The sequence below is a fragment of the Clarias gariepinus genome, chromosome 17 (assembly GCF_024256425.1).
Source record: "Clarias gariepinus isolate MV-2021 ecotype Netherlands chromosome 17, CGAR_prim_01v2, whole genome shotgun sequence".
Lineage (NCBI taxonomy): Eukaryota > Metazoa > Chordata > Actinopteri > Siluriformes > Clariidae > Clarias > Clarias gariepinus.
In genome coordinates, this window is record NC_071116.1 from 7,650,122 (window position 1) to 7,925,330 (window position 275,209).

At 39.0% G+C, this 275,209-nt stretch overlaps 10 protein-coding genes across 24 annotated transcripts; 6 read left to right on the forward strand and 4 right to left on the reverse strand.

Moving 5' to 3' along the window:
• Positions 1 to 3,146: 3,146 nt before the first annotated feature.
• LOC128505490 (uncharacterized) lies at positions 3,147 to 6,726 on the reverse strand. Its single transcript, XM_053475933.1, has 4 exons — positions 5,462 to 6,726; positions 4,883 to 5,041; positions 4,687 to 4,779; positions 3,147 to 3,975 (listed from the first exon to the last, which is right to left on the reverse strand). Exons 1-4 carry the CDS (start codon positions 6,404 to 6,406, stop codon positions 3,646 to 3,648), a joined length of 1,527 nt encoding a protein of 508 aa, XP_053331908.1. The 5' UTR covers positions 6,407 to 6,726; the 3' UTR covers positions 3,147 to 3,645.
• Position 6,727: 1 nt separating this feature from the next.
• LOC128505571 (uncharacterized) lies at positions 6,728 to 10,146 on the reverse strand. The gene is made up of 2 exons (XM_053476074.1): positions 10,062 to 10,146; positions 6,728 to 8,231 (listed from the first exon to the last, which is right to left on the reverse strand). The coding sequence occupies exons 1-2, from the start codon at positions 10,144 to 10,146 to the stop codon at positions 6,949 to 6,951; spliced, it is 1,368 nt and encodes a 455-aa protein (XP_053332049.1). The 3' UTR covers positions 6,728 to 6,948.
• Positions 10,147 to 24,225: 14,079 nt separating this feature from the next.
• On the forward strand, positions 24,226 to 37,665 carry gnsb (glucosamine (N-acetyl)-6-sulfatase (Sanfilippo disease IIID), b). Its single transcript, XM_053516448.1, has 13 exons — positions 24,226 to 24,571; positions 24,948 to 25,007; positions 27,345 to 27,548; positions 27,648 to 27,713; positions 27,887 to 27,985; positions 30,634 to 30,801; positions 30,891 to 30,973; positions 31,070 to 31,188; positions 31,274 to 31,377; positions 31,458 to 31,559; positions 33,907 to 34,017; positions 34,117 to 34,224; positions 36,536 to 37,665. Exons 1-13 carry the CDS (start codon positions 24,395 to 24,397, stop codon positions 36,680 to 36,682), a joined length of 1,548 nt encoding a protein of 515 aa, XP_053372423.1. The 5' UTR covers positions 24,226 to 24,394; the 3' UTR covers positions 36,683 to 37,665.
• Positions 37,666 to 37,830: 165 nt separating this feature from the next.
• Positions 37,831 to 41,906, reverse strand: mrps24 (mitochondrial ribosomal protein S24). The gene is made up of 4 exons (XM_053516449.1): positions 41,825 to 41,906; positions 41,400 to 41,480; positions 39,826 to 39,937; positions 37,831 to 38,900 (listed from the first exon to the last, which is right to left on the reverse strand). Exons 1-4 carry the CDS (start codon positions 41,861 to 41,863, stop codon positions 38,617 to 38,619), a joined length of 516 nt encoding a protein of 171 aa, XP_053372424.1. The 5' UTR covers positions 41,864 to 41,906; the 3' UTR covers positions 37,831 to 38,616.
• A 676-nt stretch (positions 41,907 to 42,582) lies between these two features.
• On the forward strand, positions 42,583 to 50,745 carry nudcd3 (NudC domain containing 3). Its single transcript, XM_053475808.1, has 6 exons — positions 42,583 to 42,920; positions 43,909 to 44,234; positions 46,457 to 46,589; positions 47,244 to 47,387; positions 49,556 to 49,744; positions 49,830 to 50,745. Exons 1-6 carry the CDS (start codon positions 42,717 to 42,719, stop codon positions 49,938 to 49,940), a joined length of 1,107 nt encoding a protein of 368 aa, XP_053331783.1. The 5' UTR covers positions 42,583 to 42,716; the 3' UTR covers positions 49,941 to 50,745.
• A 704-nt stretch (positions 50,746 to 51,449) lies between these two features.
• LOC128505501 (calcium/calmodulin-dependent protein kinase type II subunit beta) lies at positions 51,450 to 138,500 on the forward strand. Of its 11 annotated transcripts, none has more exons than XM_053475947.1 (21): positions 51,450 to 51,734; positions 55,324 to 55,418; positions 83,525 to 83,584; positions 83,873 to 83,927; positions 84,463 to 84,528; positions 87,419 to 87,491; positions 102,161 to 102,263; positions 102,356 to 102,439; positions 102,931 to 103,025; positions 103,140 to 103,262; positions 104,901 to 104,984; positions 106,345 to 106,387; positions 109,528 to 109,614; positions 115,958 to 115,995; positions 124,846 to 124,914; positions 127,240 to 127,284; positions 129,330 to 129,378; positions 133,999 to 134,074; positions 134,268 to 134,362; positions 135,734 to 135,968; positions 136,599 to 138,500. In XM_053475947.1, exons 1-20 carry the CDS (start codon positions 51,673 to 51,675, stop codon positions 135,964 to 135,966), a joined length of 1,635 nt encoding a protein of 544 aa, XP_053331922.1. In that variant the 5' UTR covers positions 51,450 to 51,672; the 3' UTR covers positions 135,967 to 135,968; positions 136,599 to 138,500. The 11 variants fall into 11 exon arrangements, with proteins under 11 accessions (XP_053331922.1, XP_053331921.1, XP_053331924.1 ...); XM_053475946.1 differs by lacking the exon at positions 87,419 to 87,491 and adding an exon at positions 95,128 to 95,200; XM_053475949.1 differs by lacking the exon at positions 87,419 to 87,491 and adding an exon at positions 95,128 to 95,200 and having other exon boundaries at positions 136,627 to 138,500.
• Positions 138,501 to 148,651: 10,151 nt separating this feature from the next.
• ogdhb (oxoglutarate dehydrogenase b) lies at positions 148,652 to 175,417 on the forward strand. Of its 4 annotated transcripts, none has more exons than XM_053476326.1 (23): positions 148,652 to 148,805; positions 152,831 to 153,212; positions 155,763 to 155,945; positions 157,872 to 157,965; positions 161,508 to 161,623; positions 162,264 to 162,418; positions 162,510 to 162,656; positions 162,766 to 162,856; positions 164,244 to 164,423; positions 165,859 to 165,987; positions 168,485 to 168,664; positions 168,788 to 168,940; positions 169,379 to 169,481; positions 169,672 to 169,800; positions 169,882 to 170,032; positions 170,148 to 170,275; positions 171,096 to 171,274; positions 171,356 to 171,427; positions 171,541 to 171,666; positions 172,483 to 172,555; positions 173,033 to 173,196; positions 174,637 to 174,791; positions 174,891 to 175,417. In XM_053476326.1, exons 2-23 carry the CDS (start codon positions 152,985 to 152,987, stop codon positions 175,009 to 175,011), a joined length of 3,057 nt encoding a protein of 1,018 aa, XP_053332301.1. In that variant the 5' UTR covers positions 148,652 to 148,805; positions 152,831 to 152,984; the 3' UTR covers positions 175,012 to 175,417. The 4 variants fall into 4 exon arrangements, with proteins under 4 accessions (XP_053332301.1, XP_053332300.1, XP_053332303.1 ...); XM_053476325.1 differs by lacking the exon at positions 157,872 to 157,965 and adding an exon at positions 158,187 to 158,289; XM_053476327.1 differs by lacking the exons at positions 148,652 to 148,805; positions 152,831 to 153,212; positions 155,763 to 155,945 and adding an exon at positions 158,187 to 158,289 and having other exon boundaries at positions 157,886 to 157,965.
• Positions 175,418 to 175,607: 190 nt separating this feature from the next.
• On the reverse strand, positions 175,608 to 187,765 carry pargl (poly (ADP-ribose) glycohydrolase, like). Of its 2 annotated transcripts, XM_053476330.1 has the most exons (18): positions 187,587 to 187,765; positions 187,352 to 187,444; positions 183,763 to 183,826; positions 181,704 to 181,988; positions 181,268 to 181,360; positions 181,077 to 181,166; positions 180,919 to 180,990; positions 179,283 to 179,366; positions 179,008 to 179,168; positions 178,732 to 178,811; positions 178,444 to 178,516; positions 178,290 to 178,365; positions 178,033 to 178,180; positions 177,629 to 177,707; positions 176,664 to 176,772; positions 176,479 to 176,587; positions 176,252 to 176,380; positions 175,608 to 176,159 (listed from the first exon to the last, which is right to left on the reverse strand). In XM_053476330.1, exons 1-18 carry the CDS (start codon positions 187,604 to 187,606, stop codon positions 176,044 to 176,046), a joined length of 1,881 nt encoding a protein of 626 aa, XP_053332305.1. In that variant the 5' UTR covers positions 187,607 to 187,765; the 3' UTR covers positions 175,608 to 176,043. The 2 variants fall into 2 exon arrangements, with proteins under 2 accessions (XP_053332305.1, XP_053332306.1); XM_053476331.1 differs by lacking the exons at positions 183,763 to 183,826; positions 187,587 to 187,765 and having other exon boundaries at positions 187,352 to 187,547.
• A 9,457-nt stretch (positions 187,766 to 197,222) lies between these two features.
• Positions 197,223 to 232,871, forward strand: zmiz2 (zinc finger, MIZ-type containing 2). Its single transcript, XM_053516259.1, has 19 exons — positions 197,223 to 197,788; positions 219,082 to 219,187; positions 220,937 to 221,051; positions 221,430 to 221,623; positions 222,116 to 222,299; positions 222,964 to 223,188; positions 223,389 to 223,574; positions 224,056 to 224,157; positions 224,508 to 224,679; positions 225,149 to 225,290; positions 226,609 to 226,819; positions 227,366 to 227,471; positions 227,596 to 227,753; positions 228,000 to 228,067; positions 228,619 to 228,687; positions 228,821 to 229,065; positions 229,572 to 229,741; positions 230,155 to 230,379; positions 230,503 to 232,871. The coding sequence occupies exons 2-19, from the start codon at positions 219,138 to 219,140 to the stop codon at positions 230,608 to 230,610; spliced, it is 2,730 nt and encodes a 909-aa protein (XP_053372234.1). The 5' UTR covers positions 197,223 to 197,788; positions 219,082 to 219,137; the 3' UTR covers positions 230,611 to 232,871.
• Positions 232,872 to 237,220: 4,349 nt separating this feature from the next.
• Positions 237,221 to 241,624, forward strand: ppiab (peptidylprolyl isomerase Ab (cyclophilin A)). The gene is made up of 5 exons (XM_053516248.1): positions 237,221 to 237,380; positions 239,611 to 239,641; positions 239,724 to 239,812; positions 239,916 to 240,088; positions 240,943 to 241,624. Exons 1-5 carry the CDS (start codon positions 237,312 to 237,314, stop codon positions 241,073 to 241,075), a joined length of 495 nt encoding a protein of 164 aa, XP_053372223.1. The 5' UTR covers positions 237,221 to 237,311; the 3' UTR covers positions 241,076 to 241,624.
• Positions 241,625 to 275,209: the final 33,585 nt, after the last annotated feature.

A 275,209-nucleotide genomic window follows, 5' to 3' on the forward strand; every position in this document is an offset into this window, starting at 1 on the left:
GAATATATTCAGATTTTGTAAAATAACGACAACCGTTTCATTCCTAGAGCTTTTGTCCACATCACAATGAACTTTGTGTGTTTGTGCATTCATATGAAATGCAATGTGACACTCATATGAAATAAAATGTCTATGTTGATAAGTTAATAAATGTATGTTATCAAAGTATTCGTGGACATATAATTAGAAAAAGGATGTAATTTAAGGATGTCTTAAAACATAATGCAATAACTCTATTCATTTGAACATGGTGAAGGTGTTATTGTTTTGTACATTCTGTTATAGGTCCTTTCTGTTTGTGTTAAGGTTTTTCTTTTTCCATATACATAAAATGTATGGACAACAATGTTCTGGAAGCGTTCTAACATATTAAATAAGGAAAATACACAATTTTGTTTTAACACAGTTTTATTAAATATAGAATATAGCAGACAGTATATGGCAAATGATCACTCAAATTAAGACTAATATACCTTATTTTTAAAAGAGGAAAACTCTATCTTTTCTTTTTATGATGTTCCTTAATTCTTTCTCTTATTTGTTTTTTTGCGTGCTGTGGGTGGAATTTCTTATAACAGCATCGAAAATTGCTTGACGCAGATTGGAGGGCAGTGCGTTTTTACTTGGAGTGATTCTGTTTGATTTTGCTCATTTTGAATCCTTTTCAAATGCAGAGTGACCTGTATATCAACTTGATAACTAGCGAATGCTTTAGTAAAGGGCTCTAAAACAACGGCAATATGAATGACAATGGAATATTACAGAACGTGCGAGGTGACGCCCAAGCACCGATGTAGTACTGCAGATTAGAATAACATTATAATGAATAGGGGAATTTAGATTATCCACAACCCATTCTCACTTTCCACGTCACCATGACATACATAGCCTGGATAAATACAGTCCATCCACACAGACAGGAGAGGCATTTCAAAATGACCAAGATCAGTAAGGTTCATTCTCAAGACATCAGGACAATGAAGTCTGCTGGAAGTTCCAGTCGCGAAATACACCGCCATCTGAAATCTGTTGGTGTAGACGTAACATTGAGCACCATCAGAAGACATTATAAAGAACGGACATTACGCAAACGCAATCCTCGCAAAATTAATCGGTAAGTAGCTCTCTCTTATACTGTACTATCACAAATTATACACTGCCATGTGTTGTTAGGCTTTAAATGTCAAATATTTAATTTAATGTTATGCACTTATTTTACAGAGCCGTTGTCGCAGCCATAGAAACCATCACTAGGCAAAACGACGAAATGGCTGCAAGCTCTGTTAAAAAACAACTGTGGCGTGACAATGGGGTGGACATCAGTGAGAGATCAGTTCGGAGAATCAGGCAAAAACTTGGTTGGAGATATAGGAAAACTTTGCATTGTCCCATGATCCGCGGCAAAAATACAGAGATACGTCTCCAACAAGCTCAAGCATGGATCAATGAAGAGGAAAAGTTTCACGACTTCATTTTCACTGATGAAACTACGGTGGCTCTGAATCAATTCGCCACAATGTCATTTCGTAAAACAGGAAGACAAGCGTTCAAATCCAAGCCGAAACATCCTGTGAACATTCATGTTTGGGGAGCCATTTCTAGACTTGGACCAGGACCTATTGCCATCTTTGAAGGAACAATGGACAGGTCTTTCTTCGAAGAGGCGATTATAAAAGGAACCGCTGCCCCATACATTAAGGAAATCTTCGGTATTCATCACCGTTTTTTCCAGGACAATGACTCGAGGCACACTGCTGCAAGAAAAGTGATTGCTGAAGAGGGAATTAACTGGGTGAAGACACCCGCCGAATCTCCTGACATAAATCCCATAACAATGGTGTGGCGTGCTCTGAAAGACTATATTCAAAAAGAAGCAAAACCGAGTACAAAATCAGATTTAATCGCTGCCATTAATACGTTCTGGTTTGAGATACTTACAGCAGAAACATGTAACAAATACATAAATAGGTTGTTTGAAGTTCTTCCAGTCGTGGTTAAAAAACAGGGTGGACCAACTGGAATGTAACTAAACATTGCATTTATGACCCAAAAAATAAAAGCTTTGAGATGATATATTTGTCGTATGTTGTGTCTATTTGATTAAACTTTTTTAAACCATTTTAAGTTATTTAATAATAAAGACAAATATATATATATATATATATATATATATATATATATATATATATACAGTATTAGTAAAAAGCTTACAGTGAAAAATGCTTAGTAAAATTACTCTAGCATGAGTAAATATATACATATATATGCTAGAGTAATTTTACTAAGCTGGAGCTATTTATTCATTTATCTGTTACTTAGAGAGATTCTGTTTGATGTTGCTAATTTTTTTATTCTTTTCAAATGCAAATTGATCTATATATAAGTTAATTACAAGTTACAATTAATTAAACTGTGCGTCGATCGCACGGGCGCCGCCGACAAAAAACAGACCCCACCTTTCTCTAAGCAAATTAATAATAATTTCGAAAAGTAGATGTTTATGTTAATGCTTCAAATGATCAGATTACGTCATCGGGAAAGTTGTTTCTTTGTTTTACTAATATGATCCAATATATGTTCAGTGAACTTCAAATAATATTGAAAGAAAGTCCAGGGCCACTTTTTGGTCCCAGTCCGCCCCTGTATATATAACTTGATAACTAATTTAATACAGAGGCCATTTTTTCTTTATAAAACTGTTGGATATAAAGGAATTCGTTTTAAAACGATGGGAGATGTTACATGACCTTACACTGTAAAAAGTAATAAGTTGACTTTACTTAGAAAAGCCATGGAAACTGATTGCCTCAAAATTCTCAAGCAAATTAGGTCATACTTTTTGAGTTGATACTACTTACCTCATCTTTGTAGAGTTAACTTACATATTTGTAGAGGTTACCATAAAACTTCAGTACCGGTAACTAAATTTCAAAAGTTAAGCTAACTTGCAATTTTAAGTTGAGCTTTATAAGCAGAACTCAAACAAAACAGTTATTTTAACATGATTGCTTGTTCATTTTACTAGAAGAATCTGTGGAAACTGATTGCCTTAAATTTCTCAAGCAAGGTGTACTCAAAGTTCTAAGTACACATCTAAGAATGTACTGGTGATCTAAGAATACAAAGACACAGATTTGGCACGACACTGGAATGTTTATTTGCTCTATAAAACACGATTAATTTCAGACATTACTAAAGGCATGCCTGGCAACATGGGCTGCCAAAAACATTTTAGACCAAAATAAATTAATAAAATAAAAAATAAATAAAAACACATACTGCACTTAAAATAAGGGACAATAAAATTCTTCTCCCTCTCTTTTTTTTTTAACATCCAACAAAGTGGTCAAAAGCAGAGCTTGAACACTGAACAGTCTAAATTTAGTAAAGTTTTCCTACTGCAGTTCTCTTCAAAATTGTTTTTTTTAATAAAACTTTTAAAACTAACATTAAGTAAACTTGACTTTTTTTTAAAACATCCTTTTAAATTGGATATTTTTCCTTTTCAACAACTGGAAAACTATCAGTGTAGTATTGAACAATTTTCTTAAGAGTTCTCTTAAAGACAATTTTATTCACTCAAACTCTTAGTATTGAACCCGTAATTAACCATAGAAATTTTTTTTACATCATGGCAATGACCTATTACTGCATCAAGCGATTTTTTAGTGATTGGATTTTAGGTTTGAGTGACTTATGGCCAAGAGACAAAATCACTCTCTGAATGAAATCAAATGTGCTCTTCAGAGCTGCAGGATACTCTAAGTTTAGAGCATAAATCAGTCCAAAGAGCAGACACATTGCTTGTGGAAGATTTTCCACGTTATCCACAACCATGGTACCTTCCAAAATGATAGCTGTTGTTATGGCATCAAGATGCAGGGAGTAGGGTAGTGTTGCGGTTGCAGAGTGCTCGGGAATCACCGTCAGAATTCCAATTGTAATGTCGGACAGGTCTTCATTGTCCTCACAATCCTAAAAACAGGGCAAATAGCAATAATGAGGTCAAAGTAAGCCACGATACATCTTTAAGAGCAGATTAAAATGTGCAACTAAATTAATAATACCATAATATGTTTAAATATACAGCCCTTTTCAATCAGTACACAGCAGTGGATGCAGGAAAGAATACAGACATTCAAACCACTGAACGAAAAGACAATAAATCAAACTGAAGGTCAGCTATATAAATTAAGACCTATTCTAAAACCAATAATTTGATATTCAAAAAATTATCAAAATACATAACTATGGAGAAGAATTGATGAAAAAAAAAAATCACCTATAAATGTCAAATAAATATAAATATCTATTTCTTCCTTCTTTCAATCTAATCTCCTTTCTGTATTTTATATTTATTTTACTGTACTTTATTACCTTTTTTACTTACTATCCCTTGCATCTGTTCTTTATTCTTCCTACCCGTCTAAATTTCCAACCTCCTGTCTGTTGTCCTTCTTAGTCTTGTTTTTCACTTCCTTTCTTTATGTAATATAAAATGTGTCTTCTTACTGTCTGTGTTTCTTAATTTATCTTAACTTTCTTTTCTCTACCCCAAATCCTCTTTTTTTTTTTTGGTCCTTGCCTACCCCTTTCTTTGTTTCAGTTTCCTGAATGTTCAGATCTCAAAACTGTTCAAAGAACAGTTAAATGTTAAATAAGAATCGCATAACAGACAAAACTTACAAAACAGGTCTTGTAAAAATCTGTGGGGTCCTCCCCGAGAAGGAATGGTAGTCCATGAAGAACAGCGGTTCGTCTTGCGTTGATGTTGGATTTCTGCAAAGTTATGATTAAAAATTACTACTTAATAGAGCTCATGACACTAACACAAAACAGAGCAAAGGACAACAGCAAAAGAAACTGTGTCTGAGAAGCTTACATCATTTTCAATCTGGTGCAGAATCTTTTTAAGTTTTCCGCCAATGTCTCCACCTTTAGTCCTGAAGATATCGATGAAACGTTGAGTAAATTTGTCCAGTTCTTGAAAGAATTCTGATTCCAAGTTTTTGCCAGATATGCGACTAAACTCTGTAAGAATCTAAAAAAAAAAAAAATGTTTGTGACAAACTGACATTAAGCAATCACTTTTTACCGATATGTGCAAGTATAAATTAAATATAAATTTAAAAAAGTGGTTAAAGAGATAATTTATCCAAAAATTATAATTTACTTGCCCTCAGGTGGTTCCAAAAGTGTATAAATGTCTTAGCTCTGCTGAACACAAAAGATGATGTTTGCCAGTAACAAAACAGATCTCATCCTCCATTTACTACCATAGTAGGAAGTAAATAGGGGATGAGATCTGTTTGGTTACTGACATTCTTACAAATATCTTCTTTTGTGTTCGGCAGAACAAAGACATTTATACAGGAACTAACTGAGTAAATGAATTAAAATTTTTGGGTGAACTATTTCTTTAATTATCATAAAACCAATGCAGACAAGAATATCAACTCACCTGATTCTGTGTGAAAAGGGCTGGCCACCTTTCCACTGTATTCTTCACTGCAGGCTCCTTTTCTATCAGTTCTTTTCTACGCAAGGCAAATGTAGAATTCATGTTCTGGGCTATCAGTGCAGAATTAACATGACGTTTCTTCATGTCTTCCACCATCTCCTTCCTTTTGGACTCCATGCTGGCTTCATCTTCACCACTGGGGAAGTTTGGTAGAAAATTGATTTCAAACCTCTTGGGTCTTTTGATGTTTCTCTGAGGCTGCTGTCCTCTTCTTTTCCCACCATTTATGGATACCTCCAAACATCCAGCTCGACGCAGTTTAGAGCGGTAGTTACCCATTTTCCATCTGAGGCTATCATACCACCCATTCCACCCCTTAGATGAGCCAGGCTGGGTAAGGCAGGGATGTTTTTTTATCAAAGCAGCAGCAACAGCCTCAAAATCTTCCTTATCTGGGTAAGCTTTGTAACTGTATATCGTCTCTGAGAGTTTTTCAAGAATCTCATGCTTAAGCTCTCCTGACACTTGTAGATATGTTTGATCTCGCATGTACTGTAGATTTCCCTGACGTAATCTGTATTCAACGTCAACAGGAAAAGTAGGGATCTCAAAAGTTTCTGGCCATGCGGTCCGTAGACAATGAGGTGAATGATCATCAGAAGCCACAGACAAGACTTCAGTGTCAGCTGTGCTAGAGGTTGGTGTTGTCACAAGGGAGACAATCTTCAGTGTGGGCTTATCTGGCAAGTCAGCAATGTCGGTAAGATTTACAAGAGAATTGTTGAAGTCTGGATCTTCATACTGAAGTGTGAACTTATACTGAAGTCCCAGCTTTTCTTCAAGTTGCTCCATCAGGGAGTCAACTGTCTGTGGTTTCACAGGAAGGACTATTTTTCTGATGTTTTTTTCACAAACTATAACTCTGAGTACAGTCCTTGTCTCCATATTTGTTCTTTCTACAAAGGTTAAAGAATCGAGTTAGTTTTCGTAAATTAAAGTGATAGCTTTAACAGAACAAAAATTTTTTATAAATTACATCACTCTAAATTAATCCTTGTTTAAATGTACTTTAAAAAGTACACAGATTCATTAATAATTTCATGTGACTTGTCGAACCATACAGTTCGAGTATTTAAGGCAAATAAATGGGTTTGTTGAGAAATCAACTTCAATATATAATCCATTTCACTGAAACAACCCTTCACACAATAGAATTTTAATGCTGTTCCATTTGAAGCATGCAGGATGTGACAATAAAAAAAAAGAATTACATTTCAGTTTGTTTCTCAAGAAACCCATTGATAAACTATTCAAACAATTGTAGTTGAATGAAATTATATAATGCTTTTGTGTTCTCCTGAAGCTTGAGAAGCAATGTCTGTTTTCCACGACTTTTCTCCCTAATGTAGTATTTAGTCATTACCAATCCTGAATGAAAGTAAATAACTAGGTTTGTAAATTCCCTTTAAACCTAAACTATCATTTATTCAGCATATGATATAATGTTTGAGTGTAGCATAGGTCCTGCCCCGAAGTTTATAGGCTGGCAAAGGAAATGGGTCATTCAGATCTGAAAGTTTGGTGATTGACAGTGATAGCACATGACTGCAAAGTTCAAAAGAACGGAGGTGCTCAATGTACCAACATGTCAGATCTTTACACACAAACAGAACATCACTGGTGATGACAAGAATTTTGAAAATCTGCCTGAAATCAGGCAGACCTGAACAAGTACCAACAGATAAAACCATATCTGGATTATACTTGATACCATCAATGCTCACAGATGATGCTGTGAGGACAGTGTTCTGAACTGCATATGTTTTTCTCAGGAATTCCTGAATGTTCTCAGGGAAAGTTGAAATCAAAGTACCAGTCACCTTTTCTGTCTCAATGGATGGCTTGAGAAAGGAGGGGGAGTCAATGTAGTAAGCCAGCAGCCTTTGATGGCGAACTGCTAAAGTTTGTGGAACATTTTTGAAGTTTTTGGTGTCATGGATTACCTGCTTGAAAAATTTGTGTTTTCCCTCAAACCGCATTGTCCACATATCTCTTAGTGGTCCATACATTCTTATGAGTTGTGGATAGTGCTCAATGTAGTGGTGTTTGGGGCGCAATGTGAAATGAGGAAAGACTGTTAAAAGTAAATGTCTGTGTTCTGCAATCTTTGCATCAAGAAAATCAAGAGAATCCTCAGTGAACTTGAATGCCAATGTCATTTCCAAAATATCTTTCAAAAGCAAAACAATTTCCCATGTTTTATCATTTTCAGGGATATTAAGGCCCACCATGAGGGGCAGAAGTCTAACAAGTGCCCAATTCTCATGGGCATTACCCCCAATAGTACCTTTGGAGGCAAATGTGCCTGGGATGATCTGAGGCTGATCAACTTTGTCTGAGAATTTGTAAGGAAACTGCTTGATAGCTTGATTCAGGGATTCAAGAGAGATTAATTTCCTTGAGACCAAATCATTAATGCACAAGGACATTTCAATAGGGATGACACCCTCCATAAGGTCATGCATTATGTCAGGTGGAAAACCACCAACTGTGTGAAAATGTTCTAACCTTTCACTTAATACACAGCCCCCTTTCACACCATACTTCTTTACCAAATTCTCATTGTGTAACACTTCAGCCACTTGCCTGTCATGCTCCTGCTTGGTTCTCAGTTCAAATGCTCCAGAACAGACCTCCTTCTCCTGGATTTCACTCTTCTTTGCTAAGCAGAACCGACATGGGTGCTCAACATTGAAACTCTCCTGTAGTCCTGCGAAAGAATGTGCACCAAGATTATCAGATGAAACAAAAAGCACACTTCCTTTTACACAGTCTCCTAACTGTTCAATGTATACACCATGCTTTTCAAGAGTTTCAAGGTCCCGAACAAGTGGGCGCAATATTTCTGTGTAACCATGCTGTTTAACCGCACTAGCTCTGCATAAAATTGCTAGCTGAATTGACTGAAGTGATGAACGATCTTTTGCGGGAAGATTGGCTAGAACCCAATAGAGAGCAAACATTTTGTGTTTTTTTCGAGAAGTGCCAAGGGGATTGGCCAGCTCAAATTCATTAACATAAAGACCCAGGACAATTCTGAAGGTCTCAGTGTTGAAAAAGTTATTTTCTTGATAGTGAGTGCCATCTCTGTAAGTCTTAAATTCATTAACTGATCGATCATTGCAAAGAACCCTATTTAGAATGTCAGCCCGGTTTAGCATTTTCTGCAACATTTGTAAAACTGGCACATAAGAGACTGACTGTGAATCAAGCTTGTATTCAACTGGCATGACGATCAGAAATTCACTCTGAAAATATGATGCTCTTCTGCTAATTGTGGAAAGAGGCTTACCATCTCTGGTCATCGTCAAAATTGGGTTACTGTCTTTTACTGCATTCACTATTTTTCTCACTAATGAATCACAGTCATTCAGTCCATGTTCAAGGAGAATTTGCTGAACAGAATGGTAGACAAGGGGCTCTGAAAGAAGTAAAATTTGATTTATATGTTGAATTATTTCCTGCGCAGCCAAATCTGAAACATGCAAAATCGCCTGCATTTTGAGAAAAAGTGAGGCTAAATTATGCTCCAACTGATGATACAATTCAAAGTTTTCATTCTCTATATCATTTTCCTCCATATGTTCATCTACAGGATCAGTGGTCAGAGGCTGTTGTTCTTGCACATTATCTACACTTTGTGTAGTAACATACAAAAGAATGTCAGACTTCAACTGCCTCTGATCAAATGCTCCATGCTCTCTACATTTATGGGAATTAAATGTAGAGTAGACATTGCTCTCAAAATTGCAGTTGTTGTATGGACACTGCACAGTTTCATGATTTTTGAGGTGCTGCCGCAAATGAGAAAAAAAAATAGACTCTGTGCAGGGCTCCTCAAAACTGCAAAGTGGGCAGTGAAATATCAAAAGGATGTTATCACATGGACTGGATTGGCTGCCATGTGCCTGATAGGAATGATTTTTTGTTAAATGCACTCTTAGTGCATTAAATGATTTAAATGAGCACAGACAATCTGTGTAGAGACATGGAATTGGAGTACTTCTAGTGTAGCTTCCATGTTTTAATCTGTAGTGTTTCAACAGCCGAGCCCTCTTTTCACACGAAAACAAACAGAATTTACACTTCCACTGCATGACTTGCATGAATTTAAGCCCCCAAAATAAGCATATACTAAATTTAAAAAACCACACAAAATAGGTTACCTGCTTGTTAATTAAGATATTTTCATTCAGGCATCGTGTCGTTCATTTCCATGTGAACGACACGTGCGGATCGAACGTTCTAGAAAGAATGTTCATGAAGGCCGCACGGGGTTTTACACATCATTAATGAGAAACTTAAAACAGATTAAAATATCTTATAAGCTGTAAATAAAACGAGTGTTCAGTAAAATCGATTTTTTTTTTCAACGTAGCTAGTAAGCCATTGATCACATTCCACATAAAAATACTTCAATGTGCCTTTTTATGTATTTTCCTCTTTCCTCACAACTAGCAAATGAAAATTGTATTTAAGTTTTTAATGAGCAATACAATGACACTGGGGTTTATGAACAGGTCATTATAAGAGTACTTACTTCTTGTGCCACCACATGCAGAAAACGCGCTGCTCAGTCTGGTCAACGTCCTCTCCGAACACCTGTGTTCCGTCGTATTACGCATGCGCGAGACGAAAGCGCGATTAAGAAATTAGAAGATTAGAAGAGTTGTTTCGCGCCATCCTGATATTTAACCAAAGGCCAGTAAATCAAGCTCTGTTCATACAAATACTGTGTTAGATAGAGAAGCAGCAGCAGCTGATTGGCAATACGTTTAAATCTTACTGCTTTCCCAGTTATTTTACAGTATAGCGCAAATGGGGAAAAGACCCAGAACCTATGAACAAATGAATACATTAATAAATAAATACACGCGCACACGTGTGTGCGTGTGTGTGTGCGCGCGCGCACGCGGTAAAGGGAACATAAATTTGTGTGTCTCTACTCCTTTTACCATGCGCGTACACACACGCAGACACACGCGCATGATAAAAAAAGAGCATAAAATTTGTGTCTTTATGCAAATAGAGACTTGGCTGAAATAAATGTACATTTTAAAACATAGGCTGGAACATATTCCGTATATAATATTATGCACATATAAAATACATGATAGATAGATAGATAGATAGATAGATAGATAATTGTATAATTACATATTTATATATGAAATTATTTTTAACTTAACTTAGGGTATTTACTATTTACTAACATACATTTGCAACAGTGTAAACATGTCTTCCGTACAACACACTCAACACTCTTAAGTACTATATACTAAATTTGTTTAGTTTAACCACTGCATCCACCAAAAAGTTCACACTACTAAATCTAATCAAGTTAAATCAACAAATTTTTTACAGTTAGTTAGATTTACAAGCTTTTCTTAAGTAGATTCAGCAATTACTTTTTACAGTGTACTATTGCTGTATTCGTATTTTCCATTTAACCACAACCACTTCACTTTGGTCAGATATAAATCATCATAATTTCTTCTTTTTCTTAATCTTCAAAGCAAAACAGCAGATTAAATTACATGAACTGAAGAAAAACTTGTTGCAATAAAGATTTTTACATTTTTCTGCATTGCAATTTGATCTGAATTGAAAAAAAAATCCTTAGAGGATTTACAATGCTTGGAATATGTGGCACTGCAATTTATTGTGGTTGTATATTTCAAATGAAAGGGTAATTCAAGCATTTAAAATTCAATGCTAAAATATTTAAGTTATTAAATTGCTGTTCAAAAATATTTTAAAATGATTTTTAAGTAATCATTCAAGTCGACAAAATTCAGGTAATAAAATTCAGGTGCAGGTCCAATCCAGGTCTTCACAGCCGCGATACCACAAGAAGAGCAACGGATTGCCGATTCCTGCGGTCCGTGCCGCAGTGTACTTTAAAGTGTGCTTCCTGCTCCCTGTGCAGTCTACTTCTCAGAAACTACTTACCGATCGGAACGCAGCACTCTTAACACGATGGGTTGCCATTTTTTTTAAACGTGGAACGCGTTAAACGATATACAGTACATTCAAAGCAAAACAGGTATTCCGGGAAATTCAGTGTCCCTATGTTTCCCCTGTCGCAATCAAACGTCAAATTATGACGTCACTCGTTACCTAACGCTGAGAAGGCGAACGAGGATTTAGTTTTGCTCTCGTTTTAAAGTGTTTTATACGAACTTTGTAAATTAAACAAATAACCTATGCAAAATAATCCAGTGTCTTTTCGTTTTTTTTGTATATTTGAAGATAATTCAGGCGTTTTAGGCTGGTTTGCTGGGCAAGTACTGACATCGCGACTACTTTTATTTCGCGTACATTAGCTGTGTGATGATAGATGTGATACTCAGGGGCGTAGCAAGCTTTTCAAAAGTGTGGGGGATGAATGTGGGCATTAGCAAAAACAAACAAACAGAAAAAGGGGAAATACAAAGGAAATCGCTCCTTCCACCTTGCGTCGGACACATACTGTAGGGCTGACACTCTCTCAGCCTCGACTTTGACCTCGGTGGAGGTCTTCAAAAACACAACCGGCCCGCGCCTGCAAACACTGTTCACTGTTCATAAGACACACAAACATACGAGATTTAGACGGACAAACATAAAGGTGCACATCAGTGAACGGAAAAAGGGCTACGGGCTCGACTGGAATAAATTGGGAGACACACGGGGTAGACCCAGGTGAACTTGATTTGGTGCTAAAGACATATAGTGAAACAAGTAGACACGCAGACACACTAGGGGGAGACAAAGCAGCGGCTCAGTAATCCGGTGAGCCAGATCTTATTCCCCAATAAGGCTGAGCTGGGCCAGGTGTGACACTGTGGAAGTATCAGAGATGTCTGAAATTGCCTCAGAGACATGTGTGCTTAGGTAATACAGTGAGATGATGTTTTTTTAAAAACACTATTTTAAACAAGAGACTCCTGGAAATCAATTCACCTAGTTATTTGTAATAAACTTCAAGTTTCCATACTTTGTGAAATTAAAGAAAAAGAACCAATTCAGATACATCATTTAATGTAAAAATGCTATTATAATATGTGCTGTGCCAATTATGTATGTCTGTTTTATCATTAATATCCATACAGTATATCATGGATTTCAGGATATCATGTTTCCCCATCATATGTGGGTGCTAAGAGATAAGAAATCAGTAAACTATAGCCAGTTAACAAATGAGCAAAACTTAGTTTGTTTTTGTTCCTCCTTCCTAGAGTTCATGCCTTCTAAAAAGACAAGGGACGCTCTTTGCTTTATAAGTCTCCATGTGTCTGTGATTACTCTAGCATATTAAAACTGAGGTAGGTCTTCAAGTTTCACATTCTAGTCTGGTGGTTTGTTAATCTTTCAGTTCCTATACCATGGTATACGTCTATACTATTATGCTCTATACCATGATGCTCATCTATCTAGGACCCTGTCTTCTTCTCCCAAAGACGAAATGTTCAGGAGGGAGACATTTAGTCAATTTTATGGCTGTTTTGTGACAATGTGTATTGTGAAATTGGTATATGAATAATATTGTATTAAACATGAGTGATGAGGGAGTTAGAAGACACCTGCCTACCCAGCCAGATCATCTTAGAAGTAAGAAACACTTTTTAACACAGAACATGTCGAATTCCATACAGTTTCCCATATTCCACACCCCTATTGTCCATGTCACTTTGTTTTGTCCGAAGAGCAGGGGTGATGGTGGCTCTTGCCAGTGTTGGCCAGAAGGGTGGTATTAAAATTATTGTTTAAAAATCTAATTTAGAAAGTATAAAAACTGCCAGACAAATTAAAATTGATCTGACATTGAGTGTTGAGGGAGGAAGAAGACAGCAGCCTAACCACCCATATCACCTTGCAGAGAAGCAAGACTTTCACCACAGGACATGTCTTATCCTACAGGTTTGTTTTAGGAACAGTATTAATGCTTTATCTCAGTTCCTTTTGACAAGGAATTCGAAGTGCTTCATTACTGTTATGTTGTATTAAACTTGGAATTTTTTTACTGGGAATCTTCAACTTTCTCATTGTTTTCTTACAGTAGTATAACAGTCAGAAGTTTTTTAATGTGTCTACTGTGGTAATACAAAATAACACCACAAGGTAGAAATTCGTTTTTGTTGTTGAACCTGTCCTCTTCCACTGAGCAATGAGCTTCAGGATGCACATGGAATGGTGAAAAAGAAAGTGGACGACTGCTTGGCCAGCCAATTCACCCTGCCATGGGATGAAGACATAAGACATTTACATATGCATATGGAAGATATGTTTGCATATGCAATTTCAAGCCTCAATTCTACCTATAAGTAGTGTTTGATTATTATTTTATCAAATTTCTCTTCTTCTGTAAAAAAAAAAAAAAAAAGAATTCAATACAAAGTAAGTTTAATTAGTAAACTTGGTTTGTATTGAAAAACATCTCTATTGCCATGGCTGGACTGGCCATAGGGCATACCGGGCATTTGCCCGGTGGGCCGATGGTAATTTTCGTCTTTTTGTGGGCCGGCCGCCGATGATTTTTTTTTTTGTAACGTTATAAACTATTAAAGGTGGCGGATTGGCCAATTGGTCATGATCGACTCTGGGCTGGACCAATTACAGCCGAGGAGGTAAGATGCACCCTCCCGCTTGCAACGGCTCAGCAATCACATATCATTGCTGAACAAAAATGGAGAACAAAAAACGCAAAGCAGCAGGGGGAGCCGAAAAAATTAGCGCCAAAAAGAAACTAGCGCTTCAGGCAGATGCTGCCAAATGTGCTAAAATATCACAGTTGTTTGGTGGCTATAGTGGAGCTTCCACTTCAGTAAAATTAGCAAGTGATGGAGGCCAGCAGCCGCAGGTTGAAGGGGGAAAGGGGAGGCAGGAGGAGGAGAGACCCGAGGCGGCCGCCGGTCCAAGTGGCAGAACTGAACTTGAGGTAGCCTAAGTAAAACCAAGTAAAACTATAAAAAAACTTATAAACCAAGTAGGTGTAGCTTATTTTCGTTGTGCTTGCTAACTTTTTACAGTCAGTTACAATAACTCCTACTGTATACTAGTTAGCATGATGACAGAGTTTCTATGCTGGTGCTATGATGTTACTGAGAGTGAATTATTGATAAGGTTAGTTAGTATGGGTTGCCAATAAAAAAATAAAATAAAAAAAAACAAAGCTGGAGTTATCCTGTGTCTTTACGCTGCGCAGCTGTCTCGGCTTCTCTCATTCTCTCCCCCTCCTTCTCCTGTTGATCAGCTGATCGGTTTATCAGCTGTTTGCTGAAGCCACAGCCATGAAAGCTGCTAGTCATGATCGGTTGAAGGGAAGTTATGAACTGTTTCTGAGAGACAAATAACACCAGGATCCTTTTCTACATAGCTGACAGCTGGTAACTGTGCAGGGGCGGGTCTAGCAAAGTTTTGCCAGGGGGCCAGGTAGGGCATTAACAAGGAAAGGGGGGCACAAAGAAATACTTTTCTTTCTTATTCTCATTTTAAATGTCTAGCTTTTAAATAATTATCCGAATCTTACAACCAAAGTGGTCGTTTGATGTTAAATGTATAGAAATCCATTATTGTTTATAGTAAATATTAAGTCTAAAAATATTAAGTCTCTGTAAGCCCAGTAAGCTTACCATCTGTGCAGTCTGAAATTATGTCGAAGAAAGATGTTGAATCTATTTAATTATTGTAGGAAAATAATTGATTTCTGTGCATTTGTGTTACAATCTAGCTGGTTGTTGCAGCCCAGGTCTCTGAATGACACTCCAGTGATCGTGATCTCTGTGTTTTGTTGTGTTGTCAGTTCTTGTGCCATGTACTGTGTGTAAAATGGCATCAAAAATTCAATTAAGTGTTATTCTTTCTCAACTTTCTTTCTCTGTCTCCTTTCACTTTTTAAAGGTTGCCATGTTTAAAAAAATATTTTGTGCTGCCATGCTGTTTGTTGATGTGGTAAATAAATAGTTTATGAAAATATCACTAAGTCTGTAATTTATTAATTTTAATACTCATTAATGATCATGTCTCACCTCTAGTCTTCTCTGTCTTAATTTCAGGTTTCCACCATGTGTTGTAGATAGTTCAGGAGGTTAACTCAAGCAAGCAGTCTTTTGTTTTCCGCTAAGTACTGTTTAGAATACCAGAGGATGGTGTAGGTTTAAGTTTATTAAATTGATAAATATATACCAACAGGACAGTGTACATCGCTGTCAGAACAGCGTTTGTTTTCATTCAAAGGCTTTATGGCTTTGCCAATAATACCTAGTGGGCCGGTCTCTAGTCAAAATGCCCGGGCCGATTTTTTGTCCCAGTCCAGCCCTGCCTATTGCCAGTGGTTAATTTGACCAATAGACATAGGCATCTCACTTGGATGTGTCAAAAAATGGACTTCCCAACATTTCTCCTTCAAATGGTCTCTAAAGTCCTTTGAAGAATCTAGCAAGAACCACATTGCCTTCCATGTCCCATTTATACACTACTGTATATCCCTATTGAGCATGCAAGTATTTTGCATTCTTTTTTCACTTATTAAATTATATTTGTTTGAAAAAGAGAGAAAGAGAGAGGCAGACAGACATTCAGGCACAGATTAGCAAACAGTATACAGTATATGTGATCATGTCTCCTTCATATTTGGATAGGCTGCATATCCAGAATTGTATTGCATTTTGCATTCATAGTAAGAAACTGGGTGCCACTCCTTTTGCTATTTCTGCTGAAATAGTTGAATGGTAGGGTCAGAATTTGGCATAAACATCATGAAATCATGGACCTACCCTGGCTTGTATCAATGTTCAGGTTAGTGCTGGTGGGAAGGTGTGAGAAGTTTTTTTGTAATTGTAATGGTTTTTGAAGAATATTTTCTTGGACACTTAGTACCAACTGAGCAACGTTTAAAAGCCACAGCCTACCTGAGTATTGTTGCTCACCATGTTGATTCCTTTTTGACCACAGTAAAATCTGCCAGTTCAACAGTACAGTGTTCAAGACTGAACTACTCTGAAATGGCCTCCGCAGTCACCAGGGCTCAATCTGATAAAGCACCTTAGGGATGTGGTGGAACAGGAAATTCACATCATGGATATGCAGCTGATAAACATCATAAACCTGAGTTCATCATGTCGATATAGACTGAAACGTTTCAATCCCCTTTGCAACTGCAAAAAAACATGGTGGCTGCAAGATTTCTTTGTAAAACTCTTGCAGATTCAGAGATCACATGGTTCTATGAGAGATTACGTAAAGTGTCCACACTGTGGACTGTAAAAACTGTAGGTTTCTTGCTTAGATAACAATAACTACACTGTCAGACCATAAATGGGAAAAAAATTAATGATTGCCCCAACATCATTTTGAGCTGCTACTGCAAGAAATAAAGTATAAAAGTTATTTTTGCAGTTGTTGTTGCTTATCTGTTGATACTGAATATTATAGTGCATCTGGAAAGCATTCACAGTGCTATGTTACAATCTTATTCCAAAATGGATTAAATTCATTATTTTCCTTAAAATTATACAAACAATACCCCAAAATGATAATGTGAAAGAAGTTTACCAATGACTCTCAAAATTTGGCTCAAGTGCATCATGTTTCCACTGATATGTCCAAAGTCGAAGTCCAAGGATTGTCTGTAGACCTCTGTGACAGGATTGCATCGGGGCACAGATCTGGGACAGGGTACAGAAAAATTTCTGCGTCTACTTTCTGCAGGTAACTTTTAGTGTGGAGAAGTGTCCAGTGTGGAGAGGAAGTACACTTAAAGCCAACGAAGTTATCTTACCATATAAAAAAAAAAAATAGATACTTCTGTGTAAGGTCTATGCAAAACATTCTAAAGAGCTATAACTTCCTATATGACATGCAGGCTCTGATCTTGTAGAGGCAACATCAAGAATGATTTAGAGTTTCAGATTGTGTGATTTTCTGCAAAAACATAGATTTATATATCTTTTATATTCTTATTAACCATCCAGTTGTATCCACACACACCAAGACACATATGAATAGTTCAATTTTGCTGTCAGGGCTGTTGCTATTTCAAAAATAAGGTCGCTAATGTTATTACCCTATATCATAAACCTATTATAAATTTAATCATAATATTGAATTATTCTACTATAATAATAATGGTTATATGTACATATAAAATACTACAGTTGAGCTGTAGAGCAACTATGTAAGAGTCAAAGTAGTTCGCCATCTTTCAGAAACACAATTCCTCTCCACCTCACAGTTTTCAGGAATACATGAACACTTTTTTTTTTCCTCTCAGGATTAATATCCTTGAAACAGTAAAATTTTACAAAGCTCCTCTTTCAAGCAACTACTTTAAAGTTGCAGTATGTAATGTTTGGCAATGTGGAACTTGAAATGACAGCAACAGACAAATGAAGTATCATTAGGCCCAAAGTCCTTCCTTCTGACTGCTAAGGCCCAAGCTTTCCTTATTCCAGGATCTTTAGAGAAATACAATGCATTCTCATAATTACTTCTGGCACATAGCTAACTGAATAGTGCAGTCAGTGCAATAAACTAACAGCAAAGATATAGACATTGGATATAAGTTAGCTGGTTTAGTCTAGCTAGTGCGTATAATCTCAAGAGCATGAAGACATTTCAACACATAATTTTCTAGAATTGAGCAATATCATATGAGAGGAAGTGCTGTTGTGCTAGTTATAACTGAGTGTACTTAAGGTTGGGCACCAGTTATTATCAATAGATTATGATTTGTTGACTTTTTAAATCAGTTATTTTGCTTCACCAACACATATCCTTCCGTGCAAAAATAATTAACCACAACTGATGAAGCTGGCAACCGACAATTAGCAACTGACACTCAATCACTTATCTATATCAGTTTATCCTGTATTCAGGGTCGCGGAGGGGCCTTGAGCCTATCCCAAAAAGCTTAGGGCACATGGCGGGGTACACCCTGCACAGGGTGCCAATCCATCGCAGGGCACACACATAAACACACTATTTTGAAAAGGCCAACTAGCCTGATCTGCAAGTCTTTGGACTGTGGGAGAAAACCCACCAAGCACGGGAATAACATGCAAACTCCATGCATACAGAAACGGGAATCGAACCAGAACCCTTTAGATGCAAGGTGATAGTGCTAACCACTACATCACCGTGCCGCCTAGCAACTGACAGTTAATGTAATTAAAAGAAGTAAAAGTACTGTAGTTTTAAATTCATACCAGTACTACGTAGCCAAAAGATTATAAAACATGGAGATGGTGGACAGAATAAAATAAAAAAGGAGAGTAATACATGGAGATGGTGGACAGTTCTGTAAATTGCATTTTAGGCGTTTCACTTTATATTTCCACTCATTCTGCTTTAGAATATCAGCTACATTAACTTGCAGGTTTCAGGGTTAAATCACAAATGGAAAGGTAGTGCATTAGGGGGTGCAATCACTTGCCTTTGATTTAGCCTTGTGTTAGAAGCTAGTTACCTCTGTAGCTTACCTTAGGCAAAAATAAAACCACACAGAGGCAATTCGGACTGACTTAGTAGCAATTATTAAATAAACAATGTGTTGTTTAAGATGACATAATGTTATCAGAGGTGTTTTCTTGCTAAATGTGCATCCATGACTAATTTTGAATGTGGGTTTTGGCAGGCAGCTGCTCTCCCCTCAGTACTGCGTACCAACCAACATACTTTCACCCATGCTGTGACTGTCAGTTAGTGTAATTAATGGTTGTAGAACACCTATGGAAATGAATAAATATGGAAATAAATAAATAAATAAATAAATAAATAAATGAGTAAATCATTAAATAGAGGAATGAATGAATAAATAGGGAAATAAATAAATAGGATGAAATTAAAACCAGACAAAAAATGTGAACAGAAAAGAAAAAGAAAAAGAAAAAGAGGAATTTGTCGAATTATTATTTTTTTAATTATTATTTGGGTTTCAATTTCTGTGCATATTTTTTCTATTTATTTATTTATTTATTTTTATTAAATTGCACTTTAATTTGGTAATCACTTTGTCACTTTGTATTATTATTATCTCACTGCCTTCTTCTTCTTCTTCTTTTTTCTTATTATTTTTCTTCCATACCATACCGTTTCAAATTGTGTGGCTTATTCAGGAATGGGGTAATTTCCCAAAGACTTTAAAGGCAATTTACCACCCCCAAAAGTCCCATAAACTTAACATTGCGACCAGCTTTGACAGATTCAAGCACAGAGCAAGAATTTCGTAGAATTTTAAATTCACCACATTTGAAGAGGCTTGCAAGTTGTGTCAATTTCGTGGAAATCTTAAATTTACCACATTTGAAGAGGCTTGCAAGCTGTCAGAACATACTCTGCAAGATGTTAAGATAAGAGGTGCCCGAATTTGCCCCATTGACATACAATGACAAATGTAATCCCTATTGAAACAGGAAGTGCTCACATTTGCATCCTTGGTAACTTCCATAGGAACTTTTGGAACTGAATCCAACTGTGGATCCCGTTGTCATAGAAACATGGGGGTGGGCTGATTTTACTCAGACAACCCAGAGGGCACAGCTTTACCATGGCAAGCACCACTTACATTTTCTTTAGAATATTTACCTCTCTAGTAATTATTATTTTAATTCTAGCACTTTTGGTCCCAAATACAATAGCAATGTGTTTGGCTCCATGAGCTGCCAGGACAGCTTGAGAGGTTTCTGAAAGTGTCCAGGAAGTTTGCAGCACCTTGCTTCCTCATTCACTTTCACTTCTGGTCAGGGTTGCAGTGGGAACACCGGGAGTCTATTCTGGGGACATTGGTTAGGTAGGAACTTCACCTTTGATGGGACGCCAGTCCATAATAGGGCACCATACAGTACATGACTATAGCCCACCAATATGTTTTAGGAAGTAGGAAGAAAACCTTAAGGTAAGCCCTGCAGTCATTTAAAGCTGTGAGGCAGCAACACTACGATCTCCTCCACCACTGTGCTGTTCAGTACATTTTGCATAAACAAATTACAGTAAGGGCAAAAACAACATATAGTCTTTTAGAAAGGTGTTCCATGAACCTCAACAATAGTTTCAGAAACTATGTGGAAGGGATGAATTCTTCTAAACGTTATTCCTCAACTGGTATTTTGACAATGGTGCTGCCTGAAGCCGCACCAGTTTGCTTGAGATAATAAAGCAGTGATTCTGCTATATTTTGCTGCTCCAGCTAATATAATTAAACATTAGTTAATTAGATCCTCATCCTCACTTTATGCACAGGGGCATTTTTCATGCTGGCACAATTTTGTTCTTATGGCAAAATATAGAAAGCCCCACATATGGATGTGATGGCCTGGTGTCTAAATACTTTTGGTTATATGTTGTGCAACGGTGTAAAATCTAATTAATAGATGCTCTCAGAATGGAAATGCTTTATCATAGGATTGAAGTGATAAGTCAATGGGCTCTCATAAATGTGTATTGTTTATTGATTCTGTGCTATTCTTTTTGTTGTCAAAGTTGTTGTTTTTTAGCCCCTTGAGAAAGTTGTTGTTGTGTCAGAAGAGGATGTTTCAATATTGTTACAGTAGAAGCAGACTTCTATAATGGTGTCAAACAATTGGGATGATGGTTAGGTTTTTCTGTTAGTTCCAAAAATAAAAAAAAGCAAGAAAATCTTTTAGGATTAGGGTTAGGGTTAGCAATTATTAACCCTAACCCTAACCCTACATAATTTACAAACTGAAATAACTGAATGTTAATCAATATGTCAAAGTCATAAAGACAACAAATGCTTGACTTGAATTTCCAGAATACAATTAAGCACCTGTATATAAAGTGTGTACAGTACACAGCAGTGACCTGGCTCAACAAAATAAACATATGTAAGATGATAAGCAGTTATGGTGTCAATGGTGGTGGTGGCGGCATTGCGGCTTAGTGTTCTAGGGTTAGGGATTCAAATTTTCCCTGTGGTCTGTGGATTTTACATGTACTCCCTGTGATTGGTGGGTTTCGACTGGGTGCTCTGGCTTACCACTGTCCATAATATATGTCCATAGTATATGAGTGTGTGTGTCTGCAGGTTGAAAAAGGATTGTTTATGATGACAGCTGCATCACTCATTTCAAGCATTACGGAAGTGAGAACTCCCACTTAACCACTATCAGTTGATAGTTGAAAAAGATTTTGGTTAATTCAAGACATTTTAATCAAACCAATACATACAGTATATGAAAAATGCTAAGGATTGTTCTTTCAAGTTTAAGATGAGATGTCTCATCAAAAGGGCTGTTTGGGTCAGACCAGGACTGGTGATATAATTTCTTTTATATGAAGGTGTAAAACCGATTGACAATTACAGTACAGACGTCTTCAAGCACAGTACTGTGATGAGACTCTTGGCTGCAGTAAAAAAATTTGAATATTGCAAACATTTTAAAGGAGGCCATACATATGTGAATGACAATCCAGCTGAGGTGACTCAGATACCAGTGGAGTCACTCCCATGAACATCCAGCAAGTAAAACGCCCAATTCTTGAAAATCCTTGGATAATTTGTCACCGACTTCAAGTTCAAATAGACTTGTATTGTCATTTCAACCAGTTCAACAGTTCAGGAGATGGTGAAATAAAACAGCGGTCCTCCAGGACCAAGGTGGTACATACAACATAAATTAACAAAACTAGCTAGGACAAGAAATTAACATGATAAATTAACAAAACTAGCTAAGAACTTTACAAAAAGAAAAAAAATAAAATAAAAACACAGTGGTCTGCACTGAATACCTTTGGGATGAACTCAAATGCTGTCTGTATACCAGGACTTTTCATGTGTCACACTACAAAATCTAGTGGAAAACATTCCCAGAAAAATGGAGGTTACTAACATGCATAAGTGGGAGTAAACCTTGCACAAGCACACAGAAGGTGATGGAAAACTCATCTTTAAATCTATTAACTGCAGCAGCAAAAGTTGCAGAAGAAAATTATCTGTCTGTGGGAACTGAACACACAATCATTCACGAACACCACTTGCACATCACAGGAACATAGCTGGAAGTTATTACCACATCCTCTATACAGTCCTGACCTCGCTCCATGTGATTTCCAATCGTATGGGACATTAAAGGAGTTCCTGTGAGGCCAGCGTTTTAGGCATGAAGCAGGGAGAAACCATCAACCATCATGGTATCCATGCTGTAGTAAAACACTGGGATAAGTGCATTAGTGTCTCAGGGGATTATAGAGAATTATATAGAAAAATAACTAGTTTTTACTCTCATAACTGTGTTCTGTTTTTGTGCACAATCAAAAGTCAAAAGTTTTGACCTGAACGCAAATCGCATTTTCTGGTTCCTGCTTGTACTGCATTTATCGCAACTAAACACAACTACTATGTTGTTGTATTTAGGACCTAACACGTTCACATACAAGGGAAGCACCCGTGTCTAGAGACCCGTGTCTAACTGTTATCTCTCCTCTTCTGTTATCTCTCCTCTTCTGCTCTCTCTCTCTCTTTCTGTTTCCTCTCTCCCCTCTCTCCCTTTCCCTCTCTCTGTCGAGCTACACATGACGTTCCTGAGCTGCCAGTGATCCAGACTCCCTCTCCACTCTGGACCTGTCTGACCCATCCTGGTGCCCCGCTTCTGCTTGGAGATATTGTCACATGTATTGTCACATTTCTGAGTGATGCGTCTGGTGTCTGGGGACGGTTTCACTCTACCTAAAAAACGGTTCTGGCCTGGGCTGGTGTTGACAGCTGTTTCTCTGAGGACTTGACAGTTCGATAGTTCAGGACTGGAACTTCCTACAAGTCTACCTGAGCCTCCAATAACTAACTGGACTCCATATTAACATCAACTAACATCAACTGTTATACTGAACTGCCTGCCACCTAACACACAGTTTGAATGCAGATCAATTCCTGCTCTTTGTTACATCCAAATAAGGATGGGTTCCCTGTTGAGTCTGGTTCCTCTCAAGGTTTCTTCCTATTATCATCTCAGGGAGTTTTTTCTTGCCACTGTCGCCCTCGGCTTACTCACCAGGGACTATCTGATCATTTTGATTCATACACATTCACATTCCATACAAACTTTAATAATTCTTTTGATTGTGTAAAGTTGCTTTGCGACAATGACAATTGTTAAAAGCGCTATACAAATAAAATTGAATTGAATTGAGCTGAATTGAATAGAGAGTGACTGAAGGTGTGTTTATCGCAACTATCTGGCAACCCAGACTCCCACGGAAGTACCGCGACATTAGCGTTAGAGTTTATTCAGCGAATTCGGTGGCTTTAAATTCACCGGTTGAAAGAAATATACGTTTTTGTTTTTTTTTACAGTTAAGTCTGACACTTAATGCTTTGCAAAGTATTAAAATGCTTCTGTGTGAATACTATCTGAATAAATCCAAATTCTAACAGCGACAGAACCGTTTTTCCCCTCTACACATCAAGTCAATAATTCACTATAAACTCATTTTAAAGTCAGATTATGATTTTATTATGATTTCTGCACAAACTTGGTTTATTTTCGCCCAAACCTTTTTGTTAAAATCCTGTCACACATACTGGATATTTTCTTGACACCATTAGTTAGAGGAAGTGAGGTGTCGTCACAAGAGGAAGAAACTGAGCATGTAAAATACTTTGTTTTTCTTTCACTTTAAATGAATTGTTTGTTTGTTTCTTTGTTTGCTTGTGTTTCATTTACATGTTTCATTCCTGTCGATTTCCTTTTAGCCCAACCCACACGTCAGGTTAAAGTCCGTCTAGAAACGACATGAGAGTCATATGACCACCGAGTTGCACTTCCTCAAACTTGCGTCCCCACAGCGTCCCGGGGTTACAGCACTACAGCGTGAGTGCGGCTCTACTGCGGCACTGCTCTAAAGCTCTACTGAACCCAGGAGCTGTATACACGACTCATGGCAAGTTCACATACAAGGGAAGCACTCATGTCTAGGAGAGTGACTGTAGGAGCTCCTGGTCTGCTGCTTCTCCTCTCCCTGTTCACCTGCCTGCTGAGGTGTGCACTCTGTGCCAAAGCCAGCAATGTGATCCTCATCCTTACAGATGATCTGGATGTGGAGCTTGGTGGAATGGTGAGTTTTTGTATTTATTTCCATGACATAAGTTTTTCATTTTTTTAAAAACATGCACTTTCAAAAATTTCATTTGTTCTGACACCTTTCTAAGGTTTTGATCTACGCTAGGACGTCTATTGTATCAGGCTACACGGGCCAGTCTTGGGATGCCTTGTGATGGCTCACTGATGCACATGGAGAGCGAAGACTGGCCCGTGTAATCCGATCCAATAAAAGCTGTAGTGTAATGTAGATTAAATTGATGAAAAGGTTAACGCTGGTTGCGATGCATCACTGTTATGGTGGCAAAAGAGGGGACCTACTCAATAACAGGCAGGTGGTCATAATGTTCTGTATAATTCTATTTATACATATAAATGAAATTTCCTTACAGACGCCTTTAAAGAAGACTCAAGCCCTGATTGGTGATGCTGGTGCCACCTTCTCCCATGCAGTGAGTAAATGTAAAATATTTACATCCACCCCATTCATAAAAAGCACTAGTCTGTACATTTAACGGTCACACGGAGCTGACACTCTTACATTTGTTACACCTTTACTATGTACATCTTAAACTAAAAATACAGGCATACAGACGTGCACTTTTAAAAATGATAGGTGAATAAGGGTAAATACATGGCCTGTAAACTGTAAGCTAAACTACATACTTAAGTTGTTTTCTAGTCACATACATACTTCAGTGACTAGAAAGGAATGATGCATATTAGTTAAATAATAAGGGACACTTACAGTAGTTGTGATAATGCATATGATAATCTGTATCATATGCATTATCATAATCTGTATAGTCATGTGTGGTTTTATTATTATTATTTTTTCTTCCTTAAACATTTAAAAGGAGCTCTCAAACAAGTGACAGCAAAACTGTGTGATGAAAACATATGCCACTTTAACACTGTTCACTCTACCAGTGTTCCTGATATCATTTCCTGATGTTGCCTTGCGCTAAATACCCGTCTCAGCCCATGGAGCACCTCATAACGTTTATCATTTTTCTAACCATATGCTTCAGAATCTTGAAGGTTGCAGTCTAACTAATATTGTTTAATAAAGTTCACAGAATCTCATTGCCTGGTTTTGTCAAAAAGATTTTTGGCAAGTTACCAAGAACGAATTGTTGCAGCTTTCTTGAGCTGTTTACACCAGGGGGTGTTTAATTTTATCTGCGAAGGGCGGGATCTCATTCCAATCACACAGGAGTCACACCTAATTCCACCGGTTTAATCAGCCGATTTTTGGCTTTCACTAGACCTGATTACGGTTTACGCTTGGCTGAAATGAACATCTCCATCCACCCAGACTTTTCGGGAAAAGATCAGACAAACACTTATTACCCATCTTTTAAATTTTATACACTGTAACACATCCTAGTGTCGCTCACACAAACATTCACAACACAGATATTGATTTTGTAGCTTTACATCAGGGGGTGTTTAAATTTATCTTTGAAGAGCAGGATTTCATTCCAATCACACAAGGGTCACACCTAATTCCACAAGTTTAATCAACCGATTTTGGCTCTCATTAGTCTCAGGTGTGGCTTATGTTTGGCTGAAATGAAAACCTGCCAGACTTCATCCCAGACTTTTCGGGAAAAGATTCGACCAACACTGGTATACAGTACATTTACTAAATTGGAAGTTCTGTAACACATCCTAGTATTGCTTACACAAACGTTCACAACACAGATATTGATTTGGTAACAGAGTACGAATACCTGGACACTGTAATTGATAACAAACTTTGTTTTGAGTCAAACCCATATCTAATTTGTAAGAAGCTCCAGCAATGTTTGTAGTTCTTGTATCGTGGTTTGGTTTTGCTGTCCCAGCTAAGAGGGTCAAGGTGGCCATTAAAGTGATTGGAGTAAAGCAGGCCTAGCTTCAGAAGATATATTTTTGGTAATGTTCAGTGCATTCTTAATCACTCTATCAGTTGTCCATCACCCGCTACAAAAAGTCTTTAACCTTTGCCCTTCAGGCCGTCACTACAGGAGGTTTTAGAGTTCCTTCTGTTCATGTAGATGCAGTAGGATTTGCACTCTCATATAAATTTTTTTTTTTGTGGTTTTTATTTGATTATTATTATTATTATAATAATTATTATATATCATTAATTGGATGTCAGTTTTTGTCAATGGTGAATTTAATAAAATCTCCTTTGGCATGAATGGAGCAATGGAGGTCTAGTGAACTGTCTGTTCAAACTAAAATATTTTCTATTACAAGGGATGTTCACATCAAACTGGGACTAAATTATACAGAAAAACAGAATTGTTATGAGAGTAAAAACAACTTTTATTTCTCTAAATAATCCCCTGTTACACTAATGCACTTTTTCCAGGCGTTTCACTAGTGCTTGGATACCATCAAGGTCAAAAGTTTTCTCAGTATGGCAGAACCATGTCTCTTCCGCAAGTTTGGTGATAAGTTATCCGTTGATTTTCAAGGATAATGCCTTCCACTTGCTGAATGGGTTTGACTTACTGTAATCACTCTTGTAGATGAATACATTTGTGTTATTTATTGGGGGGGTTTCTTGGGCTGTTTTTTAATTGATCAGGGATCACTAATGCAGATTCTGGTAGTCAGAGAACGTTTTCTCTCATTGGAATTGAACTTAGCTCATAATTAAGCTTCATATACGGTTAGAAAATGCGTCCTTCCAAAAGGAAGAACTGAAAGCAGATAAACTCAGGCATGCTTGGTGAGCAGAAACATTTTCATTTTGTCTGAAATATTTCCCGTTATCTTTTTCTGGTGGTGTCCAGTACACAGCGACGCCCCTGTGCTGTCCCAGTAGGAGCAGCATCCTCTCTGGGAAATATCCCCACAATCACATGGTGCACAACAATTCCTTGTCAGGCAACTGCAGCAGCAAAGCCTGGCAAGCTGGTCCTGAGATGCAAGCCTTTCCTGTGTACCTCAGCAAGAAGTTTTATCAAACCTTTTATGGAGGGAAGTACCTTAATCAGGTCTGTGGATCTTTGTGTCTGCTTTGCTTAATTGTGTTTACGTCTACTTCAAAATAAGTATGTTCTATTGTGGTGGTGGTGTTTTTTTTTTTTTTTTAGTATGGGACGAATGAGACAGGAGGTGTGGGTCATGTTCCTCCTGGCTGGGACCAGTGGCATGTACTGGTAGGTCACATGCTTCATCATCTGGCTTTCCCCATTATTTCCTGTCAGCAGCTAAAGTCTTCAGCAGATGACATGAATGACCCACTTCCTCTTTTATTCAATCAGGGTTAAAGGGAATCTATTTATGCTTCAGCATAAGCTTTATCACACATTTTTCACTTTCTTTTCTGCAGGTGGGGAACTCTAAATACTACAATTACACACTCTCTGTCAATGGGAAAGCAGAGGAACATGGAGACAACTATGAAAAGGACTACCTCACAGACCTTATTGTAAGCTCCTGATTTTGATCCTTTACTGTGCTACTGGCATGTACATTTTTGGTTGTCCATACTCAGTAATACATGCGTCAATATTACTATAACGTGTAGGCTTCAGCATTTTTTATAAATTTACTGCTAGCAGACAGTGTACAAAATATGTCCATCCTGTCATGTACAAATTTGAAGTAGATTATATACATTTTATCACTTAGTGATTTTTAGAAAAAATAGTCTCCTTTTCGGTATCTTTTAGGTAATGGAAAACATCTGTTAATAATAATAATAAGCAATACAAAATATGGCAAAAACTGTGCACATGTCCACCCTGTCATGGAGGTATTGGTGATAGAGTGGACCAGAACAGGGTTATTTTTTGATAAAGTTAGCATTTTATTTTATTTATAATAATTTTTTTGGATTTTTCCAATTTTCTCCCCTAATTTTAGTCGTAGCCAATTCCTCCCTGTCACTAGGGGGCTCCCACATTAAGGCTACTACAACCACTCAGCCGGGAGGGCCGAAGACTATCACGTGTTTCCTCCGAACCGCGTGACGTCAGCCAATCGCATCATTAGGGGCGGAGTAACACACTCGGAGGAAAGTGCTAGCAGCTCCTTCCGCGTGCGCGAGCTCACAGACGCCCCTGATTGGTTGTAGAGTCGTGATTAATGTGGGAGCACGAGTACCTCCCATCCCTCCCCCCTGAGAGAGCTCGGCCAATCAGCTCTCTAGACCTCCGGCTGTGAGAGAAAAACAGCATCACCCAGGGTTCAAACCAGCAATCTCCGGATGATAGGGCGAGCACTTTTACCACTGCGCCACTCGGAGGCCCCATAAAGTTAGCATTTATTGAGCACACCGTGGCCCTTCAGTTGTAGGTGACTTTGTACTGTTTAGCACACATTTACATTTTTTAAAGGTTTTTTATTTATTAATATTTCGCTATGACAGTGGACATGTTAAGCTAGACAGCACTTAACTACAAACACAACATAAATTGGTAAATATAAATGTAAATATCTAATATACTTACAGCAGTTGTTTCAACCTCCACTGATGGGAGGCAAATTGATGGTTATGATGTCACTGATGACATTTAGGGGTAGTTACCCAAAAATGACCGAGTGGACAGCAATTTCAGGGACACAAACAAAATGTTTATTATTATTATTATTATTATTATTATTATTATTATTATTATCATTATTATAAAAAATAATATTAAAAATAAAATTATGATTTGTTGAGAGCATATAAAAAGTTTTTTCATTTTGTGTCATCAACCACTTATGGCAGTCGTCGAAGTTAGTAAAGCAGCATGTGGAACATAACAAAATCTGTTATGTTCATGTCTGAATGTTCGCTTATTTATAATCAAACTTTTTTATAATAATTTTCATAATTTTGCAATATGTTCATGATACCTGGGTGATTCAGTAGTCTTGTGAAAGTGAGTGGTGCTGTAAAGTTGTTTTTCATTAAGTGAACCTGAAACCACATTACACATGTTTGAGCAGTTATTTCCTTTGCATGGTCAAAGTGTTGTAGCTACTTGCTTAACTGCTAAGCTTTGTTTCCATGGCTAGTCTCTCTTTAAACCTCTGTATATGAAAGATACTGTGTTCTTTGAAAATTTCTGTGGCCCTGATCAATTGCAGAGCACAAGAAAGAGAACATCCAGAACCACATTACATTAAGTCATAGACTGGCCACACCTTATTGCAAAAAAGTTATAGATTCATTCCTTTATTTATCTTCTGTAACATCTTTGAAAAGGAAATCGTACAACCCTGAGAGAACTCATGTGCACACAGACAACACAGACAGAAGCCTAAGCTGTAGGTGTGAGTCAGTCTATTATCAGTAGATCTATGGAAGATGTTAAAATATGTTCAAACTATCAAGCTAGCAAGCAACAGCTGACTTCAATTTTGTACACATGCACATTATGACACCGGTTTCTGGCATGTTCAAGCAGCATCTCTAGTAAGATTTAATAATTTTTTTCTAGTACGGTGCTGTTTTTTTCTAATCTGCTAGTATGAAGCCTAGCACTTAACATGTAAATCAAACTTAAGTAAAGAGTGTAAATGAAATGCATGTTATGAATTAGTAGTTATTCTATAATATACGAGAGGAGTTCAAGTCAAACCGGGAGTTGGGATGAAATTTCTCATGAGTGGAGGTTTGAAGAGCATAGTATAATGTTGAAATTTTTAGATACAGTAAAACATTTCAAGGTTGTAGGTATGTGAATGACGATCCTGGCCGGGATAGCTCGAAGCCCACTGCAGTCCGTTCCTGCAGTGCCTGGAGGAATGGTGGCGTAGGGGTTAGTGGCGTATCCCGCCTTGTGACCCTGTACAGGAAAATCAGTATAGAAGATGAATGAATGAATGAATAAATGAGCCTGTCACCAACTTGCGGAAGAGACGCTCCTGTCTGTGGGAATTGTACACACACACTCATTCACAACACCACTTGTACATTACCCAACCCATTAGTGTATCAGAGGATTATATAGAGAAATAAAGGTAGTTTTTGCAAAAAAAATTCTAGTTTGACTTATACACCCCTCATAGATACGAAGCTCAAGCATGTTTCCCTTTTTTATTTATTTAGTTTTTTTTTAGTAACATTTGTCAATTTATTCTTAGTTGAACAGATCACTGAATTTCCTGGATTCGCGAAGCCCCCAGCATCCATTCTTTGTGATGCTGTGCCCTCCAGCCCCTCACTCTCCCTGGACTGCAGCTCCGGCATACCAGAACAGCTTTGTTAATGTCAAAGCTCCACGCGACGGCAGTTTTAACAAACCTGGAAAAGTATCTGAACTTATGAACTAGTCCATATTTCCTTTTATCTATAATGTGGCCTTTGTGAACATTCTGTGCATTTGGCTTTCTTTTTTCAGGACAAGCACTGGTTGCTGCGTCAGCCTGTTAACCCAATGCTGAACAGCTCCATTGATTATCTCGACAACGCTTTCCATAAAAGGTATATAATGGATAAAAATGTTTCAATAGACAGTAAATGTTAGGTATTCTCCTCCCATGCTTAGTGTATGTACCATGGTGTCTGATTTCCATCAAGGTGGCAGACCCTTCTGTCTGTCGACGACATGGTGGAGAAGCTGGTAAAGAAATTGCAAGACATCAAGGAGCTGGACAACACTTATATTTTCTTCACTTCCGACAACGGTTACCACACAGGTACACGCTCATTCGTTATTCCTCCTAGACACAATCGTGTTTGACTTTTATACCCTACGTTATGTTAATTTTGTTACGATTTCAGGTCAGTTTTCCCTTCCCATTGACAAAAGACAGCTGTATGAATTTGACATCCGTGTGCCACTTTTGGTTCGCGGGCCCGGGATCAAGCCCAACCAAACTCTGCAGGTTAGTTTTTAAAGCTTTGACACCTTCTCGTCGATATGTGAATGCATTGCTTGATAGTGTTTGGTTTTAATGTGTTTCAGGACCCGGTATTGAATATCGATCTCCCTATGACCATCCTCGACATTGCCGGAGTTAATATCTCTCTCGTGGATATGGACGGGCAGTCTTTTCTACCCCAGCTTGTGAGCGGTGATATTTTTACAACATTATACAGTAAAACCTCTTTAATCAATTTAGTAGTCTTTTGTTTTGTCGCAGCATTAAACAAATTATTGACAGAATTGGGCCATAAAACTGAATATGGAATACAGAATACATATACGAGTGGTGTTCAAGTCAAACCAGGACTTGTGCTAAACTCTCTTGTTCATAAAGATGTAAAACTAATTGACATTTACAGAAGACTCGGATACTGTAAATACTCAGTTTACTGACTATTAGATATATATATATATACTCAGTAAATTCGATTCAATTTAATTAAATACCATTTTTAACATTGGTCATTGTTGCAAAGCATCATTACAGAATTAAAGAAAATTATAGAAACGTGTATGAAATGTGAGAAATGTATATGAATCAAAATGATCAGCTTATCAAGGGCAACGGTAGGAAGAAAAATGTTCGTGTACTATAGACTGTCAGCTTAAATTAGTACACTGTGTGCAGTCATCCTTCAGTATTAAAACCAATATTTAGTCAGGTAAACATTGTGTATAATATGGAAACATAATAGTTAGGTGCCTGTCTTTTAAACGTACAGTAACCACTTTTTTAAGCCTGTAATGCACATGTTCCAACAGACATTTTCCCTACTAATCTCCTGGAGCTGTTTTTAGTGCCTCCTAATTTAAGCTTATTCCAGGTTCCTTTGTCATCTTGAGCGTGTGAGATGCAAATTTTTTTTTACTAGAACTAGTAAAACAACTGTGAGTTCTGTGAATTTGTTACAAGATTAGTCCTGGTTTCTATCCAGAGTTTCCAGTGGGTAAAAACACTCAGTGCCCTCAGCAGGACATTAAAGAAAGAAACACAAATCTGGTCATAATTAATAATTATGTTTAATAATGATAAAAATCTTTAATAATTACTAATGTAATTAAATTGTTCGTGTAAATGATTTACATTCATGCCTGAGGTAGATGAGGTAGTTGCTTACACCCAATCCAATCACAAAGCTAATGGTTAAGTACGTTAGCTTTTTTCACTTCTTTTGACAGTATTGGGATTCCAACTCATTAGCTTGTGATTACTCAGAACAGTACAGTGGTGGCCAAAAGTATTGAAACAAAAGTGAAAGTCAGTGTTTTTTAAAAAAAAAAGTCATTATTCTCAACTTTTTAACACGATGACAATCATAATAATAATAATAATAAGTTTAACATATATTATTGTATGCAATTATTAGTATAACTAATTAACTAATTATAAGTATAACACTCAATATATAGTATGAAGCCCTTTATTCTTCAAAACCTGCTGGATCTGGCTGGACATAGAGTCAAAAAGACGTCTGCAGTACTCTGGTGTCACTTGCTCAGTCCATGCCTGTTTGATGGCTTCCTGAAGATCATGTGCAGAAGACGGTTGCCTGCTACTACCATCATTATCCAACAGTGTTTTAATTGGGTTTGGGTCTGGAGATGACCCAAGCCATGACTCCACCCAGAAGCTGAATACCATGACGCATAGCTATTTTTTAAAAGTTAATTAGCATAACTCTTCAGCTAGATAGGTGTGAAATCACTTGTTTTGTACAACAGAGATGACTAATACATTGAATGTTGTTTTAATATCTTAAAACAACACCATTACAAATGAGTAGGAACTTGCTGTGCTTTTGCTCAGCGATGCGATGCACACTTTGTCAAGGTTTGAGTGTTTTGTTGTATGAGAGGAAACCCTTCAAGATTTCAGAACTGACGCTCCATTTTTATAGTAGAAAGCTTCGTCTGTTCAAATGATACTATCCTTTTTATAAAAAGTAAACTGTGCTAGAGCATCAAATGGATCATTAGACTACATGTTCTACAACTATTTTCAAGTTGAATGTACACATTTTATTTATACTGTATATGTTTTGGTGTGTTCTACTGGTTCATTTGTCACCTCAGTGGTTCGTGTTTGTGGTGTTGTGCGAGTGCAACTTAACCACATTTCTTCCTTAACGGGGTGCATGTGGCTTTGTCTTGCAATTCATATGACTCTTGAACTCATTTTTCTTTTCTCTTTCAGTGCAGTTCCCTTTGATAAGTTTTCTTTTTTAATCTATTTGATCAGAGGCAAGTTGATTAAATTTCTATTACACCAAGGGAGAGGAAGTTGTCTGGCCTCAAAGCAAAGCACACATCTTTATGAATGTGTACGTGTACTTGATGATACAATAGTAAAAAAAAAAAAATGTGATGGTAGCAAATGTTTGGAAAAACAATATTTAAAACATGTACAATTATTCATCTGGTTATCCTCTTGTTCTTCTATATAGCAGCAGGAAGGATTGCTGTAACTGTGTTATCATTGTGTATGCAGGCACCGTCCTTGCGCAACGGCACTTCACGTCCCTACTTTTTAGTGGAGTACACTGGTGAGGGCCACACCGCTAAAGATCCTCAGTGCCCCAAACTCGGCCCTGGAGTGGCTGTAAGTGTCTGTAATTAATAGTAAACAAAACTTAATAGTTTAAGTTCTTGCTTCCAGACTTATTTTTGGACTTCCTACAGAGTTATTTTGGTTCCACAGGAGTGCTTTCCAGACTGTGTTTGTGAGGATGCCTTCAACAACACATATGCCTGCGTTAGGACTTTCAAGGACAATGACTTGCAGTACTGTGAATTTGCTGATGATGAGGTAAGTACGTGATTGCTGTGATCTGAACGGAGGTGTAAAGATCTGCGCACCGGACTTAATAATTCTGGATGCACTGATTCAGAGTTGTGGGCTGGATACATTGCCTGGCCAAAACGGTGTCTCTCGAACACATTAATATCACCTTTAGTTTTGTTTACAGCAACAGTCAGTGAAGTAAAACTCCATAAATGTGATAACTTGGTTACATTCAGGTCGTCAGCTGACTACATTTTATTGCCACATAACATGTAGGTCCAGACCTGACCGACTGAGGCAACCCCAGATCATAACTTGTGCTTCTCTTCTTTCCCTGATGCACCATCATTCTGGAATAGAATCTCATGGACTCATTAGACCACATGACCTTTTCCATTGCTCCAAAGTCTATTTTTAATGCCCTCTAGCAACTGACAATAGCGTATATATATGCATGTGTGAAAATGCTCTCACTGGCACAGTTACTACTGTACTGTAAATGCAGGCCAATAATTGTAAAAACTGTAACTTTTTTTTTTCTTTTGGCCAAGCAAAGTATGGATGACTTTATTGGGCCTCTATGCTTGTCATGTTTAGTAAAGAAGTAAAGAAGGCTTCTGTCCCAGACCAGGGGCCTGATGTATAAACGTTGCGTACGCCCAAAATGGGCATAGAAATATGCGTACACATTTTTCCACGCACATATCGGGATTTATAAAAAATAAACTTGGCGTAAATAAGTGCGCACCGTAAGGATGCTCTTGACCGTGCGTACGCACTCTTTTAAAAGAGTATGTGTTTTGGCGACACCAACTGGCCCAAATAGCAATAACTATTTAAAATAGTCATCACCCAATTAATCAAATTGCATCAACCTGAATTATCATTATCAGCATTCTTAACCAAGTGCAAATACTTTGAATTTACTTTTTTTTAATGAATAGGCTATAAAAAGGTATGTGCGTATATAACATATCATCATAATGGATGCTCTAGCGCTGTTAGAAGACCTTGCTAATGACGCTCTACGGAGGGAGCGTGTTTTCAGAGACCGTGAAGATTTTCTTGCTCATGATGATGATTGGCTCATGAGCCGATTTCGATTTCCAAGAGCCATCCTTTTGGAATTGTGTTCTGAATTACGGCCAGTATTGGAAAGACCCTCGCGGAGAAACCACGCGCTGTGTGTTCAAGTACAAGTGGTGGTGTCTTTTTAAGTTATTTTTTATTTGCATATGAATAAACAGGAAAATCGACTGTTTTAATAAACGTATCTTAAGGACAGCTGCATCTATTGCTAGATTTGTCACTTGGATATTTTAGGACTTTCCACTTCCGCGGAATTTGAATTGGTTGATTTAAATTATCCACAATAAAAAAGCAGAATTTTAAACAGACAAAAACTTATATAATGTTTAGATAAATCAATTACTTACCATCGTCACCGCAAATCACATCCGTATCACTTTGGAATTCTGGAAGAACTCCACTTACTCCTGTTTCCCCTATAATCGCGCCCACCCTTACATCAAAGGCTGAGAGGTCAGTGATTCCTTGACCACCACCAGTTGTTACGACACTGCGCCTGTGTGTACATATTCTTTTTTTAACGACTACTTTTAAGTCTGACCATTTTTTTTTTTTTTTTTTTGGTCTCTTGGACTGTGCGAGGCACCGATGTAACAGCATTGACTGCTTCTGTTATAGTTGCTCCCATTCTACCATCTTTCTTTTATTTGAAATGCCCGCAGAGAGCCCACCAAATAAAACTTTTTTTCGGCCCTCCACCTCAGACAGCAGTACCTCCATCTCGCAGTCGGTGAAGTTTCTTTTTTTTTTGCTTTTCGTTTCTGTTTTTTTTTTCATTTTTAGCCAACAGATCAATGACAATTATCGGTCGTATTAATATGCAGGGAGATCATACATATTCAAAATAGGCGGTCTTAACCTCCAAATATGGTTATTTCAGGAGGAGATTGGGGTAAGCTATAAGCACGTGCACCTACGCACAATATTCAGAAAATTGTGATTTATAAAGCGAACCTTGCGCAGGTTCTGGCGTACGTACGGTTTTATAAATCTGAAAACTTTTGTGCGTACGCAAATTCTGACTTATGTGTGTACGCACATTTTAAGGATGAAATCTACGCAAAGTTTTATACATGAGGCCCCAGGCCTTTTGGTCCATCAGTCTTGTGGAAGGGGATGTTGGGGTGTTTTTTTTCAATTTTTCAACTTTTGTTGTCCAACAACAATTATCTTTATTCCTATGGAAAGTGATGTGGACGAGACCTGCAGGTGCAAACCATGCTTTCCTTTTCTTTATTTTTTTCAGGCATTTGTGGAGGTGTACAACATGACGGCGGATCCTCATCAGCTGGAGAACGTTGTGAAGAAGGTGGACCCCGCGCTCCTGCAGGTCATGAACCAAAGGCTCATCAAGCTTCAGTCTTGCAAGGGAGACAGCTGTCGAAATCTTTAATAGCTACGGCACAGTAGTTCTGCTCAGGCCAAAGAAGTAACCAAAGAGTGTCTGATTTTAAAGTGATTTAAGCAGTTTAGGGCCTCGTTTTATGGGCCAGGATTTATTATTAATGACATTGTTTACATTCAGCCTTGCTGCTATATTCCTTTTCAATAAGCAGTAAAGAAACAGACTGGTATTTTATACATTTTTACACATTAACACAGATGCACTGCTAATAAGAATAATGCACAGCGCTGCACATTGTGATTCATTAGGATGAAGAGAAAAAAACAAAAGATTATTTAATCACCGAATTATACTAATGAAATACCTCGGGTCCGTTCCAAGACCTGTAGTCGATACCATTCTGTAATACTACTGCTTGTATTACAGAAAATATATAATAAAAAAAAACCACAACATAACACAGGCTTCACTTGATTGTTTCTTTATACAACTACTGCCTTAAACTCTTTAACACAGCTCTAGAAAGGGCATATCCAAAAATCCCTCTCTTAAATGTGAATGTGTTCATACCGCAAGCCTGGAGACGTGGATCGTGTAGATTGATGTGTGTGTGTGTGTGCGCGTGCGTGCGTTTGTCTGACTTTGTTGCACTTCTTTATTTACATTTGCTGTTATGTATTCACCCTGGTTTTGTATTGTTTTCTTTCTGAGTTTAAAGTTTGAACAGGGTTCATATGTGTGCTTTCTGGTGAATGAAATCTGGAGTTCTTGTTTTTTGTCTGTGGTCTGATTAAAGGAGTGTAGATAAGGGCTGATATCTGAGGCTGCGTCCCAGAGCCGTGACACAGTTTTAATAGGAATGTTGAATTTGCTTGTTAAAGCAACCTGTCATTTTTAATAATAATTAATAAGCCACACTTTTCACATTAAAATAATGTACCTGCCTTTTGGAAAACAGCTTTTGTTGGCAGGTTATTGTTTTTTTTTTTCTAATCAATCTAAATATTTCACAAATAAATTCTAAATAAAATGTGTAATGTCTACTTTTTTGCTACCTCTATGATTATCAATAACATCATAAATTGCTGATGAATTGCTAATATTCTACATTGCATAATAAATGGCTGTGATAGGAATGCTTGAGATGCCTTAACTAAATGTTCTGCTTTTTTTTTTTACTCAGCCCAAATGTAGTCACTTAGCCAATATAGAATCGGGTTTTATGGTAATATATTAACAAATTTTTTTATTTTTATTTTACTTTAGCGTAGATTAAATTGTTTACATTAACGAGAACAGAGTATATGACGATTGTTTTAAACCAGTGTTTTTTTTTGTTACTTATACCATTACATTATTGCAATGCTTTAACAGATATAAATCTATAAAGTTGAACGAGATATTTATGTAATAAAAAGGTCAGCTGTTAAAAAAAGATCAAATTATTGTCATGCATCAAGCAATAAAAAAATTTAAAAAGCAATAAAAAATTTGAAAGTCCTGGACCGTTAAGAACTGGTCAACACATTAAAACCTAGGATTGTGCTAAACAATCATCTTGCTAAAATAAAGTGATAAAGTGACATATTTTCAGTCAGACAGATGTCTGGGTTTTGACAGGGCGATTTCAACACGTCAACTCCATTCAAATTATCTAACTTCTGATAAGCCTAGAGGTTTCACAGCAATCAAAGTAAATACTTTTTATTTGTTAAAGATTTTCTACTGACCCCCTCTTATTTTGTATCAAGTGAATTACTCATAAGATACAATCCTCATGAGATAAAGTCCAGTTTCAGTTCCAGACTAAAACATTACAAAATGTAGAAGCTCAGCATAACAGATCTGCAGTACGTGACACAATAGTGAGGCATGTATTAGCATGGGTTTGTTTTTTTATTACATACATTATATTCACATGATATTTAACTAAGAAACCAAAGAGGATAAATTGCTGTTGCTCCATTTCTCCCTCCTGGGCCTTAGAGATATTTGTAGACAGATTTATCTTCCAGGGTCTGGATCTCCATCTTTACAGGACACTTGTAGAAGTGTGAGAGCAGCTCCTCGGTGTAGCCGATAAGAAAATAATATTTATTAGGTTGGAGTTTCTGCAGCATCAAAGCACAGATAATCAGCATGTTGCCCCTGCGCTTGATCACCAGTTCATTAGCGAGACATCCGTGAAACGTGCCAAAGATGAAACGCCGGATGAACATGTCTTCTACAATGCGCTCTGCGGCACCTCCTTCACCCTGCAGGTTACCTATAGGGGGAACAAAAGAGATGACTTGGTTTGCTATTTTGTAAGGGTTTTGTTTCATACTGTATGTGATTAAACAAAACAAAAACTGTGGCATATGGTGGTCTAAAGGCGTTCTTGTAAAAACTCTTATTTGGATGATAATACGAGCGGCGTTCAAGTCAAACTGCGACTTCTGATGAAATTTCTTGTGAATGGAAGCATAAAATCAATTGATATTTACAGAAGACTTCAAGCAGAGAACTATTATGAGATCCTTAGATAAAGTAGAACATTTTAATTGTGCGAACATTTTAAAGAAGACCGCATGTCTTAAAGGAAGTTTGGAGTTATTACCACATCCCCCGTACAGTCCTATGTCCCAAGTTCAAAAAGTAATCTATAGTCCCGGTTTGATCTGAACACCCTGTGCATGTTTTCCGCAATGTCCTGTGTCGCTTTTTGGTTAATATTATTCCATAACAGGTTCAGTTTTATGTTTTAACACTATGTAAAACAATGCATGCTGAAAAGGTCTATCTATTTTCAGTTGATCAAACGTAGATTTTAAAGTTTGATGACATCCATCTCATGTGATGTGACATACAGTATCTCTATACCTTTTGATAGAATAGACTAGAGTCTTGTGTGTAATGTGTTTATTCTTGTGCTTATTGTGCCATCAGTACGTTCTTCTTCCTGTTTCTAGACAGTTTTTGTCTAGTCTATCTTCTGATATAGTACTTTTTTTTTCAATATAATTTTTTTCCCTAACAAGTTACTAAACAGTAATAGCATGCATACAGTTAAGAAATTTATTTTAACATTATTCCTTTTTTGCAGCTAAGAGCATTTGGCTATTAATAAATCTTGCTTTTTTTTCATACTTGTACTGCAGAAATGCAAATTCAGAAGTGAAACCAGGCTAGATGAAAGACCCATGACTCACTTGTGTGTTGAGACAGCCATCCCTTCCTATGAGCTATGTGGTGCGGATGTAGGGCCTGTTCATAGGTCACAGGCCTGTCGCCTTTCCCCACTCTAATGCGGGCTGCACGGTTCTGCAATTCGGAAAAAACACAATCATTTACTACTGAAATGAGACATAACTGTTATATTTGGTCTTCTGGTTAAGACAAAATCACAATAAACAGCCCAAAACTGTTTTCAGCTTGTAAACAAACGGAGTGTATTAATACAAATTATTTAAACTTTTAACCAAGCAAATGATTACTCATGCTTCCAGAATCACACTTTCACAAGTTGAGTCCTGAAATATGCCTGTGCCATCAGGGAACAACAAATCCATAGATGCGATCCTCTGGTAATTCAGTACATTAAGGTCATCAGCTGACTTCATTTTATTGCTACATAACCTTGCTGAGACTAGACCTGACCAACTGATACAACCACAGATCATAACACTGTCTCTAGAGGCTTGTACAGTGGACACTATGCATGATGGATGCATCATTTCATGTGCTTCCCTTCTTACCAAGACGTGCCCATCACTCTGGAATAGGGTCAATCTGGACTCATCAGACCACATGACATTTTTAATTGCATTGATCTTTATGCTCCAAGCCTTTTTTCTGATTAGTCTCACCAACAAGTGGTTTTCTTATGGCCACACAGCTGTTTGGTCAAAATCCTAGAAATGTTCAATGTATTTTATATGTGACAATGTTATTACTTTTATTATTAAACATATCTGTAATTTCTACTAATTTCTTTTTTTAAGATGCAACTTTACCAAACATTTAAGTACTAATCTCTGATCACACTCATTCATGATTTTTTCACTGTTCAGCACTATTCGTCCAGGTTTTAATAATGTGCTGAACCATCAACGTCACAAAAAATAAAATAAAAAAAATTCATGAATGACCATGATCAGATTTACTTAAATGCTTGGTAATGTTGATGCTTCAGCATTATCCTTCAAGGTTTTAATAATGTGCTGAACAGTTCTTGTAACTGTCATAATTCCAGACAGTGTAAATGCAAAAACAATTACACCAGTGCTCAGGATGTAAATAGAATCAAAGTGCCCTAACCCTTCCTAACACATGAAGTTGAAGGAACTGAATTCATGCACATACTACCTGAGAGTGATATTCGTGTGAATTCGGTTAAATTCCAAAACATTACACAAAACCAAGTTGCCTCTGCCAAGAGGATACAATTTGACTATAAAAACATAAACCCATGCTCTGAACAAAATAGAACGTGTACATGTGCAAACCTAAGAATGTAAAGGATCTGCGCTACATAAAGAAGATGAAATTTTACAGAATGATTTGCAAGTAATTCTCTCCAGAGAATGCTTCACAAAATGTAGAAGTTTAAATAATTTGGAAAACTGAATCCAGTGTCACCTTTTATTTAGGAAAAAAAAACATTGTGTTAATAAAACTTCAGGAACCACACATGGTTTTGTTTAACTCTGAAATAGTAAACAATATTTTCATAATGGGTGCCAATAATAATGGCTATAGACCACAATGGGACAAGCTTACCCACCTTACAGCAAACTGCACTGGTGTTTATATTTCTTGATCCAGCGCTGAGACAAGGTGCAGAATTCAGTTGACTACAAGCCATCTAAAATAAACATGTACAAAAGCTATTTAATAATATTAATATTGCAAAATAAGTACTGTATGAGCTTGAATAAACAAGCCGGCTGAATCCCAAAAGAAGCTGAAGTGCACTACATAGGGTGTTTAATCCTCCTTCTTCCATTTAATATGTATTGCACTTTTGTAGGGAACAGAGAGTGATTTAGGAAACAACCCCTGTCACAAGGCTACACGTTATCATTTCGTTAATAAAAAAAACAATTTCTATCACAAGATGTCATACATTAATAGTAAACAGATACTGTTTTTATTGTTATGTGAAATAAATATGATAATAATCAAAAGGGAAAACAAAACCATACGTACAAATAATATTCTTCCCTGTCTGCTCAAGGACGCCGCCATTTTGGTTTAGTTTCCGTTTCCGTACTGACACGTGATCTTTCTGAGCGCGGCTCGTCAAATTATTGCTCATTATTGCCACCTACTGGATTGTTCAGGAATGCTGAAAAATTCCCCTTTTTCAAAAAAAAAAAATGTCATAATGGTATTGTTATGTCACATTCAAATGCATGTGCCCGGTGTGCCAATTGTCTTTCTGGTGAACCTGGGTAGCAATGCCACAGAGTGCTTGGGTCTGCTTGTCGTTGCTTGCAACTCTATTTTTTCCTGAGTTAGCTAACAGAATTTCATAGACAAAATCCTTGTGGCTTTTGGCTGACATAAAAACTGACGATTGTAAAAGTTGATGATGATGCCTACTTTCTACCGTTTCAAACAAAGAGAATTGCCATTTATGCACTTTTGGTTATTGGTGATGGTGGCACAGTGGTACAATACAATGGTAGTCACTACTGGCCTCCACGGTCCCTAGTGGGACTACTGATGTTCATAGATGGCTGGATGGATGGATGGTTATATGCTAAATACATCTATTTGGCTTTGGACAAGTATTATGCACAAGAGCAATAACGTTTAATTGATCTAATCTAATCTAATCTAATCTAATCTGCATGTAATAAAAAAAAACACAACTGGGTTTACATTAAAATTAGTAGGTTTATTTGCCAGACTTTTATTTTGTTTTTGGTAAAACCGGAAGTAGTTTGTTACGTCATGTCCTCCTGTTGGTCTCGTATTTTCCATGAGCTTCTCACTGTGTTATTGTTTGTCTCAGTAGATAGACTTATCTCAGTGTTTATATAGGATTTGTTGTTTTTTATATTTATATATAATTGTTTTTCGTGGTTAAACATTTATGACCATGTCCTCGCCGTTTGAAATGACAGAGTTGTACGATAACGCGTTGCTGGGGATCCTGCAGCATGTCGGAAACATAGAGAATTTTCTGCAGATCTATTTCGGGTTTTTGTACAGAAAGACAGATTTCTATCGCCTCCTCACCAGCCCGAGCGATAAAATGGGCTTCCCACCTGGAGTGGCGGAGAAAATGGTCTTAAAGGTAATAACCCTGGATGTGATAAGCTGATTTGACTCTGCTGAGAGTAACTCTTCTGCTTTGTGAATTATCACCTGTCAGTGTCCGTGAGATCAGATCACTGTACAGTGTTCACAATGATTACAGTCAAATAAAATATGACGCCACAGCAATATGACAAACATTAAACTGTTAATCTAGTTTATTTAACAAGCAAGTTTCTTTATCTGACATGATAACTGTGATTGGGGACATATGACATAGCAAATGTGATTGGGGACATATGACATAGCAACTGTGATTGGGGACATATGACATAGCAACTGTGATTGGGGACATATGACATAGCAACTGTGATTGGGGACATATGACATAGCAACTGTGATTGGGGACATATGACATAGCAACTGTGATTGGGGACATATTACAGCAACTGTGATTGGGGACATATGACATAGCAACTGTGATTGGGGACATATTACAGCAACTGTGATTGGGGACACATGACATAGCAACTGTGATTGGGGACACATGACATAGCAACTGTGATTGGGGACACATGACATAGCAACTGTGATTGGGGACATATGACATAGCAACTGTAATTGGGGGACATATGACATAGCAACTGTGTGTGGGGGGCGGGTTAACTTAGTGTTATGTTTCGGCTGATCGATGTGTATATCACATGAATTGCTATGATTTAATACTGGTTCATGACTGAGTTTGATGGTTGAATTCAAAGATTATTATGTCAGTAAATACAAATTGCATAAAAAGCGCTGGCACGTTTTCTAAATATAATGCAAAAGCCTAATGTTATCGTTTCTTAAAGTAGACACAGAAAAGTACGGAAATATTTGTTTATTGCAGTTTGAGAAAATATACACTAGTAAAGTTCAGCCTGTCTGTATTTAAAAACAATAACAACAACAAAACACCACAGAGAGGAGAAGAAAATGTATGTTAATGTAAAAGCCCTCACTTATTTCTCTTTAACCCATTTCTCCAGACTTTTAAGTTGTTTGAAAGGCTGGCAGTACAGGACAGAGAGAGAGCGATGAGGCTGGCTGAAGAAGCGCGAGCTGTTCCTGCTGCAGTAGAGGAAATCGAAGTTCAGTCACAGCCAGAGACTGTAGAACGCACAGAACCCAAACAGGAGTCAGTGTCCGCTGAGGCCTCTTCGTCCACAGAGACAGGACCTGCGGGTGCAGCATCTGCAGATGGAAGTGAAGCCAAAATGCAACCTGCAGAGAACAAACAGCCAACGGCAGCACCTTCGCCTGCGGCGTCTGCGCCTTCAACAGCGACCGGTTCGGATTCGTCCTCAGCAGCGACGTAAGTAATTGTCGGAAGTGCAGGCGTGCAAGTCTGTCAGGGATGTTATAAGATTTACAATGGACTTCATGATCTAACCAATTTCAGTTCAGTTTCCTTTGCCAAGTGGAGTCATATAATATAATGCTGAAGGTTGACTGGTCTAACACGTGCTGAGGAACAATGTTATTTTATTTATTAATGTAAAATTTAAACCAGTAGTAGTGTATGTGGTTTGGGATCTAATCAAGATAGATAACTGATAATTCCTACATTTAGAAGAACATTAACAAAAAATTTCCTAAGTGAAAAAAGAAATTACTGCATAAAAGATACTTTTTTTTTTTTTTTTACTTCAAATCCACTGAAAGACACCAGTCAATTGATTGTCGATTGCTCTATACAGTCCTGAAGGAAAGTTTTTTAGACTTTCAGTTTCTCCACATTTTGTTCCGCACTCAGTTTCTCCACATGTTCCACACTCATCCGTTTTAAGATTGGACTCTTGTTTTTCCTTATCATTCGACTTTGGAGTCGTTTGTTTGGTATGTTAATCCATTTTTACAAAACTAAAATATCACATTTAAATAAGTATTTAGATCTTTTGTTTGACATTTACATTGTTTCATAATTTCGGCGTGTGTTCAAGAAGTTTTCCCAGACCACCTCATGCCTGGAGTCGACCCTACCTGCAATCTCTGTAATCACACATAAGAGCATGAGGTATCTGTGTCTGTGAGTTTTACAACACAGTCTTTGGCCATGATCCTTTTTTGGATTGTAAACATGATCACAGCATTGGAAAAATTGGTACAGTATGTTTGGAAGGAAAATCAAATAAAGGACATGCATTAAGAATCGAAAGGTTATTCAAGATTCAAAGAACTTTATTAATCAAAGTTTATCTATGTTGTGTGATGTAGCTATCCTGAGTATAGTTTTGAAGTATTACAAACTACTAAAGGTATTTAATAATCAATGAAATTATGTAACTTCAGTTGTTGACTTTTTAAATGTCATGTCCCATATAAAGCACTACCCGTCCACTTGGTGGCGGTATTGCACCAACTTCAAGCCTAGATAGATAGATAGATAGATAGATAGATAGATGTGACTTGATTATGAAATAACCCATCGATTTAATTAAGTGAACTGACAAACAACTGATTAATTAAATCGCAGTGCTCCAACGAGTATCATCAATTTCTTTTAGCCAGCATCTGGAAAGTGGAGAAAACCCCTGTGTAAGCATGAGGTGGCATTTATTTATTTATTTATTTATTTTTTAAAGGGTCTCTTGACATGACAATGTGGCATACAATAATGAAAAAACTACCTCACCTGATGCACATATATTTACTGTATTACAGTATGTTTACACTGGCAACTGACAACTTTTTGTAGCTTCAACAAAGATTGTGTTGCTGGTTAAAATAAATTAATAAATGTTTTTGCTCATAGCTAGATTTCCCATTCATGAAGCTGAAGGGGCTGTAAATTTTTATGTAACATAGAAGTTAAAATGACAGTAAGCCATAGAATTAGGCTTAATTAGGTGGATGATTTGAGAGATCGATGTCAAACTGCAAGCTGTCTGCTTTGCAGCACTTCAGCTAACCGGAATTGGTAAACTTGATTTCTCAGCTGTGTAGACCTTGCAGAGAATTTTTATCAAATTCAATCAAATACAAAGTAATGTTAGTTAATATATTAATTTTAACATATTAATTAATTTTAGCATTTTAGCTAAGGTAAGTTTTGTGAAATAATCATGGTTTAGGCAGAGACCGCCCCTGACAAAATAGCAGCGCTCCCACATGTGAGCTACAAAACCTATGCATTACATCACGGATGGTTTGTCCACTTTTTTGTGTGTAAAACTCAAATATCGCATACTTCTACTTTAGAGTGTGTATAAAGACCCCACCGTGACACTTTTAGGGGTGTAGCATCTGTATAGTAAATGGATTTGACTTATGTAATGTATTCTAAAATACATATAAGCAGGATCTACTTTTGCACTTTTGTTTGATAAAATATAAGGTCTTTTGACCTGGTGGTTTGTATATCACATGTAAGAAATTGTGAATATTTAACAGCCATCAAAGTTGTACGTAAACATAACTGTATTGTATCTGTGTATATTTATGTAGCTTGTTTTATGAGACATAACGTACACAGTTCAGTGGTTGTTTTGTTTTCTTTAAACCTGTCACTAATTGAAACATGATTTGTTTTTTCAGTGTCCAGGCCAGTTTCCAGGCAAACCCAGATAGCTACAACGGTGCCGTCAGAGAAAATTACAGCTGGTCACAGGACTACGCCGATGTGGAAGTTCGGGTTTTTGTCCCACCGAGCATTGTCAAGGGCAGACAGGTACCTTACAGCTAGCTTTCTCCTGTTATTGTATTAGCGTATTTAAATATTGAGCCTCGGGGTCTGTGGTGCAGTGTAATAATAAAAGACACAATTAACTTCCTACGGTTTAAGTAAAATGAGACTATTATAGTGCTTTTGCACTGCTCAGTAACCTAACACTATTCGTATCATGGCCGAGAGACAGTGTGTGAATACTTTCTTAATATAGCTATAGTTCCAGGAATAAACTGGTGGTGTTATTAATTGTGCAAAGCTGAGATATACAGTATGAGCCAGCTAACCATGTGACAGTAAATGCATTTTAAGATTGTAAATTAGAGTTACAGCTGAAAGCAATCAATCCTCCAAAATCAAATGCACAGAATTATTTTTCAAAATGGTTCATCACCTGGATTTTGGCATTCATTTCAGACTCCTTATCATAAAAGAATCGCTCACAGTCTTAATTATTCATACAGAAATTCACATGCTAATGACCATCTGTGCAGAACGCCCACTTCAACGTTGATAATGACCCCAAATTAGTTTAAGCCCACTTAGCTAATTTCTCTCAAAGGGATCAGTTGAAATCTCCCTTAAAATAAACTCCTCAGCATCAAGCCATTGTCTCTTATCGCCGTCAGCTCAAACTCCTTCTCTTTGTGCATGCAGGTGTCCGTCAGTCTTCAGTCTGGTGGCGTGCGTGTGGCCATGAAGGACGGATCGTCAGAAAAGGTCCTGATGGAAGGCGAGTTCACGCACAAAATCAATGCGGAGAATTCTCTGTGGAGTCTGGAACCGGGTCACTGCGTGCTGGTAAGTATTATTTATAAATGCTGTTTTTCGTCTTTTACTGTATCGCCAATCTGAGAAATAACTGACTCGGTGCGATGTTGGTGACTTAGGTCAGAAAGTTATGTCAGAAGCATCTGAGACCTGTCATGAAAGACTCCCTGCCCTGAAAATTTTGTGTTGTTCTCGCTTTGCACAATTTGTTTAATCATTCAGCGGATTAACATCCTTTTGTAAGTTGAATTGTGTGTGGTAGAGCTGGGAAAACATTAAAACATGTACAGTAGGACAGAGAATCCTTTAAGGCCAGGGTTGGGAACCACTGCCTTTAATCACATGAAGCCTAGGGGGAAAAAATCAGCAATTTAAAAATTTTTCAGATGTAATATGATGGAACATAAAAGCAAGAGACAATTTAGAGAAGGCTACTACGTTATAAACTATTGACGTATACAAATGATACAGTAACAAGCACTGGAATAAGCATCTAGTTTATTATCTAATTATACTAGATACTATCTAATTAGCAGTCTGGAATACTACTAATATAGGTATGTCCATAAATAATCAGCAGTTGTCACATTTAATTCTGCAAAGTTGATAAAATTTCATTCTAATTATTGTTCAGCTTATAATAGCCTACTATTTAGTACTACATAAAATGTAATAATTTTTGCTTTAACAGTGAGGTTTGTGCTGAACTTAATAAGTCCATTCGATAAAGTACTGTGTAAAAGTATTCAGCCACCCCTTATTTCTTTATATTTTTTCCAAAGAGCCAGACTTTTTTGTATTTTTAATGCAGCATTGAGAAATAGTTCTGCAGACTTTGTTTTTTCAAGCGTTTTGCAAGCTGCAGGACTTTTTTTGCATTAATGTTTGGTAGGTTTTTAGCCACCCAGTACCTGAATAGCTTTCAAAATGGTAGAATGAGCAGTGATCTATAAAACATTCAAGCATTTAAAAAAATAAATAATCTAATTTAAAAAGCATGAACCAGTGAGAAACAGGTGCAGATGATGACAGGTGATCAGTCCGGGGATCAGTATACTGCTGATGCTAAGTGTTTGGAAGAGACGAGAGGAGAAATGAGGTTGTTTCATAATAAACTATTTTTAATTGTATCTTTAGGTCTTAAGGAATGTGTTCCAATTTCTTTAGTTTAATCTACATAATTAAATTTTATTATATTTTTTAAATTATTTATTTATTTCATATATTAGTATGAAAAAATGTGAGGTGGCTTTTTCATAGTACTTTATAAAATCCATCTCATGAAATATGTCAAATGTATTTAAATCACTGTTTTAAGCTGTCAAATAAATAATGTTTTTTATTATTTGTTGTACTCTCCTGTAAAGAAACATGTGCCCAAAGTGTAGTTCATACTTATTAGGATGTTTTCACATTAGGCATGATTGATTTGTACCGTGCTCAGGTAAATTTGCTAAAAACATTTTTTTTTTTTTGTTCCTTGTGCTTGGGCACACTTGCATATTTACACTCTCCAATACAGCAGGTGGCAGTTTGCACTTACTTGGTTTCTGATCTGCCATTAAACACGAGAAAACGGCTAATATTATTTATCTATATGTATTTTTTAAATGTCAAGGACAACGCTCTTGCGTAACCTACCTGTTTTAGGCCAGAGGATGAGATTGTCTAAATTTCAACAATTTACTCAACTGGCTTTCATTTGTGATTTGATCCATGCTTTACCATGTCTGAGACCACCTCTTCAAATAATGCCTGGAGCGATTGTGTTCTCACTGATCAAAATTAACCAGACTTTGGGGTCAAGTGTTTTCTAAAATGATCCCAGGGCCCTCATGTAAAAACATCCTCAATAAATTCACTTAATAATTATTTTTTTATGTTGGAGTGATATTCACCGCCCAAAGCATAAATCTGTATGGTGCTTAAGTATGCAGATTAGTGTTTAAGGTCTGATGCGTACAATGTAACCCTTATTAAATTCCTAATACTTCTCTGTGACTTTATCTTTTTAAAAAGTTTTCAAATTGCTGACATCATTTTAAATCAGAACTGATGAAGCCATTCTGATAAGGAGTGAAACATCTCCAGGATTATTAAACTATTTTAGTTTGACGTACTGCTTGTCATTTTTTCCCCAGTAATTTCAGACTAACTGATAATGTGTCATCTTTTTTTGTTTTTCCTTCTTTTTTTAGCTGTCTTTGAGTAAATGCGGGGAGGTATGGTGGACTGCCGTGTTAAAAGGCGAGCAAGAAATCGACGTAAACCAGATCAACCGTGAGCGCGCCATGGCCACCGTGGATGAGGAGGAGCATGCTGTGTTGGATCGTCTCACATTTGACTATCAACAGAAACTGCAAGGAAAGCCCCAGAGCCATGAGATGGTAATGTTACGCAACAGAAGCCACAGATCATCCGCAGCAGAGAACCTGGCTGCACTGCTGACAGTTTTCTTTCTTTGTGTTTTAGAAAGTGCACGAAATGCTGAAAAAGGGCTGGGATGCAGAGGGATCACCGTTCAAAGGCCAGCAGTTCGATCCGTCCATGTTCGACATACCACCGAGCGCTGTTCAGTTTTGAACTGAAGAATCTATCAGCAATTTATACACTGAAACGTCAAACTCTGACAATTTATGATGAACAACTTGACAGTACTGCAGTATTTGAATTATTAAAGCTCTAAATACTCAGATCAGTTTTCCCACATGGCATGAGGATTCAGACAGACCTGGATATGTATTACATTCTTTTATTTCATCTTTTTACATGCATATGGATTCTCCTTTCTTTAGGTGAAATAACTGACTGAAATAAATCCACTTAACTACTTTTTAGAATAAGCAAACAACATAATAATAAAAGATATAACAGGGGGTCTGTACTTGTGTCATCCTCCGGTTCTCCACATCACCATACGTTCTTGAGGATTTTCAAATGATTTTCGGGTTTTGATTTTAATGGCTAATGAATTTTCTGAGGTTGATTTTTATTTTATTAGTGTTTTGGTTTTTGATTGCCTGAAAAAATAACCTGCCCTTCTTCATATAGCCCTCTATATACTGATGTACAGGATGGTGCAAAATTCTTGAGCTACTCCTCATTTCTTCATATTTAGCTTTTAAAGTCCCCAAATATCTTGTAATTGGAAGAAATTAGGAATGGCTCAAAACTTTTTCACAACGCTGTTGTGACGAACACGTTATACTGTTTGAGCAGGGTAAACCAAATTTAATTGATAAAATGACATCAGAAACAAAACAAGTCGTTGACTACTAATGAGGATTAAGCTAATATTTAAACAGAATGAACATGTTTAAGGTTTTGCTTTTTCCACATCAGGTTTCTGTACTGTAAACCTTTGCCAAATAAATCTTGTATCATTGTACGTACTGTTGCTATAAATCCCTCTATAGCTTAAAGAGCATGTTAACTAGACCACGTGTGTGTCTGTCTGAAGAACAAGGGAAGAAGTAATGATTAAAATATAGCGACTCTCATGGGAGACAATCAGGTACCATGTACATGTCAAATCCATTGGCTACAAAAAAGTCAAATAAAAGGGAACCTAATTAAACATTTTGTCATGATCTGCACACAAAAGCAGTAGTCTTGTTGAGTTAATCCCTAAGACCTACGAGTGCTCATTTAATGTACTGTGTAGTGTTTCACTTTACTGGAAAGACCATTAAAAGAAAAAAACTCCATCCTTTGAAGAAATGTGATTAGTCAGGATTTTAAAATGTCAGGATTTTTTAGATGGTTTGCAAACATTGGGATGTACGTCCAGATCTTTGGGGTAATAAGTGAACGCTTTAATGTAATAAGTTGGTGTTTTGTGATAATAGTTCAAGATTTCAAATGAATAAGTAGGAATTGTGAGGAATAGTACTGCTGTTGCTGAAAAAAAAACAACTAAGAAATAGAAAACTTTTGCAAAAACAGTTGCTGAATTCTTTTGCCACACGTATTGTTTCGCTAGGCGTTGGTTGTCTTCCGCGCCCCCTAGCGGCGGGACCGGCTCAGCGCTTCAGAGCGCAGCGGAAAACACAGTGTACTGCAGTCGCGCGGCGCATTCAGTGAGCGGGTTTGGAAGGCGCTCGAGCTCACTCCTCACCCAGCCTTATCCCTCCTTACTCCTGCACACACACACACACACCTGTCCTTAACTGCACGAACAAATCATAGAAGTTATCGTACAGCACAAGATTTTTTTCTTTTGCCTAAAGCATTTCTGACAGACGTGCAAGTGTGGAGGAATAACACGTCGGATTTATCTACAAAGCCGAAACGGAGGAGAGATACAGAGAGAGACATGGCAACGACAACCTGTACACGCTTTACCGACGAATACCAGCTTTATGAAGAACTCGGAAAGTAAGCCAAGTGCTTCGTATTGTTTAATAGTTTTTAAATGCATGCGTTGTTGATCAGTATTGGATTTACAATAAGTAAAATAACTAGTAACATAAGCTCCAGATAAGCTGATCTTCATATTGCATGCTTTTACATTAGTCTTATGGAGTTTAAATTTTAGGAACTCCCAACACACACACACACACACACATAGCTGCACACATATTTGGGGCTGTGAACAAAACAAAAAAAGAAAAAGCGAGGCGGCTGTGTCTAATCTGAGAGTGGAGAGGAGGAGAGACATGCCTGGTCCCTGACGTTAGGGAAATATTTTGCGCTTCTTTCTGCATTATATTTTGTTTAGTTTTTTTGCTCATCATTTATTTATGATCCATAATGAATAACCTCACTGTTAGGTTCTGTTAGTTGCATGTTGCGCCCTAAGAGCGCGCGAGCTCACGCGCCAGCTGTCAGACCGTGATCTCTGATTGGCCGCGCGTGCGAGTTTTTTTCATTCTTTATAGTAAACTGTACAATAATTAGCTATTAAAATTACCAAACCATTTTTTTTCTTTTTCATCCTTTTTACGTACAGAAAACGCTCGCACCTATAAACTCTTGCCTTTGTTTTTTTGCCATAAACGGTTAACATGTCATGTCATTATTTGCATATCATTATATGATAGGCTGTTATATTTTATGATGCAATAACACCTTCCTGGGCGACTTAATTTTTTTTCTTTCTTTTTCTTGCACTCTTTCTAAAAAATGTGTGATCCATTTCTGACATATAATTTCTCTTTATTGTTCTGAGTTACTACAAGGCAAATTTAATGTGTGTGTGTGTGTGTGTGTGTACCGGTACGGTGGCTTACTTACAAGTGGTTTGAACCACAGAGTTGCACCTTCCCATTTAGATTAGACTAATTGGCCTTTTTCCAAATTATTTGCCCATGTGTATGTTAATTGGAGGTCGTGAAAATGGGAAAGATACAATAGTCACTATTGGCCTCCATGCCCCCTAGTTGTACTACATAGGTTCCTGGATGGAAGGATGGATATAGTATATACAGTATATACTATGTGGACAAAGGTATTTGGCCAAACCTGCAATGATTTTGTATTTAAATACAAATACTTTAATATGAAGTTGGTTTCCATTATGCAGCTATAACAGCTTCCACTCTGCTTGTAAGGCTGTCCCCAAGATTTTGGATTTTTTTTCTTTGGTAATTCATCTCCATTCATTCTGTACAGCATTTATGAGGTCAAGCACTGATGCTGGACGAGAAGGTCTGTCTTACAGTCTCCATCCCAGTTCATTTACATTTACATTTAGGCATTTGGCAGACAGTTCATTCCCTAAGGGCTCTGTGCGGTTCAGTTATGTTCTTCCCCACCAAAATCATCAACCTGTGTCTTTATAGTCCTTTGTGCACTGGACACAGTCATGTTGGAATAGAAAAATTTTAAACAAAGTTGGAAGCCTAGCATTGTCCAAGATGTCTTGGTATGCTGAAGAATTAAGATTGCGTTTCATAAGGGGCCTGATTGAAACACCTCCACTTAATATAAACACTGTTAATTAAATAGCAGCTTAAAAATCCTACTGGGTGTCCTACTTTGTCCTCGCACTGGGATTAATAATGATAATAGTAAAAAAAAATCTAGAAGTAGCATGGCCACAAGGGGAAAAAATGCAGATATACAGTATATACAGTTACTAGTGCATGTCAAGGACTATTTATGATTATGTAATTATTTTATTAAAATGATGACTTAAAATCGTTATATCTTGAAACCCATTGGAATAGCACGTCTTACCAAAATTTAGTGTGCTACTTGTTGTGTATTATAAGTCAGGTAATATGCCATATTTTTGCCATTGATTATACAGTAGTTTACAGATCATGTGCGGGCTGTTTGTGCAGAGAGGTACAGTATAATTGGCAGCACTGCAAAACAAGAGTCGCCCTCACTGCCATGCTGTTTTGGCCTGGACGATTGCTGCTGAGAACTGCAAGTTTAAAAAACCCGTCTAAAGTGGACCGTTCTGTCCTCGAATGTGCACACTCTTCAGAAAGCGAAGTGTACACACTTGCCTGGGAGGCATCCTGTGCCAGAGAAACCAAAACAATTTGCTGTGACGGATCCCAAACGACCGGTCTCTTTCAAATTGTGTGGTTTTGTTTTTTTTCAATGTCCTGACAGGCAGAATGCACTAATTCACTTAGTATCTTTTCAGAGATAGGTTGGCTGGCCATGCGTGCTAGCAAAAGCATTGTTTTTATCGGACTGTCAGCACAAAAAAAGACAGGATTCAATGCCAAATCCTCATTAAGGAAGGCTTAATTTTACGTTAAGTTAGCTTAAGAGTAGCTTTCTGTTACAGTGACTGAAGACAGAGTTAACATGGCTTAACATGAGATTGACAAGGCTAGATTTAATCAATTAGGTTATTTGATTGATATTATCTGAATCTAATCAATTAAATGAATCAATGGGTCAGTTTTTAATTCAGAACCGATTTACACTTTTTGGAATTTTTGGTAAATTTCCAAATGTTGGATTCTCGGAAATTGACGAATTCTCTAAAACCACAGATTCTGCAGAAAAAGCGAACCACTTACATAGTATTACAATCTAGTATTAGAATCTTCTTCTTCTAGTTTATGTGTGGTTTATTGCAATACTGCCACCTACTTGACTGGAGTGTGTAAAATTAGGAGAAAAAAGATAATCACTTTGTATAAGATATGATATTTAAAAAAAAAACACACAGTATTTAAATGCATAATATACACTTGTCATTTTTAATACATTAAAACCTGCAAGAAATATAGCTGTTTGAGACAAATGAGATTTTAAAAAATGCTGTTAAATTATTTTTGACTGTAATAGTGCTATTGAATCAAATGGGTGGTCTACAAATGATTCACAGACGTATATACAGTACATTTTATTCTTCTTTGAGTCTGTAAACCAGTGGAAACACATTTTCCCAGTGTTAGCTCTGATTTAAAGGGCAAACCCAGAGTAGTCTTCTGGGTTTAGTCTTACATTACAGGCTTGGCCACTTATTCCCCAGAGTGTCAGCAGATCCAGTACACCACTCAAGATGTGCAACACGTACTGTATAATGGGACAAAGTTGCGCTAAAATTAGCTGCCAAAAGATGACATCAGGTGTTAGTGCTGGGACGCGGTTTGTTACGGCAGCCGTTTATAAATAGATTTTTTTTTAAGAAGAGTTTGAGCTTTTTATAGCCTGTACTCCCAGACGTCTGACATATGGGATATGTAGAGACAAAGCAAATGTAATGAGGAGCTCAGTGTCAAACATCAGCTGTTTGGGCTTTCAACAAAGTGCTAAAAATCTGGGTTCCGGCATACTTGCTTTGCTTATATCATTTTATCTGAAAGTTATTTTTCACTTGATGATTCGCTACAAAAAACGAAACCCGCCTCATTTACTTCAGTTATTGTTTCCCTGATGGGCTCGTGTCGATTTTCTTTTCCATCCAAGCGGATTGCGGGTGCATATTATCGTTTCATTGCAGTGAAATATTCTTCATCTTAAATTCTTTTTTTTTCTCCTTCTTCTTTTTCAGGGGAGCTTTTTCAGTCGTGCGACGCTGCGTCAAGCTGTGCACAGGCCAAGAATACGCTGCCAAAATAATCAACACCAAAAAGCTCTCAGCCAGGGGTGAGTAAACCCTGCTCAGAGATGAGGATGCGGACATCTGCGTGGTCCTCCTGTCGTGGCTGCTAGATCGTAGGATTATAAGTCCAGCTGTATTTATTTGGGTTTGGGGCGGTTTAGAGGAAGGTTTCCTGTTCTAAATAGAAACGATCAGCAGATGAGCTACTGTGCGCAAGTCCAGTCCAGATAAGTGATGTCATATCCAGTAAGTTTATTAGAGTTATGATGTGCGGTGAAACACTGAGACACTTACAGGATTAATGCTATTCTGTACTACTATAGAAAGTGCAGTTTTCTTAAGTTAATCTCAATTCTTTGACATCCTGCAAAGAAGTTAAATGCTGCATTTGCAAAAGTCAAGGTAGGTGTGAAACAAGGCAGCAGCGGTGTGACTTAAGTGTTGCCTGAGAGGGCGCCTTTAAGGGTCCTGCTGGTTGTAAGAGTGTGTGTGTGTGTGTGTGTGTTTGTTTTTGTGTGTTGGTGAGTGGGGTGCACGGGATGGTCTACAGGCTGCTGAGGCAGCTTGAGCACTTGGCACACTGCACCCATCGTGTCTGTGAACCCAACATGCCTGGAGCAAGATGACATACACACAGTTACGCACACACACACACAAACTGGTGTTTAGGGTCATACTGTAACTCAGCATTCCAAATTCTTCGTATACATATGCAATAGACGCAACAACCCGGGAAAAATTGTGGGAAAAATCCATGCAGGCTGTAGGGAGGTCAAAATGCCGCAGTCTTTTACCGATGGCAGATTCCCACCGATGGCCATCTGTGCTTCAGTTGTACAGTTGTACATATTCAATGCAATACCTTGGAGTGGAACGGGATCCTGTTTTGATTTAGCGCATGACTGCGTGAGGACGCCCACACACAGACCGCTTTTAACGTGATGTGAGAGTAGATGTGTTATCATTACGTAACCTTAAAAAAAGTGACACCACATTGAGTAAGTGGTACAATTTGAAGTTTGTCCCTGTAAGATATAACCTAGTAAGATATAACCCAAACTTAAACACTTTTAAACATAAATTTATAACATCAAGGATGGTAATCACCATAGATCAGCCGATATAATATTATCACAATACCTAAGTGCTGATTTGATTTGTATTGCGATTCTGCAAGTATTACGATTTTATAAATATCCCGATGCAGCATATATTTTGCTCCTATCACACAGGATGCTGTGCTGCCTGCCAACATGTGAATGATTAAAAATGCTCCACCTGTAGGCTCATGGAGGAATTGCAACATATTACCCCCTTAAATGTTAAAAAATGTAATTTCCATCTTATATAAGTGGCGTAGTGGTTAGCACCGTGGCCTCGCACCGTCAGGGTTTGATTTCCTCCTCAGGTCTGTGTGTGTGGAGTTTGCATGTTCTCCCCGTGCTTGGTAGGTTTCCTCCCAAAGACATGCTGTTTAGATTAGACATTTGGCATTGCTTTACTACATGGGAAATAGGGAGCCAATGCTCCTTCCTCAGTTCCTTCTGTTAAGTATGACAAAGTTATGAACATGCTAGCAGAGGTGACGATGTAACATGTGTAATAACCCTGTGTAAATACAGGCAAAATGTAGACAGAGAAAGCTGAAGCTATTTTTACTTAAGTGCTTATCTACGTAGAGCATATTAGCCAGCCACAACAACGTAAAGGGAAGCTATTATGCAAAGTCTTTTTTAGTCATGCAGATACGTTTCCAGTGTGAGCGTGCAAACAAAAAACGTGACAAAAAAAGCATTTTTTCTTTTTATGTTTTTGTATTTAATAAGGCTTGAACAAGCATATTAGATTTTTCTCCTATTGTGACCTCATATAAGAAAAACCCCTCCCCCAGCTTGTTGCTCAGCTCTACTTTTCCTTGGTTGGGTGTGGCTTAGCAGTAGCTCACTTAGATAGACACTGAAATGGTGCGTTTAGAAAAGGGGTGAAACAGAGGTATAAACAAAATACGTTGTGTAAGGTATTTCCATTCAAAGAGACCCTCTGTGGGTGCTTTGAGACCTGTGTTAAAAAAATAGTAAAATACGGGACCTTTAAAAGACGTTGTGCAAAGCACTTGCTGTTCAGCACAAATTTAAGATAAGATAAGTCTACATGCTACTCCAGGTAAAGCCACACTGCTGTAATGTTGCCGAGTAAATACTAAAAAAAGATGGCTTGATCTGCGATAAGTTCTGACAGGGCATGGCATGTGGCTAGTGGGGGTAGCGACTAAGCCCACTATGCTCATCACTTTGAATTTCATCAAATTAGTGGGAGCTGTGTTTATTGTAATAGCAACATTTCCTCACGCAGATACAATTCACACAAGTACACAACCATTTTGTGGGCTTTGATATCATTTTTAGCATAAAAGTTTTATATTGAGTATCAAATTTGAGCTCTAGTGGATGGGAGGTAGCTAGTTTATTTGATCTTAGCATTGCTATAAACTGATTTTCATTATGAATTCTAGAGAGATTGGTTTCTTAAACCAAAAACTAAAGTCCCAGCACAGTATCCGCTAATCATAAAATATTACTTTACAAAATGAACAAAACCACAAAATGAAAATTAAATTTTAGCCAAATCTACTCAACATCTGAGATAGTTTTTTGGGGTTTATTGTTTGTCTTTTTTAATAGATCTCTCTTGTTTGTTTGATTATGTTCAATGTTAGAACAATTTCATGATAGCTTTGTTTTTGAAAGTTAGAATGCCTTTATAAAATGATTTTGAGATAACAATGAATGAACGACCCAAACACAACATTGCAGACACAACCTCTAAACAACGAGATTTAAATCCTTTATTTGGTATATTTATTTTTATTATTCTTATTATTTAATAAAATTTTATTTGTATAGCACTTTTAACAATTGATATTGTCACAAAGCAGCTTTACACAATCAAAATAATTATTTAAGTTTGTCCCTGAGGGTGACAGTGGCAAGGAAAAACTCCCTGAGATAGTAATAGGAAGAAACAAACCTGAGTGATCAATGAGAGTGGGGAAGACAGCATCTAAACATACCAGTTCACCATAATACTCTACGTCCATGATCTGCTCCTTTACCTAAGGCAAATCTGTTTACAAAAATGCTTGGCTAAATAAATAGGTTTTTAGCCTGGACTTAAACACTGAGACTGTGTCTGAGTCTTGGAAGACTATTGCATAATTTTGGGGCTTTGTAAGAAAAATCTCTGCCCCCAGCTGTAGTTTTCATAATACGCGGTACTGACAAGTAGCCTGCATCCTTTGATCGACGTAGGCGGCGCGAGACCATTTAATACTTTATATGTCAAGAGTAGGATTTTAAAATCGATGCGAAATTTCAGGGAGCCAATCCAGTGTGGATAAGATAGGGGTGATGTGCTCAAATCTTCTGGTTCTAGTGAGGACTCTCACTGCTGCATTCTGGACTAGCTGAAGCTTGTTTATGCATCTAGTTGAACAACCAGACAGTAAGGCATTACAATAGTCCAACCTAGAGGTGATAAAAGCATGAACTAGTTGTTCTGCATCATTTAGTGACAATATATTGTCTTTGGTGCAGTGGAAAACACAGAGTACTCCCACAGGAGCGACTTGTTCAGTTTAATATTAATTAGATTAATTAGAAAAGTCATTCTTTTAACATGGTGTTGGGTCAATTGTATCCCATTGTCATGTAGACAGCGTCATTTCTTTAAAAAAAACAATACCAACTACTTTAATGTTGCCAAATAAACGTCTCCACAGCGTTTAGACAACCAAGATATCCTGCTGAAACCATCAGCCGATGTGTCAGAGATACAAGCTACACCACACTCTTGTTGAACAAAAACAGTTCAAACAGTGAATATGAAGAACTATAAAAGCTGGCTTCCCCCACGTCTCTCAACTTTAACAAGGATGATATCCTAGATGACAAGATGCTATTGCTTTTTGGAGCTAGGTGTAACCTGAGATCAACCATCAGGGGTGTTGTTGGTGACGGAAAGCCACAGAGTTTCACTAGCACACCTCTGTGGCTTTTGAGTGGTAGATAACTTGATATTACTGACTCTTATTGATGAAGACACTCCATTGTTGTTTCAAGACAGGAGCTCGTTCTAGATCAGTCTGAGGTAGCAAGATGTTCCAGCAGTTAACAGCCATAAATTGGTAAAACCACATAAATCTTCAATAAATATACACAAACCATTTATTCTCAGCCAAGGGATGTAGTTGTATCATGTTGGCGTCCATAACACAAAGGGCACAAAAAAAAATCTCTCTGTTTTTATTTCCTGGCTACTTCTAAGTCTCAAGTCCTTTTCACCAGTCAGTAGGAAAGCCAGGCATTACTCTTTCCTAAGCTGTCCTCCTTTCCTTATGACTCATGAGTGTTAGACAGCAGGCCCCCACAGTGGGAAGCGTACAGTCCAAACCCAGGCCTCCTCCATGTGCCTTCATGTGTGTGTGAGAGAGAGAGAGAGAAAAAGACAGAGAGTGGCTCATCTCTTTGCACACAGATAGCCGGGTACATAATTCGTTATTCCTTGCCAATCACTTCCGGTCTGTGTTCTAGATATGAACAGGACAAATCTGTCTACTGCAATTTTGATGTCGTGTTATTTACTCACGTAGTTATTTATTAATATGCCGTGCTGGTTGAAGAGATTCAACTAGCAAATCAATCATCAAGCACTTTTCTTAAATGATGTGAGTCACTTTGTGAAACAGTTTCCAAGCAATAAAAATGTCTGTATCATAAAATAAAATAAAAAATCATAATCAGGTCATCATTCAAAATGACCGGCAATGAAGTTATGTTTCAAATGCATAATTGTGATTGCTTTTTTTGCAGTCAAATGGAAGAAAATTGTTTACAAAAATAGTACATTAATATACTATATATATATAGTATATTAATATACAGTCAACTCCTTAACTATTTGGGCAGTGACCCAGTTTTTATAATGTTTTCTCCTTACAATAGCACAGTGGATTTGAAATGAATCAAGATGTGTTTAGAAGAGTTGACATTCAGTTGAAAGCGAAGGTGTTATTCAAAAATATTATATCAGTCGTTTAAGAATTATCTGCATTTTTATTTAAAAAAACGAAACAAAAAAAAAACAGTTTTTTAAAAGCCGGTTTGGGCCTGTTTCCTCATTATTTTATGACAAACTAAAAAGAGTCCGAACTTTCCTAGTGTTGAATCTGCTTTTGGTAGCTGTTCATAGGAATTCTCAATATGACGTCCAAAGAAGTGTCAGTGGAAGTGAAGGCAGTCATCATTAGGCTGACATAGAGTATCAGAAAGATATCAGAAACTTTAAGATTGGACAAATCAACAGTTTGGTACATTCTTAAAAAGAAGAATGGCACTGGTGACCCCAGCAACACCATAGCAGGACCATAGAGGAAAACTAAAGTAGATGATTGCAGAAGTCCTTCCTTGGTGGAGAAGAAACCCTTCACAACATCCAAATCAAGAACATTCTGTGGGACAAAGGCATATCATTGTCAAAGTGTCAATTAAGAGATCCCTTCATGAATGTAAATATAGAGGGTTTCACTTTCACTCAGAATGCTAACCACTGGTAAACCTTAAGAGCACAAGCATCAGATTGAACTTTGCTAAAAAACATGTAAAGAAGGCCTGTCCAGTTCTGCTACCAGATGTACTTGCATAAGCATGATGAGAATAAAAGAATATGGAGAAGGAAAGAGGGGCTCATTATCTGAAGCGTACCACATCATCTGTCAAACATGGTGGAGGAGGTGTTATGGCATGGGCATGTACGGCTGCCAATGGAACTGCTTCCTTGGTGTTTTTGGTGATGTGACTGCTGATAGAAGTAGCACAATGAATTCTGAAGTGTATAGACCTCAACTTTCTGCTCAGATTCAGTCGAACATTGCAAAGCTAATAGGAGAGTGCTTCATGAGTGCTGCACAGTACATAGGAATAATAACACAAAATGTACAGGCAAATCCATGACACAGGATTGTTTCTGTTAAAATGTACATTATAACATATTTCAGGAGAAAAAAAACACAGCCTCTAGGAAATTAGAAATCACTCAATCAAGATTTCCCTGTGCTGAAAACCTCCTGAATGTTACAAATGCGGACAGAGTGAATGAGTGAATTATTATTTTTATATAATATATTATTATTATAATTATTATTTTTTCTAAAAGAAGCCTTCATCATAAAAATCATATTATTTGATTAGCCTTGAAATAAGTAGAGCTTATCTTCCATAAACCCTGTGATTGAACTGTTTCTATGGAAACTATGACATACAAAATTTGAATGATAACTGACACCACTGTCAGAGCTCTGCTTATTGAAAATTAATCAGAAGCTGCTAAACAGTTATGTTGGAGAGTTTACCAGAACGGTGCTATACAGTATTACTATTTATGGTATGGTCTATGCTGGTAAGATTAGTCTTTATAGGCTTCTGGAGCTGTTTGATGGAATTTTCCTTAATTACTGATGACTAAACTTAAAATAGTGGTGAGGTTACGTTTGCTTTTATTTGGTTGATGCTTTTATTCATTTGGTCATATACAAGGACCCAACAGCGGCAACTTATGACTGTTTGATCAGTATCCCAATGCCTTAAACTTACTTCTACTGCTGCCTTTTACTGGTTGTTAGTATTTAGCTCCAGTTCCAAACTAAAAAAGCTCAAATTAATCTAAAAGATTGCATAATAATATAAGACCATAAATTAATAATAGTTGAAATTCACAAAATATATTGGTATACAGTGGGTCCTCATAGTGGATATACAGTGGCAAATAAGCGATCAAGGTGGTTGGGCATGTTTCCAGTTTTGCACATCTCTTGTAGCCAGTCAAAACTTGACTGACACTTGTATGTGTGGAGAAAAGTGTTTTGTGCAAGATTTAGTGAGGATATAGCACCATAAATGTTAACAAGTCCAAAGAACATAACATGAGTTCACCCCTGGAATGGATTAAATTTGTATGGCAAGGGTCCACTGTATTCTATGTTCTGGTTCTTATGGACCCATAAAGAAACATGAAATAGAAATGCATAGAAAAATCCCCTCGAACCCTCTGAGACTCACTTAAACTTAGACTGCACTTAAACACATGATTTAGATCCCGCCTTCATTCTTTCTAACCAATCATAGACAGGATCCAGTTCTTGTAACTAATCATTACACTGAGGCAGGTTTTCCTCACCTTACCCAACCTTGCTAACAGAAGCTTGCTAACAGTTTACAGTTAGCATTTTTTTTTATATGTCACTAAAAGCCATTAGAATTGTTATTTTGTGCTAAACTGGGCTAAAAACACTATGTTGTGTGTCTTGACTTCATGCTTTAGGTTTCTAACCCATCATAGACAAGACTGTAAACAATCATAACTTAAAAGCGTTGCACAGAGGCTTGCTAACAGTAGAGCAGATTTTTTTGTTTTTGTTGTTATTGTTTTAATCATCTTGTAATTTCCTTTACTCGGAAATGAACAAAAACAAAGCGTACTTGTCTGGCATTGACTCTTCTTATCTACATTGACCCAGATATACTCTCACCCACCTCAGCTAATATGTATTTTTTTTGTTTTTCCTTTTATATCTCTTTCACATTTTGTTCCTTGTACGTCCCTTAAGTGGCTCAATAGGTTCCTAATGAAGCGACCAAATCGCAACGTGTATAAAAGGAAAAAAGATCAGAAAAGTGAAATCCATCAGGATTTACAAACTGCATCACCATGCTCTTGTCTAGTAATTTCCTCTCTGACTGCTCTTATGTAAACCCCGATCCTGTGGAGGAAAAAAATCCTGCATTTGATGCTCAGTTTCTTAATTTGTTCCTCAGTGTGAGACTGATGATAGCTTGTCATCAAGCCAGTAACCTAACGGGTATTTATAGGACAGCCTGCCGTCTAAAGTGCAAATGCCTAGAGATCCATATGCAGAGTATTACAGGCCCAGAAAAAAATGACATGCCTGAGCTAAGTCCTCTAAAGCCGGATTTATAGTTTCGACACACAACGCTTTCCAAACTGTTTGCAGAAGTATGGAAGGGGTCTGATCCACTCAGATGATTTAATAAGGGCTGTTAAAGCTCATGACATGCAAATGACGCTCCTTGATACGCCATGATGAATTAATAGAACTGTAGTCATAACCTGTTTGTTTGATTCTGTCAGTAACTAAATGTAATACTTAACCACCAGACGTTTGTTTAAGGTAATGTAAGCTATAAAGCTATTTTTGTCATTAAATTTCACAAAAGAATCAAATAGAAAGAAAATAATAATAAAGAAATGTGCCCAAGCTGCTTATAGTAGTATAATACCAGCAGAAACCCAGAGTTGTGTGTATGACATGATTCATTTAACTTGCATAAAAAAAGCATGTCAGCGTGTTTGCCTAATGCATATGAAATTTGGGGCGTTTTTACCTAAAGGTGCAAAACATTGAATGGCGTCTAAGCAAATAGATTCATTTACCACCCACAGTGTGCCTGAGTGCAGCCTGAAAGTCACTCACAGAGCTACAGAGCTGCAGGGCAGGTATTTAAAATGCAAAAACCCACTTGTGAAGTCTTAATAATTAGAAAGTTTATCGAAATGATGCCTGAACATTATGTGAAATCTTACCACTTGGTTACCATGGTAACGCTTTATTTTTGATGTATGCACTACCAGTGCCAAGAACATTCACAAAATGGCGTCTGAGCTGCGATTTGATTTGACTTATTGAGCCTATTTCCGTCTTAAACAAGAAGCCAGAGCGACATTGAGTCGATCCACTTGACTGATCTATACAGCAGCCAATAGCGTCCAAGATCCATGCTCTTGTATCTGATAAAGAAGACGCATATAACTTATCAACAGAACACACGTTCATCCCTGTACTCCTTTTATTCAGTAGTTTTCTACACTGTATTATAGATGACATGTAATTACTGATGTGCTTTCATTATTTTTTTTTCAGCTGCTTCGTAAGCAGAAAGACTCGCAGTTATTCTTTGAAACTCACCCAGAAATTTGCAGATGAACTTAACACGCATTTCCTTAGATCACATGAGTAAATTAGCACATTTTTGACGCTCTTAATATTACAAGGAATTTAATTGTTATCAGTACAAAATGTAGAGCTCTCTTTTTGAGTGTGATCCAAAGGTTTTCTAATAATTGAGAAACCTACTTTTGCTTTTATAACTGCTTCTTATTTATTAAATCCCTTATATTTATATTATCAGGCATTTAGCAGAAGCTCTAGAGTAAATTAGGGGAAAAAAGCACAAACAGTAGATCCTTGGAGAATCTGTAAGGATTTCAAACGAGACACAGTAAATGCGCATTTATTAACTTTTGGCTCGCAGCTCTGGATTTCTGATAGGTATACTGATTCATCTAATACTAGAAAATAAAAATAATCAAATGCATAACTTTTACTAAAGAAAAAAATAGTGTACCGTATGTATGTCATTAATGAATGGACATAATAGATTGAAAGCCATCTATCAATGAACCAACTGGGGACCATGGTGATCATTGTATTTATTCCCTTTTTTTACCACCATTTTTTGGGTTTTAGTCGGAGGAAACTCACCAAGCACAGGGAGAGCAATCAAACTCCATGCACACAGACCCTGAAGGTGCGAGGCCACAGTGCTCACCAATAAGCCACCGTGCCACGTGGAGATTGAAATATAGCGTAAAATACGTAGAGAGCAATAAGACAAAAACAAGTTAGCTAGTGGCAGACTGGCAGCATGTGGGGAGGTGGAAACATGGACAACTATAAACTTTTTAGTTTTAGTACAAATGAGATGCACGCTATCTTTTGTGGTTATGGCGATGGCAGATGACACCGCCATATTGTTTACCACTTCTCCCACATTTTGTTTGACTTACGGGTCAAAGCAAGAGGCGGGAACTGTATAGCATGCGCAAAGTGCCCAGGTGCAGGCCAATTTCTGCTATGCAAAAAACAAAACAAAAAAAACCACATGACTTAATAAATGTTTGTTCGCTTGACCAAGGATTATAATCATATACATGTTTCTATTCCTTATCTGTTTTAAGACTCATCCAGCTAACTAGCTTGACATATTATTACACTAGTTGTTGTTGTTAGTGTTTCGGCTGCTTCCGTCGAGGGGTCGCCACTGCACCCAACATCTTGGGACAGGTTTTACCGAATGGCCTTTCTGATGCAACCCTCCCATTCTATCCGGGCATGGGACTGGCACTGGATGCAGTGACTGGGTACTATTGGGTGTGGCAACCCACCGACGGCGGGGCTCAAACCCAGATCCTCAGATTCCCAAACCAACAACCTAGAGTCTACTCTTTAATTTCGTCTTCGGCAGTACATTGGATTCTTGCTGGCTGAATAATTAATCATTTGTTTGCTATGTATATACTTAGAGGGACAGATTCCCCAAACTGAAATCCATTTGGTTTGTAATGGACACACTCACACCACACTCTACTCGTCCCTTTCTTTTCCAAAGCGCTCCACCTTCAACAAAGTACGAAGAAGCTCATCAGTGTTTGATGTTTGCTCATGATTTGCTTTGAAAAGGTCACCGAGGCATTAAGTGATGACATTTAGCTGTGTTACCGAGACAGTCAGCAACACTTTGCTGTTTGTCACAGCAGATTTCATTGTTATTTTTTGCATGAATATTTTTCGTATGCCTCGAAGCACAAGGATTTGAGCTACTAACGTCCTGACTGAGCCATTTTAGATCACACCCCTCCATGATTACTAATTCTGAAGGATCACAGGAAGATATTAGGTCAATTACATTTAGAGCACTAGGGATGATGTGCTAAAAATTCTTAGCCACTGCCTGAACCGAAGCTCTAGATTCTGTAACCTAGATGTGAAGTACAGACACACAGCCTGGAGATGTAATCCTTGTTTCCTAAACGGTCACATTTACGAACATTTATATAAAGCATCTCAAGTACTTGATAGATAGAGACTGTAGATAATTTAGAGATCCCAAAAGAAATACCAAAATGTTTTGCATTTTGTAACTCCTTCTAAGCTGGACCTAACGCGTTAGATCACTCGTTACGATTACTCTAATGGGTTACTTTGTAGCGCGTTACACCCAACACTGCTTATATAGTTTTCGATAACCTCTAATCAACTTTATCTTGTACAGGAATACATGGGAATGTGGTTTCATGTGGGTTTTGCATTAGAAACATACAGTATTCACAAAAAAAACTAATGTGCAGGTTGTCATTTACTCCTGCTTTACACATTATGGCATTTACACAAATATTCTTTATAAATTATTCATAACACCTACATTATGTTAACATACATTTGGCGCGAATGTGTGGAAGTTTTTAAATTTTAATGACAGAAAAAAAAAGTACAGACATTAATTTAGTGTCGTCCATGCAGCAAGATCAAAAGAAATTGCTTTGAGATAAAAAGGACTACAGGAAATTGCCTGAGAATGAATGTTGGCCTACATGGGGAGGCCACATCATGACTTTTTAAAACCGAGCAGATGCCATGACAAATGGAGCTGACCTATAACCATCTTTTATCTTTAAAGGGAAAAACATCTTACCAGTCTCTAAATATCGATAGCCTCCTAAGGGCATCATGTTTTAGCCTTAATAGTGCGATCTGTTCTGCCATTTTACACCATCTTAGATTATGGCTTTCATCTGCACAGATACATGTGTGGGATCTTTTCTCAAAGCCATTTTGGCCTATGTGAAATGATAAGTCTACAAATATGTATTTTGTATGTGTATGTGTAAAATAAATGCTCAATTTGACCATGAAAGCATTATTTGTACATCAAAATGCAGCAAATTGTAAGAGTTATAGCCAGTCAAGTGAAGTTTACTGTAATTAGTCTTGTGCATGGCCAGAAATTTGTACAACACGCAACGTGCATGAAAATGATTCCTTATGCTCCCAGAAACAATCTTTCACAAATTCCAGAGTCCTGGAATATGGCCACGTCATCAAGGGAAAATTTATATTTTATAATTTTATAATTTATTCAGTACATAGGTCGTCAGCTGATTTTGTTTCAGGTCGTGGCTGATCACAATGTTCGGTGGTGTAGTGGTTAGCACTGTTGCCTTGCACCTCAGTGCTAAGGGTCTGGGTTTGATTCCTGGACAGGTGTGTTTCCAGATTGCCCGTAGCGTGTGAATGAGTGTTTGAGTATGTGTGTGTGCCCTGCGATGGATTGGCACCCTGTCCAGGGTGTACCCCGCCTCGTCTCCTGGGTATCCTGGGATAGACTCCAGACCCCCCATGACCCTGAATGCGGTATAGATAATGACGATGTTTCTTTAATGCTGCTGAGCCTAGACCTAACCAACTGAAGCAAACCTGGAGTCACAAATTCCACTTTCATATGATTTAAAAAGTTGTGCTGCTGTTCACCAGATATAGTAGCAGCGCAAACTGGTGATGTCATCAAAATGCTTTGTACTTTAATGTTTTGTATTCTGTTCTGTATTATTTAATACAATACTTTTGTCTTCTTATTGTGATATGATTGTATTTTTAATATTGCATATGACTAGACAAGTTTTTACTTTCTGCCTGGAACTGATATATTTTTTATATTTTTATACTTTTTAACTCTGTAGGAATCATGATAAATTTATTTCACTCATATGTATTAATATAGGACCAAAATGCCATAACTTTCAGAGTGTCCTAGGAGTTATAATCGATTTCCTATTCTGGGAGACATGATGATTATGCCTCCAGTGCTACATTCTTTCTTGTATCATTTAATAGCAGGTTTTAGGTAGGGCAAGCTGATCGAATCCGAGTGTGAATTTGAGCCTGCAGCACAGAACAGGAGCTGCTTATGTCACTGGAAGCTGGAAGAGGAAGAAACATGTCACAGCAGTACAGGCGGTTAAAAAAAGAACCTCATGGGGGCTTGTGCAGGACGCAGATTATAAATTATGAATGCTGTTTTTTTTTCTCAACTGCCCAAATTATTCATCCTCCAATCATCTCTGTGCTTAATAGTGATGAGAAATGAATGTTTTTATACATTTTGTACAATACACTGGCCTATAACACATTGTAACTTGAGTTAAACTAGGCAAATTAAACAAGCCTAAAGCAAAGTCTTCAGTGTAGAAAATTTAAACAAACAAGTGACTAACTTTGTTCTTTTCTTTTATTCTTGGATACTGTGTGGTGCAAAATGTGATTGTTTTTGGCAGGAAAAAAAGTACATCTGTTTAACATTTTTACACAATATAAATTAAACGAATTTAAAAGGAAAGAAAGAACCAAGGGCAAAGAACCCTGTTACCCTGTTGCAGATGTGATTAAAATAAGGACAGTGTATGACATCTGGCAGGGTCCAGAACATCAGAACAGATGTTTTAACAGAAAAAAATCAGATCAGACAAGCAGTCAGACAGACTTAGAACAACTATGTCAATAAGCAAATGGGACAAAGGTCCAAAAGATGCACAGAGGGTGCAAAAGAGATTTTGATACAAAAACCAGTGTGCAGACCAAACATGAAAAATGTAGTAGCTGTTGGCCACTATACATACAGTGGGGCAAAAAAGTATTTAGTCAGCCACTTATTGTGCAAGTTCCCCCACTTAAAAAAATTAGAGAGACCTGTAATTTTCATCATGGGTATACCTCAACTATGAGAGACAAAATAAGCAAAAAAAAAAATCACATTGTAGGATTTTTAAAGAATTTATTTGCAAATTATGGTGGAAAATAAGTATTTGGTCACCTACAAACAAGCAAGATTTCTGTCTCTTACAGACCTGTAACTTCTTCTTTAAGAGGCTCCTCTGTCCTCCACTCGTTACCTGTATTAATGGCATCTGCTATCAGTATAAAAGACACCTGTCCACAACCTCAAACAGTCACACCCCAAACTCTAAATCTACAATAGGCAATCAGCTTGGTGTGAAGAAATCAACTTTGGGAGCAATTATTATAAAATGATAGACATACTTCAATTCAATTCAATTTTATTTGTATAGCGCTTTTAGCAATTTTCATTGCCGCAAAGCAGCTTTACATAGTCAAAAGAATTATTTAGGTTTGTATGAAATGTGAATTTGTATGAATCAAAATGGTCAGTTTGTCCCTGGTGAGCAAGCCGAGGGCGACAGTGGCAAGGAAAAACTCCCTGAGATGGTAAGAGGAAGAAACCTTGAGAGGAACCAGACTCAACAGGGAACCCATCCTCATTTGGGTGAAACAAAAAGCAGTAAATGATCTGCATTTATACAGTGTGTAGGGTGGGAGGCAGTTCAGCTATAATAGCTGATGTTAATTGATGTTAATATGGAGTCCAGGTAGTTATTGAAGACCCAGGTAGACTTGTAAGAAGTTCCAGTCATGAACTATCGAACTGTCAAGTCCCCAGAGAAACAGTTGCCAACACCAGTCAAGGCCAGAACCATCTTCTAGGTAGAGAGAATCATTCCCAGACACCAGACGCATCCCAGAGAGACACACGGGGCATCCATGTGACGAGATCTTCAGCCAGAAGCGGGGCACCAGGATGGGTCAGACAGGTCCGGAGGGCAGAGGGAGTCTGGATCACTGGCAGCTCAGGAACGACATGTGTAGCTCGACAGAGAGAGAGAGAAAGAGTGAAAGGGGGGGACAGGAGGAGAGAGGAAAAAGAAAGAGGGGGGGAAAGAGAAGAAGAGGAGAGATGGCAGTTAGTTATGGTCACAGTCACACAATGTATAATGTGAATGTATATTAACTGTAGCGTGCAAGCAGAGACTCCGGCAGGACTAACTATGACAGCATAACTAAAAGGGAGAGCCAGAAGGAAACACAAACATGAGGGCTTCCTGACATGTAAAGCAAACAATCCCCTCACCGTCAGCAAACCTGAGTGATCAATGAGAGTGAGGAAGACAGCATCCAAACATACCAGTTCACCATAATACTCTACGTCCATGAGTCCCCCAGATCTGCTCCTTTACCTATGGCAAATCTATTTATAAAAATGCTCGGCTAAATAAATAGGTTTTTAGCCTGGACTTAAACACTGAGACTGTGTCTGAGTCCCGAACACTATTTGGAAGACTATTCCATAACTTTGGGGCTTTGTAAGAAAAAGCTCTGCCCCCAGCTGTATTTTTCATAATACGCGGTACTGACAAGCAGCCTGCATCCTTTGATCGAAGTAGGCGCGGCGGATCGTAAGACACTAGCAGTTCGCTCAGGTACTGCGGCGCGAGACCATTTAATGCTTTACAGTGGTTAATCAATCGGAATGTAGGTCCTACCGTCGCTGCGCTCGGCGGTACCGTTTGGCTTTGTGCGTTTGCTGGCTTTTACCGTTGAGTGGCGCTATATAACTACAGGCTGACGCCTCATGCCTTAGTTCATTCTCTGCTGGATTAATGAGACAGAGTTTTAGAACTGCACGTAGTAGCAGATAAAATCAAGTAAAACATTGTAGTTAAACAAATTTATAATCACAGAACTAAAATGACGATACAAATGTAGAAAAGGTGAGCCTTTAAATTTTATCACGTGTAATTAGAAAAGACGCGTGTAGGGTTTTGTGTCGTCTTATATCTTGTGTTCTTTAAATTTATAGTAGATTTATTAACTAAAATAAATGACCATAAAAATTATAACATTGTTAGGACGTTCTACTGCGTCAGCTGATGTTGGTCATTCAGCCCCGCTTGTGTTTGTGCGTTATTATAAGAATGAAATGCAGTAGACTGTTATGATCTGTAACGGATTCGACCCATGTTGCACGGGCGGCACCATAAAGCACGGACACGAGGCGAGGTCTTACAGGAAAAGGGTTATTTATTTAGGTAAAATGGGGAAGGAAAGTGTTGAAGGAGGGAGAAAGGAAAGAATGGGATAAAGGTTGTGCATGTGCAGTTCCGGGGGCTGTGCCACACTGGCATGCGGGCACACAGCTGATGCTAAGTGTTGGTGCGCGAAGTGGCAGAACTGAGCACGCGGAGGCAGCGCTCCTGCACGCTCCCTCGTGACGGCGCTTCTCCCGCTGTCGATGGCCGGCGCGAGTTCTCGCTGACGCAAAAACCTAACCACACTTTTCCTCTTCGGCAGCGGGGCTGCGAGGGCGGGCACGGTGCGGGAGTGTAGATGCCGCGGGAGCTCGCGCAGCTCTTTCTCGCGCTGTCCTCAGCGCGGAGATCAAAGGGCGGAATTCTAGTGTGCTTGTTTAAAGCGCCTGGGCCGCGTCACATCTCCCAACTGACATGCTTTTTTTATATTCTCCATTACATCACGTACTTCCCAGACCTCAGACAAACCTCCGCGCCTTGCTTTTATAATGCGGAGCAAGCCCGAGATCATATTAACGTTAATTATCGCCAGCCGGCACAAATAGGCGGCCCGCCTATTCAGGGAGCCTACGGAGTGAGGGAGTAGTTATAGTAGATTTGGGCGTACACCCATCACACGCGCACGCCGTGGCAGATCATCATAATTGTCCTAAACTTGTATTTCATAAGGTTTTCCGAGCGGTGGTACAGCGCAACGGGGGTCATTATTTACTATTAAACATTAAACGAATTTACAAAACTTAATGCGTGCGATTAAGCGCTGATTCTACGTCGGAAAGTAAAGAAGAGGATCCTGATGCTCAACATTCCGGAGACCAAACCCCATTTAAATTAAATTAACAAATATTGCATGTAAATAACAATAGCCCACGTTTAAAAAAGCATTTTTATTTAGATTATAAAAATATAATCCTGCATCTGTTTTAGGTGTTCCAGCTGCCACTGTTCTAGAATTCAAATTAAATCAAATCTTATTAGGATCAAATTTTAGCACAATAAATGTTAACACAGTGAGCCTTTTGATTTTATCACTTGTAATTAGAAAAAAAAAGGTGTATGGATTTGTGTCATCTTATTTCTTGTGTTCTTTAAATTTATAGTAGATTTATTAACTGAAATAAATGACCATAAAATTAAAACAGTGTTAGGACGTTCTACTGCGTCAGCAGATGTCGGTCTTTCAGCCCCGCTTGTGTTTTTGCGTTATTATAAGAATGAAATGCAGTAGACTGTTATGATTTGTAACGGGTTTGACCCATGTTACTCAAACAACTCAGTTCAGGTGTAAGTAAATGGATAGGAAGTAAATGTCTGTGCTGTTTGGGGGAGGGACGTGCTAATGATTTGGTCGGCTCTGTGTGTGTGTGTGTGTGTGAGAGAGAGGGGTGTCGCGGTCGTTTTCAGTGAAACAAAGGCTCAGCTGAAACATGTTAGGCACATCAGTCACTTAACCCCCAATAAAAGGTATTTGAGTGTTATGATAGTTGTAATATAACAGATGCGCACTGAATACTAAACCTAAACCAGGCACGGAGATTAATGAACCAAGATAGCCCCCATACCCGTTTAAAAAAAATAATACCAAAGAATATTGTGTATAGACTGATTAAAAACAATGCAATTTATGCTATCATAAGGAAAATAACAAGTTCTTCCATTCCAATGATTAAAAAAGGTAACAATGTCAACTTTAGAATCTAGAATCCAGGAGATTAAAATTACACAAATTGAAATCACTGAAGGTCTCCAGAAGAGCCTCAGATTCAAGAGGTTTTTAAAGTGGGTAGAAGTGTATTTCAGTTCCTCTGAATGTATAGGTGAGAACAGCCGATTCACACCTGGGGAGGGTGAATAATTTGTATTTAAATGTTGTCTGGCATTGTAAAGCACTATAGTGACACTAAAAGAACAACCCAGGATTAATAGGAATTCTTATACTGCATAAACATTATTTAGCACAAAAAAATTCCTCGCGCTCGGGAAAACTATGCGTGCGGTTGAGCGCTGGTTAGACTATAGGAAATTAAATCGGAGGGTTTTTATTTAGACTATTAAAAAAAATAACCTGCGTCTATTTTTAGGCGTGCCAGCTGCCACTTTTTAGTTAGAAGTTTTCAATACAAAGCTTATAATGCCCACATGACATGACGGAATAAGGCACGGCTGGTGATGATTGGGGTTTGTTGGGTTACAGTGGATTTTACTACGCGGTGTGAGTGCAATGGCCATCCGTCTGCTCGCGCTGACTCTGCTCTCCGCGGATGGCCGGCCCGGCCCCTCCCACCTCTCGCTCCTTTGAAGTCCGTGGGGCGCGTTCCATTTGCCCTGCTTGCATGCCGCACTTCCGCGTTGTTGCACGCGCGCTGCATACACAGCGCGTAGTAAAATCCACTGTAGCCCAACAAACCCCGAGTATTTTATAGTGCGGGGTGCAAGCCCGGGCAACGATAGCAACGATAGCTCACCAGTCATGTGTAATTCTGCGGTCCCGCTGCTTCGCATGTCTGAAGGGGAGGCCGCCTAACTAGTGAGCGAGGAGCGATATTGATTTGGGCGCACGCCGTGACTGGCTGAAAAAACTGTCAGATTAATGTGCAAAAAACTATATAATAAAACTATATAAGACTACATGCCTTTATAAGACTCAACTTTTATTTAAGCGCACTCACAATAACGAAAAAACGTTGTGATTTTGTAAGTGTTGTGATTTTGTAAGTGTTGTAAGCTGCGCTGCTCTGTATTGTTTTTGGTGAACTTGAGCGCGTCAGAAAATGAACGCAAACGTTTTTTTAAATGGTCAGAGTCAGTCTGCTTCCTATTTTCCTGACGTGCTCATAATCATTAGTCTACTTCTGCCGGTGCGCTCTGGAAAACCTAATGCATGCGGCTGAGCGCTGATTAAAACTATGGAGTAAATTAAAGAGGAGAATTACGATGCCGAGTCGAAGTCCTGAGCCCAAACCTCATTTAAATTAAATTAACAAATATTATAAGTAAAAAAACAATAGCCCACGTTTAGAAACCGTTTATAAATTTTTTCCGACATGAGTTGGCCCGGTGTTATGCGCAGAGCGCCGGGAGATTTCCTGAAGCTCCGAAATCACTGGGCATGTTTTCTAAATAGCCGCTATCTTTAATAACTGATGGAGGTTTTGAGCTGTATACACACGCATTCCTGCCTAAACAACTCTTAAAACTACACCTGTAACACAATAAACAGTAATATTTCAAACATTCTGCAGGCTGATATTTGGAGAAAGGAAAGAATAATGAATAAACCAGTTGTTGGGTCAAAATAACCCAACCAGGTGTTCATTTGTAAACTACATCTCATATGAGCCAACATGAGCAACCCAACAATGTGTTTAAAGTACCTGAAATAATCCAAAACTTAAATAACAATAAACCGAGACAGAGATACGCTGTATAACGGTCACTGTTGTATTTACGGCAACGAGCGAAAATGTCACTTTGCGCCACCTGGCGGCCATTTTACGAATGACTTTGAAATGCAACTGATTTATTTTGGCCGCTGACGTTTTTACGCGGCGGTGAGCGCGACGGTAATAACCATTCCAATTGATCAACTACTGTATATGTCAAGAGTAGTATTTTAAAATCAATGCGAAATTTCACAGGGAGCCAATGGAGTGAAGATAAGATAGGGGTGATGTGCTCATATCTTCTGGTTCTGGTGAGGACTCTCGCTGCTGCATTCTGGACTAGCTGAAGCTTATTTATGCATCTAGCTGAACAACCAGACAGTAAGGCATTACAATAGTCCAACCTAGAGGTGATAAAAGCATGAACTAGTTTTTCTGCGTCGTTTAGCGACAATAAATTTCTTATTCTGGCAATATTTCTGAGGTGAAAGAATGCTATCCTGGTAATATTATCTACATGTGCTTCAAATGAAAGGCTGGAATCAATAATCACACCAAGGTCTTTCACTGTTGCATTTGATGGAACAGAAAGGCCATCTAAAGTTACGGTATGATCTAAAATTTTACTCCTAGCTGTATGCGGTCCTATGACTAGAACTTCTGTCTTATCCGGATTTAGCAGAAGGAAGTTAGTTAGCATCCAATTTCTTATGTCCTGCACACATTGCTCAATTTTAGTAAGCTGTTTTTTCTTATCAGGTTTTGCTGAGACATATAACTGTGTATCATCAGCATAACAATGAAAACTAATACCATGCTTACGGATTATGTTGCCCAGAGGAAGCATGTAAAGGGAAAAAAGCAGTGGACCTAAAACTGAACCCTGCGGAACGCCAAACTCCACTAGAGAACATGCAGAATAATCACCATTTAAGTCTACATACTGATAACGATGGGTCAGATAGGATCTGAGCCAGGAGAGGGCTGTACCCTTAATTCCCACTACATTTTCTAATCTGTGAAGAAGAATAGCGTGATCAACAGTGTCAAAAGCTGCACTGAGGTCAAGTAATACAAGCATAGTTACACAACCCTGATCAGAGGCCAATAGAATGTCATTTACTACTTTAACGAGCGCTGTCTCTGTACTGTGATGAGGCCTAAATCCTGACTGATACAGTTCATGTATGCCATTCCTATGTATATATGAGCATAGCTGCTCCGCTACTATCTTTTCCAGGATCTTAGAGATAAAGGGGAGGTTTGATATTGGTCTGTAACTGGACAGCTGACAGGGGTCGAGGTCAGGTTTCTTAATTATTGGTTTGATAACTGCTAATTTAAAAGATTTTGGAACATATCCAATGCTGAGTGAAGAATTAATTATTCTCAACAGGGGTTCTATTATTGCTGGTACTATCTGTTTAAGAAAATGTGTCGGTACAGGATCTAATATACAGGTTGATGAATTTGAAGAAGAGATGAGTGAAATTAGTTCATTCTCTTCAAGGGGAGTAAAGTATTCTAGGTTCTGGTCTGACATGGCTAGATTAACATCTGCATCAATTACATTGTTCGGTTTCAAAACCTCAATTTTATGCCTAATATTTACAATTTTATTATTAAAAAAGTTCATGAAGTCCTCACTATTGCATGATGTTGTTGTGGAGATTTCTGCAGTGGTCTTATTTCTGGTTAATTTGGCTACAGCATTAAATAAGAATCTAGGATTATTTTTATTTTCTTCTATAAGAGTGGAGAGATATGTTGATCTAGCTACACTAAGAGCTTTTCTATAGTTCAGGATGCTCTCCTTCCATGCTATTTGAAATACTAGTAATTTAGTTTGACGCCATTTACGTTCTAATTTCCGAGCGGTCTGTTTTAAAGTGCGCGTGTGATCGTTATACCAGGGAGCAAGTTTTTTATCTCTAATAATTTTTCTTTTGGCTGGAGCTACATTATCTAGGGTATAGCGAAATGTCGACTCTAAATATTCAGTCGCCTGATCGAGTTCTGTGGGGTCAGACGGTGATCTAATCGAAGTTGGGAACTCTGGGAGATTACTGATAAAACTCTGTTTGGTAGTTGATGTGAATGTACGTTTCATACGGTAGCGCGGCGCTGTGTGTACATTATTATTGTGACACACTTGCAATGAGACAAGATAGTGATCTGAGATAACTTCAGATAGTGGTATTGTGAATAAATTTCTTATACTTAATCCAAATAATATTATTAAATCTAAAGTGTGACCTGCTTTATGAGTGGGTCCTACTACACACTGATTTACTCCTACCAAGTCCAGTATAGACATAAATGCAGTTCTCAGAGGGTCTTCTGGGTTTTCAAAATGAATATTAAAATCTCCAGCAATTAACACTTTGTCTACAGAAATGACTAGGTTTGAGAGGAAATCGGCAAATTCACTAAGAAATTCCGAGTACGGCCCTGGAGGTCTGTAAATAACAATTAGCGGGATCGACTGAGCTGACTTAATATAGTTAAATACACTTATGTTACTATAAAGAATTTCAAATGAATTAAATTTGTGTCCGTGTTTTTGTACAATAGTCAAATTATCATTGTGAATAACTGCGACGCCTCCTCCTCTACCAGTTAACCGAGGCTGGTGTATGTAGCTGTATCCAGGAGGACTAGCTTCATTTAGAGCTACATACTCGTCCTGTTTAATCCAGGTTTCTGTTAAACAGAGTATATCAAACTCCTGATCTGTGATAATTTCATTAACTATAACTGCTTTAGATGCGAGAGATCTAATATTTAACAGTCCTAGCTTCAGATCAGAGGTGCCGGCTGCGCATTCAGTCTGATCCAAGTTTGTGGTCTTTATGCTAATTAAATTACTAAAACAGACTTTCTGAGTCTTTCTAAATTTGTTTTTAGCTCGGGGAACAGACACAGTCTCAATAGAGTGAACCCTGAGTGACGACTCTATGCAGCTAGCAGACGGTTGGTTTAGCGTAAGGGATCTAATGTTGAGAAGTCCAAACTTTAGAGGTAGACTTCGATTACTTATTTGGGCTTTTTCTGGTTTAATGGTTACCAGATTGTTTCGGCTGGATTTAACGAATTTATTCTTTTTTCTCACTAATCGGGGAATAGACACAGTTTCTATAGTACAAGCTATGTGTGTGCGTCTATTAGTATGGTGAGTTTTATTGTGGCTGGTATCTAAAGAATCTGAGGTATGACTTACCGCAAGTCAGATGGTTCGTAATGTCCTGGAGATGTTGTCAGAGAGGACCGCTGCTCCAGCTCTGCTAGGGTGCAGGCCATCTGTGCGGTAGAGCCTAGGACGCTCCCAGAAAACATTCCAGTTATCAACAAAGGGTAATCTCTGTTGTTGACACCAAGATTGTAACCATTCATTGAAGGCAAATAATCTACTGAACCTCTCGATTCCTCTCTGAAATGTCGGAAGTGGTCCAGATACGACGATCTTTGTCGTGGGTGATGTGCTGCGGACCTTCTCAACCAGGCTCCTGAAGTCCTTCTTTAGGATCTCCGTCTGCCTCAGCCTGATGTCGTTGGTGCCAGCATGGAGAACCACAGCTCGAATGTTCTTCCTCAGGGCCGCAGGCACCTGTGCAGCAACATCAAGAACACGTGCACCAGGTAAACAGCGCGTGTACGCCTTACCTTTAGCTGTGGTAGCACGCACGTGCCGGACAATGGAGTCTCCGATGACCAGCGCGTCGTGTGCCGTCTCACGGAGAGGAGCGAAGCGGTTTCGGGTTGAGATCTCGAAGACGGGTGGTGGCGGAGGAGGAGAGGTCCTCGCCCGGGGCTTGGCGCGCGTCTTCCGCTGCTGAAGTTTCCAGGCCTCGTGGTATCCCGGCGCCGGGGTGAAGGAAAGCTGGGCAGGCTGCGTTCTCGGTGCGTTGGACCTGGGCAGAGAAGCACGCGGAGTAGAGGTTGTAGGAGAATTCTCATGCCGAGAATTTACCTGGGACAGGTGAGCGTCGGTCCGCGATGATTCCAGCGTGGCTTTCCGCTGCTGTAGCCGGGCCAGCTTCACCTGTAGGTCGCGGATCAGCTTCTCCACGGCCTCCATCTCCAAGTCCACCGAGTGCAGCTCCAATGTCTCCTCACCTGCACACAGGGGCAGAGACCCAACCGACATGGTGTCTAAAAATAGAAATAACCGGTGCGAAAGAGCGTAAACAAACTTGTGATAGCCGGGCTAACGGGCTAGCGATGCTAATGAAAAGCCGGCTAGAAGCGGTGTGCTGCAAAACTATTAAAACTTATACTATATAAACTTATACGAAAACGATATAACACGCGTTTCGAGTGAATATATTATAAGGTAGTATGAAATACTTATCTGTTATATGTTTACTCTTCGTAAGGGGACGAAAAAGTAGAAAAATTGGTCAGTCTGGCGGAGCTCGGGAAAGACATACAAGGCCACTGATAATCTCCCTCGATCTGGTGCTTCACGTAAGATCTCACTCCATGGGGTCTAAAAGAAAAAAGAAAAATCCCAGAATCACACAGGTGGACCTAGTGAATGACCTGCAGAGAGCTGGGACCAAAGTAACAAAGGCTACCATCAGTAACACACTGCGCCGCCACTCAAATCCTGCAGTGCCAGACGTGTCCCCCTTAAGCCAGTATATGTCCAGGCCCGTCTGAAGTTTGCTAGAGAGCATTTGGATGATCCAGAAAAGGGATTGGGAGAATGTCATATGGTCAGATGAAATCAAAATAGAACTTCGTGTTTGGAGGAGAAAGAATGCTGAGTTGCATCCAAAGAACACCATACCTACTGTGAAGCATGGGGGTGAAAACATCATGCTTTGGGGCTGTTTTTCTGCAAAGGGACCAGGACGACTGATCCGTGTAAAGAAAAGAATGAATAGGGCCATGTATCGTAAGATTTTGCGTAAAAAACCTCCATCAGCAAGGGCATTTAAGATGCTTGGCTGGGTCTTTTAGCATGACGATGATCCCAAACACACCGCCCGTGCAATGAAGGAGTGGTTTCGTAAGAAGTACTTCAAGGTCCTGGAGTGGCCTAGCCAGTCTCCAGATCTCAACCCCATAGAAAATCTTTGGATGGATTTAAAAGTCTGTTTCCCAGCGACAGCCCCAAAACATCACTGCTCTAGAGGAGATCTGCATGGAGGAATGGGCCAAAATACCAGCAACAGTGTGTGTACCAGCAAAATCTTGTGAAGACTTCTGTTATTGACAACAAAGGGTATATAACAAAGTATTGAGATGTTGTTATTGACCAAATACTTATTTTTCACCATAATTGGCAAGTAAATTCTTTAAAAATCCTACAATGTGATTTTCTGGATTTTTTTTTCTTTTTTTGTCTCTCATAATTGAGGTATACCTATAATGAAAATTAACTGGGAGAACTTGCCCAGCTGTTGGCTGGCTAAATACTTTTCCCCACTGTATATACATCAATCAATCATTACACTTGACACTTAATACCACTTGAATAATATTGATTATCGATTATGTAACAGGTAAACTGATGATAGGATCATTGGCACCCAAAGTTCATGAGTGAAAGTGGGAACCAAATGCCTGCCTGCCTGGCCCAGTCCCACAGAAAAGCCAGCACAGCACAATCTATCAAAAAAAAAATATAAAGCCCATCACAGTCTGCCATGCATGGGCCCATCAGGCAAAGAGATCTAAGTTGTTATCCTGGCTTCCAAATTCCCCAGATCCCAATCTGATCGATCATCCATAGGATCTGCTGGACAAACAAGCCCTTTCTTACAACTCATGAAAACCAAAGGATCTGTTGTTAATGTCCCAGTGACAAACAGCACAGCACACTCCGAGAGGACCCATGGACCCATGCCCAGAGGGGACAGAGAACCCAAAAACTGTGTGGTTTTCATTCCAGTATTTGTTTAAAAAACCTATTTCAGTTTACAGGTGTGCCTTTTGAGTGTCAAAAGTTAATTTGTGACATTTCGTGCCTTAGACCATCAGTTGTCCTATGCGGAGTAAAGAAGGGGTTCAAAGTCAATAGCCCTATTAGTGTTACTACAACTACTGTGCATCCATATCATATCAAGAAACACTCCGTTAAGTAATTTAAGTTTAAGAAATGAAGGTCAGTCAATCCAAACTCAAGAACTTTGACCATATCCCCAAGTTCAGTCACCAAAACCATCAAACGCTATGATGAAATTATAGGAACGTCCCAGCAAAGAAAGATCAAGAGCTACCTCTGTTGCAGAGGATAAGTCTCAGAAACCGCCAATTTACAACACCTCAGATTAAAGCCCACATAAATGCTTCTCTGAGTTAAAGCGGCGGACATATTTCTGTATCCACTGTTTAGATGATACTATAGATAGTGTATAGATAAGACTGTGGGAGATAGGGCTTCATGGTCTAATTGAGGCAAAGAAATCATTTATTTGGAAGAAGAAGAAAAAGAAGAGACTTGCTTGGGCCATGAAACACAAGGAATGGACATTTGATCAGTGGAAAACTGTCCTTTGGTCTGATTAGTCCAAATTTGAGATTTTTGGTTGTAATCGTTGTGTCTTTTGTTAAACGTAGAGAGGGCGAACGGACGGTTCCTGAATGTGTGGTTCCCACCGTGAAGCATGGAGGAGGTGTGACAGTGTGGGGGTGCTTTGCTGGTGACAGAAAATTGAGGCACACTCAACCAGCAACCTACCACCTCATTTTGTAGTGACATGCCATCCCATCTGGTTTGGCCTATAGTGAGAGAGAGAGAGGGAGAAATATGTAAAGCTCAAGTATATTGCATGTAAAGATAAAAAAAAAAAAACTTAAAGCAAATATAACTAAACATTTGAGTACTTAAATGGCCGACCTAACGCGTTAGATAACTCGGTACGTTAAAAAAGTAATCTACTGTAAGTACTCTAACGGCACTTTGTAACGCGTTACACCCAACACTGGTATACAGTACAAAAGACTAGGTGTTATTTGTTGGCTGCAGTTTTCAAACAGCGCTGTTCTCAGTGGCATCCAGATCTAAGCACTTCCACTTGGCCACTATAGAACATTAATCTTTTTCTTTTAAACCTCCTGTGAAGGGGAACGTTTCTCCCAAGCTTTAATCAGTCAGGCTTTCTTGTACTGCAGTTCTTCTTCCGACCACAGTGGATCATCTAATCCACATAATTGATTTGGCACAGGTTTTATGCCTGATGCCCTTCCTGATGCACCCTTCTGCAGTTTATTTGGGCTTATATGACTAGAACTAAAAGTGTTTGCACCTTCATTACTGCAGGCAGGGAATCAAACTCTGGACTTGTGCGAGGCAGGCAGGAATACACTACACCCAGAAAATGAATAAAGCAACAGGTTGTAATATCCCACTGCATTTTGCTCCAGTCATTCTTCCTTCATTTTGGAGAAGAAGCCCAGATTCTAAGGATGGAAAGCATTCTCAGGGCATGATGCTGCCACCATCATATTCCACTATAGGGATGATGTTTATTAAGTTATAGCTCGCTTTATGTTTGCACTGCATGTAGTGCTTTAAAGCTTAATTGAAACCGTATGTAGTGCTTTAAAACTGAATACAGGGTCTCGAACGTGGTCTTGACAGGCCAAAAATAAACCTCATTTCATTGGGGCAGTCTTTTGGGTGCTTTTATATGGATACGCTAGTTAGATTCCCTGGTGGTGCTATAACCTCTTACAGCTGGAGGCCTGGAGAACTGACTGGCCGAGCAGATGAGAGGTACTACAGCCAGTCACGGGTGTCTGTGAGCTCATGCAAGCGGAAGGAGCGGATAGCGCTGTCCTCCGAGTGTGTTACGCCGCGTGAGCGAGCAGTGTGAAAAGATGTGGCTGGCAGGCGTCACGTGGGTCAGAGGAAACACGTGAGAGTCTTTGGCCCTCCCTGATTGGTAGTAGTAGCCTTGATGAGGGAGTGCCCTAATGAAAGGTGGGAATTGGATACGACTAAATATTAGGGTGAAAGTAAAAAAAATAATTAAAAGTTATTAACATAACATTAACATATTATATTTATTGTTGCAGAAATAAATAAAAACAACCATGAAATTACATGAACACTTTTCGCTCGGTCATGTTTGTATAGTAGATTAAATCAGTTCCTCATATTGGACAATACTGAGCGCTAATATATATTTATTACCATAGTAAAGCAAAAAATGGCTAAAAATCATGTTTTAAGGGCTACATGCTTTACTGCGGATAGAAGTCTCATCACTGTACTGTTTGATTTCTTCTGTAAATATCAGTTTTGATCCTTCCTTTACAAAAGAAAAATAATGCTTCACAATAAAATGACTCTCACTAGGTGCAATTTAGGTACCACTCGTCTTCTTATAGACAGAAGAGTTCCATGATGTGTTCTCACACTTTGTTATTAGTTTTCAACTTCTATACCTCTAAGATTGTCTTGCTGGCTTTGTTGGATCACATCACTGCATCTTAGCTACAATGCTGCACTGAACAACATTGACACGTACATAAATTAGTGTGACTGGCTCTACACATGTTGTCACATGAACCTACAACGCAACGCTTTATTGCTTGGGATATTGTCTGCGTCATAAATGTACTGAATGATGAGAATATGTGATAATCATTGTAATCATCATGTTACATTGCTTGTTAATGCAGGTTTTTACTTTGACTGGCATTTACAGGAGCACAGAAGTGTGGTTTTTGTGTGTGGGTGGTCTGCTGGTCTTATTGTGAACCTGTTTGAAATGATACCAAATGTTTTTTATCCCCCCCCCCCTCCCCCCCGTCCAAATCTCATGTCTCTGCTGAGGATGAATAAGCTCTGATTTAAATGCAGCTTAACTCTTTACAGTCCCAAAACCTACCATCAAGCAACAAGGAGTTCCTCCAATCTGCATCTCATCTGCGTTGTGTTTTGTATTTATTTGATTTTACAGATCACCAGAAGCTTGAACGTGAGGCTCGCATTTGCCGTCTCCTCAAGCACCCTAACATTGGTGAGTTTTGTCCTCATGAACATCATGCAAACCTTTAACCGTTTACTCCAACAAGATCATCGGTCACGTACATGTAGATTATTACGGGAGTATAACAAGTCAGCGAAGCCCATGTGCACATTCAGCAGGCGCGAACTTGGCCGGGGCATCAAAGCGGGCTCCCTCATGTCCCCTAAGATTAAGCAATGTTTCTGTTTATACAAAAAAGGAAAACGAAATATCACTGATAGCCGTGAATCCTTAATACTCTTGTTTTTTTTTCTTTATTTATTCTCTTCTCCTCTCCAGTCCGACTCCATGACAGTATATCAGAAGAAGGCTTCCACTACCTCCTGTTTGACTTGTGAGTGCATGTTCATAATGCAGCGTGTCATTAAAAATGCCTGCGCCGCCATATGTCCCTTTCCATGCTGTCTGTGTTCGCCACACGCTTCATGGCTCCTACTCATCGGTTCTGTTCTCACCCACCAGCGACCCCCCCAACCCTCCCTCTCATCCCCTCCCCTCCCTCCTTTCTCTTTCCCTACCATCCTCAGCTTCCCTCACTGTCTTCTCCTCTTCTGAAAAGCCAGTTTCTATGGAAACAGAGCCGGGCTGCCCGGTTGAAGAGAAATCCTGCAGCAGGGGCTTTCCCCCCTGAAGCCCCAGGATGACTCTTCTAGAGGATTCCCCCATCTATCCCTCTTTCTCTCTCTCTCTCTTTCTCTCTCTCTTTCTCTCCCATATGTACATACCAACATAACAAAATATCACTTCCATGTCTAAAAAAAGATACACTTCCAAAGCATGACAGCTCTGCTTAAATGCGCACGCACACATGACGTTAACGATCTGTAATTACTGCCAATTAGGAAAGCTTTTCTTGCTCTTTCCTACAGGGTCACTGGTGGCGAGTTGTTTGAAGACATCGTAGCACGAGAATATTACAGCGAAGCCGATGCCAGGTAAAACCGCTTTTTCGCCTCCCCTGTCTCTGCACACGTTTTTTTTTTTTTTTCTGCGCCATGTTCTATTCCGCTCCTCCCCGACCCAAACCCGTGTGCTGTTCTTCTCATTCCTCATCGCAGCGTTTCTCTGGCTAAAGGGTGCATGCATAACTTTGTACGATAATGTCTAAGAACGATCCGCGCTAGTGTAGCTCGTTAGGCAGTTCGAAGCAGCATTTTGACTCATAAATAGCTCATAAATTTTCAGCCATTCTCTCATAAGAGCCAGCGTGGGCGGCCGAGCTGTGTCAATGTCTCATAGCTCATAGCGCGCGCACACACACAGACACACACACAAACACACCTCTGCAGGTCCCTGTGTACCTCGCTCTGTGGTTTTTTTTTTTCAGCTTTTTCCCCACCTTTGTTTTAAGAATCTCTATTCTCTTCTCAGCTACACACACACACACACACACATTGCAGTCCCCTCCAGGAGAGGGACTCTAATCAATTTGACTGCGTGGGTGGATTTCGAGGGGGGGCGTAAGACACGCTGTGAGAAAAGGAGAAGGAGAGATGCCTTAGAGGAGGAGAGGCGAGTCCAATATGACGATAAACTGAAAAATCATATTTTATGAAATACTAATAATTTTTTTTAATAACGTTTCTTTTTTTATTTCAGGCTTTAGAGTGCAATTTGTACAACAATTTCATAACCGGTTGTGGTTTAAAGCACAGAAATACACACAGCATTGTGTATTTGTTTCTTCTTTTATGGAGAAATATCACAATTTGATATATTTTTTTTCCATCTTTTGGCCATCTCCTACACTCACTCAACAACAAGATACCAGCAGAGGGTTTGGCAAACACGTGCTTTATCTGAGACACACTTTAAGCCAGACAGGTGCATTAAACACTCACTTGAAGTCATTCCTCTGTCTACACGAGCTCATAGACAGCTCCGATTAGCTAGTTTTGCTGTGAATAAAAGGGAAATGACTTTAATCCTAAACCCTTTTACCCAGGCGCTAACATTGTTGCCATTTGAACATGCAATTTTCCGAAGGCTTGGACCACTCCAAAATATATATACTGTATCATGTACATTTTCTACTCCGGATATTCTTTGCCATATTGCCCACTAGCTTCAGTGCAGAACCTGTTGTAGAATTGTACTGTAGCGTCTTGCTTCAGAGTCCCCTGGCCCATCGTCGCCTTCCTTAGAGAGACATAAAAGTAGGCCTCTAATTAACACAGATAATTAGTGTGCCAGGTCTGACTCAAGCCCCCGCTGCACGTCCAGTACCGTGGCTCAGTCGACGCACATACTCGAACGCACGCATTCCATTCACCCCCGTTTATTCCATATAGATATGTACTGCTCAACATTGCATCACAATAGATCATGATTTCAAGCATCAGTGGCGTAATTTGGAGTCCTCTCATCTAAACAGATAAGAGCTTTACAAATCAGAATACGAGGAAGTGTCATTATAAGCCAAACAACTAGACAGACATTACAGACACTTTAAGCTGTGCATCTGCCTGGTTGGCGTCATTGACCCCATCCTGATTTATACCCAAGATCAAGATCTAATCTGATAATACCAAGAAGCCTTTTCCTTAAAAAGTAGACACAGACAGCATGAAACCCACACCCTCATTCCACTTAGCTTTTCCATGTTGAAGGTTTTAGGTGTTGAAGTTTCTCTTTACGAAGAATTTATGAATGGGGGTTCAAGTCAAACTGGGACTTTTCATTGTGCAGAATAACAAAGCACAGTTAAAAGAGTAAAACTCCCTTTATTTCTCTATATAAGCCCCTGTTACACTATTGCTTGGTTACCGTCAAGGCAGAAAGTTTTCTCAGGACATCAGAGCCATGATGGCTCATCAGCCAATGCTGGTCTCCCGGGAACTCCTGTATTGGCAGAAATGGCTTGAAGTGAGGTCCAGGCGATGTGGCAACAACTCCCAGCCAAGTTTCTGTAATGTGCAAGTGGTGTTAGAGAATGATTGTGTGTACAGTTCCCACAGACAGATGTGTCTCTTCCGCAAGTTGGTGACTCAAGTTTCCCCTTCTGCAAGTTTCATCTCAAGTCCAAAGTCTCAAGTCCCAAGTTTTGACGTAAACACCTTGCATACAAGGGAATCAATGAAGCACTATTAGAAATAATTGTGTAAAAATTAGTAATTAGAAAAACCGTGATTAGTGATTGGTTGTTGAGCACAACGGCTTGGGCAAGAACAATGCGGTCATACAGGCTCATGATCAGTTAAATGAACCTGCTCTCTCATCTGTGAGATGTGAGCTGAAAGGCTGATCTGCGCTAAAAGGTTGTATAAGGTGCAGGACAGTAACTAATGTCTCCACCACAATCTGTAAGATTTGCCAATGAGTAAATTTTTTTTTAACCGCAAAACACTTATTTGTGGCTGGCTGACTATTTTTTTTATCTACTGTACAATCACATTAAGTCTCAGTATCAGTTTTTCACGTCCCAGTTTGACTTGAACACCCATCGTGTACTATAGTATTTCAATGATAACCTACTGTAGGACAAAAATGTGATTTGCAATATTGCTGTGCACGATCTTATTATCAGAATATTTTTCTGGTGCAAAAAGCTTCACCCCCAGCCGAAGTGGCGTGGTTGGAATTATAACAAAAGTGGAAAGGAAAATGATAAAATATGGCAATTGCAAGCACTAAAAATGAAAGCACTTTAATATTTTTCTTCAGTTATAGTGCTCAGTAGCCTATATTATTACTCTTCTTCCACTCCGGTATCTCCACCCGTCACCATTACTAACCCCTCTAACGTCCCTCCACTTCTTCTCCAGCCGCCTCATCTTATCTCCACCTTTTTTTTCTGTCCTTCCCTCTTTTGTCTTGTCTTTGCAGTCACTGTATCCATCAGATTCTAGACAGTGTCAATCACATTCACCAACATGACATAGTGCACAGGGACCTAAAGGTCAGTATAGCGAGTGCACTGGCCAACGCATGAGAATCGCAATGCCTGCCGCATTGACCTGTTTGCCTGTCTGTCTGCCTGTCTATCTAACTTGTGTGGATGATTTTGGATGGTATGATGGTATTTTTCCCCCCTTTAGCTTCCTCAAGGCATCTTGCTTTCTAGCCTAAAAACCAAGGTCTTATATGCTCTTCTTTTCTTTCTTACATGGAATAGTTCAAATCATCACTCATATAGCAAAACACTCAATAGATGCGTTTACTTTTAGATTTTCAAATTCAGAGGCAAGGTCGAATCACAACACTGTCCGAAAATACACTCAACAATTTCCAGGATTTAATGATTTATTTGCCATTGTTGATACACTCATAGACAGTCAGTGGGTGTGTGTGCTGGATTCGGCGGCGTGTCTGGTCTCTAGGAAGAGTAAGAGTAGGAGCAGGGCCACGCCATGCCTTCACTCACTACAGGGATATCTGATAGGACATGTGGCATTGCTGACAGGGCAAAGGGAAGCCCAATCTGGTCTGGAATTCAGAGCCTCCTGCAGTGCCATGTGTGTGTGTCATGAGTGTGATGTTAGCTAAGGATTCACACTGTGCCACTGCCTTTCACACAGATATACTATCACACACATGCGTTGTACTGTATACTAGCCTATATAATACCTAGGAAATGTTGTTTAAGAAGCTTCATGTTAAAGGAATATCCCACCCTGACACGCATTAGGCATGCCTACTGTATGTCGAAATATTTGTCATGTGCTTAATGATTTTGGTGCTTCTGCTGGTAATTGATTAATGTCGTGTAATTATGTTATTTCTGTAGAACATTAACGTGGAGTTTGCTTTTAATAGGACTCCAATATTAGTTTAGTTACTTATTATGGGTATTACTCAGGACACTTTTCTTATTCTCTGTTTTAAATGCAATACACAGAACAGTCATGCATTGGGTTTACCTACTACTACTGCCTTCATCACCAATAACACCATGTAATGCAATTTTTTCTTTTTCTTGTTCCTGCCCAGAGTTAAAGTTTAAAAAAAATAAAATTTTCTTCAGACTTTACTTTTGTGACCTGGGTAATGACAACAAACAAAATGTTTTCCAGATTCTGTGCTGAGCAGCTGATAAAGAATTTTTTTAAATCTTTTTATATCCTAAGAACTTTCTAGAATGTTGTAGAACATACAAGAATTTCCTTGAATTCTCTTAGTAATATATACTGTATATAGGGGTTTACCACTCACCTCTCCACACTTACCTAGAGCTTCGAGCTATCTGTATTCATGAGAGATGGCTTCGAGAAGCTGCAAGCACTCCCCAGATGCATTCTGCTGCAATGTATGTGGCCAATTTATCAAGTACCCTGTGACAGCATCTGCAAAAATGTATGTAGCTGACAAGGCATATTTCGGGCATACCGAACTTTGAATGCCTCTAACAATAAGCGTATAACGAAAATACAATTCAGGAGTATATTTGGGGGCTGATACGTGAAATTGATTTACATTACAGAGGAAAGTTTAAAAACCTACTAAATGTTAAACATTTTTGTCCATTTTTGTATAACTTTAGTGTAAATATTTATTTCTTCTGTCATATAGTAATACAATATCAACACAATATAAACAAGTCAAACAATATAAACAAATCATATCAATACCGCTTTAGGGTCGCGGGAGGCCTGGAGACTTAGAGCATGAGGTGGGTACACTCTGGACAGGGGGCCAAACCATCAGCCACCAATTTGCCTAATCTGCATGTCTTTGCACTGTGATGCTGTGATAATGGAGTACCTGGAGGAAACCCACCAAATATGGGGAAGAACCCGCCACCTTACAAGAATCTATAAAATCATATTTAGGTACATGTATTATAAAAAAAAACTTTTGCACAGAATCTAGGACTAACTCGGAATTTGCTTTAAACATTATTAGTGTTACTTTATAATATACCAAATCATTAAACTTCATAAACTGTGACTTACGAAACAGTACACTGGTATGTTCATAGTAACCAGCCTTATTTATGCCACAGTTAGCTTGATTTTGAGATAGAACTGTTGAGTTTATTATTATGTTGACCCCCACAATTCAACACAATAAGATAAGGGAGTACTCTATAAGTGTACAATAAATTATATACAACGTCTTAGAATTGAATACATCCCTATATTTGTGCAACATTTGTAACAAGGTTTTTTAATATATATATTATAACATTGAACTTGATAATTCAAGTTTTACCATTTGCAACTCCTGTTTAATAGCAATCGAAAGTTCCCCTACAATTTTACTAACCCAAAATACATTTGTATCGTCTGCAAGTAAAATGTATTTTGGCAAATCTCTAATGTTTCTGGTCTAATCATGGATCCCTGAGGTACACCACAGATTACCTTCTATTTTCCTTATAACTTCCCAACCAGGAGTAAGCTATTCCTCTTTAATTACTCAATGAATCTAAATCTTGGTATATATGTTGTTTTATTCAGACCTTATATAAATGAAAATATGCAAATATGCCTGTTTTTGCATAAAAGAAAAAGAGATTTTTTTAAATCTCTTTGAAAAACAATGAAATTTCTAAATTAAAATTTCTTTCAATGAAATTTCTAAATTGAAATTTCTTTCAATGAAATTTCTTAATTTCATTGTCCAGGTCACAAAAGTGAAGTTTATTTTCTATACTTGTACCACAGAAGTAGTTAAGAAATAACATATAGACTGTATGTAATTTCTTAACTACTTCTGTAGAACAAAATGTGTTTTATATGGTGTAATAAATGAAAAGAAATACAATTTACTGAAAGTATAACAAACTGTGAGTTTACATACAGTTACAGCTCCACCTGCTTGCCTTGAATAATTATTTAAACAATTTGATCAAGAAGGCCAATTGTAGTGCTCAGAATGAAGCTACCACCACCATGCATCACTGTGTTAATGGGTTTCTTAGGATAATAGGTACTGTTGGACAGTTTTTTTGTTTCATTTTTGGTTTCAGTTCTGTTCATTCAGTTGATTTTTGGTTTCAACAGATAAGGGAATTTTTCCTCAGGTCTATCCCAGGTCTCTGTGACTTCATATGATCTGGTTTATAAAGTGTCTTTAGTTGTCTCCATCTGAGATATCCCATCTGAGGGATCTCTTCTCTCTCAGCTTTTAGTTAGTTAGTTAGGTCCTTTTTGCAGTTATGTACATTGCACAGTGTGATGCAGATACATCATGTGTAGAATTTGAGCGTGTGGATTAATTAGGAGTTTGCTGTCATCAAAGAAAGTCCACATCATTTGATATACCCAAATAGTCATGAAACAGAATCCAGCTGGAGCTGGTTCTTCCCTGGATGTCTCAGCATCATCGCAGTGTTCACCTCGGTCTACTAACTAAATAGATATTAAACCTTACTTAATGTATGATCTTTCTTGGCACCATCTGCTTTAAAAATTTAACTGAAAGTTTTTTTTCTTGCTACTGTTCTTGGTAACATTCTTGGGACCCATGGTGTTATGTCTTCATACCATCAGTCCTATGTCATGCAAACAGTAAATCATCCTGAGACCATTCATGTGTGGGGTTGCTTCTTAGCCAAGGGAGTGGGCTCAATCACAAATTTGCCTAAACTTTCCCTCTTTATTCAGCCCTGAATAAAGAATGGTACAAAAACATCCTCCCAGCATCTTCTTCCAGCTATCCAAGAACAGTTTGGTAAAGAATAAGGCCTTTTCTAGCATAATGGATTACCTTGCCCTATTGCGAAAGTGATAACTACTGTAAGTAGTTGGGGAGCAAAACATGAAAATTTTGGGTTCATTGCAAAAAAACTTCCAGACCTTAATCACATTGAGATCTTGGGGTCAATCCTTAAGAATCAGGTGAACAAACAAAAACCAACAAATTCTGACCAACTTCAAGCACTGATTATGAAAGGATGTAGCCCAGAAGTTGATTGGCAGCATGCCAGGGCAAATTGCAGAGTTCTTAAAAAAGAAGGGCCAACACTGAAAATATTGACACTTTGCATAAACCTAATGTAATTGTCCATAAAAGCCTTGACACTTATGAAATGCTTGGAGTTATATTTTAGTATACCTTAGTAGCATCAGACAAAAAGATCTAAAAACACAGAAGTAGCAGACTTTGTTCAAATTAATATTTGTGCTATTTTCAAAACCTTTGGACGCAGCTGTACTTAAGAGTTTGCAATCACAATAAAGTCTATTGGAGTTCCTGGTTGGAGTACAACAAATTATGAAAAAGGTCAGGGGTACTTATGCCAGACACTGTAGATTGTATATAAAATCAAGCAGGTCTTAATCAACCCTTAAAATCAAAGAAGAATCAAGATTGAATAAAACCTAACAGTCAGATTTTGCCCCTCAAGCACTGTAAACTGAATTAAGGATTTCCAGTAGAGAGGCACTTCAACAGTGAAGGCATAACATTATTGATGTCTCCGTTGTTAGCATTACTAGTTGTTGCTATGGCAGCAGTGGAGTGAAACTTAAGGAGAAAGAACTCCTCGCTCTCGGAACCAAACAAACCCATAGAGCGACTGCTTGAAGATTTGAATATCTGCCGGTTTCACCTCCTACAGCTCCAGAAACACTTTACACATCCTGTGTCTCTCTCTGTATAAACAGCAGAATATTTAATTTGTCAAGTACAAGATGTACCAGGATTTTGGAGTCAGCCGCATGGGTGGTACAAACAGTTACATTATTGTCTGGCAGTACTATGTACTGTTGATAGATACAAAGTTGGAAGTAAGGTGTTCATATACTGTACGTTGTGTCAGTGATATAGATATGATTAGCAAATCAGAAGCCTGCACCTACAGTACATAGCCTGACTCAAACTGTCCACATCCTGATTCTGACTCGTTGCCATATTACCAGACGCCTTTTTTTTTCTGGAGCTCCTGCCACGCTTTCACCCTCCATCACTCTCTCTCTCTTTCTTTCTTTCTTTCCCTGCCTGTCTCATGGCTTCCTCTTACTGATTATCTCCTCTGTTTCCGCCTTCTCTGTCTCCAGCACACACTGTCTTTCTTTCCTAGTCTTTATTTGTATTTAACTGTCATATTTTTTTTGTTTTGGTCTCATTTTGTATGTCTCTTTCTTTCTCTTCCTGTCCCCTTTTTTTTCACTTTCTCTCTTGTGGGTGGTAGTGTGACAATCTGACGGTCGGAGGGCTTTTTGCTGTAGTGGTATAGCGTCATTTGGAGCTTCCTGTGCCAGTAACACAGCATAGAAGTGTTAATGCTCAGCATTGTAACCCTAGTTGTAAATTTTTTTTTACATCCTAGTATGTGACAAAAACTGCATTTATTTTAAATGTGAAGCAAAAGCAGACGCAAAATCCAAATGCGTCTACACCCTAAAATTCATAAAATTATAAAGAGTACGAACCCCTAAACTTAGTGAAAATATGCAACTATAATCACAAATTCACACCTTTTTATACAGTTTATAAATATTATCTAAGACCAGCTAACAGCTTTATTGCTAGTCTCTTAGGTTAGCTAGCTTGAAAACTCTGATGAGTTAAACTAGCTTAATGTTTATAACTAGCAGTCACATATAAAATAAAAACAAGGTGTTCATAGTAACAGATAGATTACAGATTCCATCCATCTGTCTTAATCTCTCTCGTCGTTACACTTTAACGACTTTCCATAATCTCTCTCTATTGTTGCTCTACAGTATGTAAGTCCAGTTGACATGACTCAACTTCCAGATACAGTGACATGATTAATGCTGTTTATTTACATTAGCTGGCATAATACGTAGCTACAATATAGCTGAATGCTTTTAGCTAGTTGTAACATGCTAACTGCTATGATGAATATAAAAAGGGTGGCAAGGGGCAACCCCCCCTGAGTCTAAAAACATGCAGTTCATTGAATGACCACTGGCTCCAAATGTGTGTCAAACTCCACTAGAACCCCATGTTACAGTAAAATGCCCTACTTTACAACAGAAATAAACATATTTGAAGCCTGAGACAAAAAAAGTTTTGGTCCCCATAGTTAGATATCCATTTTTGACAACTACCATAATTAAAGTGCCTCTATTATGTGTTTTCAAATATAATCTTTCATGCAATGTGTTATGTAGCTATATGTGAAAATTTAACTATCTGCAAAGTTGTGACACCGACAGTGCACGATAAAAGAACTTCTTGTCTATTAAAAAACAGAGTCGGCTCACATTCGCCTAAACGAATCGTTAGCAATTCGAATCTTTTTCTGTTACGGATCCACGTCACTAAGTAACATATTTGCATAACTTTTCTATGTATTGACAGGTCTTCAGAGCTGTCATTCAGTTATGGTAATGGGCGTTTCGTTTTCCGACACACGCTGTAGCGGTAGACCAAACATAAAGCCATCTGACCAATCACAGCAGTGAGGGCTCACGGAAAGAAGAGGTTTAGACAGATGGATTATTCGAACTGCTTCAAACGAGTTGTTTACGAATCACTTAGAAATGGGGTAAAATTAAATCTATTTTTGGAGAAAACTAAAGTGTTTTTTGCCCTTGCATACATGTAAACAAACCTGTTTTGGGAGACTCATAAAGCAATATTAGCAACCTTTAAAATGGCATAATAGGGGCACTTTAAGCCTTAGAAATTTGCATAATTAGTGGCATGGCCAATTTGAGTGATAGCTGCATTGCAGGTGTCAAACTGAAATGGGAACAAAAAAAAATGTGAACCCTGGCCAGCGGGGGACTGGGGAGGAGGAGCCAGACACGGCTGAACCTCATGTGAAAACGCCTCTAAGCTAACCAGCTAACCGGATTCAGTGAACTAGATTTCTCTAGATGTGTAGACGTTTCAGAGCTTCTGTATTCTTATTTTAGAGATAAAATATCTCACTGTGGAGTTAATTGAACAAGACCAAGTTAAGTTAGATAGCTTGTGATAACAGAGGTAAGGAGGCGTGTTCTAACCAACAGCCAGGTGCCGTAGGCTCTGCCCATTTGACCTTTTATGGATTAGCCGGGATTTATGCGGAGTCAGAGTTTCCACATTTGAGCTTCAAAACTGCACTTCAGAAATCCTACAGTATAAGTGATGTCACAGAGGGTTTTTTCACATTTGTACAGTTTTTGGTGACAAGTTAACAACAGCTAGATTTCAGCAATAAACATTAAGGTTTCGATCTGCAGATCTTAATTATACAGAACTGTAGTGATATTGTTGGAAAAAGTAGTGAACAAGTATGGTGAAGTATTTGTACAAACAGACATTGTACCACTGTATTAGCTAAATGTGTTCATGTCTTCTATTGATGGTTTTATTCTCTGGTCTGCTTTGTGTGCTCTTTTTTCTTCCTATGTTTCTGAAGTACAGCTTTCAGAAACACAACCTCTTTGTGTTTTTCTTCTGTGACTTATATACCTTGCCTTTAATCCATGGATAGTATATTCTTCATCATAATAAATAGGAGTTTTTTTTTAAAAAAGAACTTGAAATTAATTAATAAACATGAAAATGATGTACTGTATTTGAAAAGCATAGAAGAGTTTTTTTTTTTAACATGCATTCCCTGCCTGTGCCTGTGCACGAGAATGTAGCACTGCTCCAACTAACACACACCCCCTGGTGTTTGCATGCAGTCATTGCATCCAGCAGATCCTGGAGGCGGTGCTTCACTGCCACCAAATGGGCGTGGTGCACAGAGATCTCAAGGTGAGTGACGGCTCTCGTTCTTTTTGTCCGCCTCAGCGCGGTTGCATGTTTGTGCACGTGTCTGTGCACTCTTCTGTGTCTGTCTCTTAACCCTGTACATACTGATGGAACTGTTTATAATCATAGTAATGCTGATGTACAGTATATACAGTGTGTACATGTGATGGTGGATGATACATAAGAAACACCACTACTTTGTATTATTGGTTTATTTAACAATCATGGTTTTGTGATTTTAACGAACTGAGTTTCAATTCAATTCAATTTTATTTGTATAGCAGTTTAACAATTGTCATTGTCTCAAAGCAGCTTTACACAATCAAAAGAATTATTTAATTTGTATAAGATGTGAACGTGTATGAATAAAAATGATAAGATTGTCCCTGATGAGAATGCCGAGAACGACAGCGACAGTGGCAAGGAAAAACTCCCTGAGATGGTAATAGGAAGAAACCTTGAGAGGAACCAGACTCAACAGGGAACCCATCCTCATTTGGGTGAAACAGAGAGCAGGGATTGATCTGCATCATACTGTGTGTGACTGGAAGTTGAGTATAACAAGAGACATGTTTAAGTTAAAATTGAGTTTAGTTCATTATTGGAGGCTCAGGTCCTGGTCCTGAACTATCGAGTCCTCAGAGAACAGCTGTCTGCATCAGCCGAGGACAGGAGCGTCTTCGTGTAAAAGTGGAATCATCCCCAGTCACCACACGCATCCCAGGCAAACCACACGGGCCATCCATGCGACAAGATTTCCAACCGAAAGCAAGATACCAGACAGCTCCAGGTGGCAAAGGATGTCTGGATGACTGGCAGCTCAGGAGCGACATGTATAGTGAGAGAGAGAGAGACAGGTAGAGGGAAAGGGAGAGAGAGAAGTAGAGAGAGAAGAGGAGAGAGCAGAAGAAAATGAGAAGTGGCAGTAAGGTATGGTCACAGTCAAACAATGTATAATGTGAATGTATATTTAATGCGGAGTGCAAGCAGGGACTCCGGCAGGACTAACTCTGACAGCATAACTAAAAGGGAGAGCCAGAAGAAAACACAGACATGAGGGGGAACTGGGATGTAAAGCGACCAATTACTTCACCGTCAACAAACCTGAGTGATCAATGAGAGTGGGGAAGACAGCATCTAAACATACCAGCTTACCATAATACTCCACGTCCATGAGTCCCCCAGATCTGCTCCTTTGCCTAAAGCTAATCTATTTACAAAAATGCTTGATTAAATAAATAGGTTTTTAGCCTAGACTTAAACACGGAGACTGTGTCTGAGTCCCGAACACTATTTGGAAGACTATTCCATAACTTTGGGGCTTTGTAAGAAAAAAAAAAGCTCTGCCCCCAGCTGTATTTTTCATAATACGCGGTACTGACAAGTAGCCTGCATCCTTTGATCGAAGTAGGCGTGCCGGATTGTAAGATACTAGCAGTTCACTCAGATACTGCGGCGCGAGACCATTTAATGCTTTATACTGTACGTCAAGAGTGGAATTTTAAAATCGATCCATGTGTGATCCCTCATCTTTGCAATACACCATACAATAGAAATGGTTTTGTAGCTGGGCCAGGGGTAGCTCAGTGGTTAAGGCATTGGACTACGGTTCGGAAGATCCCAGGTTCAAACCCCAAAACCACCAGGTTGCCGCTGTTGGGCCCTTGAGCGCGGCCCTTAACCCTCAACTGCTCAGATGTGTAGTGAGATGAAAATGTAAGTCGCTCTGGATAAGAGCGTCTGCCAAAATGCCTAAATGTTTTGTAATTCATGGACACGCTTACACTTTACTTTGTTTTTTAAAATGAATTTATTCACTTCTGATTACTTGCCAGGTTATCTGATGCAGCACTCCATTACTCTCCTTCTCCTTATGTAAACTCTAGAGACTGTTCTATGTAAAACCCACACTATTAGTAGTTCGTTTAAAATGCTAAAACTATTTAATGTGGCACCAATGACCAATGCCATTGTCAGATCAACCAGGGTCATATCTGTTTTGAATATGAACTTCGCATTACCCTGCTGCTAATTGGATGAGAAAATGTACGGTTGTTCATTATAAAGTGGCCAGTGAGTATGTTTAAAATGAAGTTTTGTACTGACGATTGCTTTAGTGTTAAGAATCATAAAAGGAATTAAACGCTCCACTGTGGGTTGTGCTATTGCAAGAAAACAAGTAACACATTGGTGGTGTGATGCGACTCAGTATGAAACAGTTTTCCTATAACGGCACATGCCGAAGTGTTTTATTCCTTTTATACCAAACGCCGATTTGCAAATGAGTCTTTCTGTAAAACTAATAACATACAGTACTGTTATTAATAAACAAAACAGACTTGTGTGTTTCGCCTTGCAGCTGACTCAACCATCAAGACAATGACAAGAAAATGTATTTACACCAATCCAAACCAATCATACTGGGGAGTTTGACAGTGCTGTGGTATAAATTATGATAGGTGTAAACACTTTGGCACGTTATGTACTTGTCAAAAGTGCCACACTGGCACATTAATAAGTCAGTCTGCGTGTTCTTAATTAAACCAGTTCAGTTGTCCTTAAGCACATTATGACATCTTAAAGAATGAGATAATGAAACATGAAAGGCTTCAAAGCGGAGTATTGAGGTCTTTTAACCTCCCAGACTGCGCCCCACATTCTCTATTCCTAACATGACATCGAACAGTATCTGTGGTTCACGTCTTATTTCCCTGAATAGTAGCCAGGATTCTGAGCTCGCTACAGTACGGCATCACGCGTTCTCTTTCCCCGCTCTCCTTTCTTCTGGGAGCAGCAGTCGGGCGGCGACGAGCTGCAGAGAACTAGAATCGCTCTCCAACACCCACACTGTTCCTCGCCTCTGTCTTCTAACCCACTTTCTCACCCAGACCAGCTTCCACCAGAGCGGAAGGAACTTAACCTACTTACGGTAGCACTGTACAAGGCACACAGTAAAAGACTACTGTATCTCTCTCTCACACACACACACACACACACACACACACACACACACAAAATCTTGTGTACATGTATATCATGCAGGTCTGGAAATGTTTCACCTCTGTATGTAGCTGTATGTTTTAAAGTCTTATCTGGTGTTTCTGAAAGGAAGCGAAAGCGTCAGATTTGAAACCGTCATCGAGGCTTTCACAGCTACTGTATCACTGTGAATCATAATGTGAAACCTGCTAGCAGGGACGCTGTCTTCTCTTCTTTTAAGTCACACAGATTTTGTAATTTTTATTTATTTATTTTTTTTACACCTGACAGACAAACCGAACGTAAAATTACCTCCACAGCACTGTAGAGGTGTTTTTTTGTTATAGACACTTATAGATTGAAACGTCATGATTTTTCCTGTGAACCATATTATAATCCACAAAAAAAATTTGCACTCAAAGGTTTTTTATTTAATTGTGGTCTGGTTATATTCTCACCCTGACAGCTGGATAGCTGCATACTGTGTGGGCATCCGGGCAATCGAGTTCTTCACAATTACTGATGGCAAATAAGCCAGTGCAAACTCTGTGCTGCGAAAATATTCCTGAAAAAACGAAAAAGAACTCATACCCAGTGTGTTGTTCTTGAGGAAATAAAATGAAATAAAACTCATTTTACTTTTTAATAAGTTGATCCAAGATAAGTAACATGGCTAGCTAATGGACTTAATTTATGATCAGCCTAATGTCTTAATCAACATAATGTTATGAAGAACAAACCTAGCAATTCGCAGGAAAAAAAAGTGTGTTGTAGGGTTACAAATTAAGCACTTTTTGTTAACAATCAATAATAACTTGCTAATTAAAAATTAATTATAGCGGCTGGGTAGAGTTAAAGGGTCAATGGTCAATACCAGCCTCCTGGGTCAAGGGTTCGATTCCCACCTCCTGGGTCGAGGATTCGATTCCCACCTCCAGGGTCAAGGGTTCGATTCCCGCCTCCTGGGTCGGGGGTTCGATTCCCACCTCTTTGGTCAAGGGTTCGCTTCCCATCTCCAAGTTTGAGGGTTCGTTTCCCGCCTCGGGTCCCTGTGCCCTCCAATGGGCTGGCACCCTGTCTCGTTGAGGCCTCGTCAAGACGGCGCTATTCATAGATGGGGAGAGAGAGGGGGGCTGAGTGAATCAGTGTTCTGAGAGTCATTAAATACAATTTTACCCACAAATATTATTAAAGTGCTATAATGCTTTAATTAATTTATTTATATTTAATTATAGGCAAATAGAAATTTCCCCTGCAGCTGAATTTTTTTTTAACAGATCTAATGTCACAATCCAGTGTTTCTCATACACTGATTTGTTTGTGATGCTCTGCCCCAGTGACCTAAATACAAACCCGATTCCAAAAAAGTTGGGACACTGTACGAAGTGTCAATAAAAACAAAATGCAATGATGTGGAAGTTTCAATTTTAAATATTTTAGTCAAAATACAACATGGAGGACATATCAAATGTTTAAACTGAGAGAAATGTATCATTTTAATAGAAAAATGCAGTGGAACCTCGGATTACGAGTAACGTGGTTTACAAGCGACGAGCAAGATTTTTAATACATTTTGACTTGAAAAACTAGCATTGTCTTGGTTTACGAGCACCGAGTATCATGTATCATGCATGCGTTCCAATTTTGACGCTGAGCATCACGTGATCACAACTGAGCCAACGTTTTTTCTCTCTCTTGCGCTGCAGAATTGAATAGAATAGAATCTGTCGGGATTTGTTTTTACTTTTTTTAAAGGTAAAGTGCAGGTTAATTTGTTTTATTTTTACTTTAGATTTTGTATTAATTTTATTTATGTATTTATTTTTTTGGGCTGTAGAAAAAATAATTTGAGTTTCCATTATTTCTTATGGGAAAATTAAATTTGGTTTACAAGTGTTTTGAAATACGAGCCCACTTCCGGATTGAATTATGCTCGTAAACCAAGGTTCCACTCTAAATTGATTTTAAATTTCATGGCATCAACACATCTCAAAAAAATTGGGACAAGGTCATGTTTACCACTATGTGGAATCCCCTTCTCTTTTTGATAATAGTCTGCAAATGTCTGGGGACTGAGGAGACAAATTGTTTAGGAATAGGAATGATGTCCCATTCTTGTCTAATACAGGCTTCTAGTAGTTCAAATGTCTTAGGTTGGTTGCATCTTCTTCTTTATGAAGCGCCAAATGTTATCTATGGGTGAAAGATCTGGACTGCAGGCTGGCCATTTCAGGACCCAGATCCTTCTCCTACGCAGCCATGATGTTGTAATTGATGCAGTATGTGGTCTGGCATTGTCATGTTGGAAAATGCAGGGTCTTCCCTGAAAGAGACGCCATCTGGATGGGAGGATATGTTGTTCTAGAACTTGGACATACCTTTCAGCATTGATGGTGCCTTTCCAGATGTATAAGCTGCCCATGCCACATACACTTATGCAACCCCATACCACCAGAGATGCAGGCTTCTGAACTGATCTCTGATAACAACTCGGGTTGTCCTTGTCCTCTTTAGTCCGGACGACATGGCGTCCAAGTTTCCCAAAAAGAACTTCAAATTTTGATTTGTCTGACCACAGAACAGTTTTCCACTTTGCCACAGTCTTTGGCCGAGAGAAAACGCCTGTGCTTCTGGATCATGTTTAGATACGTCTTTTTTTGACCTATAGAGTTTTAGCCGGTAATTAGCTCGGTATTCCTGAACCCATGTTGTGATTTCCATCACAGTAGCATTCCTGTATGTGATGTAGTGCTGTCTAAGGGCCCGAAGATCACGGGCATCCAGTATGGTTTTCTGGCCTTGACCCCGCACAGAGATTGTTCCAGTTTCTCTGAATCTCTGGGTGATATTATGCACTTTAGATGATGATAACTATTGCAATTTTTCTCTGAGAAACTCCTTTCTAATATTGTACCAATATTTTTCGCCGCAGCATTGGGGGAATTGGTGATCCTCTGCCAATCTTGACTTCTAAGAGACACTGCCACTTCGAGAGGCTCTTTTTATACCCAATCAAGTTGCCAATTAGCTTAATACGTTGCAAATTGGTGCTCCAGCTGATTCTTATATGTACATTTACCTTTCCCAACCTCTTATTGCTACCTGTCCCAACTTTTTTGGAACCTGTAGCTCTCATGAAATCCAAAATGTGCTAATATTTGGCATGACATTTTAAAATGTCTCACTTTCAACATTTGATATGTTTTCTGTCCTCTATTCTGAATAAAATACTGAAATTTGAAACTTCCACTTCATTGCATTCTGTTGTTATTTACAATTTGTACAGTGTCCTGAATTTTTTGGAATCGGGTTTGTAAAATAATTTTTTGTATTCTATAATATCACATTTAAAAGATTGCAGAACACTGATTCGCTCAACCTGTCTGTGAATTGCTATCTGAGTATTCCAAGTTGCACAATTACAGTAAAATAAGATTAAAAGAGCTTTAATAGGGATTCCATCCCTATTAAATCTCAGATCACCACTTGGTGCAGTTGTTGAACATTTATACTTTAATGTTTTTATTTCTTAAAGCTTATACAGGGCATTGTCAAATAAGAGTAAAATCTGTGTGTGCATTAGTGTGGTGGCTTACACCATGTCTGCAAAACTATGTGCCAATGTGCATAAATGTGTGTGTGTGTGTGCATGGCTGTAAGCCGTCGTCTGTCCTTTGTGTGTGAGTGGGAGTAAAGTGACATAGCTTGCAGATCGATGAGGTGGCCTGATGTGGTCCGTTCTGTTAGACCCCAGACCTCAACAGTGCAGCGTAACCCCTGGTCATGTCCACGCCTCAGTCCCTGAGCTGTTACTGCAGCTGCAAAAATGAAGGCTTTACAAATGGACTTATAATAAGGAGAAGGGGAAAAATCACAAATTTCCACCTATGCTATTCAGTGTTTATTTACTGTGTTCTGATTAGGCAGAGAGAGGATATGTTAGTCTTTATTACAGTAATCTGAGAGACTGGTGTTCCTGTTTAGCCAGAGAACCTGCTCCTGGCCAGCAAATGCAAGAACGCTGCGGTGAAGTTAGCCGATTTTGGTCTGGCCATTGAAGTGCAAGGGGACCAGCAGGCCTGGTTTGGTATGTTGACTGTATTAATGATATATCTGATTGGTATCTCAGCAGTCTGTCTTTTTTTTTTTTACAAACCATATTTTTATCTCAATGTGCAGGATTCGCAGGTACACCAGGTTACCTGTCTCCTGAGGTGCTAAGGAAAGAGGCTTATGGGAAACCTGTAGACATTTGGGCTTGTGGTGAGTCAAGTGCTCGTTTTGCCGTCTCTCTCTTTCTCATCCTGTCTGTCTTCTAGGGTGTTTTCATATTAAGTTCACAGATTTGTTTACAAGAATACTTTACTCCTTAACCTCTTAAGGAGGTGGGTAGCTCGGTTGTTAAAGCATTGGACTACAGTTTGGAAGGTCCCAGGTTCCAATCCCATGACCATCAAGTAAGGCCCTTAACACTCAAATGTATAATGAGAAAAAATATACATCACTCTGGATGCACTTATCCTGCTGTATCGGAGAGTGTAAATACACAAATGTGCCCGGGAACAGAGCACAAAAAACAATGTGAACACTGGCCGGCAGTTTTATTTTTCAAAAAACGAAATTTGCCAAAGATGTGTCGAGGTTGTTAATGACACTGGCACAAGTCCAAATTAGTAACATTAAGAGCTAATTTTTTTTTTTTAAAGTTAAAATTTTAAAAGCAAGGATTATTATATAACTCTAATTTTTCTCAGGTGTTATCTTGTACATTCTGCTCGTGGGCTACCCTCCATTCTGGGATGAGGACCAGCACAAACTCTACCAGCAGATCAAAGCCGGAGCCTATGATGTAAGTCCCGGACATTATTACACACCGTTTATTTGTTTCCTCCACTCCAACACCCATCATTCTTGCACATGTATGTGTGTGTGTGTGTGTGTGCGTGTGTCTACTGTCCTTCAGTTTCCTTCACCAGAGTGGGACACAGTCACCCCTGAAGCCAAGAACCTTATTAACCAGATGCTCACCATCAACCCAGCCAAGAGGATCACTGCACAGGAAGCTCTTAAACACCCATGGGTCTGCGTAAGTAGTGTCTACAGTTATGCAAGCGCACACACATACACACACACACACACACACACACACACACACACCGCACACATCCAGTTCCTCTTCAGGACGTGAACATATGAGCAGTCAAAACTACTTGAACACACTTCATCATTCATCATGCTAATGGAGTTGATGATAGCAAAGTGATTATATTTGAATCAAATCAAATATGTAATGCATGGATCAAAACAAAATGTTTACTTTGATGTTTTAATTTGGAAAAGCTGGAGACAGAAATGAGTCACATTGCAAAGAGAGGAAAAGATCATAGTATTAGAATATTTATTTATTTTTAATAATCAAAAGTCTGTAAAATGGCACTTTTATAACAGGCTCTTTAAAAGCAATGAAAGAAAGAAAGTGTCATTTAGCAGCATACACTCACTGTCCACTTTACTAGGGACACCTATATACACCTGCCCACTCATTCAACTCTAGGTTCGTCGTGTTGTGCATTCTAAGATTGTATTGTCTGCTCTTCAACAAGGTGTTCCAAGTTGCTGCCTTTTTTTTCTTTTTAATCGCACCTCTCTGTGTAAACATTGTAAACATTTGTTCTGAAATACTCTTACCAGCCCATCTGATACCAACAGCCTCCCACAGTTTACACTTATTACTCTTAACCTGTATGTTCCCAATTTTACGCATCATCCTTCTGCCACAAGGTTGCCTGATGGCCAACTGCATAAAAGAGCACAAGCGTTCCTATTAAAATGGACAGTGTCCCTGCAATAGAATATGAGGGTCATTTGCTGATATATGATACCCCGTTATAAAATATGGGTTCTTGTGAAGATTGATGGCGTCATGGATTCTGACAAAAGTATTTTTTGTGATGACACTGTATCCAAACGCCTATACTTCAATATGGAGTTGGTACCCCTTTTGCAGCTATAACTGCTTCCACTCTTCTTGGAAGAGTGTCTACTAGATTCTGGAGTGTTTCTGTGGGAATTTGTGCCCATTTAACTGATGTTGGACGAGAAGCCCTGGCTCGCAATCTTTGCTCCAGTTCATCTCAAAGGTGCTTGATGGAGGTGACGTCAGGGCTCTGTGTTGGGGCCAGTCAAGTTCTTCTACACTGAACTTATCAAACCATGTCTTTGTAGTTGTTGCTTTGTGCACTGGGGCACAGTCATGTTGGAATAGAGAAGAGCCTTCAACAAGTGCTGAAGCATTAAGAAACAGACATGGGTAAAGAAACACAATATCAATGTTTTGCAATGTTCATTGGTCCTAACCTGGTAAACATTATAGTCAAAGCCACAGAATGCAAACGATCACTCACCACGAAAATACATTTAATTACATTATTGAGCTCTTAAGAACATTTCATGTTCAGGAAAATGAATATTGAGATAAAACAATTGTTTTTAGCTTTAAACTTACTGCTTAGTTTTATGTAGGGTGCCAACATTTTTGAAGGGCACTGTACACTATATTATGCAATATTAACAACGTATGTAAGGGCTTTCATGAAAACACAACTGACTGCATGTTCATGGCTTACTGTATGTTGTCAATAAGTCAAGCAAAAATAATATTAGATACTTATTATTTTTAATACTTGCACCATGTTTTGCCTAATGACATGTTCCTCTTCCACAGCAACGCTCCACTGTGGCCTCCATGATGCACAGACAAGAGACAGTAGAATGCCTGAAGAAGTTCAACGCCAGGAGAAAACTCAAGGTCTAACTATCTTTCCTGCGTGATTCATACCTTTTCTATTGACAAGGTCCTGGTGCAGGAGACGGTGATGTCGGTGGCACGCCAAAGCTTTTCTGTAGAGACTTTCAACAATGAACCTGTACTTGAGTTCTAAGGTCATGTTGAATAGGACTATTGATCCAGATTGATTTAGAGTATTTTATTTATTTATTACATGAAATGATATTCATCGCCAATTTTAATGGCAGCCATGAAAATAATACTATATAAATAAACAGTACATTTAGGAAAATCAATCAGACGGAGTAACAAACAAAGTAAACAAATGTTGCAAGGAGCTTAGTTTGCATGGTGCCATTTAAGATAGTACAGTACTAATCTCCCACCAAATGTGTTCATATAGATGTTTGTCACTGTGCAGCGGTAAGGACACGTCATATAAGTTGTTGCAATTGCGGACCGGGTTGCGCCACTCCTCGTTAAAACTTTCTGCCATTTTTGACATGCCTGGTGACTACACTGCTCGTACTGTTTACATGCATATTGCATATTGCAGGCATATCAGGTCAATTCCTAAAGAACGTGCACAAGCTATGCACCAAATGAACCCAGGGTATGATCAAGGGCACTACTTGGTGCATGGAACAAGGGATTCAAACTTTCACCCTACATTGTGTACTAGTTTCATTTAACGTTGTTTACGATTGAAATCCAAAACCGGCAGTTAGCTGGTATTCTAAAGCAGAATAAATGGAAATATTAAAAGATTCTTAAATGCACAGGACTGTCCACCACCTCCATGTTTTATTGTCCTTACGTTTGGGCTATATAGTACCGCTATATATAACTCCACACACAGGAGTTAGGACTCAAACCCCCAGCCCTGGAAGCGCAAGCCATCAGTACTAAGCACTTGGATGCCGTATTAAGAATTTATTTTATTATTATTATTATTATTATTATTATTATTAAGTTTGACTATAAGAAGTTCGACTTACAGTGTATAACGGATGTTCAGCTACCTTTTTAATCATTTGGAGTCATTTCTTAGAATCTTTTCAACAAAATTTCCCAGTTGCTTAGCAACAGTGTTCTCATGAGTATCACCACCTAGACCGAGAGTGTAATATCACTTCACGTGCCCATATCAAAAGTTCCAATTGGATATAAGATAACAGCTTCAGCAGCTCATTTTTACTGTGACAAAACGATACCGTCTTCAAGCCTGAAACCGAGCTTTTTTTTTTAGTGGAAAAAAAAAATAATTTCTCATTAGGCACCAGTACTGCGTCAGTAGAAAAGTGCTGACCGGAGAAGTTTGATGTTTGCATTGTGATTTCCCGGCACTGTAACTTATTGCCCTGTGCACTGTTTCTCACAGGGAGCCATTCTCACCACCATGCTGGTTTCACGCAACTTCTCCGGTAAGTAAACCTAAAGTCCTGAAGCATTAACTCATATTTTCCTTAATCCATAAGAAGCCCGAACAAAGAAGAGCACACGAGAAAACATACAATGAGCCGATTCCTGACATGTGATGTGACGTACTTGCTTGATTGACATGCTTTAAAATAGGCCTAAAGTCAAAGCAGCTGACCAAAAAAAGCTTTTCTGTTGATTCTTGTTCTTGGACTTGCATGCAACATGTTTAGAAGGCTCCTACACGGGGTCTAGGAAAGCGGTTGTGTAGGAAAGGAGGGTTTTTGGGCGTGTGCCTCTGTACCAGAATGTGTTCGGTAACTGGCGTTTATAATAACATGTGATTTATGTCTGCTCTAATGAAGCATCTGCTCTCTCACACACTACTGCAACACACACACACACATGCACAATCGCACATTTCAAACACTCACACTCGAAACAGCAGGTTGGTGGGTGGCAGCGACAGTGTTTGTTCTTAGGAAGCTTTTGGATGAGCTCTCTCTCTCTCTCTCTCTCTCTCTCTCTCTCTCTCGCCTTCCTATCCCTCGAATTCTGTGCTCTCATTACTGTAATTACCTCATCCTGCGGGGTGTGTCAGCGGGAGAGGAGGTGGAGGAGTGTCCGAGCATCACTCACTCACACGCACACATATGCATACATGCATGTACGGTACATGTACTCATATACACATACACACTTTATAAGGGGAAACTCAGCATTTCAAAAATGCTTTTCATTCTAAACAACATTTAGAGTATTTTGTTTACAAGAAAGAAGGGACTATATAGAGGTGCAGATATAATACAGTGAATACATCATTAAGAATTGAGGTTAATTGTGCTGCTGTATGACTTAATAAATTAAATGGCCTTTAAGAAATGAGTACGCAGTGCAGCATATAAGGAGCTACATCATAATGATTTAGCTGTTAATAACATTTCGTAAAATTGTTAAAAGGGGTGTTGAAGTCAAACCGTGACTGATTGATTGCGCAGCGTAACAGAACACAGTTATGAGAGTAAAAAGCGCCTATATTTCTTATATAATCTCCTGCTATACTAATGCACTTATCACAGCATTTTATTAGCACTTGGATCCATCAAGGCTGAAAGATTTCTCAGGATGCCGGAACCATGCCCTGAGTCTCGTCTGAAACGCTGGACGCTCAGGAACTCCTTTAATACCCTGTGGAACTGGCTTGAAGTGAGGTCAGGACTGTATGGGGGATGTGGCAATAACTCCGAGCTGAGTTCCTGTAATGTGTGAGTGGTGCGGCGGGCAGTTTGAGGTCGTGCATTATTCTGCAAAAAAACAGAACTCCTTGGTGATCCGTTTTTTTTCCCCCAGTGCCATTAAAAGTGGTTCCTAGGAGGCCAGCATTTCGTGACATGAAGCAGGGAGTCTGATTCTGGCTTCGGCATATTGAGGAAACTTTGATGGTATCCAAGCACTAGTGAAATGCTGGAATAAGTGCATTAGTGTAGCAGGGGATCATATAAAGAAATAAAGGTACGTTTTACTCTAATAACTATGTTCTGTTTGTCTTGAACGCCAGATCATTTATATCATCTAGAACGCACAAGATTATAAAGATATAAGGCTATTCAAGGGATCAAAATGCATTAAAGGGAATGTGTTCAATAGCTCGTTCTACAGACAGAAGACTTTTTTTTCAGTTTACAGTGGGTATTAAAATCACAAACAGAGTTTTTGCTTTATCCAACTGTATTTCCTCAGAGCATCACAGTGTAAGATATAACACCAACATGTCAAAAAAAACAGAATTACTGCTTTGGAACAGGATCACTCCCTTTTAAAAATGACCGGTGAAGCTAATCATCTTCTCAATGGCAAAGAAAGCCTTTTGACTTGTGATCAGCTGTTGTCCTTTTGATTAGCGCAGCATAAAAAGCTGGAATATTTTAGTCCCTGGTAGTAAAACTGAAGCGAACAATCAAGGCTAGGCACTGTCAGAAGATCTCATAGGACACGAAGTTAAGATATGGATAAAAAGATACGGTATCTTAGGCTTTATTACACCATTCCTTAAGTGAAGCATTGAGGTGGTAACATCCTGCTACGGTGGTGTAGAAGATAGAAGGAAAACGGCTGGGCCAAAATACCATCAAAATCTGCTTCTCACTGCCAGGAAGTCCTCAATGGGAAGGGTGTTACATTCCAACATGACAATGACCCAATTTATTCCCATTTTGTTCTGACATGTTGGTGTTATATCTTTCATTTGGATGTTAAATGTTGCACTCTTTTCAGCTGGATAAATCAAAAACTGAAAAGCAACAAAATGTAATTATTTTAATACTTTTTTCTATGCCCATTGTAAAAATTTTCAAATGTTTGATGAAACCGTACATGCTAGACCTGTAATTAAAACAATATACGACCTGTCTCCAAACATCTGATTCTGCGCCTGATTGTGCCTAAGCCTCATCGGTGGTCTGGAGGAAAACAAAATGCCCACCTTTACGTTGCAATCCCAGGTTGAATGACACTCAGAAATGAGAGTTCATGTCTCACTCACTCACTCACTCATCTTCTATACCGCTTTATCCTGTATTCAGGGTCGCGCGGACCTGGAGCCTATCACAGGAGGGTTAGGGCACGAGGTGGGGTACACCCTGGACAGGGTGCCAATCCATTGCATGGCACACACACACTCATTCACACACTACAGGCAATTTTGGGAAACGCCAATTAGCCTAACCTGCATATCTTTGGATTGTGGGAGGAAACCGAAGTAATGTTCTTCTTTAGATTTTTTTTATTCTGCGATAATCTAAAGCAGTACATTGGTTTATTACCTAGAGGTAGATCTTATATACACGAATAGGATTGAGATCCATGCTTAATATTATGACTTCACCATTTGGCTCTGATACACTGTTTCCCAAACCCTGACAAGAAAACGATTCCTTTTCTCACTGTGATAGGAGTTACTGTTTCTAAGCAAGAGCTATCTCTCCTAGGAGCGGTGTTCTTTAAATGATTGCGTTTTTCTGATGACTGTCTAATGCAGTTCAAACGGCAAGTTAACCCAGTGATCTTCTCTCCTTCCTCTTGCATTCCCTCTCTCACACACACTCTCTGCGTGGTGTGTTTTACGTTGGGTGTGTGTCTCTGGCAGTGGGCCGGCAGACCACAGCTCCGGCCGCGGTCTCGGCGGTGGCTGCAGCCGCGGCAGCCGGCACTGCCGCCGGCCTGGTGGAACAAGGTAGCCTACCTCGGAGGAGACAACTTCTCTTTTCTTTCACTCTTTTTTCTCTTTTTTTGCTGTTTCACAGGCCACACTTCAGCATGGAGCCTTTAGCATGTCCTGATTACAGCTGTCTTATATTGACACCTGCACTGTGAACTGTAGCCTGTGGCTGAGCAGTTGGAATGCCGTGCGGTTATTTTTCTCATACTGTATACGTTTGATTCTTTCCTTTCTGCCTTTTCACTTTTCCCTGTTTGTTAGTTTTTCCATGTGTTTTTGTGCTGTTGGGTCATAATGGTGTTTACATGTCAAGATTTTAGTAACGTAGGGTTGTCAGGGATTGGACCAAAGCGAGAAGAAGCATTCATAGTAGGGCTGCACGTTGCAATTATTTTTACACGCATTTGAACAATTAAAGGTATAATTTTGTATTAAAACATATTTATCAAGGCTAACACCAAATAATTGGACAAATGACTAAAAAAATAGCACATGAAAAAAGTCGATTTTTATGTGATTAATTGTGCAGCACCAAAATTCATAACCCAAAAAGTATTACTTTAATATACAGTATTAGTTGTATGTCCATCCCAACAATTTGTAAAAATAAGCTTTTTTTCCTATCCTAGAATCCATGCCAAAATTTTGGATAAAATCCGGATACATTTTAAGAAAACAGACCAAAAAAATAAGGTGATCTGGATTTGACCGGAATTGTATTTTTCTACGTCGAAAACTTTACTTTAACAGCACATAAATATATTTGTCCAAAATTATGTTGACATTTTTTACTTAATATGACTTTTAAGTTTCCTTTGAAGATGATCCGAGCAGCATGTTACCACGCCCTGGGACGCAGCATGAGCAGCATTTCCAAAATGCTTCCGTGTCCCAGTGGGCGCATGTGGTACCTGTGATACTTAGGGAAAAGCTGGCTGGAGGGTTGGGATGGCGCAAGAGCAAAATAAATTGGCTACTATTACTTCATTCTCTCTTTATTGACCAGAGATGCCAATGCAAAGTCTCTTATTTTAGTTTCTTATGATTCGCCTCAATTGTGTCACTCTGTTTTACGCGTTACATCAATTATTAATGGAGTATTAAACAGCATGTAAACATAGTCTGTGTCTCATCAAACTCCCCCACTTCTATCTCTGTCCTACTTACATTCCTCTTCACCACACACTACAGTCACTCTCTTTCCTTATCTTCTTGTTCCATATTGTGTTCTGTAAGTAGATAGCATGCTCCATCATCTTGCACTCATCACATCACCCCTTTGTCACTGTCCTTTATCTGATTGCCCATCGTCCAGCTGTGCTCTCTCTCTCTCTCTCTCTCTCTCTTTCTCTCTCCACCCTTCATTCTCCACCCCCTCACTTTCTCTCTCCTCTCTCTCTCTCTCTCTCTCTCTCTCTCTCTCTTTCTGTCTCTCGCACGCTGTCACTTCTCTCCTGATAGGTCTTTTTTCCCTGCCAGTGCTCCTGTGCCTGGTTTGCTGAATGCTGCACGGGGCCGCATGCATGCGTTTGTGGTGCAGAAGAAGGTGGCTGAGCTCATGTTGCATGTACAAGAAGACTTTAATCTTTGCATTAAGGAGAGGGGGTTCAATGTGAGGGTAGCCTTTATAATGCCACATGGTTTCAGATCAGTTGTGATTTAGATTCAGTTAAGTTTTCTTTAACTTTTTGAAGGTTAAATTGTCTACCTCTGTCTAGAAGGTTCTATAACTACAAATGCTTAAGGATGGATAATAATGATATTATTGCTCATGACAGATGTACTGTATAGTCGGGGCAATGAATATTTAGGCACTGGTCAATGTTATTGTTATTTTAGCTGTTTACCACGGTATATTGGAGTTGTTGTTTTTTTATTTATTAATGAGTATAAATCAAAAGTGCAAACTATCAGCTTTAATTGGAGGGTGTCTATAATTGGACATAATCAATTAATGCTGTGGGTTACTCGTTTACTGATTGGGAGGTCAGGAGTTTAAGCCCCAGCAACGCCAAGTTGCCACTGTTGAGGCCTTGAGCAAGGCCCTTAACCATACAGTACGTGCTCCAGGGGGCGCTGTAACCTGGCTGACCCTGCGCTCTGACCCTGGCTTCTGCTGTTCCTGGAATATGCAACAAAGTCATTTCACTGTGCTGTAACAAATTTGACAAATAATTCAGCAAGCAATTATCATTATTTATTAATTGCACAGTTGGTTGCTTAACTGGCCAGTTGTGTGTAATTCCCTAATTGTTTGACTTTTAACTTTCATTCCTTCAATGCTGGGTGGGTTTCCTCCCACATTCCAAGGACATGCAAGTTCCCAAAATGTGCAAATGGACTGCGAAAGCGGCTTGCCTTTTTTAAAGGCTAATAAGTGGAATGGTTTGCAGTGACCAATTCCACAAGTTGACCTGAATTCAACTAAGCTGGCATTGGTGTCTCAGTGGTAGGTGTTTTGTCTTCCATGCAAAATGCCCGGGTTCGATTCCCAGCCACTGCTCAAACCCCAGCCACTGGATGCGATGCCAGTCCCAAGCTCAGATAAAATGGGAGGGTCAAACCTGTGCCAAGCTTAAATGTCTGCTGTGGGGACCCCTTGCCCGGAGTAGCCGAAAGACCAACAACACGACCTGAATCCAACTGAGCATGTATTTCATTTGCTAAAGTAAGAAAATCCCAAGAACAAGCAAGAACTGAAACCGAGTAAAAGTGCCTGGTGATATCTTTGGGTTAGATTTTAGATAAAGTCATAAACTGCAAAGAAAATGTTAAATGAAATTTAATTTGTTTGTTTTTTCCAATTACTTTTGGTTCTTTTACAATTGGAGGACCACATGTAAGATGTGGGATAAATCCTAGACCATTTGCCTGATTCAGATGTAACGACACACTGCCTGGGCAAAAAAAGGCATGACCTTTGATCTTAGATTTGATCACAGCACACAATGTGTCTGTGAGTGAAACTGGTTCCTCATGCTCCCAGAACCATATTTCACAAATTGTGTCCTGGAATATACCTGTGACAGCATGGAAGAAAAAGGTCAATAGCTGGGATAGGCAAGTCATTCAGTACATTAAAGTCATCAGCTGACTTTATTTTATTGCCACATAACATTGCTGAGCCTAGACCTGACCAACTGAAGCAACCCCAGATGCCTCCAGAGGGTGATGATGGGTGCATCGCTTCATGCACTTCCCTTCTTACCCCGACATGCCCATCACTCTGGAACAGGGTTAATCTGGACTCATCAGACCACATGATCTTCTTCCATTGCTTCAAAGTCCAATCTTTCTGCTCCCTAGGTTTCGTATGATTTCCTCATAGCTTGTGTAAGAACAATACACAAGAACCTCTTACTTTCACTATTAAACACAGCTATGATTCCTACTGTCATCATTTATTCCAAACGCATTTCTTTCACGAATGAAGTTGATTCTTCAGTGATATCCTTCCAGGATTGAATAATTTGCTGGACAGTTATTAATCCAAGCCCAGCGATTTGAAATCTCCTTAGTTGTTCTTGTTGCCTGATACAGGCCAATAGTTTGACTTTTCTGAAATGGTGACTTTTTTTAGGGCCAGGGATTTTAGGTCAACAGCTAAACTTGTGCACTTTGATGTTATATTCAGTATTACATTCCAATTCCTAAGCAGACAGCTAAGTGGTAACACTAACTTTGCCCAAATATTAACAGACCTGACTGTATATGAGTTCTGAGATTCCATTGATTAAACTTTTTCCCATATGGATATATTATTGCTGTTTTGTATTCTGCTTGTGTCCTGTGTGTCTGTGTGTATTCTATTCAACTGCTCCATTATAGCATGGAAGATTGGGTGTTCTCTCTTTTGCTCTCAATTCTGACAGACTTTCTTTCCTTTCTAGCTTTTCTTGAATTCTGTCTGTAAAATAATGGTCACTGTGTGTTTATTTGTGGGTCAGATGTCTATCTGGATAAGATATTAAGTTTGTTAACTCTAGGTACCACTAAGGCATGGGAAGAGGATCTGGGCTTGAAGGGATGTGATTAGAAAAGACTTTCAAAGGGAATACAAGAAAAAAAAAAAAAGTCCTTTAGCCATCACATTTTGTTATCTCTTTTAGAATTTTTGGTTTAAGTATTTCTTTAAGTAGTTAAGTGTATTAAAGTTAGAATTTGGATTAGTTTATATGTACATTCACACTGTTTAGAATCCTTTCCCTATTCCATGTGCATTTGAACCCCCTGCCCTCTTTCAACGACCAAAGGTCTTCCGAGCGAACCGATTATTATCTCTCACTCTTAATCCATTCTTTTACCCTTTTTTCATCCCTCCTTTTCTTCTGTCTTGCTTTCTCTGCCCCTAAAATCTATGCCAAGGTAAGGAGTCTCTCTCTCTCTTTCTGTCTCTGTCTCTCTCGATCTCTTCCTTTACCTCTTTTGCCCTCTCGCCATCTCAACAAAAAATGAGACTTGTCACATGGACAATGGTCACTTTCTCTTTATCCCTCCACAATGAAGAAGTCATTCTCAGAAAGATCATTCCATTAAGTCATGTTTTTTTTTTTTTTAACTACTACTATAAAACTACATTCATGCTTGATAATGGTGTCCTTGACTACCAGGGATATATTTCATAAAGATTTGATATACAAGACTACACCGTACAGCCCCATCTACACCGTGCATTAATGTGCCATGTGTATCTGGATAGAATTATCCGGATAACGAGTCGGAATTTATCAGCATTCTTGTCCGCATCGTGATCGGATCTCATTTCTTCCACTCAATTTGCAAATCTGTGGATGTGCAGGAAGTCATTCGGCTGCCATTCGAGCAGATAAACGGAGCTAAATTCAAATAATAAAGGTGCAGGAGTTGACTTTTCATGGAGGGTGATGTCAATAGTAATCCCCGTCAGTGTGATGCAGGTAACCACATTTTGTTGTGTTCAGTCACTAGACAAAGGCGGATCGGTAATCTGGCATAGCTGGCATTTTCCTGGTGGACCATCGCACCTTGGACGGACCTTGGAGCTGATCTAATTTAATCTAGTCCTAATTTCATTTTTAATTCAATGTATTTTTGGGCCAGTGACCAGCCCATTGAGGTGTTGGTTCACTTTCTATACTGACATTAAAATTTCACCCAATCAAAATTTCCTACTAGTTTCCATCCCTCTCCCTTTGTCCTGCCTGGTTCTTGTCTCAGATAGCGAGGCTCAGCGAGAAACGTTTGTGGCTGGATGAGGCTGGATGTCTGTCCAAAAATATTAACAATCTAAACGCGCTCCAAAGTGATCCAGATGTTTGATACAAAGGCTGTAGGAGCTTCACCATTACAGTATCAGACAGTGTGCTGCGACAGGTGGAACTTGAAATAGATGTGTATGGACATGGCAAGTTTAAAGGATTCTTTGGATTAATCAGTGTTAAACTGTTCTCGCACCTGCAGCCATTTTAAGCTTTGTGTCTGAGCGGTCCATTATCCACTGTGCATGATTTAGTTTCTTGTTACAAGAGCGACCGATGTCAGCCGGTGCATTTATTCTCATCGTTACTCAGCCAATAAGTTAGTCAGCCCATACTCTCTGCTAATAAGACCATTTTTTATATTATAATCAGAATAACATCAAGGGCCAAATGTATACTGTTTAGAAGTGTTGGAGAAAACCTGCGGACTGCAATGGAATCAAAGAAACTGGTTTAAATATAAACATAAAGTACAATCTGGAGGCAAATACACAGCAACCATATTGAATATAAATGGTTCACTATCAGAAGGGTCCATTATGACTCCTGCATATATTCAGTGTACTTTGTAATGTAATAACTTAGACTAACTGAGATCCGGTCTCACTGTGTAACAGACTGCTGATCTGATCCCGTTCTCATCACAGTCAAGTCCCGTAGTTACACGCACTGTTGCATGCATAGTTTCAACCCTGATAAGGTATCCAGATACAGATTTTTAATGCCAGGTTTAAATGGAGCCAACTGTACATGATCCTCCTAGTCCCTGCTTCCTTTTTTTTGTGTGAATGTCTAAGTGAACGGGTGAGTGTGCACATTCCTGCATGTCCACGATGCACGTCCCGCATTGTGCATGCCACTGGTTCAGGGAGGCAGTACTCCCTTTCTGCTCACAATGTACCTGTTATGGGGATTTTCGCCTTCGGTATGTGGTAACTCTATCACTCTACATACGTATGTCCTTGATTTGCTCCGCTTGCCCCACATAGCATTTTAAAAGCCGGTTAATCCTCTCCGATGCCAGGCATTGCCCAGCATTTTGGTCGTGAAAGCATTACATACATGCTGTGACTCTCTGTTCTGCGTACCAATGTTTTCCCTCCCTCTCTCTCCGTCTGCAGCAGCCAAGAGCCTGCTCAACAAGAAGGCTGATGTCAAGGTAAGGTCGATTTCACTACTGCAACTACTGTACACATCCTTTTTTTTCTTTTTTCTTTTCCTGAGTTCATTTTCTTCATCACTAAGCCTTTCTTTTCAGTCTACCAGGCTAGTGTGCCTACTCTTCACTAAAAACACTCCAGTACTTGTACACCAGGGGGTCGGACAGGTCAAAATAGTTTTAGTCTGCTTGTTTTTTGGTTATGTTTTTGTCTGAAGTGTGTATTTTTTTTTTGTTTGGTTGGTTAATTGCTTTGGCCCACTTTTGTCTTGATGTCTGTCTGCGTCTGATTAACGAGAAAAACGCTTAGGCTAGTCGGGTGCCGCTTATCAGGTTAATGAGGTGTCAGACCGTTAATGATTCAATTCGACCTTGTTTTTTAACCTCCTTTAAATTCTGATTTTATTCCTTTAGGTGTCTTTTGTCTGCATAACTCTAATAGGGATATTAGCAGATTAAAAAAAATTTTTTTTACCTGTTTTGTGGTGATACACTAAAACATATCATACACACGTACTGTACTAATAAAGGTGCTGCTAATGTCATTTTGTGTTCTTAAGGCCTTTTGATTGTTGAATCTTTTCACAGTTTTTTTTTTTTTTTTTTTGCCACAGATGCCCTCTTTAAATGTTATCATTATGTGGAATGATTTAGTTTATTATAAAAACACATTACAGGCTCAAAAATATATTCTTTATATTTTTAACTGAAAATGTTTTTTTACGGTGTATTTTACATGAAGAATGTAAATGTGTTTTTTTTTTTTGAGTGTGCGCAGACATCTGTGTATCTAATGGTTTGAAATGGCTAGTGTGTTCTTTTTTTTTTTTTAAAGGAATAAAATATGAGCAGATGTGGACACAGTATGAGGCAGCGCACGAAGCTTCATTTGCTCCGATAGCACATAATCCCCCCACTTGAAGTGATTCAGGCTTTCACATCAGCCTGTGCTACAGAATTAGAAACGAACCTCTTGTCTGTTCTCCATGAGTGATTGAGCGGTGAATAATCTGAAAAAATAATCCTCTCCAGTCGTGCATTCCTCACTCGGAGCATTAATCATACCTTACATAATCTAGTGGCATGCTGATGGTGAAATGCTTATGGGGGGGAGCAATTGTGACCGGTTAATTTTTTGGCCCTCCTGCCCTTTCTCATGGCTTATTTCTGTAACATGGAGCTCTAAATAGCTGGAGATGTTCTGCACTCAGATGCCACTGAGATCTCACATTTACAGATTTTTTTTTTTACTGTACCCTGCTTCACACATCAGGGTTAGCTTTGCCCACACTCCCCCTCTGTCTTTACCTTTCCCTCTTTTTATCTCCACCTATCTACCCATCCATCTTCACACTGTTTCTCTCTTGCTCGCTCTTTCTACCACTCTCCTTCTCTTTTTCACTCTCTCTCTCTTTCTCTTACCCCTTTGGCTGCCTGATCATAGCCATAGCTCATTCAGCCGAGCTTTCCGCCTACAGACCAACCGTGCTGTCTCGCCCTGCATTCTCATTTCTCTTTTTCCTGCTTGCACTCTCTAGCTCTTGAGCCACCAGCATAGGCAGTTTCAACAGGGGTGGCTGCGGCGAGAGGCGGAGCAAGAGGACGGACATCAGCTTCATGCTCCATACACCACTTATTCGTTGGCTATATAATTATAAAGACATTAAAGGCATTGGCAGCACATTATTCCATATACATACAGTATACAGCACCAGTTCAAAGGAAAGAAAATGTTGGCATCCAGCTAAGAGAGTATAAATATTTTTTCTGGGGTGGCACAGGTTACCAACTGTACGAAGCTCGTCTTCTCATATCTCTAGGCTTTTTCTGAGCTCCAGTAAAATCTTCTTCTTTGTCTTTCAGGTGTCGCCACAGCGAATCATCTGCTTCCATCTTACTCTATCCTCTGCTTCCTCTTCTCTTACCCCAACTAACTTCATGTCCTCTCTTACTGCATCCATGAATCTCCTCTTTGGTCTTCCTCTAGACCTCCTGCCTGGCAGTTCCAACTTCATCATCCATCCACCGATATATTCACAATCTTTTTTTTTAATGTGTCCAAACCACCTCAATCTGGCCTCTCTGACTTTATCTCCAAAACATCTAACGTGGGTTGTCCCTCTGATGAACTCATTCTTGATCCTATCCATCCTTGTCACTCCCAAAGAGAACCTTAACATCTTCAGCTCTGCTACCTCCAACTCTGCTCCTGTCTTTTCTTCAGTGCTACTGTCTCTTAGCCATAGAACATCACTGGTTTCACCCCTGTCTTGAACACCTTTCCTTTCATTCTCACTGATACTCTTTTATCATAAAACACACCTGACACTTTTCTCCACCCATTCCAACCTGCCTGTACCCGCCTCTTCACCTCCTTTCCACACTCTCCGTTGCTCTGGACCGTTGACCCTAAGTACTTAAAGTCCTGCACCTTCTTTACCTCTGCTCCCTGTGGCCTCACCGGTCCACTTGGCTTCCTCTCATTCACACGCATGTATTCCGTCTTGCTGCGGCTAACCTTCATTCCTCTGCTTTCCAGAGTGAACCTCCACCTCTCCAAATTTTCCTCCACCTGTTCCCTGCTCTCGGTACAAAGCACAATGTCATCTGCAAACATCATAGTCCATGGAGACTCCTGTCTAACCTCATCTGTCATCCTGTCCATCACCAGAGCAAACAATGAGTGGGGCCAGGGGTAGCTCAGTGGTTAAGGCATTGGACTACAGTTCGGAAAATCCCAGGTTCAAACCCCACAACCACCAAGTTACCACTGTTGGGCCCTTGACCGCGGCCCTTAACCCTCAACTGCTCAGATGTGTAATGAGATAAAAAAAAAATTAAGTCGCTTTGGATAAAAGCGTCTGCTAAATGTAAACAAAAAGGGGCTTAGAGCCGATCCTTGATGCAGACCCACCTCCACCTTGAACTCTTCCGTCACACCTACAGCACATCTCTCCACTTTCTTACAGCTCTCAAACATGTCCTGCACCACTCTAACATACTTCTCTGCCACTCCACCCACTCCACCACCTTCTCATACAATACCACAGCTCCTCTGTACTGTACGCTTTCTGTAAATTTACAAAGACACAATGCAACTCTTTATTACCTTCTCTGTACTTCTCCATTATCAAATACTGCATCTGATATACTCTTTCTAGGAATGAAACCATAGTAAAAAAAAGTTCTAGTAAAATAATAGACCATTTTCATCTTAAATAGTAACATACCTGGAGGCATCTAACACAGCACTATTTTAAGACATAGACAAATAAAAATACATGTTCAGGATATGCCCTTCTGCATTATGTAAGTTGACTATAAATGTACAATTTTATTTATATTTTCAGCAATAAGCTGATCACCATCACTAACATATCTTCATGGAGGCTTGTTGAGCAACAGAAAAGCGTTCGCCATGTTAATACGAGATCAGAAGTCTGAACCCTGATTATAACTCAGCCAGCTGTGCGAGGGAGGGATGGCATGCTCCCTCACTCTCTCTCTCTCTCTCTCTCTCTCGCTCTCTCTCTCTTTCTTGTCAATCACAGTGACACCAGCCAATCATCATGTCTGTGAGCTCATGTATGTGGAATAGGGCTGATAGCGCTTTTTTCTGTGTGTGTTACACTGCTCAGCGACACACCATAGTGCACTTGCCAAGTTTTCATGTATCTCTAAGGAAGCATGTGTTTTGGGGAATAAAAAACAAGCTTTGGTCAAGTCTAAGAATATCTTCTCCTACACAAGCTATTAAAATAATTAACCCTGCCATGAGCAGTCACTGCTCTGACATGTACTGCAAATAAATGTTGCCTATTCTTCGTCATACTTTGTTACTATTAAAAAAGAAACAATTAGAGACTAATAGCTTGTATTGTGGGTTTGTTCAGTGAGTTCAATGTACAAAGACAACAAAGAGACGTTCAAGTCAAATGAGGAATTTAGATTGTGCAGAATAAAAGAGCACAGTTATGAAACTAAAAAACTCCCTTTATTTCGCGATCTAATCCCCTGTTACACTTTCAGTGCTTGGATACCATCAAGGTAGAAAGTTTTCTCGGTAGAGAAAAGAGAGATGCGTCGCTTAGGACATACAGTAGGTTGACAACATGTTTTTTCTAGATTTTAAAGGATTGCTGTGGGCTTCAAGCCACCTTGGCTGGGATCGCCATTCACAGACTTATAGACTTTTGCCCAATTTGAATTAGTTTTACCCCATTATTTACAAGACAGTTCATCACAAGTCTGGGTTTGACTTGACCGCCCCTCCTAATTGCTGTTTAAATAACCAGATTTATTTACATCATACTGCAAAATACAAATGTTGGTGACCCGCATTGGGAAACATTGATTTGTTATGTTGGCGAGTCACAAAGGACTGGAAAAGCTTTTTTTAGAGAAGCTCCCTGTTAGCTTTCTTTAACCTTCCCTCATCCACTTCACCTCCCTCTTCTCCCATCATCCATCATTACACCTTCAGCATGCTGTAATCCTAACACGTTCTTGCTCCATCTCAGTCCATCGCTCACCCCGCGAGCTCTGAGCGTGTGCACCGCTGTGTGATGATAGGCAGCAGAGGGTGCGGCCACCACAGTGTGAAATGCGGCTCCTGCTCCAGGAATAGCTGGTGGTCTGAACCCTGGGAGCTGAGAGACAGAAATAGACACCTCCGCGGCGCCTCACTCATTGCTTAGTAACTGGCTCACCATGCTTCTTCATTCTGACAATTTAGGATTTCTTGCTTTTTTTTTTTCCATTGTGCTGCTACATTCTCAGTGTATGGCCTTAGAATTGTAAATAAAATTATGGACTTTGAAACGGTTGAACTTGGTCAAGTTTAGATTGGCTTCATGCTTCAAACATGATTTAGGCTTAAGGAAAGAATATTCTATAGTGATTATCTTGTTCTGAAATAATTCTAGAACATAAGGAAGATAAAAAACATTTGGCTAGACGACAAGCAAAATTCCAGCTACAGTCTTATGCAAAAGTTTAGGCACCCCTTGATAAATAACAGATTTTGGTGATTTTTTTTTAATTGAAAAGATGTTAACACGGTCTCTCTTGGAAATGGACAAAAAAATGCACAATATTTTCACGAAACATTGATGCATAGTTACTTAGTTATGTCATAAATTGAACGAAAAATAAATAAAAACATTATTGTGGCACTGGGCAAAAGTTTGTGCACCCTACATAATCAGTACTTAGTAACACCTCCTCTGGCAGATGTCACAGCTTGCTAACGCTTTTTATAGCCAGCGAAAAGTCTTTCAGTTCTTGTACTTGGGATTTTCTCTCATTTTTTCTTGCAAAATGCTTCTAGTTTTGTAATATTCTTTGGTCGTCTTGCATGCTCTTTAAAGATCTACCCAAACATTTTCAGTGATGTTTAAATCAGGGGACTGTGATGGCCGTTCCAAAACCTTCAGCTTGTGTCTCTCGAGGTTTTCCATAGTGGATTTCGAGGTATGTTTAGGATCATTGTCCTGTTGTAGTAGCCACCCTCTTTTCAGCCTCAGTTTTTTTACAGATGGTGTGATGTTTGCTTCTAGAATTTGCTGGTATTTAGTGGAATCCATTCTTCCCTCCATCCGTGCAATGTTTCCCTGCCACTGGCTGCAACACAACCCCAAAGCATGATGGATCCACCCCCATGCTTTATAGTTGGCAGGGTGTTCTTTTCATGAAATGCTGCTCCTTATTTTCTTCAAGCATGCCTTTGCCGATTGTGTCCGAAGAGTTTAAATTCATCAGTCGACAGCACTTGTTTCCAAAACGCATCAGGCTTCTGTTGATGTTCTGATTTATACTTCTGACGTTGGATTTTATGTTGGGGACGCAGGTAAGGTTTTCTTCTGCTGACTCTTCCATGAAGGCCTTGTGGAACGGCGCACCACCACGCCTGAGTCTGTTAAATCTTCCTGCAGGTTTTTTATTTCATTTCTCACTGTGGAAACTTCAAGCTGACAACACTTTGCTATCTTCTTGTGGCCTTCTCCTGCATCGTGGGCATCAATAACTTTCATTTTCAGAGTCGTACACAGCTGCTTAGAGGAACCCATGGTGTCCGCAAGTGTGTGCACAAGGTTTGAAGAGTCAAAGTATTTGTAAAGCTTGAAACTGGCACACTTTTGCACAGTGCCATAATAATGTTTTTATTTTTTATTTTTGTTCATTTTATGGCATAAGAAGTAACTATGCGTCAATGTTTGCTGGAAATATTGTGCATTTTATCCATTTCCAAGAAACAGTGTTAACATCTTTTCAATTAAAAAATCACCAAAATCTGTTATTTATCAAGGGGTGCCTAAACTTTTGCATAAGACTGTATTGGTAAATAATGGTTATTTACGGAATGTTTTACCTCAAATGAATTAATAATAAAACTTTATAGAAGTTTAACAAGCAAGCTTAGTTCGAATAAATGATGTTTTTGCATTTAAATAGCCTGCCTCATTTATTTTCATAATGTAAAAAAAAAAATTGTTGTTTTTTACTATTTAATTCTTTAGTGCATGTAAAAATAGCAGTTTTTCTACTTGGTGCATTTGGACTGGATACAATTTTAATGAAAGTTTTAACACATTAAAAATGCTTTATACTTATATATATTATACGTTTTTCATCCCTGCAAATAGAACATTCTTTCTAGACCATACATATTTAATGATAAAGATTTAAAGAAATCCAATAAAGTTTAATTAAAAGCTATTTTGTTTCAGTCTTGTGCAAATAACACTATAGAACGTACATTTTGTTAAAGGATTGTATGTGTTATTTCTTCATTGCATACATTGTAAGAGTATAGAAAATGGGCATTATTCACTATATTTTATACTTTCTATTTTCATTTACCTGAATAAAACAACATATGACTCAAGATTACACAGCTGTGAGGCTATAAGAAAACCACTTGTTAGTGAGACTTAGAATACAGATTGGAGTTTGGAGTAATGGAAAAAAGGTCATATGGTCTGATGAGTCCAGATTGACTCTATTCCAGGGTGATGGGTGCGTCAGGGTAAGGTCAGCTGACAACCTGAATGTAGGGAATGACCCTGTTAGCACGGACATACTTCAGGACTCGAATTGTGGAAGAGTGGTTCTGGGAGCATGAGGAATCATTTTTGCATATGAATTTGACACCATATTGTACCATATTGGTGTAGTGGTTAGCACTGTCGTTTGCGTGTTCTCCCCGTGCTTGATGGGTTTCCTCCGGGTACTCCGGTTTCCTCCCACAGCTTAAAGACATGCAGATTAGGCTAATTGGCATTCCCAAATTGCACATAATGTGCTGGATTGGCAACCTGTCCAGGGTGTACCCCGCCTTGTGCCCTAAGCCTCCTGGGATAGGCTCCAGCACCCCCCACCCCCCACCCCCCCGGGCCCCCAAGCCCACCCTTGGCAGTCTATCATGAATACAGGATAAAGTGGTATAGACAATAAGTGAGTGAGTGAGATGAACGTGTGCAAATTATTTATTTATTAATTGTTACTTTGCCCTGTGTTCTTTGTCCCTGAAAATATTATGATGTATTATTTTTAAGCAGCCCTAAAAGGGAAATTAACTTTGCCATGATACAAAAATGTAATAGTTTGAATTATAAGTGTAGGTAATACGGGTAAGTGATGTGTTACTGTATGTATATGTGTATTTAATACAGTAAGCTCAGTGTCATGAATTGTGTTAGAGTTCAAGCGAATGCTGTACACCGCTGTGTTTGTGAGTGTGTATCAGTGTTTACTGTGACGTCAAGCTGGTACTGTTTCCTTTGCTTTTATGTGCATTTCTGTCTCTGTGGCAGATGTTAGAGAACATACAGTCCACCCCCAAACTACCCTCAAGAGACTCTTTCAGTTTGTGTCTTTCTGGGTGTCTTTGTGTCTAAATGTCTGGATGAATTAACAATATAATTTAATAGAAGGTTCAACTGAACGCTTTTACTCGGTCTGTTGGGACGAAATTCTCTTAACAATGTTTATATAAACAGAACTTTCTAGCCTTATAAAACAGAATTAAACAGTCAGTTAGTAGTAGTATGCAATGCAGTTAAATGTAATGCAGTCAATAATAACACCAATTTTATTTATTTTTTAAATATCTATGATGGATACTATGATCTCAGTATGGATGCATTGCTCCACTTACTGTTATTGATCTGATATTTTGTAAAAGGGACTATTGACATCGTTCTAAATACAAGGCCCCTGATAGTGGTGATCATACAGGATTTAGACAGTATGTTTAAAAGTGAGCGTAAGGGTGATGAATGAAGAGCAGTATCGCCGTGCATGTATTAAGGTCTTCATATAAATACATCCAGTAGGGAAAAAAGTTTACAAAAAAAAAGGTGAGAAGTTCCTTTCTGCGAGCACCGGGATACACTCCCTTTACTCTCCTGCGTCTGCACTTTGCATCCAAGTCAAAGTGCAGTTCACGGCACTTTGTGCTCTTTTTAATGATCGAGCTCGCTTATAATTCGCCGCACACGCAGGTTGTCCACCCTCGCAGATCCAAAGACAAAAACAACGTTAAATAAAATGGTGCATTAGCATTTCAGGATCAATGAGTATTAAAGGGCATATACTGTACATATATTCGGTCTAAAAAAATGAGTATTGATGCATACCTACTGTGAGCCTGATGAGTTTTATTATAAAGCTTGTATATAATGTATAAGGTTTTATAGAGGAAACAAATATGATTTAAAAATCTGTACGCATGTGCTTTTCCCAAGTCTATGATCAACTGAATATCTCTCTCTCTCTCTCTCTCTCTCTCTCTCTCTCTCTCTTTGCATCAGCCCACTTTTTAATTACACTGTTGTGTTTTCTGCCCAGCCACAGTCAAACAGCACGAAAAACAGCATAGTCACCAGTCCCAAAGGGAACGTCCCCTCTCCTGCTCTGGTATTTACCTCCTTATTTCTCTCTGTTCCTCTTAAAATCCCTCTGTTTTGTTTTTGTTTATCTTCTTTTTGTTCTGCACATATCTACTTTATATTTTGTGTCACTCACATAGTGGCACGCTACAATCTAAACCGTAACCTATGTTTCTTTCTCAGACCATTTCATTTGATTTAACATTTCCTTAAAATTTGGATCTGAACACTTTTTGGTTTCCAGCATGCATGAAGCAGAAAGATTCGTGTTTATGTTCTCCAGGATTCAAGATCAGAGCTGTTGGATATTTAGACATGCGCCGTAGTTAACTTCTTATCATCACATCTTTAAATAAATATAGATTTATGATTTATGGATCTGTGGTGTTTTTGCATATTTAAAAAAAATGATATTAATGCTATGAATGATGTTCATGTGCTTCAGTCTGGCAAGTAATGATTTGTAAAAGGTTGGTCATTTATTTTGTATATGAAAGAAATAAAACACAATAGGTGTGCTTAAATAGGAAAATAATCAACAGGTTCCTTGTATCACATATACATACATTGAAATGTTTTATTCTTCGTATACCGCAGCAGTTTCTTTTTTATTTATTACTTTTTAAGTTGTTAAAGAATAAGAGTTGCATGTAACATACTGGTATAAAAAAATATGTTAGTTTCTGTTATTACTTACACCCAACATATCTTCGACACAGCCATAATATTAGGATCACTCTAGTAATATTGAGTAGGTCCACCTTTTATCCCCCACTAACCACCCCCAGCTCTACTGGAACCAGCATTAACCTTTTCCTAAGTGTGATCTTCTTTTGGATTGGATCACTCAGGCCAGTCTTTACACACATCAGTGAGCCTTGGCCTCCCACCACCCTGTCGCCAGTTCACCGGTTTTCCTTCCCTGGATTTTCCTAGATTTGTCTAGACATCAGAATGTGTCCTTTTTCACAGTAGCTAGAGTTGCAATATCTTGTCACAGTCGCACCTGGAAGTGGGTGGGATATATTAGGAAGCAAGTTAACAATTTGTTCAAGTGTCAAGAGCCAAATTTGTAATGGCTAGACAATCAGGCTCCAAAACTACAGCTCTTGTCGAATTTTTCCGGTGTGCAGTGGTCAGGAAATACCAAACGTGATCCAAATAAGGCAAACCAGTGAACCGGTGTCAGGGTCATGGGTAGCCAAGGCTCACTAATGCACATGTGGAGCAACGGCTGGCCTGCATAGTCCAATCCAATAAAGGAGTAGTGTAGATCAAATTGCTGAAAAGGTTAATGCTGATTGCCATAGAAAGGTGTCGGAACACACAACACATCGCTGCTTTGGTTAGAGAAGGTCGCACCTATTCGATATTATGCAAGTCATCATAATGTTATGGCTGGTAGGTGTACGGTATGTTCTACAGTCATTCCTTCACCAGCTCCATTAACAGCTAACGTCAATCCTATTTTTATAATATTTAAATGAGGACGTAGTAAGAAAGAAGGAACCCTCAGCCTCAGTTTGACACCAGGATTTTCCTACTAACCCCAAAAACATTTCACCAGCAGGCTTTTTATGGTTTTATAGCAAAAAAAATTCCTATTAATCAGTTAGAGTTAACCATCTTGGATAGTGTTTATCAAAGTGATTTAAAACAATGATTCAGACTAAGACTTTCTTGATATTTTATATTTAACAATCAAATGTAGATTTTGATAGTAATTGAAAAAGTTCGCCACTCTATTGGCCAAAGCACAAAACTAACCGGTGTGATTTAATACCTGCATTTGTGTTTATTATTGTAGCTGAAATTATTCTATAATAATAATAATAATAATAATAAAGATAATAATCTACTGTAGCATATAAACAATGGAGTCATATTTTAGGGATGTACGGATATTACATAACACGCTGAACAGTTTGATCTTAAAATGTTGAAATAATTTTACAAGGTTTTGTCATTTTTCGACAAGTGCTTTAGGATCTGATCGTACCATGCAGTCTTGAACAAAAACGGATCCTTTTTTTCTCTCTGGCTTTAGTTCTTCTGCTTTAAATCTTCAACTTTGTTCTATTATAAACCAGAGACTCACTTCGAGTTATTAACTTCCATTCATTAACTTTAACTTCTGCTGCACTAACACTGCCTGCTCTTCTATTCCTCTGCGTTTCCCAGTGTTTTCTCTCCACTAACACTTGTACTATGTTTACTCTTTCCATCTCTCATCTATACTTTGTTTTTTTATTGTTTGTTTTGTCTCTTCCTCTTTTCCCCTTTGCCCCTTTTCCCTCTGTCTCTCTTGGTCTTGCCACTCTTTTTGCCTTCCCTTCTCACTCTCTCTCTGTAGGAGCCTCAGACCACTGTTATCCATAACCCAGTGGATGGGATCAAGGTACAGCCTTCCCTAAGCCCTCTCCATCTCTCATTACTTCTCTTTTTTTACATTCCTGGTTCACGTTTTTTTTTTTTTTTTTTCGTCTCAGTTGTTAATTTTTTTTACTCTAAAGTGTTTTATCGTCCATGTTCTCGGACACTAATGGATTCAATAGGAATTAGAATAATATGCAGTTGTACCAATTTTGCCAAGCTATGTTTGGTGTCTGTTTGCTTCTTTGAATGTACAGAGTGCTTTATTCAGTGTATCCATGTGCAAATGGCACGTCTAAGTCATCACAAGCATGATTCAAACCCTGTGCTGTCACTGGGAGCCTTGAACTGGTCTCGAGACATTTTCTAGTGGTGTTTCTTCCTGGACTTGCCTCAGTCTTGGGCATTGCTCTTGCTAAATATACTACTGTGCAAAAGTCTTGATCAAAAAATGTCTGTATAATTTGCTTCCAAAGAGCCAGAATTTCTTGTATTTTGAACATGGTCCTGAGAAATACTTGTCCTGGCAATCTGAAGGACTTTTTTGTCTCGCATTTTCAGTCCAGTCCTTGTATCTGAACAGGTTTAGAGAATAAAAAATTAAAAAAATTGTTAAGCCACACTGTGACCTAAGCATTAAATTATTATTATTATTTTTTTTTTTTGGATCAGTGGAGCAGTTTGTCTAAAGGCTCTAGAGCCCATGGTGGTGAAGTGGGAACGGGTGTAACTAGGAGCTTTGATGAAGAAGAGTGAAGAGTGCGAGAGGGGTGTAGAACTGAACAAGCTTTGATAAGTTAGAGGGAGCGAGATTATGAAATGCTTTAAACGTGAGGAGGAGAATTTTACACTCTGTACGATAGTTAATGGAGAGCCAGTGAAGTTGGAGTTTCTGCGGTAGGCCAGGTTTCTTATGAGTACTCCACTGATTGGCTTTGCCAGATTCACCTGTGTGCTTGTGCCCGTCCCGGTGCTGTCCCGTGCTTAGTGCCACAGTCCCCTGAGGTTAGTGGGATACACTACAGTTCCAGGATGTAACACTATAATATGTGGAAAAGGTCAAAGGGGAGGTAAAGACTTCTGCAAGCAACGATTTCAAAGAACAGACAGCAAATTTATCATGGCTGATTTAACTTTAGTTCACCTTTGTCCTCTAACTCAAGGTCAGCTTTAATGATAAGCAGGGATTTTTTTTTCTTTTTTCTTTTTTTTATAAAACTCTCCGCTCTCCATCTGTCTGTCTCAGAGTTTGCCAGTTTTTTTCAAACTTTTCTTTTCTTTCCCTCAGCAATTTCTTTATTAGCACATAGTTTATTAGTGCCTCATAATAACCACCATGTCATCCTGTCTGTCCCCCATCCGTGTGATCAACGCTGTCCTCGGGAGCAGTGCGGTTTTCTTGGAGCGTCTCTGTTTCTCTGTGCTCTGGCTCGCCTGCCTCAGTCCGATAACAATTGTATGTGTGTGTGTGTGTGTGTGTGCATTAGGGAGATAACCCACACACAGGAACTTTTAGATAATGACACCAGCTTGGGGTTGGGGTGCTCGAAAGCATCAGTATGCTGTATGTGTCAAAGATTAATGCGAGCTATTAAGAGTGGGTGGTGTGTGTGTGTGTGTGTGTGTGTAGGTGCACTAAGGTGGGGTGGTGGTGGTGGTGGTGGTGATGGGGAGGGGGATAAACAGCTGTGTGTTCTCTGCTGCCATCTGGGAAAAGTGTTTCAGAACAGTGAGATAGTTTATTTAAAGCTTCACCAGATGGCCAGCTGGAGAATAAGCTTTTGAATGCATCGTGAGCGTGTTTAGATTTGGGCTAACTGTCATAACTGTCCTCACTTAATAAAGCAATACGTCCGTCGCTGAATTCCAGCTGCTCCCGTCAGCACCGTCAGTGTTTGCAGTGTCCTTGTGCGTCCACACGGAGCACGACTCTATACAGTTCCATTCGTGGTGATGATGTTCCCTTATTTATGTGTACAGCAGCATCACATGTGCTCAATCAATTATTGATTAGTGTGTTTCTGAACGGACAAAACAGATGGTAATCGATGATGTGTGTCTGTCCCGTAGGAGTCCTCAGACAGCAGCAACACCACGATCGAGGACGAGGATGTGAAAGGTAGGCTTTGTCTTTTCACACAAACTCCGAGCTCTGAAATGTCATTCCCGTGCTCAGCAGGGCTCTCCAGCTCCGAGGAAAAGGAAAAAAAAAAGAGATAGGGATTTTTTATAACACTGCTTTTTGCAGTCAGCGGAGTAAAGGGCTGTTGGAGGCGTGTCTATGACTCATGACGGACAGACAGAAAAGAAACACAAAGCAAGGAGTCTGACACAAGTGCTTTGTTGCAACAGATTATTTATGTAAAATCTTTATCATGATGTTTGTGATGTAAAAGAAATGCACCTTAAAGTTATAGACTAGGTACAAAATTTGCAAAGTTAGCTACCTAGCTAATACACAAAAATAATGTTTTGCATAGAAACGTTGTACGTATATGTCAAATGCCTGGGAAAAGTAGGTGACACACGATCTTGAAACTACTACGAAACTTAGGCGATCACTGTGGTCCATCTTCCCTCGTCACACTCCTTCTAAACCATTTATGAATTCAGAATTTGACCAAACTTTCAGAGAACCTTTCTTAGAAAACGTAGATTTGCACTAGCTGGTTCGAAAAACATCAACAGTAGAGGGATGGGCAAATCTGCTATCCACAACATCCGTCATTTATGGAAATTTAACCTTGCAAAAGTACATTTTTTTAGATAGCATAGATGTGCATTAGTTTTACGTTCTTATAAATGTTATTTTTCTAGTCTAATAACATACAATATACTAAAACAATCAAAGGTTTAGTAATATGGCTACATTGTAATACCAAATAACGCCACAAGGTGGCACCTCCTCCTCTTTGCGGTAGACTAAAGCTGAAGAATTCGCTACTGATTAGCTTCCGAGCTCTGAACGTTTTCTTATTTGTGATCTCTATATTGTACAGTTCATGTATGATAATTGTAGTGTGCTGGACGACCTCGTTGTGTCTGCGGAGCATAGGGATCACTATCCGTCGTCTCTCGCCAATCATCCATCGTCGTCACGATCTTCCTCTATCCTCCTGAACTCCATCAATTTTAGAAGCTGCATGTTATGTTCAGTTGGCAGGCAAAACATGTCTTCCTTGAAAAGCTTATTGGCTTTCTGTTCACAGTGGTGGGTAATAATGGGATCAAGCTTGAAGACGTGCAGCAAAAGCGAACTGATGTTCATGTAGACATGAACCCTTGCAACTATTGTTGGTACTCGCTTGAATCTTGCTTTATCAAAACTTCTTTCTTAACAGACAAACACTGATTACATCGTGCAATCCCCATTTAATGTGCTCATACTAACCTTTGTAACGTTTGTAATACCCATAGTCAGCTGTACCTCTGTGTCCCTCTCTGAACGTTGCTCTCCAAGGAGGGACAACCAGGAACACTACAGGGTCACCTTGAATGTAATACTTTTACTTTTGGAAACAAGTCTATAAAAAAGGCTGTGAGTGAAATCAGTGTAGGAACAGGCATACTGTATGAGATCATATATGTACACTGTAGATGTGGTCGAATACAAATACAGTGTTCATAATGAACAGGTTTGTCAAATTATTAACAAAACAGATTTGAATATGAGGTGAATGTGAATAGGATTTGAATATTGTTAGGCTTGGTTTCTGGAAAGATGGCCAGAAAGGGCTTCTGATAGAGATGAGAGGTGTTCATCAGGTTCAACAGGTCAAAGAGGCACATTATTAACATGTAGTGCACAAATCCATTCTTAGTAAGTGCCTGGTTATGCTCATGGTGCTTCAGACTAGGCTACTAGTGGCTTATATTTTGGGAACCCAACTATCTACTCATCCATTATCTAAACTGATTATCCAGTTTAGGGTTGTGGAGATTCCAGGGAACTTAAGACACAAGGCGACGTGGTGCCAACCCATCACAGGGCACAAGCACACACTGACTTGATTAAAAAACAATTGAGACCAATTATGAACTCAAGTGATATAGCTGAGGCAGCCGGAAATCTGACACCCGGGGAGCCTAATGAGAGCTGATTGGCTGAGCTCTCTCAGGGGCAAAGGACTCGAACATCAATCGTGTCTCTAGCCAATTATGGGAGTATGTGAGCCGACGCAAGTGGAAGGAGTAGATTGAGATATGCTTAGAGTGCGTTATGCCTCTCCCTATGGTGAGTGAGCAAGCAGTTCGAAAACATGGTTGGCTGGTATCATGCATCACCGAGAAAACGTGCCTACGCCCATGGTGATCTTGATGGGTGAGTGCCCTAGTGATGGGTGGGAATTGGCTATGACTAAAGTTAAGGGAGAAAATCTGTAAAGTAAAAATGTATATATGTAGACAACTCCCATTTTGGGTTTAAACTCGAACAATATTCAAGTCCATAGTCAAGCTAGGGTTGTTTACGTACTCCATTTCTGTGACAAGACTTGCGTAACCTCAAAACTAGCCCACTGTCGTTTAATGTCAGAATCCCATCTCCAGCCCCCATTAGACTGTACTCCGGATTCACTTTTTTGTCAGTTCTGTCTTTCCTCTGTCTCTCCTCACTTTATTTCACGCCACTCAATAGGAAAATGCCTAGACAGCAGCTCACTTAAGGTCGTCTCAGAGTGCAGTCAGTCATCTTCAGGCCCTGCAGTCTTCTGTAAGTTCCAGTACGTTTCCACCAGTCAACTCACTCCGGTTTGGTGTGTAGACATCCTACTCAACTTTTAACAATTTTTTATTTTAATCATTTTTTTTTAAGATCATCCTGAACTTCAGAAATAGTGTATTTTTGGACGCTTTAATCATGTCATCCTACTCTGCAATGGCACCGGATCAGATTTGCTCTGATGGATCTAGGTAATCTTCGGCAGCTTAACGTGTGATAACTCTCTAGCTTGAGCAGTATCAGTCTCTTGAATACTTTAATGAGGGTTAGATTAGAGTTTCCAATGAGTCATAATGTTGGAAGAACGCTTTAATACGCTGAAGACTTCAACCAGGCCAGAAGGTAAGATTGTTAACCAGCTTCATTCAGAGGTCTTCCATTTACTTGGCTTTTGTGCACACTCCAGCGATTGGTCCAACCAACCTTGTGCTGCATATGTTTTGGCCATGTTAACTACATGAGGCCAGCATACAGTATGATAATTTCTTGGAAGCATCTTTACCATCCTTTTCCCTTCAACCTGGACATAGTTCTTTCTCATCCTCCACTCACTTTTTCTTCATGTCTGTCGAGCCTTCAGAACTACAGCTTTGCTCAGCAGTGAAGGAAAAGCCCTGTCTGACCTTATCCCTTACTATGCAAAGAACCATGCGGCTCATTCCTACACAGTGGCAAGATTCAGACATGCTCAATGATTCAGCCTCCCAGCTTCTTGGAAGAGTATAAAAGTAATCCACCAACTATACTTTGCTGCTAATTTTATTTCAATCGAATGATGCTTTTAGAGCAGCTTGCAGTTGGCTTAGAACACAACTGAGCAATGGAGGGTTAAGAGACTTGCTTAAGACCAGTGGCTCTTGTTTTGGCTGGGATTTGAACACAACACTTTCTGGTCACTGGGCTTAAACTAACCCTGTTTCCTACCATGTTCATCCCCTTCAGTGTTTTGGGGGCTGCCTTCTAAACCTCCCTAGAGTTTCCCCCAACTCCCCTCATCTTTCTTTCATTGTGACCTTCCCAAGAGTTCCTCTTCCTAGAGTTCCTTCTTAAATGGCTAGAGTGGTATTCCCTGAACTGCAAGTGCTAATATGTGATATTTAACTCTGCATGGAGTGCATTTCACTTCGGCAGTGATGAAGTAGAGTTTCAAGGCTGATAAAGCACCCAGCCCGGCCCCTCCGGTGTCAGCTAGCGATGAAGAAAGAGTAAGATTTGTCAAGAACCCCGGCCACTAAGCACTCTGTTGCGGAAGAGGAAATTACAAACGGAGGGAGGGAGATAAAGAGAGGGAAAGAGGACTAAAGACCTAAGCTTTATCTGCGAAGCAAGGGACAGGAATAGCACACTGAGCTCTTGTAGCTTCATACTCTTATAAAGGGAAGTAAATTTGGACCAAGGAAAGAGAGAGACTGAACCGTGTTCATGGATGAAGTTCGTCATTCATATGATACTACTGTACGCAGGGATTGTAGACTGGCTTTAAACTTCCATTAAAGGTTCTGCATTGATACTTGGATTGTTGTATGTGCATGACTATTAATATGAGGAGAAGATAGTGGCATGAGGGGCGGAAGGAATAAGCCAAGGAATGAATGCTTGGATCAAGTGTATTGCATGAGATGCAGTCAGGTGAGTGTACGAGTCTATGATTTACCGTTTCTAATCTGTGGCTGTGGAAGTGGAAGGAACGCCACAGCTGCATTATGGACCTAGTAGTTGCTGAATTCTTTTATTCTCTTGCATGAGTTTTATCATTTTAATTTTTTTCCTGCAATATTGGAAAAAAAAAAGTTTCTCCGTCTATAATATTCTGAAAGATTATCGGAAAGCTACTGTACCTTTTACCAAAAGTGTTTTTCCAACACATATTGAAATGAAACATTCCTTCTCTTTATGAACCTATAAAGCACATCATAACTTTTCCTTTTAACTTTTTTTTCCTGTATAAAAAAACTAAAAACTTTTCATATTTGTCCTGTCTAACTATGAGTGCCCTGTTTTTTTGTGTTCCCTGTCCAGCACGCAAACAGGAGATCATTAAGATCACGGAGCAGCTAATTGAGGCTGTGAACAACGGGGACTTCGAGGCCTACGCGTGAGTCACTGCCTCATAGTGTGCTATAATTAGCCCGCAGTATTAGATAAAACTTATTGAAAGTGTGTTCTAATCTCAGACCTGATCACGGAACACCGGGGCCAGACCGGGGCCAGACCGTGACTATGTGCAGAAATAGCTACCACTGATCGCCTGGCAAAAGCAATATGTATAAATGATGTTTTTGTAACAGGAAGATCTGTGATCCTGGACTGACTTCCTTTGAACCTGAGGCCTTGGGAAACCTAGTGGAAGGCATGGACTTCCATCGATTCTACTTTGAGAACTGTAAGTGGACACAATGCTACAATATAGTGCTATTCATGAGGAAAGATCTACCTCAGAACAACCCAGACAATCTCACATTCTTAAACACTTGGACACAGGTAATTGCAGAAGGTTCAGGTAAAGGTTTAAAGACAGAACAGCCATTATATTGTAAACATTGTACACTAGTGTAAGGATCTATCCAATAAAGCATCTGCCAAATCCCTGAATATAAATGTAAATGTTAACATTAAATATAGCCATTTTAGAAGAGGCACTCAGGTCAATTGTGATGCTAGATGGTTGGTTCAAAGCAATTCCAAAACTGCAGCTCTTGTTTGCAGTGGTCAGGGCATACCAAAGTATTTCAAGGAAGGAGAACCAAGGCGTACTGATGCACATGGAGAATGAAGGCTGGCCCATGTAGTCTAATCCAATAGAAGAGCTTCTATAGCTCAAATTGCTGAAAAAGTTAATGCTGGTTGTGAGTGGATCACTGTTTTAGCAGCAAAAGAGAACCAAATATGGCGAGTTGCCATAATGTTATCATTATAATGACCAACAAGACTTGGGCTTGGTATTAGCAACAGCAGACTAAAGGAAACCAGTGGTGCATCAGAATCTCAAGTTGATCTACTGATCTTTCAGATTGGAGAGTTTCAGACAGCCAGCAGATGGAGGTCTTCAATTGAGATGCCAGAGTGTATCCAGGGATGTAGATTGAGCATTTTGGAAGGTAGCAGCTGCTGTGCCAGCAGGTAGATCTGAAAAAGTTGAAGATGGTGGACAGTTTAAAAACATTTCTGGAAGTCATGGTAAAAGCGGTAGGGGCAACCAGTACTGGTTAACAATACGAGTAAGAGAGCGTTGAAAAACCCCAGCCAGGAGTAGAGTTGTGTCAGGACATTACTCACAGGCTTATCATCTTGAATGCTCCCTGTGGGGTAATTAAAGCAGTTGGAGGAAGTTGTGCTGGTGTGTAAATTGAACTCGTGTTGTTGCAAGATCCTTTCGTGCATTACAGTACCCAATTGTTACTGATCCTTTAGTGACGGGTATGAACTTATTGGACATCACGACCTAAACATAACACGGCCTGGACCTTGGACTTTCTCCACTCCTTAATGAAAGGAGTAAGGAGTTGAATTCTGGAGAAATTAACAGAGAGCTGGGCTAGAAATAGCATGTTGCGAGGACCGTGGTGTGTGCCCTATGGACCTTCTAACGTTGAGGAGTCTGCGAGAGTTGACCTCCGTTTTATGCCCATCAACTTTTGTGTCCTTGTGAAATGTACATTTTGTGAAATGTATCTGTTATAATCTATTGTAAAAACGTTCTAGGAAATGTTCATGATGCCATGCAAAACATACAGCTATTGCACTTCTCTTCCAGTGCTGTCTAAGAACAGCAAGCCCATCCACACCACCATCCTGAACCCTCACGTGCACCTGATCGGCGAGGACGCCGCCTGCATCGCCTACATTCGCCTTACTCAGTTTGTGGATGGCCAGGGCCGGCCGCGCAGCAGCCAGTCAGAGGAGACTCGCGTGTGGCATCGCCGCGACTCCAAATGGCAGAATGTGCACTTCCACTGCTCGGGCGCGCCTGCCGCACCACTCCAGTGAAGGTAACACATATAGAACACATAGTTCCAGTTTGTGTCATCACTTTATGCTCCTTGGTGATGTGTAAGTGTAGGGATGTGGCAGTGCATTGTAATGTCATAATGGGTTTTTGATTTGTTTATGGTTACATGTAATGTCTAAACATGTAACATGCAAAGCCTCGGCACTGGCGATTCCTTTCATAAACATTTAGTAAATGTCTCTTGGCAGAAAAATGTAACCAAAGCAATTGGACCCTATTAATGATAAAGTTCAATAAGTTTTCAAATAAAAAGTAGGCTAATTGGTGTTTCCAACTTCTCTGTAGTGTGAGTGAGTGTGTGCATGCTTTTGTGCCCTGTGATGGATTGGCACTCCATCCAGGATGTACAGTACCGTGCCTAGTGCCCCAAGTCGCCTGAAATAGGCTTCAAGCCTCCTGTAATCCTGTACAGAATAAGTGCTATAGAAAATGAGCAAGAGTGAGTGAGAAATATATTAGAGTGTGTCCATTAAAAGAAACCAATGATTTGGAAATTCAACAATGCTGTGGCATATTACTTTAAATTCATGGCCTACAGTGTAACAAATGAAGTTTTCTCCATTTACAGTAATCTGTTTTTTTTTCCCCCTTAAATGCATGACTCAAATAGCTCTTTGATGCTCGGGTGTATGTCGTAGAGTGGGACGTGTTTTGACGCTTGGTGAGAAGAAGGAGAGGGAGGAGGATCAGCGGGGACAGCCGGAAGAATCCAGCATTGGAGAGCTCAGGAGCTTTCAGCCTTCCAGTACTGGTCACAGCTGTCCACACCTGCATGCAAAACCTGTACCTGTGTCTCCACCTACTGGACTGCTCTTCCTCGATTACATGCTGTCACACTTCCTCTCCTCCCCAAACCTCTGCAAAACATAACCCAACACTGGCACCAATGCACAAACACACACATACACACACCCCACCACTGCTCACTTACACTTGCTAATTGATATGTACATCAGTCTAGGAGAATGAGCACAGACTCCAGGTTCAGTGTTCTTCACCTGTGCAATGCCTTTTTACCCCATGAATCCCCTCCTGCCTCACCTCACTCTCGTCTCCATTGGCCTTATGACCTGTGTGCCCGGGCACTCCTCACTATAATAGCTCACGTGTTAATGAAGTACTATATCAGCATTAATATGATTGTTGTAATGGCTACTACCTTTTATTATTACTACTTCTTTAATTTTAAGTATCGATGTTGTTCAATTGTTTATTTAGTAAAAAAAAAATGGTATAAATAGTCAAATTATTGGTGTAAATCGATTCGAACGGTTATCCTGGATGCAAGGATTCATTGTTTTATCTAGTGAGGGTTTTATTTGTTGGTTTACTTCGGCAGCATGGCGCAGGTGCAAACAATCGACTTCTCATTACCGTACACATAAGACAAAAGGACGAAACCATTCACACTGCATCCGTCTCATGTTCATGTGTATGTCTTACTATATATGTGTGTATCAGGTCTGCTGAAAGCTGTTTTTATGAAGTCCCACTGTTAAAAAAAAAAAAAAAGCAAACAGTTTACAAAAAAAACAAGGTCACGATTTGGCAACTCACTGTTAAAGTAATCGTTTATAAGTGAAGGAAGAAGATGATGAGTTGCTGTAAAACAGTAAGGGACAATCCTAGAGGAAGATTTTATAGAGATACAGTTATTAAGGCACATTATGGATTTAGATAACCAGGTTAACATTTAAGATAAAGAGAGTATATGAAATATTTATAGAAATCTAATCCTTCAACATTTACTATTATTCGTTTATATACACAGGGTATGATCATTGTGCATTTTTTATATTTATTTGAGCAGTAGGGTTTTTTCGCATCCGTCTATTTTTTTTTCTTTAAGTGTGTTATAGGGCCATATTCCATGGATTTCTCAAAGATATGGGAAAGAACAGTCTTCTTTTGACCTCTTGAATGTGAACCTAGTTTGATAAAAATAAAATAGGAAGCTTAAGCGCTTTCCCTAAACAGTGCTGTGCAAAAGTCCTAACCCCTTCTTCATATTTCGCTATACTAAAACTATAAACTATAGTTTTAAGGAATAATTCTCCTTGCTTTCTGAAGGACTTTTTTGGCTCTCATTTTCACTCCAGTCTTTGTACTGAGCAGTTTCAGAGGAATGATTTATGTTTGTTAAGCCACCTATTAATCTAAATGAAAGAAAAATGACAGATGATTAGGTTGCCGATTAGTATACTGGTGATGATGAATTCTGTGTGCTTGGAACAGACGAGAGGGGAAATGAGGTTGCTGCTGAGGTTGTTACATAAACAACCCGTTTTTAGATTGTATTTAAACTTTAGACACTTTTGCAGCCTGTCACAGTAAAACGTTTTTTTTTTATCTAATCTCCATCATTTAATTAATGATTATTATTTTTCAAGACTTTTGCACAGTGCTGTATATATGAGCCACAGTATGCAGAGCGAAGAATCACTGTTTGTTTTCCCCCAGATTATGAAAAAAAAAAAACAGGAAAAAGCCACTGCATGGGAATCAGGGATAATATATATGTGTGCGACTGAATTTAAAATGCTGTTATTAAGTTTAAAATGCATTGTTTTAATGTTATTTCATTGTCTAAAGCTATTAGGGAAATTCACTGGAAGATTTTTTTTTTCCCTCTGGAACATTTATTTCTCTTTCTTTGTTATTCATTTTGTCCTGAAATGTGAATTTAGTTTTGTAGTACATTTCTGAACCCTATACATCACTTCAGAGCAGACCTCTTTGTAAACAGTGAACCTTTTTGTGAGACCTTTGTTTTTGTTTTGTTTTTCCCCGAAGCAATCGAAGCAGCATGTCAGCATACTAGTGTACTAGTGTTGTTCTTTCTTTCTTCTGCGTGTTTAGTATTGCAAGGAATCCTTGAGATCTATAACAGAATTAAATTTTAGCAAAATAGATATATTGTAAAACCGCTATGTAGTGCTAATATAATATAGGTGGCAATTGACTTGCATGAACTTTGGCATAATTTTTTGGTGATTTATATTTATTTTTATCTTTTATTTTGTTTGTTTTTTGATTCTTGGCTTCTTTTCTACTGAATGCTGGTGAATTATGCTACCGCTACCGAATTTTCAGAGTTTTTGTAATTGTATACGACTATTTTTGTTTCTAGAAGATGATGATTACGATTGATTCTGACTATCACAGTAAACCGTGTCATGATGATTGTATGGCATGCTTTTGTACAGGGTTTTGGTGTTGTCTGAGCAGTGTTGGGCGATCATAATTAAAAATGTGCCATGAGGTAGCTTTGAAACGGGTGTTTCAGAAAAACTTTTTTTTCCCAATATCTGAACTTCTTTGTGTTTGTTTGCATAATGTTAGCGTCTCGGGCGATGGACCTGGGAGGAATTCAGCATGGATCAAATCCACGGGTGGAAAATGTTCTGAGAAATTATACTTATAGCAAAAGTCTTGTTTAGAAAGTGGACGTAGCAGGCTAAGTTTTTTTTGTTTTGTTTTGTTTGTTTTTTTGGGGGGGGGGGGCGATAAGTTGCTACTTTAAAATGCACTAGTGTATTAACAACTTTAACATAAAAATTTTTACTATAGACTATTTAAAAAAAGAGCAGGACAAACTCCTCATGACATGACCCATAGGATTTCTGAAGAGTGGTTTTGGAGCTCTGGTCACCGCCATCTTGCCAAAGGCTAACTTCACCTAAACCCAGTTAATCCATATATGGGCAAATGGGCAGATTAAACATAGCATGGCTGTTGGTTGGAACACAGCTACTTACCTCAGTTACAACAAGCTAGCTACCTTATCTTTAGTTTAACTAAAATACAAAGGGGGGTAATGCTAATTAATTTGCTAACATTTTGTTGCATGTGATTGAACTTCATCCATGTGACCTATACATCGTCCTGTGAATAAGAATGCTTTATAGGAATGGTCTACACAGCTGAGAAGTCAAGTTTACCGACTCTAGTTAGCTGATTAGCTAAAGTGAGGATAGCACACAGCTAGCAGTTTGACAACAGTTTGCAGCTGTCATTTAAACTGGGCGCACACTCCAGTTGTGCATAATTTTAATCTTAATATCATTTTAAATAATAAGTATCATAAAAATTTACATTTCCATGAATGGAAAATCTAGCAACGGAAAACTTTTTTGTTGTTGTTGGGTTGTTGTTGTTGTTTTTTTTTTTGGTGCCAGACTACAACCATTTATTTCTGTTGTAAAGTTGGATATTTTAATATGGGATCTATGGGGATTGGGTACTTTTGGAGCCTAGTGGTCATTTGAGGAACTGCACATTTTTGGCACTTCCACGTTGCACTCATTTTTCAGAATGGGACTTTGCCACTTTGGTTATCTGCTGAAATTATGTAAGGTCATGCTTTTATATACGAAAACTTACTTTTTACATATCTAAGATTGTTTTGAGTGACAGCGCCATTTTGCCTGAAAACATTCAATTTCTGTGAGTTTGCTGGTCACATACATGACTAACACTCCATCGTGCGCTAATGAATTAATCCCAAGTAAAATACCACGTAAATAAGTGATGTTTACCATTGGTTGGAATTTCACTTGGTAACCAGTTATGTTAGTTACCAGAATAGATGCTAGTGTAATTAGGATTAGCAAAGAAAACAGGTTAACTTAGTAAAATATAGCCAATTAAAGTTAGCAAATGAGCTAAATATATCTCAACATGCTTTCATGCATTCTAGTGAGGCAAAGGAGATGCCTCGTTTTTATACTAGTCTTTGGAAAACTATTTTCAGAGTAAAGATGTTTAGAAACTATCTGAATATGTTCAGTGTCGACATGCGGACAGATTCTTTGGTTTGTAAGAGTATAAACCATGTGTGCCGTATGTCCTGTTTTTGATGCCAGCGTGATATATTCTGTGAGAACGTCTGAGAACTTAAGACTTCTGATTGGCTTTACGGTTAGGGTTTTATCGCCTGCTGTTGATTTGGCATGTTTGTTAACGAAGATGTTTTTTAAGAATGGAAAAAAAAAAAACATGAAATTATCTTAAATAATTAAATAAATAAATAAAAACCCATAAATGTTCAGACAAGGCTCCAGCTCCAGTTTCCTCCAGCATATTGAAACAACCAATAACTAATTGTGTTTTCAGTTTTAACGAATTTACATGATTGCTAAACTGATCTTATTGACCTACAGTATCTCATAAAATGTACGCTGATATGAGGAAAGAAGGACTAAAAAATATAAGGAAAAAATAATGCTTTTTTTATTAGAAAAGTAAGAGAATAAGTATTCGCATTAAGAAACACTCTGCCAAAGTATAAATCTGTTTCTGTAATAATAATAATAATAATAATAATAAATGATTATAGCAAAGAAGTACAGTTACTCAATTATTTTCCACCCCAATCACATACAATGCCTATTTGAGGATTTCCCCATAGGGGGCGGTATGGAACCATTCCTCCTGCTCACCAACATCTGTATCACAACATGCAGTAAAAAATTCACCAACTAAGCAAAAATATTATTTTTGTGTTTGTAGATCTCGCAACTATTTTAGATAATGTAGCTTAAGGGTTTGAGTCTGGAAAAGGAGTGAATGATGTAACCTCATGGCCTAAAACTGGGATTTGTGTTTGTGCGTGTGTGTGTGTGTGTGTGTGTGTGTGTTGAGATGAAGTCAAGCAGACATTAATGAGTTCTGTGTTTCAAATACAGCTCTACCTTGCTGCTCTTACAACATCAAGCCAATAATCAATTGTAGTGTTTTTTTTTTTTTTAGAATCTTTTTTTGTTTGTTTTAGTCAGTTTTTTTTAATTATTATTGTTATTCCTACAACATTGAGCCTTCAAAAATGTATCGGTCAGGTATCATTTTTGGAGAATATTGTATATAATCTCTTTAACGTAAATTGAGATTATGTGAAACTTCTCTGATTATTATTATCATTATTATTATTAGATAATTAGTTTACTATGAGTCCCATGTTTCTCTTGATTCTTCTTATGATTCTTATCTATACTTCCGGTGTTCTCTCTTTCTCCCATATAACTTAAAGGAAATGTGTTAAGATGTTATCAATATGTTACCAATAAAAAAAATATATTGTCACCCTAATGAATAAGGCTGTTTTTTTCCCCACGGCTGTTATAAATAAAATTAAATAAAACAGTTTGATCCATACTACCTGTATTAGGTAATAACATGTCATGAGTAGTTATCTGTTTACAACATTGCATACAAATTCAACAGGATAAACTGTGCTATCTGGAGAGCAGCTGACCTCGAGACATGCGTATTTATCTCAACACGGTGGGTTAACGAGAACCCTTTGAGCTTGTTTATTTGCCCTGATCACTCGAGTCAGCAGTTTGTACATGCTTCTTGTACGTTAATTAGATTCAACAAGCTGTGATGGTCCAAGAGTTAGTGGGACTCCATACTAAGTCAGTGTTTAGTAACACAGTGTTTCGGCAAATCCATGTGGGCACATGATTACTAACTGGCACAAAGCCTGGAAACATAGAATAGCGTAGAATATCTACATTTTGGCTATATAGTGCACTAAGGTATGTTTAAGATGTTTGACTGTGTCACATTAGCATCGGGAATCCATTCTCCTATTTACTTTTCCATTGTGCATTTCCTGTGATCCTGGATGCTATCCAACTCCAAACTGTAATAGGTCCACCCACATACACAACAGTTTGTGTTCTTTTTTTTTCTGCAAACATACCTCTGCTGGTAGGTCAGGTTACCTTCAGATGACTCTCTTAAAAACCATGTTTGTGCAAACAGTGCTGCAGGGCAGAGCAGTGCACTACCACCCCTGTGTCAGGAACATTCTTCCTTTAGCTATAGAATTCGATATGAAAGGCTTCTATATGAAATTGTAAGCCAAGTCCATTTTGATCTTTTTATATCCTTGCCTTGCTTTGCTTTGCAGACATCAAATAGCCTTATTTTAGATCCTCAGCACGCAGTTCAAATCAATTCAATTCAATTTTAATTGTATAGTGCTTTTAACAATTGTCATTGTCGCAAAGCAGCTTTACACAATCAGAAGAATTATTTAAGTCTGTATGGAATGTGAGTGTGCATGAATCAAGATGAGCAGGGTTCCCTGGTGAGCACGCCGAGGGCGACAGTGGCATAGAAAAACTCCCTGAGATGGTATTAGGAAGAAACCTTGAGAGGAACCGGACTCAACAGGGAACCCATCCTCATTTGGGTGAAACAGAGAGCAGGAATTGATCTGCATTCATACATTGTGGCAGGCAGTTCAGTATAACAGTTGATGTTAATTGATGTAAATATGGAGTCCAGGTAGTTATTGGAGACAATTGCAATCTTGAACTATCAAGCCACCGCAGCCAAGTCAAGTCCTCAGAGAAACAGCTGTCAACACTAGTCGAGGCCAGAAAGTGAAACCTTCCCCAGACAACGGACGCATTCCAAAATGACACACGGGGCATCCATGCAACGAGATCTCCAACCAGAAGCGGGGCACCAGGAAGGATCAGCCAGGTCCGGAGGGCAGAGGGAGTCTGGATCACTGGCAGCTCAGGAACGACATGTGTAGCTCGACAGAGAGAGAACATACAGTAGGAGGGGAGAGCAGAAGAGGAGGGATAACAGTTAGGTCTGGTCACAGTCATATAATGTATATTGTAAATGTATATTTACTGTAGAGTGCAAGCAGAGACTCCCGCAGGACTAACTATGACAGCATAACTGAAAGGGGAGAGCCAGAAGAAAACACAGACATAAGGGCTTCCTGAGATGTAAAGCAACCAATCACCTCACCGTCAACAAACCTGAGTGATCAAGGAGAGTGGGGAAGACAGCATTCAAACATACCAGTTCACCATAATACTCTACGTCCATGAGTCCCCCAGATCTGCCCATCTATTTATAAAAATGCTTCATTAAATAAAGAAGGTTTTTAGCCTGGACTTAAACACTGAGACTGTGTCTGAGTCCCAAACATTATTTGAAAGACTAGTCCATAATTTTGGGGCTTTGTAAGAAAAAGCTCTGCCCCCAGCTGGAGTTTTCATAATACGCGGTACTGACAAGCAGCCTGCATCCTTAGATCGAAGTAGGCGTGGCGGATCGTAAGACACTAGCAGTTCACTCAGATACTGTGGCGCGAGACCATTTAATGCTTTATATGTCAAGAGTAGTATTTTAAAATCAATGCGAAATGTGAAAGAAAAGTGAAGATAAGGTAGGTGTGATGTGCTTGTATCTTCTGGTTCTAGTGAGAACTCTTGCTGCTGCATTCTGGACTAGCTGAAGCTTGTTTATGCACCTAGTTGAACAACCAGACAGTAAGGCATTACAATAGTCCAACCTAGAGGTGATAAAAGCATGAACTAGTTTTTCTGCATCATTTAGCGACAATATATTTCTTACCTTGGCAATATTTCTGAAGTGAAAGAATGCTATCCTGGTAATATTATCTACATGAGCTTTAAATGAAAGGCTGGAATCTATAATCACACCAAGGTCTTTTACTGTTGCACTTAATGGAACAGAAAGACCATCTAAAGTTATGGTGTGATCTAAAATTTTACTCCAAGCTGTATGCGGTTCTATGACTAGAACTTCTGTCTTATCAGGATTAAGCAAAAGGAAGTTAATTAGCATCCAATCTCTTATGTCCTGCACACATTGCTCAACTTTAGTAAGCTGGTTTTTCTCATCTGGTTTTGCTAAGACATATAACTGTGTGTCGTCAGCATAACAATGAAAACTAATACCATGTTTACGGATTATGTTGCCTAGAGGAAGCATGTATATGGAAAAAAAGCAGTGGGCCTAAAACTGAACCTTGTGGAACACCAAACTCCACTAACAAGCATGCTGAATAATCACCATTTAAGTCTACATACTGATAACGATCGGTCAAATAGGATCTGAGCCCGGGGAGGGCTGTACCCTTAATTCCTATTACATTTTCTAATCTGTGAAGAAGAATCCCATGATCAATGGTGTCAAACGCTGCACTGAGGTCGAGTAACACAAGCATAGTTACACAACCCTGATTAGAGGCCAATAGGAGGTGATTTACTACATTAACAAGTGCTGTTTTTGTGCTGTAATGAGGACTAAATCCTGACAGATACAGTTCATGTACTGTATGCTATTTCTATGCAGATATGAGCATAGCTGCTCCGCTTCTATCTTTTCCAGAATCTTAGAGATAAAGGGGAGGTTTGATATTGGCTTGTAATTGGACAGCTGACAGGGGTCGAGGTCTAATTTAAAAGATTTTGGAACATACCCAATGCTGAGTGAGGAATTAATTATTCTTAACAGGGGTTCTGTTATTGCTGGTACTATCTGTTTAAGAAAATGTGTCGGTATAGAATCTAATATACAAGTTGATGAATTTGCAGAAGAGAGGAGTGAATCTAGTTTATTCTCTTCAAGGGGAGTAAAGTTTTCTAGGTTCCGATCTGACATAGTTAGTTTAATATTCATTTGCATCAATTGCATTGTCCGGTTTCAAAGCCTAAATTTTATGCCTGATATTTACAATTTTATTATTAAAATAGTTTAAAAAGTCCTCACTATTGCATGATGTTGTTGAGGGTTGGCACAAGGTTTGAGTCATATAATTCATTATGCTGTAGAATTGTTATTACTAATGAGAATTCTTGACCTAGTAAACATGTTCTGTGCTCTAATATATTATTGGATTTCACTTTAACATAAGGTGCCAACTGAAGGTTTTCTCTTTTAAATTTTCAACATTTTGTTATGTTTCACACTCAACTTAAAATGTATTCAACTCTTTTTTTCTTAACAATGGTCCTTGAGACTGATTTCATTGGACAACTGTCTGCATTGGACACGTGAGGTCAAGAGAATTATCTGTGGACCCACAAGACAGGATTGTTTCAAGACACAGATCCGGGGAAACCTTCTAAGCACTGAAAGCACGATAGCTTCCATCATTCTTAAATGGAAAAAATTTGGAATAACCAACAGTCTTTCTAGATCTGCCCACCCAACCAAATCGAGTAATCAGGGACAGAGGACCTTGATCCTTGGAGAGGTAACTAAGAACCTAAGGTTCACTATAAATGAGATCCTGCGTTCCCTTGTGGAAATGGGAGACACTTAAAAAAAAGACCCCCATCACTGCAGCACTCCACCAATCAGGCATATATGGTAAAGTGGCCAGACAGAAGCTATTCCTTGCTAAACAGAACAGGACAGCCGGTTGGGAGTTTCTTCATATTTGGAATCAGGAAATCAAGCCTTGCACATCACCTTATTAACACTATTCCTACAGTCAGACATGGTGGTGGCAGCATCATGCTGTGGGGATGTTTTTCTGCAACTGGGACTGGGAGATTAGTCAGTATGGAGGGTAAAATTGGTGGAGGTAAAGTAAAGAGATATCTTGAGTGAAAACCTTCTCCAAAGTGCTCAGAATATCAGGCTGGGATGAAGGTTTACACTTTAACAAGACCATGACTAAAAGCATAATGCCAAGAAAGTGCATGTGTGAAAATAACTCATCATGCTCCTGCTTTGACCCAGATGTTATCAGGGAAGAAAAGCATGCATTGCCAGAGTAACCTTGGTATTCAGGTTTTTTTTTTAGGTCTTTAGAATTTTAATTTTTTGCCACATTATATTGCTAAGGCAAGAACTGACCATGTGAAGCAGCCTCAGATCAATAAGTCCAGAAGCTTGTACAGTGGCCGCTTTGCATGATGGGTGTGGCACTTCATGTGCTTCCCTTCTTACCCTGATTCAGCCATTGCTCTGGAATAGGGTCAATCTAGTCTCATCAGACCACATGACCATATCCCATTATTCCAAAGTGCAATCCTTATGATCCATAGCAAACTCAGCCACACTAACAAGTGGTTTTCTAATGGCCATGCAGCTGTTTAGTCCCAATCCTGTGAATTCTTGTCTCGTTGTGCATGTGGAAATGTTCTTACTTTTACTATTACTTTTTTTTGAAGATAGTGTTTCTCACAAGCTATTCCGAACTGGTTGCCAATGACAATAAACATTGGTTCACTTCAGTGTTCCAAAAGGGCCACTGAGTCAGAATGCAAAGTATGTTCGTAATCATTATTGTCTTTAGTTGCTAACTTATCAACAATACAATGGTCTAATCACTAATAAGCCACTTTGTCTTGTTGCTAACAGTGTCAACTTTTTTTAATACACATGCTTTTTCTTCTAAAAAAAAAAAAACTTTACATAGGTGGTGAGGCAGAGAAAGAAAAATGTCTGAGACACACTCTGCTACACGCAGCATATTCATAGCAAGAATTATGGTGAAGCTTAAATGAAGATGTGCATGTGACTTCTATAAAGCACCAAAGCTTGTTTCAATTTAAATAAATGGAAAACAAGGCAATTTTTTATGTTTATCGTCAAGAGATTAAACTGAGAAGCATCAAACTGAATGTTTTATTCCACAGTATGCACCATGGGTTTTAATAAAAGCACATAACGTGACAAAGGATTTGCTGATTTTTTTTTTATTCTTTTGCATATTTGTCATACTTGATTAATGATTCGGATCATGAAACTAATTTTAATATTACACAAAAATAACCAGAGTAAATATAAAATACAGTTTTTTAATGGTGATTTTGTTTATTAAAGGGGAAAAATCTGTCCAAACCTACATGGCCCTGTGTGAAAAAGTATTTGCCTCATCTACACCAAACCACCCCAACCCCCGCTAAATCATGAACGAACTATGATTAAGTACATTTTTTGGAAAGCTGAGTTAAATTGCCTCCAACAATGATGAAGGCATCCAAAATATGCAATAATCTCCTTTGAACAGTTGCTATAGATATATGGGTTCTACTTATGCTTTATAAAGACTTCATAATAGCTCTAATCTGATGTTCTGTTAATTGTTGTCCTAAGACAGGTAACCCTAAATGAACTTCTCCTCTGCAGCAGAGGTAAGTTTTGGTCTTGGTTTCCTGGGATGGTCTTCATGAGACCCTTTTTTATCATTTTGCTCGATGGGTTTTGCAAATACACTTGTCAGTACTGTTCTTGCAAGTACTACTCCAGAATATCTTAAAAAAAAAAAAACTGACTGTTATTGTTGTTGTTACCTAATGACATTGTTCCATATGTGTATTATATAGTTTTAAAATTTCCAGTATTGTTCTAGAATGTAGAAAATTAATCACTAAAGAAAAAACATTGAATTAGAGGCTGTGTCCAAACTTTTGACTGGTGCTGTATTTATGCATGTATATATGTATGTATTTATTTATATATTTATTTATATATTTATTTCTTTATTTGATTATTTATTTATTCATTTATTATTTCCACAGAAAAATAAAGATGCATTAAAAGTTTTTTTTTTTTTTTTGGTGAGAGCAGGCACACATCTATCAGAAACAAGCAGAATACGAGATGGAAAAGAACCGGGCTGGAGTAGGTAACAAAGCTGTGTAAGCTAATATTAGTATACGAGGATGTTATTGGTGGCCAGCGACGTAGTGGTTGTCTTGCTGTCGTCTTGCACCTCCAGGGTACGGGTTCGATTCCTGCATTATTCCTCGCGTATGGCTGGTCATCGTTTTTGGGAGGATCTCTGTGCAGGTCCACGTGGGGGAACCCGAGCTCGTGAAGCCACGCCCCTGTATGACGCAATCCAGCGCGCTCCCTGTGTTTGAAACTTGGAGCACGCAGGCGCGCGCCGTAGTGATGGTGCTGGTGTCGGGCCGGTTTCCATACCGACAGTCATTAAAAATCATCTGTGGGTTATTAATATTTTAGTCGAGCTGCCGGGTTTACTGTGAGGATTTTCCGTTTGGGTCACGGTGAACTGAAGGTAGGATAAAGTTTCCTCCTCTGGTCAGTCAATTTATTGGCCCGTCTATTAAGCGTCAGAGCTCTTGAGCTGATTAATGAGTTTTTTTAGTATAACGTCAACTAACGGTTAGTGAACTGGTCAGTTAGTTCCTAACCGATAACAGTTAGAAATTCACCAGTTCATCGCTATGGGTTTCAGGTGGTACAACTTGAATTTAGCATCTCTGAGTTGTTTTTTTTATTACGGGCGTTTTGTCTATTATTATATCTTTTCTCTGTCCCGTCGTGTTTGTTTGTTTGTTTGTTTGTTCCTGTTGGTCTTGAACCACCTCCGCAACTCCTAATATCTTCTGTTCTATCTGTTTAACTCCTACCGGCTGTTTTTATTAAACGAAAGCTTCGACAGACGATAATAAGGGCAGTGCTCGGGAGGTAAACGCTCGACACACTTTAGGGGCTTTTACATTCCGTAAGTCTCTAACGCTTATCTGTGTTCACAGAAACATGTGCTGCCGCAGGTTAGCTGAATAAGCGCTTCGGTTCTGCGGCTAGCTAGCTCTGCTGCAGTGCAACTCTTTTCAGGGGAAAGTACAGAGATGGTGCGTGTGCACGCTCAAACAGCCGCCGGGTGACGTCACGCCTGCGTGTTACATGAGGAAGCAGCAGGAAGAAATAAATATAAAGCTTGGGGACCAGCTATTAAAAGAAAAATAATGACCAAAAAAAGGATATGTGTTGATTTGTTAATATTTTCTTATAAATTACAAGTATGAAGTGTTTTAATCCTTTTTATAGATAGATAGATAGTAGGCATGGGAATCACCAGGGATCACCTGATACAAGATTATCATGATACCCAGGTGCCGATTCTAATAATACGGCGTTTCTATTAATTTTATAAATATCCCAAGTCAATATTACACTCACCTCTCAATTGCCTCCAAAGTTGCAGAAAAGGTTGGCGGGGAGGGGGGGCTCAACGTGACCATGGGCGTATGGGATGATTGGCTGAGAGTGCATATGCGGCTTCTAACGCAAGTGATAATTTGCGTTTGTCCTCAAGACTTAAGGTGTGTAATGAGTGGGTTTGAGACTAATTCGATCACAGAGTTTGGAGAAAAAAGGCAGATTGAAGGCTTTTAACATGCATGGTTTTTTAATAATGTAACGTCAGAAAAAGCTTGTTTCTGGCGCGTCACTCGGAAGCTTCGGTGCTCACTACAGACTAGATTGTATCTAAGGTTGATTGCTTGATCACCACACAAATGAGTCATGATTTATAACTGAATAGCCCCCTATCTCTGATAGATGGATAGATAGATACTTTAGTGATCTGAAAGGGAATTCCAGACACACAGACAGAGCTATTAGATAGGCTGCCACTCTCATACTCTGTTACTGCAATGTGCAAATGATTATAGGTTTTAGTTTTATTAATCATTAACTCGTCATGTTTTCACAACTTGTCACTTTTCCCTATTGTAACCTCATATGGACAGATCCTCTCTTGTTGCTCGTTTACTTAGCTTTGATATTCTGTCAAGGGGCGTAGCACAGCGCTAACTCACAGACACTGAAACGGAACATTCAGGAGAGAGGTAAAAACTGAGAGGGTATGAGAGAATTTAATATCTGATGGGTATTAACAGCTGGAGCGTTAACAGAGACCCTCTAGGGGACCTCTGAGACCTAGATTGACTTGTTAAAGTAGTCATCAAATATGGGATTGGATATATGGGACTGGATAAGTGCATTAAGTAAATACACAGCATTGTGTTAAGCTTGAATCATCTTTTTTTTTTGCTGTACGTGTAGGTGAAAGGTTTACTAAGTTTTCGCAACCTTGTGTTATGAATGCAGCCCATAATTATTTTCTTGATATTCATTTTTTGGAAAAATTAAACATTTTCAACTTCTTGAACTCGAGCAGTTCCAGTACTTTGTGTTAAACTGTATAAAATGTTCCAGACACTTTGGAGTCTGAAACATTTACAGTACATCAGTTGATCTATGGCCAGTGTTGTCAAACAAGGTTCAGGGAGGTGTGATAAGAGAGCTGATGAGTGCTGGGTGTTCTAGAAATAAGCAAACATGCACTGAATTTATAATGTAGCCTGGAACTGATAAAGGTGGAAAAGTAAATATGGCTCTAAGAGATACAGAAATTAGTCATGGGTTACAAAGAGCATCATTAAAAAATAACATTATTAATAATAATAATAATAATAATAATAATAAACAAACAAAAAATAAACATACATAAAATAACCTCCTGCATCATTGCACGTGTACTACTCTTCAAGAAAAGAATGAGAACATCTCCCAGTGCTTCCCACAGGTCTGAAAGATACTAGCAGTGGAAGCCAGTGAAACTGCCCCGCATTACCTGCCAAAATTGTCAACTACATTCAACATATACACATAAGAATTAACAGAATATTTTGATTTACTGTCAACCCCTGCAAAGTTGCGTTTCAAAGTTCCTGAGAACTTATAATTGTTTAACTCCAAATATCCTTTGCAAATTCTATTGCTTTTTGGGGGGGGCAATATATAGGTTTACATGTGTTTTAACGCTGAACTATTAAGAACAATATAGTTAACAAATTTTTAAACACAAATATCAATGTATATTCTGCTAAATTTCCAAATAAAATATAATACTGTATACATTTTTTTAGTACTGTCTAGAGAACACAAAGCAACCGTAGAGGAAAATGCGGCCTGGAATGGTGAATTATTACTGTATTTATAAAGAGATCAAAAGTGGATACCTTAAAAAACGTGCTTGCTTAAATTACAGTACAAAAAGGAGTAACATCAGTATTTTACATTTTAGCACTGCAGGAGACACAACAGTACTGTACAGTATACAGGTTTATCTTTACATTCTTTTTTTTTTTTAAGGGTAATTGTATTTATTGTGTTAAGCTTAGTTTGAAATGACAAAGTGTTTTGAGAGCATATTTGGATCATATTTAGGGTTTAAACCATTTTTTTTGGCCACATCCAAAAGTCGCATTTTTTCACAATTCGCGGAGCTATAGGTACGAAACCCTGCGAATTCTGGAGGTCGAATGTATTTGATATTTCTATTAATTTTGCATTTTAGAGATCCAACCTACTTTACAAACTCTTCCCTCCATCTACTCGTATGTGAAAAGTAAGAAAGTAAAGAAATTAAGAAATAACATTCTTTGATGGACAGAGATGGCACTGTTTGTCAGAGCACATAGCCCTTAAAACCCAAGCAATTTTTTTGCTATTTTCTGCATTACAATGTTTTTAATATACATTAATAAATAAATAAATGAGGGTCAGAATTGTGCAATATACTGTAGGAGTGTCTTTTTTTTCAGCACAGCTACAGTAGGGTGATATGATGACCTTTTTTTTTTTTTTTTTTTTTTTTCATTTTAACCAACTATACAAATATGACAGTGCAAAAAATAAAACAAAAACTCTTTTTATGGTTGTTTTAGGTTGTGTGTGCATTTGTGCTAAAATGTGCATTTTGTGAGTTCTACATTTTTTTTGCAATGTTATTCCCATGTCCTGGTAGCATGATAGTTTACATGTTTGGAAAGTAATGATAACTTTGGTTCTGCATGACAGAAAACCCAAAAGCCCAAATGATGTCTAAACTAAACTGTGCAAACTGTGAAGCGTGTTCCATCAGCATACCTGAAGGACTTCTGTAAAAAGCATTTGTGTTTTTTATTTATATTTTATTTGGTCTTTGACCAATGCAGTGTTGCTACATGAATCAGTGGCACTTAAGTTCAAGCGTTAATTTTTCTGGGTTTTCACTGTGTGTTTTCAGCATGCACGACCATCAGTACTACTTTCCCTTTTTCTTTTTACGGCGGCTAGCAGTCACTGCATTTACAGCCCGAGAGTTTACTTTGTGGGGGGAAACATGATCTCTCTGTGTTATATGGTGTTGTACACATTAAATGTCACATGACAAAAATACATTGATGAATGTTGACATACTTGTCTGTATAAAGCACTGATATATAATTTTTTTTCTCCCTGGCTCAGCTTGTGGAACTGCCTAGACAAGAAAGCAGACTAAGAGAAGAGGCCTGCAGTAACAGCTGTCTACATCCTGAGTGGTGAACCTGCTGCTTTGTCACTTTTTTCAGACTACGTGTTTAAAACAGAGTGGAAGCCTAAAACTGCTTTAAAGACTGCGATGCATCGCTTAAGGACTTGTGCTTCCCGGCTTCGGCCTCTCACGGCCTCACAGAATGCACAGAGCTTCCTGCAGCGGAGGTCAGCAGCTTGTGGCTTAAGGACGTTTCAGCTAAACAGGCATTACATGACGCCTGTCGTTGCTGAGCCTTTTCTTAATGGAACAAGTTGTAACTACTTGGAGGAGATGTACTATGCATGGTTGGATGACCCCAGGAGTGTGCATAAGGTAAGGGTGTCCCAGGAATAAGGCCTATGTGTGGACAATTTTTAGACATTCATTGATTAAAAAAATAAATAAAAAAATGATATGGCACTCTTAATGAATCAAAATATGATCTTAATTATGAGGAAGAATTGGTTTTGATTGGGCAGGCCAAATCAATGTAGAGTTCATTAATGGTTGGTATGATGAGTAACACTTGAAAAAATTTGAAACCGATGCTTTAAAATTAACTTTAGTACATTAGTTTCTCTTTGTAGAATAACACTCTTAATCATGGAGAACTGCTTTTCAAATTTGTTATTTGTAAGCATGTAAAGGGCGGCACGGTGGTTAGCACTGTCGCCTTGCACCTCCAGGGTCAGGGTTCGATTTCCGGCCAAGCTCGATTCCCATCTCTGTGTGCATGGAGTTTGCATGATCTCCCCGTGCTTGGTGGGTTTGTGAGTGTATGTGTGTGCCCTGCGATGGATTGGCACCCTGTCCAGGGTGTACCCTGCCTCGTGCCCCAAGTCTCCTGGGATACGCTCCAGGTCCCCACGACCCTGAATACAGGATTAAGCGGTATAGAAGATGAGTGAGTTAGTAAGCATGTGAAGAGATTATTATTATTATTATTATTATTATATATTTTTTATCCCATTATGGGATTTATATTATTTATTATTCATAATAAGAAGAGCTAAGCTAAGTTGTAATACAGCTTTAATTGAAAAAAAATTTGGAAAGTTGGAGCACAAGGTTTAGTTTATTTTGGGTTTTCTAATATCACAAGGTAAAAATTGTGCACGTACAGTACATTTTAAAAATATACAAGCACCTATTTAGATTATCAGTTCATTGGTGCTGAAAGTCCAGAAATGTTTTAAATTTGTCTAGCCCATGGTCTCTTAGTTGCTTTTTTAGTGATGTTGATTGAATACAGCTCGTATTGTCTCTTTGCACATGTAAAAAATGGCACTTATTTTTCGACGGCACTTATTTTTCGACAGCACTTACTGGACTGATCAACACACGTACAATGAAAAGGCCAAGGAGCTCAGGGCAGATCTGAGAAAAAGGACTGTAGATTTACACAGTGTTAACAAATGTACAAATGTAAACAGTTGTATATACAGTAAGTACAAGTTATTATGGGGTGTAGCCACTTTAAAAAGGTCTGGAAGGAGGCCCACACCCATTAGCTGGCAGGAAACTGGTAACTGGAAGACACAGGCCTGACTAGAACTAGAACTATAAGCTGCAAAAGACCAACCTCACTATCTACTCTAAGCGTCCACCTTGAGAGGCTGTTGACCAAATAAGAAGCCCTGATCCAAAATCCACACAGTTAAGCTTAAGTAAAGCCTGCAGCTGAGCATGTGTACAAAGAAAAAAAACCTTCTGGAGGAAAGTTTTCACCAGAGGTATGTTTGAAGTAGTGAAGGTGAGGCATTCAACTGTTAAGAGTGGTGGTGGAATGGTGTTTTGCCTTAGGGCTGTTTTGCTGCCAGTGAAATAAGGAAGAAGGAAGATTACCTTGGAATTCTTCAGCTTAACCTCAGATCATTAGCTAGAAGGCTGAAACTTTGAAGTGTGAGAAAAAACTAAACAAAAAAAAAAAACGTTCCAGCAGGTCAATAACCTTTACCACACATCAACACTGGTTGTGCAACATGTCCAACATGTTTAAATGTTGATTCTGTGCCAGTAAACCAGCAAATTTCCAACCACATATTTGCTAGAAGCAAAAGCATCTGCTAAATGTAAAACCTACTAAGGGCCGTTTAGAGACAAATATTAGATGTGATGTATGTATGTTTTGACACTGTTTTGATTTCCAAAAAAGCAAAATGAATTAAACTGTGCCCCAAATGAATGTTTTCTTCTAGTAAAGATGTCAGATATACAATACATGTAACTTATTCCAAACAGGATATTATTTTGTTATTAAAATGGTGAGTTATCTTTTAGCAGTGTATTAGTCTATTAGGTTACCCATCAATCTGGGATTTAAAATTTAGTGGGAATTAATCGTCTCGAAGTCAGGTTATGGGTTTCTAAAACAACAACAAAAAACTTGCTTCTAAAATAGTAAATACAAAATAAAATTAGGAGCTGTGGGTAGACAAGTTGATCTGCAGATCTGTTAATATAATTATATAAATGTATTAATATTTTGCAATGTAAAATGTACTCATGCACCTGTATACAATATCTAATAAATTCTCTTAATTATTTAATAAAATATGTATTGTATTTATTTTTCTTTGTTTTTCCTTTCTTTGGTTTCACATGGATCTAGCTTTGTTTATCTGAAACGTTTATGCCTCATGACACTACAAAAGATGTCATAGCATTTATTCAGGAATGCAAAGCATTTGTTTTCTTGGCTTTAATAGGACCTGCACTCCTGGAAATCGAAAATTTAAATGGGACTATATGAAGTGTACATTTTTCTAAAGGCTTTCCGAAATCTATAATTTAGCATTAAGTAAAATCCCTAGTGTTTTAAGGGTTTTCAATATTTTAAACCCATTAGTGAACAACTGTTTTTGTTTTATGTCTATTACTCAGTCTTGGGACATTTTCTTTCGCAATGCCAACGCTGGTGCACCTCCCGGCGCTGCCTACCAGAGGCCACCTCCTCCAGCAGCAATGACGTCAGTTCTACCTCAGATGTTGGCTGGATCTCAGGTCCGTGTGGAGAAGCTAGTCGAGGACCACCTGGCTGTGCAGTCTCTCATTCGCGCGTATCAGGTAGGCTTCACATTTTGCCAAGGACGCAGACACCAAACTGGCATTGTTGTACCGTGTACCTCTTGTATTGTAATTAATTCACACCTCCTTGCCAAAAAAAAAAAAGTTGCCATTTCAGAGGGGTCAAATTATTGGTGATGATATTACATAACTAAGGAGATTTGAAATTACTGGAACTGGTTTAAGGAGCCTTCGACACCTTATCAAAACCTAGAAGGATGGTGCTGAACCATCAACTTTTTGGAAGCAATGTGGTTCAGAAAAAAATCATGAATGAAGATCATTTAACACTTGAAGTTGCATTGTAAAAAATATTATAATAAAATCTGTAAAAACCATAGCTATGTTTTAAAGCGAAAGTAAAAGCATTTCCATACACACAGAGTATAAACAGCTATAAGGCCATAAGAAAACCTCCTTATTATTGAGACTAATCAGAAAAAAAAGGTTCAGTTTGCTATGGATCATAAAGATTGGACTTTGGAGCAATGGGGAAAAAGGTCATGTGGTCTGATAAGTTCACATTGACCCTTTCCAGAGTAATGTGTCCATTAGGTTAAGAAGGGAAGCGCATGAAGCAATGCATCCATCATGCATAGTGCAAGCCTCTGGAAGCAGTGTTAGGGGGTGATCTGTTCAGGTCTAGGCTCAGCAACGCTATGTGGTGTTGTAATAAAATTAAGTCAGCTGACGACCTGACTGTAGTGAATGACCAGGTTATCACATCTATGGAGTTCTTCTTCTCTGATTGCAAGGGCGTATTACAGGACACAAATTGTGAAAAAGGGGTTCTGGGAGCATAAGCAATGCACTGAACTGGACAAAATTGTGCGCTGTAATTAAAACTAAAGGCTAATGAATAAAATCTTACGATGTGCGACTTTTTATTTTTTGGGGGGGCCAGGTAGTGTACAGTATATGCACTTTGCCGTTAAGGTAAATGAGCACTGATAGAGTTCTAATCATACTAATTGTTTTTCCTTTTCCAAATAGGTAAAATACAGATGCATTTGTCTCCGCCGATATTATATTGTAACTGAACAAGAATAATTGTGTAATTGTTTCACTGAACTGAAATAATTAGAATTACAAAAAAAAAAAATAGTACAGTGTAACCTCGGATTGCGAGTAACACGGTTTGCGAGTATTCTGCAAGGCGAGCAAAGATTTTTAATAAATTTTGACTTGGAAAACAAACAAGTTTGCATTTTTACTTTACAGCAAAAATAAAACTAACTGATTTCATTAGTGTGTCGCTCAATCGAGTGTCATTAGAGAGATTTCTTGTTTTTTTCTTGTTCCCGTGTGTGTGTGTGTGTGTGTGTGTGTGTGTGTGTGTGTGTGTGTGTGTGAAAAGCGTGGAGCAAGGGTAACTGTGTAAGACGAGAGGGGGAGGGACTCCTTCTTTAGCTTTACACTTGCATACACACACACACAGCGCCTGCGCGCACAAATGGAAAGACTTATCTGTCTGGATTTATTTTTCCTTTTTTTTAAAAAGGTAAAATGCAGGTTAATTTTGTGTTAATTATTTTGTATTTTTTTAGGAGGGCTGTGAAACAAATAATTTGAGTTTCCGTTATTTCTTATGGCAAAAAATTGGTTTGATTTGATTTCGATTTTGAGTGTTTTGAAATACGTGCCCACGTCCAGAACGAATTATGTTTGTAATCCAAGGTTTTGCATTATTATGCAGTATTAGTTAAAGTGTAATTAATTTAACATTTAATTTAAATATGTTTATACTATTTAGTTGTTCTTATTATTAAACAAGAGTTTGGTAAGTTCCATAAAAGTTTTAAGTTTCATTTAAAAATAAATGAACACATGTATAAATAAATATCCCAAGGAGTATTACTAAATTGACTTATCATAAGTACTAAACAACACACTATTATTTAGATAGTTCTGTTGCCTTGTTTGCAGGTGACAGGTCACCACAAGTCCAAACTTGATCCTTTGGGCATCAGTTCTGTAAATTTTGACGAATCCCCGGTTACAGTGGGGTTCCATCAAGTCGGTGAGAAGTGCTTGTGCGGTGTAGTGTCTGTGCCGAGCAACCTTTTTCAGTCTGGGTTAATTTGGCTTTAATTTTTTTCCCCTTCTGTCTTCGTCCTTCATCTCATCTGTTTTGGCTTTCACTGTTTTTGCATTTCTTTTCGAATACTGTCTCCTCTCTTTCTCTTTCTTGCTGTTGCTCCTGTTTGTCTTTATCTCTCCTGAAAACCTGAACTATTACAGATACGCGGGCATCAAGTTGCCCAGCTGGACCCGTTGGGAATTATGGATGCTGACCTTGATTTGTGCATGCCCATGGATATTATCACGTCTTCCCATAAGCTCGGTGAGGTTATACTGCGGTGGGTGTGAAAGGGTCGTTTTTGGAAGATCTATGTCGCACTGTCCCAACATTCATTATGTTGACTTCGCTTTATCTTGCATGACGTGTTGTTCCAGCTTGATTTGCGTGGATGTTTTCAATGGGTAGGACGAGTTCACAGCGGGTCAGTAAGTGAAAGGGGAATAGAAGAGATTGTCAGAGATAATAATTTTTGGCAGGAAGTGGAGTATACCCCTGTATATTTACCCATTGGAAACTGTCCATGTGACCTGTAGCAGTGTGTAGCCGTTTGTCTTTCATTCAATTAGTTGTCTCTTTCCTTTATAGATCTTTCTATAGAGTTCATTTCACTGTTGTTTAGTGTTCCTGTGATTACCATCTGTTTTCCTTTTATGCTGTAAAAATCATTCTCCTTAATATATCTTTGCGTCATCCAGAAAAAGCAGACAAGCTTCATAAAACTGTGATGTAATGTTTCCAAGCTGTCTTGTTTTGTTGAAAGTCCATAATCATTAAGATTGAAGACACAGGTGCACCAAGGTAATATGCAGCTTGTAAGAAACCACGAAGAAGGCTGTCTCATGGAGATGCAAAAAAAATGGGAAACAGGTTTCTTGTTTTACACTTGGGACACATGATCAATGATGTAACCTGGGGTCACAGACCCCTTGCTTAACTGAGCTGCCTTTAAGTTCCACCTTTGCATTTTCAGATTGGCTCCTATGCACAACCTGTGATCCAATCATATATTAAACCCCAAGTTTTTATAACCAATTATAACTAAAAAATAAATGTAATGCGATCCAAAAAAAAAAAAAAGCCTGGCCAGTCTCAATCTTGACTGATCTTTTAGTTAATTGTTTTTGATAAATCACTGTTCAAATGTGGTTGGTTCAGTATGTCTGATCTACTCCATATAATATATCAGTGGGTTAGGGCTCCCATTGGACAGTGTTTTGAACGTTCTGATGGTGTGCCGCACACATCGCAGGTCTTAAAACATCTCTGTAGAGCGCTAAAGCACAACCATAGCACAGTATTCCTGGCTTGACCCAGCTGTGTCTAAGCGACTATAGAAAATGTCACCATATTAACAATAAATCTATTTGCATTCAGCAACCAGCATAACCTGACTACGTTGCTACAATTAAAATGATGACGTATTAGGAAAAACTCCCTAAAATAAACTTGTGGTTCACCTTTATAGCCTTTATCAAGGCTGCTGTTAAAAAAAATTTAACATCCCAAATTTAACAATGGTAATACTTCAGACAGAAACAAAATAAAAACACCTGTGCCTTTGCGTTCTTCCAGCGGCGCCACATGTACTGCAATCAGCATCATTATCTAAGAATGTTGGTATTTTTTGCTGCTTTTGACGTACACATCAGGTTAGATTCTTTCTTTGACAAAAAAAAAAACTCTTAGTAATTGACAGAGTGGTATACATTTCTTTAATGTTTCTTTTAACTTTCCATTTAAAACGTTTTTGTTAAAAACTTAACTCTTCAGTTGGAAAGGGACAGCGTTCATTTGTTCTGTCTAGAGCTTTCAGCGTTCAGCCCAGCAGTGTTATGAAGGTGAGAACAATAATTATCAAATAATCAAAACTTTTTGATGATACAAAAATGTGGCATAAGTTAAGTAAACATGTACTTTTAACTATATTATTATTATTGTTTGTTAGTCTCTCAGCTAGTCCCATCAAGGGGGCACCAAAGCGACCAACTGATCCGCACAAGACCAACTGATCCGCACAACAACTTTTGGCACAGGTTTTACAATCTAAATCTATGTTGTTGCTGCTAGTGAGTAAAGAAAAAAAACACATAGTTAACAGCTTCCTTTAATATCCACCCATTTTACCAACTGTGGGTCCACAATAACAACACTGGCCTGCTTGTAGATCCATCTGCTTGTTACTTGACTTAAGCATAAAATGCAGACCACAATTATTAAAACATTTTCCTGATTAATCGGTTGGCCTCTAGTGAAATGTGATCTTAGCAAGAGTTCTCTGTTATTGGCGTTACCTGTTAGTGGCAAACACTTTTCTGTTACGCCACTCTAGGGACAGCTTATGTTTATTATTGCCATTTGGCAGATTAATTCATTCAGAATAATCCATAGATGGGTTAATTGACTATAAAAATAATCTAGGCTCAGGTGTAACATCTTACATTACACTGGGGGCGGAGGGGGGTTGTATTCTTTAAGCCTTGATTATTTCATTTGTGTTTTCATTCAGGTTTTTGAGCAAGGTAGGACACTGAAGGTGTTTCATCAGTCTTTTTAAAGTAAGGTCGCTTTAAGGTCATAGTTAGAAGCTTAACATTAGGCTAAAACAAAGTTATCACTGCTATTTAAGCATAAAACTTGTGTAAAGCTTGTGATGAGAGACAAGATCTGCTTAATGTCCGGACAACTGATGCCATACAGAATTATTATACAGAATATTTTTGGCCTTAAAATTGGGTTCTTTTGTGGCTTAGTGTCTATGATGTTCCTTTGTGGGTTAGTGTCTATAGTGTATTTTCACCAACGAGGCCTGGGTTTGATTCCTGGCCAGCAAACCAACTCCCACCATCGAGAGGGACGCACAACACTTGACACTTTAGCGCTGTGCGAATAAATGGATATTTTGTGATCGAGAATGGATTCACTGCAGTCACCAGGTAATCCAAGTTTACCTGGAAATACAGCTGTAAAAACAGTAAAAAGAAAGCCTAAAAAACTTTTTTCCATTCATAATTTTAGTGTTTTTAGATGAAGGATTTTAAATCCTTTAACTCTTGCACCCTAATAAGGAGTCGACCTAATGTCTGAAAAATGCGAACAGTTTTCAATGTCAAATGTTCTTTTTTTTGTATTTTTATCATATTTTTTTTTAACTGAGAATCATGCAGCAGGGTATTTGTTGTCAGTTTGCCACTTAAAGGTTTTTGACCTTTCTGACACTTTTAAAAACAAACTTTCGAAATAGTTTTTTATTTTTTAAATGTTTTTCTTCCTCTTGTTTCCTTTTCTCTTTCTTTAGCTTTTGATCATTTACCCATTTTTCACATTCTCTGCATGCACCAGCTTTCCTTGTGATGTTGTCTGTGGTGTTACCTTGTATGTAGCTACTTCTCTAACATGATCCTTTTTTTCCTCTCTGGTTTGTGTATGTCGCACCGCTGGCGACGCGGGTCGTTTCGATCCTGTTTGTCTTATGTGTCCAGGCTTCTATGGTTTAAGCGACTCGGACCTGGACAAAGTGTTCCGTCTTCCCACCACCACCTTCATTGGAGGCACCGAAAGCGCCCTGCCACTCAGGGAGATCATCCGGCGCTTAGAGGTAGCTGTACCAGACATTTAATCTTTTCGTCACATCATTGTTTCTTCACACAATCACGGCTGATGTGCGAAGAAAGAAAAATACGACTTGGTTATATAAAGGAAAGTACAGAGCACATTTTATACACGAATGAAAAGCAGTGCAAATTTGCATAATGGACGGTAAAAAGCTTTCATAAAAAATCACTGCTGATTAGTTTTCCATAACAGCAGCTTGTGCAGTAGTTCCAGCAACAGGTTTCCATAGTAACAGCCTATTTAGAGTGCTCTGCATAAACAGAGGTGAGATAAGTATTTCATGGAAGAAACAGTCATATGTACTGTGAGTAACTACGGTTTTTAGACACCCGAAAATCTTCAGGGACGTGAGCTTTGTGATTTGCAGTTGAATGCCAAGGTGCATTTTTTTATTTTATTTTTTTATTAATTAATTAGAGAAAACACTAAAAAAAAAACAATAAAGCCTGATTATTGCAATTATAAATATCATTTAAAGGAATTAACTTATTTCACATTTCATATCATCAAATATATCTGGGGGATTTTTCTAGTATGGTTATAAACAGATTAGGTTTTTATTTAATTTTTTTATTGAATTAGTGTTAATGAAGTGATGTGTAAATGCTGCCCCCTGCTTGCAGATGTCATACTGTCAGCATATAGGAGTGGAGTTTATGTTCATCAATGATTTAGAGCAGTGCCAATGGATCCGGCAGAAGTTTGAGAGGCCTGGCACGATGCAGTTCACTCCAGAGGAGAAACGTAATCTCCTAGCCCGCATGGTCCGTTCTACCAGGTGGGTAAAATATTTTTTTTTCCTTTTTAGCTGATTTGAGATTTGTTCACTTAAATGAAATGATATGGTAAGATTTCTGTGCTCTCAACAGATTTGAAGAGTTCCTGCAGAGGAAGTGGTCCTCAGAGAAGCGCTTTGGACTGGAGGGGTGTGAGGCACTTATCCCTGCCCTCAAAACAATCATTGACAAGTCTAGCGAGAAGGGTGTAGATAATGTGATTTTGGGCATGCCTCACAGGTACCTCAGGCAATCTTCCTCACACTGTTTAGTTTAAATGTTTGTTTTTTTCATGATACAAGTTTGAGTAAGATGAGTGCATGCTTCGAGAATTTTTCTTTTCCAACAGAGGACGTTTGAATGTGCTTGCCAACGTCATCCGGAAAGAGCTGGAGCAAATCTTTTGTCAGTTTGATTCCAAACTTGAGGCTGCTGATGAGGTTAGCGTTTTATTTTTTAATTTTTATTTGCTTATTAAAAAAAAAAAAAAAGATTTTTTTTTCACATTTGTCATTACTGCCATAGATTAGCAATGTAGCAAAAGTGACATTTCTTTACATACAATACAAAAAGGGCATGAGTAAAACAGTCGTAGGCTCTTAGCATCACCAAGAGATTCATTCATAGGGCGTTGTCAGGTGGATGCTATGCTATTGCAGGTGATCTGAGCTTAAGGTGATATGATGGGAAAATGAGAACCATGCACTTGATTTTAACCACACCCCCTGAGGTTGACCTCAGACTCTCCCCTATGCTGTCCACTTCTTGTGCATGTCTAGTATGTCTAATATACAGAGTGTCCCAAAATATTTGTCATCATTTGAAATATGAGTATCTGAGTAACTGCATGTCCTGGGCGAACGAAATTAGTTAGGCTTCATGTTGGAAAATAAAAGATTAATTTATAAAAAAAATTAAGCACATATTTAAACAGAGTTTGTCAATTGTTGAATATGTGCATCAGCTGTGAAATGACAAGTCGGTAGTCCAACTCTGACACATTCACTTTCGGCGAGTCCCTCATGTGCTCAACGGTAGCATGGGGATTTTCTTCCCCCAAATGCGTACATTATGCATGTTGACTAATCGTTTTTCACTGAAAACAAGACATTTTAAAATCCTAAACACGTTTCTGTTGCATATCAACACAATTAAATGTAAAGCATTAAACTTGGTTAGTTTTTATACATGTGGTTAAAAATTTGGATCATTTGAGCAAGAATTGGCTATGTTGTTAGACTACGAAATTGTCAATTTTTGGGATGCCCTGTATAATATGTTGTATCTGTTTAAGTAAAATAAGCTTTGGTATTTACAGAATTCCTCAGATTCTTTTATAGAACACAAGTTTTAAAAATGGGAGAAAAATCTCACTTGCCAAAAAAAGGATTTGAAAGTTATTTAAATGAACTGAAGTGTAGTGGGTGAAGCCAAGTGGCCCAAAATGCAAAAGGTTTCGTAAATTACTATTTTGTTCCAAAGTGCAAATACAGTATTATGCTCATATTTTGCCTGGGTTAAGGGTGGAGTATTACAGGTTAGCCAAATTTAATGTCTGTAAATTTCAAGTTCACACGACTTTTCTGTGGACTTTTTTAACTTTTTGTTCCATATTAATATCGCAAAAATCTGTGGAATAAGTTAGCAGAAATCTTGTGGAAGAAGGCTTTGCTAGTATATCCCCATAGGTTTATAAACAACATTTCCAGCATTACTTTAATTTTTCTTAACAGAAGTTTCAATTTTGTTCCTATTTCTAAACAAGTTTTAGACAATCGTCAACATTTCATTATTCTTTCTGTTTCTCTTCTGTTGTATGTCTGTCAGGGGTCAGGCGATGTGAAATATCATTTGGGGATGTATCACAGACGGACTAATCGCTTGACTGATCGCAACATTACCATGTCACTGGTGGCCAACCCATCTCACTTGGAGGCGGTGAACCCGGTAGTGCAGGGCAAGACCAAGGCCGAGCAGTTCTACTGCGGAGACACCAAAGGCAATAGGGTCTGCACTTACAGCTACCTGTCTTATAAACTCAGGCTGTTGATGCTTGTAACGGGCAACCCATAAATGCTCTTGTATAACAGAAATTGATCTCTAAAACCACATGACTCATTGCATGCTGCTTTTCATATACAGTACAGAGGGGCCCAGAAATGTAGTATGTAATTGAATTGTGTATACATTTTTTCAACCCCTCTGTCTATATTATATATAAAATGAATGGTTTATTCCGTGTTTAAATCCAAGTCTTTGCATGCTTATATCCATTGTTCAAAAAACTGTAAATTACCCAAACTTTTATTGCATCTCAAATTGGGTCCTAAGTACAGTCTGTGACTTTAGACCAGAACGCACATTACTTTCAATATCAAACCATCAAGTAAGCCTTCATGCACAAGAATAATATCAGAAATGTTCCCTCATACAATGAAAGTGTTTAGTCAGAATAACTTTGTATTGATTTGCATTGGCATGTCCCTCTAAAAATCCTTCCACAACAAAGCAGAATCATCAGACCCCCCTGTACCATGAGTGGTTCTCTCGCCCACATGTCGGGAACATGGTTGAATAAGCATGACTCATCTCCTTTTTACTTCTTATCTCTGTACAACAGTGCCTTTTTTTCTTCCATTTATTTATTTTTATTTTTTTAACCACTGAACTGTCAGATCTGCATTTGTCTTTGTCTGAAGTGTTTATGCAGTGCAGCTCAGCTATAACGTCCATCCGTCTTTATCATTTTGTTTAAGTGTATTTTACAGTACGTTTATAGAGAAACATTTGTTAATCTGTTATTTAAGTTTTTCATTTAATTTGGCACCTGTGAATATACATTGGCTATCTGGGGGGGAAAAACACGCACAAAAAGGTGCACATTCTAATATTTCTTTCGCCTGCCTTCAGCTTTAATTAAGACGCCCAATGTGGTGGACAGTTTACAAATTAAAATGTTATCTCATGCTCCCAGACCAATCAGGGACGAAGAAATATGTTGATCTAGCCTAATCATTCTGTACACTGAAGTAGTCTTAAAGTGGTCTTACTGCATTTTATTGCCTCATAAAATGCTAAGCCTAAACCTGACCAATTGAAGCAACCCCAGATTATAAGAGGCTTGTACAGTAGGCACTATGCATGTTGTGTGCATCTATTCTTATCCTTTACTTTTAAATAGATCTTATCCTTCATCATTGCTCCAGTAACTCTTAACTCCATTACAGTCATTTTAAATATTTTGTTGTTATTTTGCATGATGCAAGCATGATGCAACTTTTTTTTTCTCCAGACAGTATATGTTGTGTTCACTTTCATTTTGTTGAATCTTGCCTGAGCAGTTTGTCCTTTTATGAGAACAAGGGTTGCAACATAGACTTGTTTAATGACTTTACCTGCCTCATGGTAGCCGACGTATTTTCTTTGTGCATCTTTTCCACAGGTGATGTCTATACTCATACATGGAGATGCAGCATTTGCCGGTCAGGGCATTGTGTACGAGACCTTTCACCTGAGTGATCTGCCCTCCTATACCACTCATGGCACAGTACATGTGGTAGTCAACAACCAGGTGTGTTCAGATGAACCTACCCAAGTAGTAAAGAACCTTGTATAACATCTTGTTCTTCTGCCCAGGGTGCTGTTATAATCTGATATATATATTTATTTATCCATTTGTTCAATTTATTTTACTTACTTTTTAAATTCCTTACATTATGTCTATAACTTTATATGATATTGGTTTCTATAAATTGATTGAATGTTTCACAAAAAGTCTGTGAAGCTGATACGGCAATAAACCCTAATACAAACAAACAAAACCCTAGTACTGTATATTGAAGCAAACCTTCAGTTATCCGGTACTGTGTAAGGTTTTAGGCATTTGTGAAGAAATTCTGTTAAATAGGAATGCTTTAAAAAAAATTCAATGAAATATAAAAATCTATATTTGGTGTGACAGCCCTTTGGCTTCCAACCAGCATCATTTCTTATACTTGAACACTTGCACAAATTTAGGGATTTTGTAGGATTAATCACTTATACCAAGCAGGAGCTAATGATAACCAGTGTTATATGTCGGATGAAATATAGTCATTAATTGAAACACTGGGTGAGGGACGGCCAATCTCTGCTGCTAAGGCGAGGGTATAGAGGACATATCACAGGTCATACACCAGGGCAAGACTGAGCACAGCAACAAGATACAAGGTAGTTGTACTACATCAGTAAGGTCCTTTGCAGGCAAAGGGTATAAAGCAGACCAAGGTTTCAAGATTTGCTGTCCAAGCTGGTTGGAAGACCCACAAAGAAACAGCCAATGTTGAGGTCCAAAGACGCAATGGTCAGCCAAGGAACCTTAAGGTTGAGACAAAAAGACACATTGTGCATTTGTCTGACAATGGTGGCAGGTAAGAATAATTAAAACAGATAGGGGTTCTTACTGAAGCCTTGGGTATATTGCGCACCTTCTTAATCTGGTTGAGAATTCTGAGTTTCTTGTTGTATAACTTAGGTTAGCAAGAGTGTTAGGTTTACCCATCTTAGAGAACAGCAAGGTCTGTAAGCAAGAGTCACCAACTGAGTTAGCTTCCATTTTTACCCATAAAGGGAAATCAGGGGCATGATCCATTGTGCTGCAGGTGTTCCAATAAATTAATGCTCTTGCATTAGCAGCCCAATAATACTGTCTAAACACTGGAAGGCCAAGCCCACCCTAAGATTTGGGCTTTTGCAGGTAAGCTTTAGATATACTGGGAGTTTTATAATTCCAGATATAAGAAAGAATAACTGAATCCAAGGTTTTGAAAAATGCAGATGTGAGAAAGATGGGTAAAGTTTGACACAGATAAAGAAATCCGGGTAGGGACACCATTTTAATGGAGTTAATATGGCCAATTATAGATAAAGGGAGAATTTTCCAGCAATCTATATTCTGCTTTAACCTAGATGAGAATTCCTAAACCCAGTTAAATGATCTAATCGCTGACTATCTCAAATGATGTATGTTCTAGGAAACCTGGGCTATAGATATCTATTCCCGGCCTTCCCGGAAAGAAATTATTTAATTATCAAAACTAATTTTTTCCTTGGTAAAATCAGAGTTTGATTCTTCCCTAGCCAGATCGCTGAGCCCTGGATTATCCAGAGAGTCAAAAAAGATATCTAGGTCAAATTGTGGGGCATTATATTTGGAGGAATAGAGGTCACTAGAGAACTCGCTAAACCTTTTGTTGATGTCCTTAGAGTTTGTAAGCAAAACACCTGAATTTGATTTCATTTTATAGACCTAGTAGCTTGAGAGCTTTTAAGTTGCTGTGCTAACAGTTTCTGCGGCTTGTCTCCTAAATCAAATTGCTTTTGTTTTAGTTTAAGAAGTGAATTATTAACCTGACATCCTAGAATGGAGTAATATTCATATTTAAACTTCACAATTGTATTAAACTCTAATAGGGATTTAGAAATTTGGTATGCTGATTTAAACATGGGAAGGATGCTTTTAATTTCTATTAGACGCTTGTCTCTTTCCTTTCTAACAGAGGAGTCATAAGAAATGTTATGACCACGCATTAACCACCTTAAGTGTTTCCCAAAGGGTTGAGACCTCCCCTGTGTCGTTTGTTTCAATAAAATCACTTATCTTCACTGCCACACTTTCACGAAACTTATTGTCAGCTAATAACAAAGGGTTGAAACGCCATGAGTAATGTTGTTTGGGAAGGGTAAAATCAGTGGTCATTAGTAGGGGATTATGAACAGAGATAAGTGTGCTGTGATATTTGGTGTTATTCACACTTTGAATTAAATTAGAATCCACCAGAAAGTAGTCGATTCTACTATGGGATATATAAACGTGAGAATAGTAGGAGTAATCTTTATCTGTGGGATGTTGAAGTCTCCAGATGTCAACGAGATTCCTAGATTTTATTAAATTATTTAAAGTTTAAGGTGATGCAATATTGGGTAAGGGGCAAGAGGACAGTCTGTCTAAATAGGGATCCAAAACACCATTAAAGTCCCCCTTCTGCTAAGTTTTTGTTCTTATTTCTTGTGTTGCCTTATTACTGTAGATTGGCTTCACCACTGACCCACGTATGGCTCGCTCTTCTCCTTATCCCACCGATGTGGCCCGGGTAGTAAATGCCCCAATTTTCCATGTCAACGCAGACGATCCTGAGGCCGTAATGTACGTGTGCAACGTTGCTGCTGAGTGGAGAGCGACGTTCCATAAAGACGTGGTGGTGGACTTGGTAAGCCTCAGACTGTAATTCTAACATAACACCTGTCTGTGATTGTGTGATACTAATTTGATCTTGTGCATCTGATTTACTTTCTGGTTTTACTTTGATACATAAACGGATTTGTACTTGCAGGTATGCTACCGGCGGAACGGCCACAACGAGATGGACGAGCCGATGTTTACTCAACCCCTGATGTACAAGCAGATTAAAATGCAGAAGCCTGTGTTGCAGAAATATGCAGAGAAGCTCATATCAGAGGGAGTTGTGACCACGCAGGAATATGAGGTGAGATGGAAGAAAATAATACAAATGCAATAAATTCAGTTCAGCAGATAGAGATATTAACATAGTCTGCTTTATACAAGAGGATGTTCGAGTCAAACCAGGACTTTTTTAATGTGCAAAAGAAAGTAACACATTAAAGAGAGCTAAACTACTTTTATTTTTCTATATTATAATAATAATAATGTTTACAGGAATGACTACAGTGGTCTTCGAGCCACCTCAGCCAGGATCATTATTCACATTCTTTCAGACGTTTGAATCGTTCAAACATTTTACTGCAACTAAGAGTCTCATCACCGTAATATGTTTAAATGTCAATCCATTTTACACCTTCATTCACAAAAAATTTTATCACAAGTCTCGGCTTGACTTGAACACCCCATGAATAAACAGAATTTAATTAAAACAATCTTAAGGTTGTTGACTGTGTGCTGTCAGGAGGAGATTGCAAACTATGACAAGATCTGCGAGGAGGCTTACGCACGTTCCAAAGATGAAAAGATCCTCCACATCAAACACTGGCTTGACTCTCCTTGGCCTGGTATGTGCTTGTGTAATGGATTAACAATCTACATCACAACTATAGAGCTGCTTTATAACAATCTTATAGGAGTGCATTTTTAAAACACCCCAAAATCCAAACTATTGACCTTATGTTCTTCAGTACCAGTGACTAAGATGCATGTATTCTAGTTGTAGCCTCAACTTGATGAAAATGAATGTCTGTGCAGATTTCTTCACTTTGGATGGCCAGCCTAAGAGGATGAGTTGTCCCTCCACTGGCCTAAATGAAGAACAGCTTGTTCACATCGGAAAAGTGGCCTCCTCTGTGCCTGTTGAGGGATTCACCATCCACGGAGGTGGGTTTGGTTTTCGCCACTCTCGCGCACACACACACATCTTGATTAGAAATTGAAAAAAAATGTCTTTCTCCATACAAGGTCTGAGCCGGATTCTAAAGAGCAGAGCGGAGATGCTTAAGGACCGGATGGTGGACTGGGCTCTGGGCGAGTACATGGCATTAGGCTCCCTGCTGAAAGAGGGCATCCATGTGCGGCTTAGCGGCCAGGACGTAGAGAGAGGCACTTTCAGGTTCTGCTCACATTAATGTATTACAAAAGAGATTTTTTTTTTAAACCTCCGATATAACTCATGGTATCAGGTTACTAGTAGTTACTGTAATGGTCTTGCTTTGTCCTGATCACAGCCACCGCCACCATGTACTACATGACCAGAAGGTAGACAAGAGAACCTGCATCCCTATGAATCACATTGACCAAAACCAGGCTCCTTACACTGTGTGCAATAGCTCTCTGTCAGAGTATGGAGTATTAGGTAAGTGTTTTACTTATATTCTTAGAATATATGACCATAATCTTGCTTCTTATAAGACCATATGCTTAAACTAGAGATGTGTTGCAAATCACATGCACACCAACATTTTCTTATATGTCTCACAAGTCAATAAGTAATATAGTGGTGTAGTGGTTAGCACTGTTGCCTTGCACCTTCAGGGTCCGGGTTCGATTCCCGGCCAGGTTGATTCCTGTCTCTGTGTTTATGGAGTTTGCATGTTCTCCCTGTTCTTGGTGGGTACTCTGGAAGATGTATCGACTATGAGTGGGTACTCTGGAAGATGTATTGACTATAATCAACTAACAGTGATCGTGACGAAATCAGGATGCAATATTGTAAACGAAAAAAGACTAGACTAAAATGTGTTTAAAAAAATTAAAGATTAAAAATATTAATTTTAAATGTTAAGATGTTAAATGTTATTTTGTGAAAAACCTTAAGAAAAATTATTGTATAGACTAGATTGACTGTAGGGTTAATTAATAGTGATAATAATCTGATTGCTAAAATGTTACATATTCATTGACTAAAATTAGACTAAAATACTAAAGGGTTCCTCTGACTAAAACTAGTCTAAACAAAAATAGTAATATCCCTGAACTAAAACTAAAATAGCTGACAAAATGAACACCACATTGCATGTCTTGCACTGAATGACAGAAACATCATGGTTACTGATTATACTGACAGACTTAGTTTTATTTTTTCCCAACACTGACATTTCTGTTCAGCTGTTTAATGTGTTTTGATGCACAATCTACCCCAATAAAGCGTGATGATGAATCTCATCCTTGTCTAGGCTTTGAGCTGGGATTTGCAATGGCTAGCCCTAACACACTGGTGCTCTGGGAAGCACAGTTCGGAGACTTTCACAACACAGCCCAGTGCATCATCGACCAGTTCATCTGCGCTGGCCAGGCCAAGTGGGTGCGCCAAAACGGCATCGTCCTACTCCTTCCTCATGGTATGGAGGGAATGGTATGTTCCAGTGCTCCTTGTACTTTCTGTCTATTCAGTTTCAACCTTTTGCTGTTCCTAACACATGGCTGATGTTCTTAGGGTCCTGAACACTCCTCCGCTCGTCCTGAGCGCTTCCTTCAGATGTGTAATGACGACCCTGATGTTTTCCCTGTAAGTCTCAAACAATATGCTTTTGTACTGGTTTGAATGCCAGATCGTAGACTATTTTTATTATTATAATGTCTTTCTCATGTGTTTCCCCATTCCATTTTTGTTCCTCATAGAAAATCACTGCCGACTTTGAGGGACAACAGCTGTATGACTGCAACTGGATTGTAGTGAATTGCTCCACTCCAGCCAACTACTTTCATGTGCTGAGGAGGCAGATCCTTCAAGCCTTTCGTAAACCTGTGAGAGCTTCCCACCAAACCTACCACACTATATACAGTACATTCATTATCTAAAGTTCATTAGAATGATTGAATTGAAAAGGTCTAAAAGATTTAATTACAACTTGCAATGAAAGTGTTTAAAAAAATGCCATTGAACTACAGATGTATGGGTTTCATGCACTGCAAGTGCCTGTGTTTATACTGGACTGTACATTGTAAGATGCTAGATTTTTATCTTGTGTAACTTAATTAGTACTCCAATCCTATAAGATTTCTGCTCCTTTTTCATCCTGAAAAATGCTACAAAGCCACCAAGAGACCTTTTCTGCTTTCAGTTACTCCTTGAAATAATTACCTTTTGAACCTTGTGATTAAGTATTATTGCAGTTATAGTAACATTTATAATACCCAGGAAATTTAACTAGTCACAGATAAAGTACAAGAGGCTGTTAGTGTTTCACTAGTGCTTGGAGAGCATCAAGGTAGAAAGTTTTCTCTGTCATGATCGGACTGCCTGCTTTACGTCTGAAACGTTGTCCGAGTTCCTGTAATGCACAAGTGGTGTTGGTAAATGATTGTGTGTACAGGTCTCACAGTGTATATTTTGCAGGTTGGCGACAAGTTATCGACACGGACATATGGCCGCTTTTAAAATGTTTGTAAAATTCTGATGTTTTACTCCAGTTTAGAGTCTCATCATCGTACTGTGCTTGAGAAATTTTAGACCTGGTTTACCTTGAACACGTCTTTTCTAAAATGTATTTTAAAATGAATTAACCCTAGTTAAATACTTTTATTTAATTTCCTTTTTTTTTTTTTTTTTTACATCTACAGCTTATCATTTTCACTCCTAAATCCTTGTTGCGACACCCAGAGGCCAAGTCCACATTTGATGACATGCTACAAGGTAAGTGCTTTCAGTACAATTAAAGCTTTGTATTATTTTGGAACTCTTTTTTTCATATTTGTTTTTTGAATTACTGTTTGGGCTGTATTTCAGTATCTGGTAGTAAATTAATCATTGTTGGTATGACATGTGGAAATAAGACTGGATTTGACACATTCTTTTTTTTAATGAAAAGCTTTGTGTCATCATACCTGGGATGTTTTGCATAACTGTCCTTACGGAAAGCAGAGCGTAGTGCTTGTGTATTTTTTATTTTTTTGTTTTGTTTTTGTTTTTTTGACATCACTTAGCCCTTCATAATTGTACAAAATTAACAAATTGCGTTTCCCTAAGTAATGTTTCCCTTAATGATCATATTCCTGGGATCAGAAATCAGGTCCCTTTATTCAACACAACGCATCGAGTTAATACATTGTTTTTGTAATTTAGTGTTAAGGTTAACATTTGGACTAACGTTTTATTGCTGATCTGATGTAGGCACACACTTCAAGCGTTTGATCCCAGAGGAAGGCCTGGCATCCCAGAATCCAGCTGGAGTGAAGCGCATTGTCTTCTGCACCGGGAAGGTGTACTATGACCTGATCAAACAGCGCAAGAACAAAGACATGGAGGCTACAGTGGCTATCGCGCGCATAGAACAGGTGCTAGCACAGATGCACTTTTTACTGTAAAAAACTTGAAAAGCTAAATGGACCATGTGAGTAATTAAGGTGATGGGAGAATTTTTTTTTTAACCTTAGAGATATCCAAGATAACATAAGAGATTAGCCGAAAGACGAAGAAGAAGAATTTGAAGTTAGTTTGTATTGTTTAAATGCCTGTTTTTAGGTGAGAAAACTATTATTATAAAGAACGTGTTACATTTAATTGCCCATTATACTTTTTTTAAAGGTTTAAAATTGTAATAAAATTTAGTGAAAATGTAATTTCTATTCAGGATACTTAAAAATCGCAATACTTGTAGAACTTGTGAATTGCGGTATCCTATCAGGAGGTTATTGGTGATTCCTATCTCTAATTAATAGTTGGGGGGGGTTAGTATGATAAACTTACTTGCATACTAATTATACTATAATACTATTACCACACTAAGACATATGGTTATGTCTTAGTGCCGATGTATTATTCTACTACATACAACAATCAGCTTTAACAGTGGTCTCCAACTATTTTTGTAACACCGACCAGTTTTATTTAAGACAGTTGTTCACGGACCGACCATCACGCACTCGTAACAAAACATAATAAAGTGCAGAATAAATACAACACCATAACGCAGAATTATTGTGCCCTGAGCTTGTTTACATGTAACAAGTGATGGGGGACAGTGACACCAGAAGTCTGTCCAGTCTGCTCTGTAATTTCATTTCCGTTGCTGTCACTGAAGTCATCCCCGTCTCACAAAGATAGGCTGCGTCTATTATACATGTGAATCACATTGTGATGTGCAGATGGAAGAGAATGGAAAACGTTCTGATCGTTTTGCAAAATAAATCACTATGCAAACTCTCATAGTCAAAAAACAATTAAATTAAATTAAAATAAAATCCAATATATATTTTTTATTCTTTCCCAGCATCAAATCATCTGCGGCCCGGTACTGGGAACACTGAGTCATAACAATAAAACCACCAGCCTAGTATTGTTGTACCTGCGTCATGGTCAGGTATCTGCATCGTTTTGTGGGTAATGTGTATTTTCTACAATCATCCATAACATTAAAATCCACTAACAGATGAAATGAATAACACTGAATATCTCATTATAATGGTACCTGTCAGGAGGTGGGATTTATTAGGCAACAAGTAAACAGTCAGCTTGTGAAGCAGGAAAAATGAGCACAAATAGCACGGGTGTTGTCGAGTCCGTGCCTCGACATGTTGGGGGGGGTCCAATAATGAACTACACAATACTAAGTAGGTGGTTTTAATGTTATGGTTGATCAGTGTACATTTATGCATTCTAGGGTCACGGCACTGGCACCAATCTTCTAGTGAACTTGACTAACAAAATAAATAACAAACCAAACATCTCACTCAGCATCACACTTAAGCTAATTTTTTTCCTTTTTCTTTTTGCAGCTCTCTCCATTCCCGTTTGATTTAGTAAAGGCAGAGATTGATAAGTATCCAGAGGCGGAGCTGGTGTGGTGCCAAGAGGAGCACAAAAACCAGGGCTACTATGACTACATCAGGCCTCGCATTCACACCACCATTGCCCGTGCACGTCCTGTCTGGTAAACTTTCCTCCCCCTCTGTCAAATCTCCTATTTATTTCCCATGTTTTGCCAATTCCTTGTTACAACAGTGTTTGTGTGGTGCGCTCTTATCCTCAGGTACGCTGGACGTGACCCTGCTGCCGCCCCAGCCACTGGAAACAAGAAAGCCCATCTCCTGGAGCTGGATCGTCTCCTGAACACAGCCTTCAACCTGGATGCTTTCCAGGACCGGTCCTAAACTCCACTCTACCTGAATTCCCAACACTTCCTGCTAGGACAGGGCCATCCTTTCATCTCTATCTCAGTCTTCACGTCCAGACACTGACACAATGCATTCCTGTTTCCCAGTCATTACGCTGGCACCATTTCTGTAATGTACCATCAGAGATGGAAGGACGGCTAGCCTTTGGCGCAATAATTAGTTCTTATATTAACCTTAAAACCATGGCTGTGAATCTGGAGACTGCATGTCCCTGACTGTCTTCTGAATCATTAGACACTTCAGACCTACATAAAGTGTTGGAGGCTTTTAATATCAAAGTGCACACAGAAATTGTATCAAACATGTGTATCAGGGTTTCAGGTGTACAAGGCAAGTAAAAGTAGACTTTTTCTTTTTTTCCTCATGGATTGAGCCCCCCCCCTTTTTTTTTTTTTTTACAACGCTAGTTGTAAAACGTCACTGACCAATAGATTGCACACAAGGCCCTTTAGTCATGTGGCAATAACTCAGGCTTTGCAATGAGGTTGGAGGAAACAATCTTATTTATACTCTTCATCGTCCTTCTCTTGCCTGATCTCTGTGTTCGAAAAAACATAACACTTAGGAGGCTATTTAAAGCGCAAAAATGTTATATATTGTTTTATTGTCTAACAGGCTGTCAAACACACCTACAAAACTTATGAAGCGGAACTTTATTTATTTGCTAAATATTGTATGTTGCACTCTTGAAATACCTCATCCATTAAAAATCATCTTGGTTTCATGAAGATTTTCTTCTTGCATATGTGTTGCAGTAAAAAAAAAAGTTCCAAACCACACTGGCACAACTTTACTTAAATTTAACTTTTACTTTATTTAAAACTATATACCCTAATTAATTTTTTTTTTTATGTAATTAAATAAAGTGCATCACACCACATAGCATTTTCGTTTAAGTTTCTGCTTCAATTCAGTGTTAACCAGGAACTAAAAAAAAAGTATTTACATTTTCTTCATTGAGAAAGACAGTATTGGTTTAATCTATTGCTTTCCATGAACTGCAGGTTTTCACAGATTGCTGGATTGAGAACCCATCGTCTCGGTGATGTACTGGAACACATTGCCTTTATGCCGATTATGAGTGTACAGCTTACTGTAGTCCTGGAGCAGACTGTATAACTTGCCTACAGAAGAATGGTGAAGTGTATCAAAAGCCAGCATTACTGTAATAACACACTAAACACTATTATTGACCCACTAGACTCGCGCTACTCACCTACAGTCACCTTGCGCCTCGTTAGTGTATCATGCATTCTCTGAAGCTCTTCTGCCTGCCTTGTGTTATTAAAGGTGAAGTAAGCCAAGTCTCGTCTAGCCTCGGCTGCAGCCATCATCTGAATGAGAGCTTTTACAGGCCAGTGAGAGATTAGGTCAAGAAGTTTTTAATTATTATTGTCTTATTTTTATGAAGCATGACGTTTGGAGCAGGCACTACTGATTTACCTTTGAGCAATGGATCACCTTTAAAAGCGCCGCATCCCCAGTTGCCAGTCGCGATAGCAGGTGTGTAATCAGGAGGAATGTTATGATCCCCCTTGAAGCCGACAAACGCCTTTAAAAACAATAATGCGGAATAAAGTTCTGTCCGTCAATATTAAAGTTGTTCATGTTTCAGAAAGACGGCTGACCTTGAAGAGTTCTCGTTTTATGTTTTTCTCAGTGTACTGTTCTCTTGCATCGGTGAACTTCAAAGCATCGATGGCAACAATCTGACAAAAACGCCGCTTCCATTTATCTCTATAACAAGGGTAAAAAAAAAAACTAATCTCATTTAGTGCTTTATTAAAAACTTTTAGCAGATTCACTGCCTGGCCAAGAAAAAAAAAACTCCTTGGTGTGTGAAAATAATTCTTCATGCTCTTATAACCACTCTCTCACAATTTAGGTTCTGGAATATTTCTGTGTCATCCGGAGTTTTTCTAATAATCTGGTTGTTTAGTCAAATTATTTCATGCTGTATATATTATAATTTCTAAAAAAAAAAAAAATTACAATTGAAACAATTGTTACTCCGTACCCTTTTTACTCTTACTTGAGTGAAATCTTTGGTTACTCTACCCACCTCTGAAGACACCCCTCTCATTTCTCATCGCATATAAATTCTCTTACTTTTTCAATTTTAAACGCTGTTAATTCTATGATCACATGGTACATAATTTTTTCCTGACCACATTTCTTTCATGAAGTAATGTGTTTGAACGTTCTTAACCAAATTTTAGTAATCTTTGTTTGATACAGGGTGAAAAATTTGACCCTTTTAAAAAGGTGACTTTTTTTTTTTTTTTTTTGGCCAGGCAGAACAAAGTAACTGAGGCATAATATACATTTGGATACTCCAGTGTGGCCCACAAGTGGATCGGTGGGGTTATTTCAGACCAAAGATTGCTTCAAAACTACCAAAAGTCAGTACCAGTCTAGACTAATCAGTGCACTAAAGGAGGAAATCACTTCTGCATGCAACAACAGCAATTCCAATCTGCTTTTTAAATAAATGTATTTTTAATTATGGATCCAGACTTTTAAACCACCCTGCATCTAAAAAAAGGGGAAAAAAATGCACTTCCCATTTGCATTTTGCTGCATAGTTCTTTACCTTCGGGTTTGGTCCTTATGGGGGCTGTGCCACTCAAAGTTATCACTGTAGCCGCAGGTGTTGCTGTACATCTGGGCACCTGGAGAAACAGTGTTGTTTTCCTAAAGTTTGTTTGCGCTTTAGTCCATTTATATTCCATTCATAATTTTTTTTGTCTAATTTCTTAGTTTTTCTATTTAAATTGAATATATTGTTAATCATGGCAATAGAAGAGAAGAAGAAGAAGAATATTCAATTATTTATCACATGTATTTTTACAGAGCAGTAAAATGTCTTCTTCGCATATCCCAATTAGGAAACTGGGGTCAAAGCGCAGGGTCACCCAGCTTACAGCGCCCCTGGGGCAGATAGGGTATTAAGGACACTGGCTCAATTGGTTAAGGCCTACTAGGCCTGGCTCGTACCTGTGATCTTCAGACATTCGTTGTCGGCCAGTTTTTCGGTGAAGAGCCTGGCCACGATTAGCTCGGGGCACTGCAAGAAGCAAATCTCTTCTTGCACCATTCCATGCCCGAGCACTCCTCCACCGATGGCTTTGGCGGCGAAATCCACCTTTCCAGAGCGAAGGAGAAAAAGGAATTGTGCATCACTTAATGTATTTCTTTATTATAGTTTAACAATCGCTTAAATTACCAGTAAAATCCAAACTTCAAAGCCTAACCTGCAGCATGCCTTTACCCTCCTTCTCGATGGTGCCTTCGGCGTACACACGGAGTTTGGTCAAATGTTGTGGGCTTCTAGAAATCAAACCGAGCTGTTAAGAATTTATGTTGCATGATTGCATTTATGTCACAAACCAACTGAAGGTCACTTACTTGCTCCATTGTGGACAATTATTTGGAGGAATGCTAATTCTTTGAAAAGTGACCAGACCGTCTGGTTTGGTTTCTGGTTCATAACACAACGAAAAAGAAACATAGTATAAGCATAATGCACGTATTGTAATTTTTTAATACGAAACAAAGAATATGTCAGAATGAAGCAATAATGTCTTGAGCTTGAATCTTAAATCTTAGGATAAGATTTTCTACCTGTTTATGACCCCTGTCACGTAAAGCAACTTTCAACTTAACGGAAAAAATACAATGATGAGTCTTCGTTACCTGCTTTGGTTACAGTGTTGAAGTAGTGAAAAAGGGCTCTCAGCTTCTGAAACTTCCGAGGAGAGGGATCGGCAAACAGGCTGTGACATCAGAATGCATGAGTTATGTTTAGAGAAACGCAAATATGGTAACGACATGGCTTTATTGACTCAGAGGAAGGGTGTACTAGCCGTTGCCTATCCTGGTTAGTCATGTGATAACTATCTAGTGGGTAAGAACTGGCAATAAATAATAATAAAACTATACAAGACAGTAAAACAGAGTGAACTGTGCCACCTGCTGAAGTTGATGGTTGGGAAATTGGCGTATTCACTGCCAGGCTGGTTAGTGTTCCTGTGGGGAAAGGTGCAGAAGAATGCATTGGCCAGCAGGCATGAGATCTGCTCCTGGGACATGGTTATGGCGTGGCTGTTGTTCTGCTTCAGCAAAGGGATGGGCTGTGTACATGCACAACACAGAAATAAACTACCAACCAAAGATAATGAAATTATACAAAATGCATTCCCCAGGAAAAGAAAAATCGTTCCATTCACGTCCACAGGAGTACTTACTTGTTGGATAAGCTCAGGAAGCTTCAGTGCCAGTGCGGCCATTTTTGCGATCACACGAGAAAATTCTGTTTCCTGCTTTGACCTCTGGAGAATGAGTACATAAAGAACACGTCAATCAGTAATGGGTGGAATATGTACAAGTAGGTTGATTCGTAGGTACAGTGTAGACCAAGTGCGGCAAACCACAATTAGTCAGTCCTTTATTTCTTCCATCAATGGGCCAGGGACGAACCCACAGCAGAGCAGAGAACATTGGGGTAATGGACTATTTTTAGCTAACAGTAACGCAGACATGGTAGTTTGTGTCAGGTAGAGCAGCATTGCTGCGGTGTTTAAACACTGCTCAGGTCAATTTATCAGGCACCTTGAATACGGTACCTCAGAATATCCCACTGTTCACAAACCTGTCTGTACTTTTCGTATCTGTTGAACCACCGGCAGTTTGGCAATAGCTAAAGAACAGCCCTCTCTGCTGGAATATCTATACTGCTTTATTCTGTATACAGGGTTGCGGGGTCGGCAGCCTATCGCAGAAGAATTAGGACCTTAGAACGTTACAGTTATGACCTTTTAAAAAGAGCGAAGTTAGCCAATCGCGGAAGTTAGATCACATGTCCGGTGTACATCACGTCACATGCGGCGTGTATCCTCTGCAAATGCAGTTCAAGCCCAGGTCCCGAGGCAAGGGTGAGAGCAGCAGCGATAAAGCTGGTACTGCTAAGAAGCGCCAGGCAATAACGATGGAAACAAAAGTGAGATTATTTGAGAGAATGGGGCGAGGTGAAAAGATATTGCTTGTTCTTTTAACATGAATCGTTCAACTATTGCACGATTCTAAAAAACACGGTAATGTAATATATATTGTACTGTGTATAGCCAATTGTGTTAATATCCTTTTACCTTTGGACTAAAAACAGATTGGATTAACGAACAGACTCTCAGAACAGAAATCGCTCATATGTAAAGGAACTAATTTTTTATTTTAATTTCAAATCTTCGATCAGTGCAAAAATACATTCCAAGGTTCAGGTTTTTTTTTGAATGGAGAATGGAGAACCCATGTTAAATACTGGCCCCCGGCCAACCGGCCTCAAACAAGCTCTATTTAAAAACAAATGAGGTTTTACAATGTTGTTTTCATTGTCAGCATTTTTACAGAAATCCACCTGATTGTAAACTTTATTTAAATAACCATCCTGACCACAATTTTCAAGGTACACACATTAAACTTTACGTTTCACAAGAGTAAAGCCCGCTTTCTCAAACAATCAAGAAATCAAAGCTAGATCATGAACATTACCTGAGATGAACCTCTCAGAATCAGGAGGGTCATTGTTCTATTCAAGTAAGGGGAAGAGATCATATTAAATTCTCTGTCAGCCGTGCAGCCTGGGCCGTTGCTATGGCAATGGACTAAGCTGCGCCCTTCCAAACACCCATTGGTCTCATAGCTAGTACAAATGCTTGTATCTTAAAAACTTAGTGGGCTTAGAATGCCCAGGAATTCTCTCTAGTCATACTTGTGTTGCTTGGGTTCTTTTGTCCACCACCCATTTATATCTGGTCAGCTGTGGCCTCCTGATTGTGGAGAGCAACCTTTGGGCTACAGTCAGAAGCTTATTATATAGTCACTGACCTCAGCATAGTTGTAAAGGGAACCAAAACTCCAGTCCGCCCTGTAACCTTGATTGTAAGCCATAATAGACCCCTGAGAAAACATGAGACACTTAACAATGTTCTTAACATTGCACTGTTAATGCTTTCTATACTTGTGTAGTATACACATTATTGTACCTCTACATCTCCTACTGAAGCATGCCCATTCATAAGCTTTTGCAGTGCTCTGATTATGGCTTCCCAGCGAGACTCCTTGGTGCTTGATCGCTATGAAAAAAATATAATATTACCATAAATGTCATAAATATAACTTCAGTTACAGAAATGTAGCAATTTTAGTTTTAAAGTGTTTGAAACAAAACACTTACTTGAAAATGGGGTAATTTCACATGGTAGTCGTCCCAAACGCGACTATTTGTTTCTTTATGCGGAACTATTTTGCCAGCACGAAATTCTTTCGTCTGTTAAGACAAAATGATTTGTATTAGGGTGAGTTCATTTTTGATGAATACTGAGATTTCTCACTGATGTTGGAATCATCATAGATTTATTGACCTTATAAATTTTGATGAACTTTAAATAAATAATTGAACTGTAAAAATTTTTTACAACTGAAACAAATGCCACAACCTGGTTGCACATGAGTCTGGGATGCTGTAATTATTTGTATGTCCCTGTCTCTTTGAAATTGCTAAGATGCTATAATGTTGTTAGATTTTTTTTAAACTATTCTAACACTTTTTGCCGTAAGGTTATTAACAAATCCACCTTTTTATGATTCAAAATCAAAGTTAAGACTCTTACATCTATAAGCACGGTGTGGTTTTTGTTTGCAAACAAGTTTTCCAGCTCCATGTGGCATTCAGGTTCTCTCTTCAGCTCTCCCCCATCTCTCAAACCTCCTGAACGTGCCTCAGCAGCTGGTCTTTGGCTTGAGTCGGTGGAGGACTCACTATGGTTTCGTTTCGGAGACGTGCTGTCTTTTTTCTCTTGGCTCGATCCTCCTCTGCTTTCCCTGGCTGGGCCAGAACCAGGGTCAGAGTCTCTGAGGCAAGCCCTCATTTGAGAACTATCATTTTTATGTGCCATCTGATGGGAAAGCAGAGTGAGAGTATTTATACTGTATGAATATTTATATTAATTTACAGTGGGGCAAAAAAGTATTTAGTCAGACACCAATTGTGCAAGTTCTCCCACTTAAAAAGATGAGAGACGCCTGTAATTTTCATCATAAGTACACCTCAACAATGAGAGACAAAATAATAAGTGAAAAAAACCAGAAAATCACACTGTTAGAGTTTTAAAGAATTAATTGGTAAATTCCTCTGTGAAATAAGAGTTTGGTCACCTACAAACAAGCAAGATTTCTGGCTCTCACAGACCTGTAACAACTTCTTTAAGAGGCTCCTCTGTCCTCCACTCGTTACCTGTATTAATGTCATCAATATCAGTATAAAAGTCACCTGTCCACAACCTCAAACAGTCATACTCCAAAGGAGTGAAGAAATCAACTTAGTGTGAAGAAATCAACTGTGGGAGCAATCATTATCAGTGGTCCTGTATGTCTTCCATTTTCTAATCTCCCTCGATCTGGGGCTTCACACAAGATCTTACTCTGTGGGGTCAAAATTATCACAAGAACTGTAAGCCAACAGGTCACAGGTGGACCTAGTGAAGGACCTGCAGAGAGCTGGGAACAAAGTAACAAAGGCTACCATCAGTAACAGTATATGTCCAGGCACGCCCGAAGTTTGCTAAAGAGCATTTAGATGATCCAGGAGAGGATTGGGAGAATGTCATATGGTCAGAGGAAACCAAAATAGAACTTTGTGTTTGGAGGAAAAAGAATGCTGAGTTGCATCCAAAGAACATCATATCTACTGGCCAGGGGTAGCTCAGTGGTTAAGGCATTGGACTACGGTTCGGAAGATCCCAGGTTCAAACCCCACAACCACCAAGTTGCCACTGTTGGGCCCTTGAGCAAGGCCCTTAACCCTCAACTGCTCAGATGTGTAATGAGATAAAAATGTAAGTCGCTCTGGATAAGAGCGTCTGCCAAATGCCCAAATGTAAATGTACTGTGAAGCATGGGGGTGGAAACATCATGCTTTGGGGCTGTTTTTCTGCAAAGGGACCAGGACGACTGATCCATGTAAAGAAAAGAATGAATGGGGCCATGTATAGTGAGATTTTAAGTGAAAACCTCCTTCAATCAGCAAGGGCATTAAAGATGAAACATGGCTGGGTCTTTCAGCATGACAATGATCTCTAACACTGCCCAGGCAACAAAGCGTGGTTTTGTAAGAAGTATTTCAAGGTCCTGGAGTGGCCTAGTCAGTCTCCAGATCTCAACCCCATAGAAAATCTTTGGAGGAACTTGAAAGTCTGTGTTGCCCAACGACAGCCCCAAAACATCACTGCCCTAGAGGAGATCTGCATGGAGGAATGAGTCAAAATACCAGCAACAGAGTGTGAAAACCTTGTAAAGACTTACAGAAAACATTTGACTTCTGTCATTGCCAAAAAAAGATATATAACAAAGTATTGAGATACAATTTTGTTATTGACCAAATACTTATTTTCCACCATAATTGGGAAGTAAATTCTTTAAAAATCCTACAATGTGAATTTCCTGATTTTTTTCTTATTTTGTCTCATACTGTAGGTATACCTATGATGAAAATTACAGGCCTTTCTCATCTTTTTAAATGGGAGAACTTGCACAATTGGTGGCTGACTAAATACTTTTTTGCCCCACTGTATTTATTAATTAATTTATTCCTTCATTCATAAAGAAGAAAATTAAGTAATTCAGTTAGGAATTCTTTTTTTATTTTGTTTAGAATAAAAAAAAGGAAATTACAAGTCCACAGAAACTGCGTATCAGATCCAGGGTTCCAGTCATATGCTTCAAAACCACAGAGAACCTGAAGATGAATGAATTAATGAATGAATTGTGAATAAATGTAAAAAAAAAAAGCTGGGTTGTAATGGCATCTACCATATTGATGGTAGACACACACAAGTGCTATCAAGCGATAAAAATCTTTTGTGCATTTCGAATTCGAAATTTAGTGAATGAATTAAATTAAGCAAAACACGGTTTGACTCTAATATATATATATATATATATATATATATATAAAATATATAAATTCGAATAATCAGCGAAAAGTAAATTTATTTCAGTATTTCAATTAAAAAAGGTCAACTCTGATATTATATAGATTCATACTTTTCATGTATGTATGTATGTCTGTTTATATTTCTAAGTAGTCCAATATTTCTGTTTTAAAAATCTTACGTAATATTAAAATTTTCTGAGATACTGAATTTTTTTTCATTAGTTGTAAGCCATAATCATTCAAATTAAAAGTAATAAACACATGAAATATGTTAGTTTGTATATAATATACGAGTTTCACTTTTTGAATTGAACAACAACTTTTCAATTCTACTGCATACAACTTCACATGACGCATAAGGATCTGACATACCATAAAAATCTAACAGTCAGGTTAAAAATTTACTTTCATGCAATCATTAGAATTTGTAGAATTTTATTTACACCATGTAACACCATAGAACATTTTTGTGTGTGTGTGTGTGTGTGTGTGTGTGTGTGTGTGTGTGTGTGTGCGTGCGCGCACAAGCGTTTTAAATGAATGAGATTCTACATTGACCTTGTATTGCTCAACTGCGGTGAACATTTGATTAATATGATTAATTAACAATGTAAAAATAACTTCCTTCCAAAAAAAAATTTCCCAAAATAATTAATAAACTTAGATAGGTTATGACCCGTGCTGTGAACTGATGTAAAAGATGATAATACAGTCTCAATGTGTTGTATCCTAGGTGGTGAAATAAGCTTCCTCTAGACGTCCATACAGCTGAGTCACTGGCAATCTTTAAATGACGACTGAAGACTTATCTGTTTATGAGGTATTTGGGTATTTTGTGTCTCAAAAAGTATTTAATGTATGCAGACACACATCCTGCTAACTGTTATGGACATTACCTGCTTATGTTCCAGCTTATATTCCCTTTTCTATTTTATAGCATTATCTACTCATGCTATGTTGCCATCTATATAAAACTCTACTTATTTAACCTTCAGCTTATCATTTGTACAATGCCTATATATGCACAGATGTATACACACTACAAAACAACTTTTGTAACTTTTGTAACTTTTATCCAGAGCGACTTTTTGTAAGTCGCTCTGGATAAGAGCGTCTGCTAAATGCCCAAATGTAAATGTAAATCCTTCCCAAAAGTGTTTGCCTGATTGTACGCCTAGTTAGTAACCCAGTGAACCAGTGTAAGGATGTATTTAATGATGGAAACTCTGAATCACTTATGTACAGTAAGTCACTCTGAATGAGAGCATCTGCCAAATGTATACATGTAAACATGTATTAACATACATGTATGACGATAACTTTGAAATTATTCTGAATAAGTCTCAGGGTAAAATATTTATCTGGACAGAATTATAAGAGGTGGTATCAGGTTCAAATGCAGTAAAACCTGGGAGTAGAGTTCGCTATTGATGACCTGGCCCCTGACTTATGAAGGTCGGTGTTTCCTCTAGGTGCTCAACTGTTGGCGTGTTACCAAACTAGTCTTGAAACTATTTGATACCAGTTCGAATAAATTTTTATTAAAATGGAAACACAAGATAAGAATAGAAAGAGATTCAGCCGTGGCCAAAAGTTTTGAGAATGAAAAATATAAATTTTTACAAAGTCTGCTGCTTCACTGTTTTTAGATCTTTTTGTCAGATGTTACTATGGTATACTGATATATAATTATAAGCTTTCCATAAGTGTCAAAGGCTTTTATTGACAATTACATTAAGTTTATACAAAAAGTACAAAGAATATTTGCAGTGCTGACCCTTCCTTTTGCAAGACCTCTGCAATTCACCCTGGTATGATGTCAATCAACTTCAGGGCCACTTCCTGACTGATGGCAGCCTACTCTCGATTAATGTGGCCAAAAGAATTGACCACAAATTCTCAGTGGAATTAAGGTCTGGGGAGTTTCCAGGCCATGCACTCAAAGTGTTAATGTTTTGTTTCCCAAGCCACTTAGTTATCACGTTTCCTTTACAGCAAGGTGCTCTGTTCGTCACCTAACTGCTCTTAGATGGTTGGGATAAGTTGCTCTCAGAGGTTGTTTCTGTACCATTCTTAATCCATGGCTGTGTTTTAGGGCAAAATAGAGTGAGCTTTGGATTACTCACTAACTTCTCTTAATGTAATCTATACTGTATAAATGAAATAAAAGAGTCTTCGCGCAAAGAGTCAGAATTTGCGCATTTAATTCCCCCTTTATGTTTCATATATTAGAGGACCCGAGACCAGTCTGAGAAAATTTTATGTCTGTATATCAGTAGGTCTAGCCAGATTGTCACAGCATCACACAAAGTTGGCTGAACAGAGTTTAATGAAACTATGTAGGTATTTGACTAAAGCACAAGTTGAACCTGCTTCATTAATAAAATCAAAATGTTGAGTAGCGGAGAAGGTTATAAGCAGTCATGTCCCAGATTACAAATAGACAGCGCACTGTGCATGCATCAAAATGTGGATGCTACCGTTAGGCAGAATTTAATGAAATCTTTGCAGTACTTAGACGTACGCCAAAAGTTTAAACTGCACCATAAGTGAAATCTAAATGTTGATCATCTACTTTAAAATAAGCTACTAATAAGCTACTTGCTCAATGTAAGTAAACACCTGCATTAATAGATATTAATTAGAAAAGTTAAACTGAATACTTTTACTGAGATTTGCACCGCATAACACCGCTGAAGTTGTATAATTAAATTTTAACGCGCTGAAGTCGTCTGAGTCTTTATCCGATCTACTTTTTTCGATTTTTCATCTGTGATCCACTCTCCAATTAACCAACAGAAAGTGTATTTGGCATAAACAAGGCGTTAGACAAAAAACCTTACAAAACTGTATTTCTTTGTATTAATAAGTTAAACAGAGATTTCTGCCATACAGAAAGACAGACAGACGTGTACGTGGGTATCAACCTGAAATAATAATAATAATAATAATATCACTGATTACATTAAAGCTGATCAGATTATTTAAAACCTTTTAATGATTTCTATCAACTCTTCAACTGTCAACAACGAGTATTTCAGTTAGTTATCAATAAAAGCCTTTGACTTATGAAACGCTTGTAATTATACTTCATTATACTGTAGTAACAACTGATTAAAAGATTACGAAACACTGAAGGAGCAGACTTTGTGAAAAATTATATTTGTGTCATTCTCAAAACTTTTGACCTCGGCTGTAGATAGATAGACAGACAGATGACTTTTCAATCTTTGGTAATAAATAAAATTGACTAAAGATTCCTGAATTTAACTGAAGTAAGTATGTGTGTGTGTGTGTGTGTGTGTGTCAAGTCATGCAGTTCCCTACTTATACAACGTTGCCCTTTGGATCACGGGGTGAAACTCCAACTCCAGATCTTTTCTCCTAACAGTTAGTGATCTGGTGAGATCTACTCGAACTCTGGAGAGAATAAGAAACATAAAGTGCAGATATCTCAGCAGTAGATTTACTCGGTGTGTCGGTCAGCTCAGTTCACACGTAGGGCTGCCGAGAAACGAATGTGAAAGTGATAGTTTTTAAACACACACACAGTGGGCTGTACCTTAGAGGGAGATTTTGCATGACCGTGAGTGGTACAAAAAGCTAAATATCCGGACATTTCGTCAAATGAGTTGTCTGAACTTAACGACATTTCATTCCGGAATAAAAAAAATAAAATAAAACGTCACGTGAACATGTAAAGCCCTAATACGCAGCAAAACACTAAACTCTTATACTTCCTAGTTAGTCACGTGACAACAGCGACACCAACCGCCAACATGGAAATACAGTAAATCATTACAATTCGGAACATTCTTCTTTCAACAAACATAAATCAACAAAAAAATACATCACCAAAAGTGATTATATTTTTATAAATATATCAACTGAAGCTTGGGCTATCGGTGCATTTTAAGTAAAGAAAAGCTTGTCTTTATGCAAAACAAACTGTCAAAGCGGCGGAAACTGGTGTGCGCGTATATACCGGGCTTTACGGTTGAAAACCTAAACCCAGTGCTGCTTTACTGTTATAAACAATTTTGCATAAGATTTTTTTACATATAAATACACAAAATCCTATCCTTCACAATCATGAGATAAAAGTTATAACAAATGCAAATGCTCAAACATAAAGATTACTATGAGTTAACCTCCAGAAGTAATTTGATCCAAACTCAAGCAGGCATCTGATCCTGAGAGAAATGTTTCTCAGGAACTGTCCTCAGTGCATTCTGGTGGTTTTGGCTATAAGAACTGAATGATCCAACTATTATCAAGCGCGTCTTTGTAGTTATAACAAGGTATTTCATATCTCACACTGTCATATTCCTACACTACACTACAGTACCATGCAAAAGTATTCACACCCCTTGAACTTCTCCACATTTTGTCACGTTACGACCACAAACGTAAATGTAATTTACTGGGATTTTGTGTGATAGACCAACAAAAGTGGCACATAATTGTAAAGTAGAAGGAAAATTACCAGTTTCTTGTTAGTAAAAAGTTTTTACAAATAAAAATCTTAATAGTGTGGCGTGTATTTGTATTCAGCCCCTTTTACCCTGATACCCCTATCTAAAATCCAGTAAAACTAATTGCCTTCAAAAGTCACCTAATTAGTAAATAGAGTCCACCTCTGTGTGTAATTAAATGGCCTAAATACAGCTGTTTTGCGAAGCTCTCAGAGGTTTGTCAGAGAACATTAGTGAACAAACAGCATCATGAAGCCCATGAAACACACCAAACAGGTCAGGGATACAGTTGTGAAGAAGTTTCGACCCATCAGCCATAAATGGAAACGGTATTGCACAACCTTTACACCTACTAAGACATGACTGTCCACCTAAACCGACAGGCTGGGCAAAGAGAGCATTAATCAGAGTGGCAAAATGACAGCCACTGTTGAAAGAAAGCCATATAAAGTCCCATTTAGAGTTTGCATCACATTCAATCAGTTTTTTGATTCTCACTCTCTCTCTCGATTTCTTGCACACATGCTAATCCTAATTCACCCTCAGAACCAGTGGCTGATCCACTGTGGTGGACCTTTCTGTACTACTGTTTATAACATAATGTTTTTCCCTCTTTTTTAGCTGTTTCTGCATGGCCCAAGTTTCCTCGCTGCCCTCATACATTCTCTCTGTTCCACGGCCTGCATGACTGCTACATTTCACATAATGTTGCAGGTGTTTTATTGTATTCTCTTTTAATCAAGTTAGTTAATAAGAACCTTGAGTGTCCTTATGAATATAAACAGTGATGCAATGTTTTGTGTATGATTCAACTCGATGCAAATGTGGTATTTTTCTCTGTTCCGTGTTTAAATGATTTTATGTCATGGATGGGCGTTGCCTACCCAGGGCCCCAATGAAGGAAGGGCTCTTGCAATTCTGGAATGAAATGAGAGGTATGGATCAAGAAAGGAATGGGGGGACCCAAAGAGACTATTTATGTATAGTGCTCCAGTTCTGTGCTACAACCCTGCTGCCCAACATAAACCTGCTGGAGAGCATGTACAGTAGGTTATTTAACTGGTGGTTAAGGTCGGCCATATTGCATTGTTTGTTTGTTTTTTTGTTTGTTTGTTTAGGTGAATATCTCATATGTCAGTTGTACCCACTGTCATAAATACAGTCACATGCATCTGTTGTTTCATTTTACACTGAAACACTAAAATATACAGAACCTGAGCCATGCGGGGTAAGGTTTTTGGTTACTGTTAGACAACGTAGCAGGATAGGCTCTGTGTGCAATGGAGGCGTTGTGTGTGCTCAGCACCAATGCCCGTATTTTTACAGCATTTTAGTTTTTAGTTTTGAAGTAGGAAAGTGGTTTAGTTTTTGCTGTTTTCTGTTTGCTCAGTTAATATTAACTCTACGGCCTATGGCCTATTTATTTACAGGTTTTCAGCAACTTAATCATCCATCATGTGCACTTTGCCTTTTAAAGGAAATATCTGGCGAATAATATGAGCCGAAGCTTGAGGCAATATGTACAGCTAAGCCATTAGCTAGCTGAATGAACTAGACCACACTATACGCCCAGATTTTTGGTGACAATTGATGACAGCCAGATGGCCTTTTCGGATATCCCATTTCTAGTTTTGCTGCTATAATAAACTCCACTCTTCTAGAAAGGCTTTCCACTAGATTTTAGGTGGTAGTATGTGCACTTTCTTTTGACCTAAGGTATTCTTAGTCAGAGACCTAGTGACCCAGTATCAGGATGTATTTATTGATAGAGACTTGTCCTTCCAGTTTCTCTTGATGCCTGGATGTCTCCCAAAAGTAATAAAAGTACTTTTTTTAAAAAAAAAAGTAGTTTCCTAATCAGTTTGTAAACTTTCCTTTCATCATGTTCTTAATCGCCATTATTTAAATTATTACATTAATAACTCTCACTAAAGCCATTATGTTGTGTGTTTTTCCAAATAATGTGCTGATTTTATGTACCTTTTAATTTTGTGGTTAAATACTCATGTTGTACTGACTCAATAATAATATTGTCCTTTAAAAGAATTCATATGAAAATTTGTACTTAAAAACACAGAGGGAGAGATGCAGTTTTTTATTCAACCAGTAGATGGTGCTACAGCTCTAATTATTTATTTTCAACTCAACCTTAATACTACAGTACTTATGATCTTCCAGACTCAGTTTTCAAACATTGTGTAACTATCAAAATTCATAAAGACTTATGTCATTTATATTTTAGAGAGAAAATAACAATATCAACTACAACTAGCTTACCTGATCATGACCACACCTAATAACATTCATTATGTCCCAATTCTGCATGAATTAATGTTATATGATAATACTATATGTTAAATATTTTTAATAGCCATTTTTCATCTTTTTCTTTCTTTTTGTACGGTCCAATCCAACATTGCTACTGTTCTAAACTCTCAGTGACAATGCAGATTTGTCCTCGCTGACTCACCGAGCGAAGTCCTCTGACCCCCTCTGCAGGACACCATTCATACAGAATCACCTCTGGCAACCAGAACAACAGGCCACTTTAAAGTGAAAAGCTCTCCCTGTTCGATTCAGATGCTTCAACCCCGAGGGTGTGTGTTGTTATTTGGTGTTTTTTATTTTTTTTTATTTCCCTCACTTTTCTTCTCACATGATTGCGCTTTTATCTTCAGCCCGCTCAAGCCAAAAGTAATGATTAAATTACACTTAGGATCACCTCAGTTTACTGCTTAATTATAGCTCCTGTTGTTGCTAATTTCTGTTTCTGTTACACTTAAGTGTCTGATTTGGTGTTGCCTGTTAACGGGGAACATCGTTCACCCTGACAGTGTTTACTACACCAGCAACACCACGGCCAACAGGAATCACAACACTTCCTATTTCAGTGACAGAGAGGCTGGCAGATTCCAGCTGACATACTTTCACAGGAGCTTTGGCTCTGTTCAGCCTAATTAGGAGTGCCACGGTGTGATTGAGCGGGACAAAACGCCTGATTCAATCGCCGTAACTCAGAACGATGTGGCTGTTAACGTCCTTCCGAGTTACCTGCTGGCTTGCACGATACGCTCCTTCGAGTGTGAACACAGCTGTTTGAAATAATCAACCAGGCTCCTAATTCTGTGATAGGATATAATTTGTGGTTCGAATTTTATTTGTGTACATTATTTTGTGCGTTCAATGCACAGGCCCTGTTTTCAGTGCTGCAATGCAATGTTGTTGTCTCACTGCTGCACAGAAGATCTTCCTGATCCAGCCATCTAAAGCCCACCTTCCACCACCACCCCCCACACCTCCTCTCTTTTTTTTTTCTTCTTTTTTTCCCCTCTTTTTTTCCCCCTCATTGCTGTTCGCCACTTCCCGGGAATGTTCCTTTCCAGGCCAGGGAGAAGTCACTACAATGGAATGCAGAGCACGGCCCCTCCAAAAAAGCGCTGTTGACTTTAAAAGGCCAGAAAATGAAATCAAACACTCTAGTTACAATTCCTCGTGAGCTTGTTCCATGTCTTCCAAGAACCTTGCTTCGCTTTAAGGCTTTGGATCGAGAAATGCGGTCGAAAAGACCCAGATGAATCTTTTCCCGTCGAGCGGAGAGAAAACAAAAAAAAAATACAACTTCACTATAAATAAATTCATCCATCGTTCTGGTGCAGATTGTGCTTGTGCATATGACAGCTGGAAGAGGAGACGATGCAGGAATGTGTGCTTCTCTTCTCCCTTATCCTTCTTTTTTGTCTGTATCATTTCACTTAACCCATTGGAACGGCTTGGGTCAGGGGTGAGAGAAGTGGACGCAGCAGTTGATGAACCCCCCCCCCAAACATACTTTTTTTTGTGAGCAGTAGCTGGGTGCTGTTTGACCCTGATATGGCGGGCTTTCCATTCTTGGAGGGCAAAAAAAGACGGGGGGGGGGGGTGAAGGTGGGTTGTTCTGGCCTGTGACATTGTTAAATGACTGCAGTAGATGGGAATGGGGAAGGGGAAGGGGGGGCATGCGGCAGGTCGTGGGGGAAGGGAGGCTGTGGGAGGTGGCACTGACATCGATAGCAAGGAGAAAAAGATGGGGAAAAAGGCAAAGAATCTCAGCACCTGTTTCCAGGGCAACAGGGAGCTGCTAAGCATAAGTCTGACTTATCCCCCCCCCACCACCTCCACTCCCCCCCTCCTGCCTTTGCTGCACTGGCCTCACACAGTGATACAGGCACTTCAAGTGACTGATCTCACACACAAAGCATCACGCAATGATAATGTTTTTTTTCGATGTTTTCTTTGTATCCTCTCTCTCTCTCTTAAGTACGCTCTCCCATCCCTCTGACCTGTAGCGCATGCATCAACCTCAATTCCTTCCCTTAACGTTAGATGAGGTCTAAATTAATAATCTAATTAGTTAATTGACTGGATGAAAAATCTATATTGCGAATGAGGATGTAATGCTTTGACAGGCTCTAATTTGTACTCTCATTACCTGGTCATCTGCCTCCTTTTGTTCCCTGCACCTCTGACAAAGTGCTCACTCCCTACAGCACTTGTCTGGTTCCAAACCTCTAGAGTCGCATTCAGTCACGCTCGTCAAGACTGCAGATCTATTGTTCTTTTCTCAGCAGCTTCAGTCTAGTCTCTCTCTCTCTCTCGCTCTCTCTCTCTTTCTCTCTCTCTCCCTCCCTCCTGCTGTCTCTCTCTGCTGGATAATTCCCATGATATGTTCTTGCCATCAGCATGGAACACACCATTCCCAAACAGGGGGGACGACCGAATGCATCTGCAATATTCTAGCTCATTCCGTTTATATAACCACAGCTTCATTCTGTCTCACAATCACTCTGTCTTATATGAAAGAATATGCTCAGATGTCATATGTATGGTGCTATGAATTATTCTGTACGATTCAGATGATCCGTTTATCCTACACCTCTCCTCCCAGCTCTGAGCCGCAGTGGCGCAGCCCATTCCCTCTTGGCATGGTAAAGTGTCTGTTTTATTGACTCAGTGTCTTAAGGGCAGTTCTTTTCCTCTTTTTTTCTGCAGATATGCCATTGCCATGTGAGATCTTAACAAGATAGAACAAGGAAGGAATATCAATTACACTCCAGCAAAAGAGCGAGAGATTGACAAACAAAGGAATGTGAAGATGTAATTGACTCAAAGAGGTGTGCCTGATGTTGCCTAATGGCTGAATATGTATTTTTAGAAGATCAGTGGCTGTGTTAAAAGCATACGCACAAACTGAGAGGCGCATTTGAAATACTCGGAAATGAGTACCCGAATAAAACCTAAATGAGAAGTGAGCAAGGAATATATATATATATATATATGAATAAAAATTTAGAATAGGGGACTAATTAGGGTACATGATAAAATAATTGGCAGGAGCTCACATCCTAATCTATTATTACACCCATCATTATGTGATCATAACATTATGACCAACCACCTTATACAAAACAGCGATGCACTGTGAGTTCTGACACCTTTCTACTGGAACCAGCATTAAGCTTTTCCTCAATCTGATCTACACTACAGTAACTCTTCAGCCTTTACTCCCCATATGTGCATAAGTGAGCCTTGGCCGATTTTCTTTCTTGGATGACTTTTGGTCGGTTCTCACCACTGCAGACCGGAACATCCCACAAGAGCCGCGGTCCTGGAGTCGATCCGACCCAGTCGTCTAGTCATCACAACTTCATCCCTTGTCGAAGTCACTCAAATCAGTATGCTTGCTCATTTCTTTTTTTTGTGTGTGTTTCCAACACATTAACTTCAGGGACAAAATGTTCACTTGCTGCGAATTTGCAGCAAAATTTGTCCCACCCACTTCCAACTGCCAGTGTTATGAGATATTGTAACTGGTGTGTATTAATAAAGAACATGGTTTAATCATGGTATCTAAAGTTCTATTCTAAATAACGTCAATTAACATGCATTTAATAAATCGCTTTTGAATAGACATAAGGATTTGGAAATAACATATGTTCAACATGGGGTCTTGACACATGTTGCATCTTTTGATAGCTTTACACTTTTCGTACACCTGTTTTAAAACACCTGACTGACAGCATATGTGTATTTTACAGTATCAGATATTTGTGACTAGACCTAATAAACTAAAGTCTTCCAAAAAATACTTGTCTTAATCTTTTACCTTGACACTGCCAGTGACAAATGGTGCTGCCGGCTACTAAACTGAGCAACATCTGCTCACACATATTCTAAGTGCTCCCAAACTCCTTTCTGTTTCTCTAGAAAGAATCCCCTTATGAAACCTGATGACCCCTTCCTCATTATCCAGACTTTGATCAAATTAACACAGGCCAACTCTCACAGCCATATCATTATGCACTTACTGTATAATGCAATAGTGTAAGATAAAGTAATACCACAGATAATAAAGTAGGGTTGTAAATAATTGATCTGGAAATATACAGCAATTCATTTGAACTAATGCAGTGATCTATGTATTCTAATAACCAATGCAAATGCACGTGTCCACATGTTTTTGTTTAATATTTGGTGAATTGAAAAAGGTTTTTGTCTAAACACTTCGTTTTAATCATTCTGATTGGTTTGTGTAGACAAAAAACTAATGCAAATTCCATTACAAGGAATTTAACCTAATCCTTATATTGTTTAGCAGAGTTTAGGAGCTGACCTTTGACCTCTGTATTTATGAACTGCATGGTGCAGAGGATCTCTCAGCAAAATCCCATTGGTCCATTGATTTGCTTCACAAAACGTGCATCTAGGCTGTGACCTGTAGAGATCGGTGTAATTATTCAATGAATGCTTCATGACCCTCCACACCACAATAATAAACCTTAGATTACACTATTTCAAACTGGACCATCAATTACACAAGTAATATACTAACAATCAGTTGTATATTAATTATTGAATTAATACTACATCTGATGTACATTTGCCAGTTGGATCATTACAACAATTAGACCAACCATACAGTATAGTTACAGGACTAAAGACTGCAGGTAATGTTATCTATCTTTGCTCTGCTGCTTTAATAGAACTACAGATTAAATCACACAAAGTTACACTAAAAAAGTATTATTTATGAAAAAGTATAAATATGAAGTATAAAAGTATCTAAAGTATATTTATGGCAAATCAAATAATGTTTTACCAGGCTTATATTAACTTCATATAATCATACGTAATACTATATTAAACATGCCCCATATGGGGTGTTATCAGGAACACCTGACATGTAAATAGACTGTGTAGACATACAGAAGTGCAAATGAATTCTTCCTAAAATATTTATAGCAAGACAAAGAAGATTGTACCTAATTCTATGTGTCATAACTTTATATCAGCTGGTATGTCTTAAAACTAAACATGAACTATACACACAGAACCACTTTCTGTAATTTTGATTACGTGCATGATTATGTGCATGTAAAAAGAAAAAGAAAAGGGTAAAATCATGCATCAGTTAAATTACCGCACAAACATGCAGATTAGAAAACAATTTGTGAAAGAAAACATCTGAGTAGTGTTCATATTTTAGTGTTCATATAATGTTAATATATTAGTGTTCATACTGTATGGTGTTTATATATCTGATATTTGAGGCAAATATCTAAAGACTTTGGTTTATTTATTTATTAACACCGCATATTTATAAAATTGTGAAATTGTGAAATTATTATTATTATGGTATTATTATAATTATTATTATATGTAGCAGTAGTATTTTGTTCTCTACCGCTTATCCTGTATACTATGTTACAGGGGCCTAGAGCCTATTCCAGGAGATAGAGGGCAGGAGACGGGGTACACCCTAGACAGGGGGCCGATCCTTATAATAATAATAATAATAATAATAATAATATGTACCTTCTATATTGCTGATCCTGAATACAGGGTTGCAGGGGCACCTGGAGCTTATCCCAGGAGACTTTTGACACATGGTGGGGTACACCCTAGATGGGGCATGTCTTTGGACTATGGGACGAAACTTGAAGACCTGGAGGTAACCCACCAAGCGCAGGACCAAAGCGAGAATCGAACTTTATGCTGCAAATAATAATAATAATTATTATTATTATTATTATAATAAGAATTATTATTATTATAATTATAATAATAATAATAATTTAAATAATAATAATAATAAAAAGTCTAGTATAATGTACTAGATATTTAAATATATTTTGTATTATTACTCCAAAGATTTGTCATATGAAGTTCTTGCATTTTAATTACTAATAGTATATAAATAGACACATAGGAACAAATAAATAAATAAATAACACACACACACACACACACACACACACACACACAAATATTTAGTACCTAGTCTGTGCCTCATGTCAAACGGTGTTCTATTGTACTGAGTAGTATGCAGGTTACATCCCAAACCGCACACTGCTGAAATAAATAGTGCCCTTAACCAGTAATAAATGGTGCACTTAGGCGCGCAATAAACAGCGTGACTAAAGTAGGCGCGTGAGCGAGTATGACAGACTGTCGAGTGTCCTGGTGCGCGGTTTGGGACGGGACCCGCGTCATCGAGCGATAGTCATGCTGCTCGATGTGCTGATCTGTTAATCTGGCCTGAAGAGCCGCGGAGGGGGAAGTTCAGCCCGGAAAGGGGAGGGCGGCGATGATGATGATGTTGATGAGGGGGTGAGTGACAAAAAAATGCTTCTCTTTTCTTCTGAGAGAGAGCGAGCGAGCGAGAGAGAGAGAGAGAGAGAGAGAGAGAGAGCGAGCGAGAGAGAGAGAGAGAGACTCCATCCCCATGAGCTCATGAATAAATTATAGCGGCTCATTGTGCAATAGAGGGAGGAATGCGGTTGAGCCTGGCAAAATACAGCCGAGTGGGTAACGTTACGGACTGTACAGACATACAGAGAGAGAGAGAGAGAGAGAGACACACACACACACACGCGCTCGCGTTTCAGGAGCTCCGAGTGCTCGCTTGCTTCAGCGCAGCCGCCGATGGTTATGCCGCGGTCTCACCGCCAGACTCCGTGCAGCTCCACCGCCAGACACGCACACCGAGCTTGGGACGGAGCTCCAGCACTGCTAGCGCGAGCTCTTAGCTCTTAGCCTCGTGTCTCGTAGATGGATTACAGGCAGGACTGAGACGGCTATTCGCGGTGTCGCGTCTTAACTTCAGGTTAATTTAATTCAATTAAAAGGGGAAAATAAAGGATTTAAAAGAAAAGCTCATTGTATCCGGCGGAGGAGCAGTCAGGCTTCAGTGTGCTCCAGCCTCCCGAGTCCTACACCCGAACAACCGCGGGCAGCTGGAGCCAGTCTCAAGGTAAGACTCAATCATGTAAACGTTAGCTACACGGCTAATCACCTCGCAACCCGACTCCATAAACCTCCTTTTATTTCAACACTTTTTTTTATTTCTTTTTTACTTCAGCTAAATTCGGTTTACATTTCGATTCCGTTGCCGGTGTCCCTTTTATTAATTATTTATAATCTACTATATTTTTAAATTCATGCTAACAGCTGGCTCAGACATGCTAACGCGTTAGCATTAGGTATGAGCGCTCAGGTTAGCAAGCTGCTTAGCAACTCGAGTTAGCTCTTTTACGCTAAAAGGTGCTTCACACCAAGCGGGCTTCATGGTTCTGGTTTAAATCCTTTTTCAAATAAAAAGCACAAACCAGGCAAATCTGTTGTGAGATGATCTGTAGAAAATGAGGAATTAATATTAATATATTTTTGTGGTTATTGTGGTTAGTGAGTTGAAGTGAGGTAGATGGACGGGTTGAAGAGGACGGACGTCGAACTTTCATTCTCCTCCTGAGATCACTTTAGTCTGATGTCGGATTTGATCCATGTTTTTTTTTTTTTTTTTTTAAATACATATTTTTCTTCTGTTGCACTGAGATTCTTACCTGAAGTGCAGGAAGGGCTGTTTTGTGTGGCTTTACGTTTACATTCTGTTTAAACATTTTGATTTTAAAGCAGTCAGTCAGTGGTGATGCTGGGTTTGAACTCAAAAGCTTCTGTTCAATAATTTGAAAGTCTAAACCACTCAGGCGTTTGCAAGTACTTGTACTCGTAATTACCCATGTTTCCTGCTCATTTCCAACCTATTTTTATTTCCTGTATGTATATATGTGTGTGTGTGTGTGTTTATGTGAATGTATGTATGTATGTATGTATATAATATATATATAAAATTATATACACACATTTACATAGTGTCTGTGCTCTAACCCCTGCCATTACTGCACTGTGAAATCCTTTATTACCAGCTTTGTTAGTACGCAGGTTTCCCAGCACAGCATTATACAACATTATCCCCTGGAGCACAAAGGGTGTAAGGGCCTTGCTCAAGGGCCCAACATTGGTAACCTGTCGGAGCCGGGGCCTCAAACTTTCAACCTTCTGATCAGAAACTCTGAGCCTTAACACACTGAGTCACCACCGCCATGGTGATGTTATCATGCACTTGTCAAAAACTGTTCTCTATTTGCACTTTGTCATATTGTGTGGGTGGCACGGTGATGTCTTGGTTAGCACCGTGGGCTCCAGGGCAGAGGGTTCAATTCCTGCCTTGGGCCTGTGTGCGTGCAGTTTGCATGTTTTCCCCCCCTGTTCTTGGTGTGTTTCCTCTTTTTTTTTTTTTTTTCCCTCCAAAATTTGCCTGTAGCATGTGTGTCTGTCTGTGTGTGTGCTCTGTAATTGATTGGTGCCCTGTCCATGGTGAACCCCACATCATGCCCAATGTCTCCTGGAATAAGCTACAGACTTAAGCAGTATAGAAGCTGAATTGGCGTGTGTATTATTACAAGTTGCACCATGCTCCTGGAGCAACTCCCATTCATTTCCTGATGTTTCTAAGCCGTGTTTGAGCACCATTAATGCCTTTGCACTGTCTTTCTTCACCTTTGATGCCTTACACGATGGAAGCACTCTGGAAAAGCCATGCATCATGTCTTGCAACATTCAGATGTTTGATCGATGTCTGCTTGCACGTGGTCGGTCATCTGCTTTCTCTGAATACAGAAAAGGTGGTGATGGTACTGAGGACAGATGGTGAGGTTCTTGTGACAAGCCAGGATCCACAATACAGGATTTGTGTATGTGGGTCAGAGAACAGGTAGGCAACAGATGCCCTTTTACAACAAGGGTCAAGTCGTGGCCACCTGGTGCCCCCTTTTTTTTTTTGGTTGACATCCTACTGTTCTTTGTCTCGTTACAATCTAAACGAACGTCTTAAAATAAAAATAACCACACATTTTATGCGGCTTAGTGTAATGAAAAACTTAAAGGCGTAATAGTCAATTCTTTGCTTGTAAACCTGAAATACATGTCTATCGAGGTGCAAGTGTATCGAGGTGCGTGAATATGCGTGTCTGGAAAGTTTGTTTGTGTTTCGATAGTGTCAGACAGGCGCTTGTAGATCCTGTGGGCGGAGCTTCATAAACTGTTTAAATGTCAAAAAAAAACACACTGAAACTGCACGGTTTATTCTAAATAGATTCAGTGATGCATCATGATGATGATTTATTTAATTTTTTTTAGCATGGCGATTCATGTACCACCACACTGACTCGAATTGATGATAAAAATCGATTATTATTTTTATCATGTTTGCATTTGAGATGGTAAAATGTTGCCATTTTTCCATAGTCTTGCAGGTGAGTTGTGCTTTAATGCTATTCACACAGCATCCTGTGTGGTACGAGTAAATTATTTGCTGGGTTTGTTTAGAAATTTAAACAAAATATGAGAAGAAATATAATATTCGATCACGATCTTTTGTAAAATCGTGGTATTTGCAGAATTGCAATACAAATCGAATCGGCACCTAGGTATTGCAATAATATTATTATTATTATTATTATAATAATATTGCAAAATTACACAAAGTACTGTAGTTGAAGTACTTGTGGTGGTTTGTTTGTTTATTTATTGTTGTAATGTTATGGAAATTCTTGGATCTTATTATCTGCACTAGTCAGTTGCGTAGTGTAAATGACTTTTTCTTCAACAACCCATCTGGTTTCTTTTGTCTAAAACGGTTGTGCTAGTAAACTCCCTGGCACACTCTCTCTCTCTCTTTCTCTCTCTCTCTCTCTCTCTCTGTCTCGATGAGGTTTCTGCAATCCTATAATTACCCGCATTCTTTTTTTCTTTTTTTCTCCTTTTCCTCCCCGTCAATGAAAATTCCATATGATTGCATAAAAATACTGGTTGCATCCTTTGCATCCTAGAAATGCATCAGATTGCCGGCAGGAGGGAGCTCCCGTGTGCACTTCTGATGTTGCCGACCATCCACCTTGGTGGGGTGCTTTTCTGTTTGTCACCACAGTGAAGCGTCGTTATCTAAGTTTTAGAAGCGTTCACTATTGTCTGTCCGTTTGCTGGATGCCCTGTTCAGTCGTTTGTCAAGTCAAGACAAAGTTTTGCTTGAGACCTTTTGAGAACAGACTGAATTAAATGGTACCAAGCGCCTAGGTGTTCCTAATAAACCGGACAGCATGTGCTCTTTTATTTCATATAGGCCCCTAGAGTGACAGGCAGTGTTTACATGAAGCACTTCTTGTCGTAAGCGTTTAGTAAATTATTGATAAGCGGTCAGCTTCTGGCTTTCTGTAGATCTCCACGCTGTGCGAACCAACGCTGTACCTTGACACCCGTCTCACTCGTGCAAGAAGGAGTCATACAGGCTGTTTTTAGATGTCCTGGTGAGGTTTTTTTTTTTTTTTTAAAGAACTTTTGTGATTGATATTAGTCAGAACATCCCACTCATTTCCGTTCATTTCTTTGCTCCTGACGTAAGGACGTGGGTCATCAACAAACAGATTATTTTCGGACGGTTTGATTCACACTTTCATAGAAGAGCTTTCCTGTGGACCAGCTTATAAACACTGAGCGAGGAGGAGAAGCTTTTTTTTTTTCATATAATCTTTTAATCACATCTTAATTGAATCCACTACCTTCTGTTCGAACATATTAATAAGCTCTATCAATTAACATGTCCTGGGAATAAGCCAGCATAAATAAATAAATAGTGCAAGTACACCCTTAAATTTATAGTTTTCTTTTTCCATTTATTATTTCATAATTTTTAATAAATTTTTTTTTAACCTTGGACTGTGAAAAAAACACTTAGTTATAAGGTGAAGGGGGGAGTACTGTTTTTTTTTTTTTTTTTTTTTCTTTTTTTTTTTTTTCTTTCTTTCTTTTTTCCCCTGACATGTAAACTCGAGTCAAAGAGATAAAAACAAAAGAAGGAGCAGGTAATTTAATTTGGATCTTGCTCACGTCTCGAGACAATGGATGATTTAGGAGGATTGGCTTCCTCGCGTCTCGAGTCGCGCCTTTAAAACAAATGGCTCACACGCTTACTGAATAAACGGTTTATTTGGCATTTACAGTGCGCTCGTGAATAATTTGTCATGTGAACAGTCAGGATTATTACACCTTTGTTTTTTAATATTTTTTATATAGGGAAGGAATAATGCACATGCAGATTATTATTATTTTTTAATTGGCGCATGCTCTTCAGCGTGGTCCGAGATCGTCAGCATTTGAATTTTTTTCTGGACGTGTTGAGTTGAAGATTTAATACACTTCGATTGCAATTATCCCACACTTAATATTAGCTTAAAGACGGCGATGCAGTGGTAGCTGTAGAATCTTTGGCTCGGTTCTTTTGGGTCAAATCAAAGCCAAAAAAATGTAAAAAGTTTTAATTTGCTGGTAAAGGTGACCATCCCCCCACAAAAATAAGCAAATTAAATAAATAGATAAATTAATAATAATAAAAGATGCCAGCAGCCATTTTCAAGCGCACGTGATGGTATAGCACGTTATACACTCAAACGAGTGACATTTATCAGATGGTTTGACTGTCGTATGCTCCTGAACCATTTATTAATTTATTTTTAAGCACTCTTGTTATTGAATGCTGTGATATCACGTGCGCTGCTACACTTTCTTGCACTGTTCTTAGTGAATGTCCTTGGATAACATTTTATTGTGTAGTGTTACATTTATTAACAACATAAGTTATTCTAAGTAGCTTTTCTCCTTTTCCGTCGGATGCCCCAGATACCGAGTCAACTAGAGACAGTTCTCAGATACAGTCATCGTTATCAGATCAGTTCTGAAATGGATCAAGACAAACCTTTTCAGCGTTTTCACACACCCGGGATGGTTTTAGGGAACACTTCGCTTTAAAGTCTGGTGAGAACACAATCATTTCACACTCGGGAACTGTGCCTGAGGTGGTCTCAGGCACTTTACAGTGTACTCATGCAGGGATCGGCTTAAGAAACCAATCAAACCTAAACATAGAAGTCGAATGCTGTTTGGACGCACCGCTATCATTGCTGTCGGCCTCTCCCGAAATCTGTGTGCACCCACCGATCAGCTTTTTTTCTGAAATATTAAAATGAATTATACCAGTGGGAGGGAAAGCAATCAATTTTGATCACAGCACAAATCAATCACTCCTAACGGTTCACTCAAACGCCCTCGGGTGCGCTTGCTTGCTGTGCACCAAGATTCCGATGGCAGCATTAAATATTCGTACTGGTGCTCCGCAATAACCTGTCAACGTGTGAACACCGTCTTAGTCCTCTATTCTGTCCATCCTCATCAGTGCACTCGATGCTCAATCAAATCAGCTGCCAGTGCTTCCAATACCACAATAAGCACCATCTCACTCATCATTTTGTAAATGATAACTCGATATATAAAAAAACTATGTATGCTAGCTGTATGTTAAAAAAAAAAAGGTGGGGGGGTCCTTTTTCTTGATTTAAAAAAGTTGGGAGAAGTTTAATTCAGCGAACATGACATCATCGTGTCTTCATGAAGGCCGCTCTCTCTTTAACCGAGTGAGTTTATATTTTTGGCACACTGACCCTTATTCTTTTTTTTTAGTCGGGTTTGCTTCATAGTTGTGGTTAAGGATTACAGACTTATAAAACGGCGTAATGTGCAAAGTGATGAGTAAATGACTCGGGCAGGAAATGACCTTGACTGGGGATTTAAGTTCGTTATGAATAACCAGCAGTTACTACTAACGCACCGTGAGGAATTTCTGAAACAGCCACACTTGAATTTGTACCTTGCTATAAATATTGTCCTCGGTTTGCTTTCGTCAGCATGTTATTTGACATTGAACATTTCTATATCTTTCACTATCTCAGTCCTTGTCCTCGTTTTTTTCCTTCTTTTTCTCTCTTCTTTTTTTTCTTCGTCTGGCTTTTCACAACCGCAGACCGAGCCATGCCCTCCGCATCTTAACAATCGGCCCGCACCGCCTGCTCAGATCAGCTCGTTGTGGCTGCGCTGAAGGATCGCTCTGAGGCTCGCATTATGTCAGGTTCAGCTCTCGAGCTCCAGTCTGCGGTCGTTGTAGTTAATAGGGTGGGATTGAGTTTCCGAGGAATGCCCCCCTCGTTAACACACAAACAGGCCGCCCCTGAGACGGGACCCCCTGCTCGGGGGGAAAGATGTGCTTTAAACAAGTTTAATCAGATCTTACAGCGGCGGCGGCTTCTCACTGTGATGTGGAGGGGGGGGGGTTTGACCACCATTAAGCATTAAGATGCTGAAAATCAATCTTGTTGTCAATATCTGAGATGGAAGTGTGAGACGCAAAACCATTCCATGCAGACTGAATGTTCCGTACCGTGAGGTTAAAAATGACTAAAGCCTCAATATCCGTACAGTCATCAGTGTGCCAGACGGAGGCTTGGTCGGACGATCGGTCCTGCGTTAAGTACTTTACCCTGGCGCACTGGGTTAGATTGAAATTAACACCGCAGGTTGCCTTTTGCGAGCAAAGCCTTAAATCTTCAAATAGATCTGTTTCAAAAGAGCAGAGTCACCTAACAGCGAGCCTGTATGGAATAAAGCTTGAGCAATACCCACACGTAAGCAGTCCTGTATGTACGAGGGCATGTCGTTTTCTCTCCGGCGTTAAACGTACGCGCGCTTGGGTGCGGAATGTGTAACTATTATTCTGAAAGCATGCATTTAGGGATCTGGTATAGAAAGTAGTAGAGATGAAGAAGGTGTGGCAAATAATTCATCACCACACTGACTCCAAAATCTTTTTATTTTTTATGGGTCATTTTTAAAACTTATATGTTTTGCATTTGAAAAGAGGAGGGAAGGGAAGAGGGGTCTGGATCACTGGCAGCTCAGGATTTATTTTTTATTTTTTTAGAATTGTAACAAAATATGGGGGGGGGGAAGCATATTTAAACACCTCGTGTCTCATTTTAATACAGGCTGCTTGTTTTTTTTATTAAGGCGCATCCTTCATCCTTCCCAGGTCACATGACCAAAACGTGTAGATAAACTAGGGACTTTATAACGTAACACAGACAAACGCACTATGTTTTTGTTTAGGTCAAGAAACCAGACAAAAGAAAAGACTTGTGTGTATGTGTGCGGAGTGGAGTGTCCTTATTTAAAGAGAGTGCGTGAAAACTCCTCTGTAAATTAGACAGAACAGATATTTAAGGCAATGACATTTTTATGAACTCGTGTGTTGTTTTTTTGTTTTTTGTTTTGTCACCACGCCGTTGTCATGTTAGCTTAAACATTAGTGATAATTAACTATTCTTATTAGCATCAGCCCAGAATTTTTTGGTATAGCGGTAATCCTGTACAGCGCTAGCATCCTGGCATCAGAGAGCAGATCACACACACACACACACACACACACACACACAGGTGTAACTCAGACCACAACACGAGTGTTAACAGTGTTAAAGTCGACAGTAAGATTGAACAGGCTAAAGATCAGCAGATATCTCTAGACAGATAGACATGCGCATACACACAGACGCCCCTTTTCCCAGTCTTGCAGTGCATTTTCAGACAGATGGAGAAAGACATGGCTGACCTTCTATTGACTGGCTTAGTGCACAGTAAAGATCTTTAGTAGCTGGCTGCTTCATTACTCTCCCTCTCACACATCTCCCTGATCAAAAGCAGAGGTCAAGGGTCATCGTCTTGAATAATAAATGGCAAATCATGGCCGAACAGCTCTGCTCCATGGAATAGGTACGTCTGTTTTTAAGACAAGACGGCATGTTCTGCACTTTCTCTTTTTTGAAACCTTTAAGCCAGAATTTCGCTGGTGTTCTTTTTTAAAAAAATTTTTTTTTATCAAAGTCCATCGGTCCATTTCGGCCCGATCAGAATTCCGAGGTGTTCGCTAAACGGATTCCCCCGTGCCAAGAGTAACCTGGGAAACCCACAGTCACTTCATTATAGCAGGGGAAATGTGGGGTCGAGACTCTGGAGCATGTTCGAGTAGAGAGCGCGCTTTAACGTCGAACACGTGTCGGCGTCAGATCTTTTTGTTACGGAGGTGTAATGGCTGTTAAAGAACGACTACAAGGCCTATACACCCCTGGGATTGGGGGAAGGGTTGGGCTGCGCTGCACGGTGGGGGCAGGTTACTCTCCCTTTTTTATTATTATTTTTTTTCTTCTTTCCCTTTTTGGGGACAGCTGCCGTTTGCTGTGCAAACTGATGTTCCTTTGCTCCCCCCAGTGTGTTTGGCTACACAGGAACAGCTTTGATCTTTGTAGGCCACTGGAGGGGGGGGGGTTCTTTTTTTTTTTTTTTTTTTTTTGGACCGCTTGCTTAAATTGCTCCTGTAGGCACCAGCGGCCTGGGGGGACGGGGGACGAGGACTGTTGATTCTTCAGAAAGATGAGGAGGGGGAAAAAACACTTTGCATTGGATAGAGACACCGTTGCACATTTATATCAGCCACTGGGAATCTTGAGAACATATGTAAAGAGTCTAGAGATGAATAACGAGCTGTTCAAAGTGTCATTTACAAAATATGCCGAGTTACGCTTGTGAATGTCATTTACTGTAGCGTCGGTGTGATATTGTGTGTGTGTTGTTAGACTAATTCTTTCTCAAGATGCTCTGAAGTGGCCTAGTGAGATGTTTGAAGCTGGTGTTTCCTGCATAACCATTTGATTCTGTAGTCCAGAGGCTGATGTATCACTTCTTGGCCTCTTGAGAAAATCCATAGACACCGCAGTGGGTTCAAGTGGCCTGCCTGAGCAACCCAAAGGCGGATTTGCACTTAAAGCCTTCAGGAGAATGGGGAAAGTCCTTAAAGTGGTGAAAGAAGGGGCGAAGTTTGGAAGCTGAAGACAATCAGTATGGAAATTAGCCATTTCTCAAACGCTGTTCGTTTTTTAATTCATAAGTATAAATAATGAAGGACAGGAAAGACACGAATCACAGAGTTGATCCATTCCTATGACGAAACTGCGAGCACTACTCATGTAAAAAAATGAATAAAAAAAATAATAAAATAAAAGCAGATCATGATTATTAATAGTCATGTTTAATACTAAGGAACATCTGGGGAAGCAAGTCATCACTTACTTATGTTCTAGCAGATATAAATAGTTGTTCCTTCACAAGCCCTCCCTCCCCTTCTTTAAGTTAGTAAGACGAAAGAATTTCCATGAGTGGAAAACTTTTTACTGTCTCACACACACACACACACACACGCCGCTGACACCGGAGACTCCTTCCAAAAAATGGCTTAAAAAAAACTATAATAAATAACTTCACAGCTTCACCACATCAGAGGTCACAAAGTCCAAATCCTGCCGTGAGATGTACAACAAATCAAACTATAGAACTAACACATTTCTGTGTCACAGCATAATTTATTTATTTAAAAAAAAAATTTACTGCTGGAAAAGTCAAACCGAAACTGAAAGTGTAGCGCTGATTTAAAGGTTGTGCAATGCGTTAAAAAACAAGAGTTAAGCACATTTATTTCAGTTTTTAAGCATACACCATGTGAAAAATCTTACTCTGACAGTTGAAGTGCATTAAAGCGTTAATGTGAAGAAAATAAAAATAATAATAGGAAAAGCCTCTCTTATATCTGTTACACTAAGTGATTATTTAGTGAAAGATTCCGATCACGCGTCATCATGATGAACGGCATCATTATGGAAACGCAGCGGATGGTGAAATTGCGCCTGTGCGAATCTAATACGTGCTCGTCAGACGTTTTCTTTGTTTCTTTCTTTTTTCTTTTTGTTTTTGCAAAGAGTTTCCTCGCGTTTTTCCCACAAGACGCTCCTCGGGTGTAGATGTTTAAAAGCTCGGAGAGGTGGCACGGCTAAACTGCGACGTCTTGATGTGTTTAGTGAATATTTCAAACCATAACACCTTTTACTCGTGCATTCCTCAATCATTTTATCTCAAGATTTCTTCAGACGTCTCTTTGAAGCCCTGCTTCGGCCCTATCCTGAATATCAGCTTCGAGGCCTTGTATTAAAAAAATTTTAAAATGTATTATTGTATTTGATTTGTTTCAGTAAATATTTTCTAGTCTGCAAATCTGGACAGACACGTGGCACGTTGTGACAATAAACAATACATAAAACCGCAATATATAAACAAATATCCTGTTTTAGAAGAAAGGCAGCAGAGATAATGTTGTTCATAATGTTGCCCTGATTTCACACAATGGACGACGTAGATCTGTTAGATTTTTATTTTTTTTCCTCCCTGTAAAGTCTAATCTTTCCATCGGCGCCGTGCTCGGCTCTGGTTCAGTCTCGCTGCCACTCTGCCCCGCCACGTGGCTGTTCCCTAAATACGCCTGTATATATATATTTTTCCCCCACTCCTTTAATCTGGTCACCAGAGGAAAACCGCCACCGTGTTGTCACTCACACACTCTCGACATGGCATGCCTGCCTTCCCACATATAAAGAGCAACAGGTTGTGTAGAATTTATCGCCGCGTGGACCAATGACGGGGCGAGGGTCTCAGAGCCGTGTGTCTGCGCAAGGAGAAACTTCATTTGCTTAGATTAGGGTAACATTCGAACATTTAGTTCAGAACACAAGCCGCTTTGCATCAGCTGAATCGCCGGCTGCGTTAGTTTGTTTAAACCCACATTAGGCCTGCACAAATAATTACATTCGTTAGTTCAGCAAAAATGTTCCTATTAGCATCACAGTAAGGCATTTCTCCGCTCATCAAAGAAGCTTTCAGATGAATATGCGGAACAGTTTGCTGCTCCGAGGACTCGAAAGGCCTGTGACGAGAAGCATTTGCTTATTATTCCACGAGTTTGATTTGGATTGGAAATTAAATTCAAATCACGATTAAGTGCCGCACGTAGAATGTATCTCCGGTACAAGTCGACTCCCCAAATCGCTCACTTCCTGTTTATTTCCTTCAGAACAGAAGGGAGACGACGTGGAGCGAAGAAGCTCAGCTGGCCGGTTTTAAAGAGCTCCTTGCTCGGGTTCTTCCTCGGGCTGAGCCGAGGAACGGGTGTACAAGGTCACCCGGGGTTAATGGATTCTTTGGTCTTGGTGACGGGGGACGATGCGCTCCGTGAAGGATGCCTCCTTAGCGTCTCGTCGCATCGCAGTCCCTCTCGTGCTGGCCGAGTGTGCAAAAAAAAACAAAAAAACAGATGCAATCAGTTCTTGCATGTTGTAATTTCCACAAAGATCACAATGTTCTTATCACTACATTCGTATAATTGCCGTGTGTCTTTTTTTCTTTTTCTTTTTCTTTTCTACTTATTACAAATCACTCACTGGATTTCCCGCCAGGATTTCTGCTGCTAAGAACAAATAGCGTGTTAAATTGATACTCACAAAGACCCAATCAAAAGGCTAAATCTTCTCAAGTCAAGTGCTGAAAAACCTTTATTGTAGAAGGTCTATTTTTATTATTAGTTAGAGCCATAAATTAGTCTTCGGGCAAACGTCTAATGCAAATAATATATACACACACACACACACACACACACACACACACACACACACACACACACAAGTAAATAAAATTCCCCCTTACATTCCCATACATTGGATGTCCTGGATTTTACAGACTCTCTGCCTGTAGGTGATAGCAGCCGCCATAAAGTAGTTTATCTTAGCCATTCTGGCACTAAGAAGCAATAAAACTGTCCTGATCTTTAACCTTTTTTTTTCTTTTCCTTTTTTTTGCATGTTGTTATGGATGAGGTGGAGTCTCCTCTGAATGACACCTCCGGTGCTTGAAAAGTCGTACAAGATTTATGATTGTAAACAATGTTGAAAATTATGTCTTGGGTCGAAGAGGTCGTAACATTTTAGATATTTGTGATGAGAGACGCCTAAAAAATGATTAAAGAATGTGTAATAATAGAAGGGGGGAAAAGGACAAGTGTAAGGTGGAGATTAGTTTTGTAATTTGGTTTCGTTCACTTTGTACCTTAAATGATTTAGGCTGAATTATGTGTCATTAGTGTCATTGCAACATGCCGCGGGTTGTTTTTAGCCGAGAGTATGACTAACATCATGTGCAACACGCGGGAGGTGATTTTCTTTCTTTCTTTCTTTCTTTTTATTTTTTTCTTTTCATTTTTCCCAGCCCAGAGGTTCAACCCACATTCCAGTCAGCCACGAAAAATCCCCAGAGTGCTCATAGATGTGCCAGTTTGTAGTAAAAAAATAATAATTATTGACTGTGAAATTCTGAATAGTGTTAAATACGGAGACATTTTAATAAGACAAACTTCATGAACATCCTAAAAAAGCTTCATTTTGATTAACGAAAATGTTTTGTTAAGTAAGCCTGATTTTTGGGCAGATTTATAGAGAGCTCATAAACCAGAAATATCACGATACACATCAGAGAAGTGTTTTCCATGTTTTTATAATCGCAGTATCAAAGATAAGGAAATTGTGTTTCATACCTAGTCATGACTGGATTGTCAGAGGATCTAACGTGTTAAGATAAAAAAAATTTTTTTAAACTTAACGAGGCAACCATTTGTCTAACAAATCTGAAAGACCATTAAGAGAATAGAGTGAAGGACCAACAACAACAGCAGCAGCACAAACTTCATCCGGTCTTCATCTATGAACTGAAAGGCACTATAAAAAGGACGCGGCACAAAACTGATGTCTGCGCATCAGTTGTTTACAAATATATTTCTGATATTTTTAAACAGTGAAGGAAAAATCCAAGATGATGAACACACACTGTATTGAGGATTTAATAACTAAAACTTTTACATTTGCAATTAAGAGCATATGTTCAGATTCACTTTTGTCTTGGTTAGATCGAGATGTTGTTTCGTCCTTGAGGAGCCAAATTAACGTCATTGAGTGAGAAGAGCAAGAGGAAACGATGAGAGCTAAAACCCGTCACATGTCATAAGTTGTAGAGAACAATGCAGTTATGATTCGTAATTTAATTTTATAATAATTTAGTTTTAGATATAACTAATTCTGCACTGTATTTAAATAGGAACGTTAATTTTATCACAAATCGTGCACTTTAAATGCCGCCGATCTGCCGGTTTCGAATTTGTCACAATCCCACTCATTACAGCGTGAGTGCTAATTAGTTGAAAAATCGTGCGTGTTAGAAGCCCTGCATGGGCGCTTTGGAAACCGCTGTGTGCCCACAAGTTAAGTGTTAAGACTAAACTATTCTCACACACTGCCATCCCGTAACAGTAAGAGTGAATTATTCACAGAGTTTGTTTAGAAAAAATAACTACAGCGGATGACCGAGATGCGCGTTGCTGAGTAAAAATTTAGCTTTTTGTAGCATTTGAAGTAAAACAATTGTAGGTTTAAAATCGTATCATAATCGCGAAGTAATGTGTTATTGAATTAGGAATCGGTTTCATGTTTCATCAACGGCAGTCCGCACACACTGACCTCTCGACTCTTCGTTTGTAAAACTCGCCGCACGAGCAGACGTCTAGAACGCGCAACGAACGTAAACACAGCTGAATAAAATGTCAAACTGGACAAGTTCATTTCGAGGTTGATGTGAGGTTGTACTCATTCTGAAAAATAGGCTCGGCTGTTATTAGTCAGTGCGGCAGTCAGGACCTGCTGGGTCTCAGTAGAGCCTCCTAATGGTTGTGTGACGTATTTGCGCAATGCATGCTGGGTAGAAATATGTCAGCTGCTAAGTATTTTTTATATATATATATATATATATATATATATATATATTTATATATATATATATATATTTATATATATATATATATATATATATATATATATATGTATATATAAAAGGTCTGGTGTTAAAATTATATATATTTATTTTATTTTATTCTCTGATCTTCTCGCTGCTGCTCTCAAACCCAGTAGCTTCCACACACCGTGTTTGTTAAGGACTTGCAAATCTGCCGGGTACCAAATCGACGTACATTTGCATGCGCGTGTGTGTAAATGTAAGCTAGGAAGAGCTTGTGTGTGTGTGTGTGTGTGTGTCATACTGAAATGAGTCAGCACACAAGGGTGTAGGGGTGGAACTCCTCGTCTGATGGATGCCGTGACACCACGTCGCGCCCCCGCAAAACTCTGACCCGTGCTTCGCTTCGTGACGTCACCTCGCACTCGCCGTCCTGTTTTGCTCCTTCTGATGCTTACGGAGCAGCTCTGACTGGAAACCCAGCCGCTAGTTTTATCTATCAGTCCGCATCTTTGATTCATAGCGTGCTCACATCACATCACAGAAAGTGTGTGTGTGTGAGAGAGAGAGAGAGAAAGAGAGAGAGAGACAGAATGTGTGAGGTTTTATTTCCTGGAAAGTCGGCTGCATTTCTTGAATGTCCTCTGAGCTGATTTTACTCGGTAATCAGGTTAACCAGAATTGACCATGTGCGAGGCCACATGTGTGCGGCTGAACACATTTCTGCCTCTTCATTTTCTTTTTTTTCCCCCTCTTTTTCTGTAGTCACCACATGTAAGACATGACCTCAAGCGTTGACGCGCTAATTTTTAAAATTATTTGTATTTTTTTCCTGCCTGCTTGGTTACACATGACTGAATGTCGTCAACTGACACCGAGAGCAGGCGCTTTTCTAGACAACCACGTAGAGAAAAGGACGCTCACAGCTTTATTTTTAAGCCCCCGAAGGCCACATGTGTGAACGGTGTCCTGAGCTCACCTCGAAAGCTTCCTAGATGAATAATAAAGTGTCTCGTAAAATGTTTAGTCTTAAACGAGTGGGGGGGATGTTCATCATTCGGTTCAGAGAGCAATCAACTAAAAGTAAAATTCTGGAGTGGTGTTTAGACGGACGGACAAGCCGAGCTGGCCACTTAGCCCGAAGGCATCATTGTTCATTATACAAAGCTAGAAGTCACTGGTTAACTCAGTGCAGGGTAAAGACAAGGTGAAACCAAGGTGCTATCATTACATACGTATTATAGCATGATTTATAAGTGTTTATGTAAGCGTGCGACCCGGTGACTCCAAGTATCAGTGCTTGGGCGCGACAGCGGCGAAAATAATTCTGCACCCTGATCCAGATCTACCTTGCCCCGCGGAGCCTAGCTCCTCAGTACGCCTTTCTTGCCCGGCGTCGAAAGAATAATGTGGCTTTTGTCAGCGTGGCAGAGCCAGCAGTAAGCTGTCTGTGCGCTAGTCTCCATCGGGTGCTTGTGTCACCGTTAATCAGGCGAACCATCAGTCAGTCAACCTGTTTTCTCCCCTTCACCACCACTGAAAGAGAGAAAGCCATCACTGTGTGCGGAGTGAGTCACGTTGCAGGGGAGAGAGGGAGAGCGCGAGCGTAGGGAGGAGGGGGAGAAACCGAGTGTTGAAGTCAGACAAGTTTATCAAGCAGAGGCCCTTGAACGAACCAGCCGACTCTGCCTTTTATAAAGGACAGTCAGCGGCGTAACAAAGTCGTTAAAGAGGAATCAATACAATGTGGCTCCATTTGCATTCGCGGCTGCTCGATTCAAAGCGCCTCATGCAGGGAAAATGAGTTTTAGAGCACCGGGAGTCCAGCACGAGCAGCGCACTGTAAAGGAAATCTAAGAAATGTTAAACACCTCGATGATGATTTTTTAAATGTATTTATTTTTAATCTGTTTCTGACCAGACCAGATGTTGTACATGTCGTTACTCAACGTTGAAGGACTTTTGAATGCATGAGCTCACATTTTGTTTATGATTCAAAGCACAAATGCTTTACTGTGTGAAAATGTTTTTTTTTTTTTTTTTTTTTTGTCATACCAGCGCGGCGACGCTTGTGTTCGAGTGGTGTTCGAGTGTTAGACGTGTGAGTAAGTTGTGCCTGATTTGACTTTAGCATTGTAAAAAAACACTAATGCCTGGTATTGTTAATCACTTGATTTTCATAAGCCCTGATTACTTTCATTTCCTGTCTAAACAAGATAAGCCATCTTTTGAAACCAAAGCGTGTTATAAAGTACCAGTCGAAAGTATGGACACGCCTTCTAATTTCATGGTCTTTGTGATTCAAAAAAATAATAGTAAATTATTATTATTTAGTTCCACACTGTAACACATTTGAACTTTGAACAGATGTATTGAGATGTTTCTGCTACTCATGATCTGTGAAGCCTTCATGACGGCTCTAATCTGAGGTGCTGTTTGTTAATCAGTCATTTCTGAGGATGGTAACTCTAAGGGCGTTTTTACATCAGGGGCACTTTGACTGTTCTCAAAAAAAAAAATAATAATCAAAGTCGGGTTAATTTTGATTAGTGAGAACACAATCTTTCTGCACTAGCCAACAGAGTAGCGTACTCTGTAACGGATCGGATCAGATATGAAAGCCAGTCGTACCCATAAAAACGGAAGTAGATTATTGGTCTCCAGGCGCCAGTATTATCCTCTTAACAAATTTTTCCCAAAACATCAGTAATATTAAGCATCACGCGAAAATTAACATCCTTGTTCTCTTCTTCTCTTTCGTGTTTAACGGCGGCTCACAAACCAAGTAAGTGCATACTTCCACCTGCTGTATCGGAGTGTCTTCCTTGGCAAGGTACAAATCGACAATGTAAAAAAACAAAAATGCAAACATGCTGTAAATTTACTTATTTTCTAGCAACGAAGTACAGTTTTGGTCTTAATTTCCTGTGAAGGTCTTCATGAAAGCCAGTTTCATCCTCGTGCACTTGATATGCTGTTTCACAACAGCGAACATTCATGTCTTAAAATAACAACTGGTTGTTGTTGTTGTTTGTTAATTAACTAATTCCATATAGGTTATTTTCATAGTCTTAAAATCTCAAGTGTCTCAACTTTCGACTAGTACTGTACTTTGTTATTATTGGTGTTTGACAAGCCCGATCCCCACTTACATAACATACGCTCACATAAGTTCGAGAGAAAGCAGAGGCACGTGTCTCTGCGTAGTCTTTAACTCGGCTAGGGTGAAGTATACCGGGTATTCCTGTGTAACTTTGGACTCGTGAACCGAGAGAGAGGACGCGCGACGAAAAGGGTGGAGCGCTTGACCTAGAGGAAACCCTCACTGCACCATTAATTGTGCTGAGCAGAGATAGTCTTGTTCCGCTCTGCCGCTGCAGCTCCTCAGCATTGGCGCGTTGCCTCTCGGCTAGACACAAACAAAACTTACAAACCACTTACAGACGTCTCGTCTCATGCCCCGGCACATTCGTAGCAGCAAGTTTGTTGTCCCAGGCTTTAAACCTCGACCCGGTGGTAACGTGGTACCTGGTGGTGACGTCTGATCTGTTTCTTTTCGAAGGGAGTCGTCAGAAGAATGCTAGGGCTGTAGGTATGAGGAGGGCAAACAAGCTTAAAGCACACAACTGAAACACTATGCAAACCCAGCTGACCTGCGAGACGACGCGTGCGTAGTTCCCTCCCTCATTGCGCATCGGAAAGTAAAGGACTTAATGTGCGCTCAAAAAAAAAAACTATTCAAGGTGAGTCTAGCAATGAATGATTGGTTGAACCTGGTTTTTATACAACCAACACAGGAGATTCATCAAGTCGTTCCAAATCCATGAATTTGTGTGTCTTTGGTGCAGTGTCGGCTTTTCACATTAAGACCCTCGGATCGGGAACACTTGACCCCAAAGTCTGGTTCATTTCCAGGGGGATCGTTCCTGGTCAGCGTACAAATCAGTCTTGTGTTTAAAGTAAAAACACCCCTAGATGGCTGGATTAGTCCAACTTTTTTTTTTGTTGTTTCTTTTGTTCACTCCCTTGTAGAGCAGCGAAAGCCATATACATTCACCCAACTGTGGTTTGCACTTCTCTCACTGGGAATTCCCCAACAATCCCAGCACATTTCTCCCAGCTGCTGCCTTCCTGCCCCCAGAATCCAAATCCCTCCCGACAAAAGTTCCACCGAGCCACGTTCAAAAGTGACACCAGCTCCCAGACCTTCTATCAATACCAAGAACCCAACAGCTTAGGAAGGAAGTCCCGCCTCTCCTCATCTTTATCCGCGCTTTAGGCATTTACATCCTCGAGGTGAGTGCGCTTCAAAATCGACACGGCACTCAGGTGTGAATTGCAAATCCAACAGGATGCTAATAAATGAGGTGCTTTAAAAGCCCCCCTGTGCAGGTGCTATTCCACTTCTGCGAAAAAAAGAAAAAGCATTTAATAGCGTTTAATATTTCAGATTATTAATGGAGATGGCACGGCAAGCCTTTTTAGTTTATTAGTTGACATACTGTTTGTTTGCGTGTGGACTTTCTGTCCTGTTGTCTCACTCCTGAAACCTGTTCTGTTTACAGTTGTGTGATGTTTAACGATTTTTGCAATGCTTGTCAAAAGTGTTGGTCAGCCCTGTGTGTGTGTGTGTGTGCAGGAATGTGTGTTATCAGACCCAGTCTTCCTGTGGCTCCTAATCCCCTTCCCCCTGGCAACCCTCCCCCGTGTGTGTCTACTCCTCAATGTGTGTGTGTGATGGAGGCCTCTAGAACTTCACTCCTCCAGTCCGGGGACACAAACTGGGAGGGGCTGCTTCTCCAGTCACATGACTAGCATTGCCCTCACTTTGGCATGGCGGTCCCGAGTGGGTTGTTAACTCGTTTTATTGTCTTTTAGTGACGCTCTATTCTGAGCTATCGCCTCATGATGTGACGTCACAGAGAAAATCTCCAAAGATTAAAAATGAGGTCCTGGTCTAACGCACAGCGATCCACACTCCTGGACCGGCTTCTCACCAGAACCAGCTGTTTACCCGTGTAGGATCCCTGTTTTTTTTCTCCCTGCCCTTTCCCTCCGTTCTGCTCCACTACACAGTTGCGCACTTGAAACACACCGTCTCCTAAGAGAGCTGAATCTGCACTTCGAGTTGTGTGTGTTTTTTTTTTATTTTTTTTTTAAAGAGCGCTGACACACGGCTGTTTCTGCGGCCTGTCGGAAATAAAAAGGCCCGCAGGGCCTCTGCAAAGCGCAGGCGTGTTTAGTTAAACGCTCGGCACACGCGCTCGTCTAATTAGACCGCGCTTTAACGGATTACATATTAGATACCCGTTTCTGTTTTTTAAAGTCTGTATTCCTGGCTCTGGTGTCCTCGCTGAGAATTTCCTGTTCTGTGAGGACACAACCTGTACCAGGGACAGAAAAACAGAGAGATGGAGAGAGAGAGAGAGAGAGCAGGGTAAGAATAGACACTGAGATTTCACAAGAAGCAGGGAAATGGTCGTTAGCAAAGTGTGGTCTGGTGATGGCGGTGTGTGGTGGGGGTTACAGCAGCAGGATCTGGGCACTGCAGACAGGGGGGGAGGAATGCAAGATGGCTAAAATCCACCTATGAAAGAGCGAAAAAAAAGAACAGTGTGTTCTGTTCCTTGTGAAGGAAGAACAGTTTGAGACATTATCCGTCTCACACACAAATATAGAAAGACAGAGCGAGGAAAAGAGAGACGGGAGATGATGAGGATGCTACCCAGGGGCTCGTAAACAAGATCCAGTGGTTCAGGACTGTGTGTGTGTCTATGTGTGCGCGCTGAACGCATGCTGCCAAGCTGTGTGTGTGCGCCTTCTTTTGGCTGCCGCCATGACGCATAGCTTATGCTTTCTACGCTTCTAACTGCTCATTCAGAAGGCAGAGAGAGAGAGCTGCAGTGTTGCGTCCGGCCGCGACCAGCTGATATGCGTTACAGTAATTTGTAGTACGTGGTTGTAGGATCGCCGCTCCTAAAACCAAGGCTGAAGGGGCTCTCGAATGCGCGGCGCTAATAATCACAGAGGTTGGCTTTTTGTTCAAGTGCGGACTTAATTAAGCGCATCAACCGTGCAGCGGACATCCTCGTAATAAAGCACGGCGAGCGGCGTCCAGGTGTCATCACGAGGCAAAAAGCGCCCTTGATGCGCCGCAGCAGAGTGGGACTTTGTTGTTGTTATTATTATTATTATTACGCCTGGTTATCAAACACGACTCATCCATGTAACACTCCCCTCCCTTTTCTGTCACTAATCACACACACACACACACACAGATGTACAGTGTATCTATGTATGTATTATATATATACACACGTGTGTGTGTGTGTGTGTGTGTGTGTGTGCAGCATTTCTCTCTCCTCCTCCTTCTCCTCTCATTATCCCTGTAGGTGACCCTCGTCTCTCTTCCTCCTCCTCCTCGCTCAGTCTCTTCTCCATCCCTCGTTTTCAAGCTGTAGGGCGTCTGACCTAAATCTGTACAGAAACAGTGAGGGGCGGAGGATGAGAATCAGGGTGTGTGTGTGTGATGTGACAGGCGCCGATGTTGGCAGCAAATTAGCATGTCTGTTAACGGTGCTTACCCTCGAGATAGGAGACACCGAGCCACAGAGGAATCGAGTGAGAGAAGAGGATAGGATAACACTCTCGCGCTCTCTCTGATGAAGGGGTGTTTGTGTTTGGGGGTGGGGGGAGTGTTGGCGTTACTTAACGAGCGTAATTCGTACACACGCACACACGTGCGTCCACAGAACGCCCCGACGAGGCAGCAGCGTCTTCGGAAGAGGTTCCCCTCTGAATAATTGATGGGGGGGTTGAAGGCGTTATCTTCAAGCCGGACTCGAATCGCACACAGACCGCCACGAGATCCTGAGCTGCTTTTTCCACACTGCATTTTTCTCTTCCTTTTGAAATCAAAGCGCTATAAATAGACCCATCGCCTCCCTCCTTCTTTCTCTCTCTCTCTCTCGATGAAGAGGAGGAATCTATAGCCAGTGGTGTTTAGAGCAGGGCGTTCTCACTCGTCCACAAACGAGTCTTAAATCCATCATCTCCATCCCTGTAGTAGCGCGCACACACACACTCGCACACATACATGTATATATTCACACATTCTCTCTATCTCTTTTTCACACAGTCTTTTGTTTCTTCTTTTGTCTTCATGCTCTTTCCAGCCAGAAATGAATCCTCTCTCACACACATACACACACAATCTCCAGCACTGAAGGGAATCTGAGAGGATCGTGCATTTATTTATTATTATTTTTTCTTCTTCTTCTCTCTCTCTTTCTGGAAATGCAGTTTCTTTGTGCACTTCTTTTTTAGTTCTGTGATTGGTGTGTGTGTGTGCAGCTTGAGCAATGATTGGGAAATGAGTGTTGTGGAAGCGTGGGGGTGAGCGGAGACGAGTCCCAGTGCTCTGAGATTAACCCATTCTACTGAAGGGGCTGAACTGTAAAGCCGTCAAAGTAAAGCTGCACAACGCCACACACACACACACACACACACACACTGCACTCACATGCCCTCGGTGACTCATAACGAAAAAACAACAAGCGCACAAAAAAAAAACCTTTTTGTTTCTGACATTTTGTCTCTGTTGTCTCTGTCTCTTAGACTGCCTGCCAGGTTGACGTGATTCGGGGTTCTCAGCTGACCCCCACGTTCCTCCGATGAACCCCATCAACTCCATGAAACCTGCCCTGCCTCCAACGCCACACAGGTGCGTGTCAAGTATTTTGTGTGCATGTCTTGTTGTTAGTTGTTGTTTTTTTCCTCTCTCTTTCTTAATATGTGCGTGAACAAACAAACAGTCTGCTCTGTTCAGCTTTGCTTCATTTGTTAGTACACTTTGTGTATGTGTTCACCCACACACACTTCCTCCTCTAAAAACGGTAGACTCGAGCCCCTAGATGTCTCGATCCGTCACTCGTTTCCTCACGTTCCCAGAAGACTCAAAACCACATGCATGAGACGCGTCTCAATACCCTTATGGTGGCTTATCGTTCCCACCGATGCAGCGTGCTGAACGGTTACTACTGACGAGTGTGTAGGATACTGTAATTAAAACCCCAGATTAATTGATAGATTTTTATTATTTTTAATTTTTTTTAACAAAAAAAGTTTTGTGACTAAGTTCTGACACTTTCCTGTGAGAATATGATCAGCGAAGATTGGTTTTAGAAGTGGACCCATGGGCTTTGCGACTCTTGAACCCGTTGCCCGTGGTTCGGATGCGCCCTGGCGGTGATTTGAATCCTGATTGGCCGCGCTGTCGGGCTCCGTGTCGATTTTGATTGGACGCCTATGGCTTTGGCGCCGGAACAAGCGGTTTCCTGTTTCGGTGTGGGTGGGTTGATGTGAGGCCAGGGGGAGGGGAAGAGGGGTACGATGAAAGTGCATCTGGTGGTGGTCTTTTTTTTTTTTTTTTTTTTTTCTCCTCCTTTCTCTCTTTAAAAAAAAATCAACCTCCCATGGAATGCTTTGTGCCACTAATGTCAAGCCGGTTTGCTGACTTGACCCCACAACCGCTCAGAGCCGCCGTATATATACATACCAGCCTGCAGGCCAGCGGTGAACGTCCACCGATCTGGAAATAGGTTCAGTACGGCTCTGGGTGCAGCTTTCACACTTCAGAGTGACTGACTGTACACATGAAACCTGTGTATAACTTATTTCCACCTGATGTTCTGTGTACCAGTTACAGCCTGATGGCATCGATTAACGCTACGGTGTACGCTGGGGATCTGTCGGTATTTCTGTCATTAGGATGCTTATTAATACTCTCACCATATCAGAATGAAAAAATTCAGTTTCATTTCAAAGCGAAACGAGGCGGCGTGTAATCACAGGCTGATATTTTTTTTTCTGTACCAGCCGTATTTTCTCTACTTTGATCCGCTGCACAGCCTAATGTAGTTTGGCTAATTTTGGAAAGATTAAATGAGAGCAATCTGGTTTGATCCAGTTATACAGAAAACAGTAGGTACTCTAACACACACACACATCCACGAACACCAACACTCTCTCTTACACACACACACACACACACACACCCCTCCCTTGGCATCGCTACTCTTTCCTGTCTCTAAGTGACTGTAGTCGCCATGGAAACATTGCGCCGAGCACCTCTAGAGCATGTGGCTGTAGCACATTCAAGTCACACAAAGACTTCCAAACACACACAGAAAAAAATGCTTTCTCGTTCTCATTCACACACCGACTCTGTTAACGCCATATGTCAGTATCTCATGAAGACATGAGCGTAAAAATCCATTATGTCATTTCTGCTTTGTCGATTCTGCAATCAGATCAGCCTACAGTAGGTAAATCAAACATTCACCACCTGCCCAGTCACATGGTGAAAAGAAAACGAGTTAAAAAAAAAAAAAAAACAGGGAAAAACTAGCGTTTCTGTCTTTTCCGATAATTTTAACCTTGACGTCCTTTAAATGCTGTCCTTCTTCCACAGTGACGGCTCGTACCCCTATGACCCAGCGTCCTGGCAGCAAGGCACCAACCAGCCCCCCGGCTCCCTGTCTGTGGTAACCACAGTGTGGGGGGTTACCAGTCCTTCACCCAGCCAGGTAAGCCTGGCCTCATTAGCATCTGAAAAGATTTTTCGATTTATTTAAATAGATTTGTTCCTCAGCGTTGTTCGAAACTCTCAAACCTATTGTGGAAATTCAGCAGGTTGGTATTACATTATCGTTTCTTTAATAACTCCTTTGCATGTATGGTGGAATTGGAATAAAAGATAATATAAAAATGTTGAATGAAATCAGATTTAAAAAGTGGTCAGTGTTTAACATACTGTATTTTACAAAGATAACCATTTTCATTAAACTTGATATGTTACTTGATACTTTTTTTTCATCAATCAAAAAATAAAAAAAAGTGATGTCATTCATAATTATAGAGAAGCAAATAATTAAACAACGATGCTCTCTTTCTGTGTTCATTAGGTATTTGGTGCTCCTATGGGCCCGGGTGGCAATTCAGGTGGTGGTCACATGATGCCTGGCAACAGCCCTGGCATGAACTCTCCACAGTTCATGGGTCAGCAGGGCTACCCGGAGCCTAACAAGGGCTACATTCAGCAGGGGATGTACGGCCGGCCTAGCGGGGGCTACCCGACCGGACCTGCGTACGGCGGCAGGTGAGAGGGAGTCCACGTCTCCGGTTGTTAAATCATTCTCCTCAGGGCTATGATTAAACCTTTTGAGTGATGATGCAGTAGGACGACGGCAGTGTTTTGGTTCGGCGTCACTGCTGCGGGGGCTGAGCATGATCTCACTCCGGCGTGTTTCAGAGAGGAGTCCCGCCTCGCCCCGCCCCTGCACTGTGACTCACCTAAGCCAGTCACGCACACACATTGTTGTTACTCTGACAAAAGTGATTTGCATAGCAATATATCTTTGGACTCTGATCATTTGCTTTTGCTCTATTGAACACTTCAACGATGAGGCGTTCTACTTTGCATAGCAACACGCATAATCAGCTACGCTCACACACACCACCATCGAAAAAATATGTAACATCTGTTCCTCAGCGCGGCCAGTAATGGGCTCCTGTTGTGCTGAACGGGAGCTGATGCGAGTCAGCATGTGAATGACGGCTTGTTTGTGTTTTTTGCCTTCTGTGTTTTTAGTTACCCCAATAACGGCGGAGGATCCCTCGGGATGCCTCCTCACGGCGTCCGTCCTTCTACCGACTTCACGCAGGCAGCCGCCGCCGCTGCTGTTGCCGCCGCCGCTGCCACAGCGACCGCAACCGCCACGGCGACCGTCGCCGCGATACAGGAAAAGCAGAACCAGGAGATGAACTACGGGCCCGTAAGCAGGATCCCTCATTTTGTCTTTGTCTGCTTTGTTGGTATCAGGTCATCTCGATCACATTTTGACCACAAAGGATGTATAATAGTACGGAAAAAAAAAATTTATGTCACTACTCGACCAAAAGCCAGATGACCTTTATTTTGACATTTGCTTCATTTTGAGATCAGTGGCAGGAAAACAAAACGCATATCCACTGTAATATTCTTCTTGATGGAGGTGTTACAAGATTTCAGCTCAAATTTCTTTTTTCCTCATCGAGCACTCCGTGTGTGAAATATAGCATGCCTATTGTGTGGTACAATCTTATGGTTGCACCCAATATGCCCTCTGGTGGTGGAACAATATATCACACGTTACCTTTCAAGAATATGGCTTTAATTACTCCAAAAAGAGATGCTTCCCCCCCAACTCTTATTATATGAACAGACTTTACACACTGGCAGGTTGGCAGTAGACATCACATCATAACTGCGGTGTTAAGGGCGAATTTGATTGTCCATGATTGTGACCTAGTGGCTGTTTCACTATCTGAGCCCAGTCCATGTCAGTAACGGGCAAATCTCCAGCCATTGTTTAAAGCCTGCTAGGTCTGATGGGTGTATGTGGGTTTTTTTTAATATTTTTTTTGTGTGTTTTTGTTTTACTACTTTTTGCTGTGCAGATGGGTGGTGCTTCCTCTTACAACACTCAGTTCATGCCCCACCCTGGACCCCGCGGCCCACCAGGCATGGCTTCCTCGGGGATGGTAAGCTCCAGACCCCCGTCAATGGGAGCCATGTACGGTTCACAGGGACAGCGTATGCCTCAACACTCCGGTTACCCCGGGGGTCAGCAGGGTCCTCCGCCACGACACCAGCAGGGGCTGAAGCGCCCTTACAACTCTGAGGTTAGTAAAAAGAGGCACCTTTTTTTTTTTTTATTGTATTTTTTTTTTTAGCTTTTTTTTTTTTTTTTTTCTCAGTTTCAGCATTACATTCTCGTACTCGGGTGTTTTCAAAACTTCCTCTGAGCGAATTGGTAATTTGCATACCATAATGCATTTTAATTAGTATTTATCCTCAGTCATGCAACCGTCCTCTCTCACAGGGATTTCCGGGGCAGCAGTACAGCTCCGGGATGGGCGCAGCTGGTCCTTACCCCGGCCAGGCCATGCAGTACCACGGGCCCGGCCCGCAGCGCTCGGCGCCTTCGCCTTCCTACACGACCCACAGAATGCCGCTTCAGCAGGGCCAGTATCCTGCAGGACCAGGAAACCCAGGCCAATATTACAAGGTGGTGAAACCGACATGCCGTACTTAGTCGCAGTAGAAAACAGTTTTTGACAACTCTTTGCCTTTTTGCAAGCCACATGTGGCACTCTGTAACAAGCTAGCAGTATCAGATTTCGTGGTGAAGAGGTTCCTCCTTCTGCATTTTGTGGTAGACAAACTGCTGCTTTGTGAGAGCAGTAATGCTGGAATCTGATACGTGCTGCTGCCTGAGCGAACACGAAAAGACCTTGTAAATGTCGCACACAGCAAAAGACCAGTCGAATCTGTGGTTTAAACGTTCCACAAAAACACGAATGTTAAAAACATCAAAGCATTTTGTTGATAAATACACTTTAATAGTCATTTAAGTAAACTTTTTTTTTATGCTATGTAATATTGAACACGTGGCAGCGTATTAGCAAAACGGTCATCATGTAAGCTGACCGAATAACACGACTCTCTTTTAATTTGATAAACTGATCTTGAGATTATTTGTTTCCCAGGCGGATCAGTTCAACGGGCAAGGCAACAACCATGGGAGTATGGCCGCAGGAGTGGGCGGAGGCGGAGGGTACAACACGTTTAATCAAGGGGCTGTGAACGGGGTCAGTGTTCTTTTTATCTTTGATTATCTCTCTTCTTACTTTCCTTTTGTCTGTTTATTTGTTCCTGTAAACAAGTATGCAGGTCACATTAGGTTAATATTTAACTTTAATTTGAGAAGCACCCAGTTTGGACTTTGTTACTCCACCTCATAGGAGCACTTCCTCCAAAAATACTAAGCAGTAGGTTATTTGCATATGACTAACCTAACTTTTTTCTTTTTTTAAAGCAATGTTATTAATAAACGGTGTGTAAAGTTAGTCTTTTATTGTTATGAGTTGTTTACTGTTCCACATACTGTGTATGTAATTTTCTGTTTTTTTTTTTTTTTGTTGTTGTTGTCCTTTTTCAGCCTGGACGGGCAATGCCTGGCTACCCCAGCTCACCCCTCCCAGGGAACCCTACTCCTCCCATGACTCCAGGCACCTCGATTCCATCCTCCTTTATGTCGCCTCTTCCGGATGTCAAGTCTCCCTTCCTCCCTGACGTCAAGCCCAATATCAACACAATGCAGCCCTCTACAGGTACCAGAGATAACATTCTCCCACAATACTGCTTCACACGTCAACTACAGCACTTGTTAACGCACTTCCTCATGTACAGATAAATCACAAAACATGCTCCCAGTGACTATAACACAGCATTATAAAGCATCATTTGACTATAACAATTTTTATTAGAGCCACTATAGCAAGAACTGAATTGACAGTGTTGTTAATTTCTTGACTGAGCTCTTTTTATGTGGCCTTAAAACTTTTTGGTTATTTTAGTAAGACTTTCCTCAAAGGTTCTGTGGTACCTCTGAATAATCAGAAACTCTTTGCACTGTCAAGTATTTCAATGTTTTCTTTTTATACATCAGCATCTGCCCTTCGAATTTTTTTTTTTAATAAGTAAAATAAACAGTTTTGTGTTTTTTTTTTTTTTTTTTTTTTTGATGGAGTGTATTACCTCAGATCTAGTTCTCTGTCTAACTCTGTCCTCTGTCTACAGGGAACCCAAGCGATGACCTGCGGCTGACTTTCCCCGTGAGGGACGGTGTGGTGCTGGAACCCTTCCGGCTGGAGCACAACCTGGCTGTCAGCAACCACGTCTTCCAGCTGCGTGACTCTGTCTACAAGACACTCATGATGAGGTCAGACACATGATCACATGGTCCAACCCCATGATCTAATCCCAAGCTCTTCAATTTCATATATTTAGTACTTGGAATAGTTTTCCAGCAACACAAGAATTGGTTTCTAGAGTCTTTGCATAGCAAAGTATCAAACAACAAATTTTAAATATTTAGTTTGTCTGTCTTAGCATGAACTGATTAGCCCTAAACTTTATAAACACCTGCCTTTATTTTGTGGCTTCCTTTTTTTTAACACAAAAAACAGATAAAACCCATCACAAGACCTCTATAGTTGTGCTGTGGTATCTGGCATCTGTAAATCGTGAGCTCCATGAATCAGACTGGGTTGTTCAGCTCATCCTACCGATGATTAATCAGACGGGGATCTGGAGAATTTTGAGGGCCTTCGCCTCCTTGTCATGTTCATGTAATTCTTGTACAGTGTATCAGGGTTATCATTATTCCGCAGAATGAGGCCAATACCATTAGGGTATACCGCAGCCATGAAGTGTACTTGGTCGGCAACAATGTGTAGGCAGGAGGTCTCAACACAACATCCAGCAAAACATTACACAGAAACAAACATCAGACTGCCTCAGACAGCTTGTTTCCTTTCATAGTGCATCATATTGCTGTTTTCTCCAATAAGCCAGGCATCAAACCATATGATGTAAAAGAAAGCATGGTTCATCTGAGCAGGCCAACTTCTTTTTTTTTTTTTTTTTCCTTTGGGTGTTAATGCTTACATGCCCATTGACGGTGTACGGGGTACAGTATGTGGCCACTCTGTCTAGTCTGCAGCTACAAGCTGCTCTGGAACTGATGTTTGCACGATGTTTTCTTGCTTCCAACACATCAACTTTTACTTCAAAAACTGACCATTTAATTGCTACCCCTCAACCGATGCCACTGTAAAGAGATAATGAGATAGGCTTAGGGACGCCACAATCCTGTACACAACATAAATAGTGTTAAAGATGAATAAATGAATGAACTAGCTAACAATAGCTTATAAAATGCAAAAACACTGCAGCAATAATAATTTCAATCTTTTAAGCTAAAGCAATGAGAGAAATAAATTGATAAAAGGAGAAATCACACAGGATGTGAAAGACATTGTGTTTTGGTGTAGGTGTTAGTTTGAGTATGTCAACTCTTTTTTTTTTTTTTTTTTTTTTTTTTTTTATTTACCCCTTATTCAGCCTGGTGGGATTTTCTTGTTGGGTTTCCCGGTTGTTTGCTTACAATGATATCATCACAGCCTAGAGTATGTCATGTTTAGAACACTTAAACTGTACATAACACGCTGAAGAGTCCTCTGCATTTGTTTGATTAGGCCGGATCTGGAGTTGCAGTTTAAGTGCTATCATCATGAGGACCGGCAGATGAACACAAACTGGCCGGCCTCGGTGCAGGTGAGCGTGAACGCCACGCCCCTCACCATTGAGCGCGGCGACAACAAAACATCCCACAAGCCGCTTTATCTGAAAAACGTGTGTCAGCCGGGTCGGAACACCATCCAGATTACCGTCACTGCCTGCTGCTGTGTAAGTATTTGTGTTCGTTTTCTTTTTGAAATCTCTTTTTTTGTGTTTATCACAAAAGTGGCCATTTAAAACAGGGATTATAATCATAATTAAGTTTGGGATCAGGCCTAGATTGGTAGAACAAAGTAAGATGAGAGAGAAAAGATTAAAGAAGAGGTTAAAGTGATAAATACAGTTATTTTTTTTAGGGATGAGAACTACGGCTCTCTCGATGCGATCTCATCATGATACCTATTTGCTATTGAGAACCTCACGATTAAAAATATATCGAAATATGTATCTGAATCACTTTGAATCATTTCTAATGTTTGTTAAGAAACTTCTTTGAAATCCTACATAAAGGGCTCCGAGTACATCACAGCAAGTTTAATAGAATAGAAAGCAGATTTATGTCTTCCAAACGAGGTAAACGTTCAGATCCTGATGTTTTCAGAATATGGTCAACTTTCTTTATTATATTGTATTTTGCTGCCTGGGATAAATATAAGGTATACTGTGCGAAGTATGATATATGTTTGTAAAGGTGTGCTTTCTTTCCCTCTCCAGTCTCATCTGTTCGTGCTGCAGCTGGTCCATCGGCCCTCGGTGCGCTCTGTGTTGCAGGGTCTTATGAAGAAGAGGCTCCTGCCTGCCGAGCACTGTGTCACCAAAAGTATGTCTTTGCGGTGTTAATAGTTCTCACTCTGCTTACATTGTGTAAAATAAATAAATAAGCTTATTTTTTACTCTTTTTTTTTTTTTTTTTTTTTTTCTGTACTTCCATTTTCTGCTTCCAGTCAAGAGGAACTTCAGCAGCGGAACAATACCGGGAACTCCTGGGCTAAACGGCGAGGACGGTGTCGAGCAGACGGCCATTAAGGTCTCCCTTAAGTGTCCAATCACTTTCCGGCGCATCCAGCTTCCAGCTCGGGGTCACGACTGCAGACACATACAGGTATAAGGATGTTTGTTTTCTGCACCCAGTGAAAGTTATCTAGAACCTTTTTAACTTGAGGGTCAAGCTGATTTTTTGGTAAATATTGGGTTCATAGAGCTGTGCCTCTAAAAATGTAAACAAGTAACTGCTGACTAGTTGCTGACTGCTGACTAGTTGCTCCAATTCCTGGTGCTTATACATTTTAACTCCCTGCTTTATATTTTAGTAAATGTGTCTATTGCTTACGCTGTATTTCCTTAACAGTGTTTTGATCTGGAGTCATACCTGCAGCTTAACTGTGAGAGAGGAACTTGGCGCTGTCCTGTGTGCAAGTAAGAGTCCTTTTCTGTTGCATCAGGATGTTTTTAGATGCACCACATTTAACCTCATGTGAATAGAACAAGAGGAAGTGCTACCCTAAGGTGAAAACCCTTAGGTACTGTTAGTAATTAAATCATGGATTGGGCATTTGATAAGCAAGTTTATGAAGCAGAACTTAGACATACCTGTAACACCCTGTGTGTAACCTTTAACATGCATGAACACCGATGCAACTGTTGGCCTTACCCTGAAAAGGCTCACTTTTAAATATCACTTATACACTATTACATATCTTTAGCTACAACTTTTTAGCAAAATAATTTTCCAGGCAGCCTTGACCTGATGTTGTAAAAGCTAATGAATGTATTGTTTGTCCAAATAAAACTCACAAATGGATTTGCTTTCAAAACGAAGGAAAAGTGATCTAATGAAATGTGTAGGCAAACATTTTAATACCAAGACTGCTGCTAGAACCAGAGCCATTACCACAGAACTATCATGACGGCTGGTTTCAGTGAAGTCTCCTAGAAATCCTCATATACTTTTCTGCTGGTCTTTGCAGTAAGACAGCTCTTCTGGAGGGTCTAGAAGTGGATCAGTACATGCTGGGCATTCTCATCTATATCCAGAAGTAAGTTTATTGTACATCATTGTGACCTTAGTTCAATACACTTTGAAATGTAATCGATTTTCAGTGCTACTTTACCTGAAACCTGAATTTTTTTAAATTTATTATTATTTATTTTTTTAATATATATTAATAGTTCGGACTACGAGGAGATCACTATTGATCCAGTGTGTAGTTGGAAGCCGGTCCCTGTGAAACCTGATCTGCATATTAAAGAGGATCCGGATGGTCCAGCGCTGAAACGATGTCGCACCCTCAGTCCCAGTCATATGATCTTGCCCAGTGTTATGGAAATGATTGCCGCGCTGGGCCCGGCCTCGTCGCCCTACCAATCCTTGCCACAAGGTGGCAGTAGCAGCACGCCTGATTACCCCAGCCAAGGTGGTTATTATTATTTTTTTTTTCCGAATAATGTTTGTACTATAAGGCTCACTTTATGATTGTGCAAAAAAGTTGCAGGTGAGCAACAGGTGGTAAGAGTTTGAATCCCAGTTAAACCTTCTGTAGCTAGGTCTCACACAGAGGAAAACAGACCATGGACAGCACAAAGCCACACCAACAAATTACAAATGTCCAGGGGCCCATGCATATTGAAAAGGCATAAGAGCTCATATGGGTGGTGGTTAGAATGCATGTGTTGGTAGCTGTTTATTTGTTTTTTGTTTTTTCAAGTCTTCTTCACCAAGATCAATAGCTGTCGTGAGATGGAAGAGCACTAGCTAAATTGTGGGGGAATTATATAGATAAAACAATAATAGATATAGATGTTTAGACAGATAAGCAATAATGTACTGTACTGAATATTGATCTCTATTTTTGTAGTACTGACAGAAAACTGTAAAGCCTGTAAACTGACAGCATTTCTTTTTCGTTACTGTGTCTCTTAGCCGGTTCGGGATATTCCAATCAGCCAGGCTTGTCAGACTTCCCCAATGCCCCCGGCACTCCGACCCTGGGCGAGTTTTCCACGGGGCCCCCGCCACTCTCCTACCAGGCCGACCTTCCCAGCGGCCTGCTGACCCCTGAGAAACCCATGGGGCACCCCATGTCCGGACAGGTAGCACATCCACACCATTGACAAGTATTTTTGCATTTTTAAAATTTATTTTACCGAAAACAACAAAAATATACTGTCCACACATGGGTTTAACCCCACAAGTTTAAGGGACCTCCCTCATACCTCTGACATGGATTTAGCTGCATTAATACCACGCAGTGAACGCAGGTGATGGTTTTACGGTCTCCATATGCTGCATATGAAAGTAAGAGCTCCTTGAATGCTATTGGAGACGACAGCATGCCCTCGCTGCACCCTCAGCCATGTCACTGACAGCTGCTTTTCTAAACCACAGCTTTCACATACATAAAGTTCTGATTTTAGGCACACGTTTTGCTTCTTTCAGTTTCATAAACAGTTACATCACTCTTTGGTTTTCTCTTTTTTTATATATATATATATTTATTTTTAAGATTCCCCACTCTAGTCGCATGGACCCATCTCACAACCCCCTCCAGCAGCAGCAGCAGCAGCAGCCACAACAGCAGCATCAACCTCTCCATGGCAGTTCCAACATGGGTGGCCCTGGAGGACCCATGCATCCACGCAGCTCCAACCAGAATCCGCGGCTGCACACAGATAACTTTGGCCTGGGCGGCCCCGGGGGGCCCGGCGATGTAACGGAGCCTGGTCTTGATGTGAGTCACCAATAAGTCGTTTGATTTAACATATAATCCCTAATAATGGGAAAATTGTTACTGATGGACAAACCTAATGCTGTCTTTCTTCTTCTTCTTCTTCTTCTTCTTCTTCTTCTCTAGCTGCTCCCAGAGCTAACAAACCCAGATGAGCTGCTGACCTACCTAGGTCCTCCTGACCTTCCCAACAACAGTAACGATGATCTGCTCTCGCTGTTTGAGAGCAACTGAGCTCCTACACAGTTTATACACCACCTCCAGCTAAGCCACACCACCCTTAAAAAGAAAAAAAAATCTCCCAGCAGTACATACTCCTAACACGCTATGAGGAGGTTTTGGGGGGGGATCAGGTTGTGGATCCTTGCAAACATTTAAGCCTAATTTTTGGCCTGCTCTGTTCCTTTGAGACTGGAATGCAGAAATGTTCATAGCGAGGAAGGCGCAGAAGATTTAACCCGACTTTGACGTTACTGTTAGTCTGCCTCTGAAAAATGTCATGGTTTTATTGTTCTTTTTTTTTTCTTTCTAATTTTAAAGAGTCCCTTTTATACTTCCAGCTCCTGCAAAATCCATTTGTAGAAAAGCACCCCATCTGATGTCTAACTTGTGCTTGGTGTAAATTACATCACATTTGGAGTATATGGAATTTGCCCATTTGTTGTTTATTCTTGATCATGTTTTCCTCAAGTGTGAAGTACAGACTTCTTCAAAATCCAGAATTTGTCGACAACAAGAAGATCCGAATTTTGATAAAGTTACGGGCTCTTTAAGGATGAAATCAGGAAAAAAAACAAGCCAAAATATGTCTAGCTTCTGTTGTAACTTGAATGCATGTAAAAGCCGGGAATGCCAATGGACCCTGAAAAACACAAGACACATACTTGCCTTACTTCAACAGGTTAAAAAAAGAAAGAAAGAAAATCACCACCAGTAAGCTAGCATGCTATCATATGCCCACACCTTTACTTGATTTCACAAAATTTGTACTTTAAGTCCTGGAGTTAGCTTATACTTTGTGTTAGGAGCCTCTGCATGCCCTTGTCCATCACCTTGTTGTTTAGAGATGCAGTCGCAAACTATATCTCGCTGTAGCATCAAAGAAACGTACTGTACTCATTTGCCAACCTTAAAAAAAAAATAAAGAAATAAAATTAGGCTGTGTCTTGAGGGAGGGCTTTAAATCCAGCGCTATCTGGCAGACACTGTGGATATGAGAAAACCATTCAATCCCTGGGAGTGTCTTTACGCAAGATGAAATACAAGAAGCACACATTAACGCACACACGTACCACAAACTGTACCGAGTGTGTATCTCCGACACTTTGCTCTACTCGCAGCTCTTTGCCTCCTTGTCTGTTTTATTCCCCTTTTTAAACAGTGGTGTCTTCCTGCACTGTTGGCACAAAAGTCCTGTGCTGATTGTAATTCTGTTCCACACAAGAAAAGGAACAAAGTCACAATCCCAAACGTTCTCTAGTCACACAGCCTTTACCTTCTAGGACTTGTGTTTTTTTTAGTTGCCTTTAGATATGCAATTTCCCATCGTTCAGCAGAAGGACTCGGCAGAAAGAAGAGGTCTCTCAGAGCACAAGCAACTCAATCACATCTTAGCAGACAGGGTATCTCTTTCACAAATGCACACTCGAACTCAAAGAATGCGACTCTGTTGTTTTAAGAGTGCGTTCAGGTCCTAAAGTTTTGCAGTCTCACATTTTGCCTCTGACATTCGGATCTTACATCTTTTGCAGTACGGTGGCCTCTTGATGGTCCGGTCTAATGGCAGTACCCATTACTTGTTACTGATAAGGAACATTTAGAGAGCTGTGTTGAAAATATGTACAGATATAGGATTATTATTGCTACAGATCTATACACACTCTGTACCCCATGATAAAACAGGCATACACTTTAAACACTATGACAAACATTCGTTTTTGTCCGAAAAGTTCTTGTTCCTTTGCAAAAAAAAAAAAAAAAAAAAAGACTAGAAGGAGAGAGAGGGACAGTCTGCTGCCCTGTATCCTGTCTTGTCTTACTTTATTATTTATGATTGCTCTCTGGATGCTGTTGGCTATGTGCAGTTTGTATCCTAAACAATCCAGGGAGGGTCAGGAGTTCTTGGATGTGCAATTGTTTTTTGAAGACATTTGTGTATCATACGAATTTATCTTTTGATTATATAATTATTGTTATTATAATAATTATAAAGATAATTGGTGGACCTGTATGCATCTCTTACGTGTGTTATCTAGCAAAGTTTATGAATTTGTTTTTAAAAAAGAAAACAGAAAAAAAAAAAAAGCTTCATTTCATCACCAGATCTGTGACCATGAAGGGTTTCAATAAGAGAGCGGAGGAGCGTCTTTGAGACCAGCAGCAAGTCACACTTACTGTTCGTCCAGCTGTTTAAAAAAAAAAAAAAAAAGTTTGACTGTCATGTGTAGGTGAATCTTTTATGTTTTAACGATTGAATTAAACTTGTAAAATCTTAATCATTTTTTTTGTTTGTTTTTCTAAAGATGTGAAATATTTCCATTATGTTTTTTAAGTAAAGACTTAATCCCCATCCTGTTGCATTTGAGTTTGTTTTTTTAATGATCTTGTGATAAGACCATCCTAACAGACTACTTACATTTCAGAAGACTTGTATCTGCAGCTACAAATACAGAATATATTTAGTGTGTAGTTTGTTGAATTGATGATTAGACCATATGAACTAGACATACTTAATAATGAGCACTGCTTTCATGATCTTGATATGATTTCAAATAAAATTCTTATTTGGGACATACACAACCATTTACAGCATGATATGCAATGAAATGCTTAAAGATAAGAATAAATTTCTAATTTTATCTGCAATAAGATGAGAAAGAAAAGATTTTCAAATTCCAAACCTACAAATATACAGATTTTCATTCATTTACTTACTCATCGTCTATACTGCTTTATCCTGTATACAGGGTCACAGGGGACCTCAGGAGACTTGGAGCAAGAGGTGGGGTACATCCTGGATGGGTGCCAATCCATCACATTGCACACACTCACACGCTCATTCACACACTATGGGCAATTTGGCAATGCCAGTTAACCTAATCTGCATGTCATTGGATTGTGGGAGGAAACGAGATTACCTGGAGGAAACCCACCAAACATGTGGAGAACATGCACACTTCACACACACAGACCACTAGGAAACCCAGAGCACTGAACATACATTGTCAAAAGTATTCGCTCATCTGCCTTCACATGCATATGAACTAGAGTAATATCCGATTCTTAATCCATAGGGTTTAATACGATTTGCAGCCATAACAGCTTCAACTCTTCTATGAGAGCTTTCCACAAGGTTTAGGACTGTGTTTATGGGACTTTTTAACCATTCATCCAGAATCCATTTGTGAGGTCAGACACAGATGTTGGACGCGAAGGCCAGTCTTGCAGTCTTTGCTCTAAATCATCCCAAAGGTGTTCTATTGGGTTGAGGTCAGGACTCTGTGGGCCAATCAAGTTCTTTCAAATCAAACTCATTCATCCCTGTCTTTATGGACCTTGCTTTGTGCACTGGTGCGCAGTCATGATGGAAAAGAAAAGGGCCGTCCCTAAACTGTTATCACTAAGTTGGAAGCATGACATTGTCCAAAATGTCTTGGTATACTGAAGCATTAAGAGTTCCACCAAATTTTACAATTGGCACAATGCAGTCAGACAAGTACCAATCTCCTGGCAACCCCCAAACCCAGTCAACCAAGACAGATAAGCCTGATTCGTCATTCCAGAGAACACGTCTACACTGCTCTAGAGTCCAGTGGCGGCGTGCTTTACACCACTGCATCTGATGCTTTGCATTGCACTTGATGATGTAATGCTCGGATGCAGCTGATCGGCCATGGAAACCCACTCCATGAAGCTCTCTATACATTGTTCTTGAGCTAATCTGAAAGCCACATGAAGTTCAAAGGTCTGGGTGTCATAGTCAGCATTGTTTTGTCAAGTTGATGCCAAAAAACTCAATTTTGGTCTCACTTTATCCCAATCCTTTTGTTCATTGGTGAACTTCAGATGGGCCTGTACGTATGCATTCTTGACTCTTGAGTTCTTGCTGCACTGATTTCAATCCTTGGCGGCTTATCATGTTATCAATGTTTTGATTGGTGACTGTGCTCCCAGCTGCCTTGAGATCATTCACAAGCTCCTCCTGTATAGTCCTGCACTGATCCCTCATTTTTCTCATGATTATTCTTACCCCATAAGGTAAAATCTTGCATGGAGCTCCAGACTAAGGGTGATTGATGGTTTCTTTGTATTTCTTTAATTTGTAAATAATCACTCCAACAGCTGTCTCCTTCTCACCAAGCTTCTAGCTCATGGTCTTGTAGCCCATTTCAGCCTTGTGCAGGTCTACAGTCTTGCAAATACTTCCTTTGATAGTGACGAGATTAGAATGGAAGATAGAGATTCTGTGGTCAGGTGGCTTTTATACACATTATGCAATGTTGTTAGGAGCTCCTTCTTAAATTAATATGTGTATCATATGAGTATCATACATAACCAGTCTGTAGGAGTCAGAATTATTGTTGGTTGCTTGGGGATCAAATACTTATTTCCCCTTACTGAAATGCAAATCGATTTATAACATTTGTATTGTGTGCTTTTTCTGGATTTTGGCTTGATATCTCTATCCTGTACCATAAACCTATGATAAAAATGATAAACCCTTCATTTCTTTGTAAGCGGGAAAACTTAGAAAATCTGCAGGGGATCAAACACTTATTTTCCCCACTATATATATATATATATATATATATATATATATATATATATTAGTGCTGTCAATCGATTAAAAAAAAATTAACTAATTAATCGCACAATTTTTTGCAATTAATCGCGATTAATCACAATTAAAAGACTGAAACTTTTTGGATATGTAAATGTAAATAATTAATGTAAACTCAAGACAATAAAACTATATAAATTCAAATATGATTGTTTATTGGAATTTTTGTTTAACTTGTAACACAGATTTTCTCATGTAAACAACATACCTGCAATAAACCATCAATATTCTCCAAATTAACTGTTGGCTTGAAAGCCATATTTATTACAGAAATAAAAACACAGGTATGTGCCATTTGTGTCATTTGAATTTCAAAACAATCAATGCAATTTACATTGGCGAGGCCCTGTAGAGATTGTTTCGGTGGGGTGTTTTGCTTTTAAGTGATATGTCAAAGACGAATTACTTCTGTGGTATTTAAATTCGGCTTTGCAAAATGTACAGATTACTTTTGTTTTATCCACAGAACCATCCGGCAGAGTTTTATACTGAAACTTTCCGTCTAAAAGTCCTTCCTTGGTCTTATCCATACTTCTTTGCACGTTGAACACACGTCGGCCACAACAGGAAAAAAAAAAAACTGCAACCGCGTTAATTGCGTTAAATTTTTTTAATGCGTTAAATATTTCAAATTAATCGCATGCGTTAACGCACTAATTTTGACAGCACTAATATATATATATATATATATATATATATATATATATATATTTCACATTCTGTACAATTTATAAAGGGTATAAGAGACAGCAAAAGTATGAGTTTTTATCTTGCCATCATTATAGACCTCCTGGTTGTGCTACACACACTCCTGGCACTTTGCCTGGAATGACATCATTACAGACTTCAGTAGATCTCACAGAGGACCTTTAGTTTCATTAAATTAACATTAATGCACTGTATGTTTGCACACAGTAATTATAACCAGACACCTAAAGGATTTTAATCCCTGTAGAAGAGCTTCAGTCATGTGTTGCCTGTTACACCATCACATCTTAAAAAACAATATACACACACTGATCAGCCAAAACATTATGACCATCTGCCTCATATTCAGTAGGTCACCCTTTGCCACCAAAACAGTAATGACCTTTGTGTTCTGACCTTTGTGTTTTCTTAATTTGATCTTCACTAGCGCTTCTATTCAATTGGACTACATGGGCCAGCCTTCACTCCCCATGTGCATCAGGAGTCTGTCACCAGTTGACAGATTTTTCTTCCTTGGATCACTTTTGGTGTGTCCTGACCACTGCAGCCTGGGAACATGCCACAAGACGCAGTTTTGGACATGCTCTGACCCAGTCCTCAAGCCATAACAATTTAGTCCTTGTTAAAGTCCAACTCAAATCCTTATGCTTCCAAGGCTCACTGATGCACATGGTAGGCAAAGGCTGTCCCATCCAAAAAAAAGTGAGTGTAGATTAAATTGATGTTAATGCTGGATAAAAAGGTGTCAGAACACACAGTGCATCACTGGTATTGTGGCCAAAGGGGGACCTACTCAATATTAGGCAGATGGTCATAATGTTATGGCTGATCGATGTGTGTCTGTGTGGCACACACACACACATATATATATATATATATATATAAAGCAGGAAAGCCTTTCATGCTTTTATTTTAACCTGCACCTGTACTGAAGTGGAATATAAAGACTATAAGTCGAAACTCTTCATGATGGCGCTCTCCCTACAGCTCTGTGCCATAATGGCGAATTTAATCCCCGGCCGACGCCCTCGCGCCATGACACACAGCGCTAACCGCGCGAATATAGACACACGCCTAAACCCGGTTGCGCGAATCCTATTGGCTTAAACTGAGTGTCGTCATTGATGCTGGGTCCCAATTGCCCAATCAGAAGGAGGCTCGTGATAATTGGAACTCTGCTCTAATATGATGCGGTATTTCAGTCTTTGATTGGCTGAGAGGACTGTCAATCAACAGTAAGAGGTCTACATATGGTCCAATAAGAAACGGTTTCCGAGATGCTGCTATATATTCAAGTTTTTGCGAGTGCTCGGTCCGCCACATCCTGCTCACGGCTCGCGTGCAAGTCTCGCTTTGGTTATAGAAAGAGAGCGTGTGTGTGTCCGACATGGCCAATCCTAAAGTGTTCTTTGACATCGCCATCGATGGGAAAGCTGCAGGGAGGATTGTAATGGAGGTGAGAGGGTTCAAGTGGTTAAATGTGATTTATAATTGGAACAGATTTGGCTATGGGTTCACGGATAATTTAACTTGAATAGTCTCTTCTACTGACTAGGGCGCATTTAACTGTACACGTGTGTGTGTGTGTGTAAATGAGTACCTGGTGCAAGCATTAATGATGCATGTAAAATATGAATAAAAATCATGAACAAATAGGATACATGTTTTACGGCTTGTTTAATTTGCTCTGTATTCTTAAACATTAAAAATGAGTGGCTCTCTCGCTTTAAAGTGGTCACGTGTTCTGAAGGCCAAGTTCAACCGTTAGTAAAGTTTGCTCCCGAGTGTCCGGTGCACGTTTTTAAGAAATTCCGGACGCCATCTTCATTTCTATTGCGGCCTTAGGCTGCCATTTTGAATCTCCATTAAACTTCACACACTGGGTTATTTTTTTAATATAAAAAAATATAATTTTATTTTAAAAAATGTGCTTTATCGTCGTCATTGATGAATTAATTTATTAAATACACAATTCCTGTTTTTGTTTTTAAAGATTTTTTTTTCGTCTGCGTGCCAACTCTCATGACGCATGCGCGCACCCCTTGTGTCGAATTATTCTAATATTAATTAACCTATTAATAGGCGATTATGATTAAAATGGTAGGCAATATGCTCATTCATGATGAATAAGTTCACTAATACTGGTAGACACTATTGTAGCTGGAGTTGCTTCCGAGTGTCCTCACATGCCCGCAAACGAGACTTCGGATCAAATGAACCGGGTGACGATTAACGAATAAATCGCTCGTTTGTGAACGTTTATTCGACTAACTGGTTTAGCAGTATTTTTACTCCATTATGTCTTTAATAGTATAAGGCTATTGACTTTCTTTTAAATTAAACTAAAATCTGAGTATTGAATCATGAGGTGTCGTTCAATCACGAATCGTCTTTTTCCGGTGAGTCATCTGAAAAGCGATTCAGTCTCACCGTTATTTAAATTGAGCATTTTGTTGAACTGAATTTTATCTTGATATAAATGTAGGGCCACTTTATAATTTTAGTGTCTAGAGGCTATGCATTTACATCTAAATAACGTAAGAGTCGTTGACGCGCTGTAAAGTTTGCAGTTATTCCGGTAGCCGCCAGAGGGCGCTTATCTGTCTCTGCCCTGCATTGATTTTTACTAAATTTTTGGAGCAAAGACAAAAGTCACTACTAAACAGAAGCAACTTCACCTGCTAAGCTCGACTGTAAATGTTTGGGTGGTAAGTCTATAATAGACAGACTTGCACTGAACTCTGGTGTTTGTTCATGAGCGAGTCGTTGTTTCTGAACAGGTCGTGACTCAGAAGGAGTAGTCTCCGAGTGATTGGTTCGTTTTCTGCTGGGAACTGTAGGCCGTTACAGGAAACAGAAATGAGGAGGGTTTTTTTTTTTTTTTAATTCGGAATCGTTCGTACTTGTCACGTGACTCCCTTAGACAAAAGAACGACCGATTCGGACGAGAAGATCTGATGAACGGAATGAGCCGCTCGTCTCTCTGATGTCTTTAGCGGCATTGTAATATTTTTATTACTGGAACTACAGCACGTGTTTGGGGTCTGTTTATGGAAAATTTTAATTATTTTTCTTATGAACAAAAGAAACAAAATTACCTAGACTCTAGAATTCGTTCATTTTTGATGAGATTCAAAGAACTGAGTCACTAAAATCATTCAAACGTCCGTCACTAAAATGTAGATGCAGTTTTCTTAACTGTCTTGAGTAATCCAGTTTAATTATCTAGATAAACCAGTTCATGTGCTGTTTCTTTTTTAATAAGACAACCTGCCTACATGAAACCAAAACAATTAATTCTTTTGTGTACGGTTAAATCTCAAAGCATGCTCTTTAATGTCTTAAAGCTTCCAGTCATGGGATATCAAATACTCAAAGTTAACTGCATGTTCATGTGGTTTAATGGTTTTAATAAAATCTCCAGCTTTTATTGGTAATCAGCTTTAATTACACAAAATGCTGTGACAGATTTATGTAAATAATTGGGCTGCAGTGTGGCATTGCCTGTGTCACTGATCTGTTTCACTTCAATACTGAAATGTTTGTCGCTAATAATGTTAAGGTGGCTGTGACTTAATGAATCCTGTGGGTCCAGTCAGAGGGATTTATACGATTTACAGAAATACAAAGTGGTTTTCTTTTTCAATTTATCCTGATCATTTCCCCTGTGTCTTGTTTCTCCTCAGTTGAGAGCCGATGTGGTCCCCAAGACCGCTGGTGAGTTTCATTTCTTTGCTAGAGACTTATTTCTCCCGTGTGTAATGAGAAGCTTTTAAAAATTAATATTTCTCACTAACAGAAAACTTCCGTGCTCTGTGCACTGGAGAGAAGGGGTACGGCTACAAAGACTCCGGCTTCCACCGCGTCATCCCAGGTTTCATGTGCCAGGTAGGTCCTGTTACTTATATATTTTTTTTTAGGATTGTTTATCAGAACATTAAATCGTACAGTTTATTGACCGTCTCTGGATTGCTGTTTGCAACTCTTTTAGGGCGGCGACTTCACAAACCATAACGGAACCGGTGGAAAGTCCATCTATGGCAACAAGTTTGCAGATGAGAACTTCACACTGAGGCACACAGGAGCTGGTATTCTGTCCATGGCCAACGCAGGTCCTAACACCAACGGCTCACAGTTCTTTATCTGCACTGATAAGACCACCTGGTGAGGCATTTTTTTTCTTGCAGCGTGTTATGTTTAGCATATTTCTGTTAGTCCAGAGTTCACTTGATCAAGAAATGCAAGTTAAGATTTTGGCACTAGGTATGTTCAGTTGTTTGATCTCTCCTAAGCTAATTGTAATTTCGTAACAATTATTAAAATTCGGTTTCTGAGCTGGGCTAGATTAATTCAAGGGTAAATCACTTACTCCAACAAGATTGGTTAGACTTGATGGTAACTGAGTAGCACTTCTCTTTTATAGATGAATTTAATGTTGAACATCTGCAGAACAAGTTATTTAACTTGTCATAGCAGCAATAAATTGTTCTTCCCTCACCAAATGTTCTTGATGTATTGGGTGAGAACAGGTCGTTCGGTTACTTGAAAAGTTCTTATCCTGGAAGTTCATCCATGGAATAGTGGTGGTGGTTCTGGTTATACTTCAGTTGAGTTGTGCCAAGTGCTGACACCAGAGGCTTCTATAAATACTAAACATTTTTGTATTTCCTGCTAATTACAAACTCCTGTTGGAGAAGAGTCACAGGGTTGAGAATTCAGTGGTAAAAATGTAAAATAGGGAGATCATGTTTTCAGTACTTGTGTTTGGAGGTGGAATGAATGGGCAAGTAAGGCCTTGGTGGATTTGTACCAAGGAAAAAATAAGGCAGGTTTTCCTGAGTTATCTTCCATGTGCCATAACTACTAACCAAAAATGGTTGCAAGTTGTCTCAGATTCCTGGTTGACATGATGGGACTTCAGATAGTGGAATGTTTTTCTGATCACTCTGACTGGGTGTGTGTGAGACCCCACCGTGAAAGTCTTTATTCTAATTTTGCTCTCCCTTTTCTCTGAACAGGCTGGACGGCAAGCACGTCGTGTTCGGAAGCGTCATCGATGGCATGGATGTCATCAGAACCGTCGAGAAAAAGGGAAGCAGCAGCGGCAAGTGCTCTGCCAAGATCACCATCGCCAACTGTGGCCAACTTTAAATCTCGCTTCCAGTCAACACCTAGCTTCAGTTTTGTGCATTCCTTTGCCTTCCTTTAATTTCCTTATTCCTGTTCTTATGGAAACACTTGTTACACAAAACATGGCTGTTAGATGCATCATAAATAGAACCTTTTGTTTAACAAAAAAAGAATTAAAGGTGGAACAAGAACCCTTTGGATCATTTTTGTTTTATTAGAATTGCCTCAGGTTTTTTTTTTTTTTTTTTTTTTCCTCTCCTTTCAGGGTCATCAAACGAGTATTGTAATTTCTAGGACCAAAGTGGTTAAATTGTTACATTTAATAATGAAATGGTGCTGCTGCAAAGTTAATTTTTGTTGTCCAACTAGCACTTAGTAACTTGGCACTAGAACATGAAGTATATTCATCCATGTTTGTAGTGGGATATTTTAAAGAAAGCTAAACACTTTGGGAAGCCTAAAGCTGTAGTTGTGGGGTGTTGATGCTAAAAGCTGTAATTAAAGAGTAAAAAATGTGCTTTCAATGTACACTGTATGCCTTTTGAGAGGAAAATAAATTTTAAAAGCTAATCTGAATGTTTTTAAAGATGTTGCCTCATTAGAATTGTTAGGGTGGAATTTATCCTCCAGTAACAAAGAATGAGCTTTTTTTTTTTTATTAAAATTAGCTAATATTGATATGGTAGGTTTGGGTAATCTCATGAGTATACACGTACAGATCGTCACTGCGTTAGGTTGTCCATTACACGTCAGGTGGGGATGTGAGTTAATATGGAAGCAAACTGGCATATTTTGAATAATCAAAATGTAATCGCTGCTGAGGGGTTAGTTTTGGAATGAAATACCACTTAATTTATTAAACTGAAATATTTGACTTTGAAATCGTTCATTGAATTTCACATGAAATTCTCCAGCAGTCCATTTTAAGCTGTAGAATTTTAATCTATATTTAAATACTCAAAATTCAGATATTTAAAATGCATATCTAATGTGTCCTGTTTTATGAAGCTCAATTCGGATCTAGAAACAGAACCCGGAACACAAGCGGTCGCGCCTGAACAGCGTCAATCCGGCCAACGGCCAATCAGGTAACCATACGTCAGTCACGTGACCCAGGAAAGCGCCCGTCTCGGTTATTTTTTTGCTAAAATTAATAACATAAACACTAAAGGAGCACCAGTAGTAGAAACAAAAATTTACCCCATATGACTCAACAGTAGGATTATAACTGGTTCGGACCTATTTTTTTTTTTTTAAACTTAATACTTTCTAAGTATCTCATGATTTAATTTTTGAATACAAGAAAGAGGAGGGATTTCTCCAATCCGTCTAGGCAAAATTGCTTCAACATGACGGCAGAGGGCGCTAGTGCATGCACCTGCAGTTTGTTACACTAAATTGTCCAATATGATTTTTTTTTTTTTTTTTAGATATTCAAGTAATTTTGTGATTAAAGTTATGCTAGCATGAAAATCAGACTGATGTTTTGTTAATACGATGAACTCGAGCTAGAGTTGCCACCCATCTCTCATAGAATGAGATGCACTATATAGACAAAAGTATTTGGCCAAACCTGTTATTGAATTCAGGTGTTTCAATCAGGTCCTTTATCCCCAGTAAAGGGAAATCTTAATGCTTTAGCATACCAAGTCATCTTGGACAGTGCTATGCTTTCAACTTTGTGGCATCAGTTTGGGGAAGGCCCTTTTCTATTCCAACATGACTGAGCCCCTGTGCACAAAGCGAGGACTATAAAGTGACCATGACATCATTCGGTCTGATAGCAACAGCAGATTTAACAATATAAGCATAAAATAGACACCATCCGTGTAGGAACAGAACCCCCCCTTATCATCCTTATCTCCATTGTGAGGCCATGTAATTTGCCAGAGAATTCTTTACACTCAAAGGCAAAAATATTGCATCCTCATTTGTGTGATATCAGATAGCAGGGAGTGTTAGTTAGCTGGAGGTTCAGTATAACAGGAGGGGTGTTTAAGTTAATACAGAATCCAGTTTCGGTATTGGAGGCTCAGGCACAAAACTGTTTGTACAATTTTAGTCCTGAATTATTGAGCAACTGTAGTCACAAGGCATCAGAGAACAGCTGTCTGCATCAGCCTGGTCCAAGTCCAAGATCATGGTCAAGTGGAACCATCCACAGTCACCACACACATCAGATTCGCACCATTACCTAAAACAAAACTATTTACAAAAGGCCTGGTTAAATAAAGAGTTTTCCCAAATATTAATAGGAAGATTGTTCCATAACTTTGAAGCTTTATCATAAAGTTTATCTGCTGGTTTAAATGAAGCAATAACTTTATGTAAATCTTAAACATTAAACCATTTGTTGACTAATGAGAATTCTGCACAGATGTACAACAACCCAAAAACATCTACCACCACCTAGTGGCAGAGGCATGAAAATACATGACTGCTGCAACTTCTACCTTGGTGAGGATACAGTAACATTACATGTACAGTACTTCACTCCAGGCTTCATCAGTCAACTTCATCAGTCATTATTTACCTGTATCAGCACACCCACCACCTTTTTTTTTCCCTTTTTAAAAGAGCCTGTCTAGTGATCAAATTTAGGAAACCAGGTTGACGTGATTTTTGAGCACTTACAACAACAGCTTTCTACATATTTCCCATCTATGACTTATTAACATAATCAAGCCCCTGCACATCTTTATCATCCCTGAAGGTTACCTTTTGTGAAAGTAAAGTTTTGGCATGGCAAGATCGCAAGTTCATCATCTTCATCTTGAAGACTTCTATATACACACTGCACATTTGTAAAGAACAGACAAAAACCAGGTTACTCAGCTCCCCTACACTTTAGTTTATGTCTTCATTTATTTATTATACTAATAATGGTAACATTATTTTTAACTTATCATAACTTTTATTACTAACTGGCACAACACTGGTCGTCACTGAATGTACAGCAGAGCCACAGTGGATCAGTGTGCAGTGAAGTACATCCAATAATCTAGAGTCAACAGACGCTGAAAGAAAAAATAGCTGCATATAGTAGAATAAATTTAATTCTGCTGCAATTTACTTCTTCATTCCATATTTAAAGATAATTTTCTACTAAAGATAAACGTTTTACAACATAATATTTCAGTTATTAGTTTGTAGTTACAGAACCAACTTGCTACATATTATCTGATAAAACTGTACAAATACAGTATTGAACTCTGATTAACTAAACCTGATTTGAATTATATTGCATATAATGTTTATAGGCTACAGATGAAATGGATCAAGAGGAGATTCCCTTCCTGCACCGTGGAATTCACCATGAAATGATAAACAAACTAAACGAAAAAAAGGTATTTTTGAGCCACCGATGCCCTGAATAAGTTATAACATTGCATAGCAAAAATTCATGAGAAAGTACCTTTACCACAATCCCTCTAAACCTTGTAAAACCTAAAAACATGGCAACCTGGTAAAAACCCAGACTATGACAGAAGGTGGACAGATTCTGTTCAACTCAGAAAAGCCTAATCTTACAGATCTTTTATTATTATTATTATTATTATTATTTTGTGTATGCTTTGCTGAATATATTTAATTGTTCAATACCTTTTCACAAAAAAATAGAACAAGGAAAAATGAGATAGCTATAATATGGAAAAAGTGGCAGCCCACAGACATGTTGTGATCTGAACAATCATGTATTTGTTTAATAATAATAAAATATGATGTAATTATTGTTAAACAGTGTCACAAATTTTTATAATGACTAAAAATAAAACAGATCTCTTACTTCGCCCCTCCACTCTTTTTTTTGAGTGATGTTTATCTACTTGCTGTTCATTTATTTATTTTATTCTAAACAATTAAGTAATTATCTAAGTAATTAATGTTGCTGTAAACTCTGTTTCAGTACACCAAAGAAGAGTTTTATTTGTTTATTATATCAGTCAAGAGTCTTATTGTATCTTACTTTATAATATCCAATTTCCCTAAGGATTAATAAAGATTTCTATTCTATCAATTATATTATCTTAAGTCAGGTCATATTAAATATTATCGATTTAGTCCAATATGACACAAATTTCCTGTCGCCTATTTTGCTGTTTTCACACAGGATAGTTCAAGTCACAATGGAGGTTGAAGTTAAAATGGTGTAAAAAGAAAGTGTAACCAACGATTCATCTATCAAAACAGATATTCAGGTTAAATACATAAAAAGTCAAAACAGTTTTGAGACCTTACTGAGATTAAACCATTTAATTTAAATGTGCTTTACATCCGGTAAAATAGAGAAATATTTTGTACTGTGGAATGCAATATTTTTGTACATGAATAAATGAAGAAAAAGGCATACAGTATGTCTATGCAAAACAATGCTTAAACAGTTGATGTAGCAGCTTAATTGTCTGCTTCTTTTGGTAAATTATCTGGATCCCTATTTGCAACAGAGAAAATAAATAAACTCACAAAATGTGCCTGTCCATTATTACACACAATAACTGTAAACATATTGTTTACTTTTGTTCATATTTCGCAGGTTGATTCTTCAGTATGTCTGAGCAGGATCTGTCAAACTACTGTACATTCTACACTATGGAGACAGATGGGCAACTGTTGTCTTCTGACACAACAGCCATCATTCAGATCCAGGAACATCCAGGAGGAGAGTCATCTGCTCGAAAGCATAAGTGCGGATCACTAAACTGATTTGACGTTCTGACCTTAGACCTGTCGGATGTAAACTAGGTGGAAGGAGCTCATACTTTGCCAGCACAACAATTATAAAGTAAGCAGTAGCAGTCTATTGGATGCATTTTGTCAGACTGACTAAACAGTACTGTATATATTTGACTTTTTTTTTTTTGGCGACAGGGGTTTCATAGATTTTCAGCAAGAACAGCGTGATTTGAGTCAGGACATCATCTCCATGTAGGTGATTAAGAAGGTAAAAATGGCTTAAGACTATAGTGCCTTTCCCTTTTTCCCCATTTTTTATTATACATTAATCTCTTCTCTTTAACCTCTCCTCTGCAGATAGACTGTTATGGCCTAAACGACTTAAATAAGGTCTCACTTATTCAAGTCAGAAAATGAAAAGGATCAACGAGAGCCCAGTGGTGAGAGTGGACAGCCTCAGCCACCCGACAATGGACTGTTCTCTCTGTTGCGATCAGGTAATACAGAGAGACCAAGGAGGAGCTTTTTCCCCACAGGATATACAGTACGAACTCTCAACCAGAACTCTACACAGGACTTAACTGATTGGACTTGTTATGTTTCCTTCACACATATGTTGGAGCAGACCAAAACCAACCACGCTGAACATTTGCACATTTGTACAGGACTGAAGTACACAAAACAAACATGTTTCACATTCTGGTTTATGTTTACATATAAAAGGACTACTATTGCACTACTACACTTTAAAGATTTTTTACTTTTTCTATACTTTACATATTTCTGCTTTATTTAATTTTATTGTAATAAAAATGTAACATTTTTATATATTTTAATATAACTTTTTTAAATTACTTCCTCTTAGCAATTTGCCTTCTTACTCCTTTGTTCCGTACAATTACACTTAAAAAAATAACTTGTTGAATGAACATAATTAAATTATGGAAAGAGTTTCCACCTGATTTAATGGCTTTCTTTCAGCATTAAGCAATTTTGTTGGCCCAACTTAATGTTTTTAGGTACAGTCAAATTAATTTTATTAGGTTCATTTAACTTATTTACTACAGCTGCGTCCAACATAATTTAATACTGTTAACATAAATGAATAGCGTTAGTACAACACATTTTTCAGTTGTAAATTAAGTTGATCCAACTCAAGGAAATTTAAATTTCAAGCCCTGGTCAACAGAATTCTGTGAAGGAAGGAAGCATAAGACAAACGCGATAAAACGGAGATTTTTATTTTACACCAGCAGCAACTTACAAATGAAGTCTCAATTTGAAAAGATGTACAAAACATAAAACACCACAAATAAGTATTAATCATAGAAAATTTTTTTTTACCACTAACAGAAAGTTTTGTACATTATAACAGTACGTGACTTTTAAATATGACCGTTAGAAACGGTTGGTCAGGAAACTCCTGAAGTCAGACAGGACACTTTCACTCACAAACTGCTGTGAAAAAATACAGAGATAGATTTAATTAAAATTCATGATACTTAATTTAGCAAATGAACAATATTTATACTTTGTTCCTCTCGCTTCACAACTCATGAGAACAGACCGAAACCAGAACCAAACCGCAGATTAAGCACGCGCATATAACCGTCGGTATTTTAAGTGTGATTAAAAATACAAGAAATAGCTTAAACCAAAATAACGTGACTAAACATCGCTAAACAGCAGGTGACATTTATGTTCAGTATTTCGTTTCTATTTAGAAAGATGGGAATTAATTCCTGCTTACCTTTTCCACACGCCCGCCAAACGTTTGTCTTCTCAACACACTGCGTTCTCTTCTCGCGATATCTTCCCGCGATGTTTGATCTGATATTTCCGGTTTTCATAGTGACAAGATCTCTTTGGTTTATCTCAACATGATTAAATCTTGTAAATACAACATAATTTATTCATGTTCATCTTGGAAACATGAAATTATTATGTACAAATCACATATTACATTTTAGTACATGTAACAGGTAGCCAGGTTCATTTTTTTAGTGTATATAATAGCTCTTCACAAAGACAGTTTATAAGTGTTCCAGTAAATATTATTATTTTTTAGTGATATTATTATTTTAAATTCTGTCTGTCGTTCTGTACAGAACTCTCTGCATAACTTATTAATACAAATAAATAGTGTAGCGTTTTTCACCGCTATGCAGGAACTTGGAGAGACGAGTGAGCTGCTTTTGCTGCCCAATGCAAATGGCTGGGAGTAATTTATTTTCTTCCGCACGTATACACAAAATCCATCACATCCAACCTCCATAAAACACCCATCATCCACACACACACACCTATGGCCGAAGCCACTTACTTGAACACTTTTTCCCAACAGGGTGAACACAAAACAATCCCTCCCGCAAAGCATGATGGTAGACCATCAAAACCCCGCCCACGCCACAATAGGTTAAGTGTCTTACGCCTTGTTAACACTAAGTTGTATGTATTTCAGCCAAAAACACTCCCTGTTCAGTAATCGGATAATGAATTATCTGATCTAATTAGAATGATCTAATGAAGATTAAGTTTTATCTTAAAACAATTCCAGTGCGTTAAAATTCACTTAAGTGCTGTAATTTCGTTTGTGAAAATATTAAGTAATCCTAGTACAAATATTCAGTTTAGCTTTTCTGATTAATATCTATTGATGCAAGTGTTTGTTTACATTGAGCAAGTAGCTTATTAGTAGCTTATTTTAAAGTAGATTATTAAATATGAGACATAACTGTTCATAACATGGCTTTTACTCAACATGTAGATTTCACTTATGGTGCAGGTTAAACTTCAGGCAGATCTCCAAGTACTGTACTGCAAAAGGGAAATATGCTAATTTGGTAAAGCATCTCAAATATAAAAACAATGACTTGCTTTCTTACTTAAATTTAATTCTTTTGTTTGAATTGTGATTTATCAAAGCATGGCACTTGAGAAACATTGTAAAGCAAAATAATTTTTAGAGACTGAAACCAAAATGTTCGTTGACAGGATGTATTGCACTGTATCAGTACAAATGTATTAAAATATATGAAGAAATTACGTCAGCGACTTAACTTAAAGTTATAAAAGGTTCCCATCCACATTTATAGTTTATTATTTCATAATGGAGATTATTTTGTATGAGAAACACTTGCTTGTATGATACCAAGGAAGCAGAAGATGATGAGATTCTTATCCAGGAATTCCACATTTAAACACATTCATTTTGAGGCTATTTAGTTGCTCAAGCCAAAACACCACACAATCTTTGAGGAGAATTCTCCACCAGCTTTACTTGAGCTGCACCCATAAATGAAGCTTCTTTCACCACTTTGTAAGTCATTATCATTTTGACACAAGAACCACTGAATGTCTCGGTAGAGCTGTTCTCAGGTCCTGTGTCTGCTCTTAAAGTGCAAGGACAACCACTGGTTTCTTTCACTCACTCACTCATTGTCTACACTACTGTATCCTGTATTTAGGGTCGAGCCTATCCCAGGAGGCTTAGGCTATTTTGTTCAACTTAGTAGGGTAAGGCCACAACATAGTATCTTGTTCCCATGTCTTAGTAAGCCACAGAATATTTTTTTCCTGAAAGTCACCTAAGGGCCTCCGTAGATTTCTACACAGTTTTGGTTAAATATGTTCATGTACACATCATTGGTGTAACAGTAACGGCTTCCTTCCAGATGCTCTGAACAGCTTCAACGCTTGGTTTGATGCACAGAACGACGTGGCAGCGATGCCCAGGTGATGACCAGGGCCTGTGTCTCACCACCACTGACGTGAGGAAAACTCTACGCAGAGTCAACCCACGTAAAGCTGCTGGACCAGACAACATCCCCGATATGGTGCTCAGAGAATGTGGCTGAGAACAGCTGGCAAATGTGCTTACCAACATCTTCAACATCTCTCTGAGCAGCGCTGTTGTTCCCACGTGCTTCAAGACCACCACCAAGGCAGCAACCTGTCTCTGAAAAACTAATGATTGTTTACTTTAGGAGGACACAGAGCGACCACTCTCTGCTGAACATCAATGGCTTTTTTTGTGGAGATTATCAACAGCACCAAATTCCTGGGTATCCACCTGGAGGAGAATCTCACCTTTTCCCTCAACACCAACTCTTTGCACAAGAAAGCTCAACAATGTCTCTGCTTCCTGAGAAGGCTGAGGAAGGCCCAGCTTCCACCACCGATTCATACCACCTTCTATAGAGGTAAGGCAGGGCAAGGCAAGGCAAGTTTATTTGTATAGCACATTTCATATACAATGGTAATTCAAAGTGCTTTACATGAAAGAGAAAAAAATAATAGCAATAAAACTTTAAATCATTTAAAATTTGATTTAAAATAAAAATAAGAACAGTTTGCAATATAAATTTTAAACCTATTTAAAATTTGATTTAGAATCAAAATAAAAAAATAAAAAATATAAGATAAATATAAAATACAGTGCAGTTCTTGTGTTCTTATTAATGCATCTCTTTCTGACTCAGAACTGAAACTAGATTCAATGGTAACAGAGATCAATATATCAAAGAAAATACAGAAGTGATCAGATAGTGCAACATCCCTAATAATAATGTTTAGATCCATACTGATGAGTAAATCTTTTGGCATTACTTTTTGTCCTCACGGTAATCTTAGTTTGATGAATAATAGGTCGCAGATTGGATGGGTCAGCTGTACGGCTTGAGAAGGCTTTAGACTTTCTATCACGTGTTAAAACAGAGATAGAAAAAGCTACAGGCACATTGCGTTCTCGCTTGTTCTGTAAACATTTGTTAATGTTACTGCTACAATATCATAGCAAGAACCCAACACACATCACTGAAAGCTGCTATCTGTTTGTTTTGTTTCACCTAGATCACCTAGTTTATAGAGGGACTATCGAGAACATCGTGAGCAGCTGCATCCTTGTCTGGTTTGAGAATTGTGTCATCTCGGACTGCAAGACCCTACAACGGATAGTGACGAAAGCCAAGATGATCACTGGGGTCTCTCTTCCTTTTATCGAAGACATCTACACTACATGCCGCATCCGAAAAGCCACCTGCATTGTGGACACACCCATCACACTCACTGTTTAGCCTCCTGCCATCTGGAAAAAAGACCTGAAGCATTCGGGCCCTCACATGTGCAAAAGCTTCTTACCATAAACCATCCGTCTCCTATATAAAATGGACTTTCCTAATACACACACACACACACACACACACTCTCTCACTCTCACTCAGTAACTCAAACCACCTCAACACAAACGGGACTTAACTGAAAAAAAACACACGCACAAACACACTGATAGCACTGATAGTTTTTGTTAATTTCTGTTAACTTTATTGTTGGCTTTTTGTAAGGTACTTATCTTTTAGTAAATGTATAGTGTTAATCTGTTTAGTCTCAGCTAGTCAGCTAATTAGGTGTCGTAGTTAGCTAGTTACTTTAATACACTCTATACACAATAAAACTGTGCTGTACTTAATTTTTTTGGTGAAACATTTTTACACATAAAATACATATTGTGTTAATATAAAAGTTGTAAAATCATGTAAAATATACTTCATGAATTTAGTACAAATCAGTAAAAAAATTAAGTGTACCTGAAAAACTATATTTAGTACAATGATGAACAAAATTGAGTCATGAAAATCAGAAGTTAATGCAATGGTTACCCCAAGTGAAAATGAGTAAAATAATTGAGTAGTTATAATCAAAATGCAAGGAAAAGAAACACATTTTTTTATTATTATTATTTAACAAACAAACGTGCCACATTTACTAAATATTTTAACTGAATTTAATTCATACTGCTCTATCACAGACTTAATATGTCACACTTAATTTTACCCTTTACTCAAGGGGTATTTTAATTCAGGTCAATGTATCTAATGACACCAAATTATAAACAAAGAAACATTACATACATTACCATTTAAATTAAACATTTATTTGTTAAAATTTGACAAGACATAAAGTCTAAACTTAATCTGGTTTACTTTGCAAATGACACGTAAGAAGATCATAAACAATAAGCTGAATTGATCTTATGAGTAAACAGTCTTACAAACAATATTTCTGCCACTTTGCCAGTAGACCTTTGTATTAGAATCTAATGAGTCATATTTTACATCTGAAAGATTGCACACCTTCACACTTCAGTTTCAAACTGTGTGTCTACAGACCTTTTTAGGTCTTAAGGGAGAAAAAAACTCCAAACCTACATGGCCCTGTGTGAAAAAGTTATTTGCCCCCCTTGTTTAAAAATAACTTAACTGTGGTTTATCACACCTGAGTTCAATTTCTGTAGTCACCCCAGGCCTGATTACTGCCACACTTGTTTCAATCAAGTAATCACTTAAATAGGAGCTACCTGACACAAAGAAGTAGACCAAAAGCACCTCAAAAGCTAGACATCATGCCAAGATCCAAAGAAATTCAGGAACAAATGAGAACAAAAGTAATTGAGATCTATCAGTCTGGTAAAGGTTATAAAGCCATTTCTAAAGCTTTGGGACTCCAGCAAACCACAGTGAGAGCCATCCACAAATGGCAAAAACATGGAACAGTGGTGAACCTTCCCAGGAGTGGCCGGCCGACCAAAATTACCCCAAGAGCGCAGAGACAACTCATCCGAGAGGCCACAAAAGACCCCAGGACAACATCTAAAGAACTGCAGGCCTCACTTGCCTCAATTAAGGTCAGTGTTCACGACTACACCATAAGAAAGAGACTGGGCAAAAACAGCCTGCATGGCAGATTTCCAAGCCGCAAACCACTTTTAAGCAAAAAGAACATTAAAGCTTGTCTCAATTTTGCTAAAAAACATCTCAATGATTGCCAAGACTTTTGGGAAAATACTGTATCTTGTGGACCGACAAGACAAAAGTTGAACTTTTTGGAAGGTGCGTGGTTACACCTGGCGTAAAAGTAACTCAGCATTTCAGAAAAAGAACATCATACCAACAGTAAAATATGGTGGAGGTAGTGTGATGGTCTGGGGTTGTTTTGCTGCTTCAGGACCTGGAAGGCTTGCTGTGATAAATGGAACCATGAATTCTACTGTCTACCAAAAAATCCTGAAGGAGAATGTCCGGCCATCTGTTCGTCAACTCAAGCTGAAGCGATCTTGGGTGCTGCAGCAGGACAATGACCCAAAACACACCAGCAAATCCACCTCTGAATGGCTGAAGAAAAACAAAATGAAGACTTTGGAGTGGCCTAGTCAAAGTCCTGACCTGAATCCTATTGAGATGTTGTGGCATGACCTTAAAAATGCGGTTCATGCTAGAAAACCCTCAAATAAAGCTGAATTACAACAATTCTGCAAAGATGAGTGGGCCAAAATTCCTCCAGAGCGCTGTAAAAGACTCGTTGCAAGTTATCGCAAACGCTTGATTGCAGTTATTGCTGCTAAGGGTGGCCCAACCAGTTATTAGGTTCAGGGGGCAATTACTTTTTCATACAGGGCCATGTAGATTTGGATTTTTTTTCTCCCTAAATTATAAAAACCATCATTTAAAAACTGCATTTTGTGTTCAATTATGTTATCTTTGACTGATAGTTAAATGTGTTTGATCAGAAACATTTTGTGTGACAAACATGCAAAAGAATAAGAAATCCGGAAGGGGGCAAATAGATTTTTACACCACTGTAAATTTTTTACTTTAGTTAATGGAAAATCTAGTATATCCTAGTGGAAAACTTGTATATTCTAGGTTCATTATGCAAAATTATCTTACAAATGATTTTGGTTGGTAGTAAATACAGTACCACCCTTGCAAATAGTCTACCATTTACCTATTCTTTTAGTCAGCAAGTTTAATTATATAATAATGAGTTAAATTCACCCACACTACCTAATTATTTATAGTAATAACTGCAAACTAAAAGAAAATTGTAATATATACCCCAAAACTTTATCTCTGTTGTAAGCATGAGCTATTGAAGGCACATGTTCATTGGGCGAGCTGAAGTGGACTTCATTTGTCAAGCTTCTGGGCTGAAGGTAAGATATCTTTGTAACATGCTGTCTATTTATCATATCATGTAAGCAAAAGGTAACTTATTTATTCTTATCTCTCATAAGATTTGTGATCATTGTTCTATGTTCAATGAGGAGTTTGTAGCTTTCTTAGTGTTGGAAAAATGATGAACATATTAAAGGGGTCATCCAACCCCATTTTTAAATGTTAATATGATTCTTTAGGGTCCTAATGAAAAGTTTGTAATATACTTTAATTTAAAAATTTTAATGGTTGTGTAAAAAAAACCCACTACTTTTACCTGGTAAAAACTAGCTTTGTTTTCAGCAACCTGTTTCAGTACATGCTCCTTTAAATGCTTATGATCTCTGCTGAGCCCGCCCCCCAGTTCTGTGGGGCGTGGGGTATAGCCACGGGAGTGTAGTCCAGTGCGGGCAATGCTTTGGACTGCATTACCCACAAAGCATTGCCCACAACGCAGTGCGTTGCCAAACTGGAAAACGCTGGAATATAGAGCCTGAGCCTGTTTTCTTAAGTAGTTTTTGGTTTGATTTAAATACGGAACCTACGCGGAAGTTTGTGATATCGCCTGACAACGCAGAAATTAAAAGAATGGACATGCATCGACTTGATTTGTCTTTCTCATCACTGCACGGGCATGAATTAACGGGCTGTTACGCTGCCGCGAGCAACAACAACAAAAGCGGAGAAGCTTACTGAGAGAGATACGAACGTGATGTGTTTACTGATGTGTTTACATGACTTCTTAATCTTTGACAGACATCGTTATAAACCATCTAACGTTACAAAGGTAAGCATAATATAGTTTTCCGACTATGTACACAGTTTGCAACTAGACAATCACCTTAATGCATTGTTTATTATAAACGGGCGATTAGGGATTATATAGAGACAGATGTACATAGAGAAGACTACATAACCATTTTCTATTAGAGTGTATTAGAGTTAACTTACACTCCACATTCATCATGATTATTAGAAAAGGCGATCTGCAAAGATTCATAGAAAAAGAAATCACACTCAACAAGCCTGGTGAAGATGAAGCAGGAACACGAAGCGTTAGTACAGATCCCTTTTTTAGGAGCAGCTTCCTAGCAAAACTTGCTTTATATTGACCCGCGTTTATAAAGCAGTCTGGTGAAAAATGGTTAGCGCAAACATTAACACATTTAGGTAGATCGGCGGGGACGTTAGCTTTAAAAACTAAATTCAGCCACTGCGTCCTCAGCGGCTCAGATGTCGGTAGTGAATGACGACTGCTGTGTTCGCTATTACACCAAACTACTGTACACCACACTCGGTTAGGCGACATTTTGCTCCAGCGGCGAAAAACAATGGCCGACAGCTTCTTCTCACTCGGGGCGGGTCTTTGCTAAAACACCAGTGTCAATCAACTAGTGTAGGAGCGTCCTCTTGTGGTGTGGCGTCACAGTGACAGGCATTTGCGATTGGCCTGATTTCAGAAGGGGCATGTTATTGTAATAAATTAAAAGAAAATCACTGGGCCACTCTTTATCATCGTAGAGTGGTTGTGTACACACTCTCCTAACACACAGTTTAGTCCAAACAGCTTAAAAAAGTGCATGTAGGCCTGTATGACCCCTTTAAGATAATGCTTTTATGAGCGGTAATAAGGTCGATGCCATAAATTTATGTCAATATTAAAGAATTGTTATAATCCTATGTTGGAATGTTAAATGAAATAGTACAATTTAAAATGTTTATACCAGTGTGCATGTGTCTGTCCGTAGGATTTGGACTTTCCTACCTGTACGAATTGGACTCATTTGTCTGCATGAGGTAAATTTGCCTGCCTTTAACTGTTTAGGTAAACTCAGCTAAACTCCACACTGAGGAATTTTTAGGGGAGTTCTACTTTATTTATAACTGCATTTTTAATGTCTCCAATACATGTATTGATGAATTGGTTGAGGAACTCAATTTCCTTACATCATCTGCATCTGGAGTATAAAGGAAATTATACTGAGCACCTTGAGAAACCACAGATGTACTTTTCAGGATTCATTGATTTTAGAACTGGTGAAAAATCTTTGTCTGCTAAACCTTTTATGTTCTGCCTTAGGAGTGGATGGGTTTTTAAGCACACAGTACAGGAGAGAGCAATTTGTTAAGGAGCATTCTCACTGATTGAGCCAATTGAGTACATGTTTGATGATAGCAAGAAAAAGACATTCCAAAATGTCAAAAAAAAATTATGTGCAGATAAACATAGACTCTCACTCATTCTTTACATAGATGAGTTTGCAATATACAACCCTCTTGGGACATCCCGCAAGAAACATAAAGTGACAGCTGTGTACTGGGTGCTTGCAGACATTCCTGCTATCCTGCGATCTATACTAACCTCCATCTACTTTCCTTGAAATCCTTGGAAGATGATGGTATTTTTGTGGCAAGTCTTGGCAAAGTGGTCAAGGGTACAAGGGGTTTGTTGAAAGCTTTTGTTCTTCACACTTTTGTTGCTTTCGCATTAAAGAGATACAGGAGCATGAAGTAGGAGAGTGTTTACTTTATGGACAAAGTCTAATTGCAGTTTGCATGTCAAGGCAGCATTGTCTAACACTGACCAAGCTCATTATTGTGGAGTAAAAAGGCAGTGTCCCATTTCTGATATACTGAGTTACTTCCATGCTACATCAGGTTATTCCCCTAATGCTTTGTACGCTTTGCTTGAAGAGATTGTTCCTTTTGAATTGGCACTTTGTCTGGATGTGTTTATAAAAAGTAAGTACTTTTCTCTTCAAGAGCTCAACTGGTTCATCTTTCACTTTACTTACAAGTGGAATGATAAAACCAACTGTCCCCAAAGTATTCCCTTCACTTTTGTATAACGTAAGACTGAAGGAGGCAATGTGCACGAAAACTGGTGCTTATTGCGGATGCTTCCTTTTATGACTGATTGCAAAGTACCAGAGAATAATGCAGCGTGGTAAGTTTTGATGACCGTGAAAGACATTGTTGAGCTTGTCAGAGCTCCTGTGCATACTGAGATGTCGATAGGATACATGGAAAGCAAGATCAGTGTGCATCGTTATAGGTTTTTGGATGTGTTCCCAAGGGAGAAATTGAAACCAAAACATCACTTCCTTGAACATTATCCATGGCTTACAACTGCTTGGAGTGGTTGTCGGGTTCCAGGATATTATCACAAAGTTCTCTCTTACTATAGTCCTGAGTACTAAGCCTGTCAAATTTTAATCAACTACAATCTCTAAATTTTCTCTCTCTTTACAGCTGATGACAACACATCCACTCCAAACCACAATGTCATTCAGGTTGCAAGTGATCATAGAAGAACACAATGTGCGAAAGTTGACACTTCCATTGGGGATTCCTGATCCGGTGGAAGATCTAGTTTCAACAATTATTAAAACATTTCAGTTACAAGGGGAATATGGACTACTTTATGAGACAAGAATTTGGGGAACCAGTTTTTTAGTGTCATTACAACTACTGAACTGCCACACATGGCCACTGTAAAAAACTTTTTAAAAAAGAACCTACAGTTGTCCTTGACTTACACCCACTAGAAGAATCGGGACCATCCTCTGTACTGAGTTCAGTGGACAGCACTGCCGATGACAGTGAAGCATGCCCTGGTGCTACAGATGACTGTTAATAGTCCAGCTCACGAGAAACTGTCCTCCTCCCTGTATCATGTCGAACTGATCCATGGCCAGTGCCATTTAAAATTCCACAGTTTTCATGTGACATTGAGGTTATTCTTGAACAGGCAAACAAGGCATATCATGCCTCTGGAACATGCTTCCAAGATGCAAGTGTTAAATCTGCAATAATGCAAGACCTTGCCAAACTCATATTCTCCTACACAGCCTAGCCCTCAAGCCTGCAAATAGCCCAGTGGCTGAAGCACTCGTTGAGAGGTTTCCATGACTTAAGGAGCCTGGGTCTTTTGCAGGGACGTATGGGTGGCAGCAACGCCTCAAGCATAAGATGCACAATTTTTGTGCCAAGCTGAAGGCAGGAAAATATGCCTGGATTAAAATAGAGGTAAATACATTAAAGAGAGTCATTTGGTGACACAGCCCTTGCCAAAAATCTAAAGAGACCAAAAAAAAAAAAGCAAAGGTCAGTTATCTCCCTTTACATCCTTTGGGAGAAAATCAAGACACTTTAGAGAAGGAGAGGCTTGAATTAGTAAATGAAATAAAAATGAAGAAGAATGAAAAGATTATAGGAGAAAAAATGTCCAAAACCTTTTCAATGCGAAGAGAGAAGGTTATGTTAATACATTTAGTATTAAAAGTTTTTATTTTCCTGAAGTGTGTATTAATTTCCTTTTGTCCGACTCTGTATTTGTTATTCTTTTCCAGCAAGGCTCTCAATATTTCAATAAGTAAATGAGTATTAATATTAATTAATAGTAATATGATAAATGAACGTTATTACCTTTTAGAATTTTGACTCCTTATTTGAAAGTTGCCATATTAGTTTGTCCCTTTACTTAATAGATCAAAGAGGAGTTTCATCAGATAACAATTTCCCTGGAAGAAAAATTCATGCTTAAGCTTGACAGTCACACACCCCGTCTCCTGCAGCTGATGCGTGCCAAAGGGGGTGCTGTTGGTATCAGAATGCATCCTCTCCTTAACTATAAATGAGGTATGTTTTTTAGAAGTGCAAACACTAATTTGTAGAAACAAGGATTGTCATTAAAATGCATCTCCTTACAGTCTCAGAGTGTAGAGAAAAAAAGGGATGCAGTGGTCTGCTGCCTCATTAAGTACCTATAGGGAGCCCAGAGCTATTCCAAGTATCACAGGTAAGTTACAAAAATATTGATTCACACAAGGTGTTTAAAAACATCTTATTTACAGTATGTGGTTGGATTGATAAATGTTATTGTGGTCAAAAGCACTCAAATTTCTTAACTTATTGCTTGTATTGTTTTTTTTCTGCCATTTAAAGAATGATCAGAAGGGGCCACACAGAGCAAAATATGAAGGTGCTTGTGATCCATAATCCCATGGCTGTGGACGATCCAGTAGATGTGTCTATTGTGATGGAGGGTGGATCCGAGTGATCAGTGGGTGTGAATACAAAACCAAGGCATGCATGCTGTTGATGGGTTTGATCTATGCCCTCAACCTTGACTATCCTAAGAAGCACAAGAATACTTTCAAGGTATTTCAAAGACTTTTTTTGGAGCTTGATGGAGGCATCTAAAGAAGGTTCACAGACTCAAAATTAAGCTCATGGAATAGAGTGCTTCCTTGCTTTATGTTGGGGACAGTTACCTACACTGTAAAAAGTGGGACTGGGCCTAATTAACAACTGTTAAATTAAAATTAGCGACAAGTGCATAATAAAATTTACTAACTGCATTCTGGAGTCAAATTAAGCTGATTTAAACAAATGCTGATTATTTATATATAAATAATCAGCATTATAAATATATAATTAAAATGGAAAAATATATAAATATATAATTCCATTTCAATTTTTTTTTTTTTCAGTTTAAAAGTATATCCTTTTTATTTTTATACACAAAGTATCTAGTTACTGTTTATTTTACCAGCTTCTGATGCTGCATTTAAAAAAATGTTGGACAATCCACAAATAAATGTCAATGTTACAAATGTTAAATGCTATTCTGTTGTTTTTATGGTAACCCACCACATAAGCATTTAAGTAACTTAGAAATATTACAATTGTTTCAATGTGACATTCAACATCATTGAGTAGATTTGATTTTTAATTTAACTGCATTGTTCATGCAGATGAAGATTTATATGTAGAAGTAAATCAGGTTCACTTAAATATTTAATTAATGTTAGTCAATTTTTCTCAGATATTCAATAAAAATAAATCAATCTCTTCCAGATTTCTCTCAGATATTCATTGAATGTAACATTTTTTAGTAAAGATAAAACTTTTCTTAAAATGATTTAATTTAGCCTAAAATATTTATGCTGAATACATTATATTTTCCACAGTTAATATTATATCCAACACAGTAAAATACTAGATTTCATTTACGATTGAATATATATTTTGTCTTACATTTAAATATTTTATCCTATGTTTCTTACTCATTATTATAGTAGTAAAATTTTGTTGCCATCATTTTTTAAAGTAAACCCTAGGTCAGATTTTTTTACAGTGTAAGTCCAAGTATGGTTATTCTGTGTTATTCTCTTATTCTGCTATTTTTTAATTCATTTTAAAATTATTTTATGTTCAAACAGACACATTTAGCTGAACAAATAGGCACACTAAGTTTTATTAATGAACAAGTAGACAAACTTGTTTTAATTTGAGCAATATATTTAATGTTTTACACCAGCAGCAACTTACAAATGAGGTCTCAATTTAAAAAGATGACAAAACATAAAACACCACAAATAAGTATTAATCTTAGAAGAAAAAAAATTAAACACCAACAGAAACATTTAGTACTTCGTTATAAATTTTAAATATGTTAGATACGGTTGGGCAGAAATCTCCTGAAGTCAGATGCAGACAGGACACCTTTCAGTCACAAACTGCTGTGAAAAAATATAGAGATAGATTCAATTAAAATTCATAATACTTAATTTAGCAAATGAACAATATTTATACTTCCTCTTGCTTCACAACTCATGAGAACAGACCGAAACCAGAACCAAACTGCAGATTAAGCACGCGCATATAACCGTCGGTATTTTAAGTGTGATTAAAAATACAAGAAATAGCTTAAACCAAGATAATGTGACTGAACATTGCTAAACAGCAGGTGATATTTATGTTAAGTATTTCGTTTCTATTTAGAAATATGGGAATTAATTCCTGCTGATGTTTACCAGAAATACGCGGTTTACCAGATGATACGTTCTTTAGCAGACGTCTCCGCGACGTACCTGTGCTATCTGGGACCCAAACAAACTGAGTGCAAATTGTTACCTCACATTTTTTGGGTAGATTCTATAGATATTTTTTTACAGTGTAGGTAAAGTAAAATATTTCAAGCCTTGTTTTAACTTCTATCTTTGACAATATAATCCTTTTACAATATTCTTTTTTTTTTTTTATGAATTCTTTCCAGAAAAAAATAAATTTTAAATAGCTTTTTTTCGTTATGTGGATTACACATGTAAAACCAATTGTATTATAAATTCACTCTATTGTTGCTAATAACTACAACCATTTATTTTACAATATTTAGTTTGATAATTTTTTAAATAAATTTTTTTACAGAAAAAAAAAATTAAATAGCTTTTTCGTTATTTGGATAGCACATGTAAAACCAATTGTACTATGAATCCACTCTATTGTTGCTAATAACTACAACTTGTAACAAAAGTGAACTCAACAAGGAGGGAAGTATAAAAGATGAGTAAGTTTATTGACAATTGTAGAAATCACGGCAGGTTGTGAGATGCACAACGGCGAGGAAGGTAACAGCACCAGGAAGGTAACAGGAATGAGATACACACACACACACACACACACATTTTTTTTCTTTTTTTTATTAATCACTTGGATTAATCATTCATTCTGACAGCACTAATGTTTATTGTAGACAACCATACAAGGGTAATTGTTACTAAGCCTGCCCTGGGTACACTAATTTTCTTGTATGTTGCCCTCACAGATTCCTGCAGCTAAGCTTGGATGTACATTTACATTCCAATAAAGGTTACCGATGACATGCCTCTAAAGTTTGACTTATTGCACCATTAAAATACTTATAGGCAAGTTATCATATCTTCTTCTCCATAAAACATGTTAATGAGTAGTACACATATATGGTTCTTTAATGCATTTGCATTGTACTAAAATGCATTCTTTTTCAATTGCCATATACAGTATCCCAAATCACTATGGCCGTTAAAAAATGCAACAAAAAAAGTGTTAGTGCAGTATATAGGCCCGTGGCACAGCCTAAGCTTTTATCCTTAATGCTTTTTTCCCCCCTCACGTTACTTTTACTTTTATACTTTAAGTAGTTTTAGAAACCGGTAATTTTACACTTTTACTTGAGTGAAGAGTAAAAAGCTACTTAAGTAATGAGCTACTCAAGTAATGAATGTGAATACTTTTGACACCACTGCTGGACACTGACTGAAGCGTGGTGTGTGGTTTTAAGTGCTTATGGCGGTTTGGTACCGCGGTAAAGTTAGTTTGATATTTAGACATTCGACAGATATTCGGTATTTTAGGGCCCGTCGACAAATTTCTGTTCAAATGAAAAGTGATACTTGTTACTTACCTGGCTACGTGCAGAGTTATTCTAATTTCTTATTAAATATATATATGCCATGCGTCATTGCATACTCCTTTTGTTTATTTATTAATAATCGTTGAATTAATAGATAATATTAATTGAGTATTGTGAATTAATTTGCAATTATTATATATAAACTTTATTAAATCACAATTTCTTCAATAGCTTCTAGGTCATGTGACCTGGTAACCCCAAACTGGTACCAAAATAATCTTATTGAAGCCCCACACAAGGTATACCTGATTTTATTCGTAGATATGTCAATTAAATTAATTTAAAAAATGTATAAAAAAAATAAAAAAAACTTTTCTTCAATAGCTTCTAGGTCATGTGAGCTGATGACTCCAAACGGTGTAGTGGCAATTCACTCCTCATCAGCAACAAGGAGTTTGACAATACCCTGGCCCTGCAGGGGCTCATTAAGGAGTCATTATTTGATATTGTCTGTATTTTTTAAGTGTCCTTTATTTGACCACTGTCTCTAGTTTGTCATGCAAATACACTCCCAGGTATTTGTAATTGTTGACTACCTGAACACACTCATCCTCCATGGCAACAGGAGACCAGGATTTGATCTTTCTGAAGTTGATAACCATCTCCTTTGTCTGGAAATGTTAAGTTGCAGATAATTCTACACTCACCTAAAGGATTATTAGGAACACCTGTTCAATTTCTCATTAATGCAATTATCTAATCAACCAATCACATGGCAGTTACTTTAATGCATTTAGGGGTGTGGTCCTGGTCAAGACAATCTCCTGAACTCTAAACTGAATGTCAGAATGGGAAAGAAAGGTGATTTAAGCAATTTTGAGCGTGGCATGGTTGTTGGGGCCAGACGGGCCGATCTGAGTATTTCACAATCTGCTCAATTACCTGTATTTTCACGCACAACCATTTCTAGGGTTTACAAAGAATGGTGTGAAAAGGGAAAAACATCCAGTATGCGGCAGTCCTGTGGGCGAAAATGCCTTGTTGATGCTAGAGGTCAGAGGAGAATGGGCCGACTGATTCAAGCTGATAGAAGAGCAACTTTGACTGAAATAACCACTCGTTACAACCGAGGTATGCAGCAAAGCATTTGTGAAGCCACAACACGCACAACCTTGAGGCGGTGGGCTACAACAGCAGAAGACCCCACCCGGTACCACTCAACTCTACTACAAATAGAAAAAAATGCTACAATTTGCACGAGCTCACCAAAATTGGACAGTTGAAGACTGGAAAAATGTTGCCTGGTCTGATGAGTCTCGATTTCTGTTGAGACATTCAAATGGTAGAGTCAGTATTTGGCGTTAACAGAATGAGAACATGGATCCACCATGCCTTGTTACCACTGTGCAGGCTGGTGGTGGTGGTGTAATGGTGTGGGGGATGTTTTCTTGGTACACTTTAGACCCCTTAGTGCCAACTGGGCATCGTTTAATGACACGGGCTACCTGAGCATTGTTTCTGACCATGTCCATCCCTTTATGACCACTATGTACCCATCCTCTTTGGCTACTTCCAGCAGGATAATGCACCATGTCACGAAGCTCAAATCATTTTTAATTGATTTCTTGAACATGACAATGAGTTTACTGTACTAAAATGGCCCCCACAGTCACCAGATCCTAACCCAATAGAGCATCTTTGGGATGTGGTGGAACAGGAGCTTTGTGCCCTGGATGTGCATCCCACAAATCTCCATCAACTGCAAGATGCTATCCTATCAATATATGGGCCAACATTTTTAAAGAATGCTTTCAGCACCTTGTTGAATCAATGCCACGTAGAATTAAGGCAGTTCTGAAGGCGAAAGGGGGTCAAACACTGTATTAGTATGGTGTTCCTAATAATCCTTTAGGTGAGTGCATATATCTGTATATTGCAGATGGCACACTTCACTGTTGCATTCAAAGTCTGAAGTGTATATAGTAAAAAGGAAAGGAGCTAATTGTGGAACAGAAACAAAGGTGTCGGAGCACATGGTCACATGACCTGGTAGGTATTGAAATTATTTTTTTAAGTAAATTTTTTAAGCTTTAATTTTCACAAAGCAGCTTTACAGAATGAAAAAAAATGAGGGTAGTCAGTATAAAATGTGTGAGAAAATAACCAGATTTATCAGATTTGGGATACAAAGAGGTGTACTGTGTGGGGGTGACCAAGTACAGTAAGTTTTTTTGGTACTAGTTTGGAGTCACTGGGTGACTTATAAGCTACTGATAAAATAGTGATTGTTAGAATTATTAAAATAAAATGAATGAAGACATATCTTGGACTACAAAGAGGTGTACCTTTTGGGGGTCTCAGATTATTATTGGTACCAGTTTGGGGTCACCAGGTCACATGACCTAGAAGCTATTAAAGAAATAGCGTTTATTTTAAATAAAAAATTAAATAAAAAATGATTGAAGACATATCTTGAGATAAAATAAAGTGTACCTTGTGTGGGGCTCCAATGAGATTATTTTGGTACCAGATTGGGGTCACATGGGCACATGACCAAAAAGCTATTGAAGAAATAGTGATTTAATAAAACAATATATATAATATTTGCAAATTAATTCACAATATTCAATTAATATCAACTATTAATTTAACAATTAATAATAAACAAAAGCATTATGCAATGACGCATGGCATATGTATGTTTAATAAGAAATTAGAATAACTGGTGTTTCACTGCCTAATCATTCCCTAATCACCTGACACAAATAGAAAATATCTATCTGCAAAGGACGAAACATTACCGGTGTCAAATTCTGTAAAGATCTGCGCAAGACTCACCTTAGAAAGTGTCCTTGGAAAAGTAGACCTCGGAATCGTCAGCTCTCGAACACTAAAAACTCACACTTTCGGCACCGTACTGGGTGTACTGGCCTCGCAATGGGAGGCAGTCCTTTTATTATTTTATATTGCAAGCAACTACAACTTAAGCAAATAAAACGTGGTAGATAAAATAAGGTAGATTTATGGTGACAATAGTAAATACTAAGCAAAGGGTTTAAAGGAAAATAAAAGAACAACGTCTTGTAAGCCTAAATTAACGTGATATGACATCACGCTACATAGTTCATCTTGGGTATGATGATCATCGTTGGTAACCGCAGTCTTGCCGATGTCTACAGCTTCTTTCTCTGCCCGTGTTGCAGCAATGTCCAGAAGTGTCTTTGCAGCATTTCCTCTCGCTGGGCCTCTTGCGCCTCTTCTTAGGCCTTCGTCGAGCTTTTATCTCTGAAACATATTTAGCTTCATACAATCCTATAGTGAGCTGGGATATATGACAACCTAAAACATGGGCCTCTTCCACAATACCCCCTCTTGGCATATGGACTTGTTGTCTTCTCCTATTCCCAGAGTTAGTTTGAGGGATCACAGGGAAGCACATGTTTACCCTTAGGACTCTCTCAGTCACTAAGAGCAATTTCATTACCTTGTCAAATTGCCAAACTCGTGCATAAATGCGTTTTGCTCTATGATCATACTCCCTGAATAATTTGGCTTTATAGGCGGGCACGCTCAGATCAAGCTTTCTCTCCCGAAGTGGCGCTGGCCTCTGAAGAACTCCTATTTTCACAGGTTCCGGTTTCAATTCCAATTTAGCTTTTGCCTCTGGATAAAAGAACAACCTTGTAATAGAGCGGCTGGGGCCGTGGGTTTTTAGCAGTCTCTTGAGCTGGCGTAGCTGTTAAGGCTTCAAACTCCCGACTGTCTCCACTACTGCGAACTCTTGTAATAGGGAACAAAGTCACGATTTCGCACGAATCCTTTGTCTCTTTACCGTCGCCTCACCAGCACTTACTCCACCTTAGCCGTCTTTCTATTCTGCAAAGGTATTTCCCCCCTCTACGGGCTCTCTAAGCCCTACTATGGTTTGTCAATAACAATGGGGTTTTAGCCTTCTGGCTTGGTACCTGAATTTGAAATTTAGAATTTAGCAGCCTAACATGGGCTTCCCTGTTTTCCCTTAACTTACAATCGTAACCGGGGAAAAACATTTCCGACTAACACTTGAGCAGATAATCAACAGCGACATCATTACAGGTCTTGGTACAATCTTTGTCTGACAATATCTTATTACATGTAAAGCAAGCTTTTACTAACAGCAAAAATTGGTTTCTTAATTGAACTAGACCTTAACACAGTCCGTCTCTCATGCGGCTTACATTTCTACTTATTTCAGTAACACTTGATTGATCCCTCATTAGAAATAAAATGCCTAAAAAGCTACAGTTTTGAATATCACATACACATTCCGGGCTCCGAGTGGCGCAGTGGTAAAGTGCTTGCCCTATCATCTGGAGATCACTGGTTCGATCCCCGGGTGATGCTGTTACCTCTCACAGCCGTAGGTCTAGAGAGAGCTGATTGGCCGAGCTCTCTCAGAGGCAAGGGATAAGAGGTACTTAGTGTCCCACATTAATTACGGCTATACAGCCAATCTGGGGCGTCTGTGGGCTTGCGAATGCGGAAGGAGCGCTTTCCTCCGAGTGTGTTAATCCGCCCCTAACGGTGCGTGAGCAAGCAGTTCGAAAATATGCGTTTCGGAGGAAACACGGGATAATCTTTGGCCCTCCCGGCTGAATGGTAGTAGTAGCCTTAATGTGGGAGCCCCCTAGTGATGGCGAGGAATTGGCCGCGACTAAATTAGGGGGAAAATCAGGAAAAAAATCCCCCCCAAATTTTTTTTTTAATAATTCTACACATTCCAAACAAAACTCCTGTGAAACACAATTGTTTTACAGGCTTTCAGGATTTTGCCTGCCATCCACTGTAGACAATGCAATACAGTACTATTATTAAGCACATCCCCACAAGAATCCCCCTAATATAGACATTTAACCATATTACATAGGCTGCTATCCACATTCCCACTGTGTAACTTGTCACATAAAACAGGATCGCAACTTTCCCACTTGTTTTAATTAGCCGGTTCCATCCCTTACTGCCAATCACCAGACTGGCGGCTATCATAGTCGCAGTATTTTTCCTCAAATAACCAAATTAATGGGATGGAAGTGGCTAGTAGAAAAATTTGGTAGCCAGGATTTCTTTCTACTGATTTTAAAATTATCCAAATGATTCATACGGTGAGCTGAAGGCCGACACTCATCATGTGATTCATCCTGGAGGCATCCTCCTCTGAAGTACCTAAGGTACTAGATGTGTCATTTACCACGACGATATCGAAGGTCTAATTTAATGCCATCTCTAAATCTTTTGGATCCTGGCTACAATGCAATTAGAATCTCAATTCTGCCTTAATAGGTCTTCACTCTCTCGACATGTCTTTGTGAGCATGCCTTTATCTACATCTAGGGCTAACTCCTTACACCTCATGCCTCTCTTTTGTACTTTCACTGTGTTTTTCTAATGACGTTACAAGTTAGCAGATTTCAAGTGACACTCATGCATCTGCAAAATTGTAAGTCTTTACAGAGACGTACCAACTTGCCTGCTATAGCGAGAAATAGAATTGATGCTATAGCAACCAAAAATATCCACTACCACTTAGCGATCCAAAAATTGACCATGGCGGATTTACACCATTCCCATGCTCATTGGAAACTACCACTCACTACGTCCCAACCATCCGTTGTTACTTTTTTGACTTTATCGCAACCTTGTACAAAGACATCTCCCACACCCACGAATGTATTCTTCTAATCTGTCCCCCATCTATGATACCATCTAGAATCATCTACATAACCGATATGCAAATTTATGTTGTGTACCTATGCCCAATTTGCACCAATTGACAAGAGTTCGATCAGCGTGGTAACCTGGGTAGTTAGGTTCGGTGGTGTCTTAAATTTGATCAAGGTTTGAGTCTGACATAAATTTACTAATTGTCTTTGGAACAACCGGTATAACACTTGTCAACCAGATTGACTAGTTGCTGACCCCCTGCTGGTGTACAGCAGTCCACACATGTTAAATCCATAATCCACCCATGCCTCCCACTCATACTTATTTAAGTCTACAGTGCAGGTGTGTAAGGGCACAGGAGCGGCTGTCCCCTTTATAGGGATATTATTTCCTGTATCTAGGGCGAACATCTGAAGGGGGCCTTTTTGGGAAGGGGTGAGTATGCTATCATCTTTAGCATACTCAACCCTTCTAGTATGATACATCTGTGCTAAACTTGCTCTGAGTTTCCAGGGGTGATGGTTTTGCCATCTATACTAATTAAACACAATACCTACAGGATATACTATGGTGTAATTTATACGCTTGTCATTATTACTCATAGTTGTGGATAGCGCGGAAAGCCACGCTGGAATCGTCGCAGACCGATGCTTACCTGTTCCAGGTAAATTCTCGGCGTAAGAATTCACCTACAACATCTACCCCGCGTGTTTCTCTGCCCAGGTCCAACGCACCGAGGATGCAGCCCGCCCAGATTTCCTTTACCCCGGCGCCGGGATACCACGAGGCCTCAATCCTGCATCTCTACCCGAAACCGCTTCGATCCTCTCCGTGAGACGGTACGCGATGCGCTGGTCATCTGAGACTCCATCGTCCAGCACGTGCGTGCTACCACGGCTAAAGGTAAGGCGTACACTTGCTGTTTACCTGGTGCATGTGTTCTTGACGTTGCTGCACAGGTGCCTGCGGCCCTGAGGAAGAACATTCGAGCTGTGGTTCCTCATGCTGGCACGAACGACACCAGGCTGAGGCAGACGGAGATCCTAAAGAAGGACTTCAGAAGCCTGGTCGAGAAGGTCCGCAGCACATCACCCACGACAAAGATCATCGTATCTGGACCACTCCCGACATTTTAGCGAGGAATCGAGAGGTTCAGTAGATTATTTGCCTTTAATGAATGGTTACAATCTTGGTGTCAACAACAGAGATTACCCTTTGTTGATAACTGGAATGTTTTCTGGGAGCGTCCTAGGCTCTACCACACTGATGGCCTGCACCCTAGCAGAGCTGGAGCAGCGGTCCTCTCTGACAACATCTGCAGGACACTACGAAACTTCTGAGGCCAAATAAGTAATCGAAATCTATCTCTAAATTTGGACTTCTCAACATTAGATCCCTCGCGCCTAAAGCACTTATTGTTAATAAAATTATATCAGATTATTGCCTTGACGCACTCTGCCTCACCGAAACCTGGCTTTAACCAAATGAATATATTGGTCTGAATGAGTCTACTCCATCAGGATATTTTAATAAGCACGAGCCCCGTCTAAATGGTCGTGGTGGTGGTGTCGCCACTATCTACAAAGATGTACTCACTGTTACTCAGAAAATAAGGCCTAGGTCTAACTCATTTGAAGTGCTCATCATTAATGTTGCACTTAATGAAATACATAATAAACCCGCGCTATATTTTAAAATGGCCACCGTGTACAGACCCCCAGGGCCATATGTCGATTTTCTTAAAGAATTTGGATCCCATGGTATAGATGTCTCTAATATAGAGATTTTACCTCAAAGTGATATCACAGATCATCACCTCCTGATATATACTCTACCCGTAGAAAAGATTAGCTGTGTCTCCCCACGTTATCGATTTGTTAGAAATATGAATCCGACTACTAAAGACAGATTCACAAGTAATCTGCCAGATCTATCCCAATTACTTATTAGACCCCTAAATGCAGACGATCTAGATGAAGTGACTAGCAGCATGGCCACTATTTTTACCAGTACATTGGACACTGTTGCTCCCATCAGATTAAAAAAAGTTAGAAATAAAACACTTGCTCCTTGGTACAATAGTCATACTCGCGCCCTAAACAGAGCAACCCGTAACCTTGAGCGAAAATGGAGAAAAACTAAATTAGAAGTTTTCCTATTGCGTTTAAAGACAGTATGTGCAGCTATAGACAGGCTCTAAAAACTGATTGAAATCAGTTGAAACCAACTGATTTCAAACTTCCCCTTTATATAAAAAAATATTAGAAAAAGTAGTATCAGCTTAAATATGCACATTTTTGCAGGAAAACAACATCCTTGAAGAACAGGTAGCTTTGTCCTGGGGTGCCACATGCTTCTGTTGTGCCAAGGGTTTTGGAGGGTCTTCTAATTTCCTAGCCAATTTAGGCCCTTCCTGTGCATACACCCTGGTCTTAATCCTCATTTTCGGCCCACAATAATTACTTGGCTCTGCCCATCCAGCAGAAAGCATTATTAACAAACAGACTACTGTGTGGGTCAGAGACATTCCACTTATGTCTTATTACTTTAATGTGTGTCTCATTTTCTTGATTTATTCTAACAACTCGACTGATCACATTATCATCAGAAGTATTGTATAATTTCATGAATTGAACTGCTGATTTCTTTTTGGCTTTCTACCCAGCCTTGTTATTAAAGCAGCTTCTCCATATGCTTAAGTTCATGGTTTCTAAGGCGTGACTCTGCAAGGCGAGTAACACCTCGCTCTCACTTTAAAAATAACTGCGGTTTCCGTCCGTCAGCTTGAGGCGGGTGGGGCAGAAAATGGGCTGTATTTCACTAATAGTTTTATAAGGAAATTTTTCCTGATATTTCCTGATTTTCTCCCTAATTTAGTCGTGGCCAATTCCTCCCCGTCACTAGGGGGCTCCCACATTAAGGCTACTACTACCATTCAGCGGGGAGGGCCAGGGAGTAACACACTTGGAGGAAAGCGCTAGCCGCTCCTTCCGCATGCGCAAGCTCACAGACACCCCTGATCGACTGTAGAGCCGTGATTAATGTGGGAGCACGAAGTACCTCTCATCCCCCTCCTCTGAGAGAGCTCGGCCAATCAGCTCTCTCTAGGCCTCCGGCTATGAGAGGTAACAGCATCACCCGAACCAGCGATCCCTGGATGATAGGGCGAGCACTTTTTTCACTGCGCCACTCGGAGGCCCGACATAGGTGTCTTTTAAATGACCTTTCTGATTAAAGTACTTATGCTCTGACTTGGCCTTTCTACCAGGATTTCTCCTAATGAAATCCTGTTTTCCTTTTTCTTTAAATCCTCTGACTTTGGAGGTGTTATTCTTTTTTTCCTTACCCATTTTCTTGTCTGGCTGCTCTTTACGACTTCTCTCTTTAAGCAGATGGGTTTTCCTGTCATATTTCACTGCCCATTCAATCAACTTCTCCTCTGTTGTTTCAGCACCCATCATCATTACATCACTCAGCCCAGGGAGAAGCTGCAGACCACAATAGTCCTGCAATCTTTTAACCATTTTCCTGGGAGACTGAATCTGTTCCATTACTACACACAGGGTGGGCCACATGCCTACCATCTCGACCGACTCCTTAAATTCTGCACGTTCCGCGCTCCTGTTCTCTTTCAGGTAAATTTTCTGATATTGCTCCAACACTTTAATAGAAACCTTATTTCCTGTAAAGCACAACTTCCTTTCACAACTTGTTCTATGATTGCTTTACTAGCTCCCATTTGCTTCCCTAGATCTAACACGCACAGCGCTTTCTCGAGAGGCCCGTGTTTCGCATCGTGTTTAATACTATTTAAAGCCTGGAACGCTTGGATATCAATTAAAGCTTGATCATGATTTTCTTTACAACTGTTTTTACGTCGTTTAGGCTTTTCCTTCGTAGTAGGGGTTAAGCGGAGTGCTTTCATAACTGAAGCCGGATCATCTGGGTCTTCATCCTTAGATAAATTATCCGCATTACTACTCGTGCCAGGACGAGACCCTCTATAAGGCAGTCTTCATTTGTCCTCGCTACTGAAATCATTACCGCTACTGTCAGGATCTCTGGAGGGATCCAATGAGTGAATCATTCTGATTTTAGGGGTTTTCAAAATGTCAGAAGCATTTTTATCGTGTGTTTCACCAGTGAAGCTCACTTGGGGCATTTTTAAACTTGATTTTTGTTTCACTGTCCGTTCTGGCAACTTAGCAACCGACAGCTTTTGTTTAGACACTGTGTCAGAGTTATAGTACGTATCTCTAATCCTTTTTACTGAATCTGGCCTATGATCACCATAAGTCATGTCTTCAAGATAGCGCGCAGCCAAATACTGACCCGCCGCTGCCTTCATCATTATTTGCTGATGTTTAGCCGGACGCGTCAGGTCTGTTCTACCCATGACTTCGTCGACTGTTTCACTTCCAGCCACCTGCACGACACCTTCCAGGTCTATATCTGGATAAAGAGGAGCTTTTAACAACAACTCCATACTTTCACTAAGGCGTCTCGCCTGGAAACTCCGAATTCTGTGTGGACCCACTGAACTGATCGGAAAATAATTTCTGTATTTAACCGATGGGTCTATTATCTCTTTCCCTCTTTTATTATAGGGTATTGGATTAATAGGCAGAGTCATTCTTTCCTCCAACCCAACCTCACACGTGGGACATGAGGGTTTCTGAAATTCCCGTGCCAGATTATACATGCAGTTGAGATCGTCATAGGGTTCGCGTAGGTCTGCAATTTCACCTTCTTTCAATCCACTCTCTTCCGGAGTATTTTCTCCACTCTTCTCAGTCCGCACTGAGATGTCATCATCACGCATTTACTCTTGGGCAATTTAACACCTTCAGGCATGAGAAATTTTACCTCTTTTCACGCTACAGGAATGTCACTCGGGACTGGTACATCGTTAAGAAACACCTTCAACTTAGTACCCAGTGGAAACTGATTAATAAACTTGGTTAACAGTAACCTGTCTTTTACCAAGACCATAACATACTCATTTTCTTCAACTGACTGGGTTGCACCTTTACCCATGACCCATAAACACTGCATGCTCTCCCAAATTGTGTGTGGTGACGGAAAGGCATGGACAACCGCCTGTCCTGCGTGTCTAGTCATCCTGGCTGTCATATACTAGGCAATGTCTTCTCTAAGGCACCCTCAACGTATATGCTACCCACAACTCTAGTAGGTCTCCTAGTTTTCGGTTTCCTTGTCTGTTCTCTCAGATACTTTCAGTTCTGTGCGTGCAGAGTAGACTTGAAACCTCTCATAAAAACTAACATGCCAGTGAGATGTTACTTTGCTTAGTACCTTTCACTATCCTCACCAATAAATAACTAAGGACATCAACAACATTTTAGTACCCAGCATCAAAAACAGTATTAATTAATCAATGGACTCACCTTAGAAAGTGTCCTTGGAAATATAGACCTCGGAATCATCAGCTCTCGAACACTAAAAACTCACACCTTTATTTTATATTGCAAGCAACTACAACTTAAGCAAATAAAACGGGGTAGATTTATGGTGACAATAGTAAATACTAAGCAAAGGGTTTAAAGGAAAATTAAAGAACAACGTCTTGTAAGCTTAAATTATAAATGCATGGTAACACTGCCTAAGAACATTTTTGTATTATAACAGAACTCTTTTATACCCTGGTCCTGCGACTCATGTTCTAACAGCCTTATGTCACTTACCAATAAATACTGACGAACAAAGCTGCGCTTATACTGCCTCTAACTAAACCTAACACAAACAGCAGAATACACATTAACATTAACTAACACAAAGTACATCAGTTGCAAACGTCACACTATAACAGAAAGTGCGTTAGTTGCAGACATCACGCTACACAGTTCATCTTGGGTATGATGATCATCGTTGGTAACCGCAGTCTTTACGATGTCTACAGCTTCTTTCTCTGCCCGTGTTGCAGCAATGTCCAGAAGAGGTGTCTTTGCAGCATTTCCCCTCGCTGGGCCTCTGCGCCTCTTCTTAGGCTTTCGTCGAGCTTTTATCTCTGAAACATTCAGCTTCATACAATACATCTCCTATAGTGAGCTGGGACATATGACAACCTAAAACATTGGACTCTTCCACAACACTGGGCATATAAGTATCAATTTTCATTTGAACAGAAATTTTGACGGTCCCTAAAACACCGCTTCCGAATGTGTGTCGGATGTCTGAATATCAAACGAACTTCATCGCGGTAAACAAACAAGCAAAATCACAATGAACACCAGGACTGGCCTGTTGCTAGCTATCGTAAGCTATGGAGCTAGGCTGTGACAGGATTTAGAAAAGTAATTTATAAAGTTGTGTATGCAGACAGAGTCATTACTTCAGTAACTTGCGTGAGCTGCTTACAAACTAGGATTTATAAGGAGTGTTCCAGGTGTTTTTATGTCCATTCTTACATCCTCACAGCCTTCTTGTCTCTGATGTCACATCAGACTTCTCATGATCACTTGCACAGGGCAATTTACTCAATTATTTAAGCTTTTGTTGTTAAACATAAAGAATATTAAGTTGGAATGAGTGATTATTGTAGTTCTTGAAACTAATCAGTATAATTACTACATTGCCAAATATTTTAATTAAAATGTATCAAAAATATTAGGTGCATGTTAAAAATATAATTCAGTTAGTCAAATGCTAATTTCCATTTGTGAAATAAACTTAAATTATGGAGTAAATTTAAGACAGAATTTATAGTTGTTTTTTAGGCATTTATTTTGATTTGTCTAACTCAAACAATCGTGTATGTGATTTTTAGAGATTTTATTAAGGTAACCTTTTTATTACTGTGAAATTTACAAGGCCACAGAATAATTTTTAGAGTGATTGTTTTCTTGTAAGGTACTTATTTCTTTTGTAAATGTATAGAGTTACTGTTTTGTCTCAGCCAGTCAGCTACAGTGATCAGGTGTCGTAGTTAGCAAGTTAGCTTTTGTTAATTTATATTGTTTGTATGCAGCACCTTGGTCCTGAAGGAACGCTGTTTCGTTTTACTGTGTACTCAGAACTGTATAATTTGAAATGATAATAAAAGCTTACTTGACTCGACTTGGAATTTAACCTGCTGATTACAGAAATTAAATCCATTTTGTTCTATCATGTACAGTTTTAATAAAAATGATGTAAAATGTTGTACGTGTAGAGTACAATTTAGCGTTCCTTTAACAGTATATTCTTTAACTTAGTTTACTGATCCGCAGTACTGGCAAGATGGGAGAGCAGCTGCCTGCCAAAACCCACATTTAATACCACTTAAAGTCGTGCTTTTAACAAAGAAGCCACTCCATTTTACTCCATTGTTTGCTTGTGATATTAGTGTAGTTGTGAATAAGTGTTGTATGTCTGTTCTACTAAAAATAAATATTAATGCATTGAACATATTACTATGTTTGCATGTTTGCATGTTTTCCCTCTGCTTGGTGGGTTTCTCCCACAGTCCAAAGACATGCAGATTAGACTATTGGCGTTCCCAAATTGCATGTAGTGTGTGAATGCACATGTGAATGTTGAGGTCGTAAAACTAGGAATGAATTCAATAGTCACCATTGTCCTCCACGGATGGATAGATTTTACGGAAAACAA

Excerpts from the sequence above, each read along its gene's own strand:
- ogdhb (XM_053476325.1), top strand. The coding sequence starts at position 152,985 with ATGCATCGCTTAAGGACTTGTGCTTCCCGGCTTCGGCCTCTCACGGCC. Across the intron at positions 155,946-158,186 it reads CTCTCATTCGCGCGTATCAG|ATACGCGGGCATCAAGTTGC; the intron begins GTAGGCTTCACA and ends GAACTATTACAG. Across the intron at positions 162,857-164,243 it reads AACTTGAGGCTGCTGATGAG|GGGTCAGGCGATGTGAAATA; the intron begins GTTAGCGTTTTA and ends TATGTCTGTCAG.
- zmiz2 (XM_053516259.1), top strand. The coding sequence starts at position 219,138 with ATGAACCCCATCAACTCCATGAAACCTGCCCTGCCTCCAACGCCACAC. Across the intron at positions 228,068-228,618 it reads TGGCGCTGTCCTGTGTGCAA|TAAGACAGCTCTTCTGGAGG; the intron begins GTAAGAGTCCTT and ends TGGTCTTTGCAG. Across the intron at positions 229,066-229,571 it reads GCCTGATTACCCCAGCCAAG|CCGGTTCGGGATATTCCAAT; the intron begins GTGGTTATTATT and ends TGTGTCTCTTAG.
- LOC128505490 (XM_053475933.1), bottom strand. The coding sequence starts at position 6,406 with ATGGAGACAAGGACTGTACTCAGAGTTATAGTTTGTGAAAAAAACATC. Across the intron at positions 4,780-4,882 it reads TGCACCAGATTGAAAATGAT|AAATCCAACATCAACGCAAG; the intron begins GTAAGCTTCTCA and ends ATAACTTTGCAG. Across the intron at positions 3,976-4,686 it reads ATTTTTACAAGACCTGTTTT|GATTGTGAGGACAATGAAGA; the intron begins GTAAGTTTTGTC and ends CCCTGTTTTTAG.
- LOC128505571 (XM_053476074.1), bottom strand. The coding sequence starts at position 10,146 with ATGCGTAATACGACGGAACACAGGTGTTCGGAGAGGACGTTGACCAGA. Across the intron at positions 8,232-10,061 it reads TGCATGTGGTGGCACAAGAA|GACTACAGGAGAGTTTCAAT; the intron begins GTAAGTACTCTT and ends ATTCTTTCGCAG.
- pargl (XM_053476330.1), bottom strand. The coding sequence starts at position 187,606 with ATGCAAAATCTCCCTCTAAG. Across the intron at positions 181,167-181,267 it reads TGAAATTACCCCATTTTCAA|CGATCAAGCACCAAGGAGTC; the intron begins GTAAGTGTTTTG and ends TTTTTTTCATAG. Across the intron at positions 180,991-181,076 it reads CTTCAGTAGGAGATGTAGAG|GGGTCTATTATGGCTTACAA; the intron begins GTACAATAATGT and ends ATGTTTTCTCAG.
- nudcd3 (XM_053475808.1), top strand. The coding sequence starts at position 42,717 with ATGACCATGTCCTCGCCGTTTGAAATGACAGAGTTGTACGATAACGCG. Across the intron at positions 47,388-49,555 it reads AACCGGGTCACTGCGTGCTG|CTGTCTTTGAGTAAATGCGG; the intron begins GTAAGTATTATT and ends TTCTTTTTTTAG. Across the intron at positions 49,745-49,829 it reads AGCCCCAGAGCCATGAGATG|AAAGTGCACGAAATGCTGAA; the intron begins GTAATGTTACGC and ends TTTGTGTTTTAG.
- LOC128505501 (XM_053475947.1), top strand. The coding sequence starts at position 51,673 with ATGGCAACGACAACCTGTACACGCTTTACCGACGAATACCAGCTTTAT. Across the intron at positions 55,419-83,524 it reads CAAAAAGCTCTCAGCCAGGG|ATCACCAGAAGCTTGAACGT; the intron begins GTGAGTAAACCC and ends TTGATTTTACAG. Across the intron at positions 102,264-102,355 it reads GGACCAGCAGGCCTGGTTTG|GATTCGCAGGTACACCAGGT; the intron begins GTATGTTGACTG and ends CTCAATGTGCAG.
- mrps24 (XM_053516449.1), bottom strand. The coding sequence starts at position 41,863 with ATGGCGGCGTCCTTGAGCAGACAGGGAAGAATATTATTT. Across the intron at positions 41,481-41,824 it reads GACAGGGAAGAATATTATTT|ATGGCTTGTAGTCAACTGAA; the intron begins GTACGTATGGTT and ends TGTTTATTTTAG. Across the intron at positions 39,938-41,399 it reads CCAGTGCAGTTTGCTGTAAG|AACCGTGCAGCCCGCATTAG; the intron begins GTGGGTAAGCTT and ends TCCGAATTGCAG.
- ppiab (XM_053516248.1), top strand. The coding sequence starts at position 237,312 with ATGGCCAATCCTAAAGTGTTCTTTGACATCGCCATCGATGGGAAAGCT. Across the intron at positions 237,381-239,610 it reads CAGGGAGGATTGTAATGGAG|TTGAGAGCCGATGTGGTCCC; the intron begins GTGAGAGGGTTC and ends GTTTCTCCTCAG. Across the intron at positions 240,089-240,942 it reads TGCACTGATAAGACCACCTG|GCTGGACGGCAAGCACGTCG; the intron begins GTGAGGCATTTT and ends TTCTCTGAACAG.
- gnsb (XM_053516448.1), top strand. The coding sequence starts at position 24,395 with ATGGCAAGTTCACATACAAGGGAAGCACTCATGTCTAGGAGAGTGACT. Across the intron at positions 31,189-31,273 it reads CGACAACGGTTACCACACAG|GTCAGTTTTCCCTTCCCATT; the intron begins GTACACGCTCAT and ends TTACGATTTCAG. Across the intron at positions 31,560-33,906 it reads AGTCTTTTCTACCCCAGCTT|GCACCGTCCTTGCGCAACGG; the intron begins GTGAGCGGTGAT and ends TTGTGTATGCAG.